The sequence below is a fragment of the Schistocerca serialis genome, chromosome 12 (genome assembly GCF_023864345.2).
Source record: "Schistocerca serialis cubense isolate TAMUIC-IGC-003099 chromosome 12, iqSchSeri2.2, whole genome shotgun sequence".
NCBI classification, from domain to species: domain Eukaryota; kingdom Metazoa; phylum Arthropoda; class Insecta; order Orthoptera; family Acrididae; genus Schistocerca; species Schistocerca serialis.
In genome coordinates this window covers 198990642-199278999 of record NC_064649.1, presented here as the reverse complement: position 1 = coordinate 199278999, position 288358 = coordinate 198990642, and positions in this window count along the sequence as shown.

Genomic DNA, 288358 nt, shown 5'->3' with positions numbered 1-288358 from the left:
GGCCCTTCTTATTGACGATGAAACACAGAGATTGCATCGGAATGAGATACAAAAGAGACCAATGCCGACTTAAGTACAAGAAGACTGACTCTTCTTACTGACTATGTTTTCGACCATTCCTGGGACACTAGTTATAGATTCCGATGCTTCACTTCAGGTTTAATGTATCCCTTGGACCTTCTTATTGACGATGAAACACAGAAATTGCATCGGAATTAAATAGAAAAGGCACAATGCTGACTTAAGTACAAGAAGACTGACTCTTCCTACTGTCTATGATTTGAACCATTCCAGCGACACTAGTTTTAGATTCCGATGCTTCACTTCAGGTTTACTATATCCCTCAGACCTTCTCATTGACGATGAAACACAGAAATTGCGTCGGAATAAAATACAAAAGGCACAATGCCGACTTAAGTACAAGAAGACTGACTCTTCCTACTCTCTATGTTTTGAACCATTCCTGTGACACTACTTATAGAGTCCGATGCTTCACTCCAGGTTTACTGTATCCCTTGGACCTTCTTGTTGACGATGAAACACAGAAATTGCACCGGAATTAAATACAAAAGGCACAATGCCGACTTAAGTACAAGAAGACTGATTCTTCTTACCGACTATGTTTGATTCATTCCTGTGACTCTAGTTATAGATTCTGATGCTTCAGTCCAGGTTTACTTTATCTCTTGGACCTTCTTATTGACGATGAAACACAGAAATTGCATCGGAATTTCATACAAAAGGCACAATGCCGTCTTAAGTACAAGAAGACTGACTCTTCTTACTGACTATGTTTTGAACCATTCCTGTGACACTAGTTATAGATTCCGATGCTTCACTCCAGGTTTACTGTACCCCTTTGACCTTCTTATTGACGATGAAACACAGAAATTGCGTCGGAATTAAATACAAAAGGCACAATGCCGACTTATCTACAAGAAGATTGACTCTTCTTAGTGTCTATGTTTTGAACCATTCCTGTGACACTAGTTATAGATTCCGATGCTTCACTTCAGGTTTACTGTATCCCTTGGACCATCTTAGTGACGATGAAACACAGAAATTGCATCTGAATTAAATACAAATGAGACAATGAAGACTTAAGTACAAGAATTCTGACTCTTCTTACTGACTATGATTTGAACCATTCCTGTGACACTAATTATAGATTCCGATGCTTCACATCAGGTTTACTGTATACCTTGGACCTTCTTATTGACGATGAAACACAGAAACGGTATCGCAATTAAATACAGAAGGCACAATGCCGACTTAAGTACAAGAAGACAGACGCTTCCTACTGTCTATGTTTTGAACCATTCCTGTGACACTAGTTATAGATTCCGATGCTTCACTTCAGGTTTACTGTATCCCTCTGACCCTCTTATTGCCGATGAAACACAGAAATTGCATCGGAATGAAATACAAGAGGCACATTCCGACTTAAGTACAAGATGACTGACTCTTCTTACTGTCTATGCTTTGAACCATTCCTGTGAAACTAGTTATAGATTCCGATGCTTCACTCCAGGTTTACTGTGTCCCTTGGACCTTCTTATTGACGATGGATCACAAAAATTGCATCGGAATTAAATACAAAAGGCACAATGCCGACTTAAGTACAATAAGACTGATTCTTCTTACTGTCTATGTTTGAACCATTCCTGTGACACTAGTTATAAATTCCGATGCTTCACTCCAGGTTTACTGTATCCCTTGGACCTTCTTATTGACGATGAAACACAGAAATTGCATCGGAATTAAATACAAAAGGCACAATGCCGACTTAAGTACAAGAAGACTGACTCTTCTTACTGACTATGTTTTGAACCATTCCTGTGACAATAGTTATAGATTCCGATGCTTCACTTCAGGTTTACTGTATACCTCTGACCCTCTTATTGACGATGAAACACAGAAATCGCATCGGAATTAAATACAAAAGTCACATTCCGACTTCAGTACAAGATGACTGACTCTTCTTACTGTCTATGTTTTGAACCATTCCTGTGACACTAGTTATAGATTCCGATGCTGCACTCCAGGTTAACTGTGTCCCTTGGCCCTTCTTATTGACGATGAAACACAGAAATTGCATCGGAATGAGATACAATAGAGACCAATGCCGACTTAAGTACAAGAAGACTGACTCTTCTTACTGACTATGTTTTCAACCATTCCTGGGACACTAGTTATAGATTCCGATGCTTCACTTCAGGTTTAATGTATCCCTTGGACCTTCTTATTGACGATGAAACACAGAAATTGCATCGGAATTAAATAGAAAAAGCACAATGCCGACTTAAGTACAAGAAGACTGACTCTTCCTACTGTCTATGATTTGAACCATTCCAGTGACACTTGTTTTAGATTCCGATGCTTCACTTCAGGTTTACTATATCCCTCAGACCTTCTCATTGACGATGAAACACAGAAATTGCATCGGAATTAAATACAAAAGGCGCAATTCCGACTTAAGTACAAGAAGACTGACTCTTCTTACTGACTATGTTTGGAACCATTCCTGTAACACTAGTTATAGATTCCGATGCTTCACTTCAGGTTTACTGTATCCCTCAGACCTTCTTATTGACGATGAAACACAGATATTGCATCGGAATTAAATAGAAAAGGCACAATGCCGACATGAGTACAAGAAGGCTGATTCTTCCTACTCTCTAAGTTTGAACCATTCCTGTGACACTAGTTATAGATTCCGATGCTTCACTTCAGGTTTAATGTATCCCTTGGACCCTCTTGTTGACGATAAAACACAGAAATTGCATCGGAATTAAATAGGAAAGGCACAATGCCGACTTAAGTACAAGAAGACTGATTCTTCTTACCGACTATGTTTGATTCAGTCCTGTGACACTAGTTACAGATTCCGATGCATCAGTCCAGGTTTACAGTATCCCTTGGACCTTCTTATTGACGATGAAACACAGAAATTGCAACGGAATTAATTACAAAATGGACAATGCCGACTTAAGTACAAGAAGTCTGACTCTTCTTACTGTCTATGCTTTTAACCATCGCTGAGACACTAGTTATAGATTCCGATGCTTCACTCCAGGTTTACTGTATCCCTTTGACCTTCTTATTGACGATGAAACAAAGAAATTGCATCGTAATTACATACAAAAGGCACAATGCAGACTTATCTACAAGAAGACTGACTCTTCTTACTGACTATGTTTTTAACCATTCCTGGGACACTAGTTATAGATTCCGATGCTTCACGTCAGGTTTACTGTATCCCTTGGACCTTCTTTTTGACGATGAAACCCAGAAATTGCATCGGAATGAAATACAAAAGGCACAATGCCGACTTAAGTACAAGAAGACTGACTCTTCTTACTGACTATGATTGGAACCATTCCTGTAACACTAGTTATAGATTCAGATGCTTCACTTCTGGTTTACTGTATCCCCTGGACCTTCTTATTGACAATGAAACACAGAAATTGCATCGGAATTAAATACAAAAGGCACAATGCCGACTTAAGTACAAGAAGACTGACTCTTCTTACTGTCTATGTTTGAACCATTCCTATGACACTAGTTATAGATTCCGATGCTTCACTTGAGGTTTACTGTATCCCTCAGACCTTCTTATTGACGATGAAACACAGAATTGCGTCGGAATAAAATACAAAAGGCACAATGCCGACTTAAGTACAAGAAGACTGACTCTTCCTACCGTCTATGTTTTGAACCATTCCTGTGACATTACTTATAGATTCCGATGCTTCACTCCAGGTTTACTGTATCCCTTGGACCTTCTTGTTGACGATGAAACACAGAAATTGCATCGGAATTAAATACAAAAGGCACACTGCCGACTTAAGTACAAGAAGACTGATTCTTCTTACCGACTATGTTTGATTCATTCCTGTGACTCTAGTTATAGATTCCGATGCTTCAGTCCAGGTTTACTGTATCCCTTGCACCTTCTTAATGACGATGAAACACAGAAATTGCATCGGAATTTAATACAAAAGGCACACTGCCGACTTAAGTACAAGAAGACTGACTCTTCTTACTGACTATGTTTTGAACCATTCCTGTGACACTAGTTATAGATTCCGATGCTTCACTCCAGGTTTACTGTATCCCTTTGACCTTCTTATTGACGATGAAACACAGAAATTGCATCGGAATTAAATACAAAAGGCACAATGCCGACTTAACTACAAGAAGATTGACTCTTCTTAGTGTCTATGTTTCGAACCATTCCTTTGACACTAGTTATAGATTCCGACGCTTCACTTCAGGTTTACTGTATCCCTCTGACCCTCTTATTGACGGTGAAACACAGAAATTGCATCGGACTTAAATACAAAAGTCACATTCCGACTTAAGTACAAGATGACTGACTCTTCTTACTGTCTATGTTATGAACCATTCCTGTGACACTAGTTATAGATTCCGATGCTTCACTTCAGGTTTACTGTATCCCTCTGACCCTCTTATTGCCGATGAAACACAGAAATTGCATCGGAATGAAATACAAGAGGCACATTCCGACTTAAGTACAAGATGACTGACTCTTCTTACTGTCTATGCTTTGAACCATTCCTGTGAAACTAGTTATAGATTCCGATGCTTCACTCCAGGTTTACTGTGTCCCTTGGACCTTCTTATTGACGATGGATCACAAAAATTGCATCGGAATTAAATACAAAAGGCACAATGCCGACTTAAGTACAATAAGACTGATTCTTCTTACTGTCTATGTTTGAACCATTCCTGTGACACTAGTTATAAATTCCGATGCTTCACTCCAGGTTTACTGTATCCCTTGGACCTTCTTATTGACGATGAAACACAGAAATTGCATCGGAATTAAATACAAAAGGCACAATGCCGACTTAAGTACAAGAAGACTGACTCTTCTTACTGACTATGTTTTGAACCATTCCTGTGACAATAGTTATAGATTCCGATGCTTCACTTCAGGTTTACTGTATACCTCTGACCCTCTTATTGACGATGAAACACAGAAATCGCATCGGAATTAAATACAAAAGTCACATTCCGACTTCAGTACAAGATGACTGACTCTTCTTACTGTCTATGTTTTGAACCATTCCTGTGACACTAGTTATAGATTCCGATGCTGCACTCCAGGTTAACTGTGTCCCTTGGCCCTTCTTATTGACGATGAAACACAGAAATTGCATCGGAATGAGATACAATAGAGACCAATGCCGACTTAAGTACAAGAAGACTGACTCTTCTTACTGACTATGTTTTCAACCATTCCTGGGACACTAGTTATAGATTCCGATGCTTCACTTCAGGTTTAATGTATCCCTTGGACCTTCTTATTGACGATGAAACACAGAAATTGCATCGGAATTAAATAGAAAAAGCACAATGCCGACTTAAGTACAAGAAGACTGACTCTTCCTACTGTCTATGATTTGAACCATTCCAGTGACACTTGTTTTAGATTCCGATGCTTCACTTCAGGTTTACTATATCCCTCAGACCTTCTCATTGACGATGAAACACAGAAATTGCATCGGAATTAAATACAAAAGGCGCAATTCCGACTTAAGTACAAGAAGACTGACTCTTCTTACTGACTATGTTTGGAACCATTCCTGTAACACTAGTTATAGATTCCGATGCTTCACTTCAGGTTTACTGTATCCCTCAGACCTTCTTATTGACGATGAAACACAGAAATTGCATCGGAGTAAAATACAAAAGGCACAATGCCGACTTAAGTACAAGAAGACTGACTCTTCCTACTGTCTATGCTTAAAAACCATTCCTGTGACACTACTAATAGATTCCGATGCTTGATTCGAGGTTTACTGTATCCCTTGGACCTTCTTGTTGACGATGAAACACAGATATTGCATCGGAATTAAATAGAAAAGGCACAATGCCGACATGAGTACAAGAAGGCTGATTCTTCCTACTCTCTAAGTTTGAACCATTCCTGTGACACTAGTTATAGATTCCGATGCTTCACTTCAGGTTTAATGTATCCCTTGGACCCTCTTGTTGACGATAAAACACAGAAATTGCATCGGAATTAAATAGGAAAGGCACAATGCCGACTTAAGTACAAGAAGACTGATTCTTCTTACCGACTATGTTTGATTCAGTCCTGTGACACTAGTTACAGATTCCGATGCATCAGTCCAGGTTTACAGTATCCCTTGGACCTTCTTATTGACGATGAAACCCAGAAATCGCATCGGAATGAAATACAAAAGGCACAATGCCGACTTAAGTACAAGAAGACTGACTCTTCTTACTGACTATGATTGGAACCATTCCTGTAACACTAGTTATAGATTCAGATGCTTCACTTCTGGTTTACTGTATCCCCTGGACCTTCTTATTGACAATGAAACACAGAAATTGCATCGGAATTAAATACAAAAGGCACAATGCCGACTTAAGTACAAGAAGACTGACTCTTCTTACTGTCTATGTTTGAACCATTCCTATGACACTAGTTATAGATTCCGATGCTTCACTTGAGGTTTACTGTATCCCTCAGACCTTCTTATTGACGATGAAACACAGAATTGCGTCGGAATAAAATACAAAAGGCACAATGCCGACTTAAGTTAAAGAAGACTGACTCTTCCTACCGTCTATGTTTTGAACCATTCCTGTGACATTACTTATAGATTCCGATGCTTCACTCCAGGTTTACTGTATCCCTTGGACCTTCTTGTTGACGATGAAACACAGAAATTGCATCGGAATTAAATACAAAAGGCACACTGCCGACTTAAGTACAAGAAGACTGATTCTTCTTACCGACTATGTTTGATTCATTCCTGTGACTCTAGTTATAGATTCCGATGCTTCAGTCCAGGTTTACTGTATCCCTTGCACCATCTTAATGACGATGAAACACAGAAATTGCATCGGAATTTAATACAAAAGGCACACTGCCGACTTAAGTACAAGAAGACTGACTCTTCTTACTGACTATGTTTTGAACCATTCCTGTGACACTAGTTATAGATTCCGATGCTTCACTCCAGGTTTACTGTATCCCTTTGACCTTCTTATTGACGATGAAACACAGAAATTGCATCGGAATTAAATACAAAAGGCACAATGCCGACTTAACTACAAGAAGATTGACTCTTCTTAGTGTCTATGTTTCGAACCATTCCTTTGACACTAGTTATAGATTCCGACGCTTCACTTCAGGTTTACTGTATCCCTCTGACCCTCTTATTGACGGTGAAACACAGAAATTGCATCGGACTTAAATACAAAAGTCACATTCCGACTTAAGTACAAGATGACTGACTCTTCTTACTGTCTATGTTATGAACCATTCCTGTGACACTAGTGATAGATACCGATGCTACACTCCAGGTGTGCTGTGTCCCTTGGCCCTTCTTATTGACGATGAAACACAGAAATTGCATCGGATTGAAATACAAAAGGCACAATGCCGACTTAAGTACAAGAAGACTGACTCTTCTTACTGACAATGTTTTTAACCATTCCTGGGATACTAGTTATAGATTCCGATGCTTCACTTCAGGTTTACTGTATCCCTTGGACCTTCTTATTGACGATGAAACACAGAAATTGCATCGGAATTAAATACAAAAGGCACAATGCCGACTTAAGTACAAGAAGACTGACTCTTCTTACTGACTATGTTTTGAACCATTCCTGTGACACTAGTTATAGATTCCGATGCTTCACTTCAGGTTTACTGTATCCCTTGGACCTTCTTATTGACGATGAAACACAGAAATGGTATCGGAATTAAATACAGAAGGCACAATGCCGACTTAAGTACAAGAAGACTGACTCTTCTTACTGTCTATGTTTTGAACCATTCCTGTGACACTAGTTATAAATTCCGATGCTTCACTGCAGGTTTAGTGTATCCCTTGGACCTTCTTATTGACGATGAAACACAGAAATTGCATCGGAATTAAATTCAAAATGCACAATGCCGACTTAAGTACAAGAAGACTGACTCTTCTTACTGTTTATGTTTTGAACCATTCCTGTGACACTAGTTATAAATTCCGATGCTTCACTGCAGGTTTAGTGTATCCCTTGGACCTTCTTATTGACGATGAAACACAGAAATTGCATCGGAATTAAATACAAAAGCACAATGCCGACTTAAGTACAAGAAGACTGACTCTTCTTACTGACTATGTTTTGAACCATTCCTGTGACACTAGTTACAGATTCCGATGCTTCACTTCAGGTTTACTGTATCCCTCTGACCCTCTTATTGACGATGAAACACAGAAATTGCATCGGAATTAAATACAAAAGTCACATTCCGACTTAAGTACAAGATGACTGACTCTTCTTACTGTCTATGATTTGAACCATTCCAGTGACACTAGTTTTAGATTCCGATGCTTCACTTCAGGTTTACTATATCCCTCAGACCTTCTCATTGACGATGAAACACAGATATTGCATCGGAATGAGATACAAAAGAGACCAATGCCGACTTAAGTACAAGAAGACTGACTCTTCTTACTGACTATGTTTTCAACCATTCCTGGGACAATAGTTATAGATTCCGATGCTTCACTGCAGGTTTAGTGTATCCCTTGGACCTTCTTGTTGACGATGAAACACAGAAATTGCATCGGAATTAAATACAAAAGGCTCAATGCCAACTTAAGTACTAGGAGACTGATTCTTCTTACCGACTATGTTTGATTCATTCCTGTGACTCTAGTTATAGATTCCGATGCTTCAGGCCAGGTTTACTGTATCCCTTGCACCTTCTTATTGACGATGAAACACAGAAATTGCATCGGAATTAAATAGAAAAGGCACAATGCCGACTTAAGTACAAGAAGACTGACTCTTGCTACTGTCTATGATTTAAACCATTCCAGTGACACTAGTTTTAGATTCCGATGCTTCACTTCAGGTTTACTATATCCCTCAGACCTTCTCATTGACGATGAAACACAGAAATTGCATCGGAATTAAATACAAAAGGCGCAATGCCGACTTAATTACAAGAAGACTGACTCTTCTTACTGACTATGTTTGGAACCATTCCTGTAACACTAGTTATAGATTCCGATGCTTCACTTCTGGTTCAATGTATCCCTTGGACCTTCTTATTGACGATGAAACACAGAAATTGCATCGGAATTAAATACAAAAGGCACAATGCCTACTTAAGTACAAGAAGACTGACTCTTCTTACTGTCTATGTTTGAACCATTCCTATGACACAAGTTATAGATTCCGATGCTTCACTTCAGGTTTACTGTATCCCTCAGACCTTCTTATTGACGATGAAACACAGAAATTGCATCGGAGTAAAATACAAAAGGCACAATGCCGACTTAAGTACAAGAAGACTGACTCTTCCTACTGTCTATGTTTTGAACCATTCCTGTGACACTACTTATAGATTCCGATGCTTCACTCCAGGTTTACTGTATCCCTTGGACCTTCTTGTTGACGATGAAACACAGAAATTGCATCGCAATTAAATACAAAAGGCACAATGCCGACTTAAGTACAAGAAGACTGATTCTTCTTACCGACTATGTTTGATTCATTCCTGTGACTCTAGTTATAATTTCCGATGCTTCAGTCCAGGTTTACTGTATCCCTTGCACCTTCTTATTGACGATGAAACACAGAAATTGCATCGGAATTTAATACAAAATGCACAATGCCGACATAAGTACAAGAAGACTGACTCTTCTTACTGACTATGTTTTAAACCATTCCTGTGACACTAGTTATAGATTCCTATGCTTCACTCCAGGTTTACTGTATCCCTTTGACCTTCTTATTGACGATGAAACACAGAAATTGCATCGCAATTAAATACAAAAGGCACAATGCCGACTTAACTACAAGAAGATTGACTCTTCTTAGTGTCTATGTTTTGAACCATTCCTGTGACACTACTTATAGATTCCGATGCTTCACTGCAGGTTTACTGTATCCCTTGGACCTTCTTGTTGACGATGAAACACAGAAATTCCATCGGAATTAAATACAAAAGGCTCAATGCCAACTTAAGTACAAGGAGACTGATTCTTCTTACCGACTATGTTTGATTCATTCCTGTGACTCTAGTTATAGATTCCGATGCTTCAGTCCAGGTTTACTGTATCCCTTGCACCTTCTTATTGACGATGAAACACAGAAATTGCATCGGAATTTAATACAAATGGCACAATGCCGACTTAAGTACAAGAAGACTGACTCTTATTACTGACTATGTTTTAAACCATTCCTGTGACACTAGTTATAGATTCCGATGCTTCACTTCAGGTTTACTGTATCCCTTGGACCATCTTAGTGACGATGAAACACAGAAACTGCATCTGAATTAAATACAAAAGGGACAATGAAGACTTAAGTACAAGAATTCTGACTCTTCTTACTGACTATGATTTGAACCATTCCTGTGACACTAATTATAGATTCCGATGCTTCACATCAGGTTTACTGTATCCCTTGGACCTTCTTATTGACGATGAAACACAGAAGCGGTATCGCAATTAAATACAGAAGGCACAATGCCGACTTAAGTACAAGAAGACTGACTCTTCTTACTGTCTATGTTTTGAACCATTCCTGTGACACTAGTTATAAATTCCGATGCTTCACTCCAGGTTTACTGTATCCCTTGGACCTTCTTATTGACGATGAAACACAGAAATTGCATCGGAATTAAATACAAAAGGCACAATGCCGACTTAAGTACAAGAAGACAGACGCTTCCTACTGTCTATGTTTTGAACCATTCCTGTGACACTAGTTATAGATTCAGATGCTTTACTTCAGGTTTACTGTATCCCTCTGACCCTCTTATTGACGATGAAACACAGAAATTGCATCGGAATTAAATACAAAAGGCACATTCCGACTTCAGTACAAGATGACTGACTCTTCTTACTCTCTATGCTTTGAACCATTCCTGTGAAACTAGTTATAGATTCCGATGCTTCACTCCAGGTTTACTGTGTCTCTTGGACCTTCTTATTGACGATGGAACACAAAAATTGCATCGGAATTAAATACAAAAGGCACAATGGCGAGTTAAGTACATGAAGACTGATTCTTCTTACTGTCTATGTTTGAACCATTCCTGTGACACTAGTTATATATTCCGATGCTTCACTCCAGGTTTACTGTATCCCTTGGACCTTCTTATTGACGATGAAACACAGAAATTGCATCGGAATTAAATACAAAAGGCACAATGCCGACTTAAGTACAAGAAGACTGACTCTTCTTACTGACTATGTTTTGAACCATTCCTGTGACAATAGTTATAGATTCCGATGCTTCACTTCAGGTTTACTGTATACCTCTGACCCTCTTATTGACGATGAAACACAGAAATCGCATCGGAATTAAATACAAAAGTCACATTCCGACTTAAGTACAAGATGACTGACTCTTCTTACTGTCTATGTTTTGAACCATTCCTGTGACACTAGTTATAGATTCCGATGCTGCACTCCAGGTTAACTGTGTCCCTTGGCCCTTCTTATTGACGATGAAACACAGAAATTGCATCGGAATGAGATACAAATGAGACCAATGCCGACTTAAGTACAAGAAGACTGACTCTTCTTACTGACTATGTTTTCAACCATTCCTGGGACACTAGTTATAGATTCCGATGCTTCACTTCAGGTTTAATGTATCCCTTGGACCTTCGTATTGACGATGAAACACAGAAATTGCATCGGAATTAAATAGAAAAGGCACAATGCCGACTTAAGTACAAGAAGACTGATCTTCCTACTGTCTATGATTTGAACCATTCCAGTGACACTAGTTTTAGATTCCGATGCTTCACTTCAGGTTTACAATATCCCTCAGACCTTCTCATTGACGATGAAACACAGAAATTGCATCGGGATTAAATACAAAAGGCGCAATTCCGACTTAAGTACAAGAAGACTGACTCTTCTTACTGACTATGTTTGGAACCATTCCTGTGACACTAGTTATAAATTCCGATGCTTCACTGCAGGTTTAGTGTATCCCTTGGACCTTCTTATTGACGATGAAACACAGAAATTGCAACGGAATTAAATACGAAATGCACAATGCCGACTTAAGTACAAGAAGACTGATTCCTCTTACTGACTATGCTTTGAACCATTCCTGTGACACTAGTTATAGATTCCGATGCTTCACTTCAGGTTTACTGAATCCCTCTGACCCTCTTATTGACGCTGAAACACAGAAATTGCATCGGAATTAAATAGAAAAGGCACAGTGCCGACTTAAGTACAAGAAGACTGATTCTTCTTACTGTCTACGTTTGAACCATCCCTGTGACACTAGTTATAAATTCCGATGCTTCACTCCAGGTTTACTGTATCCCTTGGACCTTCTTATTGACGATGAAACATAGAAATTGCATCGGAATTAAATACAAAAGGCACAATGCCGACTTAAGTACAAGAAGACTGACTCTTCTTACTGACTATGTTTTGAACCATTCCAGTGACACTAGTTATAGATTCCGATGCTTCACTTGAGGTTTACTGTATCCCTCAGACCTTCTTATTGACGATGAAACACAGAAATTGCGTCGGAATAAAATACAAAAGGCACAATGCCGACTTAAGTACAAGAAGACTGACTCTTCCTACTGTCTATGTTTGAACCATTCCTGTGACATTACTTATAGATTCCGATGCTTCACTCCAGGTTTACTGTATCCCTTGGACCTTCTTGTTGACGATGAAACACAGAAATTGCATCGGAATTAAATACAAAAGGCACAATGCCGACTTAAGTACAAGAATACTGATTCTTCTTACCGACTATGTTTGATTAATTCCTGTGACTCTAGTTATAGATTCCGATGCTTCAGTCCAGGTTTACTGTATCCCTTGCACCTTCTTATTGACGATGAAACACAGAAATTGCATCGGAATTTAATACAAAAGGCACACTGCCGACTTAAGTACAAGAAGACTGACTCTTCTTACTGACTATGTTTTGAACCATTCCTGTGACACTAGTTATAGATTCCGATGCTTCACTCCAGGTTTACTGTATCCCTTTGACCTTCTTATTGTCGATGAAACACAGAAATTGCATCGGAATTAAATACAAAAGGCACAATGCCGACTTAACTACAAGAAGATTGACACTTCTTAGTGTCTATGTTTTGAACCATTCGTTTGACACTAGTTATAGATTCCGACGCTTCACTTCAGGTTTACTGTATCCCTCTGACCCTCTTATTGATGGTGAAACACAGAAATTGCATCGGACTTAAATACAAAAGTCACATTCCGACTTAAGTACAAGATGACTGACTCTTCTTACTGTCTATGTTATGAACCATTCCTGTGACACTAGTGATAGATTCCGATGCTACACTCCAGGTGTGCTGTGTCCCTTGGCCCTTCTTATTGACGATGAAACACAGAAATTGCATCGGATTGAAATACAAAAGGCACAATGCCGACTTAAGTACAAGAAGACTGACTCTTCTTACTGACTATGTTTTTAACCATTCCTGGGACACTAGTTATAGATTCCGATGCTTCACTTCAGGTTTACTGTATCCCTTGTACCTTCTTATTGACGATGAAACACAGAAATTGCATCGGAATTAAATACAAAAGGCACAATGCCGACTTAAGTACAAGAAGACTGACTCTTCTTACTGACTATGTTTTGAACCATTCCTGTGACACTAGTTATATATTCCGATGCTTCACTCCAGGTTTACTGTATCCCTTGGACCTTCTTATTGACGATGAAACACAGAAATTGCATCGGAATTAAATACAAAAGGCACAATGCCGACTTAAGTACAAGAAGACTGACTCTTCTTACTGACTATGTTTTGAACCATTCCTGTGACACTAGTTATAGATTCCGATGCTGCACTCCAGGTTAACTGTGTCCCTTGGCCCTTCTTATTGACGATGAAACACAGAAATTGCATCGGAATGAGATACAAATGGGACCAATGCCGACTTAAGTACAAGAAGACTGACTCTTCTTACTGACTATGTTTTCAACCATTCCTGGGACACTAGTTATAGATTCCGATGCTTCACTTCAGGTTTAATGTATCCCTTGGACCTTCGTATTGACGATGAAACACAGAAATTGCATCGGAATTAAATAGAAAAGGCACAATGCCGACTTAAGTACAAGAAGACTGACTCTTCCTACTGTCTATGATTTGAACTATTCCAGTGACACTAGTTTTAGATTCCGATGCTTCACTTCAGGTTTACAATATCCCTCAGACCTTCTCATTGACGATGAAACACAGAAATTGCATCGGGATTAAATACAAAAGGCGCAATTCCGACTTAAGTACAAGAAGACTGACTCTTCTTACTGACTATGTTTGGAACCATTCCTGTAACACTAGTTATAGATTCCGATGCTTCACTTCTGGTTTACTGTATCCCTTGGACCTTCTTATTGACGATGAAACACAGAAATTGCATCGGAATTAAATACAAAAGGCACAATGCCTACTTAAGTACAAGAAGACTGACTCTTCTTACTGTCTATGTTTGAACCATTTCTATGACACAAGTTATAGATTCCGATGCTTCACTTCAGGTTTACTGTATCCCTCAGACCTTCTTATTGACGATGAAACACAGAAATTGCATCGGAGTAAAATACAAAAGGCACAATGCCGACATAAGTACAAGAAGACTGACTCTTCCTACTGTCTATGCTTAAAAACCATTCCTGTGACACTACTAATAGATTCCGATGCTTCATTCGAGGTTTACTGTATCCCTTGGACCTTCTTATTGACGATGAAACACAGAAATTGCATCCGAATTAAATACAAAAAGCACAATGCCGACTTAAGTACAAGAGGACTGACTCTTCTTACTGTCTATGATTTTAACCATCGCTGAGACACTAGTTATAGATTCCGATGCTTCACTCCAGGTATACTGTATCCCTTTGACCTTCTTATTGACGATGAAACAAAGAAATTGCATCGTAATTAAATACAAAAGGCACAATGCCGACTTATCTACAAGAAGACTGACTCTTCTTACTGACTATGTTTTTAACCATTCCTGGGACACTAGTTATAGATTCCGATGCTTCACGTCAGGTTTACTGTATCCCTTGGACCTTCTTTTTGACGATGAAACCCAGAAATTGCATCGGAATGAAATACAAAAGGCACAATGCCGACTTAAGTACAAGAAGACTAACTCTTCTTACTGACTATGTTTGGAACCATTCCTGTAACACTAGTTATAGATTCAGATGCTTCACTTCTGGTTTACTGTATCCCTTGGACCTTCTTATTGACAATGAAATACAGAAATTGCATCGGAATTATATACAAAAGGCCCAATGCCGACTTAAGTACAAGAAGACTGACTCTTCTTACTGTCTATGTTTGAACCATTCCTATGACACTAGTTATAGATTCCGATGCTTCACTTGAGGTTTACTGTATCCCTCAGACCTTCTTATTGACGATGAAACACAGAAATTGCGTTGGAATAAAATACAAAAGGCACAATGCCGACTTAAGTACAAGAAGACTGACTCTTCGTACTGTCTATGGTTTGAACCATTCCTGTGACATTACTTATAGATTCCGATGCTTCACTCCAGGTTTACTGTATCCCTTGGACCTTCTTGTTGACGATGAAACACAGAAATTGCATCGGAATTAAATACAAAAGGCACAATGCCGACTTAAGTACAAGAAGACTGATTCTTCTTACCGACTATGTTTGATTCATTCCTGTGACTCTAGTTATTGATTCCGATGCTTCAGTCCAGGTTTACTGTATCCCTTGCACCTTCTTATTGACGATGAAACACAGAAATTGCATCGGAATTTAATACAAAAGGCACACTGCCGACTTAAGTACAAGAAGACTGACTCTTCTTACTGACTATGTTTTGAACCATTCCTTTGACACTAGTTATAGATTCCGACACTTCACTTCAGGTTTACTGTATCCCTCTGACCCTCTTATTGACGGTGAAACACAGAAATTGCATCGGACTTAAATACAAAAGTCACATTCCGACCTAAGTACAAGATGACTGACTCTTCCTACTGTCTATGTTATGAACCATTCCTGTGACACTAGTGATAGATTCCGATGCTACACTCCAGGTGTGCTGTGTCCCTTGGCCCTTCTTATTGACGATGAAACACAGAAATTGCATCGGATTGAAATACAAAAGGCACAATGCCGACTTAAGTACAAGAAGACTGACTCTTCTTACTGACTATGTTTTTAACCATTCCTGGGACACTAGTTATAGATTCCGATGCTTCACTTCAGGTTTACTGTATCCCTTGTACCTTCTTATTGACGATGAAACACAGAAATTGCATCGGAATTAAATACAAAAGGCACAATGCCGACTTAAGTACAAGAAGACTGACTCTTATTACTGACTATGTTTTGAACCATTCCTGTGACACTAGTTATAGATTCCGAAGCTTCACTTCAGGTTTACTGTATCCCTTGGACCTTCTTATTGACGATGAAACACAGAAATGGTATCGGAATTAAATACAGAAGGCACAATGCCGACGTAAGTACAAGAAGACTGACTCTTCTTACTGCCTATGTTTTGAACCATTCCTGTGACACTAGTTATAAATTCCGATGCTTCACTGCAGGTTTAGTGTATCCCTTGGACCTTCTTATTGACGATGAAACACAGAAATTGCATCGGAATTAAATACAAAATGCACAATGCCGACTTAAGTACAAGAAGACTGATTCTTCTTACTGACTATGCTTTGAACCATTCCTGTGACACTAGTTATAGATTTTGATGCTTCACTTCAGGTTTACTGAATCCCTCTGACCCTCTTATTGACGCTGAAACACAGAAATTGCATCGGAATTAAATAGAAAAGGCACAGTGCCGACTTAAGTACAAGAAGACTGATTCTTCTTACTGTCTACGTTTGAACCATCCCTGTGACACTAGTTATAAATTTCGATGCTTCACTCCAGGTTTACTGTATCCCTTGGACCTTCTTATTGACGATGAAACATAGAAATTGCATCGGAATTAAATACAAAAGGCACAATGCCGACTTAAGTACAAGAAGACTGACTCTTCTTACTGACTATGTTTTGAACCATTCCAGTGACACTAGTTATAGATTCCGATGCTTCACTTGAGGTTTACTGTATCCCTCAGACCTTCTTATTGACGATGAAACACAGAAATTGCGTCGGAATAAAATACAAAAGGCACAATGCCGACTTAAGTACAAGAAGACTGACTCTTCCTACTGTCTATGTTTTGAACCATTCCTGTGACATTACTTATAGATTCCGATGCTTCACTCCAGGTTTACTGTATCCCTTGGACCTTCTTGTTGACGATGAAACACAGAAATTGCATCGGAATTAAATACAAAAGCCACAATGCCGACTTAAGTACAAGAATACTGATTCTTCTTACCGACTATGTTTGATTAATTCCTGTGACTCTAGTTATAGATTCCGATGCTTCAGTCCAGGTTTACTGTATCCCTTGCACCTTCTTATTGACGATGAAACACAGAAATTGCATCGGAATTTAATACAAAAGGCACACTGCCGACTTAAGTACAAGAAGACTGACTCTTGTTACTGACTATGTTTTGAACCATTCCTGTGACACTAGTTATAGATTCCGATGCTTCACTCCAGGTTTACTGTATCCCTTTGACCTTCTTATTGTCGATGAAACACAGAAATTGCATCGGAATTAAATACAAAAGGCACAATGCCGACTTAACTACAAGAAGATTGACACTTCTTAGTGTCTATGTTTTGAACCATTCGTTTGACACTAGTTATAGATTCCGACGCTTCACTTCAGGTTTACTGTATCCCTCTGACCCTCTTATTGACGGTGAAACACAGAAATTGCATCGGACTTAAATACAAAAGTCACATTCCGACTTAAGTACAAGATGACTGACTCTTCTTACTGTCTATGTTATGAACCATTCCTGTGACACTAGTGATAGATTCCGATGCTACACTCCAGGTGTGCTGTGTCCCTTGGCCCTTCTTATTGACGATGAAACACAGAAATTGCATCGGATTGAAATACAAAAGGCACAATGCCGACTTAAGTACAAGAAGACTGACTCTTCTTACTGACTATGTTTTTAACCATTCCTGGGACACTAGTTATAGATTCCGATGCTTCACTTCAGGTTTACTGTATCCCTTGTACCTTCTTATTGACGATGAAACACAGAAATTGCATCGGAATTAAATACAAAAGGCACAATGCCGACTTAAGTACAAGAAGACTGACTCTTCTTACTGACTATGTTTTGAACCATTCCTGTGACACTAGTTATAGATTCCGATGCTTCACTTCATGTTTACTGTATCCCTTGGACCTTCTTATTGACGATGAAACACAGAAATGGTATCGGAATTAAATACAGAAGGCACAATGCCGACTTAAGTACAAGAAGACTGACTCTACTTACTGTCTATGTTTTGAACCATTCCTGTGACACTAGTTATAAATTCCGATGCTTCACTGCAGGTTTAGTGTATCCCTTGGTCCTTCTTATTGACGATGAAACACAGAAATTGCATCGGAATTAAATACAAAATGCACAATGCCGACTTAAGTACAAGAAGACTGATTCTTCTTACTGACTATGCTTTGAACCATTCCTGTGACACTAGTTATAGATTCCGATGCTTCACTTCAGGTTTACTGTATCCCTCTGACCCTCTTATTGACGATGAAACACAGAAATTGCATCGGAATTAAATACAAAAGTCACATTCCGACTTAAGTACAAGATGACTGACTCTTCTTACTGTTTATGATTTGAACCATTCCAGTGACACTAGTTTTAGATTCCGATGCTTCACATCAGGTTTACTATATCCCTCAGACCTTCTCATTGACGATGAAACACAGAAATTGCATCGGAATGAGATACAAACGAGACCAATGCCGACTTAAGTACAAGAAGACTGACTCTTCTTACTGACTATGTTTTCAACCATTCCTGGGACACTAGTTATAGATTCCGATGCTTCACTTCAGGTTTAATGTATCCCTTGGACCTTCTTATTGACGATGAAACACAGAAATTGCATCGGAATTAAATAGAAAAGGCACAATGCCGACTTAAGTACAAGAAGACTGACCCTTGCTACTGTCTATGATTTAAACCATTCCAGTGACACTAGTTTTAGATTCCGATGTTTCACTTCAGGTTTACTATATCCCTCAGACCTTCTCATTGACGATGAAACACAGAAATTGCATCGGAATTAAATACAAAAGGCGCAATGCCGACTTAATTACAAGAAGACTGACTCTTCTTACTGACTATGTTTGGAACCATTCCTGTAACACTAGTTATAGATTCCGATGCTTCACTTCTGGTTTAATGTATCCCTTGGACCTTCTTATTGACGATGAAACACAGAAATTGCATCGGAATTAAATACAAAAGGCACAATGCCTACTTAAGTACAAGAAGACTGACTCTTCTTACTGTCTATGTTTGAACCATTCCTATGACACAAGTTATAGATTCCGATGCTTCACTTCAGGTTTACTGTATCCCTCAGACCTTCTTATTGACGATGAAACACAGAAATTGCATCGGAGTAAAATACAAAAGGCACAATGCCGACTTAAGTACAAGAAGACTGACTCTTCCTACTGTCTGTGTTTTGAACCATTCCTGTGACACTACTAATAGATTCCGATGCTTCATTCGAGGTTTACTGTATGCCTTGGACCTTCTTATTGACGATGAAACACAGATATTGCATCGGAATTAAATAGAAAAGGCACAATGCCGAAATAAGTACAAGAAGACTGACTCTTCCTACTCTCTATGTTTGAACCATTCCTGTGACACTAGTTTCAGATTCCGATGCTTCACTTCAGGTTTAATGTATCCCTTGGACCTTCTTGTTGACGATAAAACACAGAAATTGCATCGGAATTAAATAGAAAAGGCACAATGCCGACTTAAGTACAAGAAGACTGATTCTTCTTACCGACTATGTTTGATTCAGTCCTGTGACACTAGTTACAGATTCCGATGCTTCAACTGAGGTTTACTGTATCCCTCAGACCTTCTTATTGACGATGAAACACAGAAATTGCGTCGGAATAAAATACAAAAGGCACAATGCCGACTTAAGTACAAGAAGACTGACTCTTCCTACTGTCTATGTTTTGAACCATTCCTGTGACACTACTTATAGATTCCGTTGCTTCACTCCAGGTTTACTGTATCCCTTGGACCTTCTTGTTGACGATGAAACACAGAAATAGCATCGCAATTAAATACAAAAGGCACAATGCCGACTTAAGTACAAGAAGACTGATTCTTCTTACCGACTATGTTTGATTCATTCCTGTGACTCTAGTTATAGATTCCGATGCTTCAGTCCAGGTTTACTGTGTCCCTTGCACCGTCTTATTGACGATGAAACACAGAAATTGCATCGGAATTTAATACAAAATGCACAATGCCGACTTAAGTACAAGAAGACTGACTCTTCTTACTGACTATGTTTTAAACCATTCCTGTGACACTAGTTATAGATTCCGATGCTTCACTCCAGGTTTACTGTATCCCTTTGACCTTCTTATTGACGATGAAACACAGAAATTGCATCGGAATTAAATACAAAAGGCACAATGCCGACTTAACTACAAGAAGATTGACTCTTCTCAGAGTCTATGTTTTGAACCATTCCTGTGACACTAGTTATAGATTCCGATGCTTCACTTCAGGTTTACTGTATCCCTCTGACCCTCTTATTGACGGTGAAACACAGAAATTGCATCGGAATTAAATACAAAAGTCACATTCCGACTTAAGTACAAGATGACTGACTCTTCTTACTGTCTATGTTATGAACCATTCCTGTGACACTAGTGATAGATTCCGATGCTGCACTCCAGGTGTGCTGTGTCCCTTGGCCCTTCTTATTGACGATGAAACACAGAAATTGCATCGGATTGAAATACAAAAGGCACAATGCCGACTTAAGTACAAGAAGACTGACTCTTCTTACGACTATGTTTTTAACCATTCCTGGGACACTAGTTATAGATTCCGATGCTTCACTTCAGGTTTACTGTATCCCTTGGACCTTCTTATTGACGATGAAACACGGAAATTGCATCGGAATTAAATACAAAGGCACAATGCCCACTTAAGTACAAGAAGACTGACTCTTCTTACTGTCTATGTTTGAACCATTCCTATGACACTAGTTATAGATTCCGATGCTTCACTTCAGGTTTACTGTATCCCTCAGACCTTTCTAATTGACGATGAAACACAGAAATTGCATCGGAATTTAATACAAAAGGCACAATGCCGACTTAAGTACAAGAAGACTGACTCTTCCTACTGTCTATGTTTTGAACCATTCCTATGACACTACTTATAGATTCCGATGCTTCACTCCAGGATTACTGTATCCCTTGGACCTTCTTATTGACGATGAAACACAGAAATTGCATCGGATTGAAATACAAAAGGCACAATGCCGACTTAAGTACAAGAAGACTGACTCTTCTTACGACTATGTTTTTAACCATTCCTGTGACCCTAGTTATAGATTCCGATGCTTCACTTCAGGTTTTATGTATCCCTTGGACCTTCTTATTGACGATGAAACACAGAAATTGCATCGGAATTAAATACAAAGGCACAATGCCCACTTAAGTACAAGAAGACTGACTCTTCTTACTGTCTATGTTTGAACCATTCCTATGACACTAGTTATAGATTCCGATGCTTCACTTCAGGTTTACTGTATCCCTCAGACCTTTCTAATTGACGATGAAACACAGAAATTGCATCGGAATTAAACACAAAAGGCACAATGCCGACTTAAGTACAAGAAGGCTGATTCTTCTTACCGACTATGTTTGATTCATTCCTGTGACACTAGTTATACATTCCGATGCTTCAGTCCAGGTTTACTGTATCCCTTGGACGTTCTTATTGACGATGAAACACAGAAATTGCATCGGAATTTAATACAAAAGGCATAATGCCGACTTAAGTACAAGAAGACTGACTCTTCTTACTGACTATGTTTAGAACCATTCCTGTGACACTAGTTATAGATTCCGATGCTTCACTCCCGGTTTACTGTATCCCTTGGACCTTCTTATTGACGATGAAACACAGAAATTGCATCCGAATTAAATACAAAAGGCACAATGCAGACTTAAGTACAAGATGACTGACTCTTCTTACTGTCTATGATTTGAACCATTCCTGTGACACTAGTTATAGATTCCGATGCTTCACTCCAGGTTTACTGTGTCCCTTGGACCTTCTTGTTGACGATGAAACACAGAAATTGCATCGGAATTAAATATAAAAGGCACAATGCCGACTTAAGTACAAGAAGACTGCCTCTTCCTACTGACTATGTTTGGAACCATTCCTGTAACACTAGTTATAGATTCGGATGCATCACTTGTGGTTTACTGTATCCCTTGGACCTTCTTATTGACAATGAAACACAGAAATTGCATCGGAATTAAATACAAAAGGCACAATGCCGACTTAAGTACAAGAAGACTGACTCTTCTTACTGTCTATGTTTGAACCATTCCTATGACACTAGTTATAGATTCCGATGCTTCACTTGAGGTTTACTGTATCCCTCAGACCTTCTTATTGACGATGAAACACAGAAATTGCGTTGGAATAAAATACAAAAGGCACAATGCCGACTTAAGTACAAGAAGACTGACTCTTCCGACTGTCTATGGTTTGACCATTCCTGTGACACTACTTATAGATTCCGATGCTTCACTCCAGGTTTACTGTATCCCTTGGACATTCTTGTTGACGATGAAACACAGCAATTGCATCGGAATTAAATACAAAAGGCACAATGCCGACTTAAGTACAAGAAGACTGATTCTTCTTACCGACTATGTTTGATTCATTCCTGTGACTCTAGTTATAGATTCCGATGCTTCAGTCCAGGGTTACTGTATCCCTTGGACCTGCTTATTGACGATGAAACACAGAAATTGCATCGGAATTTAAAACAAAAGGCACAATGCCGACTTAAGTACAAGAAGACTGACTCTTCTTACTGACTATGATTTGAACCATTCCTGTGACACTAGTTATAGATTTCGATGCTTCACTCCAGGTTTACTGTATCCCGTTGACCTTCTTATTGACGATGAAACACAGAAATTGCATCGGAATAAAATACAAAAAGCACAATGCCGACTTAAGGACAAGAAGATTGACTCTTCTTAGTGTCTATGTTTTGAACCATTACTGTGACACTAGTTATAGATTCCGATGCTTCACTTCAGGTTTACTGTATCCCTCTGACCCTCTTATTGACGGTGAAACACAGAAATTGCATCGGAATTAAATACAAAACTCACATTCCGACTTAAGTACAAAATGACTGACTCTTCTTACTGTCTATGTTATGAACCATTCCTGTGACACCAGTTATAGATTCCGATGCTGCACTCCAGGTGTACTGTGTCCCTTCGCCCTTCTTATTGACGATGAAGCACAGAAAATGCATCGGATTGAAATACAAAAGGCACAATGCCGACTTAAGTACAAGAAGACTGACTCTTCTTACTGACTATGTTTTTAACCATTCCTGGGACACTAGTTATAGATTCCGATGCTTCACTTCAGGTTTACTGTATCCCTTGGACCTTCTTATTGACGATGAAGCACAGAAATTGCATCGGAATTAAATACAAAAGGCACAATGCCGACTTAAGTACAAGAAGACTGACTCTTCTTACTGTCTATGTTTGAACCATTCCTATGACACTAGTTATAGATTCCGATGCTTCACTTCAGGTTTACTGAATCCCTCAGACCTTACGAAGTGACGGTGAAACAGAGAAATTGCATCGGAATAAAATACAAAAGGCACAATGCCGACTTAAGTACAAGAAAACTGACTCTTCCTACTGTCTATGTTTTGAACCATTCCTGTGACACTACTTATAGTTTCCGATGCTTCACTCCAGGTTTACTGTATCCATTGGACCTTCTTATTGACGATGAAACACAGATATTGCATCGGAATTGAATAGAAAAGGCACAATGCCGACATAAGTACAAGAGGACTGACTCTTCCTACTTTCTATGTTTGACCATTCCTGTGACACTAGTTATGGATTCCGATGCTTCACTTCAGGTTTTATGTATCCCTTGGACCTTCTTGTTGACGATGAAACACAGAAATTGCATCGGAATTAAATACAAAAGGCACAATGCCGACTCAAGTACAAGAAGACTGATTCTTCTTACCGACTATGTTTGATTCATTCCTGTGACACTAGTTATACATTCCGATGCTTCAGTCCAGGTTTACTGTATCCCTTGGACCTTCTTATTGACGATGAAACACAGAAATTGCATCGGAATTTAATACAAAAGGCACAATGCCGACTTAAGTACAAGAAGACTGACTATCCTTACTGACTATGTTTCGAACCATTCCTGTGACACTAGTTATAGATTCCGATGCTTCACTCCCGGTTTACTGTATCCCTTGGACCTTTTTATTGACGATGAAACACAGAAATTGCATCCGAATTAAATACAAAAGGCACAATGCAGACTTAAGTACAAGATGACTGACTCTTCTTACTGTCCATGTTTTGAACCGTTCCTGTGACACTAGTTATAGATTCCGGTGCTTCACTCCAGGTTTACTGTGTCCCTTGGACCTTCTTGTTGACGATGAAACACAGAAATTGCATCGGAATTAAATACAAAAGGCACAATGCCGACTTAAGTACAAGAAGACTGACTCTTCTTACAGATTATGTTTTGAACCATTCCTGGGCCACTAGTTATTGATTCCGATGCTTCACTTCAGGTTTTCTGTATCCCTTGGACCTTCTTATTGACGATGATACACAGAAATTGCATCGGAATTAAATAGAAAATTCACAATGCCGACTTAAGTACCAGAAGACTGACTCTTCCTACTGTCTATGATTTGAACCATTCCAGTGACACTTAGATTCCGATGCTTCACTTCAGGTTTACTGTATCCCTCAGACCTTCTCATTGACAATGAAACACAGAAATTGCATCGGAATTAAATACAAGAGGCGCAATGCCGACTTAAGTACATGAAGACTGACTCATCTTACTGACTATGTTTGCAACCATTCCTCTGACACTAGTTATAGATTCCGATGCTTCACTTCAGGTTCACTGTATCACTTGGACCTTCTTATTGACGATGAAACACAGAAATTGCATCGGAATGAAATACAAAAGGCACAATGCCGACTTAAGTACAAGAAGACTAACTCTTCTTACTGTCAATGTTTGAACCATTCCTATGACACTAGTTGTAGATTCCGATGCTTCACTTCAGGTTTACTGTATCCCTCAGACCTTCTTATTGACGATGAAACACAGAAATTGCATCGGAATAAAATACAAAAGGCACAATGCCGCCTTAAGTACAAAAAGACTGACTCTTCCTACTGTCTATTTTTGAACCATTCCTGTGACACTACTTTTAGATTCCGATGCTTCACTCCTGGTTTACTGTATCCCTTGGACCTTCTTTTTGACGATGAAACACAGATATTGCATCGGAATTGAATAGAAAAGGCACAATGCCGACTTAAGTACAAGAAGACTGACTCTTCCTACTCTCTATGTTTGATTCATTCCTGTGACACTAGTTATAGGTTCCGATGCTTCAGTCCAGGTTTACTGTATCCCTTGGACCTTCTTATTGACGATGAAACACAGAAATTGCATCGGAACTTAATACACAAGGCACAATGCCGACTTACGTACACGAAGACTGACTCTTCTTACTGACTATGTTTTGAACCATTCCTGTGACACTAGTTATAGATTCCGATGCTTCACTCCCGGTTTACTGTATCCCTTGGACCTTCTTATTGACGATGAAATACAGAAATTGCATCGGAATTAAATACAAAAGGCACAATGCCGACTTAAGTACAAGAAGACTGACTCTTCTTACTGACTATGTTTTGAACCATTCCTGTGACACTAGTTATAGATTCCGATGCTTCACTCCAGGTTTACCGTATCCCTTGGACATCCTTATTGAGGATGAAACGCAGAAATCGCATCGGAATTAAATACAAAAGGCACAATGCCGACTTACGTACAAGAAGACTGACTCTTCCTACCGTCTATGTTTTGAATCATTCCTGTGACACTAGTTATAGATTCCGATGCTTCACTCCAGGTTTCCTGTATCCCTTGGACCTTCTTATTGACGATTAAACACAGAAATTGCAACGGAATTAAATAGAAAAGGCAGAATGCCGACTTAAGTACAAGAAGACTGATTCTTCTTACCGACTATGTATTGATTCATTCCTGTGACACTAGTTATAGATTCCGATGCTTCACTCCCGGTTTACTGTACCCCTTGGACCCTCTTATTGACGATGAAACACAGAAATTGCATCCGAATTAAATACAAAGGGCACAATGCCGACTTAAGTACAAGAAGACTGACTCTTCTTACTGTCTGTATTTTTAACAATCGCTGAGACACTAGTTATAGATTCCGATGCTTCACTCCAGGTTTACTGTATCCCTTTGACCTTCTTATTGACGATGAAACACAGAAATTGCATCGGAATTAAATACAAAAGGCACAATGCCGACTTAAGTACAAGAAGACTGACTCTTCTTACTGACTATGTTTTGAACCATTCCTGTGACACTAGTTATAGATTCCGATGCTTCACTCCCTGTTTACTGTATCCCTTGGACCTTCTTATTGACGATGAAACACAGAAATTGCATCCGAATTAAATACAAAAGGCACAATGCAGACTTAAGTACAAGATGACTGACTCTTCTTACTGTCTATGTTTTGAACCATTCCTGTGACACTAGTTATAGATTCCGATGCTTCACTCCAGGTTTACTGTGTCCCTTGGACCTTCTTGTTGACGATGAAACACAGAAATTGCATCGGAATTAAATATAAAAGGCACAATGCCGACTTAAGTACAAGAAGACTGCCTCTTCCTACTGACTATGTTTGGAACCATTCCTGTAACACTAGTTATAGATTCAGATGCATCACTTGTGGTTTACTGTATCCCTTGGACCTTCTTATTGACAATGAAACACAGAAATTGCATCGGAATTAAATACAAAAGGCACAATGCCGACTTAAGTACAAGAAGACTGACTCTTCTTACTGTCTATGTTTGAACCATTCCTATGACACTAGTTATAGATTCCGATGCTTCACTTGAGGTTTACTGTATCCCTCAGACCTTCTTATTGACGATGAAACACAGAAATTGCGTTGGAATAAAATACAAAAGGCACAATGCCGACTTAAGTACAAGAAGACTGACTCTTCCGACTGTCTATGGTTTGAACCATTCCTGTGACACTACTTATAGATTCCGATGCTTCACTCCAGGTTTACTGTATCCCGTTGACCTTCTTATTGACGATGAAACACAGAAATTGCATCGGAATTAAATACAAAAAGCACAATGCCGACTTAAGTACAAGAAGATTGACTCTTCTTAGTGTCTATGTTTTGAACCATTACTGTGACACTAGTTATAGATTCCGATGCTTCACTTCAGGTTTACTGTATCCCTCTGACCCTCTTATTGACGGTGAAACACAGAAATTGCATCGGAATTAAATACAAAAGTCACATTCCGACTTAAGTACAAAATGACTGACTCTTCTTACTGTCTATGTTATGAACCATTCCTGTGACACTAGTTATAGATTCCGATGCTGCACTCCAGGTGTGCTGTGTCCCTTCGACCTTCTTATTGACGATGAAGCACAGAAAATGCATCGGATTGAAATACAAAAGGCACAATGCCGACTTAAGTACAAGAAGACTGACTCTTCTTACTGACTATGTTTTTAACCATTCCTGGGACACTAGTTATAGATTCCGATGCTTCACTTCAGGTTTACTGTATCCCTTGGACCTTCTTATTGACGATGAAGCACAGAAATTGCATCGGAATTAAATACAAAAGGCACAATGCCGACTTAAGTACAAGAAGACTGACTCTTCTTACTGTCTATGTTTGAACCATTCCTATGACACTAGTTATAGATTCCGATGCTTCACTTCAGGTTTACTGAATCCCTCAGACCTTTCGAAGTGACGGTGAAACAGAGAAATTGCATCGGAATAAAATACAAAAGGCACAATGCCGACTTAAGTACAAGAAAACTGACTCTTCCTACTGTCTATGTTTTGAACCATTCCTGTGACACTACTTATAGTTTCCGATGCTTCACTCCAGGTTTACTGTATCCATTGGACCTTCTTATTGACGATGAAACACAGATATTGCATCGGAATTGAATAGAAAAGGCACAATGCCGACATAAGTACAAGAGGACTGACTCTTCCTACTCTCTATGTTTGACCATTCCTGTGACACTAGTTATAGATTCCGATGCTTCACTTCAGGTTTTATGTATCCCTTGGACCTTCTTGTTGACGATGAAACACAGAAATTGCATCGGAATTAAATACAAAAGGCACAATGCCGACTTAAGTACAAGAAGACTGATTCTTCTTACCGACTATGTTTGATTCATTCCTGTGACACTAGTTATACGTTCCGATGCTTCAGTCCAGGTTTACTGTATCCCTTGGACCTTCTTATTGACGATGAAACACAGAAATTGCATCGGAATTTAATACAAAAGGCACAATGCCGACTTAAGTACAAGAAGACTGACTATCCTTACTGACTATGTTTCGAACCATTCCTGTGACACTAGTTATGGATTCCGATGCTTCACTCCCGGTTTACTGTATCCCTTGGACCTTTTTATTGACGATGAAACACAGAAATTGCATCCGAATTAAATACAAAAGGCACAATGCAGACTTAAGTACAAGATGACTGACTCTTCTTACTGTCCATGTTTTGAACCGTTCCTGTGAGACTAGTTATAGATTCCGGTGCTTCACTCCAGGTTTACTGTGTCCCTTGGACCTTCTTGTTGACGATGAAACACAGAAATTGCATCGGAATTAAATACAAAAGGCACAATGCCGACTTAAGTACAAGAAGACTGACTCTTCTTACAGATTATGTTTTGAACCATTCCTGGGCCACTAGTTATTGATTTTGATGCTTCACTTCAGGTTTTCTGTATCCCTTGGACCTTCTTATTGACGATGATACACAGAAATTGCATCGGAATTAAATAGAAAATTCACAATGCCGACTTAAGTACCAGAAGACTGACTCTTCCTACTGTCTATGATTTGAACCATTCCAGTGACACTTAGATTCCGATGCTTCACTTCAGGTTTACTGTATCCCTCAGACCTTCTCATTGACAATGAAACACAGAAATTGCATCGGAATTAAATACAAGAGGCGCAATGCCGACTTAAGTACAAGAAGACTGACTCTTCTTACTGACTATGTTTGCAACCATTCCTCTGACACTAGTTATAGATTCCGATGCTTCACTTCAGGTTCACTGTATCCCTTGGACCTTCTTATTGACGATGAAACACAGAAATTGCATCGGAATGAAATACAAAAGGCACAATGCCGACTTAAGTACAAGAAGACTAACTCTTCTTACTGTCAATGTTTGAACCATTCCTATGACACTAGTTGTAGATTCCGATGCTTCACTTCAGGTTTACTGTATCCCTCAGACCTTCTTATTGACGATGAAACACAGAAATTGCATCGGATTAAAATACAAAAGGCACAATGCCGACTTAAGTACAAAAAGACTGACTCTTCCTACTGTCTATTTTTGAACCATTCCTGTGACACTACTTTTAGATTCCGATGCTTCACTCCTGGTTTACTGTATCCCTTGGACCTTCTTTTTGACGATGAAACACAGATATTGCATCGGAATTGAATAGAAAAGGCACAATGCCGACATAAGTACAAGACTGACTCTTCCTACTCTCTATGTTTGACTCATTCCTGTGACACTAGTTATAGATTCCGATGCTTCAGTCCAGGTTTACTGTATCCCTTATTGACGATGAAACACAGAAATAGCATCGGAACTTAATACACAAGGCACAATGCCGACTTACGTACACGAAGACTGACTCTTCTTACTGACTATGTTTTGAACCATTGCTGTGACACTAGTTATAGATTCCGATGCTTCACTCCCGGTTTACTGTATCCCTTGGACCTTCTTATTGACGATGAAATACAGAAATTGCATCGGAATTAAATACAAAAGGCACAATGCCGACTTAAGTACAAGAAGACTGACTCTTCTTACTGACTATGTTTTGAACCATTCCTGTGACACTAGTTATGGATTCCGATGCTTCACTCCTGGTTTACCGTATCCCTTGGACATCCTTATTGAGGATGAAACGCAGAAATCGCATCGGAATTAAATACAAAAGGCACAATGCCGACTTACGTACAAGAAGACTGACTCTTCCTACCGTCTATGTTTTGAATCATTCCTGTGACACTAGTTATAGATTCCGATGCTTCACTCCAGGTTTCCTGTATCCCTTGGACCTTCTTATTGACGATGAAACACAGAAAATGCAACGGAATTAAATAGAAAAGGCACAATGCCGACTTAAGTACAAGAAGATTGATTCTTCTTACCGACTATGTATTGATTCATTCCTGTGACACTAGTTATAGATTCCGATGCTTCACTCCCGGTTTACTGTACCCCTTGGCCCCTCTTATTGACGATGAAACACAGAAATTGCATCCGAATTAAATACAAAAGGCACAATGCCGACTTAAGTACAAGAAGACTGACTCTTCTTACTGTCTGTATTTTTAACAATCGCTGAGACACTAGTTATAGATTCCGATGCTTCACTCCAGGTTTACTGTATCCCTTTGACCTTCTTATTGACGATGAAACACAGAAATTGCATCGGAATTAAATACAAAAGGCACAATGCCGACTTAAGTACAAGAAGACTGACTCTTCTTACTGACTATGTTTTGAACCATTCCTGTGACACTAGTTATAGATTCCGTTGCTTCACTCCAGGTTTACTGTATCCCTTGGACCTACTTATTGACGATGAAACACAGAAATTGAATCGGAATTAAATACAAAAGGCAGAATGCCGACTTAACTACAAGAAGACTGACTCTTCTTAGTGTCTATGTTTTGAACCATTCCTGTGACACTAGTTATAGATTCCGATGCTTCACTCCAGGTTTACTGTATCCCTTGGACCTTCTGATTGACGATGAAACACAGAAATTGCATCGGAATTAAATACAAAAGGCACAATGCCGACTTAAGTAAAAGAATTCTGACTCTTCTTACTGACTATGATTTGAACCATTCCTGTGACACTACTTACACATTCCGATGCTTCACTTCAGGTTTACTGTATCCCTTGGACCTTCTTATTGACGATGAAACACAGAAATGGTATCGGAATTAAATACAGAAGGCACAATGCCGACTTAAGTACAAGAAGACTGACTCTTCTTACTGTCTATGTTTTGAACCATTCCTGTGATACTAGTTATTAATTCCGATGCTTCACTCCAGGATTACTGTATCCCTTGGACCTTCATATTGCCGATGAAACACAGAAATTGCATCGGAATTAAATACAAAGGGCACAATGCAAACTTAAGTACAAGAAGACTGACTCTTCTTACGGACTATGTTTTGAACCATTTCTGTGACACTAGTTATAGATTCCGATGCATCACTCCAGGTTAACTGTATCCCTCTGACACTGTTATTAACGATGAAACACAGAAATTGCATCGGAATTAAATACAAAAGGCACAATGCCGATTTAAGTACAAGAAGACTGATTCTTCTTACTGACTATGTTTTGAACCATTCCTGGGACACTAGTTATAGATTCCGATGCTTCACTTCAGGTTTACTGTATCTCTTGCACCTTCTTATTGACGATGAAACACAGAAATTGCATCGGAATTAAATAGAAAATGCACAATGCCGACTTAAGTACAAGAAGACTGACTCTTCCCACTGTCCATGATTTGAACCATTCCAGTGACACTAGTTTTAGATTCCGATGCTTCACTTCAGGTTTACTGTATCCCTCAGACCTTCTCATTGACGATGAAACACAGAAATTGCATCGGAATTAAATACAAAAGGCGCAATGCCGACTTAAGTACAAGAAGACTGACTCTTCTTACTGACTATGTTTGGAACCATTCCTGTGACACTAGTTATAGATTCCGATGCCTCACTTCAGGTTTACTGTATCCCTCAGACCTTCTCATTGACGATGAAACACAGAAATTGCATCGGAATTAAATACAAAAGGCGCAATGCCGACTTAAGTACAAGAAGACTGACTCTTCTTACTGACTATGTTTGGAACTATTCCTGTGACACTAGTTATAGATTCCGATGCTTCACTTCAGGTTTACTGTATCCCTTGGACCTTCTTATTGACGATGAAACACAGAAATTGCATCGGAATTAAAAACAAAAGGCACAATGCCGACATAAGTACAAGAAGACTGACTCTTCTTACTGTCTATGTTTGAACCATTCCTATGACAATAGTTATAGATTCCGATGCTTCACTTCAGGTTTACTGTATCCCTCAGACCTCCTTATTGACGATGAAACACAGAAATTGCATCGGAATAAAATACAAAAGGCACAATGCCGACTTAAGTACAAGAAGACTGACTCTTCCAACTGCCTATGTTTTGAACCATTCCTGTTACACTACTTATAGAATCCGATGCTTCACTCCAGGTTTACTGTATCCCTTGGATCTTCTTATTGACGATGAAACACAGATATTGCATCGGAATTGAATAGAAAAGGCACAATGCGGACGTAAGTTCAAGAAGACTGACTCTTCTTACTGACTATGTTTTGAACCATTCCTGTGACACTAGTTATAGATTCCGATGCTTCACTTCAGGTTTAATGTATCCTTTGGACCTTCTTGTTGACGATGAAACACAGAAATGGCATCGGAATTAAATACAAAAGGCACAATGCCGACTTAAGTACAAGAAGACTGATTCTTCTTACCGACTATGTTTCATTCATTCGTGTGACACTAGTTATAGATTCCGATGCTTCAGTCCAGGTTTACTGTATCCCTTGGACCTTCTTATTGACGATGAAACACAGAAATTGCATCGGAATTAAATACAAAAGGCCCAATGCCGACTTAAGTACAAGAAGACTGACTCTTCTTACTGACTATGTTTTGAACCATTCCTGTGACACTAGTTATAGATTCCGATGCTTAACTCCAGGTTTACCGTATCCCTTGGACATCCTTATTGACGATGAAACACAGAAATTGCATCGGAATTAAATACAAAAGGCACAATGCCGGCTTAAGTACAAGAAGACTGACTCTTCCTACTGTCTATGTTTTGAACCATTCCTGTGACACTAGTTATGGATTCCGATGCTTCACTCCCGGTTTACTGTATCCCTTGGACCTTCTTATTGACGATGAAACACAGAAATAGCATTGGAATTAAATACAAAATGCACAATGCCGACTTAACTACAAGAAGACTGACTCCTCTTACTGTCTATGTTTTTAACAATCGCTGGGACACTAGTTATAGATTCCGATGCTTCACTCCAGGTTTACTGTATCCCTTTGACCTTCTTATTGACGATGAAACACAGAAATTGCAGCGGAATTAGATACAAAAGGCACAATGCCGACTTAAGTACAAGAAGACTGACTCTTCTTACTGTCTATGTTTTGAACCATTCCTGTGACACTAGTTATAGATTCCGATGCCTCACTTCAGATTTACTGTATCCCCCTGACCGTCGTATTGACGATGAACACAGAAAATGCATCGGAATTAAATACAAAAGGCACAATGCCGACTCAAGTACAAGACGACTGGCTCTCCTTCCTGTCAATGCTTTGAACCATTCCTGTGACACTAGTTATAGATTCAGATGCTTCACTTCAGGTTTACTGTATCCAGCTGACCTTCTTATTGACGATGAAACACAGAAACTGCATCGGAATTAAATACAAAAGGCACAATGGCGAGTTAAGTACAAGAAACCCGACTCTTCTTACAGTCTATGTTTTGAACCATTACTGTGACACTAGTTTTACATTCAGATGCTTCACTCCAGGTTTACTGTATCCATCTGACCTCCTTATTGACGATGAAACACAGAAATTGCATCATAATTGAATACAAAAGGCACAATGCCGACTTAGGTACAAGAAGACTGACTCTTCTTACGGTCTGTGTTTTGAACCATACCTGTGACACTAGTTATGGATTTCGTTGCTTCACTTCAGGTTCACTGTATCCCTCTGACCTTGTTATTGTCGATGAAACACAGAAATAGCATCGGAATTAAATACAAGAGGCACATTCCGACTTAAGTACAAAAAGACTGACTCTTCCTACTGTCTATTTTTGAACCATTCCTGTGACACTACTTTCAGATTCCGATGCTTCACTCCTGGTTTACTGTATCCCTTGGACCTTCTTTTTGACGATGAAACACAGATATTGCATCGGAATTGAATAGAAAAGGCACAATGCCGACATAAGTACAAGAAGACTGACTCTTCCTACTCTCTATGTTTGATTCATTCCTGTGACACTAGTTATAGATTCCGATGCTTCAGTCCAGGTTTACTGTATCCCTTGGACCTTCTTATTGACGATGAAACACAGAAATTGCATCGGAACTTAATACACAAGGCACAATGCCGACTTACGTACACGAAGACTGACTCTTCTTACTGACTATGTTTTGAACCATTCCTGCGACACTAGTTATAGATTCCGATGCTTCACTCCCGGTTTACTGTATCCCTTGGACCTTCTTATTGACGATGAAATACAGAAATTGCATCGGAATTAAATACAAAAGGCACAATGCCGACTTAAGTACAAGAAGACTGACTCTTCTTACTGACTATGTTTTGAACCATTCCTGTTACACTAGTTATAGATTCCGATGCTTCACTCCAGGTTTACCGTATCCCTTGGACATCCTTCTTGAGGATGAAACACAGATATCGCATCGGAATTAAATACAAAAGGCACAATGCCGACTTACGAACAAGAAGACTGACTCTTCCTACCGTCTATGTTTTGAATCATTCCTGTGACACTAGTTATAGATTCCGATGCTTCACTCCAGGTTTCCTGTATCCCTTGGACCTTCTTATTGACGATGAAACACAGAAATTGCAACGGAATTAAATAGAAAAGGCACAATGCCGACTTAAGTACAAGAAGACTGATTCTTCTTACCGACTATGTTTTGATTCATTCCTGTGACACTAGTTATAGATTCCGATGCTTCACTCCCGGTTTACTGTACCCCTTGGACCCTCTTATTGACGATGAAACACAGAAATTGCATCCGAATTAAATACAAAAGGCACAATGCCGACTTAAGTACAAGAAGACTGACTCTTCTTACTGTCTGTGTTTTTAACAATCGCTGAGACACTAGTTATAGATTCCGATGCTTCACTCCAGGTTTACTGTATCCCTTTGACCTTCTTATTGACGATGAAACACAGAAATTGCATCGGAATTAAATACAAAAGGCACAATGCCGACTTAAGTACAAGAAGACTGACTCTTCTTACTGACTATGTTTTGAACCATTCCTGTGACACTAGTTATAGATTCCGTTGCTTCACTCCAGGTTTACTGTATCCCTTGGACCTACTTATTGACGATGAAACACAGAAATTGCATCGGAATTAAATACAAAAGGCACAATGCCGACTTAAGTAAAAGAATTCTGACTCTTCTTACTGACTATGATTTGAACCATTCCTGTGACACTACTTACAGATTCCGATGCTTCACTTCAGGTTTACTGTATCCCTTGGACCTTCTTATTGACGATGAAACACAGAAATGGTATCGGAATTAAATACAGAAGGCACAATGCCGACATAAGTACAAGAAGACTGACTCTTCTTACTGTCTATGTTTGAAACATTCCTATGACAATAGTTATAGATTCCGATGCTTCACTTCAGGTTTACTGTATCCCTCAGACCTCCTTATTGACGATGAAACACAGAAATTGCATCGGAATAAAATACAAAAGGCACAATGCCGACTTAAGTACAAGAAGACTGACTCTTCCAACTGCCTATGTTTTGAACCATTCCTGTTACACTACTTATAGAATCCGATGCCTCACTCCAGGTTTACTGTATCCCTTGGATCTTCTTATTGACGATGAAACACAGATATTGCATCGGAATTGAATAGAAAAGGCACAATGCGGACATAAGTTCAAGAAGACTGACTCTTCCTACTCTCTATGTTTTGAACCATTCCTGTGACACTAGTTATAGATTCCGATGCTTCACTTCAGGTTTAATGTATCCATTGAACCTTCTTGTTGACGATGAAACACAGAAATGGCATCGGAATTCAATTCAAAAGGCACAATGCCGACTTAAGTACAAGAAGACTGATTCTTCTTACCGACTATGTTTCATTCATTCGTGTGACACTAGTTATAGATTCCGATGCTTCAGTCCAGGTTTACTGTATCCCTTGGACCTTCTTATTGACGATGAAACACAGAAATTGCATCGGAATTAAATACAAAAGGCACAATGCCGGTTTAAGTACAAGAAGACTGACTCTTCCTACTGTCTATGTTTTGAACCATTCCTGTGACACTAGTTATAGATTCCGATGTTTAACTCCAGGTTTACCGTATCCCTTGGACATCCTTATTGACGATGAAACACAGAAATTGCATCGGAATTAAATACAAAAGGCACAATGCCGGTTTAAGTACAAGAAGACTGACTCTTCCTACTGTCTATGTTTTGAACCATTCCTGTGACACTAGTTATGGATTCCGATGCTTCACTCCCGGTTTACTGTATCCCTTGGACCTTCTTATTGACGATGAAACACAGAAATAGCATTGGAATTAAATACAAAATGCACAATGCCGACTTAAGTACAAGAAGACTGACTCCTCTTACTGTCTATGTTTTTAACAATCGCTGGGACACTAGTTATAGATTCCGATGCTTCACTCCAGGTTTACTGTATCCCTTTGACCTTCTTATTGACGATGAAACACAGAAATTGCAGCGGAATTAGATACAAAAGGCACAATGCCGACTTAAGTACAAGAAGATTGACTCTTCTTACTGTCTATGTTTTGAACCATTCCTGTGACACTAGTTTTACATTCAGATGCTTCACTCCAGGTTTACTGTATACATCTGACCTCCTTATTGACGATGAATCACAGAAATTGCATCATAATTGAATACAAAAGTCACAATGCCGACTTAGGTACAAGAAGACTGACTCTTCTTACGGTCTGTGTTTTGAACCATACCTGTTACACTAGTTATGGATTTCGTTGCTTCACTTCAGGATCACTGTATCCCTCTGACCTTGTTATTGTCGATGAAACACAGAAATTGCATCGGAATTAAATACAAAAGGCACATTCCGACTTAAGTACAAGATGACTGACTCTTTTTACTGTCTATGTTTTGAACCATTCCTGTGAAAGTAGTTATAGATTCCGATTTTTCACTCCAGGCTTACTGTGTCCCATGGACCTTCTTATTGACGATGAAACACAGAAATTGCATCGGAATTAAATACAAAAGGCACAATGCCGACTTAAGTACAAGAAGACTGACTCTTCTTACTGTCTATGTTTTGAACCACTCCTGTGACACTAGTTATAGATTCCGATGCCTCACTTCCGATTTACTGTATTCCCCTGACCGTCGTATTGACGATGAACACAGAAAATGCATCGGAATTAAATACAAAAGGCACAATGCCGACTCAAGTACAAGACGATTGGCTCTTCTTCCTGTCAATGCTTTGAACCATTCCTCGCACACTAGTTATAGATTCAGATGCTTCACTTCAGGTTTACTGTATCCAGCTGACCTTCTTATTGACGATGAAACACAGATATTGCATCGGAATTAATTACAAAAGGCACAATGGCGAGTTAAGTACAAGGAGACCGACTCTTCTTACTGTCTATGTTTTGAACCATTACTGTGGCACTAGTTTTACATTCCGATGCATCACTCCAGGTTTCCTGTGTCCCTTGGACCTTCTTATTGACGATGAAACACAGAAATTGCATCGGAATTTAATACAATAGGCACAATGGCGAGTTAAGTACATGAAGACCGACACTTCTTACTGTCTATGTTTTGAACCATTCCTGTGACACTAGTTATAGATTCCGATGCTTCACTCCCGGTTTACTGTATCCCTTGGACCTTCTTATTGACGATGAAACACAGAAATTGCATCGGAATTAAATTCAAAAGGCACAATGCCGACATAACTACAAGAAGACTGACTCTTCTTACTGACTATGTTTGAACCAATCCTGTGACACTAGTTATAGTTTCCGATGCTTCAATTCAGGTTTACTGTATCCCTCTGGCCCTCTTATTGACGACGAAACACAGAAATTGCATCGGAATTAAATACAAAAGGCACAATGGCGAGTTAAGTACAAGAAGACCGACTCTTCTTACTGTCTATGTTTTGAACCATTACTGTGACACTAGTCTTACATTCCGATGCTTCACTCCAGGTTTACTGTATCCATCTGACCTTCTTATTGACGATGAAACACAGAAATTGCATCGGAATTAAATACAAAAGGCACAATGCCGACTTAACTACAAGAAGACTGACTCCTCTTACTTACTATGTTTTGAACCATTCCTGTGACACTAGTTATAGTTTCCGATGCTTCACTTCAGGTTTACTGTATCCCTCTGACCCTCTTATTGACGACGAAACACAGAAATTGCATTGGAATTAAATACAAAAGGCACATTCCGACTTAAGTACAAGATGACTGACTCTTCTTACTGTCTTTGTTTTGAACCATTCCTGTGAAACTAGTTATAGATTCCGATACTTCATTCCAGGTTTACTGTGTCCCTTGGACCTTCGTATTGACGATGAAACACAGAAATTGCATCGGAAGTATATAGAAAAGGCACAATGCCGACATAGGTACAGGAAGACTGACTCTTCTCACTGTCTATGTTTTGAACCATTCCTGTGACACTAGTTATAGATTCCGATGCTTCACTTCAGGTTTACTGTATCCCTCTGACCTTCCTACTGACGAAGAAACACAGAAATTGCATCTTAATTAAATACAAATTTCACAATGCCGACTTAAGTACAAGAAGACTGACTCTTCTTACTGTCTACGTTTTGAACCATTCCTGTGACAGTAGTTACAGATTCCGATGCTTAACTTCAGGTATACTGTATCCCTCTGACCTTCTTATTGACGATGAAACACAGAAATTGCATCGGAATTAAATACAAAAGGCACAATGCCGACTTAAGTAGAAGAAGACTGACTCTTCTTATTGACTATGTTTTGAACCATTCCTGTGACACTAGTTATAGATTCCGATGCTTCACTCCCGGTTTACTGTATCCCTTGGACCTTCTTATTGACGATGAAACACAGAAATTGAATCGGAATTAAATACAAAAAGCACAATGCCGACTTAACTACAAGAAGACTGACTCTTCTTACTGACTATGTTTTGAACCATTCCTGTGACACTAGTTATAGTTTCCGATGCTTCACTTCAGGTTTACTGTATCCCTCTGACCCTCTTATTGACGATGAAACACAGAAATTGCATCGGAATTAAATACCAAAGGCACATTCCGACTTAAGTTGAAGATGACTGATTCTTCTTACTGTCTATGCTTTGAACCATTCCTGTGAAACTAGTTATAGATTACGATGCTTCACTCCAGGTTTACTGTGTCCCTTGGACCTTCTTATTGACGATGAAACACAGAAATTGCATCGGAATCAAAAACAAAATTCACAATGCCGACTTAAGTAAAGAAGACTGACTCTTCTTACTGTCTATGTTTTGAACCATTCCTGTGACACTAGTTATAGATTCCGATGCTTCACTTCAGATTTACTGTATCCCCCTGACCGTCGTAATGACGATGAACACAGAAAATGCATCGGAATTAAATACAAAGGGCACAATGCCGACTCAAGTACAAGACGAGTGGTTCTTCTTCCTGTCAATGCATTGAACCATTCCTGTGACACTAGTTATAGATTCAGATGCTTCACTTCAGGTTTACTGTATCCAGCTGACCTTCTTATTGACGATGAAACACAGAATTTGCATCGGAATTTAATACAAAAGGCACAATGGCGAGTTAAGTACAAGAAGACCGACTCTTCTTACTGTCTATGTTTTGAACCATTACTGTGACACTAGTCTTACATTCCGATGCTTCACTCCAGGTTTACTGTATCCATCTGACCTCTTCTTTGACAATGAAACACAGAAATTGCATCTTAATTGAATACAAAAGGCACAATGCCGACTTAGGCACAAGATGACTGACTCTTCTTACTGTCTGTGTTTTGAACCATTCCTGTGACACTAGTTATGGATTCCGATGCTTCACTTCGGGTTTTTCTGTATCCCTCTGACCTTCTGATTGACGATGAAACACAGAAATTGCATCGGAATTAAATACAAAAGGCACAATGCCGACTTAAGTACAAGGAGACTGACTCTTCTTATTGACTATGTTTTGAACCATTCCTGTGACACTAGTTATAGATTCCGATGCTTCACTCCCGGTTTACTGTATCCCTTGGACCTTCTTATTGACGATGAAACACAGAAATTGCATCGGAATTAAATACAAAAGGCACAATGCCGACTTCACTACAAGAAGACTGACTCTTCTTACTGACTATGTTTTGAACCAATCCTGTGACACAAGTTATAGTTTCCGATGCTTCAATTCAGGTTTACTGTATCCCTCTGGCCCTATTATTGACGACGAAACACAGAAATTGCATCGGAATTAAATACAAAAGGCACAATGGCGAGTTAAGTACAAGAAGACCGACTCTTCTTACTGTCTATGTTTTGAACCATTACTGTGACACTAGTCTTACATTCCGATGCTTCACTCCAGGTTTACTGTATCCATCTGTCCTTCTTATTGACGATGAAACACAGAAATTGCAACGGAATTAAACACAAAAGGCACAATGCCGACTTAACTACAAGAAGACTGACTCCTCTTACTTACTATGTTTTGCACCATTCCTGTGACACTAGTTATAGTTTCCGATGCTTCACTTAAGGTTTACTGTATCCCTCTGACCCTCTTATTCACGACGAAACACAGAAATTGCATTGGAATTAAATACAAAAGGCACATTCCGACTTAAGTACAAGATGACTGACTCTTCTTACTGTCTATGTTTTGAACCATTCCTGTGAAACTAGTTATGGATTCCGATGCTTCATTCCAGATTTACTGTGTCCCTTGGACCTTCGTATTGACGATGAAACACAGAAATTGCATCGGAATTAAATACAAAAGGCACAATGCCGACTTAAGTACAAGAAGACGGACTCTTCTTACTGTCTTTGTTTTGAACCATTCCTGCGACACTAGTTATAGATTCCGATGCTTCACTTCAGATTTACTGTATCCCTCTGACAGTCGTATTGACGATGAACACAGAAAATGCATCGGAATTAAATACAAAATTCACATTGCCGTCTCAAGAACAAGACGACTGGCTCTTTTTCCTGTCAATGCATTGAACCATTCCTGTGACACTAGTTATAGATTCACATGCCTCACTTAAGGTTTACTGTATCCACCTGACCTTCTTATTGACGATGAAACACAGAAATTGCATCGGAATTAAATACAAAAGGCACAATGGCGAGTTAAGTACAAGAAGACTGACTCTTCTTACTGTCTATGTTTTGAACCATTACTGTGACACTTGTCTTACATTCCGATGCTTCACTCCAGGTTTACTGTATCCATCTGACCTTCTTATTGACGATGAAACACAGAAATTGCATCTTAATTGAATGCAAAAGCCACAATGCCGACTTAGGCACAAGATGACTGATTATTTTACTGTCTGTGTTTTGAACCATTCCTGTGCCACTAGTTATGGATTCCGATGCTTCACTTCAGGTTCACTGTATCCCTCTGACCTTGTTATTGACGATGAAACACAGAAATTGCATCTTAAATAAATACAAAAGACACAATGCCGACTTAAGTACAAGAAGACAGACTCTTCTTACTGTCTATGATTTGAACCATTCCTGTGACAGTAGTTATGGATTCCGATGCTTCACTTCAGGTTCACTGTATCCCTCTGACCTTGTTATTGACGATGAAACACAGAAATTGCATCTTAAATAAATACAAAAGACACAATGCCGACTTAAGTACAAGAAGACTGACTCTTCTTACTGACTATGTTTTGAACCATTCCTGCGACACTAGTTATAGATTCCGATGCTTCACTCCCGGTTTACTGTATCCCTTGGACCTTCTTATTGACGATGAAATACAGAAATTGCATCGGAATTAAATACAAAAGGCACAATGCCGACTTAAGTACAAGAAGACTGACTCTTCTTACTGACTATGTTTTGAACCATTCCTGTTACACTAGTTATAGATTCCGATGCTTCACTCCAGGTTTACCGTATCCCTTGGACATCCTTCTTGAGGATGAAACACAGAAATCGCATCGGAATTAAATACAAAAGGCACAATGCCGACTTACGTACAAGAAGACTGACTCTTCCTACCGTCTATGTTTTGAATCATTCCTGTGACACTAGTTATAGATTCCGATGCTTCACTCCAGGTTTCCTGTATCCCTTGGACCTTCTTATTGACGATGAAACACAGAAATTGCAACGGAATTAAATAGAAAAGGCACAATGCCGACTTAAGTACAAGAAGACTGATTCTTCTTACCGACTATGTTTTGATTCATTCCTGTGACACTAGTTATAGATTCCGATGCCTCACTCCCGGTTTACTGTACCCCTTGGACCCTCTTATTGACGATGAAACACAGAAATTGCATCCGAATTAAATACAAAAGGCACAATGCCGACTTAAGTACAAGAAGACTGACTCTTCTTACTGTCTGTGTTTTTAACAATCGCTGGGACACTAGTTATAGATTCCGATGCTTCACTCCAGGTTTACTGTATCCCTTTGACCTTCTTATTGACGATGAAACACAGAAATTGCATCGGAATTAAATACAAAAGGCACAATGCCGACTTAAGTACAAGAAGACTGACTCTTCTTACTGACTATGTTTTGAACCATTCCTGTGACACTAGTTATAGATTCCGTTGCTTCACTCCAGGTTTACTGTATCCCTTGGACCTACTTATTGACGATGAAACACAGAAATTGCATCGGAATTAAATACAAAAGGCACAATGCCGACTTAAGTAAAAGAATTCTGACTCTTCTTACTGACTATGATTTGAACCATTCCTGTGACACTACTTACAGATTCCGATGCTTCACTTCAGGTTTACTGTATCCCTTGGACCTTCTTATTGACGATGAAACACAGAAATGGTATCGGAATTAAATACAGAAGGCACAATGCCGACATAAGTACAAGAAGACTGACTCTTCTTACTGTCTATGTTTGAAACATTCCTATGACAATAGTTATAGATTCCGATGCTTCACTTCAGGTTTACTGTATCCCTCAGACCTCCTTATTGACGATGAAACACAGAAATTGCATCGGAATAAAATACAAAAGGCACAATGCCGACTTAAGTACAAGAAGACTGACTATTCCAACTGCCTATGTTTTGAACCATTCCTGTTACACTACTTATAGAATCCGATGCCTCACTCCAGGTTTACTGTATCCCTTGGATCTTCTTATTGACGATGAAACACAGATATTGCATCGGAATTGAATAGAAAAGGCACAATGCGGACATAAGTTCAAGAAGACTGACTCTTCCTACTCTCTATGTTTTGAACCATTCCTGTGACACTAGTTATAGATTCCGATGCTTCACTTCAGGTTTAATGTATCCATTGAACCTTCTTGTTGACGATGAAACACAGAAATGGCATCGGAATTCAATTCAAAAGGCACAATGCCGACTTAAGTACAAGAAGACTGATTCTTCTTACCGACTATGTTTCATTCATTCGTGTGACACTAGTTATAGATTCCGATGCTTCAGTCCAGGTTTACTGTATCCCTTGGACCTTCTTATTGACGATGAAACACAGAAATTGCATCGGAATTAAATACAAAAGGCACAATGCCGGTTTAAGTACAAGAAGACTGACTCTTCCTACTGTCTATGTTTTGAACCATTCCTGTGACACTAGTTATAGATTCCGATGCTTAACTCCAGGTTTACCGTATCCCTTGGACATCCTTATTGACGATGAAACACAGAAATTGCATCGGAATTAAATACAAAAGGCACAATGCCGGTTTAAGTACAAGAAGACTGACTCTTCCTACTGTCTATGTTTTGAACCATTCCTGTGACACTAGTTATGGATTCCGATGCTTCACTCCCGGTTTACTGTATCCCTTGGACCTTCTTATTGACGATGAAACACAGAAATAGCATTGGAATTAAATACAAAATGCACAATGCCGACTTAAGTACAAGAAGACTGACTCCTCTTACTGTCTATGTTTTTAACAATCGCTGGGACACTAGTTATAGATTCCGATGCTTCACTCCAGGTTTACTGTATCCCTTTGACCTTCTTATTGACGATGAAACACAGAAATTGCAGCGGAATTAGATACAAAAGGCACAATGCCGACTTAAGTACAAGAAGATTGACTCTTCTTACTGTCTATGTTTTGAACCATTCCTGTGACACTAGTTTTACATTCAGATGCTTCACTCCAGGTTTACTGTATACATCTGACCTCCTTATTGACGATGAAACACAGAAATTGCATCATAATTGAATACAAAAGTCACAATGCCGACTTAGGTACAAGAAGACTGACTCTTCTTACGGTCTGTGTTTTGAACCATACCTGTTACACTAGTTATGGATTTCGTTGCTTCACTTCAGGATCACTGTATCCCTCTGACCTTGTTATTGTCGATGAAACACAGAAATTGCATCGGAATTAAATACAAAAGGCACATTCCGACTTAAGTACAAGATGACTGACTCTTTTTACTGTCTATGTTTTGAACCATTCCTGTGAAAGTAGTTATAGATTCCGATTTTTCACTCCAGGCTTACTGTGTCCCATGGACCTTCTTATTGACGATGAAACACAGAAATTGCATCGGAATTAAATACAAAAGGCACAATGCCGACTTAAGTACAAGAAGACTGACTCTTCTTACTGTCTATGTTTTGAACCACTCCTGTGACACTAGTTATAGATTCCGATGCCTCACTTCCGATTTACTGTATTCCCCTGACCGTCGTATTGACGATGAACACAGAAAATGCATCGGAATTAAATACAAAAGGCACAATGCCGACTCAAGTACAAGACGATTGGCTCTTCTTCCTGTCAATGCTTTGAACCATTCCTCGCACACTAGTTATAGATTCAGATGCTTCACTTCAGGTTTACTGTATCCAGCTGACCTTCTTATTGACGATGAAACACAGATATTGCATCGGAATTAATTACAAAAGGCACAATGGCGAGTTAAGTACAAGGAGACCGACTCTTCTTACTGTCTATGTTTTGAACCATTACTGTGGCACTAGTTTTACATTCCGATGCATCACTCCAGGTTTCCTGTGTCGCGTGGACCTTCTTATTGACGATGAAACACAGAAATTGCATCGGAATTAAATACAATAGGCACAATGGCGAGTTAAGTACATGAAGACCGACACTTCTTACTGTCTATGTTTTGAACCATTCCTGTGACACTAGTTATAGATTCCGATGCTTCACTCCCGGTTTACTGTATCCCTTGGACCTTCTTATTGACGATGAAACACAGAAATTGCATCGGAATTAAATTCAAAAGGCACAATGCCGACATAACTACAAGAAGACTGACTCTTCTTACTGACTATGTTTGAACCAATCCTGTGACACTAGTTATAGTTTCCGATGCTTCAATTCAGGTTTACTGTATCCCTCTGGCCCTCTTATTGACGACGAAACACAGAAATTGCATCGGAATTAAATACAAAAGGCACAATGGCGAGTTAAGTACAAGAAGACCGACTCTTCTTACTGTCTATGTTTTGAACCATTACTGTGACACTAGTCTTACATTCCGATGCTTCACTCCAGGTTTACTGTATCCATCTGACCTTCTTATTGACGATGAAACACAGAAATTGCATCGGAATTAAATACAAAAGGCACAATGCCGACTTAACTACAAGAAGACTGACTCCTCTTACTTACTATGTTTTGAACCATTCCTGTGACACTAGTTATAGTTTCCGATGCTTCACTTCAGGTTTACTGTATCCCTCTGACCCTCTTATTGACGACGAAACTCAGAAGTTGCATTGGAATTAAATACAAAAGGCACATTCCGACTTAAGTACAAGATGACTGACTCTTCTTACTGTCTTTGTTTTGAACCATTCCTGTGAAACTAGTTATAGATTCCGATACTTCATTCCAGGTTTACTGTGTCCCTTGGACCTTCGTATTGACGATGAAACACAGAAATTGCATCGGAAGTATATAGAAAAGGCACAATGCCGACATAGGTACAAGAAGACTGACTCTTCTCACTGTCTATGTTTTGAACCATTCCTGTGACACTAGTTATAGATTCCGATGCTTCACTTCAGGTTTACTGTATCCCTCTGACCTTCCTACTGACGAAGAAACACAGAAATTGCATCTTAATTAAATACAAATTTCACAATGCCGACTTAAGTACAAGAAGACTGACTCTTCTTACTGTCTACGTTTTGAACCATTCCTGTGACAGTAGTTACAGATTCCGATGCTTAACTTCAGGTATACTGTATCCCTCTGACCTTCTTATTGACGATGAAACACAGAAATTGCATCGGAATTAAATACAAAAGGCACAATGCCGACTTAAGTAGAAGAAGACTGACTCTTCTTATTGACTATGTTTTGAACCATTCCTGTGACACTAGTTATAGATTCCGATGCTTCACTCCCGGTTTACTGTATCCCTTGGACCTTCTTATTGACGATGAAACACAGAAATTGCATCGGAATCAAAAACAAAATTCACAATGCCGACTTAAGTAAAGAAGACTGACTCTTCTTACTGTCTATGTTTTGAACCATTCCTGTGACACTAGTTATAGATTCCGATGCTTCACTTCAGATTTACTGTATCCCCCTGACCGTCGTAATGACGATGAACACAGAAAATGCATCGGAATTAAATACAAAGGGCACAATGCCGACTCAAGTACAAGACGAGTGGTTCTTCTTCCTGTCAATGCATTGAACCATTCCTGTGACACTAGTTATAGATTCAGATGCTTCACTTCAGGTTTACTGTATCCAGCTGACCTTCTTATTGACGATGAAACACAGAATTTGCATCGGAATTTAATACAAAAGGCACAATGGCGAGTTAAGTACAAGAAGACCGACTCTTCTTACTGTCTATGTTTTGAACCATTACTGTGACACTAGTCTTACATTCCGATGCTTCACTCCAGGTTTACTGTATCCATCTGACCTCTTCTTTGACAATGAAACACAGAAATTGCATCTTAATTGAATACAAAAGGCACAATGCCGACTTAGGCACAAGATGACTGACTCTTCTTACTGTCTGTGTTTTGAACCATTCCTGTGACACTAGTAATGGATTCCGATGCTTCACTTCGGGTTTTTCTGTATCCCTCTGACCTTCTGATTGACGATGAAACACAGAAATTGCATCGGAATTAAATACAAAAGGCACAATGCCGACTTAAGTACAAGGAGACTGACTCTTCTTATTGACTATGTTTTGAACCATTCCTGTGACACTAGTTATAGATTCCGATGCTTCACTCCCGGTTTACTGTATCCCTTGGACCTTCTTATTGACGATGAAACACAGAAATTGCATCGGAATTAAATACAAAAGGCACAATGCCGACTTCACTACAAGAAGACTGACTCTTCTTACTGACTATGTTTTAAACCAATCCTGTGACACTAGTTATAGTTTCCGATGCTTCAATTCAGGTTTACTGTATCCCTCTGGCCCTATTATTGACGACGAAACACAGAAATTGCATCGGAATTAAATACAAAAGGCACAATGGCGAGTTAAGTACAAGAAGACCGACTCTTCTTACTGTCTATGTTTTGAACCATTACTGTGACACTAGTCTTACATTCCGATGCTTCACTCCAGGTTTACTGTATCCATCTGTCCTTCTTATTGACGATGAAACACAGAAATTGCAACGGAATTAAACACAAAAGGCACAATGCCGACTTAACTACAAGAAGACTGACTCCTCTTACTTACTATGTTTTGCACCATTCCTGTGACACTAGTTATAGTTTCCGATGCTTCACTTAAGGTTTACTGTATCCCTCTGACCCTCTTATTCACGACGAAACACAGAAATTGCATTGGAATTAAATACAAAAGGCACATTCCGACTTAAGTACAAGATGACTGACCCTTCTTACTGTCTATGTTTTGAACCATTCCTGTGAAACTAGTTATGGATTCCGATGCTTCATTCCAGATTTACTGTGTCCCTTGGACCTTCGTATTGACGATGAAACACAGAAATTGCATCGGAATTAAATACAAAAGGCACAATGCCGACTTAAGTACAAGAAGACGGACTCTTCTTACTGTCTTTGTTTTGAACCATTCCTGCGACACTAGTTATAGATTCCGATGCTTCACTTCAGATTTACTGTATCCCTCTGACAGTCGTATTGACGATGAACACAGAAAATGCATCGGAATTAAATACAAAATTCACATTGCCGTCTCAAGAACAAGACGACTGGCTCTTTTTCCTGTCAATGCATTGAACCATTCCTGTGACACTAGTTATAGATTCACATGCCTCACTTAAGGTTTACTGTATCCACCTGACCTTCTTATTGACGATGAAACACAGAAATTGCATCGGAATTAAATACAAAAGGCACAATGGCGAGTTAAGTACAAGAAGACTGACTCTTCTTACTGTCTATGTTTTGAACCATTACTGTGACACTTGTCTTACATTCCGATGCTTCACTCCAGGTTTACTGTATCCATCTGACCTTCTTATTGACGATGAAACACAGAAATTGCATCTTAATTGAATGCAAAAGGCACAATGCCGACTTAGGCACAAGATGACTGATTATTTTACTGTCTGTGTTTTGAACCATTCCTGTGCCACTAGTTATGGATTCCGATGCTTCACTTCAGGTTCACTGTATCCCTCTGACCTTGTTATTGACGATGAAACACAGAAATTGCATCTTAAATAAATACAAAAGACACAATGCCGACTTAAGTACAAGAAGACAGACTCTTCTTACTGTCTATGATTTGAACCATTCCTGTGACAGTAGTTATAGATTCCGATGCTTAACTTCAGGTTTACTGTATCCCTCTGACCATCTTATTGACGATGAAACACAGAAATTGCATCGGAATTAAATACAAAAGGCACAATGCCGACTTAAGTACAAGAAGACTGACTCTTTTCATTGACTATGTTTTGAACCATTCCTGTGACACTAGTTATAGATTCCGATGCTTCACTCCCGGTTTACTGTATCCCTCGGACCTTCTTATTGACGATGAAACACAGAAATTGCATCGGAATTAAATACAAAAGGCACAATGCCGACTTAAGTACAAGAATACTGACTCTTCTTACTGACTATGTTTTGAACCATTCCTGTGACACTAGTTATAGTTTCCGATGCTTCACTTCAGGTTTACTGTATCCCTCTGACCCTCTTATTGACTATGAAACACAGAAATTGCATCTTAATTAAATACAAAAGGCACAATGCCGACTTAAGTACGTGAAGACTGACTCTTCTTACTGTCTATGTTTTGAACCATTCCTGTGACAGTAGTTATAGATTCCGATGCTTAACTTCAGGTTTACTGTATCCCTCTGACCTTCTTATTGACGATGAAACACAGAAATTACATCGGAATTAAATACAAAAGGCACAATGCCGACTTGAGAACAAGAATACTGACTCTTCTTACTGTCTATGTCTTTAACCATCGCTGAGACGCTAGTTATAGATTCCGATGCTTTCACTCCAGGTTTACTGTATCCATAGGACCATCTTATTGACGATGAAACACAGAAATTGCATCTGAATTAAATACAAAAGGGACAATGCCGACTTATGTACAAGAATACTGGCTCTTCTTACTGACTATGATTACAACCAATCCTGTGTCACTAGTTATAGATTCCGATGCTTCACTTCAGGTTTACTGTATCCCTTGGACCCTCTCATTGACGATGAGAAACAGAAATTGCATCGGAATTAAATACCAAAGGCACATTCCGACTTAAGTACAAGATGACTGACTCTTCTTACTGTCTATGCTTTGAACCAATCCTGTGAAACTAGTTATAGATTCCGATGCTTCACTCCAGGTTTACTGTGTCCCTTGGACCTTCTTATTGACGATGAAACACAGAAATTGCATAGGAATTAAATACAAAATTCACAATGCCGACTTAAGTACAAGAAGACTGACTCTTCTTACTGTCTATGTTTTGAACCATTCCTGTGACACTAGTTATAGATTCTGATGCTTCACTTCAGATTTACTGTATCCCCCGGACCGTCGCATTGACGATGAACACAGAAAATGCATCGGAATTAAATACAAAAAGCACAATGCCGACTCAAGTACAAGACGACTGGCTCTTCTTCCTGTCAATGCATTGAACCATTCCTGTGACACTAGTTATAGATTCAGATGCTTCACTTCAGGTTTACTGTATCCAGCTGACCTTCTTATTGACGATGAAACACAGAAATGGCATCGGAATTAAATACAAAAGGCACAATGGCGAGTTAAGTACAAGAAGACCGATTCTTCATACTGTCTATGTTTTGAACCATTACTGTGACACTAGTTTTACATTCCGATGCTTCACTCCAGGCTTACTGTATCCATCTGACCTCCTTATTGACGATGAACCACAGATTTTGCATCTTAGTTGAATACAAAAGGCACAATGCCGACTTAGGTACATGAAGACTGACTCTTCTTACTGTCTGTGTTTTGAACCATTCCTGTGACACTAGTTATAGATTCCGATGCTTCACTTCAGGTTTACTGTATCCCTTGACCTTCTTAAAGACGAAGAAACACAGAAATTGCATCTTAATTAAATACAAAAGGCACAATGCCGTCTTAAGTACAAGAACACTGACTCTTCTTACTGTCTATGGTTTGAACCATTCCTGTGACACTAGTTATAGATTCCGATTTTCACTTCAGGTTTACTGTATCCCTCTGACCTTCTTATTGACGATGAAGCACAGAAATTGCATCGGAATTAAATACAAAAGGCACAATGCCGACTTAAGTACAAGAAGACTGACTCTTCTTATTGACTATGTTTTGAACCATTCCTGTGACATTAGTAATAGATTCCGATGCTTCACTCCCGGTTTACTGTATCCCTTGGACATTCTTATTGACGATGAAACACAGAAATTGCATCGGAATTAAATACAAAAGGCACAATGCCGACTTAACTACAAGAAGACTGACTCTTCTTACTGACTATGCTTTGAACCAATCCTGTGACACTAGTTATAGTTTACGATGCTGCACCTCAGGTTTACTGTATCCCTCTGACCCTCTTATTGACGATGAAACACAGAAATTGCATTGGAATTAAATACAAAAGGCACATTCCGACTGAAGTACAAGATGACTGACTCTTCTTACTGTCTATGTTTGAACCATTCCTGTGAAACTAGTTATAGGTTCCGATGCTTCACTCCAGGTTTACTGTGTCCCTTGGACCTTCTTATTGTCGATGAAACACAGAAATTGCATCGGAATTAAATAAAAAAGGCACAATGCCGACTTAAGTACAAGAAGACTGACTCTTCTTACTGTCTATGTTTTGAACCATTCCTGTGACACTAGTTATAGATTCCGAAGCTTCGCTTCAGAATTACTGTATCCCCCTGACCGTCGTATTGACGATGAACACAGAAAATGCATCGGAATTAAATACAAAAAGCCCAATGCCGACTCAAGTACAAGACGAGTGGCTCTTCTTACTGTCAATGCATTGAATAATTCCTGTGACACTAGTTATAGATTCATATGCTTCACTTCAGGTTTACTGTATCCAGCTGACCTTCTTATTGACGATGAAACACAGAAATTGCATCGGTATTAAATACAAAAGGCACAATGGCGAGTTAAGTACAAGAAGACCGACTCTTCTTGCTGTCTATGTTTTGAACCATTACTGAGACACTAGTCTTACATTCCGATGCTTCACTCCAGGTTTACTGTATCCATCTGACCTCCTTTTTGACAATGAAACACAGAAGTTGCAGCTTAATTGAATACAAAATGCACAATGCCGACTTAGGCACAAGATGACTGACCCTTTTTACTGTCTGTGTTTTGAACCATTCCTGTGACACTAGTTATGTATTCCGATGCTTCACTTCAGGTTTTTCTGTATCCCTCTGACCTTCTTATTGACGATGAAACACAGAAATTGCATCGGAATTGAATACAAAAGGCACAATGCCGACGTAAGTACAAGGAGACTGACTTTTCTTATTGACTATGTTTTGAACCATTCCTGTGACACTAGTTATAGATTCCGATGCTTCACTCCCGGTTTACTGTATCCCTTGGACCTTCTTATTGACGATGAACCACAGAAATTGCATCGGAATTAAATACAAAAGGCACAATGCCGACATAACTACAAGCAGACTGACTCTTCTTACTGACTATGTTTTGAACCATTCCTGTAACAGTAGTTATAGTTTCCGATGCTTCACTTCAGGTTTACTGTATCCCTCTGACCCTCTTGATGACTATGAAACACAGAAATTGCATCTTAATTAAATACAAAAGGCACAATGCCGACTTAAGTACATGAAGACTGACTCTTCTTACTGTCTATGTTTTGAACCATTACTGTGACAGTAGTTATAGATTCCAATGCTTAACTTCAGGTTTACTGTATCCCTCTGACCTTCTTATTGACGATGAACCACAGAAATTGCATCTGAATTAAATACAAAAGGAACAATGCCGACTTAAGTACAAGAATACTGTCTCTTCTTACTGACTATGATTACAAAAAATCCTGTGTCACTAGTTATAGATTCCGATGCTTCACTTCAGGTTTACTGTATCCCTTGGACCTTCTTATTGACGATGAAACACAGAAATGGTATCGGAATTAAATACAGAAGGCACAATTCCGACTTAAGTACTAGAAGACTGACTCTTCTTACTGTCTTCGTTTTGAACCATTCCTGTGACACTAGTTATAAATTCCGATGCTTCACTCCAGGTTTACTGTGTCCCTTGGACCTTCTTATTGACGATGAAGCACAGAAATCGCATCGGAATTAAATACAAAAGTGTCAATGCCGAATTAAGTACAAGAATACTGACTCTTCTTACTGACTATGATTTCAACCTATCCTGTGTCACTAGTTATAGATTCCGATTCTTCACTTCAGGTTTACTGTATCCCTTGGACCCTCTCATTGATGATGAGACACAGAAATTGCATCGGAATTAAATACAAAAGGCGCAATGCCGACTTAAGTACAAGAAGACTGACTCTTCTTACTGACTATGTTTAGAACCATTCCTGTGACACTAGTTATAGATTGCGATGCTTCACTTAAGGTTTACTGTATCCCTTGGACCTTCTTATTGACGATGAAACACAGAAATTGCATCGGAATTAAATACCAAAGGCACATTCCTACTTAAGTAAAAGATGACTGACTCTTCTTACTGTCTAAGTTTTGAACCATTCCTGTGAAACTAGTTATAGATTCCCATGCTTCACTCCAGGTTTACTGTGTCCCTTGGACCTTCTTAATGACGATGAAACACAGAAATTGCATCGGATTTAAATACAAAATTCACAATGCCGACTTAAGTACAAGAAGACTGACTCTTCTTACTGTCTATGTTTTGAACCATTCCTGTGACACTAGTTATAGGTTCCGTCGCTTCACTTCAGATTTACTGTATCCCCCTGACCGTCGTATTGACGATGAACACAGAAAATGCATCGGAATTAAATACAAAAGGCACAATGCCGAATCAAGTACAAGACGACTGGCTCTTCTTCCTGTCAATGCATTGCAAAATTCCTGTGACACTAGTTATAGATTCAGATGCTTCACTTCAGGTTTACTGTATCCAGCTGACCTTCTAATTGACGATGAAACACAGAAATTGCATCGGAATTAAATACAAAAGGCACAATGGCGAGTTAAGTACAAGAAGATCGACTCTTCTTACTGTCTATGTTTTGAACCATTACTGTGACACTAGTTTTACATTCCGATGCTTCACTCCAGGCTTCCTGTATCCATCTGACCTCCTTATTGACGATGAACCACAGAATTTGCATCTTAGTTGAATACAAAAGCACAATGCCGACTTAGGTACTAGAAGACTGACTCTTCTTACTGTCTGTGTTTTGAACCATTCGTGTGACACTAGTTATGGATTCCGATGCTTCACTTCAGGTTCACTGTATCCCTCTGACCTTCTTATTGACGATGAAACACAGAAATTGCGTCTTAATTAAATACAAAAGGCACAATGCCGACTTAAGTACAAGAAGACTGACTCTTCTTACTGTCTATGTTTTGAACCATTCCTGTGACACTAGTTATAGATTCCGATGCTTCGCTTCAGATTTACTGTATCCCGCTGACCGTCGTATTGACGAAGAAAACACAGAAAATGCATCGGAATTAAATACAAAAGGCACAATGCCGACTCAAGTACAAGACGAGTGGCTCTTCTTCCTGTCAATGCATTGAACCATTCCTGTGACACTAGTTATAGATTCAGATGCTTCACTTCAGGTTTACTATATCCAGCTGACCTTCTTATTGACGATGAAACACAGAAATTGCATCGGAATTAAATACAAAAGGCACAATGGCGAGTTAAGTACAAGAAGACCGACTCTTCTTACTGTCTATGTTTTGAACCATTACTGTGACAGTAGTCTTACATTCCGATGCTTCACTCCAGGTTTACTGTATCCATCTGACCTCCTTTTTGACAATGAAACACAGAAATTGCATCTTAATTGAATACAAAAGGCACAATGCCGACTTAGGCACAAGATGACTGACTCTTCTTACTGTCTGTGTTTTGAACCATTCCTGTGACAGTAGTTATGGATTCCGATGCTTCACTTCAGGTTTTTCTGTATCCCTCTGACCTTCTTATTGACGATGAAACACAGAAATTGCATCGGAATTAAATACAAACGGCACAATGCCGACTTAAGTACAAGGAGACTGACTCCTCTTATTGACTATGTTTCGAACCATTCCTGTGACACTAGTTATAGATTCCGATGCTTCACTCCCGGTTTACTGTATCCCTTGGACCTTCTTATTGACGATGAAACACAGAAATTGCATCTTAATTGAATACAAAAGGCACAATGCCGACTTAGGCACAAGATGACTGACTCTTCTTACTGTCTGTGTTTTGAACCATTCCTGTGACAGTAGTTATGGATTCCGATGCTTCACTTCAGGTTTTTCTGTATCCCTCTGACCTTCTTATTGACGATGAAACACAGAAATTGCATCGGAATTAAATACAAAAGGCACAATGCCGACTTAACTACAAGAAGACTGACTCTTCTTACTGACTATGTTTTGAACCAATCCTGTGACACTAGTTATAGTTTCCGATGCTTCAATTCAGGTTTACTGTATCCCTCTGGCCCTCTTATTGACGACGAAACACAGAAATTGCATCGGAATTAAATACAAAAGGCTCAATGGCGAGATAAGTACAAGAAGACCGACTCTTCTTACTGTCTATGTTTTGAACCATTACTGTGACACTAGTCTTACATTCCGATGCGTCACTCCAGGTTTACTGTATCCATCTGACCTTCTTATTGATGATGAAACACAGAAATTGCATCGGAATTAAATACAAAAGGCACAATGCCGACTTAACTACAAGAAGACTGACTCCTCTTACTGACTATGTTTTGAACCATTCCTGTGACACTAGTAATAGTTTCCGATGCTTCACTTCAGGTTTACTGTATCCCTCTGACCCTCTTATTGACGACGAAACACAGAAATTGCATTAGAATTAAATACAAAAGGCACATTCCGACTTAAGTACAAGATGACTGACTCTTCTTACTGTCTATGATTTGAACCATTCCTGTGAAACTAGTTATATATTCCGATGTTTCATTCCAGGTTTACTGTGTCCCTTGGACCTTCGTATTGACGATGAAACACAGAAATTGCAACGGAATTAAATACAAAAGGCACAATGCCGACTTAAGTACAAGAAGACTGACTCTTCTTACTGTCTATGTTTTGAACCATTCCTGTGAGAGTAGTTATAGATTCCGATGCTTAACTTCAGGTTTACTGTAACCCTCTGACCTTCTTATTGACGATAAAGCACAGAAATTGCATCGGAATTAAATACAAAAGGGACAATGCCGACTGAAGTGCAAGAACACCGACTCTTCTTACTGACTATGATTTCAACCAATCCTGTGTCACTAGTTATAGATTCCGATGCTTCACTTCAGGTTTACTGTATCCCTTGGACCCTCTCATTGACGATGAGACACAGAAATTGCAACGGAATTAAATACAAAAGGCGCAATGCCGACTTAAGTACAAGAAGACTGACTCTTCTTACTGACTATGTTTGGAACCATTCCTGTGACACTAGTTATAGATTCCGATGCTTCATTTCAGGTTTACTGTATCCCTTGGACCTTCTTATTGACGATGAAACACAGAAATTGCCTCGTAATTAAATACGAAAGGCACAATGCCGACTTAAGTACAAGAAGACTGACTCTTCTTACTGTCTATGTCTGAACCATTCCTATGACACTAGTTATTGATTCCGCTGCTTCACATCAGGTTTACTGTATCCCTCAGACCTTCTTATTGACGATGAAACACAGAAATTGCATCGGAATGAAATACAAAAGGCACATTGCCGACTTAAGTACAAGAAGACTGATTCTTCTTACCGACTATGTTTGATTCATTCCTGTGACACTAGTTATAGATTCCGATGCTTCAGTCCAGGTTTACTGTATCCCTTGGACCTTCACATTGACGATGAAACACAGAAATTGCATCGGAATTTAATAGAAAAGGCACAATGCCGACATAAGTTCAAGAAGTCGGACTCTTCCTACTGTCTATGTTTTGAACCATTCCTGTGACACTAGTTACAGATTCCGATGCTTCACTTCAGGTTTAATGTATCCCATGGACCTTTTTGTTGACGATGAAACACAGAAATTGCATCGGAATAAAATACAAAAGGCACAATGCCGACTTAAGTACAAGAAGACTGATTCTTCTTACCGACTATGTTTGATTCATTCCTGTGACACTAGTTATAGATTCCGATGCTTCAGTCCAGGTTTACTGTATCCCTTGGACCTTCACATTGACGATGAAACACAGAAATTGCATCGGAATTAAATACAAAAGGCACAATGCCGACTTAACTACAAGAAGACTGACTCTTCTTACTGACTATGTTTTGAACCAATCCTGTGACACTAGTTATAGTTTCCGATGCTTCAATTCAGGTTTACTGTATCCCTCTGGCCCTCTTATTGACGACGAAACACAGAAATTGCATCGGAATTAAATACAAAAGGCTCAATGGCGAGATAAGTACAAGAAGACCGACTCTTCTTACTGTCTATGTTTTGAACCATTACTGTGACACTAGTCTTACATTCCGATGCGTCACTCCAGGTGTACTGTATCCATCTGACCTTCTTATTGATGATGAAACACAGAAATTGCATCGGAATTAAATACAAAAGGCACAATGCCGACTTAACTACAAGAAGACTGACTCCTCTTACTGACTATGTTTTGAACCATTCCTGTGACACTAGTAATAGTTTCCGATGCTTCACTTCAGGTTTACTGTATCCCTCTGACCCTCTTATTGACGACGAAACACAGAAATTGCATTGGAATTAAATACAAAAGGCACATTCCGACTTAAGTACAAGATGACTGACTCTTCTTACTGTCTATGTTTTGAACCATTCCCGTGAAACTAGTTATATATTCCGATGCTTCATTCCAGGTTTACTGTGTCCCTTGGACCTTCGTATTGACGATGAAACACAGAAATTGCATCGGAATTAAATACAAAAGGCACAATGCCGACTTAAGTACAAGAAGACTGACTCTTCTTACTGTCTTTGAGTTGAACCATTCCTGCGACACTAGTTATAGATTCCGATTCTTCACTTCAGATTTACTGTATCCCCCTGACAGTCGTATTGACGATGAACACAGAAAATGCATCGGAATTAAATACAAAAGGCACAATGCCGACTCAAGAACAAGACGACTGGCTCTTTTTCATGTCAATGCATTGAACCATTCCTGTGACACTAGTTATAGATTCAGATGCCTCACTTAAGGTTTACTGTATCCAGCTGACCTTCTTATTGACGATGAAACACAGAAATTGCATCGGAATTAAATACAAAAGGCACAATGGCGAGTTAAGTACAAGAAGACTGTCTCTTCTTACTGTCTATGTTTTGAACCATTACTGTGACACCAGTCTTACATTCCGATGCTTCACTCCAGGTTTACTGTATCCATCTGACCTCCTTATTGACGATGAAACACAGAAATTGCATCTTAATTGAATACAAACGGCACAATGCCGACTTAGGCACAAGATGACTGACTCTTTTTACTGTCTGTGTCTTGAACCATTCCTGTGACACTAGTTATGGATTCCGATGCTTCACTTCAGGTTCACTGTATCTCTCTGACCTTGTCATTGACGATGAAACACAGAAATTGCATCTTAATTAAATACAAAAGGCACAATGCCGACTTAAGTACAAGACGACTGACTCTTCTTACTGTCTATGTTTTGAACCATTCCTGTGAGAGTAGTTATAGATTCCGATGCTTAACTTCAGGTTTACTGTAACCCTCTGACCTTCTTATTGACGATGAAACACAGAAATTGCATCGGAATTAAATACAAAGGGCACAATGCCGACTTAAGTACAAGAAGACTGACTCTTCTAATTGACAATGTTTTGAACCATTCCTGTGACACTAGTTATAGATTCCGATGCTTCACTTCAGGTTTACTGTATCCCTTGGACCTTCTTATTGACGATGAAACACAGAAATTGAATCGGAATTAAATACAAAAGGCACAATGCCGACTTAACTACAAGAAGACTGACTCTTCTTACTGTCTATGTATTGAACCATTCCTGTGAGAGTAGTTATAGATTCCGATGCTTACCTTCAGGTTTACTGTATCCCTCTGACCTTCTTATTGACGATGAAACACAGAAATTACATCGGAATTAAATACAAAAGGCACAATGCCGATTTCAGAACAAGAATACTGACTCTTCTTACTGTCTATGATTTTAACAATCGCTGAGACGCTAGTTATAGTTTGCGATGCTTTCACTCCAGGTTTTCTGTATCCCTTGCAGCATCTTATTGACGATGAAACACAGAAATTGCATCTGAATTAAATTTAAAAGGGACAATGCCGACTTAAGTACAAGAATACCGACTCTTCTTACTGACTATGATTTCAACCAATCCTGTGTCACTAGTTATAGATTCCGATGCTTCACTTCAGGTTTACTGTATCCCTTGGACCCTCTCATTGACGATGAGACACAGAAATTGCAACGGAATTAAATACAAAAGGCGCAATGCCGACTTAAGTACAAGAAGACTTACTCTTCTTACTGACTATGTTTGGAACCAGTCCTGTGACACTAGTTATAGATTCCGATGCTTCACTTCAGGCTTACTGTATCCCTTGGACCTTCTTTTTGACGATGAAACACAGAAATTGCCTCGTAATTAAATACGAAAGGCACAATGCCGACTTAAGTACAAGAAGACTGACTCTTCTTACTGTCTATGTCTGAACCATTCCTATGACACTAGTAATTGATTCCGCTGCTTCACATCAGGTTTACTGTATCCCTTAGACCTTCTTATTGACGATGAAACACAGAAATTGCATCGGAATGAAATACAAAAGGCACAATGCCGACTTAAGTACAAGAAGACTGACTCTTCCTACTGTCAACGTTTTGAACCATTCCTGTGACACCACTTATAGATTCCGATGCTTCACTCCTGGTTTACTGTATCCCTTGGACCTTCTTATTGACGATGAAACACAGAAATTGCATCGGAATTGAATAGAAAAGGCACAATGCCGACATAAGTTCAAGAAGACGGACTCTTCCTACTGTCTATGTTTTGAACCATTCCTGTGACACTAGTTACAGATTCCGATGCTTCACTTCAGGTTTAATGTATCCCATGGACCTTTTTGTTGACGATGAAACACAGAAATTGCATCGGAATAAAATACAAAAGGCACAATGCCGACTTAAGTACAAGAAGACTGATTCTTCTTACCGACTATGTTTGATTCATTCCTGTGACACTAGTTATAGATTCCGATGCTTCAGTCCAGGTTTACTGTATCCCTTGGACCTTCTTATTGACGATGAAACACAGAAATTGCATCGGAATTTAATACAAAAGGCACAATGCCGACTTAAGTACAAGAAGACTGACTCTTCTTACTGACTATGTTTTGAACCATTCCTGTGACACTAGTTATAGATTCCGATGCTTCACTCCCATGTTTACTGTATCCCTTGGACCCTCTTATTGACGATGAAACACAGAAATTGCATCGGAATTGAATACAAAAGACACAATGCCGATATAAGTACAAGAAGATTGACTCTTCTTACTGACTATGTTTTGAACCATTCCTGTGACACTAGTTATAGATTACGATGCTTCACTCTAGGTTTACCCTATCCCTTGCACATCCTTGTTGACGATGAATCACAGAAATTGCATCGGAATTAAATACAAAAGGCACAATGCCGACTTAAGTACAAGAAGACTGACTCTTCTTACTGTCTTTGAGTTGAACCATTCCTGCGACACTAGTTATAGATTCCGATTCTTCACTTCAGATTTACTGTATCCCCCTGACAGTCGTATTGACGATGAACACAGAAAATGCATCGGAATTAAATACAAAAGGCACAATGCCGACTCAAGAACAAGACGACTGGCTCTTTTTCCTGTCAATGCATTGAACCATTCCTGTGACACTAGTTATAGATTCAGATGCCTCACTTAAGGTTTACTGTATCCAGCTGACCTTCTTATTGACGATGAAACACAGAAATTGCATCGGAATTAAATACAAAAGGCACAATGGCGAGTTAAGTACAAGAAGACTGTCTCTTCTTACTGTCTATGTTTTGAACCATTACTGTGACACCAGTCTTACATTCCGATGCTTCACTCCAGGTTTACTGTATCCATCGGACCTCCTTATTGACGATGAAACACAGAAATTGCATCTTAATTGAATACAAAAGGCACAATGCCGACTTAGGCACAAGATGACTGACTCTTATACTGTCTGTGTCTTGAACCATTCCTGTGACACTAGTTATGGATTCCGATGCTTCACTTCAGGTTCACTGTATCTCTCTGACCTTGTTATTGACGATGAAACACACAACTTGCATCTTAATTAAATACAAAAGGCACAATGCCGACTTAAGTACAAGACGACTGACTCTTCTTACTGTCTATGTTTTGAACCATTCCTGTGAGAGTAGTTATAGATTCCGATGCTTCACTTCAGATTTACTGTATCCCCCTGACCGTCGTATTGACGATGAACACAGAAAATGTATCGGAATTAAATACAAAAGGCACAATGTCGACTCAAGTACAAGACGACTAGCTCTTTTTCCTGTCAATTCATTGAACCATTCCTGTGACACTAGTTATAGATTCAGATGCATCACTTAAGGTTTACTGTATCCAGCTGACCTTCTTATTGACGGTTAAACACAGAAATTGCATCCGAATTAAATACAAAAGGCACAATGGCGAGTTAAGTACAAGAAGACTGACTCATCTTACTGTCTATGTTTTGAACCATTACTGTGACACTAGTCTTACATTTCGATGCTTCACTCCAGGTTTACTGTATCCATCTGACCTCCTTAATGACGATGAAACACAGAAATTGCATCTTAATTGAATACAAAAGGCACAATATCGACTTAGGCACAATATGACTGACTCTTCTTACTGTCTGTGTTTTGAACCATTCCTGTGACACTAGTTATGGATTCCGTTGCTTCACTTCAGGTTCACTGTATCGCTCTGACCTTGTTATTGACGATGAAACACAGAAATTGCATCGGAATTAAATACAAAAGGCACAATGCCGACTTAAGTACAAGGAGACTGACTCTTCTCATTGACTATGTTTTGAACCATTCCTGTGACACTAGTTATAGATTCCGATGCTTCACTCCCGGTTTACTGTATCCCTTGGACCTTCTTATTGACGATGAAACACAGAAATTGCATCGGAATTAAATACAAAAGGCACAATGGCGACTTAACTACAAGCAGACTGACTCTTCTTACTGACTATGTTTTGAACCAATCCTGTGACACTAGTTATGGTTTCCGATGCTTCAATTCAGGTTTACTGTATCCCTCTGGCCCTCTTATTGACGACGAAACACAGAAATTGCATCGGAATTAAATACAAAAGGCACAATGGCGAGTTAAGTACAAGAAGACCGACTCTTCTTACTGTCTATGTTTTGAACCATTACTGTGACACTAGTCTTACATTCCGATGCTTCACTCCAGGTTTACTGTATCCATCTGACCTTCTTATTGACGATGAAACACAGAAATTGCATCGGAATTAAATACAAAAGGCACTATGCCGACTTAACTACTAGAAGACCGACTCCTCTTACTGACTATGTTTTGAACCATTCCTGTGACACTAGTAATAGTTTCCGATGCTTCACTTCAGGTTTACTGTATCCCTCTGACCCTCTTATTGACGACGAAACACAGAAATTGCATTGGAATTAAATACAAAAGGCACAATGCCGACTTAAGTACAAGAAGACTGACTCTTCTTATTGACTATGTTTTGAACCATTCCTGTTACACTAGTTATAGATTCCGATGCTTCACTCCCGGTTTACTGTATCCCTTGGACCTTCTTATTGACGATGAAACACAGAAATTGCATCGGAATTAAATACAAAAGGCACAATGCCGACTTAAGTACAAGATTACTGACTCTTCTTACTGTCTATGATTTCAACCAATCCTGTGTCACTAGTTATAGATTCCGATGTTTCACTTCACGTTTACTGTATCCCTTGGACCTTCTTATTGACGATGAAACACAGAAATTGCTTCGGAATTAAATACAAAAGGCACAATGCCGACTTAACTACAAGAAGACTGACTCTTCTTACTGACTATGCTTTGAACCATTCCTGTGACACTAGTTATAGTTTCCGATGCTTCACTTCAGGTTTACTGTATCCCTCTGACCCTCTTAATGACTATGAAACACAGAAATTGCATCTTAATTAAATACAAAAGGCACAATGCCGACTTAAGTACATGAAGACTGACTCTTCTTACTGTCTATGTTTTGAACCAATCCTGTGACAGTAGTTATAGATTCCGATGCTTAACTTCAGGTTTACTGTATCCCTCTGACCTTCTTATTGACGATGAAACACAGAAATTACATCGGAATTAAATACAAAAGGAACAATGCCGATTTCAGAAGAAGAATACTGACTCTTCTTACTGTCTATGTTTTTAACCATCGCTGAGACGCTAGTTATAGATTCCGATGCTTTCACTCCAGGTTTACTGTTTCCCTTGGACCATCTTATTGACGATGAAACACAGAAATTGCATCTGAATTAAGTACAAAATGGACAATGCCGACTTAAGTACAAGAATACTGACTCTTCTTACTGACTATGATTACAACCAATAATGTGTCACTAGTTATAGATTCCGATGCTTCACTTCAGGTTTACTGTATCCCTTGGACCTTCTTATTGACGATGAAACATAGAAATGGTATCGGAATTAAATACAGGAGGCACAATGCCGACTTAAGTACAAGAAGACTGACTCCTCTTACTGTCTACGTTTTGAACCATTCCTGTGACACTTGTTATAAATTCCGATGCTTCACTCCAGGTTTACTGTGTCCCTTGGACCTTCTTATTGACGATGAAACACAGAAATTGCCTCGTAATTAAATACGAAAGGCACAATGCCGACATATGTACAAGAAGACTGACTCTTCTTACTGTCTATGTTTGAACCATTCCTATGACACTAGTTATAGATTCCGATGCTTCACTTAAGGTTTACTGTATCCCTTACACCTTCTTATTGACGATGAAACACAGAAATTGCATCGGAATGAAATACAAAAGGCACAATTCCGACTTAAGTACAAGAAGACTAACTCTTCCTACTGTCTATGATTTGAACCATTCCTGTGACACCACTTATAGATTCCAATGCTTCACTCCAGGTTTACTGTATCCCTTGGACCTTCTTATTGCCGATGAAACACAGAAATTGCATCGGAATTGAATAGAAAATGCACAATGCCGACATAAGTACAAGAAGACGGACTCTTCCTACTGTCTATGTTTTGAACCATTCCTGTGACACTAGTTACAGATTCCGATGCTTCACTTCAGGATTAATGTATCCCATGGACCTTCTTGTTGACGATGAAACACAGAAATTGCATCGGAATAAAATACAAAAGGCACAATGCCGACTTAAGTACAAGAAGACTGATTCTTCTTACCGACTATGTTTGATTCATTCGTGTGACACTAGTTATAGAATCCGATGCTTCAGTCCAGGTTTACTGTATACCTTGGATCTTTTTATTTACGATGAAACACAGAAATTGCATCGGAATTTAATAAAAAAAGGCACAATGCCGACTTAAGTACAAGAAGACTGACTCTTCTTACTGACTATGTTTTGAACCATTCCTGTGACACTAGTTATAGATTCCGAAGCTTCACTCCCATGTTTACTGTATCCCTTGGACCCTCTTATTGACGATGAAACACAGAAATTGCATCGGAATTGAATACAAAAGACACAATGCCGATATAAGTACAAGAAGATTGACTCTTCTTAATGACTATGTTTCGAACCATTCCTGTGACACTAGTTATAGATTACGATGCTTCACTCCAGGTTTACCGTATCCCTTGCACATCCTTGTTGACGATGAAACACAGAAATTGCATCGGAATTAAATACAAAGGGCACAGTGACGACTTAAGTACAAGAAGACTGACTCTTCCTACTGTCTATGAATTGAACCATTCCTGTGCCACTTGTTATTGATTCCGATGCTTCACTTCAGGTTTAATGTATCCCTTGGTCCTTTTTGTTGACGATGAATCACAGAAATTGCATCGGAATTAAATACAAAAGGCACAATGCCGACTTAAGTACAAGAAGACTGACTCCTCTTACTGTCTCTGTTTTGAACCATTCCTGCGACACTTGTTATAGATTCCGATGCTTCACTTCAGATTTACTGTATCCCCCTGACCGTCGTATTGACGATGAACACAGAAAATGCATCGGAATTAAATACAAAAGGCACAATGCCGACTCAAGTACAAGACGACTGGCTCTTTTTCCTGTCAATGCATTGAACCATTCCTATGACACTAGTTATAGATTCAGATGCCTCACTTAAGGTTTACTGTAGCCAGCTGACCTTCTTATTGACGATGAAACACAGAAATTGCATCGGAATTAAATACAAAAGGCACAATGGCGAGTTAAGTACAAGAAGACTGACTCTTCTTACTGTCTATGTTTTGAACCATTACTGTGACACTAGTCTTACATTCCGATGCTTCACTCCAGGTTTACTGTATCCATCTGACCTCCTTAATGACGATGAAACACAGAAATTGCATCTTAATTGAATACAAAAGGCACAATGCCGACTTAGGCACAAGATGACTGACTCTTCTTACTGTCTGTGTTTTTGAACCATTCCTGTGACACTAGTTATGGATTCCGATGCTTCACTTCAGGTTCACTGTAACCCTCTGACCCTGTTATTGACGATGAAACACCGAAATTGCATCTTAATTAAATACAAAAGGCACAATGCCGACTTAAGTACAAGAAGACTGACTCCTCTTACTGTGTATGTTTTGAACCATTCCTGTGACAGTAGTTATTGATTCCGATGCTTAACTTCAGGTTTACTGTATCCCTCTGACCTTCTTATTGACGATGAAACACAGAAATTGCATCGGAATTAAATACAAGAGGCACAATGCCGACTTAAGTAGAAGAAGACTGACTCTTCTTATTGACTATGTTTTGAACCATTCCTGTGACACTAGTTATAGATTCCGATGCTTCACTCCCGGTTTACTGTATCCCTTGGACCTTCTTATTGACGATGAAACACAGAAATTGCATCTGAATTAAATACAAAAGGGACAATGCCGACTTAAGTACAAGAATACTGACTCTTCTTACTGTCTATGATTTCAACCAAACCTGTGTCACTAGTTATAGATTCCGATGCTTCACTTCAGGTTTAGTGTATCCCTCTGACCCTCTTATTGACTATGAAACACAGAAATTGCATTGGAATTAAATACAAAAGGCACATTCCGACTTAAGTACAAGATGACTGACTCTTCTTACTGTCTATGTTTTGAACCTTTCCTGTGAATCTAGTTATAGATTCCGATGCTTCACTCCAGGTTTACTGTATCCCTTGGACCTTCTTATTGACGATGAAACACAGAAATTGCAACGGAATTAAATACAAAAGGCGCAATGCCGACTTAAGTGTAAGAAGACTGACTCTTTTTACTGACTGTGTTTGGAACCATTCCTGTGACACTAGTTATAGATTCCGATGCTTCACTTCAGGTTTACTGTATCCCTTGGACCTTCTTATTGACGATGAAACACAGAAATTGCCTCGTAATTAAATACGAAAGGCACAATGCCGACTTAAGTACAAGAAGACTGACTCTTCTTACTGTCTATGTCTGAACCATTCCTATGACACTAGTTATTGATTCCGCTGCTTCACTTCAGGTTTACTGCATCCCTCAGACCTTCTTATTGACGATGAAACACAGAAATTGCATCGGAATGAAATACAAAAGGCACAATGCCGACTTAAGTACAAGAAGACTGACTCTTCCTACTGTCAATGTTTTGAACCATTCCTGTGACACCACTTACAGATTCCGATGCTTCACTCCAGGTTTACTGTATCCCTTGGACCTTCTTATTGACGATGAAACACAGAAATTGCAACGGAATTGAATAGAAAAGGCACAATGCCGACATAAGTTCAAGAAGACGGACTCTTCCTACTGTCTATGTTTTGAACCATTCCTGTGACACTAGTTACAGATTCCGATGCTTCACTTCAGGTTTAATGTATCCCATGGACCTTTTTGTTGACGATGAAACACAGAAATTGCATCGGAATAAAATACAAAAGGCACAATGCCGACTTAAGTACAAGAAGACTGATTCTTCTTACCGACTATGTTTGATACATTCCTGTGACACTAGTTATACATTCCGATGCTTCAGTCCAGGTTTACTGTATCCCTTGGACCTTCTTATTGACGATGAAACACAGAAATTGCATCGGAATTTAATACAAAAGGCACAATGCCGACTTAAGTACAAGGAGACTGACTCTTCTTACTGACTATGTTTTGAACCATTCCTGTGACACTAGTTATAGATTCCGATGCTTCACTCCCATGTTTACTGTATCCCTTGGACCCTCTTATTGACGATGAAACACAGAATTTGCATCGGAATTGAATACAAAAGACAGAATGCCGATATAAGTACAAGAAGATTGACTCTTCTTACTGACTATGTTTTGAACCATTCCTGTGACACTAGTTATAGATTACGATGCTTCACTCTAGGTTTACCGTATCCCTTGCACATCCTTGTTGACGATGAATCACAGAAATTGCATCGGAATTAAAAAAGAAAGCAAAATGCCGACTTAAGTACAAGAAGACTGACTCCTCTTACTGTCTCTGTTTTGAACCATTCCTGTGACAGTAGTTATAGATTCCGATGCTTAACTTCAGGTTTACTGTATCCCTCTGACCTTCTTATTGACGATGAAACACAGAAATTGCATCGGAATTAAATACAAGAGGCACAATGCCGACTTAAGTACAAGAAGACTGACTCTTCTTATTGACTATGTTTTGAACCATTCCTGTGACACTAGTTATAGATTCCGATGCTTCACTCCCGGTTTACTGTATCCCTTGGACCTTCTTATTGACGATGAAACACAGAAATTGCATCTGAATTAAATACAAAAGGGACAATGCCGACTTAAGTACAAGAATACTGACTCTTCTTACTGTCTATGGTTTCAACCAATCCTGTGTCACTAGTTATAGATTCCGATGCTTCACTTCAGGTTTACTGTATCCCTCTGACCCTCTTATTGACTATGAAACACAGAAATTGCATTGGAATTAAATACAAAAGGCACATTCCGTCTTAAGTACAAGATGACTGACTCTTCTTACTGTCTATGTTTTGAACCTTTCCTGTGAATCTAGTTATAGATTCCGATGCTTCACTCCAGGTTTACTGTGTCCCTTGGACCTTCTTATTGACGATGAAACACAGAAATTGCAACGGAATTAAATACAAAAGGCGCAATGCCGAATTAAGTACAAGAAGACTGACTCTTCTTACTGACTGTGTTTGGAACCATTCCTGTGACACTAGTTATAGATTCCGATGCTTCACTTCAGGTTTACTGTATCCCTTGGACCTTCTTATTGACGATGAAACACAGAAATTGCCTCGTAATTAAATACGAAAGGCACAATGCCGACTTAAGTACAAGAAGACTGACTCTTCTTACTGTCTATGTCTGAACCATTCCTATGACACTAGTTATTGATTCCGCTGCTTCACTTCAGGTTTACTGTATCCCTCAGACCTTCTTATTGACGATGAAACAAAGAAATTGCATCGGAATGAAATACAAAAGGCACAATGCCGACTTAAGTACAAGAAGACTGACTCTTCCTACTGTCAATGTTTTGAACCATTCCTGTGACACCACTTATAGATTCCGATGCTTCACTCCAGGTTTACTGTATCCCTTGGACCTTCTTATTGACGATGAAACACAGAAATTGCATCGGAATTGAATAGAAAAGGCACAATGCCGACATAAGTTGAAGAAGACGGACTCTTCCTACTGTCTATGTTTTGAACCATTCCTGTGACACTAGTTACAGATTCCGATGCTTCACTTCAGGTTTAATGTATCCCATGGACCTTTTTGTTGACGATGAAACACAGAAATTGCATCGGAATAAAATACAAAAGGCACAATGCCGACTTAAGTACAAGAAGACTGATTCTTCTTACCGACTATGTATGGTTCATTCCTGTGACACTAGTTATAGATTCCGATGCTTCAGTCCAGGTTTACTGTATCGCTTGGACCTTCTTATTGACGATGAAACGCAGAAATTGCATCGGAATTTAATACAAAAGGCACAATGCCGACTTAAGTACAAGGAGACTGACTCTTCTTACTGACTATGTTTTGAACCATTCCTGTGACACTAGTTATAGATTCCGATGCTTCACTCCCATGTTTACAGTATCCCTTGGACCCTCTTATTGACGATGAAACACAGAAATTGCATCGGAATTGAATACAAAAGACACAATGCCGATATAAGTACAAGAAGATTGACTCTTCTTACTGACTATGTTTTGAACCATTCCTGTGACACTAGTTATAGATTACGATGCTTCACTCTAGGTTTACCGTATCCCTTGCACATCCTTGTTGAAGATGAATCACAGAAATTGCATCGGAATTAAATACAAAAGGCAAAATGCGGACTTAAGTACAAGAAGACTGACTCCTCTTACTGTCTCTGTTCTGAACCATTCCTGCGACACTTGTTATAGATTCCGATGCTTCACTTCAGATTTACTGTATCCCCCTGACCGTCGTATTGACGATGAACACAGAAAATGTATCGGAATTAAATACAAAAGGCACAATGCCGACTCAAGTACAAGACGACTGGCTCTTTTTCCTGTCAATTCATTGAACCATTCCTGTGACACTAGTTATAGATTCAGATGCCTCACTTAAGGTTTACTGTATCCAGCTGACCTTCTTATTGACGATTAAACACAGAAATTGCATCGGAATTAAATACAAAAGGCACAATAGCGAGTTAAGTACAAGAAGACTGACTCTTCTTACTGTCTATGTTTCGAACCATTACTGTGACACTAGACTTACATTCCGATGCTTCACTCCAGGTTTACTGTATCCATCTGACCTCCTTAATGACAATGAAACACAGAAATTGCATCTTAATTGAATACAAAAGGCAAAATGCCGACTTAGGCACAATATGACTGACTCTTCTTACTGTCTGTGTTTTGAACCATTCCTGTGACACTAGTTATGGATTATGATGCTTCACTTCAGGTTCACTGTATCCCTCTGACCTTGTAATTGACGATGAAACACAGAAATTGCATCGGAATTAAATACAAAAGGTACAATGCCGACTTAAGTACAAGGAGACTGACTCTTCTTATTGACTATGTTTTGAACCATTCCTGTGACACTAGTTATAGATTCCGATGCTTCACTCCCGGTTTACTGTATCCCTTGGACCTTCTTATTGACGATGAATCACAGAAATTGCATTGGAATTAAATACAAAAGGCACAATGGCGAGTTAAGTACAAGAAGACCGACTCTTCTTACTGTCTATGTTTTGAACCATTACTGTGACACTAGTCTTACATTCCGATGCTTCACTCCAGGTTTACTGTATCCATCTGACCTTCTTATTGACGATGAAACACAGAAATTGCATCAGAATTTAATACAAAAGGCACAATGCCAACTTTACTACAAGAAGACTGACTCCTCTTACTGACTATGTTTTGAACCATTCCTGTGACACTAGTTATAGATTCCGAAGCTTCACTCCCGGTTTACTGTGTCCCTTGGACCTTCTTATTGACGATGAAACACAGAAATTGCATCGGAATTAAATACAAAAGGCACAATGCCGACTTAAGTACAAGAATACTGACTCTTCTTACTGTCTATGATTTCAACCAATCCTGTGTCACTAGTTATAGATTCCGATGCTTCACTTCAGGTTTACTGTATCCCTTGGACCTTCTTATTGACGATGAAACACAGAAATTGCATCGGAATTAAATACAAAAGGCACAATGCCGACTTAACTACAAGAAGACTGACTCTTCTTACTGACTACGCTTTGAACCATTCCTGTGACACTAGTTATAGTTTCCGATGCTTCACTTCAGGTTTACTGTATCCCTCTGACCCTCTTAATGACTATGAAACACAGAAATTGCATCTTAATTAAATACAAAAGGCACAATGCCGACTTAAGTACATGAAGACTGACTCTTCTTACTGTCTATGTTTTGAACCATTCCTGTGACAGTAGTTATAGATTCCTATGCTTAACTTCAGGTTTACTGTATCACTCTGACCTTCTTATTGACGATGAAACACAGAAATTACATCGGAATTAAATACAAAAGGCACAATGCCGATTTCAGAACAAGAATACTGACTCCTCTTACTGTCTGTGTTTTTAACCATCGCTGAGACGCTAGTTATAGATTCCGATGTTTTCACTCCAGGTTTACTGTTTCCCTTGGAGCATCTTATTGACGATGAAACACAGAAATTGCATCTGAATTAAATACAAAAGGGACAATGCCGACTTAAGTACAAGAATACTGACTCTTCTTACTGACTATGCTTACAACCAATAATGTGTCACTAGTTATACATTCGATGCTTCACTTCAGGTTTACTGTATCCCTTGGACCTTCTTATTGACGATGAAACACAGAAATGGTATCGGAATTAAATACAGGAGGCACAATGCCGACTTAAGTACAAGAAGACTGACTCTTCTTATTGACTATGTTTTGAACCATTCCTGTGACACTAGTTATAGATTCCGATGCTTTCACTCCCTGTTTACTGTTTTCCTTGGACCATCTTATTGACGATGAAACACAGAAATTGCATCTGAATTAAATACAAAAGGGACAATGCCGACTTAAGTACAAGAATACTGACTCTTCTTACTGACTATGATTACAACCAATAATGTGTCACTAGTTATAGATTCCGATGCTTCACTTCAGGTTTACTGTATCCCTTGGACCTTCTTATTGACGATGAAACATAGAAATGGTATCGGAATTAAATACAGGAGGCACAATGCCGACTTAAGTACAAAAAGACTGACTCTTCTTACTGTCTACGTTTTGAACCATTCCTGTGACACTAGTTATAAATTCCGATGCTTCACTCCAGGTTTACTGTGTCCCTTGGACCTTCTTATTGACGATGAAGCACAGAAATTGCATTGGAATTAAATACAAAAGGGTCAATGCCGACTTAAGTACAAGAATACTGACTCTTCTTACTGACTATGATTTCAACCAATCCTGTGTCACTAGTTATAGATTCCGATGCTTCACTTCAGGTTTACTGTATCCCTTGGACCCTCTCATTGACGATGAGACACTGAAATTGCAACGGAATTAAATACAAAAGGCGCAATGCCGACTTAAGTACAAGAAGACTGACTCTTCTTACTGACTATGTTTGGAACCATTCCTGTGACACTAGTTATAGATTCCGATGCTTCACTTCAGGTTTACTGTATCCCTTGGACCTTCTTATTGACGATGAAACACAGAAATTGCCTCGTAATTAAATACGAAAGGCACAATGCCGACATAAGTACAAGAAGTCTGACTCTTCTTACTGTCTATGTTTGAACCATTCCTATGACACTAGTTATAGATTCCGATGCTTCACTTCAGGTTTACTGTATCCCTTAGACCTTCTTATTGACGATGAAACACAGAAATTGCATCGGAATGAAATACAAAAGGCACAATGCCGACTTAAGTACAAGAAGACTAACTCTTCCTACTGTCTATGTTTTGAACCATTCCTGTGACACCACTTATAGATTCCGATGCTTCACTCCAGGTTTACTGTATACCTTGGACCTTCTTATTGACGATTAAACACAGAAATTGCATCGGAATTTAATACAAAAGGCACAATGCCGACTTAAGAACAATAAGACTGACTCTTCTTACTGACTATGTTTTGAACCATTCCTGTGACACTAGTTATAGATTCCGATGCTTCACTCCCATGTTTACTGTATCCCTTGGACCCTCTTATTGACGATGAAACACAAAAATTGCATCGGAATTGAATACAAAAGACACAATGCCGATATAAGTACAAGAAGATTGACTCTTCTTAATGACTATGTTTTGAACCATTCCTGTGACACTAGTTATAGATTACGATGCTTCACTCCAGGTTTACCGTATCCCTTGCACATCCTTGTTGACGATGAAACACAGAAATTGCATCGGAATTAAATACAAAGGGCACAGCGCCGACTTAAGTACAAGAATACTGACTCTTCCTACTGTCTATGTTTTGAACCATTCCTGTGACACTAGTTATAGATTCCGATGCTTCACTCCAGGTTTACTGTATCCCTTGGACCTTCTTATTGTCGATTAAACACAGAAATTGCATCGGAATGAAATGGAAAAGGCACAATGCCGACTTAAGTACAAGAAGACTGACTCTTCCTACTGTCTATGAATTGAACCATTCCTATGACACTTGTTATAGATTCCGATGCTTCACTTCAGGTTTAATGTATCCCTAGGACATTTTTGTTGACGATGAATCACAGAAATTGCATCGGAATTAAATACAAAAGGCACAATGCCGACTTAAGTACAAGAAGACTGACTCCTCTTACTGTCTCTGTTTTGAACCATTCCTGCGACACTTGTTATAGATTCCGATGCTTCACTTCAGATTTACTGTATCCCCCTGACCGTCGTATTGACGATGAACACAGAAAATGCATCGGAATTAAATACAAAAGGCACAATGCCGACTCAAGTACAAGACGACTGGCTCTTTTTCCTGTCAATGCATTGAACCATTCCTGTGACACTAGTTATAGATTCAGATGCCTCACTTAAGGTTTACTGTATCCAGCTGACCTTCTTATTGACGATGAAACACAGAAATGGCATCGGAATTAAATACAAAAGGCACAATGGCGAGTTAAGTACAAGAAGACTGACTCTTCTTACTGTCTATGTTTTGAACCATTACTGTGACACTAGTCTTACATTCCGATGCTTCACTCCAGGTTTACTGTATCCATCTGACCTCCTTAATGACGATGAAACACAGAAATTGCATCTTAATTGAATACAAAAGGCACAATGCCGACTTAGGCACAAGATGACTGACTCTTCTTACTGTCTGTGTTTTTGAACCATTCCTGTGACACTAGTTATGGATTCCGATGCTTCACTTCAGGTTCACTGTATCCCTCTGACCCCGTTATTGACGATGAAACACAGAAATTGCATCTTAATTAAATACAAAAGGCACAATGCCGACTTAAGTACAAGAACACTGACTCCTCTTACTGTCTATGTTTTGAACCATTCCTGTGACAGTAGTTATAGATTCCGATGCTTAACTTCAGGTTTACTGTATCCCTCTGACCTTCTTATTGACGATGAAACACAGAAATTGCATCGGAATTAAATACAAGAGGCACAATGCCGACTTAAGTACAAGAAGACTGACTCTTCTTATTGACTATGTTTTGAACCATTCCTGTGACACTAGTTATAGATCCCGATGCTTCACTCCCGGTTTACTGTACCCTTGGACCTTCTTATTGACGATGAAACACAGAAATTGCATCTGAATTAAATACAAAAGGGACAATGCCGACTTAAGTACAAGAATACTGACTCTTCTTACTGTCTATGATTTCAACCAATCCTGTGTCACTAGTTATAGATTCCGATGCTTCACTTCAGGTTTACTGTATCCCTCTGACCCTCTTATTGACTATGAAATACAGAAATTGCATTGGAATTAAATACAAAAGGCACATTCCGACTTAAGTACAAGATGACTGACTCTTCTTACTGTCTATGTTTTGAACCATTCCTGTGAATCTAGTTATAGATTCCGATGCTTCACTCCAGGTTTACTGTGTCCCTTGGACCTTCTTATTGACGATGAAACACAGAAATTGCAACGGAATTAAATACAAAAGGCGCAATGCCGACTTAAGTACAAGAAGACTGACTCTTCTTACTGACTATGTTTGGAACCATTCCTGTGACACTAGTTATAGATTCCGATGCTTCACTTCAGGTTTACTGTATCCCTTGGACCTTCTTATTGACGATGAAGCACAGAAATTGCCTCGTAATTAAATACGAAAGGCACAATGCCGACTTAAGTACAAGAAGACTGACTCTTCTTACTGTCTATGTCTGAACCATTCCTATGACACTAGTTATTGATTCCGCTGCTTCACTTCAGGTTTACTGTATCCCTCAGACCTTCTTATTGACGATGAAACACAGAAATTGCATCGGAATGAAATACAAAAGGCACAATGCCGACTTAAGTACAAGAAGACTGACTCTTCCTACTGTCAATGTTTTGAACCATTCCTGTGACACCACTTATAGATTCCGATGCTTCACTCCAGGTTTACTGTATCCCTTGGACCTTCTTATTGACGATGAAACACAGAAATTGCATCGGAATTGAATAGAAAATGCACAATGCCGACATAAGTTCAAGAAGACGGACTCTTCCTACTGTCTATGTTTTGAACCATTCCTGTGACACTAGTTACAGATTCCGATGCTTCACTTCAGGTTTAATGTATCCCATGGACCTTTTTGTTGACGATGAAACACAGAAATTGCATCGGAATAAAATACAAAAAGCACAATGCCGACTTTAGTACAAGAAAACTGATTCTTCTTACCGACTATGTTTGATTCATTCCTGTGACACTAGTTATAGATTCCGATGATTCAGTCCAGGTTTACTGTATCCCTTGGACCTTCTTATTGACGATGAAACACAGAAATTGCATCGGAATTTAATACAAAAGGCACAATGCCGACTTAAGTACAAGGAGACTGACTCTTCTTACTGACTATGTTTTGAACCATTCCTGTGACACTAGTTATAGATTCCGATGTTTCACTCCCATGTTTACTGTATCCCTTGGACCCTCTTATTGACGATGAAACACAGAAATTGCATCGGAATTGAATACAAAAGTCACAATGCCGATATAAGTACAAGAAGATTGACCCTTCTTACTGACTATGTTTTGAACCATTCCTGTGACACTAGTTATAGATTACGATGCTTCACTCTAGGTTTACCGTATCCCTTGCACATCCTTGTTGACGATGAATCACAGAAATTGCATCGGAATTAAATACAAAAGGCAAAATGCCGACTTAAGTACAAGAAGACTGACTCCTCTTACTGTCTCTGTTTTGAACCATTCCTGCGACACTTGTTATAGATTCCGATGCTTCACTTCAGATTTACTGTATCCCCCTGACCGTCGTAATGACGATGAACACAGAAAATGTATCGGAATTAAATACAAAAGGCACAATGCCGACTTAACTACAAGCAGACTGACTCTTCTTACTCACTATGTTTTGAACCAATCCTGTGACACTAGTTATGGTTTCCGATGCTTCAATTCAGGTTTACTGTATCCCTCTGGCCCTCTTATTGACGACGAAACACAGAAATTGCATCGGAATTAAATACAAAAGGCACAATGGCGAGTTAAGTACAAGAAGACCGACTCTTCTTACTGTCTATGTTTTGAACCATTACTGTGACACTAGTCTTACATTCCGATGCTTCACTCCAGGTTTACTGTATCCATCTGACCTTCTTATTGACGATGAAACACAGAAATTGCATCGGAATTAAATACAAAAGGCACAATGCCGACTTAACTACAAGAAGACTGACTCCTCTTACTGACTATGTTTTGAACCATTCCTGTGACACTAGTAATAGTTTCCGATGCTTCACTTCAGGTTTACTGTATCCCTCTGACCCTCTTATTGACGACGAAACACAGAAATTGCATTGGAATTAAATACAAAAGGCACTATTGTGACTTAAGTACAAGAAGACTGACTCTTCTTATTGACTATGTTTTGAACCATTCCTGTGACACTAGTTATAGATTCCGATGCTTCACTCCCGGTTTACTGTGTCCCTTGGACCTTCTTATTGACGATGAAACACAGAAATTGCATCCGAATTAAATACAAAAGGCACAATGCCGACTTAAGTACAAGAATACTGACTCTTCTTACTGTCTATGATTTCAACCAATCCTGTGTCACTAGTTATAGATTCCGATGCTTCACTTCAGGTTTACTGTATCCCTTGGACCTTCTTATTGACGATGAAACACAGAAATTGCATCGGAATTAAATACAAAAGGCACAATGCCGACTTAACGACAAGAAGACTGACTCTTCTTACTGACTATGCTTTGAACCATTCCTGTGACACTAGTTATAGTTTCCGATGCTTCACTTCAGGTTTACTGTATCCCTCTGACCCTCATAATGACTATGAAACACAGAAATTGCATCTTAATTAAATACAAAAGGCACAATGCCGACTTAAGTACATGAAGACTGACTCTTCTTACTGTCTATGTTTTGAACCATTCCTGTGACAGTAATTATAGATTCCGATGCTTAACTTCAGGTTTACTGTATCCCTCTGACCCTCTTATTGACGATGAAACACAGAAATTACATCGGAATTAAATACAAAAGGCACAATGCCGATTTCAGAACAAGAATACTGACTCTTCTTACTGTCTATGTTTTTAACCATCGCTGAGACGCTAGTTATAGATTCCGATGCTTTCACTCCAGGTTAATGTTTCCCTTGGACCATCTTATTGACGATGAAACACAGATATTGCATCTGAATTAAATACAAAAGGGACAATGCCGACTTAAGTACGAGAATACTGACTCTTCTTACTGACTATGATTACAACCAATAATGTGTCACTAGTTATAGATTCCGATGCTTCACTTCAGGTTTACTGTATCCCTTCGACCTTCTTATTGACGATGAAACACAGAAATGGTATCGGAATTAAATACAGGAGGCACAATGCCGACTTAAGTACAAGAAGACTGACTCTTCTTACTGTCTACGTTTTGAACCATTCCTGTGACACTAGTTATAAATTCCGATGCTTCACTACAGGTTTAATGTATCCCATGGACCTTCTTGTTGACGATGAAACACAGAAATTGCATCGGAATAAAATACAAAAGGCACAATGCCGACTTAAGTACAAGAAGACTGATTCTTCTTACCGACTATGTTTGATTCATTCCTGTGACACTAGTTATAGATTCCGATGCTTCAGTCCAGGTTTACTGTATCCCTTGGACCTTCTTATTGACGATGAAACACAGAAATTGCAACGGAAATAAATACAAAAGGCGCAATGCCGACTTAAGTACAAGAAGACTGACTCTTCTTACTGACTATGTTTGGAACCATTCCTGTGACACTAGTTATAGATTCCGATGCTTCACTTCAGGTTTACTGTATCCCTTGGACCTTCTTATTGACGATGAAGCACAGAAATTGCCTCGTAATTAAATACGAAAGGCACAATGCCGACTTAAGTACAAGAAGACTGACTCTTCTTACTGTCTATGTCTGAACCATTCCTATGACACTAGTTATTGATTCCGCTGCTTCACTTCAGGTTTACTGTATCCCTCAGACCTTCTTATTGACGATGAAACACAGAAATTGCATCGGAATGAAATACAAAAGGCACAATGCCGACTTAAGTACAAGAAGACTGACTCTTCCTACTGTCAGTGTTTTGAACCATTCCTGTGACACCACTTATAGATTCCGATGCTTCACTCCAGGTTTACTGTATCCCTTGGACCTTCTTATTGACGATGAAACACAGAAATTGCATCGGAATTGAATAGAAAATGCACAATGCCGACATAAGTTCAAGAAGACGGACTCTTCCTACTGTCTATGTTTTGAACCATTCCTGTGACACTCGTTACAGATTCCGATTCTTCACTTCAGGTTTAATGTATCCCATGGACCTTTTTGTTGACGATGAAACACAGAAATTGCATCGGAATAAAATACAAAAGGCACAATGCCGACTTTAGTACAAGAAGACTGATTCTTCTTACCGACTATGTTTGATTCATTCCTGTGACACTAGTTATAGATTCCGATGCTTCAGTCCAGGTTTACTGTATCCCTTGGACCTTCTTATTGACGATGAAACACAGAAATTGCATCGGAATTTAATACAAAAGGCACAATGCCGACTTAAGTACAAGGAGACTGACTCTTCTTACTGACTATGTTTTGAACCATTCCTGTGACACTAGTTATAGATTCCGATGTTTCACTCCCATGTTTACTGTATCCCTTGGACCCTCTTATTGACGATGAAACACAGAAATTGCATCGGAATTGTATACAAAAGTCACAATGCCGATATAAGTACAAGAAGATTGACTCTTCTTACTGACTATGTTTTGAACCATTCCTGTGACACTAGTTATAGATTACGATGCTTCACTCTAGGTTTACCGTATCCCTTGCACATCCTTGTTGACGATGAATCACAGAAATTGCATCGGAATTAAATACAAAAGGCAAAATGCCGACTTAAGTACAAGAAGACTGACTCCTCTTACTGTCTCTGTTTTGAACCATTCCTGCGACACTTGTTATAGATTCCGATGCTTCACTTCAGATTTACTGTATCCCCCTGACCGTCGTAATGACGATGAACACAGAAAATGTATCGGAATTAAATACAAAAGGCACAGTGCCGACTTAACTACAAGCAGACTGACTCTTCTTACTCACTATGTTTTGAACCAATCCTGTGACACTAGTTATGGTTTCCGATGCTTCAATTCAGGTTTACTGTATCCCTCTGGCCCTCTTATTGACGACGAAACACAGAAATTGCATCGGAATTAAATACAAAAGGCACAATGGCGAGTTAAGTACAAGAAGACCGACTCTTCTTACTGTCTATGTTTTGAACCATTACTGTGACACTAGTCTTACATTCCGATGCTTCACTCCAGGTTTACTGTATCCATCTGACCTTCTTATTGACGATGAAACACAGAAATTGCATCGGAATTAAATACAAAAGGCACAATGCCGACTTAACTACAAGAAGACTGACTCCTCTTACTGACTATGTTTTGAACCATTCCTGTGACACTAGTAATAGTTTCCGATGCTTCACTTCAGGTTTACTGTATCCCTCTGACCCTCTTATTGACGACGAAACACAGAAATTGCATTGGAATTAAATACAAAAGGCACAATTGTGACTTAAGTACAAGAAGACTGACTCTTCTTATTGACTATGTTTTGAACCATTCCTGTGACACTAGTTATAGATTCCGATGCTTCACTCCCGGTTTACTGTGTCCCTTGGACCTTCTTATTGACGATGAAACACAGAAATTGCATCCGAATTAAATACAAAAGGCACAACGCCGACTTAAGTACAAGAATACTGACTCTTCTTACTGTCTATGATTTCAACCAATCCTGTGTCACTAGTTATAGATTCCGATGCTTCACTTCAGGTTTACTGTATCCCTTGGACCTTCTTATTGACGATGAAACACAGAAATTGCATCGGAATTAAATACAAAAGGCACAATGCCGACTTAACGACAAGAAGACTGACTCTTCTTACTGACTATGCTTTGAACCATTCCTGTGACACTAGTTATAGTTTCCGATGCTTCACTTCAGGTTTACTGTATCCCTCTGACCCTCATAATGACTATGAAACACAGAAATTGCATCTTAATTAAATACAAAAGGCACAATGCCGACTTAAGTACATGAAGACTGACTCTTCTTACTGTCTATGTTTTGAACCATTCCTGTGACAGTAATTATAGATTCCGATGCTTAACATCAGGTTTACTGTATCCCTCTGACCCTCTTATTGACGATGAAACACAGAAATTACATCGGAATTAAATACAAAAGGCACAATGCCGATTTCAGAACAAGAATACTGACTCTTCTTACTGTCTATGTTTTTAACCATCGCTGAGACGCTAGTTATAGATTCCGATGCTTTCACTCCAGGTTTAATCTTTCCCTTGGACCATCTTATTGACGATGAAACACAGAAATTGCATCTGAATTAAATACAAAAGGGACAATGCCGACTTAAGTACAAGAATACTGACTCTTCTTACTGACTATGATTACAACCAATAATGTGTCACTAGTTATAGATTCCGATGCTTCACTTCAGGTTTACTGTATCCCTTCGACCTTCTTATTGACGATGAAACACAGAAATGGTATCGGAATTAAATACAGGAGGCACAATGCCGACTTAAGTACAAGAAGACTGACTCTTCTTACTGTCTACGTTTTGAACCATTCCTGTGACACTAGTTATAAATTCCGATGCTTCACTACAGGTTTAATGTATCCCATGGACCTTCTTGTTGACGATGAAACACAGAAATTGCATCGGAATAAAATACAAAAGGCACAATGCCGACTTAAGTACAAGAAGACTGATTCTTCTTACCGACTATGTTTGATTCATTCCTGTGACACTAGTTATAGATTCCGATGCTTCAGTCCAGGTTTACTGTATCCCTTGGACCTTCTTATTGACGATGAAACACAGAAATTGCATCGGAATTTAATACAAAAGGCACAATGCCGACTTAAGTACAAGGAGACTGACTTTTCTTACTGACTATGTTTTGAACCATTCCTGTGACACTAATTATAGATTCCGATGCTTCACTCCCATGTTTACTGTATCCCTTGGACCCTCTTATTGACGATGAAACACAGAAATTGCATCGGAATTGAATACAAAAGACACAATGCCGATATAAGTACAAGAAGATTGACTCTTCTTACTGACTATGTTTTGAACCATTCCTGTGACACTAGTTATAGATTACGATGCTTCACTCTAGGTTTACCGTATCCCTTGCACATCCTTGTTGACGATGAATCACAGAAATTGCATCGGAATTAAATACAAAAGGCAAAATGCCGACTTAAGTACAAGAAGACTGACTCCTCTTACTGTCTCTGTTTTGAACCATTCCTGCGACACTTGTTATAGATTCCGATGCTTCACTTCAGATTTACTGTATCCCCCTGGCCGTCGTAATGATGATGAACACAGAAAATGTATCGGAATTAAATACAAAAGGCACAATGCCGACTCAAGTACAAGTCGACTGGTTCTTTTTCCTGTCAATTCATTGAACCATTCCTGTGACACTAGTTATAGATTCAGATGCCTCACTTAAGGTTTACTGTATCCAGCTGACCTTCTTATTGACGATTAAACACAGAAATTGCATCAGAATTAAATACAAAAGGCACAATGGCGAGTTAAGTACAAGAAGACTGACTCTTCTTACTGTCTATGTTTTGAACCATTACTGTGACACTAGTCTTACATTCCGATGCTTCACTCCAGGTTAACTGTATCCATCTGACCTCCTTAATGACGATGAAACACAGAAATTGCATCTTAATTGAATACAAAAGGCAAAATGCCGACTTAGGCACAATATGACTGACTCTTCTTACTGTCTGTCTTTTGAACCATTCCTGTGACACTAGTTATGGATTCCGATGCTTCACTTCAGGTTCACTGTATCCCTCTGACCTTGTTATTGACGATGAAACACAGAAATTGCATCGGAATTAAAAACAAAAGGCTCAATGCCGACTTAAGTACAAGGAGACTGACTCTTCTTATTGACTATGTTTTGAACCATTCCTGTGACACTAGTTATAGATTCCGATGCTTCACTCCCGGTTTACTGTATCCCTTGGACCTTCTTATTGACGATGAAACACAGAAATTGCATCGGAATTAAATACAAAAGGCACAATGCCGACTTAACTACAAGCAGACTGACTCTTCTTACTCACTATGTTTTGAACCAATCCTGTGACACCAGTTATTGTTTCCGATGCTTCAAATCAGGTTTACTGTATCCCTCTGGCTCTCTTATTGACGACGAAACACAGAAATCGCATCGGAATTAAATACAAAAGGCACAATGGCGAGTTAAGTACAAGAAGACCGACTCTTCTTACTGTCTATGTTTTGAACCATTACTGTGACACTAGTCTTACATTCCGATGCTTCACTCCAGGTTTACTGTATCCATCTGACCTTCTTATTGACGATGAAACACAGAAATTGCATCGGAATTAAATACAAAAGGCACAATGCCGACTTAACTACAAGAAGACTGACTCCTCTTACTGACTATGTTTTGAACCATTCCTGTGACACTAGTAATAGTTTCCGATGCTTCACTTCAGGTTTACTGTATCCCTCTGACCCTCTTATTGACGACGAAACACAGAAATTGCATTGGAATTAAATACAAAAGGCACAATTGTGACTTAAGTACAAGAAGACTGACTCTTCTTACTGTCTATGATTTCAACCAATCCTGTGTCACTTGTTATAGATTCCGATGCTTCACTTCAGGTTTACTGTATCCCTTCGACCTTCTTATTGACGATGAAACACAGAAATGGTATCGGAATTAAATACAGGAGGCACAATGCCGATTTAAGTACAAGAAGACTGACTCTTCTTACTGTCTACGTTTTGAACCATTCCTGTGACACTAGTTATAAATTCCGATGCTTCACTACAGGTTTAATGTATCCCATGGACCTTCTTGTTGACGATGAAACACAGAAATTGCATCGGAATAAAATACAAAAGGCACAATGCCGACTTAAGTACAAGAAGACTGATTCTTCTTACCGACTATGTTTGATACATTCCTGTGACACTAGTTATAGATTCCGATGCTTCAGTCCAGGTTTACTGTATCCCTTGGACCTTCTTATTGACGATGAAACACAGAAATTGCATCGGAATTTAATACAAAAGGCACAATGCCGACTTAAGTACAAGGAGACTGACACTTCTTACTGACTATGTTTTGAACCATTCCTGTGACACTAATTATAGATTCCGATGCTTCACTCCCATGTTTACTGTATCCCTTGGACCCTCTTATTGACGATGAAACACAGGAATTGCATCGGAATTGAATACAAAAGACACAATGCCGATATAAGTACAAGAAGATTGACTCTTCTTACTGACTATGTTTTGAACCATTCCTGTGACACTAGTTATAGATTACGATGCTTCACTCTAGGTTTACCGTATCCCTTGCACATCCTTGTTGACGATGAATCACAGAAATTGCATCGGAATTAAATACAAAAGGCAAAATGCCGACTTAAGTACAAGAAGACTGACTCCTCTTACTGTCTCTGTTTTGAACCATTCCTGCGACACTTGTTATAGATTCCGATGCTTCACTTCAGATTTACTGTATCCCCCTGACCGTCGTAATGACGATGAACACAGAAAATGTATCGGAATTAAATACAAAAGGCACAATGCCGACTCAAGTACAAGACGACTGGTTCTTTTTCCTGTCAATTCATTGAACCATTCCTGTGACACTAGTTATAGATTCAGATGCCTCACTTAAGGTTTACCGTATCCAGCTGACCTTCTTATTGACGATTAAACACAGAAATTGCATCGGAATTAAATACAAAAGGCACAATGGCGAGTTAAGTACAAGAAGACTGACTCTTCTTACTGTCTATGTTTTGAACCATTACTGTGACACTAGTCTTACATTCCGATGCTTCACTCCAGGTTAACTGTATCCATCTGACCTCCTTAATGACGATGAAACACAGAAATTGCATCTTAATTGAATACAAAAGGCAAAATGCCGACTTAGGCACAATATGACTGACTCTTCTTACTGTCTGTGTTTTGAACCATTCCTGTGACACTAGTTATGGATTCCGATGCTTCACTTCAGGTTCACTGTATCCCTCTGACCTTGTTATTGACGATGAAACACAGAAATTGCATCGGAATTAAATACAAAAGGCTCAATGCCGACTTAAGTACAAGGAGACTGACTTTTCTTATTGACTATGTTTTGAACCATTCCTGTGACACTAGTTATTGATTCCGATGCTTCACTCCCGGTTTACTGTATCCCTTGGACCTTCTTATTGACGATGAAACACAGAAATCGCATCGGAATTAAATACAAAAGGCACAATGCCGACTTAACTACAAGCAGACTGACTCTTCTTACTCACTATGTTTTGAACCAATCCTGTGACACTAGTTATGGTTTCCGATGCTTCAAATCAGGTTTACTGTATCCCTCTGGCTCTCTTATTGACGACGAAACACAGAAATTGCATCGGAATTAAATACAAAAGGCACAATGGCGAGTTAAGTACAAGAAGACCGACTCTTCTTACTGTCTATGGTTTGAACCATTACTGTGACACTAGTCTTACATTCCGATGCTTCACTCCAGGTTTACTGTATCCATCTGACCTTCTTATTGACGATGAAACACAGAAATTGCATCGGAATTAAATACAAAAGGCACAATGCCGACTTAACTACAAGAAGACTGACTCCTCTTACTGACTATGTTTTGAACCATTCCTGTGACACTAGTAATAGTTTCCGATGCTTCACTTCAGGTTTACTGTATCCCTCTGACCCTCTTATTGACGACGAAACACAGAAATTGCATTGGAATTAAATACAAAAGGCACAATTGTGACTTAAGTACAAGGAGACTGACTCTTCTTATTGACTATGTTTTGAACCATTCCTGTGACACTAGTTATAGATTCCGATGCTTCACTCCCGGTTTACTGTATCCCTTGGACCTTCTTATTGACGATGAAACACAGAAATTGCATCTGAATTAAATACAAAAGGGACAATGCCGACTTAAGTACAAGAATACTGACTCTTCTTACTGACTATGATTACAACCAATCATGTGTCACTAGTTTTAGGTTCCGATGCTTCACTTCAGGTTTACTGTATCCCTTGGACCTTCTTATTGACGATGAAACACAGAAATGGTATCGGAATTAATTACAGGAGGCACAATGCCGACTTAAGTACAAGAAGACTGACTCTTCTTACTGTCTACGTTTTGAACCATTCCTGTGACACTAGTTATAAATTCCGATGCTTCACTCCACGTTTAGTGTGTCCCTTGGACCTTCTTATTGACGATGAAGCACAGAAATTGCATCGGAATTAAATACAAAAGGGACAATGCCGACTTAAGTACAAGAAGACTGACGCTTCTTACTGACTATGTTTGGAACCATTCCTGTGACACTAGTTATAGATTCCGATGCTTCACTTCAGGTTTACTGTATCCCTTGGACCTTCTTATTGACGATGAAACACAGAAATTGCCTCGTAATTAAATACGAAAGGCACAATGCCGACTTAAGTACAAGAAGACTGACTCTTCTTACTGTCTATGTTTGAACCATTCCTATGACACTAGTTATAGATTCCGATGCTTCACTTCAGGTTTACTGTATCCCTTAGACCTTCTTATTGACGATGAAACACAGAAATTGCATCGGAATGAAATACAAAAGGTACAATGCCGACTTAAGTACAAGAAGACTAACTCTTCCTACTGTCTATGTTTTGAACCATTCCTGTGACACCACTTATAGATTCCGATGCTTCACTCCAGGTTTACTGTATCCCTTGGACCTTCTTATTGACGATGAAACACAGAAATTGCATCGGAATTGAATAGAAAAGGCACAATGCCGACATAAGTACAAGAAGCCGGACTCTTCCTACTGTCTATGTTTTGAACCATTCCTTTGACACTAGTTACAGATTACGATGCTTCACTTCAGGTTTAATGTATCCCATGGACCTTCTTGTTGACGATGAAACACAGAAATTGCATCGGAATAAAATACAAAAGGCACAATGCCGACTTAAGTACAAGAAGACTGATTCTTCTTACCGACTATGTTTGATTCATTCCTGTGACACTAGTTATAGATTCCGATGCTTCAGTCCAGGTTTACTGTATACCTTGGACCTTCTTATTGACGATGAAACACAGAAATTGCATCGGAATTTAATACAAAAGGCACAATGCCGACTTAAGTACAAGAAGACTGACTCTTCTTACTGACTATGTTTTGAACCATTCCTGTGACACTAGTTATAGATTCCGATGCTTCACTCCCATGTTTACTGTATCCCTTGGACCCTCTTATTGACGATGAAACACAGAAATTGCATCGGAATTGAATACAAAAGACACAATGCCGATATAAGTACAAGAAGATTGACTCTTCTTAATGACTATGTTTTGAACCATTCCTGTGACACTATTTATAGATTACGATGCTTCACTCCAGGTTTACCGTATCCCTTGCACATCCTTGTTGACGATGAAACACAGAAATTGCATCGGAATTAAATACAAAGGGCACAGTGCCGACATAAGTACAAGAATACTGACTCTTCCTACTGTCTATGTTTTGAACCATTCCTGTGACACTAGTTATAGATTCCGATGCTTCACTCCAGGTTTACTGTATCCCTCGGACCTTCTTATTGACGATGAAACACACAAAATGGCATCGGAATGAAATGGAAAAGGCACAATGCCGACTTAAGTACAAGAAGACTGACTCTTCCTACTGTCTATGAATTGAACCATTCCTGTGAAACTTGTTATAGATTCCGATGCTTCACTTCAGGTTTAATGTATCCCTTGGACCTTTTTGTTGACGATGAATCACAGAAATTGCAGCGGAATTAAATACAAAAGGCACAATGCCGACTCAAGTACAAGACGACTGGCTCTTTTTCCTGTCAATGCATTGAACCATTCCAGTGACACTAGTTATAGATTCAGATGCCTCACTTAAGGTTTACTGTATCCAACTGACCTTCTTATTGACGATGAAACACACAAATTGCATCGGAATTAAATACAAAAGGCACAATGGCGAGTTAAGTACAAGAAGACTGACTCTTCTTACTGTCTATGTTTTGAACCATTACTGTGACACTAGTCTTACATTCCGATGTTTCACTCCAGGTTTACTGTATCCATCTGACCTCCTTAATGACGATGAAACACAGAAATTGCATCTTAATTGAATACAAAAGGCACAATGCCGACTTAGGCACAAGATGACTGACTCTTCTTACTGTCTGTGTTTTTGAACCATTCCTGTGACACTAGTTATGGATTCCGATGCTTCACTTCAGGTTCACTGTATCCCTCTGACCCTGTTATTGACGATGAAACACAGAAATTGCATCTTAATTAAATACAAAAGGCACAATGCCGACTTAAGTACAAGAAGACTGACTCCTCTTACTGTCTATGTTTTGAACCACTCCTTTGACAGTAGTTATAGATTCCGATGCTTAACTTCAGGTTTACTGTATCCCTCTGACTTTCTTATTGACGATGAAACACAGAAATTGCATCGGAATTAAATACAAGAGGCACAATGCCGACTTAAGTGCAAGAAGACTGACTCTCCTTATTGACTATGTTTTGTACCATTCCTGTGACACTACTTATAGATTCCGATGCTTCACTCCCGGTTTACTGTATCCCTTGGACCTTCTTATTGACGATGAAACACAGAAATTGCATCTGAATTAAATACAAAAGGGACAATGCCGACTTAAGTACAAGAATACTGACTCTTCTTACTGTCTATGATTTCAACCAATCCTGTGTCACTAGTTATAGATTCCGATGCTTCACTTCAGGTTTACTGTATCCCTCTGACCCTCTTATTGACTATGAAACACAGAAATTGCATTGGAATTAAATACAAAAGGCTCATTCCGACTTAAGTACAAGATGACTGACTCTTCTTACTGTCTATGTTTTGAACCATTCCTGTGAATCTAGTTATAGATTCCGATGCTTCACTCCAGGTCTACTGTGTCCCTTGGACCTTCTTATTGACGATGAAACACAGAAATTGCATCGGAATTAAATACAAAAGGCACAATGCCGACTTAAGTACAAGAAGACTGACTCTTCTTACTGTCTATGTTTTGAACCATTCCTGTGACACTAGTTATAGATTCCGATGCTTCACTTTAGATTTACTGTATCCCCCTGACCGTCGTATTGACGATGAACACAGAAAATGCATCGGAATTAAATACAAAAGGCACAATGCCGACTCAAGTACAAGACGACTGGCTCTTCTTCCTGTCAATGCTTTGAACCATTAATGTGACACTAGTTATAGATTCCGATGCTTCACTTCAGGTTTACTGTATCCCTCTGACCTTCTTACTGGCAATGAAACACAGAAATTGCATCTTAATTAAATACAAAAGGCACAATGCCGACTTAAGTACATGAAGACTGACTCTTCTTACTGTCTATGTTTTGAACCATTCCTGTGACAGTAGTTATAGATTCCGATGCTTAACTTCAGGTTTACTGTATCTCTCTGACCTTCTTATTGACGATGAAACACAGAAATTACATCGGAATTACATACAAAAGGCACAATGCCGACTTCAGAATAAGAATACTGACTCTTTTTACTGTCTATGTTTTTAACCATCGCTGAGACGCTAGTTATAGATTCCGATGCTTTCACTCCAGGTTTACTGTATCCCTTGGACCAACTTATTGACGATGAAACACAGAAATTACATCTGAATTAAATACAAAAGGGACAATGCCGACTTGAGTACAAGAATACTGACTCTTCTTACTGACAATGATTACAACCAATCCTGTGTCACTAGTTATAGATTCCGATGCTTCACTTCAGGTTTACTGTATCCCTTGGACCTTCTTATTGACGATGAAACACCGAAATGGTATCGGAATTAAATACAGAAGGCACAATGCCGGCTTAAGTACAAGAAGACTGATTCTTCTTCCTGTCTATGTTTTGAACCATTCCTGTGACACTAGTTATATATTCCGATGCTTCACTCCAGGTTTACTGTGTTCCTTGGACCTTCTTATTGACTATGAAGCACAGAAATTTCATTGGAATTAAATACAAAAGGGACAATGCCGACTTAAGTACAAGAATACTGACTCTTCTTACTGACTATGATTTCAACCAATCCTGTGTGATTAGTTATAGATTCCGATGCTTCACTTGAGGTTTACTGTATCCCTTGGACCTTCTTATTGACGATGAAACACAGAAAGTGCATCGGAATTAAATAGAAAAGGCACAATGCCGACTTAAGTACATGAAAACTGACTCTTCCTACTGTCTATGATTTGAACCATTCCAGTGACAGTAGTTTTAGATTCCGATGCTTCACTTCAGGTTTACTGTATCCCTCAGACCCTCTCATTGACGATGAGACACAGAAATTGCATCGGAATTAAATACAAAATTCGCAATGCCGACTTAAGTACAAGAAGACTGACTCTTCTTACTGACTATGTTTGGAACCATTCCTGTGACACTAGTTATAGATTCCGAAGCTTCACTTCAGCTTTACTGTATCCCTTGGACCTTCTTATTGACGATGAAACACAGAAATTGCACCGTAATTAAATACAAAAGGCACAATGCCGACTTAAGTACAAGAAGACTGACTCTTCTTACTGTCTATGTTTGAACCATTCCTATGACACTAGTTATAAATTCCGATGCTTCACTTCAGGTTTACTGTATCCCTCAGACCTTCTTATTGACGATGAAACACAGAAATTGCATCAGAATGAAATACAAAAGGCACAATGCCGTCTTAAGTACAAGAAGACTGACTCTTCCTACTGTCTATGTTTTGAACCATTCCTGTGACACTACTTATAGATTCCGATGCTTCACTCCAGGTTTACTGTATCCCTTGGACCTTCTTACTGACGATGAAACACAGAAATTGCATCGCAATTGAATACAAAAGGCACATTCCGACTTAAGTACAAGATGACTGACTTTTCTTACTGTCTATGTTTTGAACCATTCCTGTGAAACTAGTTACAGATTCCGATGCTTCACTCCAGGTTTACTGTGTCCCTTGGACCTTCTTATTGACGATGAAACACAGAAATTGCATCGGAATTAAATACAAAAGGCACAATGCCGAAATAAGTACAAGAAGACGGACTCTTCCTACTGTCTATGTTTTGAACCATTCCTGTGACACTAGTTACAGATTCCGATGCTTCACTTCAGCTTTACTGTATCCCTTGGACCTTCTTGTTAACGATGAAACACAGAAATTGCATCGGAATTTAATACAAAAGGCACAATGCCGACTTAAGTACAAGAAGACTGACTCTTCTTACTGTCTATGTTTTGAACCATTCCTGTGACACTAGTTATAGATTCAGATGCTTCACTCCCATGTTTACTGTATCCCTTTGACCCTCTTATTGACGATGAAACACAGAAATTGCATCGGATTGAAATGGAAAAGGCACAATGCCGACTTAAGTACAAGAAGACTGACTCTTCCTACTGTCTATGATTTGAACCATTCCTGTGACACTTGTTATAGATTCCGATGCTTCACTTCAGGTTTAATGTATCTCTTGGACCATTTTGTTGACGATGAATCACAGAAATTGCATCGAAATTAAATACAAAAGGCACAATGCCGACTTAAGTACAAGAAGACTGACTCTTCTTACTGTCTCTGTTTTGAACCATTCCTGCGACACTAGTTATAGATTCCGATGCTTCACTTCAGATTTACTGTAACCCCCTGACCGTCGTATTGACGATGAACACAGAAAATGCATCGGAATTAAATACAAAAGGCACAATGCCGACTCAAGTACAAGACGACTGGCTCTTTCTCCTGTCTATGCATTGAACCATTCCTGTGACACTAGTTATAGATTCAGATGCCTCACTTAAGGTTTACTGTATCCAGCTGACCTTCTTATTGACGATGAAACACAGAAATTGCATCGGAATTAAATACAAAAGGCACAATGGCGAGTTAAGTACAAGAAGACTGACTCTTCTTACTGGCTATGTTTTGAACCATTACTGTGTCACTAGTCTTACATTCCGATGCTTCACTCCAGGTTTTACTGCATCCATCTGACCTCCTTATTGACGATGAAACACAGAAATTGCAGCTTAATTGAATACAAACGGCACAATGCCGACTTAGGCACAAGATGACTGACTCTTCTTACTGTCTATGTTTTGAACCATTCCTGTGAAACTAGTTATAGATTCCGATTCTTCACTCCAGGTTTACTGTGTCCCTTGGACCTTCTTATTGACGATGAAACACAGAAATTGCATCGGAATTAAATACAAAAGGCACAATGCCGACTTAAGTACAAGAAGACTGACTCTTCTCACTGTCTATGTTTTGAACCATTCCTGTGACACTAGTTATAGATTCGGATGCTTCACTTCAGATTTACTGTATCCCCCTGACCGTCGTATTGACGATGAACACAGAAAATGCATCGGAATTAAATACAAAAGGCACAATGCCGACTCAAGTACAAGATGACTGGCTCTTCTTCCTGTCAATGCTTTGAACCATTCCTGTGACACTAGTTATAGATTCCGATGCTTAACTTCAGGTTTACTGTATCTCTCTGACCTTCTTATTGACGATGAAACACAGAAATTACATCGGAATTACATACAAAAGGCACAATGCCGACTTCTGAACAAGAATACTGACTATTCTTAATGTCTATGTTTTTAACCATCGCTGAGACGCTAGTTATAGAAACCGATGCTTTCACTCCAGGTATACTGTATCCCTTGGACCTTCCTATTGACGATGAAACACAGAAATTGCATCTGAATTAAATACAAAAGGGACAATGCCGGTTAAGTACAAGAATACTGACTCTTCTTACTGACTATGATTTCAACCAATCCTGTGTCACTAGTTATAGATTCCGATGCTTCACTTCAGGTTTACTGTATCCCTTGGACCTTCTTATTGACGATGAAACACAGAAAGTGCATCGGAATTAAATAGAAAAGGCACAATGCCGACTTAAGTACAAGAAGACTGACTCTTCCTACTGTCTATGATTTGAACCATTTCAGTGACAGTAGTTTTAGATTCCGATGCTTCACTTCAGGTTTACTGTATCCCTCAGACCCTCTCATTGACGATGAGACACAGAAATTGCATCGTAATTAAATACAAAAGGCGCAATGCCGACTTAAGTACTAGAAGACTGACTCTTCTTACTGACTATGTTTGGAACCATTCCTGTGACACTAGTTATAGACTCCGATGCTTCACTTCAGGTTCATTGTATCCCTTGGACCTTCTTATTGACGATGAAACACAGAAATTGCATCGTAATGAAATAAAAAAGGCACAATGCCGACTTAAGTACAAGAAGACTGACTCTTCTTACTGTCTATGTTTGAACCATTCCTATGACACTAGTTATAGATTCCGATGGTTCACTTCAGGTTTACTGTATCCCTCAGACCTTCTTATTGACGATGAAACACAGAAATTGCATCGGAATTGAATAGAAAAGGAAGAATGCCGACATAAGTACAAGAAGACTGACTCTTCTTACTGACTATGTTTTGAACCTTTCCTGTGACACTAGTTATAGATTCCGATGCTTCACTTCAGGTTTACTGTATCTCTCTGACCCTCTTATTGACGATGAAACACAGAAATTGCATCGGAATTAAATACAACAGGCACATTCCGACTTAAGTACAAGATGACTCACTCTTCTTACTGTCTATGTTTTGAACCATTCCTGTGCCACTAGTTATAGATTCCGATGCTTCACTCCAGGTTTACTGTGTCCCTTGGACCTTCTTATTGACGATGAAAAACAGAAATTGCATCGGAATAAAATACAAAAGGCACATTCCGACTTAAGTACAATAAGACTGACTCTTCCTACTGTCTATGTTTTGAAATATTCCTGTGACACTAGTTACAGATTCCGATGCTTCACTTCAGGTTTAATGTATCCTTTGGACCTTCTTGTTGACGATGAAACACAGAAATTGCATCGGAATTAAATACAAAAGGCACAATGCCGACTTAAGGACAAAATGACTGATTCTTCTTACCGACTATGTTTGACTCATTCCTGTGACACTAGTTATAGATTCCGATGCTTCAGTAAAGGTTTACTGTATCTCTTGGACCTTCTTATTGACGATGAAACACAGAAATTGCATCGGAATTTAATACAAAAGGTACAATGCCGACTTACGTACAAGAAGACTGACTCTTCCTACTGTCTATACTTTGAACCATTCCGGTGACACTAGTTATAGATTCCGATGCTTCATTCCAGGTTTTCTGTATCCCTTGGACCTTCTTATTGACGATGAAACACAGAAATTGCATCGGAATGAAATGGAAAAGGCACAATGCCTACTTAAGTACAAGAAGACTGACTCTTCCTACTGCTTATGATTTGAACCAATCATGTGTCACTAGTTATAGATTCCGATGCTTCACTCCAAGTTTCCTGTATCCCTTAGACCTTCTTATTGACGATGAAACACGGCAATTGCATTGGAATTAAATACAAAAGGCACAATGCCGACTTAAGTACAAGAAGACTGACTATTCTTACTGACTATGTTTTGAACCATTTCTGTGACACTAATTATAGACTACGATGCTTCACTCCCGGTTTACTGTATCCATCTGACCTCCTTATTGACGATGAAACACAGAAATTGCATCGGAATGAAATAGAAAAGGCACAATGCCGACTTAAGAACAAGAAGACTGACTCTTCCTACTGTCTATGATTTGAACCATTCCTGTGACACTAGTTATAGATTCCGATGCTTCACTTCAGGTTTAATGTATCCCTTGGACCTTTTTGTTGACGATGAATCACAGAAATTGGATCGGAATTAAATTCAAGAGGCACAATGCCGACTTAGGTACAAGAAGACTGACTCTTCTTACTGTCTATGTTTTGAACCATTCCTGTGACACTAGTTATGGATTCCAATGCTTCACTTCAGGTTTACTGTATCCCTCTGACCTTCTTATTGACGATGAAACACAGAACTTGCATCGGAATTATATAGAAAAGGCACAATGCCGACTTAAGTACAAGAAGACTGACTCTTCTTACTGTCTATGTTTTGAACCATTCCTGTGACACTAGTTATAGATTTCGATGCTTCACTTTAGGTTTACTGTATCCCTCTGACCTTCTTACTGACGATGAAACACAGAAATGGCTTCTGAATTATATACAAAAGGGACAATGCCGACTTAAGTACAAGAATACTGACTCTTCTCACTGATTATGATTTCAACCAATCCTGTGTCACTAGTTATAGATTCCGATGCTTCACTTCAGGTTTACTGTATCCCTTGGACCTTCTTATTGACGATGAAACACAGAAATGGTATCGGAATCAAATACAGAAGGCACAATGCCGACTTAAGTACAAGAAGACTGACTCTTCTTACTGTCTATGTTTTGAACCATTCCTGTGACACTAGTTATAAATTCCGATGCTTCACTCCAGGTTTACTGTATCCCTTGGACCTTCTTATTGACGATGAAACACAGAAATTGCATCGGAATGAAATACAAAGGGCACAATGCCGACTTAAGTACAAGAAGACTGACTCTTCTTCCTGACTATGTTTTGAAACTTTCCTGTGACACTAGTTATAGATTCCGATGCTTCACTTCAGGTTTACTGTATCTCTCTGACCCTCTTATTGACGATGAAACACAGAAATTGCATCGGAATTAAATACAAAAGGCACATTCCGACTTAAGTACAAGATGACGCACTCTTCTTACTGTCTATGTTTTGAACCATTCCTGTGCCACTAGTTATAGATTCCGATGCTTCACTCCAGGTTTACTGTGTCCCTTGGACCTTCGTATTGACGATGAAACATTGAAATTGCATCGGAATTAAATACAAAAGGGACAATGCCGACTTAAGTACAAGAATACTGACACTTCTTACTGACTATGATTTCAACCAATCGTGTGTCACTAGTTATAGATTAAAATGCTTCACTTCAGGTTTACTGTATCCCTTGGACCTTCTTATTAACGATGAAACACAGAAATTGCATCGTAATTAAATATAAAAGGCACAATGCCGACTTAAGTACAAGAAGACTGACTCTTCTTACTGTCTATATTTGAACCATTCCTATGCCACTATTTATAGATTCCGATGCTTCACTTCAGGTTTACTGTATCCCTCTGACCTTCTTATTGACGATGAAACACAGAAATTGCATCGGAATAAAATACAAAAGGCACATTCCGACTTAAGTACAAGAAGACTGACTCTTCCTACTGTCAATGTTTTGAATCATTCCTGTGACACTACTTATAGAGTCCGATGCGTCACTCCAGGTTTACTGTATCCCTTGGACCTTCTTATTGACGATGAAACACAGAAATTGCATCTGAATTGAATTAAAGGGCACAATGCCGACATAAGTACAAGAAGACTGTCTCTTCCTACTGTCTATGTTTTGAACCATTCCTTTGACACTAGTTACAGGTTCCGATGCTTCACTTCAGGTTTAATGTATCCCTTGGACCTTCTTATTGACGATGAAACACAGAAATTGCATCGGAATTAAATACAAAAGGGACAATGCCGACTTAAGTACAAGAGTACTGACTCTTCTTACTGACTATGTTTTGAACCATTCCTGTGACGGTAGTTATAGATTCCGATGCTTAACTTCAGGTTTACTGTATCTCTCTGACCTTCTTATTGACGATGAAACACAGAAATTACATCGGAATTACATACAAAAGGCACAATGCCGACTTCAGAACAAGAATACTGACTCTTCTTAATGTCTATGTTTTTAACCATCGCTGAGACGCTAGTTATAGAAACCGATGCTTTCACTCCAGGTATACTGTATCCCTTGGACCTTCTTATTGACGATGAAACACAGAAATTGCATCTGAATTAAATACAAAAGGGACAATGCCGACTTAAGTACAAGAATACTGACTCTTCTTACTGACTATGATTTCAACCAATCCTGTGTCACTAGTTATAGATTCCGATGCTTCACTTCAGGTTTACTGTATCCCTTCGACCTTCTTATTGACGATGAAACACAGAAAGTGCATCGGAATTAAATAGAAAAGGCACAATGCCGACTTAAGTACAAGAAGACTGACTCTTCTTACTGTCTATGTTTGAACCATTCCTATGACACTAGTTTTAGATTCCGATGCTTCACTTCAGGTTTACTGTATCCCTCAGACCTTCTTATTGACGATGAAACACAGAAATATCATCGGAATTGAATAGAAAAGGAAGAATGCCGACATAAGTACAAGAAGACTGATTCTTCTTACTGACTATGTTTTGAACCTTTCCTGTGACACTAGTTATAGATTCCGATGCTTCACTTCAGGTTTACTGTATCTCTCTGACCCTCTTATTGACGATGAAACACAGAAATTGCATCGGAATTAAATACAACAGGCACATTCCGACTTAAGTACAAGATGACTCACTCTTCTTACTGTCTATGTTTTGAACCATTCCTGTGCCACTAGTTATAGATTCCGATGCTTCACTCCAGGTTTACTGTGTCCCTTGGACCTTCTTATTGACGATGAAACACAGAAATTGCATCGGAATTAAATACAAAAGGGACAATGCCGACTTAAGTAGAAGAATACTGACACTTCTTACTGACTATGATTTCAACCAATCGTGTGTCACTAGTTATAGATTCCGATGCTTCACTTTAGGTTTACTGTATCCCTTGGACCTTCTTATTAACGATGAAACACAGAAATTGCATCGTAATTAAATATAAAAGGCACAATGCCGACTTAAGTACAAGAAGACTGACTCTTCTTACTGTCTATATTTGAACCATTCCTATGCCACTATTTATAGATTCCGATGCTTCACTTCAGGTTTACTGTATCCCTCTGACCTTCTTATTGACGATGAAACACAGAAATTGCATCGGAATAAAATACAAAAGGCACATTCCGACTTAAGTACAAGAAGACTGACTCTTCCTACTGTCTATGTTTTGAACCATTCCTGTGACACTACTTATAGAGTCCGATGCGTCACTCCAGGTTTACTGTATCCCTTGGACCTTCTTATTGACGATGAAACACAGAAATTGCATCTGAATTGAATTAAAGGGCACAATGCCGACATAAGTACAAGAAGACTGTCTCTTCCTACTGTCTATGTTTTGAACCATTCCTTTGACACTAGTTACAGGTTCCGATGCTTCACTTCAGGTTTAATGTATCCCTTGGACCTTCTTATTGACGATGAAACACAGAAATTGCATCGGAATTAAATACAAAAGGGACAATGCCGACTTAAGTACAAGAGTACTGACTCTTCTTACTGACTATGATTTCAACCAATCATGTGTCACTAGTTATGGATTCCGATCCTTCTCTTCAGGTTTACTGTATCCCTTCGACCTTTTTGTTGACGATGAATCACAGAAATTGCATCGGAATTAAATACAAAAGGCACAATGCTGACTTAAGTACAAGAAGACTGACTCTTCCTACTGTCTATGTTTTGAACCATTCCTGTGACGGTAGTTATAGATTCCGATGCTTAACTTCAGGTTTACTGTATCTCTCTGACCTTCTTATTGACGATGAAACACAGAAATTACATCGGAATTACATACAAAAGGCACAATGCCGACTTCAGAACAAGAATACTGACTCTTCTTAATGTCTATGTTTTTAACCATCGCTGAGACGCTAGTTATAGAAACCGATGCTTTCACTCCAGGTATACTGTATCCCTTGGACCTTCTTATTGACGATGAAACACAGAAATTGCATCTGAATTAAATACAAAAGGGACAATGCCGACTTAAGTACAAGAATACTGACTCTTCTTACTGACTATGATTTCAACCAATCCTGTGTCACTAGTTATAGATTCCGATGCTTCACTTCAGGTTTACTGTATCCCTTGGACCTTCTTATTGACGATGAAACACAGAAAGTGCATCGGAATTAAATAGAAAAGGCACAATGCCGACTTAAGTACAAGAAGACTGACTCTTCTTACTGTCTATGTTTGAACCATTCCTATGACACTAGTTTTAGATTCCGATGCTTCACTTCAGGTTTACTGTATCCCTCAGACCTTCTTATTGACGATGAAATACAGTAATATCAACGGAATTGAATAGAAAAGGAAGAATGCCGACATAAGTACAAGAAGACTGACTCTTCTTACTGACTATGTTTTGAACCTTTCCTGTGACACTAGTTATAGATTCCGATGCTTCACTTCAGGTTTACTGTATCTCTCTGACACTCTTATTGACGATGAAACACAGAAATTGCATCGGAATTAAATACAACAGGCACATTCCGACTTAAGTACAAGATGACTCACTCTTCTTACTGTCTATGTTTTGAACCATTCCTGTGCCACTAGTTATAGATTCCGATGCTTCACTCCAGGTTTACTGTGTCCCTTGGACCTTCTTATTGACGATGAAACACAGAAATTGCATCGGAATTAAATACAAAAGGGACAATGCCGACTTAAGTACAAGAATACTGACACTTCTTACTGACTATGATTTCAACCAATCGTGTGTCACTAGTTATAGATTCCGATGCTTCACTTTAGGTTTACTGTATCCCTTGGACCTTCTTATTAACGATGAAACACAGAAATTGCATCGTAATTAAATATAAAAGGCACAATGCCGACTTAAGTACAAGAAGACTGACTCTTCCTACTGTCTATGTTTTGAACTATTCCTGTGACACTAGTTACAGATTCCGATGCTTCACTTCAGGTTTAATGTATCCTTTGGACCTTCTTGTTGACGATGAAACACAGAAATTGCATCGGAATTAAATACAAAAGGCACAATGCCGACTTAAGGACAAGATGACTGATTCTTCTTACCGACTATGTTTGATTCATTCCTGTGACACTAGTTATAGATTCCGATGCTTCAGTAAAGGTTTACTGTATCTCTTGGACCTTCTTATTGACGATGAAACACAGAAATTGCATCGGAATTTAATACAAAAGGCACAATGCCGACTTAAGTACAAGAAGACTGACTCTTCCTACTGTCTATATTTTGAACCATTCCGGTGACACTAGTTATAGATTCCGATGCTTCACTCCAGGTTTACTGTATCCCTTGGACCTTCTTATTGACGATGAAACACAGAAATTGCATCGGAATGAAATGGAAAAGGCACAATGCCTACTTAAGTACAAGAAGACTGACTCTTCCTACTGCTTATGATTTGAACCAATCATGTGTCACCAGTTATAGATTCCGATGCTTCACTCCAAGTTTCCTGTATCCCTTAGACCTTCTTATTGACGATGAAACACGGCAATTGCATTGGAATTAAATACAAAAGGCACAATGCCGACTTAAGTACAAGAAGACTGACTCTTCCTACTGTCTATGATTTGAACCATTCCTGTGACACTAGTTATAGATTCCGATGCTTCCCTTCAGGTTTAATGTATCCCTTGGACCTTTTTGTTGACGATGAATCACAGAAATTGCATCGGAATTAAATACAAAAGGCACTATGCCGACTTAGGTACAAGAAGACTGACTCTTCTTACTGTCTATGTTTTGAACCATTCCTGTGACACTAGTTATGGATTCCAATGCTTCACTTCAGGTTTACTGTATCCCTCTGACCTTCTTATTGACGATGAAACACAGAACTTGCATCGGAATTATATAGAAAAGGCAGAATGCCGACTTAAGTACAAGAAGACTGACTCTTCTTACTGTCTATGTTTTGAACCATTCCTGTGACACTAGTTATAGATTTCGATGCTTCACTTTAGGTTTACTGTATCCCTCTGACCTTCTTACTGACGATGAAACACAGAAAAGGCTTCTGAATTATATACAAAAGGGACAATGCCGACTTAAGTACAAGAATACTGACTCTTCTTACTGATTATGATTTCAACCAATCCTGTGTCACTAGTTATAGATTCCGATGCTTCACTTCAGGTTTACTGTATCCCTTGGACCTTCTTATTGACGATGAAACACAGAAATGGTATCGGAATTAAATACAGAAGGCACAATGCCGACTTAAGTACAAGAAGACTGACTCTTCTTACTGTCTATGTTTTGAACCATTCCTGTGACACTAGTTATAAATTCCGATGCTTCACTCCAGGTTTACTGTATCCCTTGGACCTTCTTATTGACGATGAAACACAGAAATTGCATCGGAATGAAATACAAAGGGCACAATGCCGACTTAAGTACAAGAAGACTGACTCTTCTTACTGACTATGTTTTGAACCTTTCCTGTGACACTAGTTATAGATTCCGATGCTTCACTTCAGGTTTACTGTATCTCTCTGACCCTCTTATTGACGATGAAACACAGAAATTGCATCGGAATTAAATACAAAAGGCACATTCCGACTTAAGTACAAGATTACTCACTCTTCTTACTGTCTATGTTTTGAACCATTCCTGTGCCACTAGTTATAGATTCCGATGCTTCACTCCAGGTTTACTGTGTCCCTTGGACCTTCGTATTGACGATGAAACACAGAAATTGCATCGGAATTAAATACAAAAGGGACAATGCCGGCTTAAGTACAAGAATACTGACACTTCTTACTGACTATGATTTCAACCAATCGTGTGTCACTAGTTATAGATTCCAATGCTTCACTTCAGGTTTACTGTATTCCTTGCACCTTCTTATTAACGATGAAACACAGAAATTGCATCGTAATTAAATATAAAAGGCACAATGCCGACTTAAGTACAAGAAGACTGACTCTTCTTACTGTCTATATTTGAACCATTCCTATGCCACTATTTATAGATTCCGATGCTTCACTTCAGGTTTACTGTATCCCTCTGACCTTCTTATTGACGATGAAACACAGAAATTGCATCGGAATAAAATACAAAAGGCACATTCCGACTTAAGTACAAGATGACTGACTCTTCCTACTGTCTATGTTTTGAACCATTCCTGTGACACTACTTATAGAGTCCGATGCGTCACTCCAGGTTTACTGTATCCCTTGGACCTTCTTATTGACGATGAAACACAGAAATTGTATCTGAATTGAATTAAAAGGCACAATGCCGACATAAGTACAAGAAGACTGTCTCTTCCTACTGTCTATGTTTTGAACCATTCCTTTGACACTAGTTACAGGTTCCGATGCTTCACTTCAGGTTTAATGTATCCCTTGGACCTTCTTGTTGACGATGAAACAAAGAAATTGGATCGGAATTAAATACAAAAGGCACATTCCGAATTAAGTACACGATGACTCACTCTTCTAACTGTCTATGTTTTGAACCATTCCTGTGACACTAGTTATAGATTCCGATGCTCCACTCCAGGTTTACTGTGTCCCTTGGACCTTCTTATTGACGATGAAACACAGAAATTGCATCGAATTAAATACAAAAGGGACAATGCCGACTTAAGTACAAGAGTACTGACTCTTCTTACTGACTATGATTTCAACCAATCATGTGTCACTAGTTATGGATTCCGATCCTTCTCTTCAGGTTTACTGTATCCCTTCGACCTTTTTGTTGACGATGAATCACAGAAATTGCATCGGAATTAAATACAAAAGGCACAATGCCGACTTAAGTACAAGAAGACTGACTCTTCCTACTGTCTATGATTTGAACCATTCCTGTGACACTAGTTATAGATTCCGATGCTTCACTTCAGGTTTAATGTATCCCTTGGACCTTTTGTTGACGATGAATCAGAGAAATTGCATCGGAATTAAATACAAAAGGCACAATGCCGACTTAAGTACAAGAAGACTGACTCTTCTTACTGCCTATGTTTTTAACCATCGCTGAGACACTAGTTATAGATTCCGATGCTTCACTCCAGGTTTACTGTATGCCTTTGACCTTCTTAATGACGATGAAACAGAGCAATTGCATTGGAATTAAATACAAAAGGCACAATGCCGACTTAAGTACAAGAAGACTGACTCTTCTTACTGACTATGTTTTGAACCATTCCTGTGACACTAGTTATAGATTCCGATGCTTCACTCCCGGTTTACTGTATCCATCTGACCTCCTTATTGACGGTGAAACACAGAAATTGCATCTTAATTGAATACAAAAGGCACAATGCCGACTTAGGTACAAGAAGTCTGACTCTTCCTACTGTCTGTGTTTTGAACCATTCCTGTGACACTAGTTATGGATTCCGATGCTTCACTTCAGGTTCACTGTCTCCCTCTGACCTTCTTATTGACGATGAAATACAGAAATTGCATCGGAATTATATAGAAAAGGCACAATGCCGACTTAGGTACAAGAAGACTGACTCTTCTTACTGTCTATGTTTTGAACCATTCCTGTGAAACTAGTTTTAGATTCCGATGCTTATCTTCAGGTGTACTGTATCCCTCTGACCTTCTTAATGACGATGGAACACAGAAATTGCATCGGAATTAAATATAAAAGGCACAATACCGACTTAAGTACAAGAAGACTGACTCTTCTTTTTAACTCTGTTTTGAACCATTCCTGTTACACTAGTTATAGATTCCGATGCTTCACTCCCGGTTTACTGCATCCATCTGACCTCCTTATTGACGGTGAAACACAGAAATTGTACCTTTATTGAATACAAAAGGCACAATGCCGACTTAGGTACAAGAAGTCTGACTCTTCTTACTGTCTGTGTTTTGAACCATTCCTGTGACACTATGTATGGATTCCGATGCTTCACTTCAGGTTCACTGTATCCCTCTGACCTTCTTATTGACGATGAAACACCGAAATTGCAGCGGAATTATATAGAAAAGGCACAATGCCGACTTAGGTACAAGAAGACTGACTCTTCTTACTGTCTATGTTTTGAACCATTCCTGTGAAACTAGTTATAGATTCCGATGCTTATCTTCAGGTGTACTGTATCCCTCTGACCTTCTTATTGACGATGAAACACAGAAATTGCATCGGAATTAAATACAACAGGCACATTCCGACTTAAGTACAAGATGACTGACTCTACTTACTGTCTATGTTTGAACCATTCCTGTGAAACTAGTTATAGATTCCGATGCTTCACTCCAGGTTTACTGTGTCCCTTGGACCTCCTTATTGACGATGAAACACAGAAATTGCATCGGAATTAAATACAAATGGCACAATGCCGACTTAAGTACAAGAAGACAGACTCTTCTTACTGACTACGTTTTGAACCCTTCCTGTGACACCAGTTACAGATTCACATGCTTCACTTCAGGTTTACTGTATCCCTTGGACCTACTTATTGACGATGAAACACAGAAATTGCATCGGAATTAAATAGAAAAAGCACAATGCCGACTTAAGTACAAGAAGACTGACTCTTCCTACTGTCTATGATTTGAACCATTCCAGTGACACTAGTTATAGATGCCGATGCTTCACTCCCAGTTTACTGTATCCCTTGGACCTTCTTATTGACGATGAAACACAGATATTGCATCGGAATTAAATACAAAAGGCACAATGCCGACTTAAGTACAAGAAGACTGACTCTGCCTACTGTCTGTGTATTGAACCATTCCTGTGACACTAGTTATAGATTCCGATGCTTCACTTCAGGTTTACTGTATCCCTCTGACCTTCTTATTGACGATGAAACACAGAAATTGCATCTGAATTAAATACAAAAGGCACAATGCCGACTTAAGTACAAGAAGACTGACTCTTCATACTGTCCATGCTTTGAACCATTCCCGTGACACTGGTTATAGATTCCGAAGCTTCACTCCAGGTTTACTGTGTCCCTTGGACCTTCTTATTGACGATGAAACACAGAAATTGCATCGGTATTAAATAGAAAAGGCACAATGCCGACTTAAGTACAAGAAGACTGACTCTTCTTACTGACTATGTTTTGAAACATTCCTGTGACACTAGTTATTGATTCCGATGCTTCACTTCAGGTTTACTGTATCCCTTGACTTTCTTATTGACGATGAAGCACAGAAATTGCAGCGGAATTAAATAGAAAAGGCACAATGCCGACTTAAGTACAAGAAGACTGACTCTTCCTTATGTCTATGTTTTGAACCATTCCTGTGACACTAATTATAGATTCCGATGCTTCACTTCAGGTTTAATATATCCCTTGGACCTTCTTGTTGACGATGAAACACAGAAACTCCATCGGAATTAGATAGAAAAGGCACAATGCCGACTTAAGTAAAAGAAGACTGACTCTTCCTACAGTCTTTGTTTTGAACCATTCCTTTGACACTAGTTATAGATTCCGATGCCTCACTCCAGGTTTACTGTCTCCCTTGGACCTTCTTATTGACGATGAAACACAGAAATTGCATCGGAATTAAATAGAAAAGGCACAATGCCGACTTAAGTACAAGAAGACTGACTGTTGCAACTGTCTATGTTTTGAACCACTCCAGTGACACTAGTTATGGATTCCGATGCTTCGCTTCAGGTTTAATGTATCCCTTGGACCTTCTTGTTGACGATGAAACACAGAAATTGCATCGGAATTAATTACAAAAGGCACAATGCCGACTTAAATACAAGAAGACGTATTCTTCTTACCGACTATGATTTGATTAATTCCTGTGACACTAGTTATAGATTCAGATGCTTCACTCCAGGTTTACTGTATCCCTTTGACCTTCATATTGACGATGAAACACAAAAATTGCATCGGAATTAAATACAAAAGGCACAATGCCGACTTAAGTACAAGAAGACTGACTCTTCTTACTGACTATGTTTTGAACCATTCCTGTGTCACTAGTTAGAGATTCCGATGCTTCACTGCCGGATTACTGTATCCCTTGGAACTTCTTATTGACGATGAAACACAGAAATTGCACCGGAATTAAATACAAAAGGCACAATGCCGACTTAAGTACAAGAAGACTGACTCTTCTTACTGACTATGTTTTGAACCATTCCTGTGACACTAGTTATAGATTCCGATGCTACACTCCAGGTTTACCGTATCCCTTGGACCTCCTTATTGACGATGAAACACAGAAATTGCATCGGAATTAAATACAAAAGGCACAATGCATACTTAAGTACAAGACGACTGACTCTTCCTACTGTCTATGCTTTGAACCATTCCCGTGACACTGGTCATAGATTCCGATGCTTCACTCCAGGTTTACTGTATCCCTTGGACCTTCTTATTGACGATGAAACACAGATATTTCATCGGTATTAAATAGAAAAGGCACAATGGCGACTTAAGTACAAGCATACGGACTCTTCTTACTGACTATAATTTACAACATTCCTGTGACACTAGTTATAGATTCCGATGCTTCACTTTAGGTTTACTGTATCCCTTGGACTTTCTTATTGACGATGAAGCACAGAAATTGCATCGGAATTAAATAGAAAAGGCACAATGCCGACTTAAGTACAATAAGACTGACTCCTCCTAATGTCTATGCTTTGATCAATTCCAGTGACACTAGTTATAGATTCCGATGCTTCACTTCAGGTTTAATATATCCCTTGGACCTTCTTGTTGAGGATGAAACACAGAAATTGCATCGGAATTAAATACAAAATGCACAATGCCGACTTAAGTACAAGAAGACTGATTCTTCTTACCGACTATGCTTTTGATTCATTGCTGTGACACTAGTTATAGATTCCGATGCTTCACTCCAGGTTTACAGTATACCTTTGACCTTCATATTGACGATGAAACACAGAAATTGCATCGGAATTAAATACAAACGGCACAATGGCGACATAAGTACAAGAAGTCTGGCTCTTCTTACTGACTATGTTTTGAACCATTCCTGTGTCACTAGTTATAGATTCCGATGCCTCACTCCCGGTTTACTGTATCCCTTGGACCTTCTTATTGACGATGAAACACAGAAATTGCATCGGAATTAAATACAAAAGGCACAATGCCGACTTAAGTACAAGAAGACTGACTCTTCTTACTGACTATGTTTTGAACCATTCCAGTGACACTAGTTATAGATTCCGATGCTTCACTCATGGTTTACCGTATCCCTTGGACCTCCTTATTGACGATGAAACACAGAAATTGCATCGAAATTTAATACAAAAGGCACAATGCATACTTAAGTACAAGAAGACTGACTCTTCTTACTGTCAATGCTTTGAACCATTCCCGTGACCCTAGTTATAGATTCCGATGCTTCACTCCAGGTTTACTGTATCCCTTGGACCTTCTTATTGACGATGACACACAGAAATTCCATTGGAATTGAATAGAAAAGGCACAATGCCGACTTAAGTACAAGAAGACTGACTCTTCTTATTGACTATGTTTTGAAACATTCCTGTGACACTATTTATAGATTCCGATGCTTCACTTCAGGTTTACTGTATCCCTTGGACTTTCTTATTGACGATGAAACGCAGAAATTGCATCGGAATTAAGTAAAAAGGAACAATGCCGACTTAAGATCAAGAAGACGGGCTCTTCTTACCGTCTATGTTTTGAACCTTTCCTGTGAAACCAGTTTTAGATTACAATGCTTCACTTCAGGTTTACTGTATCCCTTGGACCTTCTTATTAACGATGAAACACAGAAATTGCATCGGAATTAAATACTAAATGCACAATGCCGTCATAAGTACACGAAGACTGACTCTTCTTACTGTCTGTTATGAAACTACCCTGTGAAACCAGTTTTAGATTCCAGTGCTTCACCACAGGTTTACCGTATCCCATGGACCTTCTTATTGACAATGAAACAAAAAAATTGCATCGGAATTAAATACAAAAGGCACAATGCCAACTTAAGAACAAGAAGACTGACTCTTCTTACTGTCTATGTTTTGAATGTCTCCTGTGAGACCAGTTTTAGATTACGATGCTTCACGTCAGGTTTACTGTATCCCTTGGAACTTCTTATTGACGATGAAACACAGAAATTGCATCGGAATTAAATACAAAAGGCACAATGCCGACTTAAGTACAAGAAGACTGACTCTTGTTACTGACTATGTTTGAACCATTCCTGTGACACTTGTTATAGATTCCGATGCTTCACTCCAGGTTTACTGTATCCCTTGGACATCCTTATTGACGACGAAACACAGAAATTGCATCGGAATTAAATACAAAAGGAACAATGCCGACTTAAGTACAAGAAGACTGACTCTTCTTACTGTCTATTTATTGAACCATTCCTGTGACACTAGTTATAGATTCCGATGCTTCAAGCCAAGTTTACTGCATCCCTTGGACCTTCTTATTGACGATGAAACACAGAAATTGCTTTGGAATTAAATACAAAAGGCACAATGCCGACTTAAGTACAAGAAGACTGACTCTTCTTACTGTCTATGTTTGAACCAATCCTGTGACACTATTTATAGATTCCGATGCTTCACTTCAGGTTTACTGTATCCCTCAGACCTTCTTATTGACGATGAAACACAGAAATTGCATCGAAATAAAATACAAAAGGCACAATGCCGACTTAAGTACAAGATGACTGACTCTTCCTACTCTCTATGTATTGAACCAATCCTGTGACACTAGTTATAGATTCCGATGCTTCACTTCTGGTTTGCTGCATCTCTCTGACCTTCTTATTGACGATGAAACACAGAAATAGCATCGGAATTAAATACAAAAGGCACAATGCCGACTTAAGTACAAGATGACTGACTCTTCCTACTGTCTATGTTTTGATCCATTCCTGTGACAGTAGTTATAGATTCCGATGCTTTACTCCAGGTTTACTGTATCCCTTAGACCTTCCTATTGACGATGAAATACAGAAATTGCATCGGAATTAAATAGAAAAGGCACAATGCCGACTTAAGTACAAGACGACTGACTCTTGTTACTGACTATGTTTTGAAACATTCCTGTGACACTAGTTATAGATTCCGATGCTTCACTTCGGATTTACTGAATCCCTTGGACTTTCTTATTGACGATGAAGCATAGAAATTGCATCGGAATTAAACAGAAAAGGCACAATGCCGACTTAAGTACAAGAAGACTGACTCTTTCTACTGTCTATGTTTTGAACCATTCCTTTGACACTAGTTATAGATTCCGATGCTTCACTACAGGTTTACTGTATAACTCCGACATTCTTATTGACGATGAAACACAGAAATTGCATCGGGATTAAATAAAAAGGAACAATGCCGACTTAAGAACAAGAAGACGGGCTCTTCTTACCGACTATGTTTTGAATTTTTCCTGTGAGACCAGTTTTAAATTACGATGCTTCACGTCATGTTTACTGTATCCATTGGGCCTTCTTATTTACGATGAAACACAGAAATTGCATCGGAATTAAATACAAAGTGCACAATGCCGACATAAGTACAAGAAGACTTACTCTTCTTACTGTCTATGTTTTGAACCATCCATTGTTAACTAGTTATAGATATCGTTGCTTCACTCCAGGTTTTCTGTATCCCTTGGACCTTCTCATTGACGTTGAAACACAGAAATTGCATGAGAATTAAATACAAAAGGCACAATGCCGACTTAAGTACAAGAAGGTTGACTCTTCTTACTGACTATGTTCTGAACCATTTCTGTGACACTAGTTATAGATTCCGATGCTTCACTCCAGGTTTACTGTATCCCTTGGACCTTCTTATTGACGATGAAACACAGAAATTGCATCGGAATTAAATACAATAGGCACAATGCCGACTTAAGTACAAGAAGACTGACTCTTCTAACTGTCTATGATTTGAACCAGTCATGTGACACTAGTTATAGATTCCGATGCTTCACTCCAGGTTTACTGCACCCCTTGGACCTTCGTATGGACGATGAAACACAGAAATTGCATCGGAATTAAATAGAAAAGGCACAATGCCGACCTAAGCACAGGAAGACTGACTCTTTTTACTGACTATGTTTTGAACCATTCCTGTGACACCAGTTATTGATTCCGATGCTTCACTTCAGGTTTACTGTATCCCTTGGACTTTCTTATTGACGATGAAACACAGAAATTGCATTGGAATTAAATAGAAAAGGCACAATCCCGACTTAAGTACAAGAAGACTGACTCTTCCTGCTGTCTATGATTTGAACCATTCCTGTGACACTAGTTATAGATTCCGATGCTTCACTTCAGGTTTACTGTATCCCTCTTACCTTCTTATTGACGATGAAACACTGAAATTGCTTCGGAATTAAATACAAAAAGCACAATGCCGACTTATGTACAGGAAGACTAACTCTTCCTACTGTCTAAGTTTTGATTCATTCCTGTGACACTAGTTATAGCTTCCGATGCATCACTTCAGGTTTACTGTATCCCTCTTACCTTTTTATTGACAATGAAACACAGATATTGCATCGGAATTAAATACAAGAAGTACAATGCCGACTTAAGTACAAGAAAACTGACTCTTCCTACTGTCTATGTTTTGACCCATTCCTGTGACGCTAGTTATAGATTCCGATGCTTCACTTCAGGTTTCCTGTATCCCTTGGACCTTCTTATTGACGACGAAACACAGATATTGCATCGGAATTAAATACAAAAGGCACAATTCCGACTTGAGTACAAGAAGACTGACTCTTCTTACTGTCTATGTTTGAACCATTCCTGTGACACTAGTTATAGATTCCGATGCTTCACTTCAGGTTTACTGTATCCCTCAGACCTTCTTATTGACGATGAAATACAGAAATTGCATCGGAATTAAATACAAAAGGCACAATGCCGACTTAAGTACAAGAAGACTGACTCTTCCTACTGTCTATGTTTTGAACCATTCCTGTGACATTAGTTATAGATTCCGATGCTTCACTCCAGGTTTACTGTATCCCTTGGACCTTCATATTGACGATGAAACACAGAACGTGCATCGGAATTAAATAGATAAGGCACAATGCCGACTTAAGTACAAGAAGACTGACTCTTCCTACTGTCTATGTTTTGAACCATTCCTGTGACACTAGTTATGGATTCCCACGCTTCACTTCAATTTTAATGTATCCCTTGGACCTTCTTGTTGACGATGAAACACAGAAATTGCATCGGAATTAAATACAAAAGGTACAATGCCGACTTAAGTACAAGAAGACTGATTCTTCTTACCGACTATGTTTTGATTCATTTCTGTGACACTAGTTATAGATTCCGATGCTTCATTCCAGGTTTACTGTATCCCTTTGACCTTCTTATTGATGTTGAAACACAGAAATTACATCGGAATTAAATACAAAAGGCACAATGCCGTCTTAAGTACAAGAAGACTGACTCTTCTTACTATATTTTGAACCATTCCTGTGTCACTAGTTATAGATTCCGATGCTTCACTCCCGGTTTACTGGCTCCCTTGGACCTTCTTATTGACGATGATACACAGAAATTGCATCGGAATTAAATACAAAAGGCACAGTGCCGACTTAAGTTAGAGAAGACTGACTCTCCTTACTGACTATGTTTTGAACCATTCCTGTGACACTAGTTATAGATTCCCATGCTTCACTCAAGGTTTACCGTATCCCTTGGACCTCCTTATTGACGATGAAACACAGAAATGGCATCGGAATTAAATACGACATGCACAATGCATACTTAAGTACAAGAAGACTGACTCTTCTTACTGTCTATGCTTTGAACCATTCCCGTGACACTAGTTATAGATTCCGATGCTTCACTTTAGGTTTACTGTATCCCTTGGACCTTCTTATTGACGATGAAACACAGAAATTGCATCGGAATTAAATAGAAAAGGCACAATGCCGACTTAAGTACAAGAGGACTGACTCTTCTTACTGACTATGTTTTGAAAAATTCCTGTGACACTAGATATGGATTCCGATGCCTCACTTCAGGTTTACTGTATCCCTTGGATTTTCTTATTGATGATGAAGCACAGAAATTGCATCGGAATTAAATAGAAAAGGCACAATGCCGACTTAAGTGCAAGAAGACTGACTCTCCCTGCTGCCTATGTTTTGAACCATTCCTGAGACACTAGTTATAGATTCCGATGCTTCACTTCAGATTTACTGTTTCCCTTGGACTTTCTTATTGACGATGAAGCACAGAAATTGCATCGGAATTAAATAGAAAAGGCACAATGCCGACTTAAGTAAAAGAAGACTCACTCTTCTTACTGACTATGTTTTCAACCATTCCTGTGACACTAGTTATAGATTCCGACGCATTACTCCAGGTTTACCGTATCCCTTGGACCTCCTTATTGACGATGGAACACAGAAATGGCATCGGAATTAAATACAAAGGACACAATGCCGACTTAAGTACAAGAAGACTGATTCTTCTTACCGACTGTCTTAGATTCATTCCTGTGACACTAGTTATAGATTCCGATGCTTCACTCCAGGTTCACTGTATCCCTTTGACCTTCTTATTGACGATGAAACACAGAAATTGCATCGGAATTAAATACAAAAGGCACAATGCGTACTTAAGTACAAGAAGACTGACTTTTCTTACTGTCTATGCTATGAACAATTCCCGTGACACTACTTATAGATTCCGATGTTTCGCTCCAGGTTTACTGTATCCCTTGGACCTTCTTATTGACGTTGAAACACAGAAATTGCATCGGAAATAAATAGAAAAGGCACAATGCCGACTTAAGCACAAGAAGACTGACTCTTCTTACTGACTATGCTTTGAAACTTTCCTGTGACACTAGTTATAGATTCCGATGCTTCACTTCAGATTTACTGTATCCCTTGGACTTTCTTATTGACGATGAAGCACAGAAATTGCATCGGAATTAAATAGAAAAGGCACAATGCCGACTTAAGTACAAGAAGACTGACTCTTCCTACTGTCTATGTTGTGAAGCATTCCTTAGACACTAGTTATAGATTCCGATGCTTCACTACAGGTTTACTGTGTAACTCCGACCTTCTTATTGACGATGAAACACAGAAATTGCATCGGAAATAAATAAAAAGGAACAATGCCGACTTATGAACAAGAAGACGGGCTCTTCTTACCGTCTATGTTTTGAACCATTCCTGTGAGACCAGTTTTAGAATACGATGCTTCACTTCAGGTTTACTGTATCCCATGGACCTTCTTATTAATGATGAAACACAGAAATTGCGTCGGAAATAAATACTAAATGCACAATTCCGTCATAAGTACACGAAGACTGACTCTTCTTACTCTCTGTTATGAAACTACCCTGTGAGACTAGTTTTAGATTCCAGTGCTTCACCTCAGGTTTACTGTATCCCTTGGACTTTCTTATTGACGATGAAACAAAAAAATTGCATCGGAATTAAATACAAAAGGCACAATGCCGACTTAAGATCAAGAAGACTGACTCTTCTTACTGTCTATGTTTTGAATTTTTCCTGTGAGACCTGTTTTAGATTACGATGGTTCACGTCTGGTTTACTGTATCCATTGGGCCTTCTTATTGACGATGAAACACAGAAATTGCATCAGAATTAAATACAAAAGGCACAATGCCGACTTAAGTACAAGAAGACTGACTCTTCTTATTGACTATGTTTTGAACCATTTCTGTGACAGTAGTTATAGTTTCCGATGCTTCACTCCAGGTTTACTGTATCCCTTGGACCTTCATATTCACGATGAAACACAGAAATTACATCGGAATTAAATACAATAGGCACAATGCCGACTTAAGTACAAGAAGACTGACTCTTCTAACTGTCTATGATTTGAACCAGTCATGTGAAACTAGTTATAGATTCTGATGCTTCACCCCAGGTTTACTGTATCCCTTGGACCTTCGTATAGACGATGAAACACAGAAATTGCATCGGAATTAAATAGAAAAGGCACAATGCCGACTTAAGTACAGGAATACTGACTCTTTTTACTGACTATGTTTTGAACCATTCCTGTGACACTAGTTATTGATTCCGATGCTTCACTTCAGGTTTCCTGTATCCCTTGAACTTTCTTATTTACGATGAAACACAGAAATTGCTTTGGAATTAAATAGAAAAGGCGCAATCCCGACTTAAGTACAAGAATACTGACTCTTCTTACTGTCTATGTTTTGAACCATCCCTGTGACACTAATTATAGATTCCTATGCTTCACTCCAGGTTTACTGTATCCCTCTGACCTTATTATTGACGATGAAACACAGACATTGCATCGTAATTAAATACAAAAGGTACAATGCCGATTTAAGTGCAAGAAGACAGACTCTACTTACTGACTATGTTTTTAACCATCCCTGTGACACTAGTTATAGATTCCGATGTTTCACTTCAGTTTTACTGTATCCCTTGGACCTTCTTATTGTCGATGAAACACAGACATTGCATCGGAATTAAATACAAAAGGCACAATGCCGACTTAAGTACAAGAAGACTGACTCTTCCTACTGTCTATGTTTTGAACCATTCCTGTGACACTAGTTATAGTTTCCGATGCTTCACTTCAGGTTTACTGTATCCCCCTTACCTTCTTATTGACGATGAATCACAGAAATTGTATCGGAATTAAATACAAGAAGCACAATGCCGACTTAAGTACAGGAAGACTAACTCTTCCTTCTGTCTATGTTTTGAATCATTCCTGTGACACTAGTTATAGATTCCGATGCTTCACTTCAGGTTTACTGTATCCCTTGGACCTTCTTATTGACGATTAAAGACATAAATTGCATCGGAATTAAATACAAAAGGCACAATTTCGACTTGAGTACAAGAAGACTGACTCTTCTTACTGACTATGTTTGAACTATTCCTGTGAAAGTAGTTATAGATTCCGATGCTTCACTCCAGGTTTTTCTGTATCCCTTGGACATCCTTATTGACGACGAAACACAGAAATTGCATCGGAATTAAATACAAAAGGCACAATGCCGACTTAAGTACAAGAAGACTGACTCTTCTTACTGTCTATGCATTGAACCATTCCTGTGACACTAGTTATAGATTCCGATGCTTCAAGCCAGGTTTACTGTATCCCTCTGACCTTCTTATTGACGATGAAACACAGAAATTGCTTTGGAATTAAATACAAAAGGCACAATGCCGACTTAAGTACAAGAAGACTTACTCTTCTTACTGTCTATGTTTGAACCATTCCTGTGACACTAGTTATAGATTCCGATGCTTCACTTCAGGGTTACTGTATCCCTCAGACCTTCTTATTGACGATGAAACACAGAAATTGCATCGGAATTAAATACAAAAGGCACAATGCCGACTTAAGTACAAGAAGACTGACTCTTCCTACTGTCTATGTTTTGAACCATTCCTGTGACAATAGTTATAGATTCCGATGCTTCACTCCAGGTTTACTGTATCCCCTGGACCTTTATATTGACGATGAAACACAGAACGTGCATCGGAATTAAATAGAAAAGGCACAATGCCGACTTAAGTAAAAGAAGACTGACTCTTCTTACTGACTATGTTTTGAACCATTCCTGTGACACTAGTTATAGATTCCGACGCTTTACTCCAGGTTTACCGTATCCCTTGGACCTCCTTATTGACGATGAAACACAGAAATGGCATCGGAATTAAATACAAAGGACACAATGCCGACTTAAGTACAAGAAGACTGATTCTTCTTACCGACTGTGTTTAGATTCATTCCTGTGACACTAGTTATAGATTCCGATGCTTCACTCCAGGTTTACTGTATCCCTTTGACCTTCTTATTGACGATGAAACACAGAAATTGCATCGGAATTAAATACAAAAGGCACAATGCATACTTAAGTACAAGAAGACTGACTTTTCTTACTGTCTATGCTATGAACCATTCCCGTGACACTACTTATAGTTTCCGATGTTTCGCTCCAGGTTTACTGTATCCCTTGGACCTTCTTATTGACGTTGAAACACAGAAATTGCATCGGAAATAAATAGAAAAGGCACAATGCCGACTTAAGTACAAGAAGACTGACTCTTCTTACTGACTATGTTTTGAAACATTCCTGTGACACTAGTTATAGATTCCGATGCTTCACTTCAGATTTACTGTATCCCTTGGACTTTCTTATTGACGATGAAGCACAGAAATTGCATCGGAATTAAATAGAAAAGGCACAATGCCGACTTAAGTACAAGAAGACTGACTCTTCCTACTGTCTATGTTGTGAACCATTCCTTTGACACTAGTTATAGATTCCGATGCTTCACTACAGGTTTACTGTATAACTCCGACCTTCTTATTGACGATGAAACACAGAAATTGCATCGGAATTAAATAAAAAGGAACAATGCCGACTTAAGAACAAGAAGACGGGCTCTTCTTCCCGTCTATGTTTTGAACCATTTCTGTGAGACCAGTTTTAGAATACGATGCTTCACTTCAGGTTTTCTGTATCCCATGGACCTTCTTATTAATGATGAAATACAGAAATTGCATCGGAAATAAATACTAAATGCACAATTCCGTCATAAGTACACGAAGACTGACTCTTCTTACTCTCTGTTATGAAACTACCCTGTGAGACTAGTTTTAGATTCCAGTGCTTCACCTCAGGTTTACTGTATCCCTTGGACCTTCTTATTGACGATGAAACAAAAAAATTGCATCGGAATTAAATGCAAAAGGCACAATGCCGACTTAAGATCAAGAAGACTGACTCTTCTTACTGTCTATGTTTTGAATATTTCCTGTGAGACCTGTTTTAGATTACGATGCTTCACGTCTGGTTTACTGTATCCATTGGGCCTTCTTATTGACGATGAAACACAGAAATTGCATCAGAATTAAATACAAAAGGCACAATGCCGACTTAAGTACAAGAAGACTGACTCTTCTTTCTGACTATGTTTTGAACCATTTCTGTGACACTAATTATAGATTCCGATGCTCACTCCAGGTTTACTGTATCCCTTGGACCTTCATATTGACGATGAAACACAGAAATTACATCGGAATTAAATACAATAGGCACAATGCCGACTTAAGTACAAGAAGACTGACTCTTCTAACTGTCTATGATTTGAACCAGTCATGTGACACTAGTTATAGATTCTGATGCTTCACCCCAGGTTTACTGTATCCCTTGGACCTTCGTATAGACGATGAAACACAGAAATTGCATCGGAATTAAATAGAAAAGGCACAATGCCGACTTAAGTACAGGAAGACTGACTCTTTTTACTGACTATGTTTTGAACCATTCCTGTGACACTAGTTATTGATTCCGATGCTTCACTTCAGGTTTACTGTATCCCTTGGACTTTCTTATTTACGATGAAACACAGAAATTGCTTTGGAATTAAATAGAAAAGGCACAATCCCGACTTAAGTACAAGAATACTGACTCTTCTTACTGTCTATGTTTTGAACCATCCCTGTGACACTAATTATAGATTCCGATGCTTCACTCCAGGTTTACTGTATCCCTCTGACATTATTGACGATGAAACACAGACATTGCATCGGAATTAAATACAAAAGGTACAATGCCGATTTCAGTGCAAGAAGACAGACTCTACTTACTGACTATGTTTTTAACCATCCCTGTGACACTAGTTATAGATTCCGATGTTTCACTTCAGATTTACTGTATCCCTTGGACCTTCTTATTGTCGATGAAACACAGACATTGCATCGGAATTAAATACAAAAGGTACAATGCCGATTTAAGTGGAAGAAGACTGACTCTTCTTACTGACTATGTTTTTAACCATCCCTGTGACACTAGTTATAGATTCCGATGTTTCACTTCAGGTTTACTGTATCCCTTGGACCTTCTTATTGACGATGAAACACAGAAATTGCATCGGAATTAAATACAATAGGCACAATGCCGACTTAAGTACAAGAAGACTGACTCTTCCTACTGTCTATGTTTTGAACCATTCCTGTGACACTAGTTATAGTTTCCGATGCTTCACTTCAGGTTTACTGTATCCCCCTTACCTTCTTATTGACGATGAATCACAGAAATTGTATCGGAATTAAATACAAGAAGCACAATGCCGACTTAAGTACAGGAAGACTAACTATTCCTTCTGTCTATGTTTTGAATCATTCCTGTGACACTAGTTATAGATTCCGATGCTTCACTTCAGGTTTACTGTATCCCTTGGACCTTCTGATTGACGATTAAAGACATAAATTGCATCGGACTTAAATACAAAAGGCACAATTCCGACTTCAGTACAAGATGACTGACTCTTCTTACTGACTATGTTTGAACTATTCCTGTCACAGTAGTTATAGATTCCGATGCTTCACTCCAGGTTTTTCTGTATCCCTTGGACATCCTTATTGACGACGAAACACAGAAATTGCATCGGAATTAAATACAAAAGGCACAGTGCCAACTTAAGTACAAGAAGACTGACTCTTCTTACTGTCTATGCATTGAACCATTCCTGTGACACTAGTTATAGGTTCCGATGCTTCAAGCTAGGTATACTGTATCCCTTGGACCTTCTTATTGACGATGAAACACAGAAATTGCTTTGGCATTAAATACAAAAGGCACAATGCCGACTTAAGTTCAAGAAGACTTACTCTTCTTACTGTCTATGTTTGAACCATTCCTGTGACACTAGTTATAGATTCCGATGCTTCACTTCAGGATTTCTGTATCCCTCAGACCCTCTTATTGACGATGAAACACAGAAAATGCATCGGAATTAAATACAAAAGGCACAATGCCGACTTAAGAACAAGAAGACTGACTCTTCCTACTGTCTATGTTTTGAACCATTCCTGTGACAATAGTTATAGATTCCGATGCTTCACTCCAGGTTTACTGTATCCCTTGGACCTTTATATTGACGATGAAACACAGAACGTGCATCGGAATTAAATAGAAAAGGCACAATGCCGACTTAAGTACAAGAAGACTGACTCTTCCTACTGTCTATGCTTTGAACCATTCCTGTGACACTAGTTACAGATTCCCATGCTTCACTTCAATTTTAATGTATCCCTTGGACCTTCTTATTGACGATGAAACACAGAAATTGCATCGGAATTAAATACAAAAGGCACAGTGCCGACTTAAGTAAAAGAAGACTGACTCTTCTTACCGACTATGTTTTGAACCATTCCTGTGACACTAGTTATAGATTCCGATGCTTCACTTCAGGATTACAGTATCCCTCAGACCTTCTTATTGACGATGAAACACAGAAAATGCATCGGAATTAAATACAAAAGGCACAATGCCGACTTAAGTACAAGAAGACTGACTCTTCCTACTGTCTATCTTTTGAATCATTCCTGTGACACTAGTTATAGATTCCGATGCTTCACTTCAGGTTAACTGTATCCCTTGGACCTTCTTATTGACGATTCAAGACATAAATTGCATCGGAATTAAATACAAAAGGCACAATTCCGACTTCAGTACAAGAAGACTGACTCTTCTTACTGACTATGTTTGAACTATTCCTGTCACAGTAGTTATAGATTCCGATGCTTCACCCCAGGTTTTTCTGTATCCCTTGGACATCCTTATTGACGACGAAACACAGAAATTGCATCGGAATTAAATACAAAAGGCACAATGCCGACTTAAGTACAAGAAGACTGACTCTTCTTACTGTCTATGCATTGAACAATTCCTGTGACACTAGTTATAGATTCCGATGCTTCAAGCTAGGTTTACTGTATCCCTTGAACCTTCTTATTGACGATGAAACACAGAAATTGCTTTGGAATTAAATACAAAAGGCACAATGCCGACTTAAGTTCAAGAAGACTTACTCTTCTTACTGTCTATGTTTGAACCATTCCTGTGACACTAGTTATAGATTCCGATGCTTCACTTCTGGATTTCTGTATCCCTCAGACCTTCTTATTGACGATGAAACACAGAAAATGCATCGGAATTAAATACAAAAGGCACAATGCCGACTTAAGTACAAGAAGACTGACTCTTCCTACTGTCTATGTTTTGAACCATTCCTGTGACAATAGTTATAGATTCCGATGCTTCACTCCAGGTTTACCGTATCCCTTGGACCTTTATATTGACGATGAAACACAGAACGTGCATCGGAATTAAATAGAAAGGGCACAATGCCGACTTAAGTACAAGAAGACTGACTCTTCCTACTGTCTATGCTTTGAACCATTCCTGTGACACTAGTTACAGATTCCCATGCTTCACTTCAATTTTAATGTATCCCTTGGACCTTCTTATTGACGATGAAACACAGAAATTGCATCGGAATTAAATACAAAAGGCACAGTGCCGACTTAAGTAAAAGAAGACTGACTCTTCTTACCGACTATGTTTTGAACCATTCCTGTGACACTAGTTATAGATTCCGACGCTTCACTCCATGTTTACCGTATCCCTTGGACCTCCTTATTGACGATGAAACACAGAAATGGCATCGGAATTAAATACAAAAGGCACAATGCATACTTAAGTACAAGAAAACTGACTCTTCTTACTGTCTATGCTTTGAACCATTCCCGTGACACTAGTTATAGATTCCGATGCTTCACTCCAGGTTTACTGTAACCCTTGGACCTTCTTATTGACGATGAAACACAGAAATTGCATCGGAATTAAATAGAAAAGGCACAAAGCCGACTTAAGTACAAGAAGACTGACTCTTCTTACTGACTATGTTTTGAAAAATTCCTGTGACACTAGTTATGGATTCCGATGCCTCACTTCAGGTTTACTGTATCCCTTGGACTTTCTTATTGACGATGAAGCACAGAAATTGCATCGGAAGTAAATAGAAAAGGCACAATGCCGACTTAAGTGCAAGAAGACTGACTCTTCCTACTGCCTATGTTTTGAACTATTTCTGTGACACTAGTTATAGATTCCGATGCTTCACTTCAGGTTTAATGTATCCCTTGGACCTTCTTGTTGACGATGAAACACAGAAATTGCATCGGAATTAAATACAAAGGACACAATGCCGACTTAAGTACAAGAAGACTGATTCCTCTTACCGACTATGTTTTGATTCATTCCTGTGACACTAGTTATAGACTCCGATGCTTCACTCCAGGTTTACTGTATCCCTTTGACCTTCTTATTGACAATGAAACACAGAAATTGCATCGGAATTAAATACAAAAGGCACAATGCACACTTAAGTACAAGAAGACTGACTCTTTTTACTGTCTATGTTTTTAACCATTCCTGTGACAATAGTTATAGATTCCGATGCTTCACTTCAGATTTCCTGTATCCCTCTGACCTTCTTATTGACGATGAAACACAGAAATTGCATCGGAATTAAATAGAAAAGGCACAATGCCGACTTAAGTACCAGAAGACTGACTCTTCCTACTGTCTATGATTTGAACCATTCCTGTGACACTAGTTGTTGGTTCCGATGCTTCACTTCAGGTTTACTGTATCCCTCTGACCTTCTTATTGACGATGAAACACAGAAATTGCATCGGAATTAAATACAAAAGTCACAATGCCGACTTAAGTACAAGAAGACTGGCTCTTCTTGCTGACTATGTTTTGATTCATTCCTGTGATATTAGTTATAGATTCCGATGCATCACTCCAAGTTTACTGTATCCCTTGGGCCTTCTTATTGACGATGAAGCAAAGGAATTGCATCGGAATTAAATACAAAAAGCACAATGCCGACTTAAGTAGAAGAAGACTGACTCTTCGTACTGACTATGTTTTCAACCATTCCTGTGACAGTAGTTATAGATTCCGATGCTTCACTCCCGGTTTACTGTATCCCTTGGACCTTGTTATTGACGATGAAACACAGAAATTGCACCGGAATTAAATACAAAAGACACAATGCCGACTTAAGTAAGGGAAGACTGACTCTTCTTACTGACTATGGTTTGAACCATTCCTGTGACACTAGTTATAGTTTCCGATGCTTCACTCCAGGTTTACTGTATCCCTTGGACCTCCTTATAGACGATAAAACACAGAAATTGCATCGGAATTAAATAGAAAAGGCACAATGCCGGCCTAAGTACAAGAAGACTGACCCTTCTTACTGACTATGTTGGAATCATTCCTGTGACACTAGTTATAGATTCCGATGCTTCACTCCAGGTTTACTGTATCCCTTGGACCCTCTTAACGACAATGAAACAGAAATTGCACCGGAATTAAATACAAAAGGCACAATGCCGACTTAAGTACAAGAAGACTGACTCTTCTTACTGTCTATGTTTTGAACCATTCGTGTGACACTAGTTATAGATTCTGAGGCTTCACTTCAGGTTTACTGTATCCCTTGGACCTTCTTAATGACGATGAAACACAGAGATTGCCTCGGAATTAAATAAAAAAGGCACATGGCTGACTTAAGTACAAGTAGACTGACTCTTCTTACTGACTATGTTTTGAACCATTCCTGTGACACTTGTTATAGATTCCGATGCTTCACTTCAGGTTTACTGTATCCCTCTGACCTTCTTATTGACGATGAAACACAGATAATGCATCGGAATGATATACACAAGGCACAATTCCAACTTAAGTACAAGATGACTGACTCTTCTTACTGTCTTTGTTTTGAACCATTCCTGTGACACTAGTTGTAGATTCCGATGCTTCACTCCAGGTTTTCTGTATCACTTGCCCTTATTATTGACGATGAAACACAGATAATGTATCGGAATAAAATACAAAAGGCACAATGCCGACTTAAGTAAAAGAAGACTGAGCCTTCTTGCTGACAATGTTTTGAACGACTCCTGTGACACTAGATATAGATTCCGAAGCTTCACTTCAGGCTTACTGTATCCCTTGACGATGAAGCACAGAACTTGCATCGGAATTAAATTGAAAATGCACAATGCCGACATAATTACAAGAAGACTGACTCTTCTTACTGACTATGTTTAAACCATTCCTGTACCACTAGTTATAGATTCTGTTGCTTCACTTCAGGTTTACTGTATCCCTTGGACTTTCTTGTTGACGATGAAACACAGAAATTGCATCGGAATTAAATTCAAAAGGCCAATGCCGACTTAAGTACAAGAACACTGACTCTTCTTACTGACTAAGTTTTGAACCATTCCTGTGACACTTGTTATAGATTACGATGCTTCACTTCAGATTTACTGTATCCCTCTGACCTTCCTATTGACGATGAAACAAAGGAATTGCATTGGATTTAAATACTAAAGTCACAATGCCGAATTAAGTACAAGGAGACTGACTCTTCTTACTGTCGATGATTTTAACCATTCCTGTGACACTAGTTATAGATTCCGATCCTACTCTCCAGGTGTACTGTATCCCTTGGACCATCTTATTTGCGATGAAACACAGAAATTGCATCGGAATTAAATAAAATAGGCACAATGCCGACATAAGTACAAGAAGACTGACTCTTCTTACTGTCTATGTTTTGAACCATTCCTGTGACACTAGTTATAGATTCCGATGCTTCACTTCAGGTTTACTGTATCCCTCTGACCTTCTTATTGACGATGAAACACAGAAATTGCATCGGAATTAAATACAAATGTCACAATACCGACTTAAGTACAAGAAGACTGGCTCTTCTTTCTGACTATGTTGTGATTCATTCCTGTGATATTAGTTATAGATTCCGATGCTTCACTCCAGGTTTACTGTATCCCTTTGACCTTCTTATTGACGATTAAACACAGAAATTGCATCGGAATTAAATACAAAAGGCACAATGCACACGTAAGTAAAAGAAGACTGACTCTTCCTACTGTCTATGTTTTGAACCATTCCTTTGACACTAGTTATAGATTCCGATGCCTCACTCCAGGTTTACTGTATCCCTTGGACCTTCTTATTGACGATGAAGCACAGAAATTGCATCGGAAGTAAATAGAAAAGGCACAATGCCGACTTAAGTGCAAGAAGACTGACTCTTTCTACTGCCTATGTTTTGAACTATTTCTGTGACGCTAGTTATAGATTCCGATGCTGCACTTCAGGTTTAATGTATCACTTGGACCTTCTTGTTGACGATGAAACACAGAAATTGCATCGGAATTAAATAGAAAATGCACAATGCCGGCTTAATTACAAGAAGACTGACCCTTCTTACCGACTATGTTTGAATCATTCCTGTGACACTAGTTATAGATTCCGATGCTTCACTGCAGGTTTACTGTATCCCTTGGACTTTCGTATTGACGATGAAGCACAGAAATTGCATCGGAATTAAATAGAAAATGCACAATGCCGATTTAAGTACAAGAATACTGACTCTTCCCACTGTCTATGGTTTGAACTATGCCTGTGACACTAGTTATAGATTCCGATGCTTCACTACAGGTTTACTGTATACCTCTGACCTTATTATTGACGATGAAACACAGAAATTGCATCGGAATTAAATACAAAAGACACAATGCCGACTGGTGTACAAGAATACTGACTCTTCTTACTGTCTATGTTTTGAACCATCCCTATGACACGAGTTATAGATTCCGATGCTTCACTCCAGGTATTCTGTAACCGTTGGACCTTCTTATTGACGATGAAACACAGAAATTGCATCAGAATTAAATACAAAAGGTACATTGCCGACTTAAGTACACGAAAACTGACTCTTCTTACTGACTATGTTTTGTACCATTCCTGCGACACTAGTTACAGATTCCGATGCTTAACTTCAGGTTTACTGTATCCCTCTGACCTTCTTATTGACGATGGAACACAGAAATTGCATCAGAATTAAATGCAAAACGCACAATGCCGACTTAAGTACAAGAATATTAACTCTTCTTACTGTCTATGATTTGAACCATTCCTGTGACACTAGTTATAGATTCCGATGCTTCACTTCAGGTTTACTGTATCCGTTGGCCCATCTTATTGACGATGAAACACAGAAATTGCATCGGAATTACATACAAAAGGCACAATGACAACTTAAGTACAAGAAGACTGACTCTTCTTACTGTCGATGTTTTGAACCATTCCTGTGACACTAGTTATAGATTCCGATGCTTCACTCATGGTTTACTGTATCTCTTGGAACTTCTTATTGACGATAAAACACAGAAATTGCCTCGGAATCAAATAAAAAAGGCACAATGCTGACTTAAGTACAAGAAGAATGACTCTTCTTACTGACTATGTTTTGAACCATTCCTGTGACACTTGTTATAGATTCCAATGCTTCACTTTAGGTTTACTGTATCCCTCTGACCTTCTTATTGACGATGAAACACAGATAATGCATCGGAATTAAATACACAAGGCACAATTCCGACTTAAGTACAGGATGACTGACTCTTCTTACTGTCTTTGTTTTGAACCATTCCTGTGACACTAGTAGTAGATTCCGAAGCTTCACTCCAGGGTTACTGTATCACTTGCCCTTATTATTGACGATGAAACACAGATATTGTATCGGAATAAAATACAAACGGCACAATGCCGACTTAAGTACAAGAAGACTGAGCCTTCTTACTGACAATGCTTTGAACGACCCCTGTGACACTAGATATAGATTCCGATGCTTCACTTCAGGTTTCCTGTATCCCTTGGACTTTCGTATTGACGATGAAGCACAGAAATTGCATCGGAATTAAATGGAAAATGCACAATGCCGACATAAGTACAAGAAGACTGACTCTTCTTACTGACTATGTTTGAACCATTCCTGTACCACTAGTTATAGATTCTGATGCTTCACTTCAGGTTTACTGTATCCCTTGGACTCTCTTGTTGACGATGAAACACAGAAATTGCATCGGAATTAAATACAAAAGGCACAATGCCGACTTAAGTACAAGAACACTGACTCTTCTTACTGACTAAGTTTGAACCAATCCTGTGACACTTGTTATAGATTCCGATGCTTCACTTCAGATTTACTGTATCTCTCTGACGTTCCTATTGACGATGAATCAAAGGAATTGCATTGGAATTAAATACTAAAGGCACAATGCCGAATTAAGTACAAGAAGACTGACTATTCTTACTGTCTATGTTTTGAACCATTCCTGTGACACTAGTTATAGATTCCGATGCTTCACTCCAGGTTTACTGTATACCTTGGACCTTCTTATTGAAGATGAAACACAGAAATTGCATCAGAATTAAATACAAAAGGCACAATGCCGAATTAAGTACAAGAAGACTGACTATTCTTACTGTCTATGTTTTGAACCATTCCTGTGACACTAGTTATAGATTCCGATGCTTCACTCCAGGTTTACTGTATACCTTGGACCTTCTTATTGAAGATGAAACACAGAAATTGCATCGGAATTAAATACAAAAGGCACAATGCCGACAAAGGTACAAGAATACTGACTCTTCTTACTGTCTATGATTTGAACCATCCCTGTGACACTAGTTATAGATTTCGATGCTTCACTCCAGGTTTACTGTATCCCTTGGACCTTCGTATTGACGATGAAACACAGAAATTGCATCGGAAGTAAATACAAAAGGCACAATGCCGACTTAAGTTCAAGAAGACTGACTCTTCCTACTGTCTATGTCTTGAACCATTCCTGTGACACTAGTTATAGTTTCCGATGCTTCACTACAGGTGTACTGTATCCCTCTGACCTTTTTATTGACGATGAAACACAGAAATTGCATCGTAATTAAATAAAAAGGCACAATGCCGACATAAGTACAACAGGACTGACTCTTCCTACAGTCTATGTTTTGAACTATTCCTGTGACACTAGTTATAGATTCCGATGCTTCACTTCCGGTTTACTGTATCCCTTGGACCTTCTTATTGACGATGAAACACAGAAATTGCATCGGAATTAAATACAAAAAGCACAATGCCGACTTAAGTACAGGAAGACTGACTGTTCTTACTGACTATCTTTTGAACCATTCCTGTGTCACTAGTTATAGATTCCGGTGCTTCACTTCAGGTTTACTGTATCCCTTGGTCCTTCTTGTTGACGATGAAACACAGAAATTGCATTGGAATTAAATACAAAAGGCACAATGCCGACAAAAGTACAAGAATACTCACTCTTCTTACTGTCTATGATTTGAACCATCCCTGTGACTCTAGTTAGAGATTTCGATGCTTCACTCCAGGTTTACTGTATCCCTTGGACCTTCGTATTGACGATGAAACACAGAAATAGCATCCGAAGTAAATACAAAATGCACAATGCCGACTTAAGTACAAGAAGACTGACTCTTCTTACTGACTATGTTTTGAACCATTCCTGTGACACTAGTTATAGATTCCGATGCTTCACTTGTGGTTTACTGTATCCCTCTGACCTTCTTATTGACGATGAAACACAGAAATTGCATCGGAATTAAATACAAAAGGCACAATGCCGAATTAAGTACAAGAAGACTGACTCTTCTTACTGTCTATGTTTTGAACCATTCATGTGACACTTGTTATAGATTCCGATGCTTCACTCCAGGCATACTGTATCCCTTCGACCTTCTTATTGACGATGAAACACAGAAATTGCATCGGAAGTAAATACAAAGGTCACATAGCCGACTTAAGTACAAGAAGACTGACTCTTCTTACTGACTATGTATTGAACCATTCATGTGACACTAGTTATAGATTCCGGTGCTTCACTTCAGGTTCACTGTATCCCTTGGACCTTCTTACTGACGATGAAACACAGAAATGGCATCGGAATTAAATACAAAAGGCACAATGCCGACTTAAGTTCAAGAAGACTGACTCTTCTTACTGACTATGCTTTGAACCATTCCTGTGACACTAGTTATAGACTCTGATGCTTCATTTCAGGTTTACTGTATCCCTTGGACCTTCTTATTGAAGATGAAACACAGAAATTGCATCAGAATTAAATACAAAAGGCACAATGCCGACTTAAGTACAAGAATACTGACTCTTTTTACTGTCTATGTTTTGAACCATCCCTGTGACACTTGTTATAGATTCCGATGCTTCACTCCAGTTTTACTCTATCCCTTGGACCTTCTTATTGACGATTAAAGACAGAGATTGCATCGGAATCAAATACAAAAGGCACAATGTCGACTTTAGTACAAGAAGACTGACTCTTCTTACTGACTATGTTTTGAACCATTCCTGTGACACTAGTTATAGATTCCGATGCTTCGCTTCAGATTTACTGTATCCCTCTGACCTTCTTATTGACGATGAAACACAGAAATTGCATCGGAATTAAACAGAAAAGGCACAATGCCGAATTAAGTACAAGAAGACTGACCCTTCTTACTGTCTATGTTTTGAACCACTCATGTGACACTAGTTATAGATTCCGATGCCTCACTCCAGGTTTACTGTCTCCCTTGGGCCTCCTTATTGACGATGAAACGCAGAAATTGCATCGGAATTAAATACAAAAGGCACAATGCCGACTTAAGTACAAGAAGACTGACTCTTCTTACTGACTATGATTTGAACCATTCCTGTGACACTAGTTATAGATTCCGATGCTTCACTCCAGGTTTACCGTATTCATTGGATCTTCTTATTGACGATGAAACACAGAAATTGCATCGGAATTAAATAGAAAAGGCACAATGCCGACTTAAGTACAAGATGACTGACTCTTCTTACTGACTATGTTTTGAACCATTCCTGTGACACTAGTTATAGATTCCGATGCTTCACTTGAGGATTACTGTATCCCTCTGACCTTCTTATTGACGATGAAACACAGAAATTGCATCGGAATTAAATAGAAAAGGCGCAATGCCGACTTAAGTACAAGAAGACTTACTCTTCTTACTGTCTATGTTTTGAACCATTCATGTGACACTACTTATAGATTCCGATGCTTCACTCCAGGTTTACTGTCTCCCTTGGACTTTCTTATTGACGATGAAACGCAGAAATTGCATCGGAATTAAATACAAAAGGCACAATGCCGACATAAGTACAAGAAGACTGACTCTTCTTACTGACTATGTTTGAACCATTCATGTGACACTAGTTATAGATTTCGGTGCTTCACTACAGGTTTACTGTATCCCTCTGACCTTCTTATTGACGATGAAACACAGAAAATGCATCGTAATTAAACAAAAAGGCACAATGCCGCTATAAGTACAACAAGACTGACTCTTCCTACTTTCTATGTTTTGAACCATTCCTGTGTCACTAGTTATAGATTCCGATGCTTCACTTCCGGTTTACTGTATCCCTTGGACCTTCTTATTGACGATGAAACACAGAAATTGCATCGGAATTAAATACAAAAAGCACATTGCCGACTTAAGTAAAGGAAGACTGACTGTTTTTACTGACTATCTTTTGAACCATTCCTGTGACACTAGTTATAGATTTCGGTGCTTCACTTCAGGTTTCCTGTATCCCTTGGTCCTTCTTATTGACGATGAAACACAGAAATTGCATCGGAATTAAATACAAAAGGCACAATGCCGACAAAAGTACAAGAATACTGACTCTTCTTACTGTCTATGATTTGAACCATCCCTGTGACACTAGTTATAGATTTCGATGCTTCACTCCAGGTTTACTGTATCCCTTGGACCTTCGTATTGACGATGAAACACAGAAATTGCATCGGAAGTAAATACAAAAGGCACAATGCCGACTTAAGTTCAAGAAGACTGACTCTTCCTACTGTCTATGTCTTGAACCATTCCTGTGACACTAGTTATAGTTTCCGATGCTTCACTACAGGTGTACTGTTTCCCTCTGACCTTTTTATTGACGATGAAACACAGAAATTGCATCGTAATTAAATAAAAAGGCACAATGCCGACATAAGTACAACAGGACTGACTCTTCCTACTGTCTATGTTTTGAACTATTCCTGTGACACTAGTTATAGATTCCGATGCTTCACTTCCGGTTTACTTTATCCCTCTGACCTTCTTATTGACGATGAAACACAGAAATTGCATCGGAATTAAGTACAAAAGGCACAATGCCGAATTAAGTACAAGAAGACTGACTCTTCTTACTGTCTATGTTTTGAACCATTCATGTGACACTTGTTATAGATTCCGATGCTTCACTCCAGGCATACTGTATCCCTTCGACCTTCTTATTGACGATGAAACGCAGAAATTGCATCGGAAGTAAATACAAAGGTCACAATGCCGACTTAAGTACAAGAAGACTGACTCTTCTTACTGACTATGTATTGAACCATTCATGTGACACTAGTTATAGATTCCGGTGCTTCACTTCAGGTTCACTGTATCCCTTGGACCTTCTTATTGACGATGAAACACAGAAATGGCAACGGAATTAAATACAAAAGGCACAATGCCGACTTAAGTTCAAGAAGACTGACTCTTCTTACTGACTATGCTTTGAACCATTCCTGTGACACTAGTTATAGACTCTGATGCTTCATTTCAGGTTTACTGTATCCCTTGGACCTTCTTATTGAAGATGAAACACAGAAATTGCATCAGAATTAAATACAAAAGGCACAATGCCGACTTAAGTACAAGAATACTGACTCTTTTTACTGTCTATGTTTTGAACCATCCCTGTGACACTTGTTATAGATTCCGATGCTTCACTCCAGTTTTACTCTATCCCTTGGACCTTCTTATTGACGATTAAACACAGAGATTGCATCGGAATCAAATACAAAAGGCACAATGTCGACTTTAGTACAAGAAGACTGACTCTTCTTACTGACTATGTTTTGAACCATTCCTGTGACACTAGTTATAGATTCCGATGCTTCACTTCAGATTTACTGTATCCCTCTGACTTTCTTACTGTCGATGAAACACAGATATTGCGTCGGAAGTAAATACAAAAGGCACAATGCCGAACTAGGTACAAGAAGACTGACTCTTCTTACTGTCTATGATTTGAACCATTCCTGTGACACTAGTAATAGATTCCGATGCTTCACTCTAGGTTTACTGTATCCTTTAGACCTTCTTATTGACGATGAAACACAGAAATTGCATCGGAATTAAAATTAAAAAGGCACAATGCCGACTTAAGTACAAGAATACTGACTCATCTTACTGTCTATGATTTGAACCATTCCTGTGCCACTAGTTACAGATTCCGATGCTTCACTCCAGGTTTACTGTATCCCTTGGACCTTCTTATTGACGATGAAACACAGAAATTGCATCGGAAATAAATAGAAAAGGCACAATGCCGACTTAAGTTCAAGAAGACTGACTCTTCTTACTGACTATGGTTTGATTCATTCCTGTGACACTAGTTATGGATTCCGATGCTTCACTCCAGGTTTACTGTATCCCTTGGACCTTATTATTGACGATGAAACACAGAAATTGCATCGGAATTAAATACAAAAGGCTGAATGAGGAACTTAAGTACAAGAAGCCTGACTCTTATTACTGACTATGTTTTGAACCATTCCTGTGAAACAAGTTATAGATTCCCATGCTTCACTTCAAGTTTACTGTATCCCTTGGACCTTCTTATTGACGATGAAACACAGAGATTGCATCGGAATTAAATACAAAAGGCACAATGCCGACTTAAGTTCAAGAAGATTGACTCGTCTTACTCTCTATGTTTGAACGATTCGTGTGACACTAGTTATAGATTCCGATGCTTCACTTGAGGTTTACTGTATCCCTCTGACCTTCTTATTGACGATGAAACACAGAAATTGCATCGGAATTAAATAGAAAAGGCACAATGCCGAATTAAGTACAAGAAGACTGACTCTTCTTACTGTCTATGTTTTGAACCATTCATGTGACACTAGTTATAGATTCCTATGCTTCACTCCAGGTTTACTGTCTCCCTTGGGCCTCCTTATTGACGATGAAACGCAGAAATTGCATCGGAATTAAATACAAAAGGCACAATGCCGACTTAAGTACAAGAAAACTGACTCTTCTTACCGACTAAGTTTTGAACCATTCATGTGACACTAGTTATAGATTTCGGTGCTTAAATTCAGGTTTACTCTATTTCTTGGACCTTCTTATTGACGATGAAAGACAGAAATTGCATCGGAATTAAAATACAAAAGGCACAATGCCGACTTAAGTACAAGAAGACTGACTCTTCTTACTGACTATGTTTTGAACCATTCCTGAGACACTAGTTATAGACTCTGATGCTTCACTTCAGGTTTACTGTATCCCTTGGACCTTCTTATTAAGGATGAAACACAGAAATTGCTTCGGAACGAAATACAAAAGGCACAATGCCGACTTAAGTACAAGAATACTGACTCTTCTTACTGTCTATGTTTTGAACCATCCCTGTGACACTTGTTATAGATTCCGTTGCTTCACTCCAGGTTTACTGTATCCCTTGGACCTTCTCATTGACGATGAAACACAGAAATTGCATCGGAATTAAATACAAAAGGCACAATGCCGACTTTAGTACAAGAAGACTGACTCTTCTTACTGACTAAGTTTAGAACCATTTCTGTGACACTAGGTATAGATTCCGATGCTTCACTTCAGATTTACTGTATCCCTCTGACGTTCTTATTGACGATGAAACACAGATATTGCATCGGAAGTAAATACAAAAGGCACAATGCCGAATGAAGTACAAGAAGACAGACTCTTCTTACTGTCAATGACTTGAACCATTCCTGTGACACTAGTAATAGATTCCGATGCTTCACTCTAGGTTTACTGTATCCCTTGGACCCTCTTATTGACGATGAAACACAGAAATTGCATTGTAATTAAATAAATAGGCACAATGCCGACATAAGTACAACAAGACTGACTCTTCCTACTGTCTAAGTTTTGAACCATTCCTGTGACACTAGTTATAGATTCCGATGCTTCACTTCCGGTTTACTGTATCCCTTGGACCTTCTTAAACACAGAAATTGCATCGGAATTAAATACAAAAAGCACAATGCCGACTTAAGTACAGGAAGACTGACTGTTCTTACTGACTATCTTTGGAACCATTCCTGTGACACTAGTTATAGATTCCGGTGCTTCACTTCAGGTTTACTGTATCCGTTGGTCCTTCTTATTGACGATGAAACACAGAAATTGCATCGGAATTAAATACAAAAGGCACAATGCCGACAAAAGTACAAGAATACTGACTCTTCTTACTGTCTATGATTTGAACCATCCCTGTGACACTAGTTATAGTTTTCGATGCTTCACCCCAGGTTTACTGTATCCCTTGGACCTTCTTATTGACGATGAAACACAGAAATTGCATCGGAAGTAAATAAAAATGGCACAATGCCAAATTAAGTACAAGAAGACTGACTCTTCTTACTGTCTATGTTTTGAACCATTCCTGTGACACTAGTTATAGATTCCGATGCTTCTCTTCAGATTTACTGTATCCCTCTGACGATCTTACTGTCGAAGAAACACAGATATTGCGTCGGAAGTAAATACAAAAGGCACAATGCCGAATTAAGTATAAGAAGACTGACTCTTCTTACTGTCTATGATTTGAACCAATACTGTGACACTAGTTATAGATTCCGATGCTTCGCTCCAGGCTTACTGTATCCCTTAAACCTGCTTATTGACGATGAAACACAGAAATTGCATAGGAATTAAATAGTAAAGGCACAATGCCGACTTAAGTACAAAAAGACTGACCCTTCTTACTGACTATGCTTTGAACCATTCTTATGACACTAGTTATGGCTTCCGATGCTTCACTTCAGGTTTACTGTATCCCTTGGACATTCTTATTGACGATGAAGCAGAGAAATTGCATCGGAATTAAATAGAAAAGCACAACTCCGACTTAAGTACAAGAAGACTGACTCTTCCTACTGACTATGTTTTGAACCATTCCTGTGACACTAGATATAGATTCCGATGCTTCACTCCCGGTTTACTGTATCCCTTGGACCTTATTATTGACGATGAAACACAGAAATTGCATCGGAATAAAATACAAAAGGCAGAATGAGGAACTTAAGTACAAGAAGACTGACTCTTCTTACTGACTATCTTTTGAACCATTCCTGTGACACAAGCTATAGATTCCCATGCTTCACTTCAGGTTTACTGTATCCCTTGGACCTTCTTATTGACGATGAAACACAGAAATTGCATCTTAATTAAATACAAAAGGCACAATGCCGACTTAAGTTCAAGAAGATTGACTCTTCTTCCTCTCTATGTTTGAACGATTCCTGTGACACTAGTTATAGATTCCGATGCTTCACTCCAGGTTTACTGTATCCCTCTGACCTTCGTATTGACGATGAAACACAGAAATAGCATCGGAATTAGATACAAAAGGCACAATGCCGACTTAAGTACAAGAAGACTGACTCTTCCTACTGTCTATGTTTTGAACCATTCCTGTGACACTAGTTATAGATTCCGATGCTTCACTCCAGGCTTACTGTATCCCTTGGACCGGCTTATTGACGATGAAACACAGAAATTGCATAGGAATTAAATAGTAAAGGCACAATGCCGACATAAGTACAAGAAGACTGACCCTTCTTACTGACTATGCTTTGAACCATTCTTATGACACTAGTAATGGCTTCCGATGCTTCACTTCAGGTTTACTGTATCCCTTGGACATTCTTATTGACGATGAAGCACAGAAATTGCATCGGAATTAAATAAAACGGCACAATGCCGACTTAAGTACAACAAGTCCGACTCTTCCAACTGTCTATGTTTTGAACCATTCCTGTGACACTAGTTATAGACTGCGATGCTTCACTTCAGGTTTACTGTATCCCATGGACCTACCTATTGACGATGAAACACAGTTATTGCATCGGATTGAAATACAAAAGGCACAATGCCGACTTAAGTACAAGAAGACTGACTGTTCTTACTGACTATGTTTTGAACCATTCCTGTGACACTAGTTATAGATTCCGGTGCTTCACATCAGGTTTACTGTATCCCTTGGAACTTCTTCTGGCGATGAAACACAGAAATTGCATCGGAATTAAATACAAAAGGCACAATGCCGACTTAAGTACAAGAATACTGACACTTCTTACTGTCTATGTTTTGAACCATCCCTGGGACACTAATTATAGATTCCGATGCATCACTCCAGGTTTACTGTCTCCCTTGGGCCTCCTTATTGACGATGAAACACAGAAATTGCATCGGAATTAAATACAAAAGGCACAATGCCGACTTTAGTACAAGAAGACTGACTCTTCTTACTGACTAAGTTTAGAACCATTCCTGTGACACTGGGTATAGATTCCGATGCTTCACTTCAGATTTACTGTATCCCTCTGACGTTCTTATTGACGATGAATCACAGATATTGCATCGGAAGTAAATACAAAAGGCACAATGCCGAATTAAGTACAAGAAGACAGACTCTTCTTACTGTCTATGACTTCAACCATACCTGTGACACTAGTAATAGATTCCGATGCTTCACTCTAGGTTTACTGTATCCCTTGGACCCTCTTATTGACGGTGAAACACAGAAATTGTATCGGAATTAAATAAAAAAGGCACAATGCTGACTTAAGTACAAGTAGACTGTCTCTTCCTACTGTCTATGTCTTGAACCATTCCTGTGATACTAGTTATAGATTCCGATGCTTCACTACAGGTTTACTGTATCCCTCTGACCTTCTTATTGACGATGAAACACAGAAATTGCATCGTAATTAAATAAATAGGCACAATGCCGACATAAGTACAACAAGACTGACTCTTCCTACTGTCTATGTTTTGAACCATTCCTGTGACACTAGTTATAGATTCCGATTCTTCACTTCCGGTTTACTGTATCCCTTGGACCTTCTTATTGACGATGAAACACAGAAATTGCATCGGAATTAAATACAAAAAGCACAATGCCGACTTAAGTACAGGAAGACTGACTGTTCTTACTGACTATCTTTTGAACCATTCCTGTGACACTAGTTATAGATTCCGGTGCTTCACTTCAGGTTTACTGTATCCGTTGGTCCTTCTTATTGACGATGAAACACAGAAATTGCATCGGAATTAAATACAAAAGGCACAATGCCGACAAAAGTACAAGAATACTGACTCTTCTTACTGTCTATGATTTGAACCATCCCTGTGACACTAGTTATAGATTTCGATGCTTCACTCCAGGTTTACTGTATCCCTTGGACCTTCTTATTGACGATGAAACACAGAAATTGCATCAGAAGTAAATACAAAAGGCACAATGCCGACTTAAGTACAAGAAAACTGACTCTTATTACTGACTATGTTTTGAACCATTCCTGTGACACTAGTTATAGATTCCGATGCTTCACTTGAGGTTTACTGTATCCCTCTGACCTTCTTATTGACGATGAAACACAGAAATTGCATCGGAATTAAATACAAAAGGCACAATGCCGAATTAAGTACAAGAATACTGACTCTTCTTACTGTCTATGTTTTGAACCATCCCTGTGACACTTGTTATAGATTCCGATGCTTCACTCCAGTTTTACTGTATCCCTTGGACCTTCTTGTTGACGATGAAACACAGAAATTGCATCGGAATCAAATACAAAAGGCACAATGCCAACTTTAGAACAAGAAGACTGACTCTTCTTACTGACTATGTTTTGAACCATTCCTGTGACACTAGTTATAGATTCCGATGGTTCTCTTCAGATTTACTGTATCCCTCTGACGTTCTTATTGTCGAAGAAACACAGATATTGCGTCGGAAGTAAATACAAAAGGCACAATGCCGAATTAAGTACAAGAAGACTGACTCTTCTTACTGTCTACGATTTGAACCATTCCTGTGACACCAGTTATAGATTCCGATGCTTCACTCCAGGCTTACTGTATCCCTTGGACCTGCTTATTGACGATGAAACACAGAAATTGCATAGGAATTAAATAGTAAAGGTACAATGCCGACATAAGTAAAAAAAGACTGCCCCTTGTTACTGACTATGCTTTGAACCATTCTTATGACACTAGTTATGGCTTCCGATGCTTCACTTCAGGTTTACTGTATCCCTTGGACATTCTTATTGACGATGAAGCAGAGAAATTGCATCGGAATTAAATAGAAAAGCACAATTCCGACTTAAGTACAAGAAGACTGACTCTTCCTACTGACTATGTTTTGAACCATTCCTGTGACACTAGATATAGATTCCGACGCTTCACTCCCGGTTTACTGTATCCCTTGGACCTTATTATTGACGATGAAACACAGAAATTGCATCGGAATTAAATACAAAAGGCAGAATGAGGAACTTAAGTACAAGAAGACTGACTCTTCTTACTGACTATGTTTTGAACCATTCCTGTGACACAAGCTATAGATTCCCATGCTTCACTTCAGGTTTACTGTATCCCTTGGACCTTCTTATTGACGATGAAACACAGAAATTGCATCGGAATTAAATACAAAAGGCACAATGGCGACTTAAGTTCAAGAAGATTGACTCTTCTTCCTCTCTATGTTTGAACGATTCCTGTGACACTAGTTATAGATTCCGATGCTTCACTCCAGGTTTACTGTATCCCTCTGACCTTCGTATTGACGATGAAACACAGAAATAGCATCGGAATTAAATACAAAAGGCACAATGCCGACTTAAGTACAAGAAGACTGACTCTTCCTACTGTCTATGTTTTGAACCATTCCTGTGACACTAGTTATAGATTCCGATGCTTCACTCCAGGCTTACTGTATCCCTTGGACCTGCTTATTGACAATGAAACACAGAAATTGCATAGGAATTAAATAGTAAAGGCACAATGCCGACTTAAGTACAAGAAGACGGACCCTTCTTACTGACTATGCTTTGAACCATTCTTATGACACTAGTTATGGCTTCCGATGCTTCACTTCAGGTTTACTGTATCCCTTGGACATTCTTATTGATGATGAAGCACAGAAATTGCATCGGAATTAAATAGAAAAGCACAATTCCGACTTAAGTACAAGAAGACTGACTCTTCCTACTGACTATGATTTGAACCATTCCTGTGACACTAGTTATAGATTCCGATGCTTCACTACAGGTTTACTGTATCCCTCCGACCTTGTTATTGACGATGAAACACAGAAATTGCATCGGAATTAAATAAAAAGGCACAATGCCGACTTAAGTACAACAAGTCTGACTCTTCCAACTGTCTATGTTTTGAACCATTCCTGTGACACTAGTTATAGATTCCGATGCTTCACTTCAGGTTTACTGTATCCCATGGACCTACCTATTGACGATGAAACACATAAATTGCATCGGATTGAAATACAAAAGGCACAATGCCGACTTAAGTACAAGAAGACTGACTGTTCTTGCTGTCAATGTTTTGAACCATTCATGTGACACTAGTTATAGATTCCGATGCTTCACTCCAGGTTTACTGTCTCCCTTGGACCTTCTTATTGACGATGAAACGAAGAAATTGCATCGGAATTAAATACAAAAGGCACAATGCCGACTTAAGTACAAGAAGACTGACTCTTCTTACTGACTAAGTTTGGAACCATTCCTGTGACACTAGGTATAGATTCCGATGCTTCACTTCAGATTTACTGTAGCCCTCTGACGTTCTTATTGACGATGAAACACAGAAATTGCATCGGAATTAAATACAAAAGGCACAATGCCGACAAAAGTACAAGAATACTGACTCTTCTTACTGTCTATGATTTGAACCATCCCTGTGACACTAGTTATAGATTTCGATGCTTCACTCCAGGTTTACTGTATCCCTTGGACCTTCTTATTGACGATGAAACACAGAAATTGCATCGGAAGTAAATACAAAAGGCACAATGCCGACTTAAGTACAAGAAGACTGACTCTTCTTACTGACTATGTTTTGAACCATTCCTGTGACACTAGTTATAGATTCCGATGCTTCACTTGAGGTTTACTGTCTCCCTCTGACCTTCTTATTGACGATGAAACACAGAAATTGCATCGGAATTAAATACAAAAGGCACAATGCCGAATTAAGTACAAGAAGACTGACTCATCTTACTGTCTATGTTTTGAACCATCCCTGTGCCACTTGTTATAGATTCCGATGCTTCACTCCAGTTTTACTGTATCCCTTGGACCTTCTTATTGACGATGAAACACAGAAATATCATCGGAATCAAATACAAAAGGCACAATGCCGACTTTAGTACAAGAAGACTGACTCTTCTTACTGTTTATTTTTTGAACAATTCCTGTGACACTAGTTATAGATTCCGACGCTTCACTTCAGATTTACTGTATCCCTGTGACGTTCTTATTGTCGATGAAACACAGATATTGCGTCGGAAGTAAATACAAAAGGCACAATGCTGAATTAAGTACAAGAAGACTGACTCTTTTTACTGTCTATGATTTGAACCATTCCTGTGACACTCGTAATAGATTCCGATGCTTCACTCTAGGTTTACTGTATCCTTTAGACCTTCTCATTGACGATGAAACACAGAAATTTCATCGGAATAAAATAAAAAGGCACAATGCCGACTTAAGTACAAAAAGACAGACTCATCTTACTGTCTATGATTTGAACCATTTTGATGACACTAGTTTTGCCTTCCCATGCTTCACTTCAGGTTTACTGTATCCCTTTGACCTTCTTATTGACGATGAAACACAGAAATTGCATCGGAATTAAATACAAAAGGCACAATGCCGACTTAAGTTCAAGAAGATTGACTCTTCTTACTCTCTATGTTTGAACGATTCCTGTGACATTAGTTATAGATTCCGATGCTTCACTCCAGGTTTACTGTATCCCTCAGACCTTCGTATTGACGATGAAACACAGAAATAGCATCGGAATTAAATACAAAAGGCACAATGCCGTCTTAAGTACGAGAAGGCTGACTCTTCCTACTCTCTATGTTTTGAACCATTCCTGTGACACTAGTTATAGATTCCGATGCTTCACTCCAGGTTTACTGTATCCCTTGGACCTTCTTATTGACGATGATACACAGAAATTGCATAGGAATTAAATAGTAAAGGCACAATGCCGACTTAAGTACAAGAAGACTGACCCTTCTTACTGACTATGCTTTGAACCATTCTTATGACACTAGTTATGGCTTCCGATGCTTCACTTCAGGTTTACTGTAACCCTTGGACATTCATATTCACGATGAAGCACATAAATTGCATCGGAATTAAATAGAAAAGGCACAATGCCGACTTAAGTACAAGAAGACTGACTCTTCCTACTGTCTATGTTTGAACCATTCCTGTGACACTAGTTATAGATTCCGATGCTTCACTACAGGTTTACTGTATGCCTCTGACCTTGGTATTGACGATGAAACACAGAAATTGCATCGGAATTAAATAAAACGGCACAATGCCGACTTAAGTACAACAAGTCTGACTCTTCCAACTGTATATGTTTTGAACCATTCCTGTGACACTAGTTATAGATTCCGATGCTTCACTTCAGGTTTACTGTATCCCATGGACCTACCTATTGACGATGAAACACAGATATTGCATCGGATTGAAATACAAAAGTCACAATGCCGACTTAAGTACAAGAAGACTGACTGTTCTTACTGACTATGTTTTGAACCATTCCTGTGACACTAGTTATAGATCCCGGTGCTTCCCATCGGGTTTACTGTATCCCTTGGAACTTCTTCTGGCGATGAAACAAAGAAATTGCATCGGAATTAAATTAAAAGGCACAATGCCGACTTAAGTACAACAAGTCTGACTCTTCCAACTGTCCATGTTTTGAACCATTCCTGTGACACTAGTTATAGATTCCGATGCATCACTTAGGTTTACTGTATCCCTTGGACCTTCTTATTGACGATGAAACACAGAAATTGCATCGGAATTAAATAAAAAAGGCACAATGCCGACTTAAGTACAAGAATACTGACTCATCTTACTGTCTATGATTTGAACCATTCCTGTGCCACTAGTTACAGATTCCGATGCTTCACTCCAGGTTTACTGTATCCCTTGGACGTTATTATTGACGATGAAACACAGAAATTGCATCGGAATTAAATACAAAAGGCTGAATGAGGAACTTAAGTACAAGAAGACTGACTCTTCTTACTGACTATGTTTTGAACCAAACCTGTGAAACAAGTTATAGATTCCCATGCTTCACTTCAGGTTTACTGTATCCCTTGGACCTTCTTATTGACGATGAAACACAGAAATTGCATCGGAATTAAATACAAAAGGCACAATGCCGACTTAAGTTCAAGAAGATTGACTCGTCTTACTCTCTATGTTTGAACGATTCGTGTGACACTAGTTATAGATTCCGATGCTTCACTTGAGGTTTACTGTATCCCTCTGACCTTCTTATTGACGATGAAACACAGAAATTGCATCGGAGTTAAATAAAAAAAGCACAATGCCGACTGAAGTACAAGAAAACTGACTCTTCTTACCGACTATGTTTTGAACCATTCATGTGACACTAGTTATAGATTTCGGTGCTTAAATTCAGGTTTACTCTATTTCTTGGACCTTCTTATTGACGATGAAAGACAGAAATTGCATCGGAATTAAAATACAAAAGGCACAATGCCGACTTAAGTACAAGAAGACTGACTCTTCTTACTGACTATGTTTTGAACCATTCCTGTGACACTAGTTATAGACTCTGATGCTTCACTTCAGGTTTACTGTATCCCTTGGACCTTCTTATTAAGGATGAAACACAGAAATTGCATCGGAATGAAATACAAAAGGCACAATGCCGACTTAAGTACAAGAATACTGACTTTTCTTACTGTCTATGTTTTGAACCATCCCTGTGACACTTGTTATAGATTCCGTTGCTTCACTCCAGGTTTACTGTATCCCTTGGACCTTCTTATTGACGATGAAACACAGAAATTGTATCGGAATTAAATACAAAAGGCACAATACCGACTTTAGTACAAGAAGACTGACTCTTCTTACTGACTAAGTTTAGAACCATTCCTGTGACACTAGGTATAGATTCCGATGCTTCACTTCAGATTTACTGTATCCCTCTGACGTTCTTATTGACGATGAAACACAGATATTGCATCGGAAGTAAATACAAAAGGCACAATGCCGAATTAAGTACAAGAAGACAGACTCTTCTTACTGTCTATGACTTGAACCATACCTGTGACACTAGTAATAGATTCCGATGCTTCACTCTAGGTTTACTGTATCCTTTGGACCCTCTTATTGTCGATGAAACACAGAAATTGCATCGGAATTAAATAAAAAAGGCACAATGCTGACTTAAGTCCAAGAAGACTGTCTCTTCCTACTGTCTATGTGTTGAACCATTCCTGTGATACTAGTTATAGATTCCGATGCTTCACTACAGGTTTACTGTTTCCCTCTGACCTTGTTATTGACGATGAAACTCAGAAATTGCATCGGAATAAAATAAATAGGCACAATGCCGACATAAGTACAACAAGACTGACTCTTCCTACTGTCTATGTTTTGAACCATTCCTGTGACACTAGTTATAGATTCCGATGCTTCACTTCCGGTTTACTGTATCCCTTGGACCTTCTTATTGACGAAGAAACAAAGAAATTACATCGGAATTAAATACAAAAAGCACAATGCCGACTTAAGTACAGGAAGACTGACTGTTCTTACTGACTATCTTTTGAACCATTCCTGTGACACTAGTTATAGATTCCGGTGCTTCACTTCAGGTTTACTGTATCCGTTGGTCCTTCTTATTGACGATGAAACACAGAAATTGCATCGGAATTAAATACAAAAGGTACAATGCCGACAAAAGTACAAGAATACTGACTCTTCTTACTGTCTATGATTTGAACCATCCCTGTGACACCAGTTATAGATTTCGATGCTTCACTCCCGGTTTACTGTATCCCTTGGACCTTCTTATTGACGATGAAACACAGAAATTGCATCGGAAGTAAATGCAAAAGGCACAATGCCGACTTAAGTACAAGAAGACTGACTCTTATTACTGTCTATGTTTTGAACCATTCATGTGACACTTGTTATAGATTCCGATGCTTCACTCCAGGCATACTGTATCCCTTGGACCTTCTTATTGACGATGAAACGCAGAAATTGCATCGGAAGTAAATACAAAAGGCACAATGCCGACTTAAGTACAAGAAGACTGACTCTTCTTACTGACTATGTTTTGAACCATTCATGTGACACTAGTTATAGATTCCGGTGCTTCACTTCAGGTTCACTGTATCCCTTGGACCTTCTTATTGACGATGATACACAGAAATTGCATAGGAATTAAATAGTAAAGGCACAATGCCGACTTAAGTACAAGAAGACTGACCCTTCTTACTGACTATGCTTTGAACCATTCTTATGACACTAGTTATGGCTTCCTATGCTTCACTTCAGGTTTACTGTAACCCTTGGACATTCTTATAGACGATGAAGCACATAAATTGCATCGGAATTAAATAGAAAAGGCACAATGCCGACTTAAGTACAAGAAGACTGACTCTTCCTACTGTCTATGTTTGAACCATTCCTGTGACACTAGTTATAGATTCCGATGCTTCACTACAGGTTTACTGTATGCCTCTGACCTTGGTATTGACGATGAAACACAGAAATTGCATCGGAATTAAATAAAAAGGCACAATGCCGACTTAAGTACAACAAGTCTGACTCTTCCAACTGTATATGTTTTGAACCATTCCTGTGACACTAGTTATAGATTCCGATGCTTCACTTCAGGTTTACTTTATCCCATGGACCAACCTATTGACGATGAAACACAGATATTGCATCGGATTGAAATACAAAAGTCACAATGCCGACTTAAGTACAAGAAGACTGACTGTTCTTACTGACTATGTTTTGAACCATTCCTGTGACACTAGTTATAGATTCCGGTGCTTCCCATCGGGTTTACTGTATCCCTTGGAACTTCTTCTGGCGATGAAACACAGAAATTGCATCGGAATTAAATTAAAAGGCACAATGCCGACTTAAGTACAACAAGTCTGACTCATCCAACGGTCCATGTTTTGAACCATTCCTGTGACACTAGTTATAGATTCCGATGCATCACTTAGGTTTACTGTATCCCTTGGACCTTCTTATTGACGATGAAACACAGAAATTGCATCGGTATTAAATAAAAAAGGCACAATGCCGACTTAAGTACAAGAATACTGACTCATCTTACTGTCTATGATTTGAACCATTCCTGTGCCACTAGTTACAGATTTCGATGCTTCACTCCAGGTTTACTGTATCCCTTTGACGTTATTATTGACGATGAAACACAGAAATTGCATCGGAATTAAATACAAAAGGCTGAATGAGGAACTTAAGTACAAGAAGACTGACTCTTCTTACTGACTATGTTTTGAACCATTCCTGTGAAACAAGTTATAGATTCCCATGCTTCACTTCAGGTTTACTGTATCCCTTGGACCTTCTTATTGACGATGAAACACAGAAATTGCATCGGAATTAAATACAAAAGGCACAATGCCGACTTAAGTTCAAGAAGATTGACTCGTCTTGCTCTCAATGTTTGAACGATTCGTGTGACACTAGTTATAGATTCCGATGCTTCACTTGAGGTTTACTGTATCCCTCTGAACTTCTTATTGACGATGAAACACAGAAATTGCATCGGAATTAAATAAAAAAGGCACAATGCCGAATTAAGTACAAGGAAACTGACTCTTCTTACCGACTATGTTTTGAACCATTCATGTGACACTAGTTATAGATTTCGGTGCTTAAATTCAGGTTTACTCTATTTCTTGGACCTTCTTATTGACGATGAAAGACAGAAATTGCATCGGAATTAAAATACAAAAGGCACAATGCCGACTTAAGTACAAGAAGACTGACTCTTCTTACTGACTATGTTTTGAACCATTCCTGTGACACTAGTTATAGACTCTGATGCTTCACTTCAGGTTTACTGTATCCCTTGGACCTTCTTATTAAGGATGAAACACAGAAATTGCATCGGAATGAAATACAAAAGGCACAATGCCGACTTAAGTACAAGAATACTGACTCTTCTTACTGTCTATGTTTTGAACCATCCCTGTGACACTTGTTATAGATTCCGTTGCTTCACTCCAGGTTTACTGTATCCCTTGGACCTTCTTATTGACGATGAAACACAGAAATTGCATCGGAATTAAATACAAAAGGCACAATGCCGACTTTAGTACAAGAAGACTGACTCTTCTTACTGACTAAGTTTAGAACCATTCCTGTGACACTAGGTATAGATTCCGATGCTTCACTTCAGATTTACTGTATCCCTCTGACGTTCTTATTGACGATGAAACACAGATATTGCATCGGAAGTATATACAAAAGGCACAATGCCGAATTAAGAACAAGAAGACAGATTCTACTTACTGTCTATGACTTGAACCATACCTGTGACACTAGTAATAGATTCCGATGCTTCACTCTAGGTTTACTGTATCCCTTGGACCCCCTTATTGACGATGAAACACAGAAATTGCATCGGAATTAAATAAAAAAGGCACAATGCTGACTTAAGTACAAGAAGACTGTCTCTTCCTACTGTGTATGTCTTGAACCATTCCTGTGATACTAGTTATAGATTCCGATGCTTCACTACAGGTTTACTGTATCCCTCTGACCTTCTTATTAACGATGAAACACAGAAATTGCATCGTAATTAAATAAATAGGCACAATGCCGACATAAGTACAACATGACTGACTCTTCCTACTGTCTATGTTTTGAACCATTCCTGTGACACTAGTTATAGATTCCGATGCTTCACTTCCGGTTTACTGTATCCCTTGGACCTTCTTATTGACGATGAAACACAGAAATTGCATCGGAATTAAATACAAAAAGCACAATGCTGACTTAAGTACAGGAAGACTGACTGTTCTTACTGACTATCTTCTGAACCAATTTCTGTGACACTAGTTATAGATTCCGGTGCTTCACTTCAGGTTTACTGTATCCGTTGGTCCTTCTTATTGACGATGAAACACAGAAATTGCATCGGAATTAAATACAAAAGGCACAATGCCGACAAAAGTACAAGAATACTGACTCTTCTTACTGTCTATGATTTGAACCATCCCTGTGACACCAGTTATAGATATCGATGCTTCACTCCAGGTTTACTGTATCCCTTGGACCTTCTTATTGAAGATGAAACACAGAAATTGCATCAGAATTAAATACAAAAGGCACAATGCCGACTTAAGTACAAGAATACTGACTCTTCTTACTGTCTATGTTTTGAACCATCCCTGTGACACTTGTTATAGATTCCGATGCTTCACTCCAGTTTTACTGTATCCCTTGGACCTTCTTATTGACGATGAAACACAGAAATTGCATCGGAATCAAATACAAAAGGCACAATGCCAACTTTAGTACAAGAAGACTGACTCTTCTTACTGACTATGTTTTGAACCATTCCTGTGACACTAGTTATAGATTCCGATGCTTCACTTCAGATTTACTGTATCCCTCTGACGTTCTTATTGTCGTAGAAACACAGATATTGCGTCGGAAGTAAATACAAAAGGCACAATGCCGAATTAAGTACAAGAAGGCTGACTCTTCTTACTGTCTATGATTTGAACCATTCCTGTGACACTAGTTATAGATTCCGATGCTTCACTCCAGGCTTACTGTATCCCTTGGACCTGCTTATTGACGATGAAACACAGAAATTGCATAGGAATTAAATAGTAAATGCACAATGCCGACTTAAGTACAAAAAGACGGACTCTTCTTACTGACTATGCTTTGAACCATTCTTATGACACTAGTTATGGCTTCCGATGCTTCACTTCAGGTTTACTGTATCCCTTGGACATTCTTATTGACGATGAAGCAGAGAAATTGCATCGGAATTAAATAGAAAAGCACAATTCCGACATAAGTACAAGAAGACTGACTCTTCCTACTGACTATGCTTTGAACGATTCCTGTGACACTAGATATAGATTCCGATGCTTCACTCCCGGTTTACTGTATCCCTTGGACCTTATTATTGACGATGAAACACAGAAATTGCATCGGAATTAAATACAAAAGGCAGAATGAGGAACTTAAGTACAAGAATACTGACTCTTCTTACTGTCTATGATTTGAACCATCCCTGTGACACCAGTTATAGATTTCGATGCTTCACTCCAGGTTTACTGTATCCCTTGGACCTTCTTATAGAAGATGAAACACAGAAATTGCATCAGAATTAAATACAAAAGGCACAATGCCGACTTAAGTACAAGAATACTGACTCTTCTTACTGTCTATGTTTTGAACCATCCCTGTGACACTTGTTATAGATTCCGATGCTTGACTCCAGTTTTACTGTATCCCTTGGACCTTCTTATTGACGATGAAACACAGAAATTGCATCGGAATCAAATACAAAAGGCACAATGCCAACTTTAGTACAAGAAGACTGACTCTTCTTACTGACTATGTTTTGAACCATTCCTGTGACACTAGTTATAGATTCCGATGCTTCACTTCAGATTTACTGTATCCCTCTGACGTTCTTATTGTCGAAGAAACACAGATATTGCGTCGGAAGTAAATACAAAAGGCACAATGCCGAATTAAGTACAAGAAGGCTGACTCTTCTTACTGTCTATGATTTGAACCATTCCTGTGACACTAGTTATAGATTCCGATGCTTCACTCCAGGCTTACTGTATCCCTTGGACCTGCTTATTGACGATGAAACACAGAAATTGCATAGGAACTAAATAGTAAATGCACAATGCCGACTTAAGTACAAAAAGACGGACTCTTCTTACTGACTATGCTTTGAACCATTCTTATGACACTAGTTATGGCTTCCGATGCTTCACTTCAGGTTTACTGTATCCCTTGGACATTCTTATTGACGATGAAGCAGAGAAATTGCATCGGAATTAAATAGAAAAGCACAATTCCGACTTAAGTACAAGAAGACTGACTCTTCCTACTGACTATGCTTTGAACGATTCCTGTGACACTAGATATAGATTCCGATGCTTCACTCCCGGTTTACTGTATCCCTTGGACCATATTATTGACGATGAAACACAGAAATTGCATCGGAATTAAATACAAAAGGCAGAATGAGGAACTTAAGTACAAGAATACTGACTCTTCTTACTGTCTATGATTTGAACCATCCCTGTGACACCAGTTATAGATTTCGATGCTTCACTCCAGGTTTACTGTATCCCTTGGACCTTCTTATTGACGATGAAACACAGAAATTGCATCGGAAGTAAATACAAAAGGCACAATGCCGACTTAAGTACAAGAAGACTGACTCTTCTTACTGACTATGTTTTGAACCATTCCTGTGACACTAGTTATAGACTCTGATGCTTCATTTCAGGTTTACTGTATCCCTTGGACACTCTTATTGACGATGAAGCACAGAAATTGCATCGGAATTAAATAGAAAAGCACAATTCCGACTTAAGTACAAGAAGACTGACTCTTCCTACTGACTATGTTTTGAACCATTCCTGTGACACTAGTTATAGATTCCGATGCTTCACTACAGGTTTACTGTATCCCTCTGACCTTGTTATTGACGATGAAACACAGAAATTGCATCGGAATTAAATAAAAAGGAACAATGCCGACTTAAGTACAACAAGTCTGACTCTTCCAACTGTCTATGTTTGAACCATTCCTGTGACACTAGTTATAGATTCCGATGCTTCACTTCAGGTTTCCTGTATCCCATGGACCTACCTATTGACGATGAAACACAGATATTGCATCGGATTGAAATACAAAAGGCACAATGCCGACTTAAGTACAAGAAGACTGACTGTTCTTACTGACTATGTTTTGAACCATTCCTGTGACACTAGTTATAGATTCCGGTGCTTCACATCAGGTTTACTGTATCCCTTGGAACTTCTTCTGGCGATGAAACACAGAAATTGCATCGGAATGAAATACAAAAGGCACAATGCCGACTTAAGTACAAGAATACTGACTTTTCTTACTGTCTATGTTTGGAACCATCCCTGTGAAACTAATTATAGATTCCGATGCATCACTCCAGGTTTACTGTATCCCTTGGCCCTTCTTATTGACGATGAAACACAGAAATTGCATCGGAATTAAATACAAAAGGCACAATGCCGACTTAAGTACAAGAAGACTGACTCTTATTGTCAATGATTTGAACCATTCATGTGACACTAGTTATAGATTTCGATGATTCACTCCAGGTTTACTGTATCCCTTGGAGCTTCTTATTGACGATGAAACACAGAAATTGCATCGGAATTAAATAGAAAAGCACATTGCCGACATAAGTACAAGAAGACTGACTCTTCCTACTGTCAATGTTTTGAACCATTCCTGTGACACTAGTTATCGATTCCGATGCTTCACTTCTGGTTTACTGTATCCCGCTGACCTTCTTATTGACGATGAAACACAGAAATTGCATCGGAATTAAATACAAAAGTCACAATGCCGACTTAAGTACGAGAAGACTGACTCTTCTTCCTGACTATGTTTTGAACCTTTCCTGTGACACTAGTTATAGATATCCATGCTTCACTTCAGGTTTACTGTATCCCTTTGACCTTCTTATTGACGATGAAACACAGAAATTGCATCGGAATTAAATACAAAAGGCACAATGCCGACTTAAGTTCAAGAAGACTGACTCTTCATACTGTCTATGTATGAACCATTCCTGTGACACTAGTTATAGATTCCGATGCTTCACTCCACGTTTACTGTATCCCTTGGACCTTCTTAATGACGATGAAACACAGAAGCTGCATCGGAATTAAATAGAAAAGGCACAATGCCAACTTAAGTTCAAGAAGACTGACTCTTCTTACTGTCTATGTATGAACCATTCCTGTGACTCTAGTTATAGATTCCGATGCTTCACTCCAGGTTTACTGTCTCCCTTGGACCTTCTTATTGACGATGATACACAGAAATTGCATCGGAATGAAATAGAAAAGGCACAATGCCGATTTAAGTACAAGAAGACTTACTCTTCTTCCTGTCAATGTTTTGAACGATTCATGTGACACTAGTTATAGATTCCGATGCTTCACTCCAGGTTTACTGTCTCCCTTGGACCTTCTTATTGACGATGAAACGAAGAAATTGCATCGGAATTAAATACAAAAGGCACAATGCCGACTTAAGTACAAGAAGACTGACTCTTCTTACTGACTATGTTTTGAACCATTCCTGTGACACCAGTTATAGATTCCGATGCTTCACTTGAGGTTTACTGTATCCCTCCGACCTTCTTATTGACGATGAAACACAGAAATTGCATCGGAATTAAATACAAAAGGCACAATGCCGAATTAAGTACAAGAAGACTGACTCATCTTACTGTCTATGTTTTGAACCATCCCTGTGCCACTTGTTATAGATTCCGATGCTTCACTCCAGTTTTACTGTATCCCTTTTACCTTCTTATTGACGATGAAACACAGAAATTGCAGCGGAATCAAATACAAAAGGCACAATGCCGACTTTAGTACAAGAAGACTGACTCTTCTTACTGTTTATTTTTTGAACCATTCCTGTGACACTAGTTATAGATTCGGATGCTTCTCTTCAGATTTACTGTTTCCCTGTGACGTTCTTATTGTCGATGAAATACAGATATTGCGTCGGAAGTAAATACAAAAGGCACAATGCTGAATTAAGTACAAGAAGACTGACTCTTTTTACTGTCTATGATTTGAACCATTCCTGTGACACTAGTAATAGATTCCGATGCTTCACTCTAGGTTTACTGTATCCTTTAGACCTTCTTATTGACGATGAAACACAGAAATTGCATCGGAATTAAATAAAATGGCACAATGCCGACTTAAGTACAAGAAGACAGACTCATCTTACTGTCTATGATTTGAACCATTGTTATGACACTAGTTATGGCTTCCCATGCTTCACTTCAGGTTTACTGTATCCCTTTGACCTTCTTATTGACGATGAAACACAGAAATTGCATCGGAATTAAATACAAAAGGCACCATGCCGACCTAAGTTCAAGAAGATTGACTCTTCTTACTCTCTATGTTTGAACGATTCCTGTGACATTAGTTATAGATTCCGATGCTTCACACCAAGTTTACTGTATCCCTCTGACCTTCGTACTGACGATGAAACACAGAAATAGCATCGGAATTAAATACAAAAGGCACAATGCCGTCTTAAGTACAAGAAGGCTGACTCTTCCTACTCTCTATGTTTTGAACCATTCCTGTGACACTAGTTATAGATTCCGATGCTTCACTCCAGGTTTACTGTATCCCGTGGACCTTCTTATTGACGATGATACACAGGAATTGCATAGGAATTAAATAGTAAAGGCACAATGCCGACTTAAGTACAAGAAGACTGACCCTTCTTACTGACTATGCTTTGAACCATTCTTATGACACTAGTTATGGCTTCCGATGCTTCACTTCAGGTTTACTGTAATCCTTGGACATTCTTATTGACGATGAAGCACATAAATTGCATCGGAATTAAATTGAAAAGGCACAATGCCGACTTAAGTACAAGAAGACTGACTCTTCCTACTGTCTATGTTTGAACCATTCCTGTGACACTAGTTATAGATTCCGATGCTTCACTTCAGGTTTACTGTATCCCATGGACCTACCTATTGACGATGAAACACAGATATTGCATCGGATTGAAATACAAAAGGCACAATGCCGACTTAAGTACAAGAAGACTGACTGTTCTTACTGACTATGTTTTGAACCATTCCTGTGACACTAGTTATAGATTCCGGTGCTTCCCATCAGGTTTACTGTATCCCTTGGAACTTCTTCTGGCGATGAAACACAGAAATTGCATCGGAATTAAATTAAAAGGCACATTGCCGACTTAAGTATAACAAGTCTGACTCTTCCTACTGTCCATGTTTTGAACCATTCCTGTGACACTAGTTATAGATTCCGATGCATCACTCCAGGTTTACTGTATCCCTTGGACCTTCTTATTGACGATGAAACACAGAAATTGCATCGGAATTAAATACAAAAGGCACAATGCCGACTTAAGTACAAGAAGACTGACTCTTATTACTGTCAATGCTTTGATCCATCCCTGTGACACTAGTTATAGATTTCGATGATTCACTCCAGGTTTTCTGTATCCATTGGACCTTCTTATTGACCATGAAACACAGAAATTGCATCGGTATTAAATACAAAAGGCACAATGCCGACTTAAGCACAAGAAAACTGACTCATCCTACTGTCTATGTTTTGAACCATTCCTGTGACACTAGTTATAGATTCCGATGCTACACTCCAAGTTTACTGTATCCCTTAGACCTTCTTATTGACGATGAAACACAGAAATTGCATCGGAATTAAATAGAAAAAGCACAATGCCGACTTAAGTACAAGAAGACTGACTCTTCCTACTGTCAATGTTTTGAACCATTTCTGTGACACTAGTTATAGATTCCGATGCTTCACTTCTGGTTTACTGTATCCCTCTGACCTTCTTATTGACGATGAAACACAGAAATTTCATCGGAATTAAATACAAAAGTCTTAATAACGACTGAAGTAGGAGAAGACTGACTCTACTTTCTGACTATGATTTGAACCTTTCCTGTGACACTAGTTATAGATATCCATGCTTCACTTCAGGTTTACTGTATCCCTTGGACCTTCTTATTGACGATGAAACACAGAAATTGCATCGGAATTAAATACAAAAGGCACAATGCAGACTTAAGTTCAAGAAGATTGACTCTTCTCACTCTCTATGTTTGAACGATTCCTGTGACAGTAGTTATAGATTCTGATGCTTCACTTGAGGTTAACTGTATCCCTCTGACCTTCTTATTGACGATGAAACACAGAAATTGCATCGTAATTAAATAAATAGGCACAATGCCGACATAAGTACAACAAGACTGACTCTTCCTACTGTCTATGTTTTGAACCATTCCTGTGACACTAGTTATAGATTCCGATGCTTCACTTCCGGTTTACTGTTTCCCTTGGACCTTCTTATTGACGATGAAACACAGAAATTGCATCGGAATTAAATACAAAAGGCAGAATGAGGAACTTAAGTTCAAGAAGACTGACTCTTCTTACTGTCTATGTATGATCCATTCCTGTGACACTAGTTATAGATTCCGATGCTTCACTCCAGGTTTACTGTATCCCTTGGACATTCATATTGACGATGAAACACAGAAATTGCATCGGAATTAAATACAAAAGGCACAATGCCGACTTAAGTTCAAGAATATTGACTCTTCTTACTCTCTATGTTAGAACGATTCCTGTGACACAAGTTATAGATTCCGATGCTTCACTTGAGGTTTACTGTATCCCTCTGACCTTCTTATTGACGATGATACACAGAAATTGCATCGGAATTAAATAGAAAAGGCACAATGCCGAATTAAGTACAAGAATACTTACTCTTCTTACTGTCTATTTTTTGAACCATTCATGTGACACTAGTTATTGATTCCGATGCTTCACTCCAGCTTTACTGTCTCCCTTGGACCTTCTTATTGACGATGAAACACAGAAATTGCATCGGAATTAAATACAAAAGGCACAATGCCGACTTAAGTACAAGAAGACTGACTCTTCTTACTGACTATGTTTTGAACCATTCATGTGACACTAGTTATAGATTTCGGTGCTTAAATTCAGGTTTACTCTATTTCTTGGACCTTCTTATTGACGATGAAAGACAGAAATTGGTTCGGAAATAAATACAAAAGGCACAAAGCCGACTTAAGTACAAGAAGACTGACTCTTCTTACTGACTATGTTTTGAACCATTCCTGTGACACTAGTTATAGACTCTGATGCTTCACTTCAGGTTTACTGTATCCCTTGGACCTTCTTATTGAAGATGAAACACAGAAATTGCATCGGAATGAAATACAAAAGGCACAATGCCAACTTAAGTACAAGAATACTGACTCTTCTTACTGTCTATGTTTTGAACCATCCCTGTGAAGCTTGTTATAGATTCCGTTGCTTCACTCCAGGTTTACTGTATCCCTTGGACCTTCTTATTGACGATGAAACACAGAAATTGCATCGGAATTAAATACAAAAGGCAGAATGCCGACTTTAGTACAAGAAGACTGACTCTTCTTACTGACTAAGTTTAGAACCATTCCTGTGACACTAGGTATAGATTCCGATGCTTCACTTCAGATTTACCGTATCCCTCTGACGTTCTTATTGACGATGAAACACAGATATTGCATCGGAAGTAAATACAAAAGGCACAATGCCGAATTAAGTGCAAGAAGACAGACTCTTCTTACTGTCTATGATTTGAACCATTCCTGTGACACTAGTAATAGATTCCGATGCTTCAGTCTAGGTTTGCTGTACCCCTTGGACCCTCTTATTGACGATGATACACAGAAAGTGCATCGGAATTAAATAAAAAATGCACAATGCCGACTTAAGTACAAGAAGACTGACTCTTCCTACTGTCTATGTCTTGAACCATTCCTGTGACACTAGTAATAGATTCCGATGCTTCACTACAGGTTTACTGTATCCCTCTGACCTTCTTATTGACGATGAAACACAGAAATTGCATCGTAATTAAATAAATAGGCACAATGCCGACATAAGTACAACAAGACTCACTCTTCCTACTGTCAATGTTATGAACCATTCCTGTGACACTAGATATAGATTCCGATGCTTCACTTCCGGTTTACTGTATCCCTTGGACCTTCTTATTGACAATGAAACACAGAAATTGCATCGGAATTGAATACAAAAAGCACAATGCCGACTTAAGTACAGGAAGACTGACTCTTCTTACTGACTATCTTTTGAACCATTCCTGTGACACTACTTATAGATTCCGGTGCTTCACTTCAGGTTTACTGTATCCCTTGGTCCTTCTTATTGACGATGAAACACAGAAATTGCATCGGAATTAAATACAAAAGGCACAATGCCGACAAAAGTACAAGATTACTGACTCTTCTTACTGTCTATGATTTGAACCATCCCTGTGACACAAGTTATAGATTTCGATGCTTCACTCCAGGTTTACTGTATCCCTTGGACCTTCTTATTGACGATGAAACACAGAAATTGCATCGGAAGTAAATACAAAAGGCACAATGCCGACTTAAGTACAAGAAGACTGACTCTTCTTACTGACTATGTTTTGAACCATTCCTGTGACACTAGTTATAGATTCCGATGCTTCACTTGAGGTTTACTGTATCCCTCTGACCTTCTTATTGACGATGAAACACAGAAATTGCATCGGAATTAAATACAAAAGGCACAATGCCGAATTAAGTACAAGAAGACTGACTCATCTTACTGTCTATGTTTTGAACCATCCCTGTGACACTTTTTATAGATTCCGTTGCTTCACTCCAGTTTTACTGTATCCCTTGGACCTTCTTATTGACGATGAAACACAGAAATTGCATCGGAATTAAATACAAAAGGCACAATGCCGACTTAAGTTCAAGAATATTGACTCTTCTTACTCTCTATGTTTGAACGATTCCTGTGACACTAGTTATAGATTCCGATGCTTCACTTGAGGTTTACTGTATCCCTCTGACCTTCTTATTGACGATGATACACAGAAATTGCATCGGAATTAAATAGAAAAGGCACAATGCCGAATTAAGTACAAGAAGACTTACTCTTCTTACTGTATACGTTTTGAACCATTCATGTGACACTAGTTATAGATTCCGATGCTTCACTCCAGGTTTACTGTCTCCCTTGGACCTTCTTATTAACGATGAAACGCAGAAATTGCATCGGAATTAAATACAAAAGGCACAATGCCGACTTAAGTACAAGAAGACTGACTCTTCTTACTGACTATGTTTTGAACCATTCATGTGACACTAGTTATAGATTTCGGTGCTTAAATTCAGGTTTACTCTATTTCTAGGACCTTCTTATTGACGATGAAAGACAGAAATTGCATCGGAATTAAATACAAAAGGCACAATGCCGACTTAAGTACAAGAAGACTGACCCTTCTTACTGACATTTGTTTTGAACCATTCCTGTGACACTAGTTATAGACTCTGATGCTTCACTTCAGGTTTACTGTATCCCTTGGACCTTCTTATTGAAGATGAAACATAGAAATTGCATCGGAATGAAATACTAAAGGCACAATGCCGACTTAAGTACAAGAATACTGACTCTTCTTACTGTTTATGCTTTGAACCATCCCTGTGACACTTGTTATAGATTCCGTTGCTTCACTCCAGGTTTACTGTATCCCTTGGACCTTCTTATTGACGATGAAACACAGAAATTGCAACGGAATTAAATACAAAAGGCACAATGACGACTTTAGTACAAGAAGACTGACTGTTCTTACTGCCTAAGTTTAGAAACATTCCTGTAACACTAGGTATAGATTCCGATGCTTCACTTCAGATTTACTGTATCCCTCTGACGTTCTTATTGACGATGAAACACAGATATTGCATCGGAAGTAAATACAAAAGGCACAATGCCGAATTAAGTACAAGAAGACAGACTCTTCTTACTGTCTATGATTTGAACCATTCCTGTGACACTAGTAATAGATTCCGATGCTTCACTCTAGGTTTACTGTATCCCTTGGACCCTCTTATTGACGATGAAACACAGAAAGTGCATCGGAATTAAATAAAAAAGGCACAATGCCGACTTAAGTACAAGAAGACTGACTCTTCCTACTGTCTAGGTCTTGAACCATTCCTGTGACACTAGTTATAGATTCCGATGCTTCACAACAGGTTTACTGTATCCCTCTGACCTTCTTATTGACGATGAAACACAGAAATTGCATCGTAATTAAATAAATAGGCACAATGCCGACATAAGTACAAGAAGACTGACTCTTCCTAATGTCTATGTTTTGAACAACTCCTGTGACACTAGTTATAGATTCCGTTGCTTCACTTCCGGTTTACTGTATCCCTTGGACCTTCTTATTGACGATGAAACACAGAAATTGCATCGGAATTAAATACAAAAAGCACAATGCCGACTTAAGTACAGGAAGACTGACTCTTCTTACTGACTATCTTTTGAACCATTCCTGTGACACTAGTTATAGATTCCGGTGCTTCACTTCAGGTTTACTGTATCCCTTGGTCCTTCTTATTGACGATGAAACACAGAAATTGCATCGGAATTAAATACAAAAGGCACAATGCCGACAAAAGTACAAGAATACTGACTCTTCTTATTGTCTATGATTTGAACCCTCCCTGTGACACTAGTTATAGATTTAGATGCTTCACTCCAGGTTTACTGTATCCCTTGGACCTTCTTATTGACGATGAAACACAGAAATTGCATCGGAAGTAAATACAAAAGGCACAATGCCGACTTATGTACAAGAAGACTGACTCTTCTTACTGACTATGTTTTGAACCATTCCTGTGACACTAGTTATTGATTCCGATGCTTCACTTGAGGTTTACTGTATCCCTCTGACCTTCTTATTGACGATGAAACACAGAAATTGCATCGGAATTAAATACAAAAGGCACAATGCCGAATTAAGTACAAGAAGACTGACTCATCTTACTGTCTATGTTTTGAACCATCCCTGTGACACTTGTTATAGATTCCGATGCTTCACTCCAGTTTTACTGTATCCCTTGAACCTTCTTATTGACGATGAAACACAGACATTGCATCGGAATCAAATACAAAAGGCACAATGCCGACTTTAGTACAAGAAGACTGACTCTTCTTACTGTTTATTTTTGAACCATTCCTGTGACACTAGTTATAGATTCCGATGCTTCACTTCAGATTTACTGTATCCCTGTGACGTTCTTATTGTCGATGAAACACAGATATTGCGTCGGAAGTAAATACAAAAGGCACAATGCCGAATTAGGTACAAGAAGACTGACTCTTCTTACTGTCTATGATTTGAACCATTCCTGTGACACTAGTAATAGATTCCGATGCTTCACTCTAGGTTTACTGTATCCCTTGGACCCTCTTATTGACGATGAAGCACAGAAAGTGCATCGGAATTAAATAAACAAGGCACAATGCCGACTTAAGTACAAGAAGATTGACTCTTCCTACTGTCTCTGCCTTGAACCATTCCTGTGACACTAGTTATAGATTCCGATGCTTCACTACAGGTTTACTGTATCCCTCTGACCTTCTTATTGACGATGAAACACAGAAATTGCATCGTAATTAAATAGATAGGCACATTGCCGACATAAGTACAAGAAGACTGACTCTTCCTACTGTCTATGTTTTGAACCATTCCTGTGACACTAGTTATAGATTCCGATGCTTCACTTCCGGTTTACTGTATCCCTTGGACCTTCTTATTGACGATGAAACACAGAAATTGCATCGGAATTAAATACAAAAAGCACAATGCCGACTTAAGTACAGGAAGACTGACTCTTCTTACTGACTATCTTTTGAACCATTCCTGTGACACTAGTTATAGATTCCGGTGCTTCACTTTAGGTTTACTGTATCCCTTGGTCCTTCGTATTGACGATGAAACACAGAAATTGCATCGGAATTAAATACAAAAGGCACAATGCCGACAAAAGTACAAGAATACCGACTCTTCTTACTGTCTATGATTTGAACCATCCCTGTGACACTAGTTATAGATTTCGATGCTTCACTCCTGGTTTACTGTATACCTTGGACCTTCTTATTGACGATGAAACACAGAAATTGCATCGGAATTAAATACAAAAGGCACAATGCCGACTTAAGTTCAAGAAGATTGACACTTCTTACTCTCTATGTTTGAACGATTCCTGTGACACTAGTTATAGATTCCGATGCTTCACTCGAGGTTTACTGTACCCCTCTGACCTTCGTATTGACGATGAAACACAGAAATTGCATCGGAATTAAATACAAAAGGCAAAATGCCGTCTTAAGTACAAGAAGATTGACTCTTCCTACTCTCTATGCTTTGAACCATTCCTGTGACACTAGTTATAGATTCCGATGCTTCACTCCAGGTTTACTGTATCCCTTGGACCTTCTTATTGACGATGAAACACAGAAATTGCATAGGAATTAAATAGTAAAGGCACAATGCCGACTTAAGTACAAGAAGACTGACCCTTCTTACTGACTATGCTTTGAACCATTCTTATGACACTAGTTAAGGCTTCCGATGCTTCACTTCAGGTTTACTGTATCCCTTGGACATTCTTATTGACGATGAAGCACAGAAATTGCATCGGAATTAAATAGAAAAGACACAATGCCGACTTAAGTACATGAAGACTGACTCTTCTTACTGTCTATGTTTTGAACCATCCCTGTGACACTTGTTATAGATTCCGTTGCTTCACTCCAGGTTTACTGTATCCCTTGGACCTTCTTATTGACGATGAAACACAGAAATTGCATCGGAATTAAATACAAAAGGCACAATGCCGACTTTAGTACAAGAAGACTGACTCTTCTTACTGACTAAGTTTAGAACCATTCCTGTGACACTAGGTATAGATTCCGATTCTTCACTTCAGGTTTACTGTATCCCATGGACCTACCTATTGACGATGAAACACAGATATTGCATCGGATTGAAATACAAAAGGCACAATGCCGACTTAAGTACAAGAAGACTGACTGTTCTTACTGACTATGTTTTGAACCATTTCTGTGACACTAGTTATAGATTCCGATGCTTCACATCAGGTTTACTGTATCCCTTGGAACTTCTTCTGTCGATGAAACACAGAAATTGCATCGGAATTAAATACAAAGGGCACAATGCCGACTTAAGTACAAGAATACTGACTCTTCTTACTGTCTATGTTTTGAACCATCCCTGTGACACTAGTTATAGATTCCGATGCATCACTCCAGGTTTACTGTATCCCTTGGACCTTCTTATTGACGATGAAACACAGAAATAGCATCGGAAGTAAATACAAAAGGCACAATGCCGACTTAAGTACAAGAAGACTGACTCTTCTTACTGACTATGTTTTGAACCATTCCTGTGACACTAGTTATTGATTCCGCTGCTTCACTTGAGGTTTACTGTATCCCTCTGACCTTCTTATTGACGATGAAACACAGAAATTGCATCGGAATTAAATACAAAAGGCACAATGCCGAATTAAGTACAAGAAGACTGACTCATCTTACTGTCTATGTTTTGAACCATCCCTGTGACACTTGTTATAGATTCCGATGCTTCACTCCAGTTTTACTGTATCCCTTGAACCTTCTTATTGACGATGAAACACAGACATTGCATCGGAATCAAATACAAAAGGCACAATGCCGACTTTAGTACAAGAAGACTGACTCTTCTTACTGTTTACTTTTTGAACCATTCCTGTGACACTAGTTATAGATTCCGATGCTTCACTTCAGATTTACTGGATCCCTGTGACGTTCTTATTGTCGATGAAACACAGATATTGAGTTGGAAGTAAATACAAAAGGCACAATGCCGAATTAGGTACAAGAAGACTGACTCTTCTTACTGTCTATGATTTGAACCATTCCTGTGACACTAGTAATAGATTCCGATGCTTCACTCTAGGTTTACTGTATCCCTTGGACCCTCTTATTGACGATGAAGCACAGAAAGTGCATCGGAATTAAATAAAAAAGGCACAATGCCGACTTAAGTACAAGAAGATTGACTCTTCCTACTGTCTCTGTCTTGAACCATTCCTGTGACACTAGTTATAGATTCCGATGCTTCACTACAGGTTTACTGTATCCCTCTGACCTTCTTATTGACGATGAAACACAGATATTGCATCGTAATTAAATAAATAGGCACATTGCCGACATAAGTACAAGAAGACTGACTCTTCCTACTGTCTATGTTTTGAACCATTCCTGTGACACTAGTTATAGATTCCGATGCTTCACTTCCGGTTTACTGTATCCCTTGGACCTTCTTATTGACGATGAAACACAGAAATTGCATCGGAATTAAATACAAAAAGCACAATGCCGACTTAAGTACAGGAAGACTGACTCTTCTTACTGACTATCTTTTGAACCATTCCTGTGACACTAGTTATAGATTCCGGTGCTTCACTTCAGGTTTACTGTATCCCTTGGTCCTTCTTATTGACAATGAAACACAGAAATTGCATCGGAATTAAATACAAAAGGCACAATGCCGACAAAAGTACAAGAATACCGACTCTTCTTACTGTCTATGATTTGAACCATCCCTGTGACACTAGTTATAGATTTCGATGCTTCACTCCAGGTTTACTGTATCCCTTGGAACTTCTTATTGACGATGAAACACAGAAATTGCATCGGAATTAAATACAAAAGGCACAATGCCGACTTAAGTTCAAGAAGATTGACTCTTCTTACTCTCTATGTTTGAACGATTCCTGTGACACTAGTTATAGATTCCGATGCTTCACTCGAGGTTTACTGTACCACTCTGACCTTCGTATTGACGATGAAACACAGAAATTGCATCGGAATTAAATACAAAAGGCACAAAGCCGGCTTAAGTACAAGAAGACTGACTCTTCCTACTCTCTATGCTTTGAACCATTCCTGTGACACTAGTTATAGATTCCGATGCTTCACTCCAGGTTTACTGTATCCCTTGGACCTTCTTATTGACGATGAAACACAGAAATTGCATAGGAATTAATTAGTAAAGGCACAATGCCGACTTAAGTACAAGAAGACTGACCCTTCTTACTGACTATGCTTTGAACCATTCTTATGACACTAGTTATGGCTTCCGATGCTTCACTTCAGGTTTACTGTATCCCTTGGACATTCTTATTGAAGATGAAGCACAGAAATTGCATCGGACTTAAATAGAAAAGACACAATGCCGACTTAAGTACATGAAGACTGACTCTTCTTACTGTCTATGTTTTGAACCATCCCTGTGACACTTGTTATAGATTCCGTTGCTTCACTCCAGGTTTACTGTATCCCTTGGACCTTCTTATTGACGATGAAACACAGAAATTGCATCGGAATGAAATACAAAAGGCACAATGCCGACTTTAGTACAAGAAGACTGACTCTTCTTACTGACTAAGTTTAGAACCATTCCTGTGACACTAGGTATAGATTCCGATTCTTCACTTCAGGTTTACTGTATCCCATGGACCTACCTAATGACGATGAAACACAGATATTGCATCGGATTGAAATACAAAAGGCACAATGCCGACCTAAGTACAAGAAGACTGACTGTTCTTACTGACTATGTTTTGAACCATTCCTGTGACACTAGTTATAGATTCCGATGCTTCACATCAGGTTTACTGTATCCCTTGGAACTTCTTCTGGCGATGAAACACAGAAATTGCATCGGAATTAAATACAAAGGGCACAATGCCGACTTAAGTACAAGAATACTGACTCTTCTTACTGTCTATGTTTTGAACCATCCCTGTGACACTAGTTATAGATTCCGATGCATCACTCCAGGTTTACTGTATCCCTTGGACCTTCTTATTGACGACGAAACACAGAAATTGCATCGGAATTAAATAGAAAAAGCACAATGCCGACTTAAGTACAGGAAGGCTGACTCTTCCTACTGTCAATGTTTTGAACCATTCCTGTGACACTAGTTATAGATTCCGATGCTTCACTTCTGGTTTACTGTATCCCACTGACCTTCTTATTGACGATGAAACACAGTAATTGCATCGGAATTAAATACAAAAGTCACAATAACGACTTAAGTACGAGAAGACTGACTCTTCTTTCTGACTATGATTTGAACCTTTCCTGTGACACTAGTTATAGATATCCATGCTTCACTTCAGGTTTACTGTATCCCTTGGACCTTCTTATTGACGATGAAACACAGAAATTGCATCGGAATTAAATGCAAAAGGCACAATGCCGACTTAAGTTCAAGAAGATTGACTTTTCTTACTCTCTATGTTTGAACGATTCCTGTGACACTAGTTATAGATTCCGATGCTTAACTTGAGGTTAACTGTATCCCTCTGACCTTCTCATTGACGATGAAACACAGAAATTGCACCGTAATTAAATAAATAGGCACAATGCCGACATAAGTACAACAAGACTGACTCTTCCTACTGTCTATGTTTTGAACCATTCCTGTGACACTAGTTATAGATTCCGATGCATCACTTCCGGTTTACTGTATCTCTTGGAATTTCTTATTGACGATGAAACACAGAAATTGCATCAGAATTAAATACAAAAGGCACAATGCCGACTTAAGTACAAGAACACTGACTCTTCTTACTGTCTATGTTTTGAACCATCCCTATGACACTTGTTATAGATTCCGATGCTTCACTCCAGTTTTACTGTATTCCTTGGACCTTCTTATTGACGATGAAACACAGAAATTGCATCGGAATTAAATACAAAAAGCACAATGCCGAACTAAGTACAGGTGACTGACTGTTCTTACTGACTATCTTTTGAACCATTCCTGTGACACTAGTTATAGATTCCGGTGCTTCACTTCAGGTTTACTGTATTCCTTGGTCCTTCTTATTGACGATGAAACACAGAAATTGCATCGGAAATAAATACAAAAGGCACAATGCCGACAAAAGTACAAGAATACTGACTCTTCTTACTGTCTATGATTTGAACCATCCCTGTGACACTAGTTACAGATTTCGATGCTTCACTGCAGGTTTACTGTATCCCTTGGACCTTCTTATTGACGACGAAACACAGAAATTGCATCGGAAGTAAATACAAAAGGCACAATGCCGACTTAAGTACAAGAAGACTGACTCTTCTTACTGACTATGTTTTGAATCATTCCTGTGACAGTAGTTATAGATTCCGATGCTTCACTTGAGGTTTACAGTATCCCTCTGACCTTCTTATTGACGATGAAACACAGAAATTGCATCGGAATTAAATACAAAAGGCACAATGCCGAATTAAGTACAAGAAGACTGACTCTTCTTACTGTCTATGTTTTCAACCATTCATGTGACACTTGTTATGGATTCCGATGCTTTACTCCAGGCATACTGTATCCCTTGGACCTTCTTATTGACGATGAAACACAGAAATTGCATCGGAATTAAATACAAAAGGCACAATGCCGACTTAAGTACAAGAAGACTGACTCTTCTTACTGACTATGCTTTGAACCATTCCTGTGACACTATTTATAGACTCTGATGCTTCATTTCAGGTTTACTGTATCCCTTGGACCTTCCTATTGAAGATGAAACACAGAAATTGCATCAGAATTAAAAACAAAAGGCACAATGCCGACTTAAGTACAAGAACACTGACTCTTCTTACTGTCTATGTTTTGAACCATCCCTATGACACTTGTTATAGATTCCGATGCTTCACTCCAGTTTTACTGTATTCCTTGGACCTTCTTATTGACGATGAAACACAGAAATTGCATCGGAATCAAATACAAAAGGCACAATGACGACTTTAGTACAAGAAGACTGACTGTTCTTACTGACTATGTTTTGAACCATTCCTATGACACTAGTTATAGATTCCGATGCTTCACTTCAGATTTACTGTATCCCTCTGACGTTCTAATTGTCGATGAAACACAGATATTGCGTCGGCAGTAAATACAAAAGGCACAATTTCGAATTAAGTACAAGAAGACTGACTCTTCTTACTGTCAATGATTTGAACCATTCCTGTGACACTAGTAATAGATTCCGATGCTTCACCCTAGGTTTACTTTATCCTTTACACCTTCTTATTGACGATGAAACACAGAAATTGCATCGGAATTAAATAAAAAAGGCACAATGCCGACTTAAGTACAAGAAGACTGACTCATCTTACTGTCTATGATTTGAACCATTCCTGTGCCACTAGTTACAGATTCCGATGCTTCACTCCAGGTTAACTGTATCCCTTGGAACATATTATTGACGATGAAACACAGAAATTACATCGGAATTAATTACAAAAGCCAGAATGAGGAACTTAAGTTCAAGAAGATTGACTCTTCTTACTCTCTATGTTTAAACGATTCCTATGACACTAGTTATAGATTCCGATGCTTCACTCCAGGTTTACTGTATCCCTCTGACCTTCGTATTGACGATGAAACACAGAAATTGCATCGGAATTAAATACAAAAGGCACAATGCCGACTTAAGTACAAGAAGACTGACTCTTCCTACTGTCTATGTTTTAAACCATTCCTGTGACACTAGTTATAGATTCCGATGATTCACTCCAGGTTTACTGTATTCCTTGGACCTTCTTATTGACGATGAAACACAGAAATTGCATAAGAATTAAATAGTAAAGGCAAAACGCCGACTTAAGTACAAGAAGACTGACCCTTCTTACTGACTATGCTTTGAACCATTCTTATGACACTAGTTATGACTTCCGATGCTTCACTTCAGGTTTACTGTATCCCTCTGACCTTGTAATTGACGATGAAACACAGAAATTGCATCGGAATTAAATAAAAAGGCACAATGCCGACTTAAGTGCAACAAGTCTGACTCTTCCAACTGTCTATGTTTTGAACCAATTCTGTGACACTAGTTATAGATTCCAGTGCTTCACATCAGGTTTACTGTATCCCTTGGAACTTCTTCTGGCGATGAAACACAGAAATTGCATCGGAATTAAATACAAAATGCACAATGCCGACTTAAGTACAAGAATACTGACTCTTCTTACTGTCTATGTTTTGAACCATCCCTGTGACACTAGTTATAGATTCCGATGCATCACTCCAGGTTTACTGTATCCCTTGGACCTTCTTATTGACGATGAAACACAGAAATTGCATCGGAATTAAATACAAAAGGCACAATGCCGACTTAAGTACAAGAAGACTGACTCTTATTACTGTCAATGATTTGAACCATTCATGTGACACTAGTTATATATTTCGATGATTCACTCCAGGTTTACTGTATCCCTTGGACCTTCTTATTGACGATGAAACACAGATATTGCATCGGAATTAAATACAAAAGGCACAATGCCGACTTAAGCACAAGAAGACTGACTCATCCTACTGTCTATGTTTTGAACCATTCCTGTGACACTAGTTATAGATTCCGATGCTTCACTTCTGGTTTACTGTATCCCTCTGACCTTCTTATTGACGATGAAACACAGAAATTGCATCGGAATTAAATACAAAAGTCACTATGCCGACTTAAGTACGAGAAGACTGACTTTTCTTTCTGACTATGCTTTGAACCTTTGCTGTGACACTAATTATAGATATCCATGCTTCACTTCAGGTTTACTGTATCCCTTGGACCTTCTTATTGACGATGAAACACAGATATTGCATCGGAATTAAATACAAAAGGCACAATGCCGACTTAAGTTTAAGAAGACTGACTCTTCTTACTGTCTATGTATGAACCATTCCTGAGACACTAGTTATAGATTCCGATGCTTCACTCCAGGTTTACTGTATCCCTTGGACCTTCTTATTGATGATGAAACACAGAAGTTGCATCGGAATTAAATAGAAAAGGCACAATACCGACTTAAGTACAAGAAGACTGGCCCTTCTTACTGACTATGTTTTGAACCATTCCTGTGACACTAGTTACAGATTCCGATGCTTCACTATAGATTTACTGTATCCCTCTGACCGTCCTATTGACGATCAAAGACAGAAATTGCATTGGAATTAAATACTAAAGGCTCAATGCCGAATTAAGTACAAGAAGACTGACGCTTCCTACTGTCGATGTTTTAAACCATTCCTGTGACACTAGTTATAGATTGCGATGCTTCAGTCCAGGTTTACTGTATCCCTTGGACCATCTTATTGACAATGAAACACAGAAATTGCATCGGAATTAAATAAAAAAGGCACAATGCCGACTTAAGTACAAGAAGACTGACTCTTCTTACTGTCTGTGTTTTGAACTATTCCTGTGACACTAGTTACAGATTCCGATGCTTCACTCCAGGTTTACAATATACCTTAGACTTTCTTATTGACGATGAAACACAGATATTGCATCGGAATTAAATACAAAAGGCACAATGCCGACTTTAGTACAAGAAGACTGACTCTTCTTACTGACTATGTTTTGAACCATACCTGTGACACTAGTTATAGATTCCGATGCTTCACTTCAGATTTACTGTATCCCTCTGACGTTCTTATTGACGATGAAACACAGAAATTGCGGCGGAATTAAATACAAAATGCACAATGCCGAATTAAGTACAAGAAGACTGACTCTTCTTACTGTCTATGTTTTGAACCAATCCTGTGACACTAGTAATAGATTCCGATGCTTCACTCTAGGTTTACTGAATCCCTTGGACCTTCTTATTGACGATGAAACACAGAAATTGCATCGGAATTAATTAAATAAGGCGCAATGCCGACTTAAGTACAAGACGACTGACTCATCTTACTGTCTATGTTTGGAACCATTCCTGTGACACTAGTTACAGATTCCGATGCTTCACTGCAGTTTTCCTGTATCCCCTGGACCTTTTTATTGACGATGAAACACAGAAGTTGCATCGGAATTAAATACAAAAGGCACAATGCCAATTTAAATACAAGAACACCGACTCTTCTTACTGACTATGCTTTGAACCATTCCTGTGACACTAGTTATAGATTCCGATGCTTCACGTCAGGTTTACGGTATCCTTTGGACCTTCTTATTGACGATGAAACACAGCAATTGCGTCGGAATTAAATAGAGAATGCACAATGCCGACTTAAGTACAAGAAGACTGACTCTTCCTACTTTCTATGTTTTTACCATTCCTGTGACACTAGTTATAGATTCCGATGCTTCACTCCAGGTTTACTGTATCCCTCTGACCATCTTATTGACGATGAAACACAGAAATTGCAACGGAATTAAACACAAAAGGGACAATGCCGACTTAAGTACAAGAAGACTGACTCTTCCTACTGTCTATGATTTGAACCATTCCTGTGACACTAGTTTTAGATTCCGATACTTCACTTAGGTTTACTGTATCCCTCTGACCATATTATTGACGACGAAACACAGAAATTGCATTGGAATTAAATACAAAAGGCACAATGCCGACTTTAGTACAAGATGACTGACTCTTCTTACTGACTATGTTATGAACCATTCCTGTGACACTAGTTATAGATTCCGATGCTTCACTTCAGATTTACTGTATCCCTCTGACGTTCTTATTGACGATGAAACACAGAAATTGCGTCGGAATTATATACAAAATGCACAATGCCGAATTAAGTACAAGAAGACTGAGTCTTCTTACTGTCTATGTTTTGAACCATTCCTCTGACACTAGTAATAGATTCCGATGCTTCACTCTAGGTTTACTGTATCCCTTGGACCTTCTTATTGACGATGAAACACAGAAATTGCATCGGAATTAAATAAAAAAGCACAATGCCGACTTAAGTACAAGAAGACTGACTCATCTTACTGTCTATGTTTTGAACCATTCCTGTGACACTAGTTACAGATTCCGATGCTTCACTACCGGTTTACTGTATCCCTTGGACCTTCTTATTGACGATGAAACACAGAAATTGCATCGGAATTAAATACAAAAGGCACAATGCCGACTTAAGTACAAGAACACTGACTCTTCTTACTGACTATGCTTTGAACCATTCGTATTTCACTAGTTATAGATTCCGATGCTTCACTTCAGGTTTACTGTATCCCTTGGACCTTCTTATCGACAATGAAACACAGCAATTGCGTCGGATTTAAATAGAGAAGCCACAATGTCGACTTAAGTACAAGAAGACTGACTCTTCCTACTTTCTATGTTTTTACGATTCCTGTGACACTATTTATAGATTCCGATGCTTCACTTCAGGTATACTGTATCCCTCTGACCTTATTATTGACGATGAAACACAGAAATTGCATCGGAATTATATACAAAAGGCACAATGCCGACTTAAGTACTAGAAGACTGACTTTTCTTACTGACTATGTTTTGAACCATTCCTGTGACACTAGTTACAGATTCCGATGCTTCACTTTAGATTTACTGTATCCCTCTGACCTTCCTATTGACGATCAAAGACAGAAATTGCATTGGAATTAAATACTAAAGGCTCAATGCCGAATTAAGTACAAGAAGACTGACTCTTCTTACTGTCGATGTTTTGAACCATTCCTGTGATACTAGTAATTGATTCCGATGCTTCACTCCAGGTTTACTGTATCCCTTGGACCGTCTTATTGGCGATGAAACACAGAAATTGCATCGGAATTAAATACAAAAGGCACAATGCCGACTTAAGTACAAGAAGACTGAATCTTCCTACTGTCTACGTTTGAACCATTATTGTGACACTAGTTATAGATTACGATGCTTCACTCCCGGTTTACTGTATCTCTTGGACCTTCTTATTGACGATGAAACACAGAAATTGCATCGGAATTAAATACAAATGGCACAATGCTGACTTAAGTACAAGAAGACTGACTCTTCCCACTGTCTGTGTTTTGAACCATTCCTGTGACACTAGTTATAGATTCCGTTGCTTCACTCTAGGTTTACTCTATCCCTTGCACCTGCTTATTGACGATGAAATAGAGGAATTGCATCGGAATTAAATACAAAAGGCACAATGCCGACTTTAGTACAAGATGACTGACTCTTCTTACTGACTATGTTTTGAACCATTCCTGTGACACTAGTTATAGATTCCGATGCTTCACTCCCGGTTTACTGTATCCCTTGGACCTTCGTATTGAGGATGAAACACACAAATTGCATCGGAATTAAATACAAAAGGCACAATGCCGACTTAAGTACAAGAAGACTGATTCTTCTTACTGACTATGCTTTGAACCATTCCTGTGACACTAGTTATAGATTCCGATGCTTCACTCCAGGTTTACTGTATCCCTTGGACCATCTTATTTACGATGAAACACAGAAATTGCATCGGAATTAAATAGAGAAGGCACAATGCATACTTAAGTACAAGAAGACTGACTCATTTTACTATATATGCTTTGAACCATTCCTGTGACACTAGTTACAGATTCCGATGCTTCACTACAGATTTACTGTATCCCTCTGACGTTCTTATTGACGATGAAACACAGTAATTGCAACGGAATTAAAAACAAAATGCACAATGCCGAATTAATTACAAGAAGACTGACTCTTCTTACTGTCTATGATTTGAACCATTCCTGTGACACTAGAAATAGATTCCGAAGCTTCACTCTAGGTTTACTGTATCCCTTGGACCTTCTTATTTACGATGAAACACAGAAATTGCTTCGGAATTAAATACAAAAGGCACAATGCCGAATTAAGTAGAAGAATACTGACTCTTATTACTGTCTATGTTTTGAACCATTCATGGGACACTATTTATATATTCCGGTGATTCACTTCAGGTTAACTGTATCCCTTGGACCTTCTTATTGACGATGAAACACAGATATTTCTTCGGAACTAAATACAAAAGGCACAATGCCGTTTTAAGTACAAGAACACTGTCTCTTCTTACTGACTATGTTTTGAACCATTCCTGTGACACTAGTTATAGATTCCGATGCTTCACTTCAGATTTACTGTATCCCTCTGACCATCCTATTGACGATCAAACACAGAAATTGCATTGGAATTAAATACAAAAGGCACAATGCCGAATTAAGTACAAGAAGACTGAGTCTTCCTACTGACGATGTTTTAAACCATTCCTGTGACACTAGTTATAGATTGCGATGCTTCAGTCCAGGTTCACTGTATCCCTTGGACCTTCTTATTGACAATGAAACACAGAAATTGCATCGGAATTAAATAAAAAAGGCACAATGCCGACTTAAGTACAAGAAGACTGACTCTTCTTACTGTCTGTGTTTTGAACTATTCCCGTGACACTAGTTACAGATTCCGATGCATCACTCCAGGTTTACAATATACCTTAGACTTTCTTATTGACGATGAAACACAGATATTGCATCGGAATTAAATACAAAAGGCACAATGCCGACTTTAGTACAAGAAGACTGACTCTTCTTACTGACTATGTTTTGAACCATACCTGTGACACTAGTTATAGATTCCGATGCTTCACTGCAGATTTACTGTATCCCTCTGACGTTCTTATTGACGATGAAACACAGAAATTACGTCGGAATTAAATACAAAATGCACAATGCCGAATTAAGTACAAGAAGACTGACTCTTCTTACTGTCTATGTTTTGAACCATTCCTGTGACACTAGTAATAGATTCCGATGCTTCACTCTAGGTTTACTGAATCCCTTGGACCTTCTTATTGACGATGAAACACAGAAATTGCATCGGAATTAATTAAATAAGGCGCAATGCCGACTTAAGTACAAGAAGACTGACTCTTCTTACTGACTATGTTTTGAACCATTCCTGTGACACTAGTTATAGATTCCGATGCTTCACTTTAGATTTACTGTATCCCTCTGACCTTCCTCTTGACGATCAAACACAGAAATTACATTGGAATTAAATACTAAAGGCACAATGCCGAATTAAGTAAAAGAAGAATGACTCTTCTTACTGTCGATGTTTTGAACCATTCCTGTGATACTAGTAATTGATTCCGATGCTTCACTCCAGGTTTACTGTATCCCTTGGACCGTCTTATTGACGATGAAACACAGAAATTCCATCGGAATTAAATACAAAAGGCACAATGCCGACTTAAGTACAAGAAGACTGAATCTTCCTACTGTCTATGTTTGAACCATTCCTGTGACACTAGTTATAGATTACGATGCTTCACTCCCGGTTTACTGTATCTCTTGGACCTTCTTATTGACGATGAAACACAGAAATTGCATCGGAATTAAATACAAATGGCACAATGCTGACTTAAGTACAAGAAGACTGACTCTTCCCACTGTCTGTGTTTTGAACCATTCCTGTGACACTAGTTATAGATTCCGTTGCTTCACTCTAGGTTTACTCTATCCCTTGCACCTGCTTATTGACGATGAAATACAGAAATTGCATCGGAATTAAATTCAAAAGACACAATGCCGACTTAAGTACAAGAAGACTGATTCTTCTTACTGACTATGCTTTGAACCATTCCTGTGACACTAGTTATAGATTCCGATGCTTCACTCCAGGTTTACTGTATCCCTTGGACCTTCTTATTTACGATGAAGCACAGAAATTGCATCGGAATTAAATAGAGAAGGCACAATGCATACTTAAGTACAAGAAGACTGACTCATCTTACTATCTATGCTTTGAACCATTCCTGTGACACTAGTTACAGATTCCGATGCTTCACTTCAGATTTACTGTATCCCTCTGACGTTCATATTGACGATGCAACACAGTAATTGCAACGGAATTAAAAACAAAATGCACAATGCCGAATTAATTACAAGAAGACTGACTCTTCTTACTGTCTATGATTTGAACCATTCCTGTGACACTAGAAATAGATTCCGATGCTTCACTCTAGGTTTACTGTATCCCTTGGACCTTCTTATTTACGATGAAACACAGAAATTGCTTCGGAATTAAATACAAAAGGCACAATGCCGAATTAAGTAGAAGAAGACTGACTCTTATTACTGTCTATGTTTTAAACCATTCATGTGACACTAGTTATAGATTCCGATGCTTCACTCCAGGTTTACTGTATCCCTTGGACCTACTTATTGACGAGGAAACACAGAAATTGCATCGGAATTAAATACAAAAGGCATAATGCCGACTTAAGTACAAGAAGACTGACTCTTCTTACTGACTATGTTTTGAACCATTCATGGGACACTATTTATAGATTCCGGTGCTTCACTTCAGGTTAACTGTATCCCTTGGACCTTCATATTGACGATGAAACACAGAAATTGCATCGGAATTAAATACAAGAGGCACAATGCCGACTTAAGTACAAGAAGACTGACTCTTCTTACTGACTATGTTTCGAACCATTCCTGTACCACTAGTTATAGATTCCGATGCTTCACTTCTAGTTTACTGATTCCCTTGGGCCTTCTTATTGACGATGAAACACAGATATTTCATCGGAACTATATACAAAAGGCACAATGCCGTTTTAAGTACAAGAAGACTGTCTCTTCTTACTGACTACGTTTTGAACCATTCCTGTGACACTAGATATAGATTCCGATGCTTCACTTCAGATTTACTGTATCCCTCTGACCATCCTATTGACGATCAAACACAGAAATTGCATTGGAATTAAATACAAAAGGCACAATGCCGAATTAAGTACAAGAAGACTGACTCTTCCTACTGTCGATGTTTTAAACCATTCCTGTGACACTAGTTATAGATTGCGATGCTTCAGTCCAGGTTTACTGTATCCCTTGGACCTTCTTATTGACTATGAAACACAGAAATTGCATCGGAATTAAATAAAAAAGGCACAATGCCGACTTAAGTACAAGAAGACTGACTCTTCTTACTGTCTGTGTTTTGAACTATTCCTGTGACACTAGTTACAGATTCCGATGCTTCACTCCAGGTTTACAATATACCTTAGACTTTCTTATTGACGATGAAACACAGATATTGCATCGGAATTAAATACAAAAGGCACAATGCCGACTTTAGTACAAGAAGACTGACTCTTTTTACTGACTATGTTTTGAACCATACCTGTGACACTAGTTATAGATTCCGATGCTTCACTGCAGATTTACTGTATCCCTCTGACGTTCTTATTGACGATGAAACACAGAAATTACGTCGGAATTAAATACAAAATGCACAATGCCGAATTAAGTACAAGAAGACTGACTCTTCTTACTGTCTATGTTTTGAACCATTCCTGTGACACTAGTAATAGATTCCGATGCTTCACTCTAGGTTTACTGAATCCCTTGGACCTTCTTATTGACGATGAAACACAGAAATTGCATCGGAATTAATTAAATAAGGCGCAATGCCGACTTAAGTACAAGACGACTGACTCATCTTACTGTCTATGTTTCGAACCATTCCTGTGACACTAGTTACAGATTCCGATGCTTCACTGCAGGTTTCCTGTATCCCCTGGACCTTCTTATTGACGATGAAACACAGAAGTTGCATCGGAATTAAATACAAAAGGCACAATGGCAATTCAAATACAAGAACACCGACTCTTCTTACTGACTATGCTTTGAACCATTCCTGTGACACTAGTTATAGATTCAGATGCTTCACGTCAGGTTTACGGTATCCTTTGGACCTTCTTATTGACGATGAAACACAGCAATTGCGTCGGAAATAAATAGAGAATGCACAATGCCGACTTAAGTACAAGAAGACTGACTCTTCCAACTTTCTCTGTTTTTACCACTCCTGTGACAATAGTTATTGATTCCGATGCTTCACTTCAGGTATACTGTATCCCTCTGACCTTATTATTGACGATGAAACACAGAAATTGCATCGGAATTATATACAAAAGGCACAATGCCGACTTAAGTATAAGAAGACTGACTCTTCTTACTGACTATGTTATGAACCATTCCTGTGACACTAGTTACAGATTCCGATGCTTCACTACCGGTTTACTGTATCCCTTGGACCTTCTTATTGACGATGAAACACAGAAATTGCATCGGAATTAAATACAAAAGGCACGATGCCGACTTAAGTACAAGAACACTGATTCTTCTTACTGACTATGCTTTGAACCATTCCTATTTCACTAGTTATAGATTCCCATGCGTCACTTCAGGTTTACTGTATCCCTTGGACCTTCTTATTGACAATGAAACACAGCAATTGCGTCGGAATTAAATAGAGAAGGCACAAAGTCGACTTAAGTACAAGAAGACTGACTCTTCCTACTTTCTATGTTTTTACCACTCCTGTGACACTAGTTATAGATTCCGATGCTTCACTCCAGGTTTACTGTATCCCTCTGACCCTCTTATTGACGATGAAACACAGAAATTGCAACGGAATTAAACACAAAAGGGACAATGCCGACTTAAGTCTAAGAAGACTGACTCTTCCTACTGTCTATGATTTGAACCATTCCTGTGACACTAGTTTTAGATTCCGATACTTCACTTAGGTTTCCTGTATCCCTCTGACCTTATTATTGACGACGAAACACAGAAATTGCATTGGAATTAAATACAAAAGGCACAATGCCGACTTTAGTACAAGTTGACTGACTCTTCTTACTGACTATGTTATGAACCATTCCTGTGACACTAGTTATAGATTCCGATGCTTCACTTCAGATTTACTGTATCCCTCTGACGTTCTTATTGACGATGAAACACAGAAATTGCGTCGGAATTAAATACAAAATGCACAATGCCGAATTAAGTAAAGAAGACTGACTCTTCTTACTGTCTATGTTTTGAACCATTCCTGTGACACTAGTAATAGATTCCGATGCTTCCCTCTAGGTTTACTGTATCCCTTGGACCTTCTTATTGACGATGAAACACAGAAATTGCATCGGAATTAAATAAAAAAACACAATGCCGACTTAAGTACAAGAAGACTGACTCATCTTACTGTCTATGTTTTGAACCATTCCTGTGACACTAGTTACAGATTCCGATGCTTCACTACCGGTTTACTGTATCCCTTCGACCTTCTTATTGACGATGAAACACAGAAATTGCATCGGAATTAAATACAAAAGGCACAATGCCGACGTAAGTACAAGAACGCTGACTCTTCTTACTGACTATGCTTTGAACCATTCCTATTTCACTAGTTATAGATTCCAATGCTTCACTTCAGGTTTACTGTATCCCTTGGACCTTCTTATTGACGATGAAACACAGCAATTGCGTCGGAATTAAATAGAGAAGGCACAAAGTCGACTTAAGTACAAGAAGACTGACTCTTCCTACTTTCTATGTTTTTACGATTCCTGTGACACTAGTTATAGATTCCGATGCTTCACTTCAGGTATACTGTATCCCTCTGACCTTATTATTGACGATGAAACACAGAAATTGCATCGGAATTATATACAAAAGGCACAATGCCCACTTAAGTACAAGAAGACTGACTCTTCTTACTGACTATTTTTTGAACCATTCCTGTGACACTAGTTACAGATTCCGATGCTTCACTTTAGATTTACTGTATCCCTCTGACCTTCCTATTGACGATCAAAGACAGAAATTGCATTGGAAATAAATACTAAAGGCACAATGCCGAATTAAGTACAAGAAGACTGACTCTTCTTACTGTCGATGTTTTGAACCATTCCTGTGACACTAGTTATAGATTCCGATGCTTCACTCAAGGTTTACTGGATCTCTTGGACCTTCTTATTGACGATGAAACACAGAAATTGCATCGGAATTAAATAAAAAAGACACAATGCTGACTTTAGTACAAGAAGACTGACTCTTCTTACGGTCTATGATTTGAACCTTTCCTGTGGCACTAGTTTTACGTTCCGATGCTTTACTCCAGGTTTACTATATACCTTGGACCCTCTTATTGACGATGAAGTACAGAAATTGCATCGGAATTAAATAGAAAAGGCACAATGCCGACTTAAGTACAAGAAGACTGACTCTTCCTACTGTCTATGTTTTGAACCATTCCTGTGACACTAGTTAAAGATTCCGATGCTTCACTTAAGGTTTACTGTATCCCTCTGACCTTCTTATTGACGATGAAATACAGTAATTGCATCGGAATTAAATAAAAAAGCACAATGCCGACTTAAGTACAAGAAGACTGACTCATCTTACTGTCTATGCTTTGAACCATTCCTGTGACACTAGTTACAGATTCCGATGCTTCACTACCGGTTTACTGTATCACTTGGACCTTCTTATTGCCGATGAAACACAGAAATTGCATCGGAATTAAATACAAAAGGCTCAATGCCGACTTAAGTCCAAGAACACTGACTCTTCTTACTGACTATGCTTTGAACCATTCCTGTGACACTAGTTATAGATTCCGATGCTTCACTTCAGGTTTACTGTATCCCTTGGACCTTCTTATTGACGATGAAACACAGCAATTGCGTCGGTATTAAATAGAGAAGGCACAATGTCGACTTAACTACAAGAAGACTGACTCTTCCTACTTTCTATGTTTTTACGATTCCTGTGACACTAGTTATTGACTCCGATGCTTCACTTCAGGTATACTGTATCCCTCTGACCTTATTATTGACGATGAAACACAGAAATTGCATCGGAATTATATACAAAAGGCACAATGCCGACTTAAGTACAAGAAGACTGACTCTTCTTACTGACTATGTTTTGAACCATTCCTGTGACACTAGTTATAGATTCCGATGCTTCACTTTAGATTTACTGTATCCCTCTGACCGTCCTATTGACGATCGAACACAGAAATTACATTGGAATTAAATACTAAAGGCACAATGCCGAATTAAGTACAAGAATACTGACTCTTCTTACTGTCGATGTTTTGAACCATTCCTGTGATACTAGTAATTGATTCCGATGCTTCACTCCAGGTTTACTGTATCCCTTGGACCTTCTTATTGACGATGATACACAGAAATTGCATCGGAATTAAATACAAAAGGCACAATGCCGACTTAAGTACAAGAAGACTGAATCTTCCTACTGTCTATGTTTGAACCATTCCTGTGACACTAGTTATACAATACGATGCTTCACTCCCGGTTTACTGTATCTCTTGGACCTTCTTATTGACGATGAAACACAGAAATTGCATCGGAATTAAATACAAATGGCACAATGCTGACTTAAGTACAAGAAGACTGACTCTTCCCACTGTCTGTGTTTTGAACCATTCCTGTGACACTAGTTATAGATTCCGTTGCTTCACTCTAGGTTTACTGTATCCCTTGCACCTGCTTATTGACGATTAAATACAGAAATTGCATCGGAATTAAATACAAAAGGCACAATGCCGACTTTAGAACAAGATGACTGACTCTTCTAACTGACTATGTTTTGAACCATTCCTGTGACACTAGTTACAGATTCCGATGCTTCACTACCGGTTTACTGTATCCCTTGGACCTTCTTATTGACGATGAAACACAGAAATTGCATCGGAATTAAATACAAAAGGCACAATGCCGACTTAACTACAAGAACACTGACTCTTTTTACTGACTATGCTTTGAACCATTCCTATTTCACTAGTTATAGATTCCAATGCTTCGCTTCAGGTTTACTGTATCCCTTGGACCTTCTTATTGACAATGAAACACAGCAATTGCGTCGGAATTAAATAGAGAAGGCACAATGTCGACTTAAGTACAAGAAGACTGACTCTTCCTACTTTCTATGTTTTTACGATTCCTGTGACACTAGTTATAGATTCCGATGCTTCACTTCAGGTATACTGTATCCCTCTGACCTTATTATTGACGATGAAACACAGAAATTACATCGGAATTATATACAAAAGGCACAATGCCGACTTAAGTACAAGAAGACTGACTCTTCTTAGTGACTATGTTTTGAACCATTCCTGTGACACTAGTTACGGATTCCGATGCTTCACTATAGATTTACTGTATCCCTCTGACCTTCCTATTGACGATCAAAGACAGAAATTGCATTGGAAATAAATACTAAAGGCACAATGCCGAATTAAGTACAAGAAGACTGACTCTTCTTACTGTCGATGTTTTGAACCATTCCTGTGACACTAGTTATAGATTCCGATGCTTCACTCAAGGTTTACTGGATCTCTTGGACCTTCTTATGGACGATGAAACACAGAAATTGCATCGGAATTAAATAAAAAAGGCACAATGCTGACTTTAGTACAAGAAGACTGACTCTTCTTACGGTCTATGATTTGAACCTTTCCTGTGGCACTAGTTATACGTTCCGATGCTTTACTCCAGGTTTACTATAAACCTTGGACCTTCTTATTGACGATGAAATACAGAAATTGCATCGGAATTAAATAGAAAAGGCAAAATGCCGACTTAAGTACAAGAAGACTGACTCTTCCTACTGTCTATGTTTTGAACCATTCCTGTGACACTAGTTAAAGATTCCGATGCTTCACTTAAGGTTTACTGTATCCCTCTGACCTTCTTATTGACGATTAAATACAGTAATTGCATCGGAATTAAATAAAAAAGCACAATGCCGACTTAAGTACAAGAAGACTGACTCATCTTACTGTCTATGCCTTGAACCATTCCTGTGACACTAGTTACAGATTCCGATGCTTCACTACCGGTTTACTGTATCACTTGGACCTTCTTATTGCCGATGAAACACAGAAATTGCATCGGAATTAAATACAAAAGGCTCAATGCCGACTTAAGTCCAAGAACACTGACTCTTCTTACTGACTATGCTTTGAACCATTCCTGTGACACTAGTTATAGATTCCGATGCTTCACTTCAGGTTTACTGTATCCCTTGGACCTTCTTATTGACGATGAAACACAGCAATTGCGTCGGTATTAAATAGAGAAGGCACAATGTCGACTTAACTACAAGAAGACTGACTCTTCCTACTTTCTATGTTTTTACGATTCCTGTGACACTAGTTATTGATTCCGATGCTTCACTTCAGGTATACTGTATCCCTCTGACCTTATTATTGACGATGAAACACAGAAATTGCATCGGAATTATATACAAAAGGCACAATGCCGACTTAAGTACAAGAAGACTGACTCTTCTTACTGACTATGTTTTGAACCATTCCTGTGACGCTAGTTAAAGATTCCGATGCTTCACTTTAGATTTACTGTATCCCTCTGACCTTCCTATTGACGATGAAACACAGAAATTACATTTGAATTAAATACTAAAGGCACAATGTCGAATTAAGTACAAGAATACTGACTCTTCTTACTGTCGATGTTTTGAACCATTCCTGTGATACTAGTAATTGATTCCGATGCTTCACTCCAGGTTTACTGTATCCCTTGGACCTTCTTGTTGACGATGAAACACAGAAATTGCATCGGAATTAAATACAAAAGGCACAATGCCGACTTAAGTACAAGAAGACTGAATCTTCCTACTGTCTATGTTTGAACCATTCCTGTGACACTAGTTATAGAATACGATGCTTCACTCCCGGTTTACTGTATCTCTTGGACCTTCTTATTGACGATGAAACACAGAAATTGCATCGGAATTAAATACAAATGGCACAATGCTGACTTAAGTACAAGAAGACTGACTCTTCCCACTGTTTGTGTTTTGAACCATTCCTGTGACACTAGTTATAGATTCCGTTGCTTCACTCTAGGTTTACTGTATCCCTTGCACCTGCTTATTGACGATGAAATACAGAAATTGCATCGGAATTAAATACAAAAGGCACAATGCCGACTTTAGTACAAGATGACTGACTCTTCTTACTGACTATGTTTTGAACCATTCCTGTGACACTAGTTATAGATTCCGATGCTTCACTCCCGGTTTACTGTATCGCTTGGACCTTCGTATTGAGGATGAAACACACAAATTGCATCGGAATTAAATACAAAAGGCACAATGCCGACTTAAGTACAAGAAGACTGATTCTTCTTACTGACTATGCTTTGAACCATTCCTGTGACACTAGTTATAGATTCCGATGCTTCACTCCAGGTTTACTGTATCCCTTGGACCTTCATATTTACGATGAAACACAGAAATTGCATCGGAATTAAATAGAGAAGGCACAATGCATACTTAAGTACAAGAAGACTGACTCATCTTACTATCTTTGCTTTGAACCATTCCTGTGACACTAGTTACAGATTCCGATGCTTCACTTCAGATTTACTGTATCCCTCTGACGTTCTTATTGACGATGAAACACAGTAATTGCAACGGAATTAAAAACAAAATGCACAATGCCGAATTAATTACAAGAAGACTGACTCTTCTTACTGTCTATGATTTGAACCATTCCTGTGACACTAGTAATAGATTCCGATTCTTCACTCTAGGTTTACTGTATCCCTTGGACCTTCTTATTGACGATGAAACACAGAAATTGCATAGGAATTAAATAAAAAAGGCACAATGCCGACATAAGTACAAGAACACTGACTCTTCTTACTGACTATGCTTTGAACCATTCCTGTGACACTAGTTATAGATGCCGATGCTTCACTTCAGGTTTACAGTATCCCTTGGACCTTCTTATTGACGATGTAACACAGCAATTGCATCGGAATGAAATAGAGAAGGCACAATGCATACTTAAGTACAAGAAGACTGACTCATCTTACTATCTATGCTTTGAACCATTCCTGTGACACTAGTTACAGATTCCGATGCTTCACTGCAGGTTTACTGTATCCCTAGGACCTTCTTATTGACGATGAAACATAGCAATTGCATCGGAATTAAATAGAGTAGGCACAATGCCGACTTAAGTACAAGAAGACTACCTCTTCCTACTTCTTATGTTTTTACCATTCCTGTGACTCTAGTTATAGATTCCGATGCTTCACTTCAGGTTTACTGTATCCCTCTGACCCTCTTATTGACGATGAATCACAGAAATTGCAACGGAATTAAATACAAAAGGGACAATGCCGACTTAAGTACAAGAAGACTGACTCTACTTCTGTCTAAGTTTTGAACCATTCCTATGACACTAGTTATAGATTGCGATGCCTCAATTCAGGTTTACTGTATGCCTTGGACCTCCTTATTGACGATGAAACACAGAAATTGCATGGGAATTAAATACAAAAGGCACAATGTCGGCTTAAGTACAAGAGGACTGACTCTTCTTACTGACTATGTTTGACCATTCCTGTGACACTAGTCATAGATTCCGATGCTTCACTTCAGGTTTACTGTATCCCTTGGACCTTCTTATTGACGATGAAACACAGAAATTGCATCGGAATTAAATCCAAAGGGCACAGTGCCGTATTAAGTACAAGAGGACTGACTCTTCCTATTGTCTATGATTTTAACCATTCCTGTGACACTAGTTTTAGATTCCGATGCTTCACTTCAGGTATACTGTATCCCTCTGACCTTCTTATTGACGATGAAACACAGAGATTGCATCGGATTTAAAAACAAAAGGCGCATTGCCGACTTAACTACAAGAAGAGTGAATCCCTTTACTGACTATGCTATAAACCATTCCTGTGACACTAGTTATAGATTCCGATACATCACTTCAGTTATACTGTATCCCTCTGACCTTCCTATTGACGATCAAACACAGATATTGCATTGGAATTAAATACTAAAGGCACAATGCCGAATTAAGTACAAGAAGACTGATTCTTCTCACTGTCGATGTTTTGAACCATTCCTGTGACACTAGTTATAGATTCCGATGCTTCACTTCAGGTTTACTGTATCCCTGGGACCTTCTTATTGACGATGAAATACACAAATTGCATCGCAATTAAATAAAAAAGGCACAATGCCGACTTTAGTACTAGAAGAATGACTCTTCTTACTGTCTATGTTTTGAACCATTCCTGTGGCACTAGTTATTGATTCTGATGCTTCACTCCAGGTTTACTATATCTTGGACCGTCTTATTGACGATGAAATACAGAAATTGCATCGCAATTAAATAAAAAAGGCACAATGCCGACTTTAGTACTAGAAGACTGACTCTTCTTACTGTCTATGTTTTGAACCATTCCTGTGGCACTAGTTATAGATTCCGATGCTTCACTTCAGGTTTACTGTATCCCTTGGACCTTCTTATTGACGATGATACACAGTAATAGCATCGGAATTAAATAGAGAAGGCACAATGCCGACTTAAGTACAAGAAGACTGACTCTTCCTACTTTCTATGTTTTTACCATTCCTGTAACACTAGTTATAGATTCCGATGATTCACTTCAGGTTAACTGTATCCCTCCGACCCTCTTATTGACGATGAAACACAGAAATTGCAACGGAATTAAATACAAAAGGGACAAAGCCGACTTATGTACAAGAAGACTGACTCTTCTTCAGTCTATGCTTTGAACCATTTCTGTGACACTAGTTACAGATTCCGATGCTTCACTTCAGGTTAACTGTATCCCTCTTACCTTCTTATTGACGATGAAACACAGAAATTGCATCGGAATTAAATCCAAAGGGCACAGTGCCGAATTAAGTAGAAGAAGACTGACTCTTCTTACTGTCTATGATTTGAGCCATTCCTGTGACACTAGTTATAGATTCCGATGCTTCACTCCTGGTTTACTGTATCCCTTGGACCTTCTTATTTACGATGAAACACAGAAATTGCATCGGAATTTAATACAAAAGGCACAATGGCGACTTAAGTACAAGAAGACTGACTCATCTTACTATCTATGTTTTGAACCATTCCTGTGACACTAGTTACAGATTCCGATGCTTCACTGCAGGTTTACTGTATCCCTTGGACCTTCTTATTGACGATGAAACACAGCATTTGCATCGGAATTAAATAGAGAAGGCACAATGCCGACTTAAGTACTAGAAGACTACCTCTTCCTACTTCTTATGTTTTTACCATTCCTGTGACTCTAGTTATAGATTCCGATGCTTCACTTCAGGTTTACTGTATCCCTCTGACCCTCTTATTGACGATGAATCACAGAAATTGGAACGGAATTAAATACAAAAGGGACAATGCCGACTTAAGTACAAGAAGACTGACTCTTCATCAGTCTATGTTTTGAACCATTCCTATGACACTAGTTATAGATTGCAATGCTTCACTTCAGGTTTACTGTATGCCTTGGACCTTATTATTGACGATGAAACACAGAAATTGCATCGGAATTAAATACAAAAGGCACAATGCCGACTTAACTACAAGAGGACTGACTCTTCTTACTGACAATGTTTTGAACCATTCCTGTGACACTTGTCATAGATTGCGATGCTTCACTTCAGGTTTACTGTATGCCTTGGACCTTCTTATTGACGATGAAACACAGAAATTGCATCGGAATTAAATACAAAAGGCACAATGCCGGCTTAAGTACAAGATGACTGACTCTTCTTACTGACTATGTTCGACCAATTCCTGTGACACAAGTCATAGATTCCCATGCTTCACTTCAGGTTTACTGTATCCCTCTGACCTTCGTATTGACGATGAAACACAGAAATTGCATCGCAATTAAATCCAAATAGCACAGTGCCGAATTAAGTACAAGAAGACTGACTCTTCTGACAGTCTATGATTTGAACCATTCCTGTGACACTAGTTATAGATTCCGATGCTTCACTCTAGGTTTACTGTATCCGTTGGACCTTCTTATTTACGATGAAACACAGAAATTGCATCGGAATTTAATACAAAGGGCACACTAGCGACTTAAGTACAAGAAGACCGACTCTTCTTACCGACTATGTTTTGAACCGCTCCTGTGACACTAGTTATATATTCCGGTGCTTCACTTCAAGTTTACTGGATCCTTTGGACCTACTTATTGTCGATAAAACACAGAGATTGCATCGGATTTAAATACAAAAGGCGCATTGCCGACTTAAGTACAAGAAGACTGACTCCCCTTACTGACTATGTTTTGAACCATTCCTGTGACACTCATTATAGATTCCGATACTTCACTTCAGATATACTGTATCCCTGTGACCTTCCTATTGACGATCAAACACAGAAATTGCTTTGGAATTAAATACTAAAGGCACAATGCCGAATTAAGTACAAGAAGACTGATTCTTCTCACTGTCGATGTTTTGAACCATTCCTGTGACACTAGATATAGATTCCGATGCTTCACTTCAGGTTTACTGTATCCCTTGGACCTTCTTATTGACGATGAAATTCAGAAATTGCATCGCAATTAAATAAAAAAGGCACAATGCCGACTTTAGTACTAGAAGACTGACTCTTCTTACTTTCTATGTTTTTAACCATTCCTGTGGCACTAGTTATAGATTCCGATGCTTCACTCCTGGTTTACTATATCTTGGACCTTCTTATTGACGATGAAATACAGAAATTGCATCGGAATTAAATGGAAAAGGCACAATGCCGACTTAAGTACAAGAAGACTGACTCATCCTACTGGCTATGTTTTGAATCATTCCTGTGACACTAGTTATAGATTCCGATGCTTCACTTCAGGTTTACTGTATCCCTTGGACCTTCTTATTCACGATGAAATACAGAAATTGCATCGCAATTAAATAAAAAAGGCACAATGCCGACTTTAGTACTAGAAGACTGACTCTTCTTACTGTCTGTGTTTTGAACCATTCCTGTGGCACTAGTTATAGATTCCGATGCTTCACTCCAGGTTTACTCTATCTTGGACCTTCTTATTGACGATGAAGTACAGAAATTGCATCGCAATTAAATAAAAAAGGCACAATGCCGTCTTTAGTACTAGAAGACTGACTCTTATTACTGTCTATGTTTTGAACCATTCCTGTGGCACTAGTTATAGATACCGATGCTTCACTTCAGGTTTACTGTATCCCTTGGACCTTCTTATTGACGATGATACACAGTAATTGCATCGGAATTAAATAGAGAAGGCACAATGCCGACTTAAGTACAAGAAGACTGACTCTTCCTACTTTCTATGTTTTTACCATTCCTGTAACACTAGTTATAGATTCCGATGATTCACTTCAGGTTTACTGTATCCCTCTGACCCTCTTATTGACGATGAAACACAGAAATTGCAACGGAATTAAATACAAAAGGGACAATGCCGACTTAAGTAAAAGAAGACTGACTCTTCTTCTGTCTATGTTTTGAACCATTCCTGTGACACTAGTTATAGATTCCGATGCCTCACTCCAGGTTTACTGTATCCCTTGGACCTTCTTATTTACGATGAAACACAGAAATTGCATCGGAATTTTATACAAAAGGCACAATGGCGACTTAAGTACAAGAAGACTGACTCTGCTTACTGACTATGTTTTGAACCATTCCTGTGACACTAGTTATATATTCCGGTGCCTCACTTCAGGTTTACTGGATCCCTTGGACATACTTATTGACGATGAAACACAGAAATGGCATCGGAATTAAAAGCAAAAGGCACAATGCCGACATAAGTACAAGAAGACTGACTCTTCCTACTGTCTATGATTTTAACCATTCCTGTGACACTAGTTTCAGATTCCGATGCTTCACTTCAGGTTTACTGTTTCCCTCTGACCTTCTAATTGACGATGAAACACAGAGATTGCATCGGATTTAAATACAAAAGGCGCATTGCTGACTTAAGTATAAGAAGACTGACTCCCCTTACTGACTATGTTTTGAACCATTCCTGTGACACTAGTTATAGATTCCGATACTTCACTTCAGATATACTGTATCCCTCTGACCTTCCTATTGACGATCAAACACAGAAATTGCATTGGAATTAAATACTAAAGGCACAATGCCGAATTAAGTACAAGAAGACTGATTCTTCTCACTGTCGATGTTTTGAACCATTCCCGTGACACTAGATTTAGATTCCGATGCTTCACTCCAGGATGACTGTATCCCTTGTACCTTCTTATTGACGATGAAACACAGAAATTGCATCGCAATTAAATAAAAAAGGCACAATGCCGACTTTAGTACTAGAAGACTGACTCTTCTTACTGTCTAGGTTTTGAACCATTCCTGTGGCACTAGTTATAGATTCCGATGCTTCACTCCTGGTTTACTATGTCTTGGACCTTCTTATTGACGATGAAATACAGAAATTGCTTCGGAATTAAATGGAAAAGGCACAATGCCGACTTAAGTACAAGAAGACTGACTCTTCCTACTGGCTATGTTTTGAATCATTATTGTGACACTAGTTATAGATTCCGATGCTTCACTCCAGGTTTACTGTATCCCGTGGACCTGCTTATTGACGATGAAACACAGAAATTGCATCGGAATTAAATAAAAAAGGCACAATGCCGACTTTAGTACAAGAAGACTGACTCTTCCTACTGTCTATGTTTTGGACCATTCCTGTGACACTAGTTATAGATTCCTATGCTTCACTTCAGGTTTACAGAATCCCTCTGACCTTCATATTGACGATGAAACACAGAAATTGCATTGGAATTAAATACAAAAGGCACAATGCCAACTTAAGTACAAGAAGACTGACTCTTCCCACTGTCTATGATTTTAACCATTCCTGTGACACTAGTTATAGATTCCGGTGCTTCACTTCAGGTTTACTGTATCCCTTGGACCTACTTATTGACGATGAAATACAGAAATTGCATCGGAATTAAATACAAAAGGCACAATGCCGACTTTAGTACTAGAAGACTGACTCTTCTTACTGTCTATGTTTTGAACCATTCCTGTGGCACTAGTTATAGATTCCGATGCTTCACTCCAGGTTTACTATATCTTGGATCCTCTTATTGACGATGAAATACAGAAATTGCATCGCAATTAAATAAAAAAGGCACAATGCCGACTTTAGTACTAGAAGAATGACTCTTCTTACTGTCTATGTTTGGAACCATTCCTGTGGCACTAGTTATAGATTTCGATGCTTCACTTCATGTTTACTGTATCCCTTGGACCTTCTTATTGACGATGATACACAGTAATAGCATCGGAATTAAATAGAGAACGCACAATGCCGACTGAAGTACAAGAAGACTGACTCTTCCTACTGTCTATGTTTGAACCATTCCTGTGACACTAGTTATAGATTCCGATGCTTCACTCCCGGTTTACTGTATCCCTTGGACCTTCTTATTGACGATAAAACACAGAAATTGCATCGGAATTAAATAGAAAAGGCACAGTGCAGACTTAAGTACAAGAAGACTGACTCTTCCTTCTGTCTATGATTTGAACCATTCCTGTGACACTAGTTATGGATTCTGATGCTTCACTTCAGGTTTACTGTATCTCTTGGACCTTCTTGTTGACGATGGAGCACAGAAATTGCATCGGAATTAAATACAAAAGGCACAATGCCGACTGAAGTACAAGAAGACTTACTCTTCTTACTGACTATGTTTCGAATTATTCCTGTGACACTAGTTATAGATTCCGATGCTTCACTCCAGGTTTACTGTATCCCTTGGACCTCCTTATTGACAATGAAACACAGAAATTGCATCGGAATTAAATACAAAAGGCACAATGCCGACTTAAGTACAAGAAGACTGACTCTTCCTACTGACTATGATTTGAACCATTCCTGTAACACTAGTTATAGATTTCCGGTGCTTCACTTCAGGTTTACTGTTTCCCTTGGACCTTCTTATTGACGACGAAACATAGAAATTGCATCGGAATTAAATACAAAAGGCACAAAGCCGACTTAAGTACAAGAAAACTGACTCTTCTTACTGTCTATGTTTTGAATCATTCCTGTGGCACTAGTTATAGATTCCGATGCTTCACTCCAGGTTTACTATATCTTGGACCTTCTTATTGGCGATGAAACACAGAAATTGCATCGGAATTAAATACAAAAGGCACAATGCCGAATTAAGAACAAGAAGACTGACTCTTCTTACTGACTATGATTTGAACCATTCCTGTGACACTAGTTATAGATTCCGATGCTTCACTTCAGGTTTACTGTATCCCTCTGACCTTCTTATTGACGATGAAACACAGAAATTGCATCGGAATTAAATCCAAAGGGCACAGTGCCGAATTAAGTACAAGAAGACTGACTCTTCTTACTGTCTATGATTTGAGCCATTCCTGTGACACTAGTTATAGATTCCGATGCTTCACTCCAGGTTTACTGTATCCCTTGGACCTTCTCATTTACGATGAAACACAGAAATTGCATCGGAATTTAATACAAAAGGCACAATGGCGACTTAAGTACAAGAAGACTGACTCCTCATACTGACTATGGTTTGAACCATTCCTGTGACACTAGTTATATATTCCGGTGCTTCACTTCACGTTTACTGGATCCCTTGGACCTACTTATTGACGATGAAACACAGAAATTGCATCGGAATTAAAAGCAAAAAGCACAATGCCGACTTAAGTACAAGAAGATTGACTCTTCCTACAGTCTATGATTTTAACCATTCCTGTGACACTAGTTTCAGATTCCGATGCTTCACTTCAGGTTTACTGTTTCCCTCTGCCCTTCTTATTGACGATGAAACACAGAGATTGCATCGGATTTAAATACAAAACGCGCAATGCCGACTTAAGTACAAGAAGACTGACTCTTCACACTGTCGATGTTTTAGAACCATTCCTGTGACACTAGTTATAGATTCCGATGCTTCACTCCAGGTTTACTGTATCCCGTGGACCTTCTTATTGACGATGAAACACAGAAATTGCATCGGAATTAAATAAAAAAGGCACAATGCCGACTCTAGTACAAGACGACTGACTCTTCTTACTGTCTATGTTTTGAACCATTCGTGTGGCACTAGTTATAGATTCCGATGTTTCACTCCAGGTTTACTATATACCTTGGACCTTCTTATTGACGAAGAAATATAGAAATTACATCGGAATTAAATGTGAAAGGCACAATGCCGACATAAGTACAAGAAGACTGACTCTTCCTACTGTCTATGTTTTGAACCATTCGTGTGACACTAGTTATAGATTCCGATGCTTTACTTCAGGTTTACTGAATCCCTCTGACCTACTTATTGACGATGAAACAGAGAAATTGCATCGGAATTAAATACAAAAGGCACAATGCTAACTTAAGTACAAGAAGACTGACTCTTCCCACTCTCTATGTTTTGAACCATTCCTGTGACACTAGTTATAGATTCCGATGCTTCACTTCAGGTTTACTGTACCCCTTGGACCTTTATATTGACGATGAAATACAGAAATTGCATCGGAATTAAATACAAAAGGCACAATGCCGACTTTACTACAGGATGACTGTCTCATCTTACTGACTATGTTTTGAACCATTAATGTGACACTAGTTATAGATTACGATGCTTCACTACAGATTTACTGTATCCCTCTGACGTTCTTATTGACGATGAAACACAGTAATTGCAACGGAATTAAATACAAAATGCACAATGCCGAATTAATTACAAGAAGACTGACTCTTCCTACTGTCTATGTTTTGAACCATTCCTGTGACACTAGTAATAGATTCCGATGCTTCACTCTAGGTTTACTGTATCCCTTGGACCTTCTTATTGACGATGAAACACAGAAATTGCAGAGGAATTAAATAAAAAAGGCACAATGCCGACATAAGTACAAGAAGACTGACTCATCTTACTGTCTATGTTTTGAACCACTCCTGTGACACTGGTTACAGATTCCGATGCTCCACTGCAGGTTTACTGTTTCCCTTGGACCTTCTTATTGACGATGAAACACAGAAATTGCATCGGAGTTAAATACAAAAGGCACAATGCCGACTTAATTACGAGAACACTGACTCTTCTTACTGACTATGCTTTGAACCATGCCTGTGACACTAGTTATAGATGCCGATCCTTCAATTCAGGTTTACTGTATCCTTTGGACCTTCTTATTGACGATGTAACACAGCAATTGGATCGGAATTAAATAGAGAAGGCACAATGCATACTTAAGTACAAGAAGACTGACTCTTCCTACTTCCTATGTTTTTACCAATCCTGTGACACTAGTTATAGATTCCGATGCTTCACTTCAGGTTTACTGTATCCCTCTAACCCTCTTATTGACGATCAAACACAGAAATTGAAACGGAATTTAATACAAAAGGGACAATGCCGACGTAAGTACAAGAAGACTGACTCTACTTACTGACTATGATTTGAACCATTCCTGTGACACTAGTTACAGATTCCGATGCTTCACTGCAGCTTTACTGTATCCCTCTGACCTTCTTATTGACGATGAATCCCAGAAATTGCATCGGAATCAAATCCAAAGGGCAAAGTGCTGAATTAAGTACAAGAAGATTGATTCTTATTACTGTCTATAATTTGAACCATTCCTGTGACACTAGTTATTGATTCCGATGCTTCGCTCCAGGTTTACTGTATCCCTTGGACCTTCTAATTAACGAAGAAACACAGAAATTGCATCGGAATTTAATACAAAGGGCACAATGGCGACTAAAGTACACGAAGACTGACTCTTCTTACTGACTATGTTTTGAACCATTCCTGTGACACTAGTTATATGTTCCGATGCTTCACTTCATGTTTACTGGATCCCTTGGACCTACTTATTGACGATGAATCACAGAAATTGGATCCGAATTAAATACAAAAGGCTCAATGCTGACTTAAGTACAAGAAGACTGACTCTTCCTACTGTCTATGATTTGAACCATTCCTGTGACACTACTTTTAGATTCCGATGCTTCACTTCAGGTTTACTGTATCCCTCTGACCATCGTATTGACGATGAAACACAGAAATTGCATCGGAATTAAATTCAAAAGGCACAATGCCGACTTAAGTACAAGAAGACTGACTCTTCCTACTGTCTATGTTTGAACCATTCCTGTGACACTAGTTATAGATTCCGATGCTTCACTCCCGGTTTACTGTATCCCTTGGACCTTCTTATTGACGATGAAACACAGAAATTGCATCGGAATTAAATAGAAAAGGCACAGTGCAGACTTTAGTACAAGAAGACTGACTCTTCCTACGGTCTATGATTTGAACCATTCCTGTGACACTAGTTATGGATTCCGATGCTTCACTTCAGGTTTACAGTATCCCTTGGACCTTCTTGTTGACGATGAAGCACAGAAATTGCATCGGAATTAAATACAAAAGGCACAATGCCGACTGAAGTACAAAGAAGACTGAATCTTCTTACTGACTATGTTTTGAACCATTCCTGTGACACTAGATATAGATTCCGATGCTTCACTCCAGGTTTACTGTATCCCTTGGACCTCCTTATTGACAATATAACACAGAAATTGCATCGGAATTAAATACAAAAGGCACAATGCCGACTTAAGTACAAGAAGACTGACTCTTCTTACTGACTATGTTTTGAACCATTCCTGTAACACTAGTTATCGATTCCGGTGCTTCACTTCAGGTTTACTGTATCCCTTGGACCTTCTTATTGACGATGAAACATAGAAATTGCATCGGAATTAAATACAAAAGGCACAATGCCGACTGAAGTACAAAGAAGACTGAATCTTCTTACTGACTATGTTTTGAACCATTCCTGTGACACTAGATATAGATTCCGATGCTTCACTCCAGGTTTACTGTATCCCTTGGACCTCCTTATTGACAATGAAACACAGAAATTGCATCGGAATTAAATACAAAAGGCACAATGCCGACTTAAGTACAAGAAGACTGACTCTTCTTACTGACTATGTTTTGAACCATTCCTGTAACACTAGTTATCGATTCCGGTGCTTCACTTCAGGTTTACTGTATCCCTTGGTCCTTCTTATTGACGATGAAACATAGAAATTGCATCGGAATTAAATAGAGAAGGCGCAATGCATACTTAAGTACAAGAAGACTGACTCTTCCTACTTTCTATATTTTTACCATTCCTGTGACACTAGTTACAGATTCCGATGCTTCACTTCAGGTTTACTGTATCCCTCTGACCCTCTTATTGACGATGAAACACAGAAATTGCGACGGAATTAAATACAAAAGGGACAATGCCGACTTAAGTATAAGAAGACTGCCTCATCTTACTGTCTATGTTTTGAACCATTCCTGTGACACTAGTTATAGATTTCGATGCTTCACTTCACGTTTACTGTATCCCTTGGACCTTCTTATTGACGATGAAACACAGAAACTGCATTGGAATTAAATACAGAAGTCACAATGCCGACTTAAGTACAAGAAGACTGACTATTCTTAGTGACTATGTTCTGAACCATTCCTGTGACAATAGTTATATATTCCGGTGCTTCACTTCAGGTTTACTGTATCCCTTGGACATTCTTATTGACGATGAAACATAGAAATTGCATCGGAATTTAATACAAAAGACACAATGCCGACTTAAGTACAAGAATACTGACTCTTCCCACTGTCTATGTTTTGAACCATTCCTGTGACACTAGTTATAGATTCCGATGCTTCACTTCAGGTTTACTGTATCCCTTGGACCTTCATATTGACGATGAAATACAGAAATTGCATCGGAATTAAATACAAAAGGCACAATGCCGACTTTACTACAGGATGACTGTCTCTTCTTACTGACTATGTTTTGAACCATTCCTGTGACACTAGTTATAGATTACGATGCTTCACTTCAGATTTACTGTATCCCTCTGACGTTCTTATTGACGATGAAACACAGTAATTGCAACGGAATTAAATACAAAATGCACAATGCCGAATTAATTACAAGAAGACTGACTCTTCTTACTGTCTATGTTTTGAACCATTCCTGTGACACTAGTATTAGATTCCGATGCTTCACTCTAGGTTTACTGTATCCCTTGGACCTTCGTATTGACGATGAAACACAGAAATTGCATAGGAATTAAATAAAAAAGGCACAATGCCGACTTAAGTACAAGAAGACTGACTCATCTTACTGTCTATGTTTTGAACCATTCCTGTGACACTGGTTACAGATTCCGATGCTTCACTGCAGGTTTACTGTATCCCTTGGACCTTCTTATTGACGATGAAACACAGAAATTGCATCGGAATTTAATACAAAGGGTTCAATGCCGACTTAAGTACAAGAAGACTGACTCTTCTTATTGTCTATGTTTGAACCATTCCTGTGACACTAGTTATAAATTTCGAGGCTTCACTTCAGGTTTACTGTATCCCTTTAGACCTTCTTATTGACGATGAAACTCAGAAATTGCAACGGAATAAAATACAAGAGGCACAATGCCGACTTAAGTACAATAAGACTGACCCCTCCTACTGTCTATGTTTTGTACCATTCCTGCGACACTAGTTATAGATTCCGATGCTTCACTTCAGGTCTACTGTATTCCTCAGACCTTCTTATTGACGATGAAACACAGAAATTGCATCGGAATTAAATACAAAAGGCACAATGCCGACTTAAGTACAAGAAGACTGACTCTTCCTACTGTCTATGTTTAAACCATTCCTGTGACACTAGTTATAAATTCCGATGCTTACCTCCCGGTTTACTGTATCCCTTGGACCTTCTTGTTGACGATGAAACACAGAAATTGCATCGGAATTAAATAGAAAAGGCACAATGCCGACTTAAGTACAAGAAGACTGACTCTTCCTACTGACTATGTTTTGATTCATTCCTGTGACACTAGTTATAGATTCTGATGCTTCACTCCAGGTTTACTGTATCCCTTGGACCTTCTTATTGACGATGAAACACAGAAATTACATCGGAATTAAATACAAAAGGCACAATGCCGACTTAAGTACAAGAAGACTTACTCTTCCTACTGACTATGTTTCGAACCATTCCTGTGACACTAGTTATAGATTCCGATGCTTCACTCCAGGTTTACTGTATCCCTTGGACCTCCCTATTCACAATGAAACACAGAAATTGCATCGGAATTAAATACAAAAGCACAATGCCGACTTAAGTACAAGAAGACTGACTCTTTTTTCCGAACTATGTTTTGAACCATTCCTGTCACACTAGTTATAGATTCCGGTGCTTCACTTCAGGTTTACTGTATCCCTTGGACCTTCTTATTGACGATGAAACATAGAAATTGCATCGGAATTAAATACAAAAGGCACAATGCCGACTTAAGTACAAGAAGACTGACTCTTCTTACTGACTACGATTTTAACCATTTCTGTGAGAGTAGTTATAGGTTCCGATGCTTCGCTTCAGGTTTACTGGATCCCTTGGACCTACGTATTGACGATGTAACACAGAAATTGGATCCCAATTAAATACAAAAGGCACTATGCCGACTTAAGTACAAGAAGACTGACTCTTCCTACTGTCTATGTTTAAACCATTCCTGTGACACTAGTTATAAATTCCGATGCTTAACTCCCGGTTTACTGTATCCCTTGGACCTCCTTGTTGACGATGAAACACAGAAATTGCTTCGGAATTAAATAGAAAAGGCACAGTGCAGACATAAGTACAAGAAGACTGACTCTTCCTACTGTCTATGATTTGAACCATGCCTGTGACACTAGTTATGGTTTCCGATGCTTCACTTCAGGTTCATTGTATCCCTTGGACCTTCTTGTTGACGATGAAGCACAGAAATTGCATCGGAATTAAATACAAAAGGCACAATGCCGACTGAAGTACAAGAAGACTGACTCTTCCTACTGACTATGTATTGATTCATTCCTGTGACACTAGTTATAGATTCTGATGCTTCACTCCAGGTTTACTGTATCCCTTGGACCTTCTTATTGACGATGAAACACAGAAATTGCATCGGAATTTAATACAAAAGGCACAATGCCAACTTAAGTACAAGAAGACTGAATCTTCTTACTGACTATGTTTTGAACCATTCCTGTGACACTAGTTATAGATTCCGATGCTTCACTCCAGGTTTACTGTATCCCTTGGACCTCCTTATTGACAATGAAACACAGAAATTGCATCGGAATTAAATACAAAAGGCACAATGCCGACTTAAGTACAAGAAGACTGACTCTTCTTACTGACTATGTTTTGAACCATTCCTGTAACACTAGTTATAGATTCCGGTGCTTCACTTCAGGTTTACTGTATCCCTTGGACCTTCTTATTGACGATGAAACATTGAAATTGCATCGGAATTAAATACAAAAGGCACAATGCCGACTTAAGTACAAGAAGACTGTCTCTTCCTACTGCCTATGATTTGAACCATTCCTGTGACACTAGTATTGGATTCCGATGCTTCACTTCAGGTTTACTGTATCCCTCTGACCTTCTTATTGACGATGAAACTCAGAAATTGCATCGGAATTAAATACAAAAGACACAATGCCGACTTAAGTACAAGAAGACTGATTCTTCTTACTGTCTATGTTTGAACCATTCCTGTGACACTAGGTATAAATTTCGAGGCTTCACTTCTGGTTTACTGTATTCCTTTAGACCTTCTTATTGACGATGAAACACAGAAATTGCAACGGAATAAAATACAAGAGGCACAATGCCGACTTAAGTACAATAAGACTGACCCCTCCTACGGTCTATGTTTTGAAGCATTCCTGCAACACTAGTTATAGATTCCGATGCTTCACTTCAGGTCTACTGTATCCCTCAGATCTTCTTAATGACGATGAAACACAGAAATTGCATCGGAATTTAATACAAAAGGCACAATGCCGACTTAAGTACAAGAAGATTGACTCTTCCTACTGTCTATGTTTAAACCATTCCTGTGACACTAGTTATAAATTCCGATGCATCACTCCCGATTTACTGCATCCCTTGGACCTTCTTATTGACGATGAAACACAGAAATTGCATCGGAATTAAATAGAAAAGGCACAGTGCAGACATAAGTACAAGAAGACTGACTCTTCCTACTGTCTATGATTTGAACCATGCCTGTGACACTAGTTATGGATTCCGATGCTTCACTTCAGGTTCACTGTATCCCACGGACCTTCTTGTTGACGTTGAAGCACAGAAATTGCATCGGAATTAAATGCAAAAGGCACAATGCCGACTGAAGTACAAGAAGACTGACTCTTCCTACTGACTATGTTTTGATTCATTCCTGTGACACTAGTTATAGATTCTGATGCTTCACTCCAGGTTTACTGTATCCCTTGGACCTTCTTATCGACGATGAAACACAGAAATTGCATCGGAATTTAATACAAAAGGCACAATGCCGACTTAAGTACAAGAAGACTGAATCTTCTTACTGACTATGTTTTGAACCATTCCTGTGACACTAGATATAGATTCCGTAGCTTCACTCCCGGTTTACTGTATCCCTTGGACCTTCGTAGTGATGATGAAACACAAAAATGGCATCGGAATGAAATACGAAAGGCACAATGCCGACTTAAGTACAAGAAGACTTACTCTTCTTACTGACTATGTTTCGCACCATTCCTGTGACACTAGTTATAGATTCCGATGCTTCACTCCAGGTTTACTGTATCCCTTGGACCTCCTTATTGACAATGAAACACAGAAATTGCATCGGAATTAAATACAAAAGGCACAATGCCGACTTAAGTACAAGAAGACTGACTCTTCTTACTGACTATGTTTTGAACCATTCCTGTAACACTAGTTATAGATTCCGGTGCTTCACTTCAGGTTTACTGTATCATTTGGACCTTCTTATTGACGATGAAACATAGAAATTGCATCGGAATGAAATACGAAAGGCACAATGCCGACTTAAGTACAAGAATACTGACTCTTCTTACTGTCTATGCTTTGAACCATCCCTGTATCACTAGTTATAGATTCCGATGCATCACTCCAGGTTTACTGTATCCCTTGGACCTTCTTATTGACGATGAAACACAGAAATTGCATCGGAAATAAATACAAAAGGCACAATGCCGACTTAAGTACAAGAAGACTGACTCTTCTTACTGACTATGTTTTGAACCATTCCTGTGACACTAGTTACAGATTCTGATGCCTCACTTCAGGTTTACTGTATCCCTTTGACCTTCTAATTGACGATGAAACATAGAAATTGCATCGGAATTAAATACAAAAGGCACAATGCCGACTTAAGTACAAGAAGACTGACTCTTCTTACTGACTACGATTTGAACCATTCCTGGGACGGTAGTTATAGGTTCCGATGCTTCACTTCAGATTTACTGTATCCGTCTGACCTACCTATTGACGATGAAACACAGAAATTGCATCAGAATTAAATAGAAAAGGCACAATGCCGACTTAAGTACAAGAAGACTGACTGTTCTTACTGACTATGTTTTGAACCATTCCTGTGACACTAGTTATAGATTTCGGTGCTTCACTTCAGTTTTACTGTTTCATTTGGAACTTCTTATTGACGATGAAACACAGACATTGCATCGGAATTAAATACAAAAGGCACAATGCCGACTTAAGTACAAGAATACTGACTCTTCTTACTGTCTATGCTTTGAACCATCCCTGAGACACTAGTTATAGATTCCGATGGCTCTCTCCAGGTTTACGGTATCCCTTGGACGTTCTTATTGACGATGGAACACAGATATTGCATCGGAATTAAATACAAAATGCACAATGCCGACTTAAGTACAAGAAGGCTGACTCTTCCTACTGTCTATGATTTGAACCATTCATGTGACACTAGTTATAGATTCCGATGCTTCACTTCAGGTTTACTGTATCCCTTGGAACTTCTTATTGACGATGAAACACAGAAATTGCATCGGAATTAAATACAAAAGGCACAATGCCGACTTAAGTCCTAGAAGACTGTCTGTTCTTACTGACTATGATTTGAATTACTCCTGTACCACTAGTTATAGATTCTGATGCTTCACTTCAGGTTTACTGTATCCCTTGGACCTTCTTATTGACGATGAAACACAGAAATTGCATCGGAATTAAATACAAAAGGCACAATGCCGACTTTAGTACAAGAAGACTGACTCTTTTTACTGACTATTTTTTGAACCATTCCTGTGACACTAGTTATAGATTCCGATGCTTCACTTCAGATTTACTGTATCCCTCTGACCTTTCTATTGACGATCAAACACAGAAATTGCATTGGAATTATATACTAAAGGCACAATGCCGAATTAAGTACAAGAAGACTGACTCTTCTTGCTGTCGATGTTTTGAACCATTCCTGCGACGCTAGTTATAGATTCCGATTCTTCACTCCGGGTTTACTATATCCCTTGGACATTCTTGTTGACGATGAAACAAAGAAATTGCATCGGAATTAAATACAAAAGGCACAATGCCGACTGAAGTACAAGAAGACTGACTCTTCTTACTGACTATGTTTTGATTGATTCCTGTGACACTAGATATAGATTCTGATGCTTCACTCCAGGTATACTGTATCCCTTGGAACTTCTTATTGACGATGAAACACAGAAATTGCATCGGAATTAAATACAAAAGGCACAATGCCGACTTAAGTACAAGAATACTGACTCTTCTTACAGTCTATGTTTTGAACCATCCCTGAGTAACTAGTTATAGATTCCGATGCATCACTCCAGGTTTACTGTATCCCTTGGACCTTCTTATTGACGATGAAACACAGGAAGTACATCGGAAATAAATACAAAAGGCACAATGCCGACTTAAGTACAAGAAGACTGACTCTTCTTACTGACTGTTTTGAACCATTCCTGTGGCACTAGTTATAGATTCTGATGCTTCACTTCAGGTTTACTGTATCCCTTTGACCTTCTTATTGACGATGAAACATAGAAATTGCATCGGAATTAAATACAAAAGGCACAATGCCGACTTAAGTACAAGAAGACTGACTCTTCTTACTGACTATGTTTTGAACCATTCCTGTGACAGTAGTTATAGGTTCCCATGCTTCACTTCAGATTTACTGTATCCCTCTGACCTACTTATTGACGATGAAACACAGAAATTGCATCGGAATTAAATAGAAAAGGCACAATGCCGACTTAAGTACAAGAAGACTGACCCTTCTTACTGACTATGTTTTTAACCATTCCTGTGACACTAGTTATAGCTTCCGATGTTTCACTTCAGGTTTACTGTATCCCTTCGACTTTCTTATTGACGATGAAGCACAGAAATTGCATCGGAAGTAAATAGAAAAGGCACAATGCCTACTTAAGTACAAGAAGACTGACTCTTCCTACTGTCTATGTTTTGAACCATTCCTGTGACACTAGTTATAGATTCCGGTGCTTCACTACAGGTTTTCTGTACCCCTCTGACCTTCTTATTGACGATGAAACACAGAAATTGCATCGGAATTAAATAAAAAGGCACAATGCTGACTTAATTACAACAAGACTGACTCTTCCTACTGTCTATGTTTTGTACTATTCCTGTGACACTAGTTATAGAATCCGATGCTTCACTTCAGATTTACTGTATCCCTCTGACCTTCCTATTGACGATCAAACACAGAAATTGCTTGGAGTTAAATACTAAATGCACAAAGCCGAATTAAGTACAAGAAGACTGACTCTTCTTACTGTCGATGTTTTGAACCATTCCTGCGACGCTAGTTATAGATTCCGATGCTTCACTCCCGGTTTACTGTATCCCTTGGACCTTCTTATTGACGATGAAACACAGAAATTGCATCGGAATTAAATACAAAAGGCACGATGCCGACTTTAGTACAAGATGACTGACTCTTTTTACTGACTATTTTTTGAACCATTCCTGTGACACTAGTTATAGATTCCGATGCTTCACTTCAGATTTACTGTATCCCTCTGACCTTTCTGTTGACGATCAAACACAGAAATTGCATTGGAATTAAATACTAAAGGCACAATGCCGAATTAAGTACAAGAAGACTGACTCTTCTTGCTGTCGATGTTTTGAACCATTCCTGCGACGCTAGTTATAGATTCCGATTCTTCACTCCAGGTTTACTATATCCCTTGGACATTCTTGTTGACGATGAAACAAAGAAATTGCATCGGAATTAAATACAAAAGGCACAATGCCGACTGAAGTACAAGAAGACTGACTCTTCTTACTGACTATGTTTTGATTCATTCCTGTGACACTAGATATAGATTCTGATGCTTCACTCCAGATATACTGTATCCCTTGGAACTTCTTATTGACGATGAAACACAGAAATTGCATCGGAATTAAATACAAAAGGCACAATGCCGACTTAAGTACAAGAATACTGACTCTTCTTACAGTCTATGTTTTGAACCATCCCTGTGTAACTAGTTATAGATTCCGATGCATCGCTCCAGGTTTACTGTATCCCTTGGACCTTCTTATTGACGATGAAACACAGGATTTACATCGGAAATAAATACAAAAGGCACAATGCCGACTTAAGTACAAGAAGACTGACTCTTCTTACTGACTGATTTGAACCATTCCTGTGGCACTAGTTATAGATTCTGATGCTTCACTTCAGGTTTACTGTATCCCTTTGACCTTCTTATTGACGATGAAACATAGAAATTGCACCGGAATTAAATCCAAACGGCACAATGCCGACTTAAGTACAAGAAGACTGACTCTTCTTACTGACTATGTTTTGAACCATTCCTGTGACAGTAGTTATAGGTTCCCATGCTTCACTTCAGATTTACTGTATCCCTCTGACCTACTTATTGACGATGAAACACAGAAATTGCATCGGAATTAAATAGAAAAGGCACAATGCCGACTTAAGTACAAGAAGACCGACCCTTCTTACTGACTATGTTTTTAACCATTCCTATGACACTAGTTATAGCTTCCGATGTTTCACTTCAGGTTTACTGTATCCCTTCGACTTTCTTATTGACGATGAAGCACAGAAATTGCATCGGAAGTAAATAGAAAAGGCACAATGCCGACTTAAGTACAAGAAGACTGACACTTCCTACTGTCTATGTTTTGCACCATTCCTGTGACACTAGTTATAGATTCCGGTGCTTCACTACAGGTTTTCTGTACCTCTCTGACCTTCTTATTGACGATGAAACACAGAAATTGCATCGGAATTAAATAAAAAGGCACAATGCTGACTTAATTACAACAAGACTGACTCTTCCTACTGTCTATGTTTTGTACCATTCCTGTGACACTAGTTATAGCATCCGATGCTTCACTTCAGATTTACTGTATCCCTCTGACCTTCCTATTGACGATCAAACACAGAAATTGCTTGGAGTTAAATACTAAATGCACAAAGCCGAATTAAGTACAAGAAGACTGACTCTTCTTACTGTCGATGATTTGAACCACTCCTGCGACGCTAGTTATAGATTCCGATGCTTCACTCCAGGTTTACTATATCCCTTGGACCTTCTTGTTGACGATGAAACACAGAAATTGCATCGGAATTAAATAAAAAAGGCACAATGCCGACTTAAGTACAAGAAGACTGACTCTTCTTACAGTCTATGTTTTGAACCATTCCTGTGTCACTAGTTATAGATTCTGATGCTTCACTCCAGGTTTACTATATACCTGGGACCTTCTTATTGACGATGAAATACAGAAATTGCATCGGAATTAAATACAAAAGGCACAGTGCCGACTTTAGTACAAGATGACTGACTCTTCTTACTGACTATGTTTTGAACCATTCCTGTGACACTAGTTATAGATTCCGATGCTTCAATTCAGATTTACTGTATCCCGCTGACGTTCTTATTGACGATGAAACACAGAAATTGCGTCGGAATTAAATACAAAATGCACAAAGCCGAATTATGTACAAGAAGACTGACGCTTCTTACTGTCTATGTTTTGAACCATTCCTGTGACACTAGTAATAGATTCCGATGCTTCACTCTAGGTTTACTGTATCCCTTGGACCTTCTTATTGACGATGAAACACAGAAATTGCATCGGAATTAAATAAAAAACGCACAATGCCGACTTAAGTACAAAAAGACTGACTCATCTTACTATCTATGTTTTGAACCATTCCTGTGACACTAGTTACAGATTCCGATGCTTCACTGCAGGTTTACTGTATCCCTTGGACCTTCTTATTGACGATGAACCACAGAAATTGAATCGGAATTAAATACAAAAGGCACAATGCCGACTTAAGTACAAGAACACTGACTCTTCTTACTGTCTATGTTTTGAACCATTCCTGTGACACTAGTTACAGATTCCGATGCTTCACTGCAGGTTTACTGTATCCCTTGGACCTTCTTATTAACGATGAAACACAGAAATTGCATCGGAATTAAATCCAAAGAGCACAGTGCCGAATAAAGTACAAGAAGACTGACTCTTCTTACTGTCTATGATTTGAACTAGTCCTGTGACAATACTTATTGATTCCGATGCTTCACTCCAGGTTTCCTGTATCCTTTGGACCTTCTTATTTACGATGAAACTTAGAAATTGCATCGGAATTTAATACAGAGGGCACAATGGCGACTTAAGTAGAAGAAGACTGACTCTTCTTGCTGTCTATGTTTTGAACCATTTCTGTGACACTAGTTATATATTCCGATGCTTCACTTGAGGTTCACTGTATCCCTCTGACCTTCGTATTGACGATCAAACACAGATATTGTATTGGAATTAAATACTAAAGCCACAATGCCGAATTAAGTACAAGAAGACTGACTCTTCTTACTGTCGATGTTTTGAACAATTCCTGTGACACTAGTTATAGATTCCGATGCTTCACTCCAGGTTTAGTGTATCCCTTGGACCTTCTTATTAACGATGAAACACAGAAATTCCATCGGAATTAAATAAAAAAGGCACAATGCCGCCTTAAGTACAAGAAGACTGACTCTTCTTACTGTCTATGTCTTGAACCATTCCTGTGACAATAGTTATAGATTCCGATGCTTCACTCCAGGTCTACTATATACCTTGGAACTTCTTATTGACGATGAAACACAGAATTTGCATCGGAATTAAATAAAAAAGGCACAATGCCGACTTAAGTACAAGAAGACTGACTCGACTCAGTGTCTATGTTTTGAACCATTCCTTTGACACTAGTTACAGATTCCGATGCTTCACTGCAGGTTTACTGTATCCCTTGGACCTTCTTATGGACGATGAAACACAGAAAATGCATCGGAATTACATACAAAAGGCATAAAGCCGACTTAAGTACAAGAACACTGTCTCTTCTTACTGACTATGCTTTGAACCATTCCTGTGACACTAGTTATAGATTCCGATGCTTCACTTCAGGTTTACTGTATCCCTTGGATCTTCTTATTGACGATGAGACACAGCAATTGCATCGGAATTAAATAGAGAAGGCACAATGCCGACTTAAGTACAAGATGACTGACTCTTCCTACTTTCTATGTTTTTACCATTCCTGTGACACTAGTTATACATTCCGATGCTTCACTTCAGGTTTACTGTATCCCTTGGACCTTCTTATTGACGATGAAACACAGAAATTGCATCGGAATTAAATACTAAAGGCACAATGCCGACTTAAGTACAAGAAGATGACTCTTCCTACTGTCTATGATTTGAACCATTCCTGTAATACTAGTTTTAGATTCCGATGCTTCACTTCAGGTTTACTGTATCCCTTGGTCTTTCTTATTGACGATGAAACACAGAAATTGCATCGGAATTAAATACAAAAGGCACAATGCCAACTTAAGTACAAGAATACTGACTCTTCTTACTGTCTATGATTTGAACCATCCCTGTGTCACTAATTATTGATTCCGATGCATCACTCCAGGTTTACTGTATCCCTTGGACCTTCTTATTGATGATGAAACACAGAAATTGCATCGGAAATAAATACAAAACTCACAATGCCGACTTAAATACATAAAGACTGACTCTTCTTACTGACTATGTTTTGAACCACTCCTGTGACACTAGTTATAGATTCTGATGCTTCACTTCAGGTTTACTGTATCCCTTGGACCTTCTTATTGACGATGAAACATAGAAATTGCATCGGAATTAAATAGAAAAGGCACAATGCCGACTTAAGTACAAGAATACTGACCCTTCTTACTGACTATGTTTTCAACCATTCCTGTGACACTATTTATAGCTTCCGATGCTTCACTTCAGGTTTACTGTATCCCTTGGACTTTCTTATTGACGATGAAGCACAGAAATTGCATCGGAATTAAATAGAAAAGGCACAATGCCTACTTAAGTACAAGAAGACTGACTCTTCCTACTGTCTGTGTTTTGAACCATTCCTATGACACTAGTTATAGATTCCGATGCTTCACTTCATTTTTACTGTATCCCTCTGACCTTCATATTGACGATGAAACACTGAAATTGCATCGGAATTTAATAAAAAGGCACAATGCCGACATAAGTACAACAAGACTGACTCTTCCTACTGTCTATGCTTTGAACTATTCCTGTGACACTAGTTATAGATTCCGATGCTTCACTTCAGGTTTACTGTATCCCTTGGACCCTCTTATTGACGATAAAACACAAAATTCAATCGGAATTAAATACAAAAGGTACAATGCCGACTTAACTACAAGAATACTGACTGTTCTTACTGACTATGTTTTGAACCATTCCTGTCACACTAGTTATAAATTCCGGTGCTTCACTTCAGTTTTACAGTATCCCTTGGAACTTCTTATTGACGATGAAACACAGAAATTGCATCGGAATTAAACACAAAATGCACAATGCCGACTTAAGTACAAGAAAACTGACTCTTCTTACAGTCTATGTTTTGAACCATCGCTGTGACACTAGTTATAGATACCGATGCTTCACTCCAGGTTTACTGTATCCCTTGGACCTTCTTATTGACGATGAAACACAGAAATTGCATCGGAATTAAATACAAAAGGCACAATGCCGACTTAAGTACAAGAAGACTGACTCCTCTTACTGACTAAGATTTGAACCATTCCTGTGACACTAGTTATAGATTCCGATGCTTCTCTTGAGGTTTACTGTATCCCTCTGACCTTCTTATTAACGATGAAACACAGAGATTGCATCGGAATTAAATACAAAAGGCACAATGCCGACTTAAGTACAAGAACACTGACTCTTCTTACTGACTATGTTTTGAACCATTCTTGTGTCACTAGTTATAGATTCCGAAGCTTCACTTCAGATCTACTGTATCCCTCTGACCATCCTTTTGACGATCAAACACAGAAATTGTATTGGAATTAAATACTAAAGGCACAATGCTGAATTAAGTACAAGAAGACTGACTCTTCTTACTGTCGATGTTTGAATCGTTCCTGTGACACTAGTTATAGATTCCGATGCTTCACTCCAGGTTTACTGTATCCCTTGGACCTTCTTATTGACGATGAAACACAGAACTTGCATCGGAATTAAATAAAAAAGGCATAATGCAGAATTAAGTAGAAGAAGACTGACTCATCTTAGTGTCTATGTTTTGAACCATTCCTTTGACACTAGTTACAGCTTCCGATGCTTCACTGCAGGTTTACTGTATCCCTTGGCCCTTCTTATTGACGATGAAACACAGAAATTGCATCGGAATTAAATACAAAAGGCATAATGCCGACTTAAGTACAAGAACACTGCCTCTTCTTACTGACTATGTTTAGAACCATTCCTGTGACACTACTTATAGATTTCGATGCATCACTTCAGTTTTACTGTATCCCTTGGAACTTCTTATTGACGATGAAACACAGAAATTGCATCGGAATTAAATACAAAATGCACAATGCCGACTTAAGTACAAGAAAACTGACTCTTCTTACAGTCTATGTTTTGAACCATCCCTGTGACACTAGTTATAGATTCCGATGCTTCACTCCAGGTTTACTGTATCCCTTGGACCTTCTTATTGACGATGAAACACAGAAATTGCATCGGAATTAAATACAAAAGGCACAATGCCCACTTAAGTACAAGAAGACTGACTCCTCTTACTGACTAAGATTTGAACCATTCCTGTGACACTAGTTATAGATTCCGATGCTTCACTTGAGGTTTACCGTATCCCTCTGACCTTCTTATTGACGATGAAACACAGTGATTGCATCGGAATTAAATACAAAAGGCACAATGCCGACTTAAGTACAAGAAGACTGACTGTTCTTACTGACTATGTTTTGAACCATTCCTGTGACATTAGTTATAGATTCCGGTGCTTCACTTCAGGTTTACTGTATCCCTTGGAACTTCTTATTGAAGATGAAACACAGAAATTGCATCGGAATTAAATAGAAAATGCACAATGCCGACTTAAGTACAAGAAAACTGACTCTTCTTACAGTCAATGTTTTGAACCATCCCTGTGACACTAGTTATAGATTCCGATGCTTCTCTCCAGGTTTACTGTATCCCTTGGACCTTCTTATTGACGATGAAACACAGAAATTGCATGGGAATTAAATACAAAAGGCACAATGCCGACTTAAGTACAACAAGACTGACTCCTCTTACTGACTAAGATTTGAACCATTCCTGTGACACTAGTTATAGGTTCCGATGCTTCACTTGAGGTTTACTGTATCCCTCTGACCTTCTTATTGACGATGAAGCACAGAGATTGCATCGGAATTAAATACAAAAGGCACAATGCCGACTTAAGTACAAGAACACTGACTCTTCTTTCTGACTATGTTTTGAACCATTCCTGTGTCACTAGTTATAGATTCCGAAGCTTCACTTCAGATTTACTGTATCCCTCTGACCATCCTATTGACGATCAAACACAGAAATTGTATTGGAATTAAAAACTAAAGGCACAATGCCGAATTAAGTACAAGAAGACTGACTCTTCTTACTGTCGATGTTTTGAACCGTTCCTGTGACACTAGTTATAGATTCCGATGCTTCACTCCAGGTTTACTGTATCCCTTGGACCTTCTTATTGATGATGAAACACAGAAATTGCATCGGAATTAAATATAAAAAGGCATAATGCCGACTTAAGTAGAAGAAGACTGACTCATCTTAGTGTCTATGATTTGAACCATTCCTTTGACACTAGTTACAGATTCCGATGCTTCACTGCAGGTTTACTGTATCCCTTGGCCCTTCTTATTGACGATGAAACACAGAAATTGCATCGGAAGTAAATACAAAAGGCATAATGCCGACTTAAGTACAAGAACACTGTCTCTTCTTACTGACTATGTTTAGAACCATTCCTGTGACACTAGTTATAGATTTCGATGCTTCACTTCAGTTTTACTGTATCCCTTGGAACTTCTTATTGACGATGAAACACAGAAATTGCATCGGAATTAAATACAAAGTGCACAATGCCGACTTAAGTACAAGAAACCTGACTCTTCTTACAGTCTATGTTTTGAACCATCCCTGTGACACTAGTTATAGATTCCGATGCTTCACTCCAGGTTTACTGTATCCCTTGGACCTTCTAATTGATGATGAAACACAGAAATTGCATCGGAATTAAATACAAAAGGCACAATGCCGACTTAAGTACACGATAACTGACTCTTCTTACGGTCTATGTTTTGAACCATCCCTGTGACACTAGTTATAGATTCCGATGCTTCACTATAGGTTTACTGTATCCCTCTGACCTTCTTATTGACGATGAAACACAGAGATTGCGTCGGAATTAAATACAAAAGGCACAATGCTGACTTAAGTACAAGAAGACTGACTGTTCTTACTGACTATGCTTTGAACCATTCCTGTGACACTAGTTATAGATTCCGGTGCTTCACTTCAGTTTTACTGTATCCCTTGGAACTTCTTATTGACGATCAAACACAGAAATTGCATCGGAATTAAATACAAAAGGCACAATGCCGACTTAAGTACAAGAAGACTGACTCTACTTACTGACTAAGTTTTGAACCATTCCTGTGACACTAGTTATGGATTCCGATGCTTAACTTCAGGTTTACTGTATTCCTCTGACCTTCTTATTGACGATGAAACAAAGAAATTGCATCGGAATTAAATACAAAAGGCACAATGCCGACTTAAGTACAAGAAGACTAACTCTTCCCACTGTCTATGTTTTGAACCATTCCTGTGACACTAGTTATAGATTCCGAAGCTTCACTTCAGATTTACTGTATCCCTCTGACCTTCCTATTGACGATCAAACACAGAAATTGCATTGGAGTTAAATACTAAATGCACAAAGCCGAATTAAGTACAAGAAGACTGACTCTTCTTACTGTCGATGTTTTGAACCATTCCTGCGCCGCTAGTTATAGATTCCGATGCTTCACTCCAGGTTTACTGTATCCCTTGGACCTTCTTATTGACGATGAAACACAGAAATTGCATCGGAATTAAATACAAAAGGCACAATGCCGACTTAAGTACAAGAAGACTGACTCCTCTTACTGACTAAGATTTGAACCATTCCTGTGACACTACTTATAGATTCCGATGCTTCACTTGAGGTTTACTGTATCCCTCTGACCTTCTTATTGACGATGAAACACAGAGATTGCATCGGAGTTAAATACAAAAGGCACAATGCCGACTTAAGTACAAGAAGACTGACTGTTCTTACTGACTATGTTTTGAACCATTCCTGTGACACTAGTTATAGATTCCGGTGCTTCACTTCAGTTTTACTGTATCCCTTGGAACTTCATATTGACGATGAAGCACAGAAATTGCATCGGAATTAAATACAAAATGCACAATGCCGATTTAAGTACAAGAAAACTGACTCTTCTAACAGTCTATGTTTTGAACCATCCCTGTGACACTAGTTATAGATTCCGATGCTTCTCTCCAGGTTTACTGTATCCCTTGGACCTTCTTATTGACGATGAAACACAGAAATTGCATCGGAATTAAATACAAAAGGCACAATGCCGACTTAAGTACAAGAAGACTGACTCCTCTTACTGACTAAGATTTGAACCATTCCTGTGACACTAGTTATAGATTCCGATGCTTCACTTGAGGTTTACTGTATCCCTCTGACCTTCTTATTGACGATGAAACACAGAGATTGCATCGGAATTAAATACAAAAAGCACAATGCCGACTTAAGTACAAGAACACTGACTCTTCTTTCTGACTATGTTTTGAACCATTCCTGTGTCACTAGTTATAGATTCCGAAGCTTCACTTCAGATTTACTGTATCCCTCTGACCATCCTATTGACGATCAAACACAGAAATTGTATTGGAATTAAATACTAAAGGCACAATGCCGAATTAAGTACAAGAAAACTGACTCTTCTTACAGTCTATGTTTTGAACCGTTCCTGTGACACTAGTTATAGATTCCAATGCTTCACTCCAGGTTTACTGTATCCCTTGGACCTTCTTATTGATGATGAAACACAGAAATTGCATCGGAATTAAATACAAAAGGCACAATGCCGACTTAAGTACAAGAAAACTTACTCTTCTTACAGTCTATGTTTTGAACCATCCCTGTGACACTAGTTATAGATTCCGATGCTTCACTATAGGTTTACTGTATCCCTCTGACCTTCTTATTGACGATGAAACACAGAGATTGCATCGGAATTAAATACAAAAGGCACAATGCCGACTTAAGTACAAGAAGACTGACTCCTCTTACTGACTAAGATTTGAACCATTCCTGTGACACTAGTTATAGATTCCGATGCTTCACTTGAGGTTTACTGCATCCCTCTGACCTTCTTATTGACGATGAAACACAGAGATTGCATCGGAATTAAATACAAAAGGCACAATGCCGACTTAAGTACAAGAACACTGACTCTTCTTTCTGACTATGTTTTGAACCATTCCTGTGTCACTACTTATAGATTCCGAAGCTTCACTTCATTTTTACTGTATCCCTCTGACCATCCTATTGACGATCAAACACAGAAATTGTATTGGAATTAAATACAAAAGGCACAATGCCGACTTAAATACAAGAAGACAGACTCTACTTACTGACTAAGTTTTGAACCATTCCTGTGACACTAGTTATGGATTCCGATGCTTAACTTCAGGTTTACTGTATTCCTCTGACCTTCTTATTGACGATGAAACAAAGAAATTGCATCGGAATTAAATACAAAAGGCACAATGCCGACTTAAGTACAAGAAGACTAACTCTTCCCACTGTCTAAGTTTTGAACCATTCCTGTGACACTAGTTATAGATTCCGAAGCTTCACTTCAGATTTACTGTATACCTCTGACCTTCCTATTGACGATCAAACCCAGAAATTAAATTGGAGTTAAATACTAAATGCACAAAGCCGAATTAAGTACAAGAAGACTGACTCTTCTTACTGTCGATGTTTTGAACCATTCCTGCGCCGCTAGTTATAGATTCCGATGCTTCACTCCAGGTTTACTGTATCCCTTGGACCTTCTTATTGACGATGAAACACAGAAATTGCATTGGAATTAAATACAAAAGGCACAATGCCAACTTAAGTACAAGAAGACTGACTCCTCTTACTGACTAAGATTTGAACCATTCCTGTGACACTAGTTATAGATTCCGATGCTTCACTTGAGGTTTACTGTATCCCTCTGACCTTCTTATTGACGATGAAACACAGAGATTGCATCGGAATTAAATACAAATGGCACAATGCTGACTTAAGTACAAGAAGACTGACTGTTCTTACTGACTATGTTTTGAACCATTCCTGTGACACTAGTTATAGATTCCGGTGCTTCACTTCAGTTTTACTGTATCCCTTGGAACTTCATATTGACGATGAAACACAGAAATTGCATCGGAATGAAATACAAAATGCACAATGCCGACTTAAGTACAAGAATACTGACTCTTCTTACAGTCTACGTTTTGAACCATCCCTGAGACACTAGTTATAGATTCCGATGCTTCTCTCCAGGTTTACTGTATCCCTTGGACCTTCTTATTGACGATGAAACACAGAAATTGCATCGGAATTAAATACAAAAGGCACAATGCCGACTTAAGTACAAGAAGACTGACTCCTCTTACTGACTAAGATTTGAACCATTCCTGTGACACTAGTTATAGATTCCGATGCTTCACTTGAGGTTTACTGTATCCCTCTGACCTTCTTAATGACGATGAAACACAGAGATTGCATCGGAATTAAATACAAAAAGCACAATGCCGACTTAAGTACAAGAACACTGACTCTTCTTTCTGACTATGTTTTGAACCATTCCTGTGTCACTAGTTATAGATTCCGAAGCTTCACTTCAGATTTACTGTATCCCTCTGACCATCCTATTGACGATCAAACACAGAAATTGTATTGGAATTAAATACTAAAGGCACAATGCCGAATTAAGTACAAGAAGACTGACTCTTCTTACTGTCGATGTTTTGAACCGTTCCTGTGACACTAGTTATAGATTCCGATGCTTCACTCCCGGTTTACTGAATCCCTTGGACCTTCTTATTGATGATGAAACACAGAAATTGCATCGGAATTAAATAAAAAAGGCATAATGCCGACTTAAGTAGAAGAAGACTGACTCATCTTAGTGTCTAGGTTTTGAACCATTCCTTTGACACTAGTTACAGATTCCGATGCTTCAATGCAGGTTTACTGTATCCCTTGGCCCTTCTTATTGACGATGAAACACAGAAATTGCATCGGAATTAAATACAAAAGGCATAATGATGACTTAAGTACAAGAACACTGTCTCTACTTACTGACTATGTTTAGAACCATTCCTGTGACACTAGTTATAGATTTCGATGCTTCACTTCAGTTTTACTGTATCCCTTGGAACTTCTTATTGACGATGAAACACAGAAATTGCATCGCAATTAAATACAAAATGCACAATGCCGATTTTAGTACAAGAAAACTGACTCTTCTTACAGTCTATGTTTTGAACCATCCCTGTGACACTAGTTATAGATTCCGATGCTTCACTCCAGGTTTACTGTATCCCTTGGACCTTCTTAATGATGATGAAACACAGAAATTGCATCGGAATTAAATACAAAAGGCACAATGCCGACTTAAGTACATGAAAACTGACTCTTCTTACAGTCTATGTTTTGAACCATCCCTGTGACACTAGTTATAGATTCCGATGCTTCACTATAGGTTTACTGTATCCCTCTGACCTTCTTATTGACGATGAAACACAGAGATTGCATCGGAATTAAATACAAAAGGCACAATGCCGACTTAAGTACAAGAAGACTGACTGTTCTTACTGACTATGTTTTGAACCATTCCTGTGACACTAGTTATAGATTCCGGTGCTTCACTTCAGTTTTACTGTATCCCATGGAACTTCTTATTGACGATGAAACACAGAAATTGCATCGGAATTAAATACAAAATGCACAATGCCGACTTAAGTACAAGAAAACTGACTCTTCTTACACTCTATGTTTTGAACCATCCCTGTGACACTAGTTACAGATTCCGATGCTTCACTCCAGGTTTACTGTATCCCTTGGACCTTCTTGTTGACGATGAAACACAGAAATTGCATCGGAATTAAATACAAAAGGCACAATGCCGACTTAAGTACAAGAAGACTGACTCCTCTTACTGACTAAGATTTGAACCATTCCTGTGACACTAGTTATAGATTCCGATGCTTCACTTGAGGTTTACTGCATCCCTCTGACCTTCTTATTGACGATGAAACACAGAGATTGCATCGGAATTAAATACAAAACGCACAATGCCGACTTAAGTACAAGAACACTGACTCTTCTTTCTGACTATGTTTTGAACCATTCCTGTGTCACTACTTATAGATTCCGAAGCTTCACTTCATTTTTACTGTATCCCTCTGACCATCCTATTGACGATCAAACACAGAAATTGTATTGGTATTAAATACTAAAGGCACAATGCCGAATTAAGTACAAGAAGACTGACTCTTCTTACTGTCGATGTTTTGAACCGTTCCTGTGACACTAGTTATAGATTCCGATGCTTCACTCCAGGTTTACTGTATCCCTTGGACCTTCTTATTGATGATGAAACACAGAAATTGCATCGGAATTAAATAAAAAAGGCATAATGCCGACTTAAGTAGAAGAAGACTGACTCATCTTAGTGTCTATGTTTTGGATCCATTCTTTTGACACTAGTTACAGATTCCGATGCTTCACTGCAGGTTTACTGTATCCCTTGGCCCTTCTTACTGACGATGAAACACAGAAATTGCATCGGAATTAAATACAAAAGGCACAATGCCGACTTAAGTACAAGAAGACTGACTCTACTTACTGACTAAGATTTGAACCATTCCTGTGACACTAGTTATGGATTCCGATGCTTAACTTCAGGTTTACTGTATTCCTCTGACCTTCTTATTGACGATGAAACAAAGAAATTGCATCGGAATTAAATACAAAAGGCACAATGCCGACTTAAGTACAAGAAGACTAACTCTTCCCACTGTCGATGTTTTGAACCGTTCCTGCGCCGCTAGTTATAGATACCGATGCTTCACTCCAGGTTTACTATATCCCTTGGACCTTCTTGTTGACGATGAAACACAGAAATTGCATCGGAATTAAATAAAAAAGGCACAATGCCGACTTAAGTACAAGAAGACTGACGCTTCTTACTGTCTATGTTTTGAACCATTCCTGTGACACTAGTAATAGATTCCGATGCTTCACTCTAGGTTTACTTTATCCCTTGGACCTTCTTACTGACGATGAAACACAGAAATTGCATCGGAATTAAATAAAAAAGGCACAATGCCGACTTAAGTACAAAAAGACTGACTCATCTTACTATCTATGTTTTGAACCATTCCTGTGACACTAGTTACAGATTCCGATGCTTCACTGAATGTTTACTGTATCCCTTGGACCTTCTTATTGACGATGAACCACAGAAATTGAATCGGAATTAAATACAAAAGGCACAATGCCGACTTAAGTACAAGAACACTGACTCTTCTTACTGTCTATGTTTTGAACCATTCCTGTGACACTAGTTACAGATTCCGATGCTTCACTGCAGGTTTACTGTATCCCTTGGACCTTCTTATTAACGATGAAACACAGAAATTGCATCGGAATTAAATCCAAAGAGCACAGTGCCGAATGAAGTACAAGAAGACTGACTCTTCTTACTGTCTATGATTTGAACTACTCCTGTGACAATACTTATTGATTCCGATGCTACACTCCAGGTTTCCTGTATCCTTTGGACCTTCTTATTTACGATGAAACTTAGAAATTGCATCGGAATTTAATACAGAGGGCACAATGGCGACTTAAGTACAAGAAGACTGACTCTTCTTGCTGTCTATGTTTTGAACCATTCCTGTGACACTAGTTATATTTTCCGATGCTTCACTTGAGGTTTACTGTATCCCTCTGACCTTCGTATTGACGATCAAACACAGATATTGTATTGGAATTAAATACTAAAGCCACAATGCCGAATTAAGTACAAGAAGACTGACTCTTCTTACTGTCGATGTTTTGAACAATTCCTGTGACACTAGTTATAAATTTCGAGGCTTCACTTCAGGTTTACTGTATCCCTTTAGACCTTCTTATTGACGATGAAACTCAGAAATTGCAACGGAATAAAATACAAAAGGGACAATGCCGACTTAAGTACAAGATGACCGACTCTTCGTCTGTCTATGTTTTGAACCATTCCTGTGACACTAGTTATAGATTTCGATGCTTCACTTCAGGTTTACTGTATCCCTTGGACCTTCTTATTGACGATGAAACACAGAAATTGCATCGGAATTAAATACAAAAGGCACAATGCCGACTTAAGTACAAGAAGATGACTCTTCCTACTGTCTATGATTTGAACCATTCCTGTAATACTAGTTTTAGATTCCGATGCTTCACTTCAGGTTTACTGTATCCCTTGGTCCGTCTTAATGACGATGAAACACAGAAATTGCATCGGAATTAAATACAAAAGGCACAATGCCGACTTAAGTACAAGAATACTGACTCTTCTTACTGTCTATGTATTGAACCATCCCTGTGTCACTAATTATAGATTCCGATGCATCACTCCAGGTTTACTGTATCCCTTAGACCTTCTTATTGATGATGAAACACAGAAATTGCATCGGAAATAAATACAAAACTCACAATGCCGACTTAAGTACATAAAGACTGACTCTTCTTACTGACTATGTTTTGAACTATTCCTGTGACACTAGTTATAGATTCTGATGCTTCACTTCAGGTTTACTGTATCCCTTGGACCTTCTTATTGACGATGAAACATAGAAATTGCATCGGAATTAAATAGAAAAGGCACAATGCCGTCTTAAGTACAAGAATACTGACCCTTCTTACTGACTATGTTTTGAACCATTCCTGTGACACTATTTATAGCTTCAGATGCTTCACTTCAGGTTTACTGTATCCCTTGGACTTTCTTATTGACGATGAAGCACAGAAATTGCATCGGAATTAAATAGAAAAGGCACAATGCCTACTTAAGTACAAGAAGACTGACTCTTCCTACTGTCTGTGTTTTGAACCATGCCTGTGACACTAGTTATAGATTCTGATGCTTCACTACAGGTTTACTGTATCCCTCTGACCTTCATATTGACGATGAAACACTGAAATTGCATCGGAATTTAATAAAAAGGCACAATGCCGACATAAGTACAACAAGACTGACTCTTCCTACTGTCTATGCTTTGAACCATTCCTGTGACACTAGTTATGGATTTCGATGCTTCACTTCAGGTTTACTGTATCCCTTGGACCTTCTTATTGACGATGAAACACAAAATTCAATCGGAATTAAATACAGAAGGTACAATGCCGACTTAAGTACAAGAATACTGACTGTTCTTACTGACTATGATTTGAACCATTCGTGTGACACTAGTTATAGATTCCGATGCTTCACTTGAGGTTTACTGCATCCCTCTGACCTTCTTATTGACGATGAAACACAGAGATTGCATCGGAATTAAATACAAAAGGCACAATGCCGACTTAAGTACAAGAACACTGACTCTTCTTTCTGACTATGTTTTGAACCATTCCTGTGTCACTACTTATAGATTCCGAAGCTTCACTTCATTTTTACTGTATCCCTCTGACCATCCTATTGACGATCAAACACAGAAATTGTATTGGAATTAAATACTAAAGGCACAATGCCGGATTAAGTACAAGAAGACTGACTCTTCTTACTGTCGATGTTTTGAACCGTTCCTGTGACACTAGTTATAGATTCCGATGCTTCACTCCAGGTTTACTGTATCCCTTGGACCTTCTTATTGATGATGAAACACAGAAATTGCATCGGAATTAAATAAAAAAGGCATAATGCCGACATAAGTAGAAGAAGACTGACTCATCTTAGTGTCTATGTTTTGAACCATTCCTTTGACACTAGTTACAGATTCCGATGCTTCACTGCAGGTTTACTGTATCCCTTGGCCCTTCTTACTGACGATGAAACACAGAAATTGCATCGGAATTAAATACAAAAGGCACAATGCCGACTTAAGTACAAGAAGACTGACTCTACTTACTGACTAAGTTTTGAACCATTCCTGTGACACTAGTTATGGATTCCGATGCTTAACTTCAGGTTTACTGTATTCCTCTGACCTTCTTATTGACGATGAAACAAAGAAATTGCATCGGAATTAAATACAAAAGGCACAATGCCGACTTAAGTACAAGAAGACTAACTCTTCCCACTGTCGATGTTTTGAACCATTCCTGCGCCGCTAGTTATAGATACCGATGCTTCACTCCAGGTTTACTATATCCCTTGGACCTTCTTGTTGACGATGAAACACAGAAATTGCATCGGAATTAAATAAAAAAGGCACAATGCCGACTTAAGTACAAGAAGACTGACGCTTCTTACTGTCTATGTTTTTAACCATTCCTGTGACACTAGTAATAGATTCCGATGCTTCACTCTAGGTTTACTTTATCCCTTGGACCTTCTTATTGACGATGAAACACAGAAATTGCATCGGAATTAAATAAAAAAGGCACAATGCCGACTTAAGTACAAAAAGACTGACTCATCTTACTATCTATGTTTTGAACCATTCCTGTGACACTAGTTACAGATTCCGATGCTTCACTGAATGTTTACTGTATCCCTTGGACCTTCTTATTGACGATGAACCACAGAAATTGAATCGGAATTAAATACAAAAGGCACAATGCCGACTTAAGTACAAGAACACTGACTCTTCTTACTGTCTATGTTTTGAACCATTCCTGTGACACTAGTTACAGATTCCGATGCTTCACTGCAGGTTTACTGTATCCCTTGGACCTTCTTATTAACGATGAAACACAGAAATTGCATCGGAATTAAATCCAAAGAGCACAGTGCCGAATGAAGTACAAGAAGACTGACTCTTCTTACTGTCTATGATTTGAACTACTCCTGTGACAATACTTATTGATTCCGATGCTACACTCCAGGTTTCCTGTATCCTTTGGACCTTCTTATTTACGATGAAACTTAGAAATTGCATCGGAATTTAATACAGAGGGCACAATGGCGACTTAAGTACAAGAAGACTGACTCTTCTTGCTGTCTATGTTTTGAACCATTCCTGTGACACTAGTTATATTTTCCGATGCTTCACTTTTGGTTTACTGTATCCCTCTGACCTTCGTATTGACGATCAAACACAGATATTGTATTGGAATTAAATACTAAAGCCACAATGCCGAATTAAGTACAAGAAGACTGACTCTTCTTACTGTCGATGTTTTGAACAATTCCTGTGACACTAGTTATAGATTCCGATGCTTCACTCCAGGTTTACTGTATCCCTTGGACCTTCTTATTGACGATGAAACACAGAAATTGCATCGGAATTAAATAAAAAAGGCACAATGCCGACTTAAGTACAAGAAGACTGACTCGTCTTAGTGTCTATGTTTTGAACCATTCCTTTGACACTAGTTACAGATTCCGATGCTTCACTGCAGGTTTACTGTATCCCTTGGACCTTCTTATGGACGATGAAACACAGAAAATGCATCGGAATTACATACAAAAGGCATAAATCCGACTTAAGTACAAGAACACTGTCTCTTCTTACTGACTATGCTTTGAACCTTTACTGTGTCACTAGTTATGGATTCCGATGCTTCACTTCAGGTTTACTGTATCCCTCTGACCCTCGTATTGACGATGAAACACAGAAATTGCAACGGAATCAAATACAAAAGGGACAATGCCGACTTAAGTACAAGATGACTGACTCTTCGTCTGTCTATGTTTTGAACCATTCCTGTGACACTAGTTATAGATTTCGATGCTTCACTTCAGGTTTACTGTATCCCTTGGACCTTCTTATTGACGATGAAACACAGAAATTGCATCGGAATTAAATACAAAAGGCACAATGCCGACTTAAGTACAAGAAGATGACTCTTCCTACTGTCTATGATTTGAACCATTCCTGTAATACTAGTTTTCGATTCCGATGCTTCACTTCAGGTTTACTGTATCCCTTGGTCCTTCTTAATGACGATGAAACACAGAAATTGCATCGGAATTAAATACAAAAGGCACAATGCCGACTTAAGTACAAGAATACTGACTCTTCTTACTGTCTATGTTTTGAACCATCCCTGTGTCACTAATTATAGATTCCGATGCATCACTCCAGGTTTACTGTATCCCTTAGACCTTCTTATTGATGATGAAACACAGAAATTGCATCGGAAATAAATACAATACTCACAATGCCGACTTAAGTACATAAAGACTGACTCTTCTTACTGACTATGTTTTGAACTATTCCTGTGACACTAGTTATAGATTCTGATGCTTCACTTCAGGTTTACTGTATCCCTTGGACCTTCTTATTGACGATGAAACATAGAAATTGCATCGGAATTAAATAGAAAAGGCACAATGCCGACTTAAGTACAAGAATACTGACCCTTCTTACCGACTATGTTTTGAACCATTCCTGTGACACTATTTATAGCTTCCGATGCTTCACTTCATGTTTACTGTATCCCTTGGACTTTCTTATTGACGATGAAGCACAGAAATTGCATCGGAATTAAATGGAAAAGGCACAATGCCTACTTAAGTACAAGAAGACTGACTCTTCCTACTGTCTGTGTTTTGAACCATGCCTGTGACACTAGTTATAGATTCTGATGCTTCACTACAGGTTTACTGTATCCCTCTGACCTTCATATTGACGATGAAACACTGAAATTGCATCGGAATTTAATAAAAAGGCACATTGCCGACATAAGTACAACAAGACTGACTCTTCCTACTGTCTATGCTTTGAACCATTCCTGTGACACTAGTTATAGATTTCGATGCTTCACTTCAGGTTTACTGTATCCCTTGGATCTTCTTATTGACGATGAAACACAAAATTCAATCGGAATTAAATACAGAAGGTACAATGCCGACTTAAGAACAAGAATACTGACTGTTCTTACTGACTATGTTTTGAACCATTCGTGTGACACTAGTTATAGATTCCGGTGCTTCACTTCAGTTTTACTGTATCCCTTGGAACTTCTTATTGACGATGAAACACAGAAATTGCATCGGAATTAAATAGAAAATGCACAATGCCGACTTAAGTACAAGAAAACTGAATCTTCTTACAGTCTATGTTTTGAACCATCCCTGTGACACTAGTTATAGATACCGATGCTTCACTCCAGGTTTACTGTATCCCTTGGACCTTCTTATTGACGATGAAACACAGAAATTGCTTCGGAATTAAATACAAAATTCACAATGCCGACTTAAGTACAAGACGACTGACTCCTCTTACTGACTAAGATTTGAACCATTCCTGTGACACTAGTTATAGATTCCGATGCTTCTATTGAGGTTTACTGTATCCCTCTGACCTTCTTATTGACGATGAAACACAGAGATTGCATCGGAATTAAATACAAAAGGCACAATGCCGACTTAAGCACAAGAACACTGACTCTTCTTTCTGACTATGTTTTGAACCATTCCTGTGTCACTAGTTATAGATTCCGAAGCTTCACTTCAGATTTACTGTATCCCTCTGACCATCCTATTGACGGTCAAACACAGAAATTGTATTGGAATTAAATACTAAAGGCACAATGCTGAATTAAGTACAAGAAGACTGACTCTTCGTCTGTCTATGTTTTGAACCATTCCTGTGACACTAGTTATAGATTCCGATGCTTCACTCAAGGTCTACTATATACCTTGGACCTTCTTATTGACGAAGAAACACAGAAATTGCATCGGAATTAAGTAAAAAAGGCATAATGCCGAATTAAGTAGAAGAAGACTGACTCATCTTAGTGTCTATGTTTTGAACCATTCCTTTGACACTAGTTACAGCTTCCGATGCTTCACTGCAGGTTTACTGTATCCCTTGGCACTTCTTATTGACGATAAAACACAGAAATTGCATCGGAATTAAATACAAAAAGCATAATGCCGACTTAAGTACAAGAACACTGCCTCTTCTTACTGACTATGTTTAGAACCATTCCTGTGACACTAGTTATAGATTTCGATGCTTCACTTCAGTTTTACTGTATCCCTTGGAACTTCTTATTGATGATGAAACACAGAAATTGCATCGGATATCAATACAAAATGCACAATGCCGACTTAAGTACAAGACTACTGACTCTTCTTACAGTCTATGTTTTGAACCATCCCTGTGACACTAGTTATAGATTCCGATGCTTCACTCAAGGTCTACTATATACCTTGGACCTTCTTATTGACGAAGAAACACAGAAATTGCATCGGAATTAAATAAAAAAGGCACAATGCCGACTTAAGTACAAGAAGACTGACTCGTCTTAGTGTCTATGTTTTGAACCATTCCTTTGACACTAGTTACAGATTCCGATGCTTCACTGCAGGTTTACTGTATCCCTTGGACCTTCTTATGGACGATGAAACACAGAAAATGCATCGGAATTACATACAAAAGGTATAAATCCGACTTAAGTACAAGAACACTGTCTCTTCTTACTGACTATGCTTTGAACCATTACTGTGTCACTAGTTATAGATTCCGATGCTTCACTTCAGGTTTACTGTATCCCTCTGACCCTCGTATTGACGATGAAACACAGAAATTGCAACGGAATCAAATACAAAAGGGACAATGCCGACTTAAGTACAAGATGACTGACTCTTCGTCTGTCTATGTTTTGAACCATTCCTGTGACACTATTTATAGCTTCCGATGCTTCACTTCAGGTTTACTGTATCCCTTGGACTTTCTTATTGACGATGAAGCACAGAAATTGCATCGGAATTAAATAGAAAAGGCACAATGCCGACTTAAGTACAAGAAAACTGAATCTTCTTACTGTCTATGTTTTGAACCATCCCTGTGACACTAGTTATAGATACCGATGCTTCACTCCAGGTTTACTGTATCCCTTGGACCTTCTTACTGATGATGAAACACAGAAATTGCATCGGAAATAAATACAAAACTCACAATGCCGACTTAAGTACATAAAGACTGACTCTTCTTACTGACTATGTTTTGAACCATTCCTGTGGTACTAGTTATAGATTCTGATGATTCACTTCAGGTTTACTGTATCCCTTGGACCTTCTTATTGACGATGAAACATAGAAATTGCATCGGAATTAAATAGAAAAGGCACAATGCCGACTTAAGTACACGAATACTGACCCTTCTTACTGACTATGTTTTGAACCATTCCTGTGACACTATTTATAGCTTCCGATGCTTCACTTCAGGTTTACTGTATCCCTTGGACTTTCTTATTGACGATGAAGCACAGAAATTGCATCGGAATTAAATACAAAAGGCACAATGCCTACTTAAGTACAAGAAGACTGACTCTTCCTACTGTCTGTGTTTTGAACCATGCCTGTGACACTAGTTATAGATTCCGATGCTTCACTACAGGTTTACTGTATCCCTCTGACCTTCATATTGACGATGAAACACTGAAATTGCATCGGAATTTAATAAAAAGGCACAATGCCGACATAAGTACAACGAGACTGACTCTTCCTACTGTCTATGCTTTGAACCATTCCTGTGACACTAGTTATAGATTTCGATGCTTCACTTCAGGTTTACTGTATCCCTTGGACCTTCTTATTGACGATGAAACACAAAATTCAATCGGAATTAAATACAGAAGGTACAATGCCGACTTAAGTACAAGAATACTGACTGTTCTTACTGACTATGTTTTGAACCATTCGTGTGACACTAGTTATAGGTTCCGGTGCTTCACTTCAATTTTACTGTATCCCTTGGAACTTCTTATTGACGATGAAACACAGAAATTGCATCGGAATTAAATAGAAAATGCACAGTGCCGACTTAAGTACAAGAAAACTGAATCTTCTTACAGTCTATGTTTTGAACCATCCCTGTGACACTAGTTATAGATACCGATGCTTCACTCCAGGTTTACTGTATCCCTTGGACCTTCTTATTGACGATGAAACACAGAAATTGCATCGGAATTAAATACAAAATGCACAATGCCGACTTAAGTACAAGAAGACTGACTCCTCTTACTGACTAAGATTTGAACCATTCCTGTGACACTAGTTATAGATTCCGATGCTTCTCTTGAGGTTTACTGTATCCCTCTGACCATCTTATTGACGATGAAACACAGAGATTGCATCGGAATTAAATACAAAAGGCACAATGCCGACTTAAGTACAAGAACACTGACTCTTCTTTCTGACTATGTTTTGAACCATTCCTGTGTCACTAGTTATAGATTCCGAAGCTTCACTTCAGATTTACTGTATCCCTCTGATCATCCTATTGCCGATCAAACACAGAAATTGTATTGGAATTAAATACTAAAGGCACAATGCTGAATTAAGTACAAGAAGACTGACTCTTCTTACTGTCGATGTTTTGAACCGTTCCTGTGACACTAGTTATAGATTCCGATGCTTCACTCCAGGTTTACTGTATCCCTTGGACCTTCTTATTGACAATGAAACACAGAAATTGCATCGGAAGTAAGTAAAAAAGGCATAATGCCGAATTAAGTAGAAGAAGACTGACTCATCTTAGTGTCTATGTTTTGAACCATTCCTTTGACACTAGTTACAGCTTCCGATGCTTCACTGCAGGTTTACTGTATCCCTTGGCCCTTCTTATTGACGATGAAACACAGAAATTGCATCGGATATCAATACAAAATGCACAATGCCGACTTAAGTACAAGACTACTGACTCTTCTTACAGTCTATGTTTTGAACCATCCCTGTGACACTAGTTATAGATTCCGATGCTTCACTCAAGGTCTACTATATACCTTGGACCTTCTTATTGACGATGAAACACAGAAATTGCATCGGAATTAAATAAAAAAGGCACAATGCCGACCTAAGTACAAGAAGACTGACTCGTCTTAGTGTCTATGTTTTGAACCATTCCTTTGACACTAGTTACAGATTCCGATGCTTCACTGCAGGTTTACTGTATCCCTTGGACCTTCTTATGGACGATGAAACACAGAAAATGCATCGGAATTACATACAAAAGGCATAAATCCGACTTAAGTACAAGAACACTGTCTCTTCTTACTGACTATGCTTTGAACCTATACTGTGTCACTAGTTATAGATTCCGATGCTTCACTTCAGGTTTACTGTATCCCTCTGACCCTCGTATTGACGATGAAACACAGAAATTGCAACGGAATAAAATACAAAAGTTACAATGCCGACTTAAGTACATAAAGACTGACTCTTCTTACTGACTATGTTTTGAACCATTCCTGTGACACTAGTTATAGATTCTGATGCTTCACTTCAGGTTTACTGTATCCCTTGGACCTTCTTATTGACGATGAAACATAGAAATTGCATCGGAATTAAATAAAAAAGGCACAATGCCGACTTAAGTACAAGAATACTGTCCCTTCTTACTGACTATGTTTTGAACCATTCCTGTGACACTATTTATAGCTTCCGATGCTTCACTTCAGGTTTACTGTATCCCTTGGACTTTCTTATTGACGATGAAGCACAGAAATTGCATCGGAATTAAATAGAAAAGGCACAATGCCTACTTAAGTACAAGAAGACTGACTCTTCCTACTGTCTGTGTTTTGAACCATGCCTGTGACACTAGTTATAGATTCCGATGCTTCACTACAGGTTTACTGTATCCCTCTGACCTTCATATTGACGATGAAACACTGAAATTGCATCGGAATTTAATAAAAAGGCACAATGCCGACATAAGTACAACAAGACTGACTCTTCCTACTGTCAATGCTTTGAACCATTCCTGTGACACTAGTTATAAATTTCGATGCTTCACTTCAGGTTTACTGTATCCCTTGGACCTTCTTATTGACGATGAAACACAAAATTCAATCGGAATTAAATACAGAAGGTACAATGCCGACTTAAGTACAAGAAGACTGACTCCTCTTACTGACTAAGATTTGAACCATTCCTGTGACACTAGTTATAGATTCCGATGCTTCTCTTGAGGTTTACTGTATCCCTCTGACCTTCTTATTGACGATGAAACACAGAGATTGCATCGGAATTAAATAGAAAATGCACAATGCCGGCTTAAGTACAAGAAAACTGAATCTTCTTACAGTCTATGTTTTGAACCATCCCTGTGACACTAGTTATAGATACCGATGCTTCACTCCAGGTTTACTGTATCCCTTGGACCTTCTTATTGACGATGAAACACAGAAATTGCATCGGAATTAAATACAAAATGCACAATGCCGACTTAAGTACAAGAAGACTGACTCCTCTTACTGACTAAGATTTGAACCATTCCTGTGACACTAGTTATAGATTCCGATGCTTCTCTTGAGGTTTACTGTATCCCTCTGACCTTCTTATTGACGATGAAACACAGAGATTGCATCGGAATTAAATACAAAAGGCACAATGCCGACTTAAGTACAAGAAGACTGACTCCTCTTACTGACTAAGATTTGAACCATTCCTGTGACACTAGTTATAGATTCCGATGCTTCTCTTGAGGTTTACTGTATCCCTCTGACCTTCTTATTGACGATGAAACACAGAGATTGCATCGGAATTAAATACAAAAGGCACAATGCCGACTTAAGTACAAGAACACTGACTCTTCTTTCTGACTATGTTTTGAACCATTCCTGTGTCAGTGGTTATAGATTCCGAAGCTTCACTTCAGATTTACTGTATCCCTCTGACCATCCTATTGACGATCAAACACAGAAATTGTATTGGAATTAAATACTAAAGGCACAATGCTGAATTAAGTACAAGAAGACTGACTCTTCTTACTGTCGATGTTTTGAACCGTTCCTGTGACAGTAGTTATAGATTCCGATGCTTCACTCCAGGTTTACTGTATCCCTTGGACCTTCTTATTGACAATGAAACACAGAAATTGCATCGGAATTAAGTAAAAAAGGCATAATGCCGAATTAAGTAGAAGAAGACTGACTCATGTTAGTGTCTATGTTTTGAACCATTCCTTTGACACTAGTTACAGCTTCCGATGCTTCACTGCAGGTTTACTGTATCCCTTGGCCCTTCTTATTGACGATAAAACACAGAAATTGCATCGGAATTAAATACAAAAAGCATAATGCCGACTTAAGTACAAGAACACTGCCTCTTCTTACTGACTATGTTTAGAACCATTCCTGTGACACTAGTTATAGATTTCGATGCTTCACATCAGTTTTACTGTATCCCTTGGAACTTCTTATTGACGATGAAACACAGAAATTGCATCGGAATTCAATACAAAATGCACAATGCCGACTTAAGTACAAGAAAACTGACTCTTCTTACAGTCTATGTTTTGAACCATCCCTGTGACACTAGTTATAGATTCCGATGCTTCACTCCAGGTTTACTGTATCCCTTGGACCTTCTTCTTGACGATGAAACACAGAAATTGCATCGGAATTAAATACAAAAGGCACAATGCCGACTTAAGTACAAGAAGACTGACTCCTCTTACTGACTAAGATTTGAACCATTCCTGTGACACTAGTTATAGATTCCGATGCTTCACTTGAGGTTTACTGTATCCCTCTGACCTTCTCATTGACGATGAAACACAGAGATTGCATCGGAATTAAATACAAAAGGCACAATGCCGACTTAAGTACAAGAAGACTGACTGTTCTTACTGACTATGTTTTGAACCATTCCTGTGACACTAGTTATATATTCCGGTGCTTCACTTCAGTTTTACTGTATCCCTTGGAACTTCTTATTGACGTTGAAACACAGAAATTGCATCGGAATTAAATACAAAATGCACAATGCCGACTTAAGTACAAGAAAACTGACTCTTCTTACAGTCTATGTTTTGAACCATTCCTGTGACACTAGTTATAGATTCCGATGCTTCTCTCCAGGTTTACTGTATCCCTTGGACCTTCTTATTGACGATGAAACACAGAAATTGCATCGGAATTAAATACAAAAGGCACAATGCCGACTTAAGTACACGAAGACTGACTCCTCTTACTGACTAAGATTTGAACCATTCCTGTGACACTAGTTATAGATTCCGATGCTTCACTTGAGGTTTACTGTATCCCTCTGACCTTCTTATTGACGATGAAACACAGAGATTGCATCGGAATTAAATACAAAAGGCACAATGCCGACTTAAGTACAAGAACACTGACTCTTCTTTCAGACTATGTTTTGAACCATTCCTGTGTCACTAGTTATAGATTCCGAAGCTTCACTTCAGATTTACTGTATCCCTCTGACCATCCTATTAAGGTTCAAACACAGAAATTGTATTGGAATTAAATACTAAAGGCACAATGCCGAATTAAGTACAAGAAGACTGACTCTTCTTACTGTCGATGTTTTGAACCGTTCCTGTGACACTAGTTATAGATTCCGATGCTTCACTCCAGGTTTACTGTATCCCTTGGACCTTCTTATTGATGATGAAACACAGAAATTGCATCGGAATTAAATAAAAAAGGCATAATGCCGACTTAAGTAGAAGAAGACTGACTCATCTTAGTGTCTATGTTTTGAACCATTCCTTTGACACTAGTTACAGATTCCGATGCTCCACTGCAGGTTTACTGTATCCCTTGGCCCTTCTTATTGACGATGAAACACAGAAATTGCATCGGAATTAAATACAAAAGGCATAATGCCGACTTAAGTACAAGAACACTGTCTCTTCTTACTGACTATGTTTAGAACCATTACTGTGACACTAGTTAAAGATTTCGATGCTTCACTTCAGGTTTACTGTATCCCTTGGACCTTCTTATTGACGATGAAACACAGAAATTGCATCGGAATTAAATAAAAAGGTCATAATGCCGAACTAAGTAGAAGAAGACTGACTCATCTTAGTGTGCATGTTTTGAACCATTCCTTTGACACTAGTTACAGCTTCCGATGCTTCACTGCAGGTTTACTGAATCCCTTGGCCCTTCTTATTGACGATGAAACACAGAAATTGCATCGGAATTAAATACAAAAGGCACAATGCCGACTTAAGTACAAGAAGACTGACTGTTCTTACTGACTATGTTTTGAACCATTCCTGTGACACTAGTTATAGATTCCGGTGCTTCACTTCAGTTTTACTGTATCCCTTGGAACTTCTTATTGACGGTGAAACACAGAAATTGCATCGGAATTAAATACAAAATGCACAATGCCGACTTAAGTACAAGAAAACTGACTCTTCTTACAGTCTATGTTTTCAACCATCCCTGTGACACTAGTTATAGATTCCGATGCTTCACTCCAGGTTTACTGTATCCCTTGGACCTTCTTGTTGACGATGAAACACAGAAATTGCATCGGAATTAAATACAAAAGGCACAATGCCGACTTAAGTACAAGAAGACTGACTCCTCTTACTGACTAAGATTTGAACCATTCCTGTGACACTAGTTATAGATTCTGATGCTTCACTTGAGGTTTACTGTATCCCTCTGACCTTCTTATTGACGATGAAACACAGAGATTGCATCGGAATTAAATACAAAAGGCACAATGATGACTTAAGTACAAGAACACTGACTCTTCTTTCTGACTATGTTTTGAACCATTCCTGTGTCACTACTTATAGATTCCGAAGCTTCATTTCATTTTTACTGTATCCCTCTGACCATCCTATTGACGATCAAACACAGAAATTGTATTGGAATTAAATACTAAAGGCACAATGCCGAATTAAGTAGAAGAAGACTGACTCATCTTAGTGTCTATGTTTTGAACCATTCCTTTGACACTAGTTACAGATTCCGATGCTTCACTGCAGGTTTACTGTATCCCTTGGCCCTTCTTATTGACGATGAAACACAGAAATTGCATCGGAATTAAATACAAAAGGCACAATGCCGACTTAAGTACAAGAAGACTGACTCTACTTACTGACTAAGTTTAGAACCATTCCTGTGACACTAGTTATGGATTCCGATGCTTAACTTCAGGTTTACTGTATTCCTCTGACCTTATTATTGACGATGAAACAAAGAAATTGCATCGGAATTAAATACAAAAGGCACAATGCCGACTTAAGTACAAGAAGACTAACTCTTCCCACTGTCTATGTTTTGAACCATTCCTGTGACACTAGTTATAGATTCCGAAGCTTCACTTCAGATTTACTGTATCCCCCTGACCTTCCTATTGACGATCAAACTCTGAAATTGTATTTGAATTAAATACTAAAGGCACAATGCCGAATTAAGTACAAGAAGACTGACTCTTCTTACTGTCGATGTTTTGAACCGTTCCTGTGACACTAGTTATAGATTCCGATGCATCACTCCAGGTTTACTGTATCGCTTGGACCTTCTAATTGACGATGAAACACAGAAATTGCATCGCAATTAAATAAAAAAGGCACAATGCCGACTTAAGTACAAGATGACTGACTCTTCTTACTGACTAAGTTTTGAACCATTCCTGTGACACTAGATAAAAGTACCGATGCTTCACTTCAGGTTTAATGGATCCCTCTGACCCTCTTATTGACGATGAAACACAGAAATTGCAACGGAATGAAATACAAAAGGGACAATGCCGACTTAAGTACAAGAAGACTGACTCTTCGTCTGTCTATGTTTTGAACCATTCCTGTGACACTAGTTATAGATTTCGATGCTACACTTCAGGTTTACTGTATCCCTTGGACCTTCTTATTGACGATGAAACACAGAAATTGCATCGGAATTAAATCCAAAGGGCACATTGCCGAATTAAGTAAAAGAAGACTGACTCTTCTTACTGACTATATTTTGAACCATTCCTGTGACACTAGTTATATATTCCGGTGCTTCACTTCAGGTTTACTGGATCCCTTGGACCTACTTATTGACGATGACACACAGAAATTGCATCGGAAATAAATACAAAAGGCACAATGCCGACTTAAGTACAAGAAGACTGACTCTTCCTACTGTCTATGTTTTGAACCATTCCTGTGACACTAGTTATAGATTCCGATGCTTCACTTCAGGTTTACTGTATCCCACTGACCTTCTTATTGAGGATGAAACACAGAAATTGCATCGAAATTAAATACAAAAGGCACAATGCCGACTTAAGTACTAGAAGACTGACTCTTCCCACTGTCTATGCTTTGAACCATTCCTGTGACACTAGTTATAGATTCCGATGCTTCACTTCAGGTTTACTGTATCTCTTGGACCTTCGTATTGACGACGAAATACAGAAATTGCATCGGAATGAAATACAAAAGGCACAATAACGACTTTAGTACAAGATGACTGACTCATCTTATTGTCTATGTTTTGAACCATTCCTGTGACATTAGTTACTGATTCCGATGCTTCACTGCAGGTTTACTGTATCCCTTGGACCTTCTTATTGACGATGAACCACAGAAATTGCATCGGAATTAAATACAAAAGGCACAATGCCGACTTAAGTACAAGAACACTGACTCTTCTTACTGAATATGCTTTGAACCATTCCTGTGACACTAGTTATAGATTCCGATGCTTCACTTAAGGTTTACTGTATCCCTTAGACCTTCTTATTGACGATGAAACACAGCAATTGCATCGGAATTAAATAGAGAAGGCACAATGCCGACTTAAGTACAAGAAGACTGACTCTTCGTACTTTCTATGTTTATACCATTGCTGTGACACTACTTATAGATTCCGATGCGTCACTTCAGGTTTACTGTATCCCTCTGACCCTCTTATTGACGAAGAAACACAGAAATTGCAACGGAATTAAATACAAAAGCAAAAATGCCGACTTAAGTACAAGAAGACTGACTCTTCTTCTGTCTATGTTTTGAACCATTCCTGTGACACCAGTTATAGATGTCGATGCTACACTTCGGGTTTACTGTATCCCTCTGACCTTATTAATGACTATGAAACGCAGAAATTGCATCGGAATTAAATACAAAATGCACAATGCCGACTTAAGTACAAGAAGACTGACTTTTCTTACTGACTATGTTTTGAACCACTCCTGTGACACTAGTTATAGATTGCGATGCTTCACTCCAGGTTTACAATATACCTTGGACCATCGTATTGACGATGAAATACAGAAATTGCATCGGAATTAAATAGAAAAAGCACAATGGCGACTTAAATACAAGAAGACTGTCTCTTCCTGCTGTCTATGTTTGAACCATTGCTGTAACACTAGTTATAGATTCCGATGCTTCACTCCAGGTTTACTGTATCCCTTGGACCTTCTTATTGACGATGAAACACAGAAATTGCATCGGAATTAAATAAAAAAGGCACAATGCCGACTTAAGTACAAGAAGACTGACTCATCTTAGTGTCTATGTTTTGAACCATTCCTATGACACTAGTTACAGATTCCGATGCTTCACTGCAGGTTTACTGTATCCCTTGGTCCTTCTTATTGACGATGAAACACAGAAATTGCATCGGAATTAAATACAAAAGGCATAATGCCGACTTAAGTACATGAACACTTTCTCTTCTTACTGACTATGCTTTGAACCATTCCTGTGACACTAGTTATAGATTCCGATGCTTCACTTCAGGTTTACTGTATCCCTTGGACCTTCTTATTGACGATGAAACACAGCAATTGCATCGGAATTAAATCGAGAAGGCACAATGGCGACTTAAGTACAAGTTGACTGACTCATCCTACTTTCTATGTTTTTACCATTCCTGTGACACTAGTTATAGATTCCGATGCTTCACTTCAGGTTTACTGTATCCCTCTGACCCTCTTATTGACGATGAAACCCAGAAATTGCATCGGAATTAAATACAAAAGGCACAATAACGACTTAAGTACAAGAAGACTGACTCTTTCTACTGTCTATGGTTTGAACAATTCCTGTGACACTAGTTACAGATTCCGATGCTTCACTGCAGGTTTACTGTATCCCTTGGACCTTCTGATTGACGATGAAACACAGAAATTGCATCGGAATTAAATACAAAAGGCACAATGCCGACTTAAGTACAAGAACACTGACGCAGCTTACTGTCTATGTTTGAACCATTCCTGTGACACTAGTTACTGATTCCGATGCTTCACTTGAGGTTTACTGTATCCCTTTAGACCTTCTTATTAACGATGAAGCACAGAAATTGCATCGGAATAAAATACAAAAGGCACAATGCCGACTTCAGTACAATAAGACTGACTCTTCCTACTGTCTATGTTTTGAACCATTCCTGTGACACTAGTTATAGATTCCGATGCTTCACTTCAGGTCTACTGTATCCCTCTGACCTTCTTATTGACGATTAAACACAGAAATTGCATCGGAAATAAATACAAAATGCACAATGCCGACTTAAGTACAAGAAGACTGACTCTTCCTACTGTCTATGTTTGAACCATTCCTGTGACACTAGTTATAGATTCCGATGCTTCACTCCCGGTTTACTGTATCCCTTGGACCTTCTTATTGACGATGAAACACAGAAATTGCATCGGAATTAAATACAAAAGGCACATTGCAGACTTAAGCACAAGAAGAATGACTCTTCCTACTGTCTATGTTTTGAACCATTCCTGTGACACTAGTTATAGATTCCGATGCTTCCCTCCCTTTTTACTGTATCCCTTGGATCTTCGTATTGAGGATGAAACACAAAAATTGCATCGGAATTAAATACAAAATACAAAATGCCGACTTAAGTACAAGAAGACTGACTCTTCTTACTGTCTATGATTTGAACCATTCCAGTGCCACTAGTTATTGATTCCGATGCTTCACTTCAGGTTTACTGTATCGTTTGGACCTTCTTATTTACGATGAAACACAGAAATTGCATCGGAATTTAATACAAAGGGCACAATGGCGACTTAAGTGCAAGAAGACTGACTCTTCTTACTGACTATGTTTTGAACCATTCCTGTGACACTAGTTATATATTCCGGTGCTTCACTTCAGGTTTACTGGATCACTTGGACCTACTTATTGACGATGAAACACAGAAATTGTATCGGAATTAAATACAAAAGGCACAATGCCGACTTAGGTACAAGAAGGCTGACTCTTCCTACTGTCTATGATTTGAACCATTCCTGTGACAGTAGTTTTAGATTCCGATGCTTCACTTCAGGTTTACTGTATCCCTCTGACCTTCTTATTGACGATGAATCACAGAAATTGCATCGGAACTAAATACAAAAGGCACAATGCCGACTTAAGTACAAGAAGACTGACTCTTCTTACTGTCTATGTTTGAACCAATCCTGTGACACTAGTTATAGATTTCGATGCTTCACTTGAGGTTTACTGTATCCCTTTAGACCTTCTTATTGACGATCTAGCACAGAAATTGCATCGGAATAAAATACAAAAGGCACAATCCCGACTTAACTACAATAAGACTGACTCTTCCTACTGTCTATGATTTGAACCTTTCCTATGACACTAGTAATAGATTCCGATGCTTCACTTCAGGTATACTGTATCCCTTGGACCTTCTTATTTACGATGAAACACAGAAATTGCAATGGAAGTTAATACAAAAGGCACAATGGAACTTAAGTACAAGAAGACTGACTCTTCTTACTGACTATATTTTGAACCATTCCTGTGACACTAGTTATATATTCCGGTGCTTCACTTCAGGTTTACTGGATCCCTTGGACCTACTTATTGACGATGACACACAGAAATTGCATCGGAAATAAATACAAAAGGCACTATGCCGACTTAAGTACAAGAAGACTGACTCTTCCTACTGTCTATGTTTTGAACCATTCCTGTGACACTAGTTATAGATTCCGATGCTTCACTTCAGGTTTACTGTATCCCACTGACCTTCTTATTGAGGATGAAACACAGAAATTGCATCGAAATTAAATACAAAAGGCACAATGCCGACTTAAGTACTAGAAGACTGACTCTTCCCACTGTCTATGCTTTGAACCATTCCTGTGACACTAGTTATAGATTCCGATGCTTCACTTCAGGTTTACTGTATCTCTTGGACCTTCGTATTGACGACGAAATACAGAAATTGCATCGGAATGAAATACAAAAGGCACAATAACGACTTTAGTACAAGATGACTGACTCATCTTATTGTCTATGTTTTGAACCATTCCTGTGACATTAGTTACTGATTCCGATGCTTCACTGCAGGTTTACTGTATCCCTTGGACCTTCTTATTGACGATGAAACACAGAAATTGCATCGGAATTAAATACAAAAGGCACAATGCCGACTTAAGTACAAGAACACTGACTCTTCTTACTGACTATGCTTTGAACCATTCCTGTGACACTAGTTATAGATTCCGATGCTTCACTTAAGGTTTACTGTATCCCTTAGACCTTCTTATTGACGATGAAACACAGCAATTGCATCGGAATTAAATAGAGAAGGCACAATGCCGACTTAAGTACAAGAAGACTGACTCTTCCTACATTCTATGTTTATACCATTACTGTGACACTACTTATAGATTCCGATGCGTCACTTCAGGTTTACTGTATCCCTCTGACCCTCTTATTGACGAAGAAACACAGAAATTGCAACGGAATTAAATACAAAAGCAAAAATGCCGACTTAAGTACAAGAAGACTGACTCTTCTTCTGTCTATGTTTTGAACCATTCCTGTGACACCAGTTATAGATGTCGATGCTACACTTCGGGTTTACTGTATCCCTCTGACCTTATTAATGACTATGAAACACAGAAAGTGCATCGGAATTAAATACAAAATGCACAATGCCGACTTAAGTACAAGAAGACTGACTTTTCTTACTGACTATGTTTTGAACCATTCCTGTGACACTAGTTATAGATTGCGATGCTTCACTCCAGGTTTACAATATACCTTGGACCATCGTATTGACGATGAAATACAGAAATTGTATCGGAATTAAATAGAAAAAGCACAATGGCGACTTAAATACAAGAAGACTGTCTCTTCCTGCTGTCTATGTTTGAACCATTGCTGTAACACTAGTTATAGATTCCGATGCTTCACTCCAGGTTTACTGTATCCCTTGGACCTTCTTATTGACGATGAAACACAGAAATTGCATCGGAATTAAATAAAAAAGGCACAATGCCGACTTAAGTACAAGAAGACTGACTCATCTTAGTGTCTATGTTTTGAACCATTCCTATGACACTAGTTACAGATTCCGATGCTTCACTGCAGGTTTACTGTATCCCTTGGTCCTTCTTATTGACGATGAAACACAGAAATTGCATCGGAATTAAATACAAAAGGCATAATGCCGACTTAAGTACATGAACACTTTCTCTTCTTACTGACTATGCTTTGAACCATTCCTGTGACCCTAGTTATAGATTCCGATGCTTCACTTCAGGTTTACTGTATCCCTTGGACCTTCTTATTGACGATGAAACACAGCAATTGCATCGGAATTAAATCGAGAAGGCACAATGGCGACTTAAGTACAAGAAGACTGACTCATCCTACTTTCTATGTTTTTACCATTCCTGTGACACTAGTTATAGATTCCGATGCTTCACTTCAGGTTTACTGTATCCCTCTCACCCTCTTATTGACGATGAAACCCAGAAATTGCATCGGAATTAAATACAAAAGGCACAATAACGACTTAAGTACAAGAAGACTGACTCTTTCTACTGTCTATGGTTTGCACAATTCCTGTGACACTAGTTACAGATTCCGATGCTTCACTGCAGGTTTACTGTATCCCTTGGACCTTCTGATTGACGATGAACCACAGAAATTGCATCGGAATTAAATACAAAAGGCACAATGCCGACTTAAGTACAAGAACACTGACGCAGCTTACTATCTATGTTTGAACCATTCCTGTGAGACTAGTTACTGATTCCGATGCTTCAATTGAGGTTTACTGTATCCCTTTAGACCTTCTTGTTAACGATGAAGCACAGAAATTGCATCGGAATAAAATACAAAAGGCACAATGCCGACTTAAGTACAATAAGACTGACTCTTCCTACTGTCTATGTTTTGAACCATTCCTGTGACACTAGTTATAGATTCCGATGCTTCACTTCAGGTCTACTGTATCCCTCTGACCTTCTTATTGACGATTAAACACAGAAATTGCATCGGAAATAAATACAAAATGCACAATGCCGACTTAAGTACAAGAAGACTGACTCTTCCTACTGTCTATGTTTGAACCATTCCTGTGACACTAGTGATAGATTCCGATGCTTCACTCCCGGTTTACTGTATCCCTTGGACCTTCTTATTGACGATGAAACACAGGAATTGCATCGGAATTAAATACAAAAGGCACATTGCAGACTTAAGCACAAGAAGAATGACTCTTCCTACTGTCTATGTTTTGAACCATTCCTGTGACACTAGTTATAGATTCCGATGCTTCCCTCCCTTTTTACTGTATCCCTTGGATCTTCGTATTGAGGATGAAACACAAAAATTGCATCGGAATTAAATACAAAATACAAAATGCCGACTTAAGTACAAGAAGACTGACTCTTCTTACTGTCTATGATTTGGACCATTCCAGTGCCACTAGTTATTGATTCCGATGCTTCACTTCAGGTTTACTGTATCGTTTGGACCTTCTTATTTACGATGAAACACAGAAATTGCATCGGAATTTAAATCAAAGGGCACAATGGCGACTTAAGTGCAAGAAGACTGACTCTTCTTACTGACTATGTTTTGAACCATTCCTGTGACACTAGTTATATATTCCGGTGCTTCACTTCAGGTTTACTGGATCACTTGGACCTACTTATTGACGATGAAACACAGAAATTGTATCGGAATTAAATACAAAAGGCACAATGCCGACTTAGGTACAAGAAGGCTGACTCTTCCTACTGTCTATGATTTGAACCATTCCTGTGACAGTAGTTTTAGATTCCGATGCTTCACAACAGGTTTACTGTATCCCTCTGACCTTCTTATTGACGATGAATCACAGAAATTGCATCGGAACTAAATACAAAAGGCACAATGCCGACTTAAGTACAAGAAGACTGACTCTTCTAACTGTCTATGTTTGAACCAATCCTGTGACACTAGTTATAGATTTCGATGCTTCACTTGAGGTTTACTGTATCCCTTTAGACCTTCTTATTGACGATCTAGCACAGAAATTGCATCGGAATAAAATACAAAAGGCACAATCCCGACTTAACTACAATAAGACTGACTCTTCCTACTGTCTATAATTTGAACCTTTCCTATGACACTAGTAATAGATTCCGATGCTTCACTTCAGGTATACTGTATCCCTTGGACCTTCTTATTGACGATGAAACACAGAAATTGCGTCGGAATTAATTACAAAAGGCACAATGCCGCCTTAGGTACAAGAGGACTGACTCTTCTTACTGACTATGTTTTGAACCGTTCCTGTGACACTAGTTATAGATTCCGATGCTTCACTCCCGGTTTACTCTATCCCTAGGACCTTCTTATTGAGGATGGAACACAAAAGTTGCATCGGAATTAAATACAAAAGTCACAATGCCGACTTAAGTACAAGTAGACTGACTCTTCTTACTGACTATGTTTTGAACCATTCCTGCGACACTAGTTATAGATTCTGATGCTTCACTCCAGGATTACTGTATCCCTTGGACCTCCTTATTGACAATGAAACACAGAAATTGCATCGGAATTAAATACAAAGGGCACAATGCCAACCTAAGTACAAGAATACTGACTCTTCTTACTGTCTATGTTTTGAACCATCCCTGTGTCACTAGTTATAGATAGCGATGCATCACTCCAGGTTTACTGTATCCCTTGGACCTTCTTATTGACGAAGAAACACAGAAATTGCATCGGAAATAAATACAAAAGGCACAATGCCGACTTAAGTACAAGAAGACTGACTCTTATTGCTGACTATTTTTTGAACCATTCCTGTGACACTAGTTATAGATTCTGATGCTTCACTTCAGGTTTACAGTATCCCTTGGACCTTCTTATTGACGAAGAAACATAGAAATTGCATCGGAATCAAATACAAAAGGCACAATGCCGACTTAAGTACAAGAAGACTGACTCTTCTTACTGACTATGTTTTGAACCATTCCTGTGACACTAGTTATAGAATCCGATGCTTCACTTCAGATTTACTGTATCCCTCTGACCTTCTTATTGACGATGAAACACAGAATTTTCATCGGAATTAAATACAAAAGACACAATGCCCACTTAAGTACCAGAAAACTGACTCTTCTTACTGTCTATGCTTTGAACCATATCTGTGACACTAGTTATAGATTCCGATGCTTCTCTCCAGGTTTACAGTATCCCATGGACCTTCTTATTGACGGTGAAACATAGAAATTGCATCGGAATTAAATAAAAAAGGCACAATGACGACTTAAGTACAAGAAGACTGACTCTACTTACTGTCTACGTTAGAACCATTCCTGTGACACTAGTTATAGATTCCGGTGCTTCACTTCAGGTTTACTGGACCACTTGGACCTACTTATTGACGATGAAACACAGAAATTGTATCGGAAATAAATACAAAAGGCACAATGTCGACTTATGTACAAGAAGACTGACTCTACTTACTGTCTATGTTAGAACCATTCCTGTGACACTAGTTATAGATTCCGGTGCTTCACTTCAGGTTTACTGGATCACTTGGACCTACTTATTGACGATGAAACACAGAAATTGTATCGGAAATAAATACAAAATGCACAATTCCGAATTAAGTACAAGAAGACTGACTCTTCTTACTGTCTATGTTTTGAACCATTGCTGTGACACTAGTTATGGATTCCGATGCTTCACTTCAGATGTACTGTATTCCTCTGAAGTTCTTATTGACGATGAAACACAGTAATTACGTCGAATTAAATACAAAATGCACAATGCCGAATTAAGTACAAGAAGTCTGACTCTTCTTACTGTCTATGTTTTGAACCATTCCTGTGACACTAGTAATAGATTCCGATGCTTCACTCTTGGTTTGCTGTATCGCTTGGACCCTCTTAATAACGATGAAACACAGAAATTGCATCGGAATTAAATACAAAAGGCACATTGCCAACTTTGGTACAAGAAGACTGACTCCTCTTACTGACTATGCTTTGAACCATTCCTGTGACACTAGTTATAGATTCCGATGCTTCATTTCAGGTTTACTGTATCCCTCTGACCTTCTTGTTGACGATGAAACACAGAAATTGCAACGGAATTAAATACAAAAGGGACAAAGCCGACTTAAGTACCAGAAGACTGACTCTTCTTCTGCCTATTCTTTGAACCATTCCTGTGACACTAGTTATAGATATCGATGCTTCACTTCAGGTTTACTGTATCCCTAGGACCTTCTTATTGACGATGAAACACAGAAATTGCATCGGAATTAAATACAAAGGGCACAATGCCGACATTAGTACAAGAAGACTGACTGTTCTTACTGACTATGTTTGAACCATTCCTGTGACACTAGTTATAGTTTCCTATGCTTCACTTCAGATATACTGTATCCCTAGGACCTTCTTATTGACGATGAAACACAGAAATTGCATCGGAATTAAATACAAAGGGCACAATGCCGACATTAGTACAAGAAGACTGACTGTTCTTACTGACTATGTTTGAACCATTCCTGTGACACTAGTTATAGTTTCCTATGCTTCACTTCAGATTTACTGTATCCCTCTGACGTTCATATTGACGATGTAACACAGAAATTGCGTCGGAATTAAATACAAAATGCACAATGCCGAATTAAGAACAAGAAGAATGACTCTTCTTACTGTCTATGTTTTGAACCATTCCTGTGACACTAGTGATAGATTTCGATGCTTCACTCTAGGTTTACTGTATCCCTTGGACCTTCTTATTGAAGATGAAACACAGAAATTGCATCGGAATTAAATAAAAAATGCACAATGCCGACTTAAGTACAAGAAGACTGACTCTACTTACTGTCTATGTTAGAACCATTCCTGTGACACTAGTTACAGATTCCGATGCTTCACTCCAGGTTTACTATATAACTTGGACCTTCTTATTGACGATGAAACACAGAAATTGCATACTAATTAAATAGAAAAGGCACAATGCCGACTTAAGTACAAGAAGACAGTCTCTTCCTACTGTCTATGTTTTGAACCATTCCTGTGACACTAGTTATAGATTCCGATGCTTCACTTCAGGGTTACTGTATCCCTCTGACCTTCTTATTGACGATGAAACACAGAAATTGCATCGGACTTAAATACAAAAGGCACAATGCCGACATAAGTACAAGAAGACTGACTCTTCTTACTGACTATGTTATGATTCATTCCTGTGACACTAGTTATAGATACCGATGCTTCAATCCAGGTTTACTGTATTACTTGGACCTTCTTGTTGACGATGAAACACAGAAATTGCATCGGAATTATATTCAAAAGGCACAATGTCGACTTATGTACAAGAAGACTGACTCTTCTTACTGTCTATGCTTTGAACCATTCCTGTGACACTAGTTATGGATTCCAATGCTTCACTCCCCGTTTACTGTATCCCTAGGACCTTCGTATTGACGATGAAACACTGAAATTGCATGGGAATTAAATACAAAAGGCACAATGCCGACTTTAGTACAAGAAGACTGATTGTTCTTACTGACTAAGTTTTGAACCATTCCTGTGACACTAGTTATAAATTCCGATGCTTCACTTCAGATTTACTGTATCCCTCTGACGTTCTTATTGACGAAGAAACACACAAATTGCGTCGGAATTAAATACAAAATGCACAATTCCGAATTAAGTACAAGAAGACTGACTCTTCTTACTGTCTATGTTTTGAACCATTCCTGTGACACTAGTAATAGATTCCGATGCTTCACTCTAGGTTTACTGTATCCCTTGGACCTTCTTATTGACGATGAAACACAGAAATTGCATCGGAATTAAATAAAAAAGGCACAATGCCGACTTAAGTTCAAGAAGACTGACTCATCTTACTGTCTATGTTTTGTACCATTCCTGTGACATTAGTTACAGATTCCGATGCTTCACTGCAGGTTTACTGTATCCCTGTGACCTTCGTATTGAGGATGAAACACAGAAATTGCATCGGAATTAAATACAAAAGGCACAATGCCGACTTAAGTACAAGAACACTGACTCTTCTTACTGACTATGCTTTGAACCATTCCTGTGACACTAGTTATAGATTCCGATGCTTCACTTCAGGTTTACTGTATCCCTTGGACCTTCTTATTGACGATGAAACACAGCAATTGCATCGGAATTAATTACAGAAGGCACAATGCCGACTTAAGTACAAGAAGACTGACTCTTCCTACTTTCTATGTTTTTACCATTCCTGTGACACTAGTTATAGATTCCGATGCTTCATTTCAGGTTTACTGTATCCCTCTGACCTTCTTGTTGACGATGAAACACAGAAATTGCAACGGAATTAAATACAAAAGGGACAAAGCCGACTTAAGAACCAGAAGACTGACTCTTCTTCTGTCTATTCTTTGAACCATTCCTGTGACACTAGTTATAGATATCGATGCTTCACTTCAGGTTTACTGTATCCCTTGGACCTTCTTATTGACGATGAACGACAGAATTTGTATCGGAATTAAATACAAAAGGCACAATGCCGACTTATGAACAAGAAGACTGACTCTTCTTACTGACTATGTTTTGAACCACTCCTGTGACACTAGTTATAGATTCCGATGCTTCACTCCAGGTTTACTGTATCCCTTGGACCTTCTTATTGACGATGAAACACAGAAATTGCATCGGAATTAAATACAAAAGGCACAATGCCGACTTATGTACAAGAAGACTGACTCTTCTTACTGACTATGATATGAACCATTCCTGTGACACTAGTTATGGATTCCGATGCTTCACTTCAGATGTACTGTATCCCTCTGACGTTCTTATTGCCGATGAAACACAGAAATTGCGTCGAATTAAATACAAAATGCACAATGCCGAATTAAGTACAAGAAGTCTGACTCTTCTTACTGTCTATGTTTTGAACCATTCCTGTGACACTAATAATAGATTCCGATGCTTCACTCTTGGTTTGCTGTATCCCTTGGACTCTCTTAATGACGATGAAACACAGAAATTGCATCGGAATTAAATACAAAAGGCACATTGCCGACTTTGGTACAAGAAGACTGACTCCTCTTACTGACTATGTTTTAATTAATTCCTGTGAGACTAGTTATAGATTCCGTTGCTTCACACCAGGTTTACTGTATCCCTTGGGCCTTCTTATTGACGATGAAACACAGAAATTGCATCGGAATTAAATACAAAAGGCACAATGCCGACTTAGGTACAAGAAGACTGACTCTTCTTACTGACTATGTTTTGAACCATTTCTGTGACAGTAGTTATAGATTCCGATGCTTCACTCCCGGTTTACTGTATCCCTATGACCTTCATATTGACGATGAAACACAGAAATTGCATCGGAATTAAATACAAAAGGCACAATGCAGACATTAGTAGAAGAAGACTGACTGTTCCTACTGACTATGTTTTGAACCATTCCTGTGTCACTAGTTATATATTCCGATGCTTCACTTCAGATTTACTGTATCCCTCTGACGTTCTTATTGACGATGAAACACAGAAATTGCGTCGGAATTAAATATAAAATGCACAATGCCGAATTAAGTACAAGAAGAATGACTCTTCTTACTGTCTATGTTTTGAACCATTCCTGTGACACTAGTAATAGATTCCGATGCTTCACTCTCGGTTTACTGTATCCCTTGGACCTTCTTATTGACGATGAAACACAGCAATTGCATCGTAATTAATTAGAGAAGGCACAATGCCGACTTAAGTACAAGAAGACTGACTCTTCCTACTTTCTATGTTTTTACCATTCCTGTGACACTAGTTATGGATTCCGATGCTTCACTTCAGGTTTACTGTATCCCTTGGACCTTCTTATTGACGATGAAACACAGCTATTGCATCGGAAATAATTAGAGAAGGCACAATGCCGACTTAAGTACAAGAAGACTGACTCTTCCTACTTTCTATGTTTTTACCATTCCTGTGACACTAGTTATGGATTCCGATGCTTCACTTCAGGTTTACTGTATCCCTCTGATCTTCTTACTGACGATGAAACACAGAAATTGCAACGGAATTAAATACAAAAGGAACAATGCCGACTTAAGTACCAGAAGACTGACTCTTCTTCTGTCAATGCTTTGAACCATTCCTGTGACACTAGTTATAGATATCGATGCTTCACTTCAGGTTTACTGTATCCCTTGGACCTTCTTATTGACGATGAACCACAGAATTTGCATCGGAATTAAATACAAAAGGCACAATGCCGACTTAAGAACAAGAAGACTGACTCTTCTTACTGACTATGCTTTGAACTACTCCTGTAACACTAGTTATAGATTCCGATGCTTCACTTCAGGTTTACTGTATCCCTCTGACCTTCTTATTAACGATGAAACACAGAAATTGCATCGGAATTAAATCCAAGAGGCACAGTGCCGAAATAAGTACAAGAAGACTGACTCTTCTTACTGTCTATGGTTTGAACCATTCCTGTGACACTAGTTATAGATTCCGATGGTTCACTCCAGGTTTACTGTATCCCTTGGACCTTCTTATTGACGATGAAACACAGAAATTACATCGGAATTAAATACAAAAAGCACAATGCCGACTTAAGTACAAGAAGACTGACTCTTCTTACTGACTATGTTTTGAAACATTCCTGTGACACTAGTTATGGACTCCGATGCTTCACTTCGGATGTACTGTATCCCTCTGACGTTCTTATTGACGATGAAACAGAGAAATTGCGTCGAATTAAATACAAAATGCACAGTGCCGAATTAAGTACAAGAAGTCTGACTCTTCTTACTGTCTATGTTTTGAACCATTCCTGTGACACTAGTAATAGATTCCGATGCTTAACTCTTGGTTTGCTGTATCGCTTGGACCCTCTTAATGACGGTGAAACACAGAAATTGCATCGGAATTAAATACAAAAGGCACATTGCCGACTTTGGTACAAGAAGACTGACTCCTCTTACTGACTATGCTTTAATTCATCCCTGTGACATTAGTTAAAGATATCGACGCTACACTTCAGGTTTACTGTATCCCTTGGACCTTCTTATTGACGATGAACCACAGACTTTACATCGGATATAAATACAAAAGGCACAATGCCGACATAAGAACAAGAAGACTGACTCTTCTTACTGACTATGTTTTGAACCACCCCTGTGACACTAGTTATAGATTCCGATGCTTCACTTCAGGTTTACTGTATCCCTCTGACCTTCTTATTAACGATGAAACTCAGAAATCGCATCGGAATTAAATCCGAAAGGCACAGTGCCGAATTAAGTACAAGAAGACTGACTCTTCTTACTGTCTATGTTTTGAACCATCCCTGTGTCACTAGTTATAGATTCCGATGCATCACTCCAGGTTTACTGTATCCCTTGGACCTTCTTATTGACAAAGAAACACAGAAATTGCATCGGAAATAAATACAAAAGGCACAATGCCGACTTAAGTACAAGAAGACTGACTCTTATTACTGACTATTTTTTGAACCATTCCTGTGACACTAATTATAGATTCTGATACTTCACTTCAGGTTTACAGTATCCCTTGGACCTTCTTATTGACGATGAAACACAGAAATTGCATCGGAATTAAATAGAAAAGGCACAATGCCGAATTAAGTACAAGAAGACTGACCCTTCTTACTGTCTAAGTTTTGAACCATTCATGTGACACTAGTTATAGATTCCGATGCTTCAGTCCAGGTTTAGTGTATCCCTTGGACCTTCTTATTGACGATGAAACACAGAACTTTCATCGGAATTAAATACAAAAGACACAATGCCCACTTAAGTACAAGAAAACTGACTCTTCTTACTGTCTATGCTTTGAACCATTCCTGAGACACTAGTTATTGATTCCGGTGCTTCACTCCAGGTTTACATAATCCCTTGTACCTTCTTATTGACGAAGAAACACAGAAATTGCATCGGAAATAAATACAAAAGGCACAATGCCGACTTAAGTACAAGAAGACTGACTCTTATTACTGACTATTTTTTGAACCATTCCTGTGACACTAGTTATAGATTCTGATGCTTCACTTCAGGTTTACAGTATCCCTTGGACCTTCTTATTGACGATGAAACATAGAAATTGCATCGGAATCAAATACAAAAGGCACAATGCCGACTTAAGTACAAGAAGACTGACTCTTCTTACTGACTATGTTTTGAACCATTCCTGTGACACTAGTTATAGAATCCGATGCTTCACTTGAGATTTACTGTATCCCTCTGACCTTCTTATTGACGATGAAACACAGAAATTTCATCGGAATTAAATACAAAAGACACAATGCCCACTTAAGTACAAGAAAACTGACTCTTCTTACTGTCTATGCTTTGAACCATATCTGTGACACTAGTTATAGATTCCGATGCTTCTCTCCAGGTTTACAGTATCCCATGGACCTTCTTATTGACGGTGAAACATAGAAATTGCATCGGAATTAAATAAAAAAGGCATAATGACAACTTAAGTACAAGAAGACTGACTCTACATACTGTCTATGTTAGAACCAATCCTGTGACACTAGTTATAGATTCCGATGCTTCACTCCAGGTTTACTATATCCCTTAGACCTTCTTATTGACGATGAAACACAGAAATTGCATACTAATTAAATAGAAAAGGCACAATGCCGACTTAAGTACAAGAAGACTGTCTCTTCCTACTGTCTATGTTTTGAACCATTCCTGTGACACTAGTTATAGATTCCGATGCTTCACTTCAGGTTTACTGTATCCCTCTGACCTTCTTATTGACGATGAAACACAGAAATTGCATCGGACTTAAATACAAAAGGCACAATGCCGACATAAGTACAAGAAGACTGACTCTTCTTACTGATTATGTTTTGATTCATTCCTGTGACACTAGTTATAGATTCCGATGCTTCAATCCAGGTTTACTCTATTACTTGGACCTTCTTATTGACGATGAAAAACTGAAATTGCATCGGAATTAAATACAAAAGGTACAATGCCGACTTTAGGACAAGAAGACTGACTGTTCTTACTGACTATGTTTTGAACCATTCCTGTGACACCAGTTATAGATTCCGATGCTTCACTTCAGATTTACTGTATCCCTCTGACGTTCTTATTGACGAAGAAACACACAAATTGCGTCGGAATTAAATACAAAATGCACAATTCCGAATTAAGTACAAGAAGACTGACTCTTCTTACTGTCTATGTTTTGAACCATTCCTGTGACACTAGTTATGGATTCCGATGCTTCACTTCAGATGTACTGTATTCCTCTGAAGTTCTTATTGACGATGAAACACAGAAATTGCGTCGAATTAAATACAAAATGCACAATGTCGAATTAAGTACAAGAAGTCTGACTCTTCTTACTGCCTATGTTTTGAACCATTCCTGTGACACTAGTAATAGATTCCGATGCTTCACTCTTGGTTTGCTGTATCGCTTGGACCCTCTTAATAACGATGAAACACAGAAATTGCATCGGAATTAAATACAAAAGGCACATTGCCGACTTTGGTACAAGAAGACTGACTCCTCTTACTGACTATGTTTTAATTAATTCCTGTGACACTAGTTATAGATTCCGATGCTTCACACCAGGTTTACTGTATCCCTTGGACCTTCTTATTGACGATGAAACACAGAAATTGCATCGGAATTAAATACAAAAGGCACAATGCCGACTTAAGTACAAGAAGACTGACTCTTCTGACTGACTATGTTTTGAACCATTTCTGTGACACTAGTTATAGATTCCGATGCTTCACTCCCGGTTTACTGTATCCCTAGGACCTTCTTATTGACGATGAAACACAGAAATTGCATCGGAATTAAATACAAAGGGCACAATGCCGACATTAGTACAAGAAGACTGACTGTTCTTACTGACTATGTTTGAACCATTCCTGTGACACTAGTTATAGTTTCCTATGCTTCACTTCAGATTTACTGTATCCCTCTGACGTTCATATTGATGATGTAACACAGAAATAGCGTCGGAAATAAATACAAAATGCACAATGCCGAATTATGAACAAGAAGAATGGCTCTTCTTACTGTCTATGTTTTGAACCATTCCTGTGACACTAGTGATAGATTCCGATGCTTCACTCTAGGTTTACTGTATCCCTTGGACCTTCTTATTGAAGATGAAACACAGAAATTGCATCGGAATTAAATAAAAAATGCACAATGCCGACTTAAGTACAAGAAGACTGACTCTACTTACTGTCTATGTTAGAACCATTCCTGTGACACTAGTTACAGATTCCGATGCTTCTCTCCAGGTTTACTATATCCCTTGGACCTTCTTATTGACGATGAAACACAGAAATGGCATACTAATTAAATAGAAAAGGCACAATGCCGACTTTGGTACAAAAAGACTGATTTTTCTTACTGACTATGTTTTGAACCATTCCTGTGACACTAGTTATAGATTCCGATGCTTCACTTCTGATTTACTGTATCCCTCTGACGTTCTTATTGACGAAGAAACACACAAATTGTGTCGGAATTAAATACAAAATGCACAATTCCGAATTAAGTACAAGAAGACTGACTCTTCTTACTGTCTATGTTTTGAACCATTCCTGTGACACTAGTAATAGAGTCCGATGCTTCACTCTAGGTTTACTGTATCCCTTGGACCTTCTTATTGACGATGAAACACAGAATTTGCATCGGAATTAAATAAAAAAAGGCACAATGCCGACTTAAGTTCAAGGAGACTGACTCATCTTACTGTCTATGTTTTGAACCATTCCTGTGACATTAGTTACAGATTCCGATGCTTCACTGCAGGTTTACTGTATCCCTGTGACCTTCTTATTGACGATGAAACACAGAAATTGCATCGGAATTAAATACAAAAGGCACAATGCCGACTTAAGTACAAGAACATTGACTCTTCTTACTGACTATGCTTTGAACCATTCCTGTGACACTAGTTATAGATTCCGATGCTTCACTTCAGGTTTACTGTATCCCTTGGACCTTCTTATTGACGATGAAACACAGCAATTGCATCGGAATTAATTACAGAAGGCACAATGCCGACTTAAGTACAAGAAGACTGACTCTTCCTACTTTCTATGTTTTTACCATTCCTGTGACACTAGTTATAGATTCCGATGCTTCATTCCAGGTTTACTGTATCCCTCTGACCTTCTTATTGACGATGAAACACAGAAATTGCAACGGAATTAAATACAAAAGGGACAAAGCCGACTTAAGTACCAGAAGACTGACTCTTCTTCTGTCTATTTTTTGAACCATTCCTGTGACACTAGTTATAAATATCGATGCTTCACTTCAGGTTTACTGTATCCCTTGGACCTTGTTATTGACGATGAACCACAGAATTTGCATCGGAATTAAATACAAAAGGCACAATGCCGACTTATGAACAAGAAGACTGACTCTTCTTACTGACTATGTTTTGAACCACTCCTGTGACACTAGTTATAGATTCCGATGCTTCACTTCAGGTTTACTGTATCCCTCTGACCTTCTTATTAACGATGAAACACAGAAATCGCATCGGAATTAAATCCGAAAGGCACAGTGCCGAATTAAGTACAAGAAGACTGACTCTTCTTATTGTCTATGATTTGAACCATTCCTGTCACACTAGTTATAGATTCCGATGCTTCACTTCGGATGTACTGTATCCCTCTGACGTTCTTATTGACGATGAAACACAGAAATTGCGACGAATTAAATACAAAATGCACAGTGCCGAATTAAGTACAAGAATTCTGACTCTTCTTACTGTCTATGTTTTGAACCATTCCTGTGACACTAGTAACAGATTCCGATGCTTAACTCTTGGTTTGCTGTATCGCTTGGACCCTCTTAATGACGATGAAACACAGAAATTGCATCGGAATTAAATACAAAAGGCACATTGCCGACTTTGGTACAAGAAGGCTGACTCCTCTTACTGACTATGTTTTAATTCATTCCTGTGACACTAGTTATAGATATCGACGCTACACTTCAGGTTTACTGTATCCCTTGGACCTTCTTATTGACGATGAACCACAGAATTTACATCGGATATAAATACAAAAGGCACAATGCCGACTTACGAACAAGAAGACTGACTCTTCTTACTGACTATGTTTTGAACCACTCCTGTGACACTAGTTATAGATTCCGTTGCTTCACTTCAGGTTTACTGTATCCCTCTGACCTTCTTATTAACGATGAAACACAGAAATCGCATCGGAATTAAATCCGAAAGGCACAGTGCCGAATTAAGTACAAGAAGACAGACTCTTCTTATTGTCTATGATTTGAACCATTCCTGTCACACTAGTTATAGATTCCGATGCTTCACTCCAGGTTTACTGTATCCCTTGGACCTTCTTATTGACGATGAAACACAGAAATTGCATCGGAATTAAATACAAAAGGCACAATGCCGACTTATGTACAAGAAGACTGACTCTTCTTACTGACTATGACATGAACCATTCCTGTGACACTAGATATGGATTCCGATGCTTCACTTCAGATGTACTGTATCCCTCTGACCTTCTTATTGACGTTGAAACACAGAAATTGCGTCGAATTAAATACAAAATGCACAATGCCGAATTAAGTACAAGAAGTCTGACTCTTCTTACTGTCTATGTTTCGAACCATTCATGTGACACTAGTAATAGATTCCGATGCTTCACTCTTGGTTTGCTGTATCGCTTGGACTCTCTTAATGACAATGAAACACAGAAATTGCATCGGAATTAAATACAAAAGGCACAATGCCGACTTTGGTACAAGAAGACTGACTCCTCTTACTGACTATGTTTTAATTAATTCCTGTGACACTAGTTATACATTCCGTTGCTTCACACCAGGTTTACTGTATCCCTTGGGCCTTCTTATTGACGATGAAACACAGAAATTGCATCGGAATTAAATACAAAAGGCACAATGCCGACTTAGGTACAAGAAGACTGACTCTTCTTACTGACTATGAATTGAACCATTTCTGTGACACTAGTTATAGATTCCGATGCTTCACTCCCGGTTTACTGTATCCCTAGGACCTTCTTATTGACGATGAAACACAGAAATTGCATCGGAATTAAATACAGAAGGCACAATGCCGACATTAGTACAAGAAGACTGACTGTTCCTACTGACTATGTTTTGAACCATTCCTGTGTCACTAGTGATATATTCCGATGCTTCACTTCAGAATTACTGTACCCCTGTGACGTTCTTATTGACGATGAAACACAGAAATTGCGTCGGAATTAAATATAAAATGCACAATGCCGAATTAAGTACAAGAAGAATGACTCTTCTTACTGTCTATGTTTTGAACCATTCCTGTGACACTAGTAATAGATTCCGATGCTTCACTTCAGGTTTACTGTATCCCTTGGACCTTCTTATTGACGATGAAACACAGCAATTGCATCGGAATTAATTAGAGAAGGCACAATGCCGACTTAAGTACAAGAAGACTGACTCTTCCTACTTTCTATGTTTTTACCATTCCTGTGACACTAGTTATGGGTTCCGATGCTTCACTTCAGGTTTACTGTATCCCTCTGACCTTCTTATTGACGATGAAACACAGAAATTGCAACGGAATTAAATACAAAAGGAACAATGCCGACTTAAGTACCAGAAGACTGACTCTTCTTCTGTCTATGCTTTGAACCATTCCTGTGACACTAGTTATAGATATCGATGCTTCACTTCAGGTTTACTGTATCCCTTGGACCTTCTTATTGACGATGAACCACAGAATTTGCATCGGAATTAAATACAAAAGGCACAATGCCGACTTAAGAACAAGAAGACTGACTCTTCTTACTGACTATGTTTTGAACCACTCCTGTGATACTAGTTATAGATTCCGATGCTTCACTTCGGGTTTACTGTATCCCTCTGACCTTCTTATTAACGATGAAACACAGAAATTGCATCGGAATTAAATGCAAGAGGCACAGTGCCGAAATAAGTACAAGAAGACTGACTCTTCTTACTGTCTATGGTTTGAACCATTCCTGTGACACTAGTTATAGATTCCGATGGTTCACTCCAGGTTTACTGTATCCCTTGGACCTTCTTATTGACGATGAAACACAGAAATTACATCGGAATTAAATACAAAATGCACAATGCCGACTTATGTACAAGAAGACTGACTCTTCTTACTGACTATGTTTTGAAACATTCCTGTGACACTAGTTATTGATTCCGATGCTTCACTTCGGATGTACTGTATCCCTCTGACGTTCTTATTGACGATGAAACACAGAAATTGCGTCGAATTAAATACAAAATGCACAGTGCCGAATTAAGTACAAAAAGTCTGACTCTTCTTACTGTCTATGTTTGGAACCATTCCAGTGACACTAGTAATAGATTCCGATGCTTAACTCTTGGTTTGCTGTATCGCTTGGACCCTCTTAATGACGGTGAAACACAGAAATTGCATCGGAATTAAATACAAAAGGCACATTGCCGACTTTGGTACAAGAAGACTAACTCCTCTTACTGACTATGTTTTAATTCATTCCTGTGACACTAGTTAAAGATATCGACGCTACACATCAGGTTTACTGTATCCCTTGGACCTTCTTATTGACGATGAACCACAGACTTTACATCGGATATAAATACAAAAGGCACAATGCCGACTTAAGAACAAGAAGACTGACTCTTCTTACTGACTATGTTTTGAACCACTCCTGTGACACTAGTTATAGATTCCGATGCTTCACTTCAGGTTTACTGTATCCCTCTGACCTTATTAACGATGAAACACAGAAATCGCATCGGAATTAAATCCGAAAGGCACAGTGCCGAATTAAGTACAAGAAGACTGACTCTTCTTATTGTCTATGATTTGAACCATTCCTGTCACACTAGTTATAGATTCCGATGCTTCACTCCAGGTTTACTGCATCCCTTGGACCTTCTTATTGACGATGAAACACAGAAATTGCATCGGAATTAAATACAAAAGGCACAATGCCGACTTATGTACAAGAAGACTGACTCATCTTACTGACTATGATTTGAACCATTCCTGTGACACTAGTTATGGATTCCGATGCTTCACTTCACATGTACTGTATCCCTCTGACGTTCTTATTGACGATGAAACCCAGAAATTGCGTCGAATTAAATACAAAATGCACAATGCCGAATTATTTACAAGAAGTCTGACTCTTCTTACTGTCTATGTTTTGAACCATTCCTGTGACACTAGTAATAGATTCCGATGCTTCACTCTTGGTTTGCTGTATCGCTTGGACTCTCTTAATGACGATGAAACACAGAAATTGCATCGGAATTAAATACAAAAGGCACATTGCCGACTTTGGTACAAGAAGACTGACTCCTCTTACTGACTAAGTTTTAATTAATTCCTGTGACACTAGTTATAGATTCCGATGCTTCACACCAGGTTTACTGTATCCCTTGGGCCTTCTTATTGACGATGAAACACAGAAATTGCATCGGAATTAAATACAAAAGGCACAATGCCGACTTAGGTACAAGAAGACTGACTCTTCTGACTGACTATGTTTTGAACCAATTCTGTGACACTAGTTATAGATTCCGATGCTTCACTCCCGGTGTACTGTATCCCTAGGACCTTCTTATTGACAATGAAACACAGAAATTGCATCGGAATTAAATACAAATGGCACAATGCCGACATTAGTACAAGAAGACTGACTGTTCTTACTGACTATGTTTTGAACCATTCCTGTGTCACTAGTTATATATTCCGATGCTTCACTTCAGGTTTACTGTATCCCTCTGATCTTCTTACTGACGATGAAACACAGAAATTGCAACGGAATTAAATACAAAAGGAACAATGCCGACTTAAGTACCAGAAGACTGACTCTTCTTCTGTCAATGCTTTGAACCATTCCTGTGACACTAGTTATAGATATCGATGCTTCACTTCAGGTTTACTGTATCCCTTGGACCTTCTTATTGACGATGAACCACAGAATTTGCATCGGAATTAAATACAAAAGGCACAATGCCGACTTAAGAACAAGAAGACTCACTCTTCTTACTGACTATGTTTTGAACCAGTCCTGTAACACTAGTTATAGATTCCGATGCTTCACTTCAGGTTTACTGTATCCCTCTGACCTTCTTATTAACGATGAAACACAGAAATTGCATCGGAATTAAATCCAAGAGGCACAGTGCCGAAATAAGTACAAGAAGACTGACTCTTCTTACTGTCTATGGTTTGAACCATTCCTGTGACACTAGTTATAGATTCCGATGGTTCACTCCAGGTTTACTGTATCCCTTGGACCTTCTTATTGACGATGAAACACAGAAATTGCATCGGAATTAAATACAAAAAGCACAATGCCGACTTAAGTACAAGAAGACTGACTCTTCTTACTGACTATGTTTTGAAACATTCCTGTGACACTAGTTATGGATTCCGATGCTTCACTTCGGATGTACTGTATCCCTCTGACGTTCTTATTGACGATGAAACAGAGAAATTGCGTCGAATTAAATACAAAATGCACAGTGCCGAATTAAGTACAAGAAGTCTGACTCTTCTTACTGTCTATGTTTTGAACCATTCCTGTGACACTAGTAATAGATTCCGATGCTTAACTCTTGGTTTGCTGTATCGCTTGGACCCTCTTAATGACGGTGAAACACAGAAATTGCATCGGAATTAAATACAAAAGGCACATTGCCGACTTTGGTACAAGAAGACTGACTCCTCTTACTGACTATGCTTTAATTCATTCCTGTGACACTAGTTAAAGATATCGACGCTACACTTCAGGTTTACTGTATCCCTTGGACCTTCTTATTGACGATGAACCACAGACTTTACATCGGATATAAATACAAAAGGCACAATGCCGACATAAGAACAAGAAGACTGACTCTTCTTACTGACTATGTTTTGAACCACTCCTGTGACACTAGTTATAGATTCCGATGCTTCACTTCAGGTTTACTGTATCCCTCTGACCTTCTTGTTAACGATGAAACACAGAAATCGCATCGGAATTAAATCCGAAAGGCACAGTGCCGAATTAAGTACAAGAAGACTGACTCTTCTTACTGTCTATGTTTTGAACCATCCCTGTGTCACTAGTTATAGATTCCGATGCATCACTCCAGGTTTACTGTATCCCTTGGACCTTCTTATTGACAAAGAAACACAGAAATTGCATCGGAAATAAATACAAAAGGCACAATGCCGACTTAAGTACAAGAAGACTGACTCTTATTACTGACTATTTTTTGAACCATTCCTGTGACACTAATTATAGATTCTGATACTTCACTTCAGGTTTACAGTATCCCTTGGTCCTTCTTATTGACGATGAAACACAGAAATTGCATCGGAATTAAATAGAAAAGGCACAATGCCGAATTAAGTACAAGAAGACTGACCCTTCTTACTGTCTAAGTTTTGAACCATTCATGTGACACTAGTTATAGATTCCGATGCTTCAGTCCAGGTTTAGTGTATCCCTTGGACCTTCTTGTTGACGATGAAACACAGAACTTTCATTGGAATTAAATACAAAAGACACAATGCCCACTTAAGTACAAGAAAACTGACTCTTCTTACTGTCTATGCTTTGAACCATTCCTGAGACACTAGTTATTGATTCCGGTGCTTCACTCCAGGTTTACATAATCCCTTGGACCTTCTTATTGACGAAGAAACACAGAAATTGCATCGGAAATAAATACAAAAGGCACAATGCCGACTTAAGTACAAGAAGACTGACTCTTATTACTGACTATTTTTTGAACCATTCCTGTGACACTAGTTATAGATTCTGATGCTTCACTTCAGGTTTACAGTATCCCTTGGACCTTCTTATTGACGATGAAACATAGAAATTGCATCGGAATCAAATACAAAAGCACAATGCCGACTTAAGTACAAGAAGACTGACTCTTCTTACTGACTATGTTTTGAACCATTCCTGTGACACTAGTTATAGAATCCGATGCTTCACTTGAGATTTACTGTATCCCTCTGACCTTCTTATTGACGATGAAACACAGAAATTTCATCGGAATTAAATACAAAAGACACAATGCCCACTTACGTACAAGAAAACTGACTCTTCTTACTGTCTATGCTTTGAACCATATCTGTGACACTAGTTATAGATTCCGATGCTTCTCTCCAGGTTTACAGTATCCCATGGACCTTCTTATTGACGGTGAAACATAGAAATTGCATCGGAATTAAATAAAAAAGGCACAATGACGACTTAAGTACAAGAAGACTGACTCTACATACTGTCTATGTTAGAACCAATCCTGTGACACTAGTTATAGATTCCGATGCTTCACTCCAGGTTTACTATATCCCTTAGACCTTCTTATTGACGATGAAACACAGAAATTGCATACTAATTAAATAGAAAAGGCACAATGCCGACTTAAGTACAAGAAGACTGTCTCTTCCTACTGTCTATGTTTTGAACCATTCCTGTGACACTAGTTATAGATTCCGATGCTTCACTTCAGGTTTACTGTATCCCTCTGACCTTCTTATTGACGATGAAACACAGAAATTGCATCGGACTTAAATACAAAAGGCACAATGCCGACATAAGTACAAGAAGACTGACTCTTCTTACTGACTATGTTTTGATTCATTCCTGTGACACTAGTTATAGATTCCGATGCTTCAATCCAGGTTTACTCTATTACTTGGACCTTCTTATTGACGATGAAACACAGAAATTGCATCGGAATTATATTCAAAAGGCACAATGTCGACTTATGTACAAGAAGACTGACTCTTCTTACTGACTATGCTTTAAACCATTCCTGTGACACTAGTTATAGATTCCGATGCTTCACTCCCGGTTTACTGTATCCCTTGGACATTCTTATTGACGATGAAACACAGAAATTGCATCGGAATTAAATACAAAAGGCACAATGCCGACTTAAGTACAAGAAGACTGACTCTTCTTACTGACTATGATTTGAACCATTCCTGTGACACTAGTTATAGATTCCGATGCTTCACTCCAGGTTTACCGTATTCATTGGATCTTCTTATTGACGATGAAACACAGAAATTGCATCGGAATTAAATAGAAAAGGCACAATGCCGACTTAAGTACAAGATGACTGACTCTTCTTACTGACTATGTTTTGAACCATTCCTGTGACACTAGTTATAGATTCCGATGCTTCACTTGAGGATTACTGTATCCCTCTGACCTTCTTATTGACGATGAAACACAGAAATTGCATCGGAATTAAATAGAAAAGGCGCAATGCCGAATTAAGTACAAGAAGACTTACTCTTCTTACTGTCTATGTTTTGAACCATTCATGTGACACTACTTATAGATTCCGATGCTTCACTCCAGGTTTACTGTCTCCCTTGGACTTTCTTATTGACGATGAAACGCAGAAATTGCATCGGAATTAAATACAAAAGGCACAATGCCGACTTAAGTACAAGAAGACTGACTCTTCTTACTGACTATGTTTGAACCATTCATGTGACACTAGTTATAGATTTCGGTGCTTCACTTCAGGTTTACTGTATCCCTTGGACCTTCTTATTGACGATGAAAAACTGAAATTGCATCGGAATTAAATACAAAAGGTACAATGCCGACTTTAGGACAAGAAGACTGACTGTTCTTACTGACTATGTTTTGAACCATTCCTGTGACACCAGTTATAGATTCCGATGCTTCACTTCAGATTTACTGTATCCCTCTGACGTTCTTATTGACGAAGAAACACACAAATTGCGTCGGAATTAAATACAAAATGCACAATTCCGAATTAAGTACAAGAAGACTGACTCTTCTTACTGTCTATGTTTTGAACCATTCCTGTGACACTAGTTATGGATTCCGATGCTTCACTTCAGATGTACTGTATTCCTCTGAAGTTCTTATTGACGATGAAACACAGAAATTGCGTCGAATTAAATACAAAATGCACAATGCCGAATTAAGTACAAGAAGTCTGACTCTTCTTACTGCCTATGTTTTGAACCATTCCTGTGACACTAGTAATAGATTCCGATGCTTCACTCTTGGTTTGCTGTATCGCTTGGACCCTCTTAATAACGATGAAACACAGAAATTGCATCGGAATTAAATACAAAAGGCACATTGCCGACTTTGGTACAAGAAGACTGACTCCTCTTACTGACTATGTTTTAATTAATTCCTGTGACACTAGTTATAGATTCCGATGCTTCACACCAGGTTTACTGTATCCCTTGGACCTTCTTATTGACGATGAAACAGAGAAATTGCATCGGAATTAAATACAAAAGGCACAATGCCGACTTAAGTACAAGAAGACTGACTCTTCTGACTGACTATGTTTTGAACCATTTCTGTGACACTAGTTATAGATTCCGATGCTTCACTCCCGGTTTACTGTATCCCTAGGACCTTCTTATTGACGATGAAACACAGAAATTGCATCGGAATTAAATACAAAGGGCACAATGCCGACATTAGTACAAGAAGACTGACTGTTCTTACTGACTATGTTTGAACCATTCCTGTGACACTAGTTATAGTTTCCTATGCTTCACTTCAGATTTACTGTATCCCTCTGACGTTCATATTGATGATGTAACACAGAAATTGCGTCGGAAATAGATACAAAATGCACAATGCCGAATTATGAACAAGAAGAATGACTATTCTTACTGTCTATGTTTTGAACCATTCCTGTGACACTAGTGATAGATTCCGATGCTTCACTCTAGGTTTACTGTATCCCTTGGACCTTCTTATTGAAGATGAAACACAGAAATTGCATCGGAATTAAATAAAAAATGCACAATGCCGACTTAAGTACAAGAAGACTGACTCTACTTACTGTCTATGTTAGAACCATTCCTGTGACACTAGTTTTAGATTAGATTAGATTAGATTTACTTTCATTCCAATTGATCCGTAGTGAGGAGGTCCTCCAGGATGTGGAACATGTCAGAAAAACAACAATACATGACAAATATTTAAACTAAAACAAATAAGCTAATGTACCATTCCACAGGTCCCAAGTGGAATGATCGTCATTTTTTAATGAACACTAAGAGTCATTTTACAAATACTATTGCACTGAATTTAAAATAAAAAAGTTTTATATTTATTTATAAGGTAAGAAACATGAAATACAACTACTGTAATACTTATTTACAATGAACACATTACTGCACTGAAATGGTGCAGAAGTTAGATTATACTTACACACACACACACACACACACACACACACACAAATTTTCAGTGAACACATTACTGCACTGAAATTGTGCAGAAGTTATATTGTACTTATATACAAATCAGTTGGTTTTCCTCAGAAATTCATCAATGGAGTAGAAGGAGTTGGCCACCAATAAATCCTTTAGGCTTCTCTTAAACTGAATTTCATTGGTTGTTAAGCTTTTTATGGCTGCTGGCAAGTTATTGAAAATGTGTGTTCCTGAATAATGCACACCTTTTTGTACAAGACTAAGTGACTTTAAATCCTTGTGAAGATTATTCTTATTTCTAGTATTGATTCCATGAATTGAGCTGTTGGTTTGAAAAAGTGATATATTTTTAATGACAAATTTCATTAAGGAATAAATATATTGGGAAGCTGTAGTTAGTATCCCTAGTTCCCTAAACAGGCTTCTGCAGGATGTTCTTGAGTTCACACCACATATAATTCTTACTGCACGTTTTTGTGCCCGGAAAACTTTAGCTTGGCTTGATGAATTACCCCAGAAAATAATCCCATATGACATTATGGAATGAAAGTAAGCATAGTATGCCAGCTTTTTCATTTTTATATCCCCTATGTCTGACAAAATTCGCATTGCAAACAGAGATTTGTTAAGACGCTTCAGCAGTTCTGTGGTGTGCTCCTCCCAGTTGAATTTATTATCAAGCTGTAATCCCAAGAATTTAACACCGTCCACTTCTTCTATCTTCTTGTCATCATATGTTAGACATATACTCTTGGGACACCCCTTATAAGTTCTGAACTGCATGTAGTGTGTTTTTTCAAAGTTTAGTGACAAAGAATTGGCTAGGAACCAGTGATTAATGTCTACAAATATTTTATTGGCTGATCTTTCTAAGACTACACTTGATTTGCTATTTATTGCAATGTTTGTATCATCAGCAAGCAAAACAAACTTGGCATCTGGTAATGTTACTGATGAAAGGTCATTGATATACACAAGAAAAAGTAAGGGCCCCAAAATGGAACCTTGTGGGACCCCACATGTAATTAGTTCCCAGTTGGATGATGCCTGATAGCTTGATACATGTCTCTTTCCTAATAACACCCTTTGTTTCCTGCCAGAGATATAAGATTTGAACCATTTTGCAGCATTTCCTGTTACACTATAATATTCTAGTTTACTTAAAAGGATATTGTGATTTACACAGTCAAATGCCTTTGACAGATCACAAAATATACCAGTTGCCTGCAATTTTTTGTCTAATGAATTAAGTACATTTTCACTGTAAGTGTAGATAGCCTTCTCAATATCAGAACCTTTTAGAAATCCAAACTGTGACTTTGACAGTATGTTATTTGAGATAAGATGGTTATAAAGACGACTGTACATTACTTTTTCGAAAATTTTTGAGAATGCTGGCAACAGTGAAATTGGACGGAAATTTGATGCTATTTCTTTATCTCCCTTCTTAAACAGTGGCTTAACTTCAGCATATTTCAGCCATTCGGGAAATATTCCACTGATAAACGACTGGTTACACAGATAGCTTAATATGTTACTTAGCTCAGAATCACATTCTTTAATTAACTTTGTTGATATTTCATCATACCCACTAGATGTTTTTGATTTTAAAGATTTTATGATGGACATTATTTCTGTTGGGGTAGTGAGGGTCAAATTCATATTATGGAAGTTACTTGAAATGTCTGGTCTAAGGTAATCCATAGCAGCATCTACCGAACCTGACAACCCCATCTTTTCAGTAACAGTTATAAAATGTTTGTTAAAAAGTTCTGCAACACTATACACATCTGTCACCAATGCATCATTTACTCTTAATGCTATTTGTTCCTCTTCATGTCTGGTTCTACCGGTCTCCTCCTTCACTATATCCCATATTGTCTTTATTTTGTTATCTGATATGACTATCTTTTCCTTGTAATATATTTGCTTTGACATCCGTATTACAGTCTTTAATATTTTGCAGTATTTCTTATAATGTGCTATAGCATCAACATTGGAAATGTTTCGGATTGACAGATACAGTTTTCTTTTTGTTTTACAAGATACCCCTATTCCTCGAGTAATCCATGGCTTCTTTGTAGACTTTGCTCTAACCTTGGTAAGTTTTGGGGGAAAGCAGTGTTCAAATAAGGTAAGCACTTTATTAGCAAAAATGTTATATTTTTCATTCATGCCATGAGCACTGTAAACATCAGTCCAGTGAATGTCTCTGAGGAGTGTCCTAAAATAATCAATTTTTGGCTTACTGATTACCCTCTTGAGCTCAGATTTAACAGATTTTATATCCTGTTCAGTATTAACATTTAACAGAAGGAACTGCATGTCATGGTCTGAGAGGCCATTGACTATTGGTTTTGTAATATAATTTTGTTCATTTGACTTTTCTATAAAGATATTATCAATGGCTGTTTGTGAGCAAGTGGTTATCCTAGTGGCGAACTTTACTGTGGGAATTAAGTTGAATGATAGTGTTACTAACTCAAATAGGTTCTTATTGGGAGAGTCTTTAAGGAAATCTACATTGAAATCACCAGCAACCACTATTTCTTTGTTTTTGGTTGTTAAATGGGCCAGTACAGCTTCAAGGTGGTTTACAAACAGATTAAAGTTACCTGCAGGTGCTCGATATACACTTAATATTATGAAAGATTTTTTGTGAAAATCTAATTCTGTTGCACATGCTTCCATATGCTGTTCTAGGCAAAATTTATGAATGTCTATGTTCTTAAATTTATGACAGTTCCTGATGAATGTGGCAACTCCTCCTTTCTCCACAGTTACAGATTCCGATGCTTCTCTCCAGGTTTACTATATCCCTTGGACCTTCTTATTGACGATGAAACACAGAAATGGCATACTAATTACATAGAAAAGGCACAATGCCGACTTTGGTACAAGAAGACTGATTGTTCTTACTGACTATGTTTTGAACCATTCCTGTGACACTAGTTATAGATTCCGATGCTTCACTTCAGATTTACTGTATCCCTCTGACGTTCTTATTGACGAAGAAACACACAAATTGTGTCGGAATTAAATACAAAATGCACAATTCCGAATTAAGTACAAGAAGACTGACTCTTCTTACTGTCTATGTTCTGAACCATTCCTGTGACACTAGTAATAGAGTCCGATGCTTCACTCTAGGTTTACTGTATCCCTTGGACCTTCTTATTGACGATGAAACACAGAAATTGCATCGGAATTAAATAAAAAAAGGCACAATGCCGACTTAAGTTCAAGGAGACTGACTCATCTTACTGTCTATGTTTTGAACCATTCCTGTGACATTAGTTACAGATTCCGATGCTTCACTGCAGGTTTACTGTATCCCTGTGACCTTCTTATTGACGATGAAACACAGAAATTGCATCGGAATTAAATACAAAAGGCACAATGCCGACTTAAGTACAAGAACATTGACTCTTCTTACTGACTATGCTTTGAACCATTCCTGTGACACTAGTTATAGATTCCGATGCTTCACTTCAGGTTTACTGTATCCCTTGGACCTTCTTATTGACGATGAAACACAGCAATTGCATCGGAATTAATTACAGAAGGCACAATGCCGACTTAAGTACAAGAAGACTGACTCTTCCTACTTTCTATGTTTTTACCATTCCTGTGACACTAGTTATAGATTCCGATGCTTCATTCCAGGTTTACTGTATCCCTCTGACCTTCTTATTGACGATGAAACACAGAAATTGCAACGGAATTAAATACAAAAGGGACAAAGCCGACTTAAGTACCAGAAGACTGACTCTTCTTCTGTCTATTTTTTGAACCATTCCTGTGACACTAGTTATAGATATCGATGCTTCACTTCAGGTTTACTGTATCCCTTGGACCTTCTTATTGACGATGAACCACAGAATTTGCATCGGAATTAAATACAAAAGGCACAATGCCGACTTATGAACAAGAAGACTGACTCTTCTTACTGACTATGTTTTGAACCACTCCTGTGACACTAGTTATAGATTCCGATGCTTCACTTCAGGTTTACTGTATCCCTCTGACCTTCTTATTAACGATGAAACACAGAAATCGCATCGGAATTAAATCCGAAAGGCACAGTGCCGAATTAAGTACAAGAAGACTGACTCTTCTTATTGTCTATGATTTGAACCATTCCTGTCACACTAGTTATAGATTCCGATGCTTCACTTCGGATGTACTGTATCCCTCTGACGTTCTTATTGACGATGAAACACAGAAATTGCGACGAATTAAATACAAAATGCACAGTGCCGAATTAAGTACAAGAATTCTGACTCTTCTTACTGTCTATGTTTTGAACCATTCCTGTGACACTAGTAACAGATTCCGATGCTTAACTCTTGGTTTGCTGTATCGCTTGGACCCTCTTAATGACGATGAAACACAGAAATTGCATCGGAATTAAATACAAAAGGCACATTGCCGACTTTGGTACAAGAAGGCTGACTCCTCTTACTGACTATGTTTTAATTCATTCCTGTGACACTAGTTATAGATATCGACGCTACACTTCAGGTTTAATGTATCCCTTGGACCTTCTTATTGACGATGAAACACAGAAATTGCATCGGAATTAAATACAAAAGGCACAATGCCGACTTATGTACAAGAAGACTGACTCTTCTTACTGACTATGACATGAACCATTCCTGTGACACTAGTTATGGATTCCGACGCTTCACTTCAGATGTACTGTATCCCTCTGACGTTCTTATTGACGTTGAAACACAGAAATTGCGTCGAATTAAATACAAAATGCACAATGCCGAATTAAGTACAAGAAGTCTGACTCTTCTTACTGTCTATGTTTTGAACCATTCATGTGACACTAGTAATAGATTCCGATGCTTCACTCTTGGTTTGCTGTATCGCTTGGACTCTCTTAATGACAATGAAACACAGAAATTGCATCGGAATTAAATACAAAAGGCACAATGCCGACTTTGGTACAAGAAGACTGACTCCTCTTACTGACTATGTTTTAATTAATTCCTGTGACACTAGTTATACATTCCGTTGCTTCACACCAGGTTTACTGTATCCCTTGGGCCTTCTTATTGACGATGAAACACAGAAATTGCATCGGAATTAAATACAAAAGGCACAATGCCGACTTAGGTACAAGAAGACTGACTCTTCTTACTGACTATGATTTGAACAATTTCTGTGACACTAGTTATAGATTCCGATGCTTCACTCCCGGTTTACTGTATCCCTAGGACCTTCTTATTGACGATGAAACACAGAAATTGCATCGGAATTAAATACAAAAGGCACAATGCCGACATTAGTACAAGAAGACTGACTGTTCCTACTGACTATGTTTTGAACCATTCCTGTGTCACTAGTGATATATTCCGATGCTTCACTTCAGATTTACTGTATCCCTGTGACGTTCTTATTGACGATGAAACACAGAAATTGCGTCGGAATTAAATATAAAATGCACAATGCCGAATTAAGTACAAGAAGAATGACTCTTCTTACTGTCTATGTTTTGAACCATTCCTGTGACACTAGTAATAGATTCCGATGCTTCACTTCAGGTTTACTGTATCCCTTGGACCTTCTTATTGACGATGAAACACAGCAATTGCATCGGAATTAATTAGAGAAGGCACAATGCCGACTTAAGTACAAGAAGACTGACTCTTCCTACTTTCTATGTTTTTACCATTCCTGTGACACTAGTTATGGATTCCGATGCTTCACTTCAGGTTTACTGTATCCCTCTGACCTTCTTATTGACGATGAAACACAGAAATTGCAACGGAATTAAATACAAAAGGGACAATGCCGACTTAAGTACCAGAAGACTGACTCTTCTTCTGTCTATGCTTTGAACCATTCCTGTGACACTAGTTATAGATATCGATGCTTCACTTCAGGTTTACTGTATCCCTTGGACCTTCTTATTGACGATGAACCACAGAATTTGCATCGGAATTAAATACAAAAGGCACAATGCCGACTTAAGAACAAGAAGACTGACTCTTCTTACTGACTATGTTTTGAACCACTCCTGTGACACTAGTTATAGATTCCGATGCTTCACTTCAGGTTTACTGTATCCCTCTGACCTTCTTATTAACGATGAAACACAGAAATTGCATCGGAATTAAATGCAAGAGGCACAGTGCCGAAATAAGTACAAGAAGACTGACTCTTCTTACTGTCTATGGTTTGAACCATTCCTGTGACACTAGTTATAGATTCCGATGGTTCACTCCAGGTTTACTGTATCCCTTGGACCTTCTTATTGACGATGAAACACAGAAATTACATCGGAATTAAATACAAAATGCACAATGCCGACTTATGTACAAGAAGACTGACTCTTCTTACTGACTATGTTTTGAAACATTCCTGTGACACTAGTTATGGATTCCGATGCTTCACTTCGGATGTACTGTATCCCTGTGACGTTCTTATTGACGATGAAACACAGAAATTGCGTCGAATTAAATACAAAATGCACAGTGCCGAATTAAGTACAAAAAGTCTGACTCTTCTTACTGTCTATGTTTGGAACCATTCCAGTGACACTAGTAATAGATTCCGATGCTTAACTCTTGGTTTGCTGTATCGCTTGGACCCTCTTAATGACGGTGAAACACAGAAATTGCATCGGAATTAAATACAAAAAGCACATTGCCGACTTTGGTACAAGAAGACTAACTCCTCTTACTGACTATGTTTTAATTCATTCCTGTGACACTAGTTAAAGATATCGACGCTACACTTCAGGTTTACTGTATCCCTTGGACCTTCTTATTGACGATGAACCACAGACTTTACATCGGATATAAATACAAAAGGCACAATGCCGACTTAAGAACAAGAAGACTGACTCTTCTTACTGACTATGTTTTGAACCACTCCTGTGACACTAGTTATAGATTCCGATGCTTCACTTCAGGTTTACTGTATCCCTCTGACCTTATTAACGATGAAACACAGAAATCGCATCGGAATTAAATCCGAAAGGCACAGTGCCGAATTAAGTACAAGAAGACTGACTCTTCTTATTGTCTATGATTTGAACCATTCCTGTCACACTAGTTATAGATTCCGATGCTTCACTCCAGGTTTACTGCATCACTTGGACCTTCTTATTGACGATGAAACACAGAAATTGCATCGGAATTAAATACAAAAGGCACAATGCCGACTTATGTACAAGAAGACTGACTCTTCTTACTGACTATGATTTGAACCATTCCTGTGACACTAGTTATGGATTCCGATGCTTCACTTCACATGTACTGTATCCCTCTGACGTTCTTATTGACGATGAAACCCAGAAATTGCGTCGAATTAAATACAAAATGCACAATGCCGAATTATTTACAAGAAGTCTGACTCTTCTTACTGTCTATGTTTTGAACCATTCCTGTGACACTAGTAATAGATTCCGATGCTTCACTCTTGGTTTGCTGTATCGCTTGGACTCTCTTAATGACGATGAAACACAGAAATTGCATCGGAATTAAATACAATAGGCACATTGCCGACTTTGGTACAAGAAGACTGACTCCTTTTACTGACTATGTTTTAATTAATTCCTGTGACACTAGTTATAGATTCCGATGCTTCACACCAGGTTTACTGTATCCCTTGGGCCTTCTTATTGACGATGAAACACAGAAATTGCATCGGAATTAAATACAAAAGGCACAATGCCGACTTAGGTACAAGAAGACTGACTCTTCTGACTGACTATGTTTTGAACCATTTCTGTGACACTAGTTATAGATTCCGATGCTTCACTCCCGGTGTACTGTATCCCTAGGACCTTCTTATTGACAATGAAACACAGAAATTGCATCGGAATTAAATACAAAAGGCACAATGCCGACAATAGTACAAGAAGACTGACTGTTCTTACTGACTATGTTTTGAACCATTCCTGTGACACTAGTTATATATTCCGATGCTTCACTTCAGATATACTGTATCGCTCTGTCGTTCTTATTGACGATGAAACACAGAAATTGCGTCGGAATTAAATATAAAATGCACAATGCCGAATTAAGTACAAGAAGAATGACTCTTCTTACTGTCTGTGTTTTGAACCATTCCTGTGACACTAGTAATAGATTCCGATGCTTCTCTCTAGGTTTACTGTATCCCTTGGACCTTCTTATTGAAGATGAAACACAGAAATTGCATCGGAATTAAATAAAAAAGGCACAATGCCGACTTAAGTACAAGATGATTGACTCATCTTACTGTCCATGTTTTGAACCAATCCTGTGACACTAGTTACAGATTCCGATGCTTCACTGCAGGTTCACTGTATCCTTGTGACCTTCTTATTGACGATGAAACACAGAAATTGCATCGGAATTAAATACAAAGGGCACAATGCCGACTTAAGTACTAGAACACTGACTCTTCTTACTGACTATGCTTTGAACCATTCCTGTGACACTAGTTATAGATTCCGATGCTTCACTTCAGGTTTACTGTATCTCTCTGACCTTCTTATTGACGATGAAACACAGAAATTGCATCGGACTTAAATATAAAAGGCACAATGCCGACCTAAGTAGAAGAATACTGATTCTTCTTACTGACTATGCTTTGATTCATTCCTGTGACACTAGTTATAGATTCCGATGCTTCACTCCAGGTTTACTGTATCATTTGGACCTTCTTATTGACGATGAAACACAGAAATTGCATCGGAATTAAATACAAAAGGCACATGCCGACTTATGTACAAGAAGACTGACTCTTCTTACTGACTATGTTTTGAACCATTCCTGTGACACTAGTTATAGATTCCGATGCTTCATTTCAGATGTACTGTATCCCACTGACGTTCTTAGTGACGATGAAACACAGAAATTGCGTCGGAATTAAATACAAATTTAACAATGCCGAATTAAGTACAAAAAGTCTGACTCTTCTTACTGTCTATATTTTGAACCATTCCTGTGACACTAGTAATAGGTTCCGATGCTTCACTCTTGGTTTACTGTATCGCTTGGACCCTCTTAATGACGATGAAACGCAGAAATTGCATCGGAATTAAATACAAAAGTAACATTGCCGACTTTGGGGCAAGAATACTGACTCTTCTTACTGACTATGATTTAATTCATTCCTGTGACACTAGTTATGGATTCAGATGCTTCACACCAGGTTTACTGTATCCCTTGGACCTCCTCATTGACGATGAAACACAGAAATTGCATCGGAATTAAATACAAAGGGCACAATGCCGACTTAAGTACAAGAACACTGACTCTTCTTACTGACTATGCTTTGAACAATTCCTGTGACACTAGTTATAGATTCCGATGCTTCACTTCAGGTTTACTGTATCCCTCTGACCTTCTTATTGACGATGAAACACAGAAATTGCATTGGACTTAAATACAAAAGGCACAATGCCGACATAAGTACAAGAAGACTGACTCTTCTAACTGACTATGCTTTGATTCATTCCTGTGACACTAGTTATAGATTCCGATGCTTCACTCCAGGATTACTGTATCCCTTGGACCTTCTTGTTGATGATGAAACACAGAAATTGCATCGGAATTAAATACAAAAGGCACAATGCCGACTTATGTACAAGAAGAGTGACTCTTCTTACTGACTATGTTTTGAACCATTCCTGTGACACTAGTTATAGATTCCGATGCTTCACTTCAGTTGTACTGTATCCCTCTGACGTTCTTATTGACGATGAAACACAGAAATTGCGTCGGAAATAAATACAAAATGCACAATGCCGAATTAAGTACAAAAAGTCTGACTCTTCTTACTGTCTATGTTTTGAACCATTCCTGTGACACTAGTAATAGATGCCGATGCTTCACTCTTGGCTTACTGTATCGCTTGGACCCTCTTAATGACGATGAAACACAGAAATTGCATCGGAATTAAATACAAAAGGCACATTGTCGACTTTGGTACAAGAAGGCTGAGTGTTCTTACTGACCATGTTTTGAACCATTCCTGTGACACTAGTTATAGATTCCGATGCTTCACTTCAGATTTACTGTATTCCTCTGACGTTCTTATTGACTAAGAAACACAGAAATTGCGTCGGAATTAAATACAAAATGCACAATGCCGAATTAAGTACAAGAAGACTGACTCTTCTTACTGTCTATGTTTTGGACCATTCCTGTGACACTAGTGATAGATTCCGATGCTTCACTCTAGGTTTACTGTATCCCTTGGACCTTCTTATTGACGATGAAACACAGAAATTGCATCGGAATTGAATACAAAAGGCACAATGCCGACTTAAGTACAAGAACACTGACTCTGCTTACTGACTATGCTTTGAACCATTCCTGTGACACTAGTTATAGATTCCGATGCTTCACCTCAGGATACTGTATCCCTCTGACCTTCTTATTGACGATGAAACACAGAAAATGCATCGGACTTAAATACAAAAGGCACAATGCCGACATAAGTACAAGAAGACTGACTCTTCTAACTGACTATGTTTTGATTCATTCCTGTGGCACTAGTTATAGATTCCGATGCTTCACTTCAGATGTACTGTATCCCTCTGACGTTCTTATTGACGATGAAACACAGAAATTGCGTAGGAAATAAATACAAAATGCACAATGCCGAATTAAGTACAAAAAATGTGACTCTTCTTACTGTCTATGTTTTGAACCATTCCTGTGACACTAGTTATAGATTCCGATGCTTCACTGCAGGTTTACTGTATCCTTGTGACCTTCTTATTGACGATGAAACACAGAAAATGCAACGGAATTAAATACAAATGGGATAATGCCGACTTAAGTACAAGAAGACTGACTCTTCTTCTGTCTATGTTTTGAACCATTCCTGTGACACTAGTTATAGATTCCGATGCTTCAATTCAGGTTTACTGTATCCCTCTGACCTTCTTATTAACGATTAAAGACAGAAATCGCATCGGAATTAAATCCAAAAGGCACAGTGCCGAATTAAGTACAAGAAGACTGACTCCTCTTACTGCCTATGTTTTGAATCATTCCTGTGACACTAGTAATAGATTCCGATGCTTCACTCTTGGTTTACTGTATCCATTGGACCCTCTTAATGACGATGAAACACAGAAATTGCATCGGAATTAAATACAAAAGGCACATTGCCGACTTTGTTACAAGAAGCCTGACTCTTCTTACTGACTATGTTTTAATTCATTCCTGTTATACATAGTTATAGAAACCGATGCTTCACACCAGGTTTACTGTACCCCTTGGACCTTCTTATTGACGATGAAACACAGAAATTGCACCGGAATTAAATACAAAAGGCACAATGCCGACTTAAGTACAAGAAGACTTACCCTTCTTACTGTCTATGTTTTGAACCATTCCTGTGACACTAGTAATCGATTCCGATGCTTCACTCTAGGTTTACTGTATCCCTTGGACCTTCTTATTGACGATGAAACACAGAAATTGCTTCGGAATTAAATAAGAAAGGCACAATGCCGACTTAAGTACAAGAAGACTGACTCATCTTCCTGTCTATGCTTGGAACCATTCCTGTGACACTAGTTACAGATTCCGATGCTTCACTGCAGGTTTACTGTACCCCTGTGACCTTCTTATTGACAATGAAACACAAAAATTGCATCGGAATTAAATACAAAAGGCACAATGCCGACTTAAGTACAAGAACACTGACTCTTCTTACTGACTATGCTTTGAACCATTCTTGTGACACTAGTTATAGATTCCGATGCTTCACTTCAGGTTTACTGTATCCCTTGGACCTTCTTATTGACGATGAATTACAACAATTGCATAGGAATTAATTAGAGGAGGCACAATGCCGACTTAAGTTCAAGAAGACTGACTCTTCCTACTTTCTATGATTTTACCATTCCTGTGACACTAGTTATGGATTCCGATGCTACATTTCAGGTTTACTGTATCCCTCTGACCATCTTATTGACGATGAAACACAGAAATTGCAAAGGAATTAAATTCAAAAGGGACAATGCCGACTTGAGTACAAGAAGACTGACACTTCTTCAGTCTATGTTCTGAACCATTCCTGTGACACTAGTTATAGATTCCGATGCTTCACTTCAGGTTTACTTGATCCCTTGGACCTACTTATTGACGACGAAACACAGAAATTGCATCGGAATTAAATACAAAAGGCACAATGGCGACCTTAGTACAAGAAGTCTGACGCTACTTACCGACTATGTTTTGATTCATTCCTGTGACACTAGTTATAGATTCCGATGCTTCACTTCAGATGTACTGTAACCCTCTGACGTTCTTATTGACGATGAAACACAGAAATTGCGTCGGAATTAAATAAAAAATGCACAATGCCGAATTAAGTACAAGAAGAATGACTCTTCTTACTGTCTATGTTTTGAACCATTCCTGTGACACTAGTAATAGATTCCGATGCTTCACTCTAGGTTTACTGTATCCCTTGGACCTTCTTATTGAAGATGAAACAGAGAAATTGCATCGGAATTAAATACAAAGGGCACAATGCCGACTTAAGTACAAGAACATTGACTCTTCTTACTGACTATGCTTTGAACCATTCCTGCGACACTAGTTATGGATTCCGATGCTTCACTTCAGGTTTACTGTATCCCTCTGACCGTCTTATTGACGATGAAACACAGAAATTGCATCGGACTTAAATATAAAAGGCACAATGCCGACCTAAGTACAAGAAGACTGACTCTTCTTACTGACTAAGTTTTGAACCATTCCTGTGACACTAGTTATAGATTCCGATGCTTCACTTCAGATGTACTGTATCCCTCTGACGTTCTTATTGACGATGAAACACAGAAATTGGGTCGGAAATAAATAAAATATGCACATTGCCGAATTAAGTACAAAAAGTCTGACTCTTCTTACTGCGACACTAGTTATGGATTCCGATGCTTCACTTCAGGTTTACTGTATCCCTCTGACCGTCTTATTGACGATGAAACACAGAAATTGCATCGGAATTAAATACAAAAGGCACATTGCCGACTTTGGTACAAGAAGACTGACTCTTCTTACTGACTGTGTTTTAATTCATTCCTGTGACACTAGTTATAGATTCAGATGCTTCACACCAGGTTTACTGTATCCCTTGGACCTTCTTATTGACGATGAAACACAGAAATTGCATCGGAATTAAGTACAAAAGGCACAATGCCGACTTAAGTACAAGAAGACTGACTCTTCTTACTGACTATGTTTTGAACCATTTCTGTGACACTAGTTATAGATTCCGATGCTTCACTCCCGGTTTACAGTATACCTTGAACCTTCTTATTGACGATGAAACACAGAAATTGCATCGGAAATCAATACAAAAGGCACAATGCCGACTTTAGTATAAGAAGGCTGACTGTTCTTACTGACCATGTTTTGAACCATTCCTGTGACACTAGTTAGGGACCCCGATGCTTCACTTCTGATTTACTGTATTCCTCTGACGTTCTTATTGACGAAGAAACACAGAAATTGCGTCGGAATTAAATACAAAATGCACAATGCCGAATTAAGTACAAGAAGACTGACTCTTCTTACTGTCTATGTTTTGGACCATTCCTGTGACACTAGTAATAGATTCCGATGCTTCACTCTAGGTTTACTGTATCCCTTGGACCTTCTTATTGACGATGAAACACAGAAATTGCATCGGAATAAAATTAAAAAGGCACCATGCCGACTTAAGTACAAGAAGACTGACTCATCTTACTGTCTATGCTTGGAACCAATCCTGTGGCACTAGTTACAGATTCCGATGCTTCACTGCAGGTTTACTGTATCCTTGTGACCTTCTTATTGACGATGAAACACAGAAATTGCATCGGAATTAAATACAAAGGGCACAATGCCGACTAAAGTACAAGAAGACTGACTCTTCTTCTGTCTATGTTTTGAACCATTCCTGTGACACTAGTTATCTATTCCGGTGCTTCACTTCAGGTTTACTTGATCCCTTGGACCTACTTATTGACGATGAAACACAGAAATTGCAATGGAATTAAATACAAAAGGCACAATGGCGACCTTAGTACAAGAAAACTGACGCTTCTTACCGACTATGATTTGATTCATTCCTGTGACACTAGTTATAGATTCCGATGCTTCAATTCAGGTTTACTGTATCCCTCTGACCTTCTTATTGACGATGAAACACACAAATTGCATCGGACTTAAATACAAAAGGCACAATGCCGACATAAGTACAAGAGGACTGTTTCTTCTTACTGACTATGTTTTGATTCATTCCTGTGACACTAGGTATAGATTCCGATGCTTCGCGCCAGGTTTACTGTATCCCTTGGACATTCTTATTGACGATGAAACACAGCAATTGCATCGGAATTAATTAGAGATGGCACAATGCCGACTTAAGTACAAGAAGACTGACTCTTCCTACTTTCTATGTTTTTACCATTCCTGTGACACTAGTTATAGATTCCGATGCTTCACTTCAGGTTTACTGTATCCCTCTGACCTTCTTATTAACGATGAAAGACAGAAATCGCATCGGAACTAAATCCAAAAGGCACAGTGCCGAATTAGGTACAAGAAGACTGACTCCTCTTACTGTCTATGTTTTGAACCATTCCTGTGACACTAGTAATAGATTCCGATGCTTCACTCTTGGTTTACTGTATCCCTTGGACCCTCTTAATGACGATGAAACACAGAAATTGCATCGGAATTAAATGCAAAAGGCACATTGCCGACTTGGTTACAAGAAGACTGACTCTTCTTACTGACTATGTTTTAATTCATTCCTGTGACACTAGTTATAGATTCCGATGCTTCACACCAGGTTTACTGTACCTCTTGGACCTTCTTATTGACGATGAAACACAGAAATTGCACCGGAATTAAATACAAAAGGCACAATGCCGACTTAAGTACAAGAAGACTTACTCTTCTTACTGTCTATGTTTTGAACCATTCCTGTGACTCTAGTAATCGATTCCGATGCCTCACTCTAGGTTTACTGTATCCCTGTGACCTTCTTATTGACAATGAAACACAGAAATTGCATCGGAATTAGAAACAAAAGGCACAATGCCGACTTAAGTACAAGAAGACTGACTCATCTTACTGTCTATGCTTTGAACCATTCCTGTGACAGTAGTTTCAGATTCCGATGCTTCACTGCAGGTTTACTGTATCCCTGTGACCTTCTTATTGACAATGAAACACAGAAATTGCATCGGAATTAAATACAAATGTAAAATTCCGACTTAAGTACATGAACACTGACTCTTCTTACTGACTATGCTTTGAACCATTCCTATGACACTAGTTATAGATTCCGATGCTTCACTTCAGGTTTACTGTATCCCTTGGACCTTCTTATTGACGATGAAACACAACAATTGCATAGGAATTAATTAGAGGAGGCATAATGCCGACTTAAGTTCAAGAAGACTGACTCTTCCTACTTTCTATGATTTTACCATTCCTGTGACACTAGTTATGGATTCCGATGCTACACTTCAGGTTTACTGTATCCCTCTGACCATCTTATTGACGATGAAACACAGAAATTGCAACGGAATTAAATTCAAAAGGGTCAATGCCGACTGAAGTACAAGAAGACTGACTCTTCTTCTGTCTATGTTTTGAACCATTCCTGTGACACTAGTTATCTATTCCGTTGCTTCACTTCAGGTTAACTTGATCCCTTGGATCTACTTATTGACGATGAAACACAGAAATTGCATCGGAATTAAATACAAAAGGCAAAATGGCGACCTTAGTACAAGAAGACTGACTCTTCTTACCTACTATGTTTGATTCATTCCTGTGACACTAGTTATAGATTCCGATGGTTCACTCCAGGTTTACTGTATCCCTTGGACCTTCTTATTGACGATGAAACACAGAAATTATATCGGAAGTAATACAAAAGGCACAATGCCGACTTAAGCACAAGAAGACTGACTCTTCTTACTGACTATGTTTTGAACCATTTCTGTGTCACTAGTTATAGATTCCGATGCTTCACTCCCGGTTTACTGTATCCCTTGGACCTTCTTATTGACGATGAAACACAGAAATTGCATCGGAATTAAATACAAAAGGCACAATGCCGACTTTAGTACAAGAAGACTGACTCTTTTTACTGACTATTTTTTGAACCATTCCTGTGACACTAGTTATAGATTCCGATGCTTCACTTCAGATTTACTGTATCCCTCTGACGTTCTTATTGACGATGAAACACAGAAATTGCGTCGGAATCAAATACAAAATGCACAATGCCGAATTAAGTACAAGAAGACTGACTCTTCCTACTGTCTATGATTTGAACCATTCCTGTTACACTAGTTTTAGATTACGATGCTTCACTTCAGGTTTACTGTATCCCTCTGACATTCTTATTGACGATGAAACACAGAAATTGCATCGGAATTAAATACAAAAGGCACAATGCCTACTTAAGTGCAAGAAGACTGACTCTTCTCACTGTCTATGTTTGATCCATTCCTGTGCCACTAGTTATAGATTCCGATGCTTCACTTAAGGTTTACTGTATCCCTCAGACCTTCTTATTTACGATGAAACACAGAAATTGAATCGGAATAAAATACAAAAGGCACAATGCCGACTTAAGTACAATAAGACTGACTCTTCCTACTGCCTATGTTTTGAACCATTCCTGTGACACTAGTTATCGATTCCGATGCTTCACTTCAGATTTACTGTATCTCTCTGACGTTCTTATTGACGATGGAACACAGAAATTGCAACGGAATTAAATACAAAATGCACAATGCCGAATTAAGTACAAGAACACTGACTCTTCTTATTGTCTATGTTTGAACCATTCCTGTGACACCAGTAAGAGATTCTGATGCTTCACTGTAGGTTTACTGTATCCCTTGGAACTTCTTATTGACGATGAAACACAGAAATTGCATCGGAATTAAATAAAAAAGGCACAATACCGACTTAAGTACAAGAAGACTGACTCATCTTTCTGTCTATGTTTTGAACCATTCCTGTGACACTAGTTACAGATTCCGATGCTTCACTGCAGGTTTACTGTATCCTTTGGACCTTCATATTGACGATGAAACACAGAAATTGCATCGGAATTAAATACAAAAGGCCAAATGCCGACTTATGTACAAGAACACTGACTCTTCTTACTGTCTATGCTTTGAACCATTCCTGTGACACTTGTTATAGATTCCGATGCTTCACTTCAGGTTTACTGTATCCCTTGGACCTTCTTATTGACAATGAAAGACAGCAATCGCATCGGAATTAAATAGAGAAGGCACAATGCCGACTTAAGTACAAGAAGACTGACTCTTCCTACTTTCTATGTTTTTACCATTCCTGTGACACTAGTTATAGATTCCGATGCTTCACGTCAGGTTTACTGTACCCCTCTGACCTTCTTATTGACGATGAAACACAGAATTTGCAACGGAATTAAATACAAAAGGGACAATGCCGACTTAAGTACAAGAAGACTGACTCTTCTTACTGACTTTGTTATGAACCATTCCTGTGACACTAGTTATAGATTCCGATGCTTCAATTCAGGTTTACTGTATCCCTCTGACCTTCTTATTAACGATGAAAGACAGAAATCGCATCGGAATTAAATATAAAAGGCACAGTGCCGAATTAAGTACAAGAAGACTGACTCCTCTTACTGTCTATGATTTGAATCATTCCTGTGACACTAGTAATAGATTCCGATGCTTCACTCTTGTTTTACTGTATCCCTTGGACCCTTTTAATGACGATGAAACACAGAAATTGCATCGTAATTAAATACAAAAGGCACATTGCCGACTTTGTTACAAGAAGACTGACTCTTCTTACTGACTATGTTTTAATTCATTCCTGTGACACTAGTTGTATATTCCGATGCTTCACACCAGGTTTACTGTACCCCTTGGACCTTCTTATTGACGATGAAACACGGAAATTGCACCGGAATTAAATACAAAAGGCACAATGCCGACTTAAGTACAAGAAGACTTACTCTTCTTACTGTCTATGTTTTGAACCATTCCTCTGACACTAGTAATCGATTCCGATGCTTCAATCTAGGTTTACTGTATCCCTTGGACCTTCTTATTGACGATGAAACACAGAAATTGCGTCGGAATTAAATAAGAAAGGCACAATGCCGACTTAAGTACAAGAAGACTGACTCATCTTACTGTCTATGCTTTGAACCATTCCTGTGACAGTAGTTACAGATTCCGATGCTTCACTGCAGGTTTACTGTATCCCTGTGACCTTCTTATTGACAATGAAACACAGAAATTGCATCGGAATTAAATACAAAGGGCACAATGCCGACTTAAGTACAAGAAGACTGACTCTTCCTACTTTCTATGATTTTACCATTCCTGTGACACTAGTTATGGATTCCGATGCTACACTTCAGGTTTACTGTATCCCTCTGACCATCTTATTGACGATGAAACACAGATACTGCAACGGAATTAAATTCAAAAGGGACAATGCCGACTTAAGTACAAGAAGACTGACTCTTCTTCTGTCTATGTTTTGAACCATTCCTGTGACACTAGTTATCTATTCCGGTGCTTCACTTCAGGTTTACTTGATCCCTTGGACCTACTTATTGACGATGAAACACAGAAATTGCATCGGAATTAAATACAAAAGGCACAATGGCGACCTTAGTACAAGAAAACTGACGCTTGTTACCGACTATGTTTTGATTCATTCCTGTGACACTAGTTATAGATTCCGATGCTTCAATTCAGGTTTACTGTATCCCTCTGACCTTCTTATTGACGATGAAACACACAAATTGCATCGGACTTAAATACAAAAGGCACAATGCCGACATAAGTACAAGAGGACTGTTTCTTCTTACTGACTATGATTTGATTCATTCCTGTGACACTAGGTATAGATTCCGATGCTTCGCTCCAGGTTTACTGTATCCCTTGGACATTCTTATTGACGATGAAACACAGCAATTGCATCGGAATTAATTAGAGATGGTACAATGCCGACTTAAGTACAAGAAGATTGACTCTTCCTACTTTCTATGTTTTTACCATTCCTGTGACACTAGTTATAGATTCCGATGCTTCACTTCAGGTTTACTGTATCCCTCTGACCTTCTTATTGACGATGAAACACAGAAATTTCACCGGAATTAAATAAGAAAGGGACAATGCCGACTTAAGTACAAGAAGACTGACTCTTCTTACTGACTATGTTATGAACCATTCCTGTGACACTAGTTATAGATTCCGATGCTTCAATTCAGGTTTACTGTATCCCTCTGACCTTCTTATTAACGAAGAAAGACAGAAATCGCATCGGAATTAAATCCAAAAGGCACAGTGCTGAATTAATTACAATAAGACTGACTCCTCTTACTGTCTATGTTTTGAACCATTCCTGTGACACTAGTAATAGATTCCGATGCTTCACTCTTGGTTTACTGTATCCCTTGGACCCTCTTTATGACGATGAAACACAGAAATTGCATCGGAATTAAATACAAAAGGCACATTGCCGACTTTGTTACAAGAAGACTGACTCTTCTCACGGACTATGTTTTAATTCATTCCTGTGACACTAGTTATGGATTCCGATGCTTCACACCAGGTTTACTGTACCCCTTGGACCTTCTTATTGACGATGAAACACAGAAATTGCATCGGAATTAAATAAAAAAGGCACAATACCGACTTAAGTACAAGAAGACTGACTCATCTTTCTGTCTATGTTTTGAACCATTCCTGTGACACTAGTTACAGATTCCGATGCTTCACTGCAGGTTTACTGTATCCCTTGGACCTTCATATTGACGATGAAACACAGAAATTGCATCGGAATTAAATACAAAAGGCCAAATGCCGACTTATGTACAAGAACACTGACTCTTCTTACTGTCTATGCTTTGAACCATTCCTGTGACACTAGTTATAGATTCCGATGCTTCACTTCAGGTTTACTGTATCCCTTGGACCTTCTTATTGACAATGAAAGACAGCAATCGCATCGGAATTAAATAGAGAAGGCACAATGCCGACTTAAGTACAAGAAGACTGACTCTTCCTACTTCCTATGTTTTTACCATTCCTGTGACACTAGTTATAGATTCCGATGCTTCACGTCAGGTTTACTGTACCCCTCTGACCTTCTTATTGACGATGAAACACAGAATTTGCAACGGAATTAAATACAAAAGGGACATTGCCGACTTAAGTACAAGAAGACTGACTCTTCTTACTGACTTTGTTATGAACCATTCCTGTGACACTAGTTATAGATTCCGATGCTTCAATTCAGGTTTACTGTATCCCTCTGACCTTCTTATTAACGATGAAAGACAGAAATCGCATCGGAATTAAATATAAAAGGCACAGTGCCGAATTAAGTACAAGAAGACTGACTCCTCTTACTGTCTATGATTTGAATCATTCCTGTGACACTAGTAATAGATTCCGATGCTTCACTCTTGTTTTACTGTATCCCTTGGACCCTTTTAATGACGATGAAACACAGAAATTGCATCGTAATTAAATACAAAAGGCACATTGCCGACTTTGTTACAAGAAGACTGACTCTTCTTACTGACTATGTTTTAATTCATTCCTGTGACACTAGTTGTATATTCCGATGCTTCACACCAGGTTTACTGTACCCCTTGGACCTTCTTATTGACGATGAAACACGGAAATTGCACCGGAATTAAATACAAAAGGCACAATGCCGACTTAAGTACAAGAAGACTTACTCTTCTTACTGTCTATGTTTTGAACCATTCCTCTGACACTAGTAATCGATTCCGATGCTTCAATCTAGGTTTACTGTATCCCTTGGACCTTCTTATTGACGATGAAACACAGAAATTGCGTCGGAATTAAATAAGAAAGGCACAATGCCGACTTAAGTACAAGAAGACTGACTCATCTTACTGTCTATGCTTTAAACCATTCCTGTGACAGTAGTTACAGATTCCGATGCTTCACTGCAGGTTTACTGTATCCCTGTGACCTTCTTATTGACAATGAAACACAGAAATTGCATCGGAATTAAATACAAAGGGCACAATGCCGACTTAAGTACAAGAAGACGGACTCTTCCTACTTTCTATGATTTTACCATTCCTGTGACACTAGTTATGGATTCCGATGCTACACTTCAGGTTTACTGTATCCCTCTGACCATCTTATTGACGATGAAACACAGATATTGCAACGGAATTAAATTCAAAAGGGACAATGCCGACTTAAGTACAAGAAGACTGACTCTTCTTCTGTCTATGTTTTGAACCATTCCTGTGACACTAGTTATCTATTCCGGTGCTTCACTTCAGGTTTACTTGATCCCTTGGACCTACTCATTGACGATGAAACACAGAAATTGCATCGGAATTAATTACAAAAGGCACAATGGCGACCTTAGTACAAGAAAACTGACGCTTCTTACCGACTATGTTTTGATTCATTCCTGTGACACTAGTTATAGATTCCGATGCTTCAATTCAGGTTTACTGTATCCCTCTGACCTTCTTATTGACGATGAAACACACAAATTGCATCGGACTTAAATACAAAAGGCACAATGCCGACATAAGTACAAGAGGACTGTTTCTTCTTACTGACTATGATTTGATTCATTCCTGTGACACTAGGTATAGATTCCGATGCTTCGCTCCAGGTTTACTGTATCCCTTGGACATTCTTATTGACGATGAAACACAGCAATTGCATCGGAATTAATTAGAGATGGTACAATGCCGACTTAAGTACAAGAAGACTGACTCTTCCTACTTTCTATGTTTTTACCATTCCTGTGACACTAGTTATAGATTCCGATGCTTCACTTCTGGTTTACTGTATCCCTCTGACCTTCTTATTGACGATGAAACACAGAAATTTCACCGGAATTAAATACAAAAGGGACAATGCCGACTTAAGTACAAGAAGACTGACTCTTCTTACTGACTATGTTATGAACCATTCCTGTGACACTAGTTATAGATTCCGATACTTCAATTCAGGTTTACAGTATCCCTCTGACCTTCTTATTAACGATGAAAGACAGAAATCGCATCGGAATTTTATCCAAAAGGCACAGTGCTGAATTAATTACAATAAGACTGACTCCTCTTACTGTCTATGTTTTGAACCATTCCTGTGACACTAGTAATAGATTCCGATGCTTCACTCTTGGTTTACTGTATCCCTTGGACCCTCTTAATGACGATGAAACACAGAAATTGCATCGGAATTAAATACAAAAGGCACAATGCCGACTTAAGTACAAGAACACTGACTCTTCTTACTGACTATGCTTTGAACCATTCCTATGACACTAGTTACAGATTCCGATGCTTCACTTCAGGTTTACTGTATCCCTTGGACCTTCTTATTGACGATGAAACACAACAATTGCATAGGAATTAATTAGAGGAGGCATAATGCCGACTTAAGTTCAAGAAGACTGACACTTCCTACTTTCTATGATATTACCATTCCTGTGACACTAGTTATGGATTCCGATGCTACACTTCAGGTTTACTGTATCCCTCTGACCATCTTATTGACGATGAAACACAGAAATTGCAACGGAATTAAATTCAAAAGGGACAATGCCGACTGAAGTACAAGAAGACTGACTCTTCTTCTGTCTATGTTTTGAACCATTCCTGTGACACTAGTTATCTATTCCGTTGCTTCACTTCAGGTTTACTTGATCCCTTGGACCTACTTATTGACGATGAAACACAGAAATTGCATCGGAATTAAATACAAAAGGCACAATGGCGACCTTAGTACAAGAAGACTGACTCTTCTTACCGACTATGTTTTGATTCCTTCCTGTGACACTAGTTATAGATTCCGATGGTTCACTCCAGGTTTACTGTATCCCTTGGACCTTCTTATTGACGATGAAACACAGAAATTATATCGGAATTAAATACAAAAGGCGCAATGATGACTTAAGCACAAGAAGACTGACTCTTCTTACTGACTATGTTTTGAACCATTTCTGTGTCACTAGTTATAGATTCCGATGCTTCACTCCCGGTTTACTGTATCCCTTGGACCTTCTTATTGACGATGAAACACAGAAATTGCATCGGAATTAAATACAAAAGTCACAATGCCGACTTTAGTACAAGAAGACTGACTCTTTTTACTGACTATTTTTTGAACCATTCCTGTGACACTAGTTATAGATTCCGATGCTTCACTTCAGATTTACTGTATCCCTCTGACGTTCTTATTGACGATGAAACACAGAAATTGCGTCGGAATCAAATACAAAATGCACAATGCCGAATTAAGTACAAGAAGACTGACTCTTCCTACTGTCTATGATTTGAACCATTCCTGTTACACTAGTTTTAGATTCCGATGCTTCACTTCTGGTTTACTGTATCCCTCTGACATTCTCATTGACGATGAAACACAGAAATTGCATCGGAATTAAATACAAAAGGCACAATGCCGACTTAAGTGCAAGATGACTGACTCTTCTCACTGTCTATGTTTGATCCATTCCTGTGCCACTAGTTATAGATTCCGATGCTTCACTTAAGGTTTACTGAAACCCTCAGACCTTCTTATTTACGATGAAACACAGAAATTGCATCGGAATAAAATACAAAAGGCACAATGCCGACTTAAGTACAATAAGACTGACTCTTCCTACTGCCTACGTTTTGAACCATTCCTGTGACACTAGTTATAGATTCCGATGCTTCACTTCAGATTTACTGTATCTCACTGACGTTCTTATTGACGATGGAACACAGAAATTGCAACGGAATTAAATACAAAATGGACAATGCCGAATTAAGTACAAAAACACTGACTCTTCTTACTGTCTATGTTTTGGACCATTCCTGTGACACCAGTAATAGATTCCGATGCTTCACTGTAGGTTTACTGTATCCCTTGGACCTTCGTATTGACGATGAGACACAGAAATTGCATCGGAATTAAATAAAAAAGGCACAATACCGACTTAAGTACAAGAAGACTGACTCATCTTTCTGTCTATGTTTTGAACCATTCCTGTGACACTAGTTACAGATTCCGATGCTTCACTGCAGGTTTACTGTATCCCTTGGACCTTCATATTAACGATGAAACACAGAAATTGCATCGGAATTAAATACAAAAGGCACAATGCCGACTTATGTACAAGAACACTGACTCTTCTTACTGACTATGCTTTGAACCATTCCTGTGACACTAGTTATAGATTCCGATGCTTCACTTCAGGTTTACTGTATCCCTTGGACCTTCTTATTGACAATGAAAGACAGCAATTGCATCGGAATTAAATAGAGAAGGCACAATGCCGACTTAAGTACAAAAAGACTGACTCTTCCTACTTTCTATGTTTTTCCATTCCTGTGACACTAGTTATATATTCCGATGGTTCACTTCAGGTTTACCGTATCCCTCTGACCTTCTTATTGACGTTGAAACACAGAAATAGCATCGGAATTAAATACAAAGGGCACAATGCCGACTTAAGTACAAGAAGACTGACTCTTCTTACTGGCTATGTTATGAACCATTCCTGTGACACTAGTTATAGATTCCGATGCTTCAATTCAGGTTTACTGTATCCCTCTGACCTTCTTATTAACGATGAAAGACAGAAATCGCATCGGAATTAAATCCAAAAGGCACAGTGCCGAATTAAGTACAAGAGGACTGACTCCTCTTACTGTCTATGTTTTGAACCATTCCTGTGACACTAGTAATAGATTACGATGCTTCACTCTTGGTTTACTGTATCCCTTGGTCCCTCTTAATGACGATGAAACACAGAAATTGCATCGGAATTAAATTCAAAAAGCACATTGCCGACTTTGGTACAAGAAGCCTGACTCTTCTTACTGACTAGGTTTTAATTCATTCCTGTGACACTAGTTATAGATTCCGATGCTTCACACCAGATTTACTGTACCCCTTGGACCTTCTTATTGACGATGAAACACAGAAATTGCACCGGAATTAAATACAAAAGGCACAATGCCGACTTAAGTACAAGAAGACTTACTCTTCATACTGTCTATGTTTTGAACCATTCCTGTGACACTAGTAATCGATTCCGATGCTTCACTCTAGGTTTACTGTATCCCTGTGACCTTCTTATTGGCAATGAAACACAGAAATTGCATCGGAATTAAATACAAAAGGCACAATGCCGACTTAAGTACAAGAAGACTGACTCATCTTACTGTCTATGCTTTGAACCATTCCTGTGACACTAGTTACAGATTCCGATGCTTCACTGCAGGTTTACTGTATCCCTGTGACCTTCTTGTTGACAATGAAACACAGAAATTTCATCGGAATTAAATAGAAAAGGCACAATGACGGCTTAAGTACAAGAACACTGACTCTTCTTACTGACTATGCTTTGAACCATTCCTATGGCACTAGTTATAGATTCCGATGCTTCGCTTCAGGTTTACTGTATCCCTTGGACCTTCTTATTGACGATGAAACACAACAATTGCCTAGGAATTAATTAGAGGAGGCATAATGCCGACTTAAGTTCAAGAAGACTGACTCTTCCTACTTTCTATGATTTTACCATTCCTGTGACACTAGTTATGGATTCCGATGCTACACTTCAGGTTTACTGTATCCCTCTGACCATCTTATTGACGATGAAACGCAGAAATTGCAACGGAATTAAATTCAAAAGGGACAATGCCGACTTAAGTACAAGAAGACTGACTCTTCTTCTGTCTATGTTTTGAACCATTCCTGTGACACTAGTTATCTATTCCGGTGCTTCACTTCAGGTTTACTTGATCCCTTGGACCTACTTATTGACGATGAAACACAGAAATTGCATCGGAATTAATTACAAAAGGCACAATGGCGACCTTAGTACAAGAAGCCTGACTCTTCTTACCGACTATGTTTTGATTCATTCCTGTGACACTAGTTATAGATTCCGATGGTTCACTCCAGGTTTACTGTATCCCTTGGACCTTCTTATTGACGATGAAACACAGAAATTATATCGGAATTAAATACAAAAGGCACAATGCCGACTTTAGTACAAGAAGACTGACTCTTCTTACTGTCTATGTTTTGAACCATTCCTGTGACACCAGTAATAGATTCCGATGCTTCACTCTAGGTTTACTGTATCCCTTGGACCTTCTTATTGACGATGAAACACAGAAATTGCATCGGAATTAAATAAAAAAGGCACAATACCGACTTAAGTACAAGAAGACTGACTCATCTTTCTGTCTATGTTTTGAACCATTCCTGTGACACTAGTTACAGATCCCGATGCTTCACTTCAGGTTTACTGTATCCCTCTCACATTCTTATTGACGATGAAACACAGAAATTGCATCGGAATTAAATACAAAAGGCACAATGCCGTCTTAAGTGCAAGAAGACTGACTCTTCCCACTGTCTATGTTTGATCCATTCCTCTGCCACTAGTTATAGATTCCGATGCTTCACTTAATTTTACTGTATCCCTCAGACCTTCTTATTTACGATGAAACACAGAAATTGCATCGGAATAAAATACAAAAGGCACAATGCCGACTTAAGTACAATAAGACTGACTCTTCCTACTGTCTATGTTTTGAACCATTCCTGTGACACTAGTTATAGATTCCGATGCTTCACTTCAGATTTACAGTATCTCTCTGACGTTCTTATTGACGATGGAACACAGAAATTGAAACGGAATTAAATACAAAATGCACAATGCCGAATTAAGTACACGAAGACTGACTCTTCTTACTGTCTATGTTTTGAACCATTCCCGTGACACCAGTAAGAGATTCCGATGCTTCACTCTAGGTTTACTGTATCCCTTGGATCTTCTTATTGACGATGAAACACAGAAATTGCATCGGAATTAAATAAAAAAGGCACAATACCGACTTAAGTACAAGAAGACTGACTCATCTTTCTGTCTATGTTTTGAACCATTCCTGTGACACTAGTTACAGATTCCGATGCTTCACTGCAGGTTTACTGTATCCCTTGGATCTTCTTATTGACGATGAAACATAGAAATTTCATCGGAATTAAATACAAAAGGCACAATGCCGACTTATGTACAAGAACACTGACTCTTCTTACTGACTATGCTTTGAACCATTCCTGTGACACTAGTTTTTTATTCCGATGCTTCACTTCAGGTTTACTGTATCCCTTGGACCTTCTTATCGACGATGAAACACAGAAATTGCATCGGAATTAAATAAAAAAGGCAAAATGCCAACTTAAGTACAAGAAGACTGACTCATCTAACTGTCTATGTTTTGAACCATTCCTGCGACACTAGTTACAGATTCCGATTCTTCACTGCAGGTTTACTGTATCCCTTGGACCTTCTTATTGACGATGAAACACAGAAATTGCATCGGAATTAAATACAAAAGGCACAATGCCGAATTAAGTACAAGAAGACTGTCTCTTCCTACTGTCTATGATTTGAACCATTCCTGTGACACTGGTTTTAGATTCCGATGCTTCACTTCAGGTTTACTGTATCCCTCTGACGTGCACATTGACGATGAAACACTGAAATTGCATCGGAATTAAATACAAAAGGCACAATGCCGACTTAAGTACAAGAAGACTGACTCTTCTCACTGTCTATGTTTTGAACCATTCCTGTGACACTAGTTATAGATTCCGATGCTTCACTTCAGGTTTACTGTATTCCTCAGACCTTCTTATAGACGATGAAACACAGAAATAGCATCGGGATAAAATCAAAAGGCACAATGCCGACCTAAGTACAAGAAGACTGACTCTTCCTACTGTCTATGTTTGAAACATTCCTGTGTCACTAGTTACAGATTCCGATACTTCACTCCCGGTTTACTGTATCTCTTGGACCTTCCTATTGACGATGAAACACAGAAATTGCATCGGAATTAAATAGGAAAGGCACAATGCAGACTTAAGTACAAGAAGACTGACTCTTCTTACTGACTATGTTTTGAACCATTCCTGTGACACTAGTTATAGATTCCGATGCTTCACTTCAGATTTACTGTTTCCCTCTGACGTTCTTATTGACGATGAAACACAGAAATTGCGTCGGAATTAAATACAGAATGCACAATGCCGAATTAAGTAGAAGAAGACTGACTCTTCTTAATGTCTATGTTTTGAACCATTCCTGTGACACTAGTAATAGATTCCGATGCTTCACTCTAGGTTTACTGTATCCCTTGGACATTCTTATTGACGATGAAGCACAGAAATTGCATCGGAATTAAATACAAAAGGGCACAATGCCGACTTAAGTACAAGAAGACTGACTCAACTTACTGTGTATGTTTTGAACCATTCCTGTGACACTAGTTACAGATTCCGATGCTTCACTGCAGGTTTACCGTATCCATTGCACCTTCTTATTGACGATGAAACACAGAAATTGCATCGGTATTAAATACAAAAGGCACAATGCCGACTTAAGTACAAGAACACTGACTCTTCTAACTGACTATGCTTTGAACCATTCCTGTTACACTAGTTATAGATTCCGATGCTTCACTTCAGGTATACTGTATCCCATGGACTTTCTTATTGGCGATGAAACACAGCAATTGCATCGGATTTAAATAGAGCAGGCACAATGCCGACTTAAGTACAAGAAGACTGACTCTTCCTACTTTCTATGTTTTTACCATTCCTGTGACACTTGTCATAGATTCTGATGCTTCACTTCAATTTTACTGTATCCCTCTGACCTTCTTATTGACGATGAAACACAGAAATTGCAACGGAATTAATTACAAAATGGACAATGCCGACTTAAGTACAAGAAGACTGACTCTTCTTACTGTCTATGATTTGAACCATTCCTGTGACACTAGTTATAGATTCCGATGAGTCCCTCCAAGTTTACTGTATCCCTTGGACCTTCTTATTTACGATGAAACACAGAAATTGCATCGGAATTTAATACAAAAGGCACAATGGCGACTTAAGTACATGAAGACTGACTCTTCTTACTGACTATGTTTTGAACCATTCCTGTGACACTAGTTATATATTCCGGTGCTTCACCTCAGGTTTCCTGGATCCCTTGGTCCTACTTATTGACGATGAAACACAGAAATTGCATCGGAATTAAATACAAATGGCACAATGTCGACTTAAGTACAAGAAGACTGACTCTTCCTACTGTCTATGATTTGAACCATTCCTGTGACACTAGTTTTAGATTCCGATGCTTCACTTCAGGTTTACTGTATCCCTCTCACCTTCATATTGACGATGAAACACAGAAATTGCATCGGAATTAAATACAAAAGGCACAATGCCGACTTCAGTGAAAGAAGACTGCCTCTTCTCACTGTCTATGTTTGAACCATTCCTGTGACAATAGTTATAGATTCCGATGCTTCTCTTCAGGTTTACTGTATCCCTCAGACCTTCTTATTGACGATGAAACACAGAAATTGCATCGGAATAAAATACAAAAGGCACAATGCCGACTTAAGTACAATAAGACTCACTCTTCCTACTGTCTATGCTTTGAAACATTCCTGTGACACTAGTTATAGATTCCGATGCTTCACTTCAGGTCTACTGTATCCCTCTGACCTTCCTACTGACGATGAAACACAGAAATTGCATCGGAATTGAATAGAAAAGGCACAATGCAGACAAAAGTACAAAAAGACTGACTCTTCCTACTGTCTATGATTTGAACCACTCCTGTGACACTAGTTATAGATTCCGATACTTCACACCAGGTTTACTGTATCCCATGGACCTTCATGTTGACAATGAATCACAGAAATTACATCGGAATTAAATACAAAAGGCACAATAGCGACATAAGTACAAGAAGACTGACTCTACTTACTGACTATGCTTTGAACCATTCATGTGACACTAGTTATAGATTCCGGTGTTTCACTTCAGGTTTACTGTATCCCTTTGACCTTCGTATTGACGATGAAACACAGAAATTGCGTCGGAAGTAAATACAATAGGCACAATGCCGACTTAAGTACAAGAAGACTGACTCTTCTTACTGACTATGTTTTGAACCATTCCTGTGACACTAGTTATAGATTCCGATGCTTCACTCCAGGTTTACTGTATCCCTCGGACCATCTTATTGACGATGAAAGACAGAAATTGCATCGGAATTATATACAAAAGGCACAATGCCGACTTAAGTACAAGAAGACTGACTCTTCTTACTGACTATGTTTTGAACCATTCCTGTGACACTAGTTATAGATTCCGATGCTTCACTTCAGGTTTACTGTATCCCTCTGACCCTCTTATTAACGATGAAACACCGAAATTGCATCGGAATTAAATCCAAATGGCACAGTGCCGAAATAAGTACAAGTAGACTGACTCTTCTTACTGTTTATGATTTGAACCATTCCTGTGACACTAGTTATAGATTCCGATGCTTCACTCCAGGTTTACTGTATCCCTTGGACCTTCTTATTTACGATGAAACACAGAAATTGCATCGGAATTAAATAGAGAAGGCACAATGCCGACTTAAGTACAAGAACACTGACTCTTCCTACTTTCTACGTTTTTACCATTCCTGTAACACTAGTTATAGATTCCGATGCTTCACTTCAGGTTTACTGTATCCCTTGGACCTTCTTGTTGACGATGAAACACAGAAATTGCATCGGAATTAAATACAAAAGGCACAATGTCGTCTGAAGTACAAGAAAACTGACTCTTCTTACTGACTATGTTTTGATTCATTCCTGTGACACTAGTTATAGATTCTGATGCTTCACTCCAGGTTTACTGTATCCC